Genomic DNA, 214,198 nt, shown 5'->3' with positions numbered 1-214,198 from the left:
ATTGGCTCAAGACTGGCTTCTGTGATGGTGGGGATATCGGGAGGAGGCTGAGATGGATTATCCACTCGGCACTTCTGGCTGAAGATGGTTGCAAAAGCTTCAGCCTTGTCTTTTGCACTCACGTGCTGGACTCCGCCATCATTGAGAATGGGGATGTTTGCAGAGCCTCCTCCTCCTCCCGTTAGTTGTTTAATTGTCCACCACCATTCACGACTGGATGTGGCAGGACTGCAGAGCTTTGATCTGATCCGTTGGTTGTGGAATCGCTTAGCTCTGTCTATAGCATGTTGCTTCTGCTGTTTAGCATGCATGTAGTCCTGAGTTGTAGCTTCACCAGGTTGGCACCTCATTTTTAGGTACGCCTGGTGCTGCTCCTGGCATGCTCTTCTACACTCCTCATTGAACCAGGGTTGATCCCCTGGCTTGTTGGTAATGGTAGAGTGAGGAATATGCCGGGCCATGAGGTTACAGATTGTGCTGGAATACAATTCTGCTGCTGCTGATGGCCCACAGCGCCTCATGGATGCCCAGTTTTGAGCTGCTCGATCTGTTCTGAATCTATCCCATTTAGCACGGTGGTAGTGCCACACAACACGTTGGATGGTGTCCTCAGTGCGAAGACGGGACTTCATCTCCACGAGGACTGTGCGGTGGTCACTCCTACCAATACTGTCATGGACAGATGCATTTGCGACAGGTAGATTGGTGAGGACGAGGTCAAGTAAGTTTTTCCCTCGTGTTGGTTCGCTCACCACCTGCCGCAGGCCCAGTCTAGCAGCTATGTCCTTCAGGACTCGGCCAGCTCGGTCAGTAGTGGTGCTACCGAGCCACTCTTGGTGATGGACATTGAAGTCCCCCACCCAGAGTACATTTTGTGCCCTTGCTACCCTCAGTGCTTCCTCCAAGTGGTGTTCAACATGGAGGAGGACTGATTCATCAGCTGAGGGAGGACGGTAGGTGGTAATCAGCAGGAGGTTTCCTTGCCCATGTTTGACCTGATGCCATGAGATTTCATGGGGTCCAGAGTCAATGTTGAGGACTCCCAGGGCCACTCCCTCCTGACTGTATATCACTGTACCGCCACCTCTGGTGGGTCTGTCCTGCCGGTGGGACAGGACATACCCAGGGATGGTGATGGAAGATTCTGGGACGCTGGCTGAAAGATATGATTCTGTGAGTATGGCTATGTCAGGCTGTTGCTTGACTAGTCTGTGGGACAGCTCTCCCAATTTTGGCACAAGTCCCCAGATGTTAGTAAGGAGGACCTTGCAGGGTCGACTGGGCTTGGTGTTTTGCCGTTGTCGTGTCCGGTGCCTAGTGGTCCGTTGCCGGGTGGTCCGTCCGGTTTTATTCTTATTATGACTTTTCGTAGCGAGATTTTACAACTGAGTGGCTTACTCGGCCATTTCAGAGGGCAATTAAGAATCAACCACATTGCTGTGGGTCTGGAGTCACATATCGGCCAGACCGGGTAAGGGCGGCAGGCTTCCTTCCCTAAAGGACATTAGTGAACCAGATGGTTTTTTACGACAATCCGGTAGTTTCATGGCCATCATTACTGATACTAGTATTTTAATTCCAGATTTTTAGTTAATTAATTGAATTTAAATTCGCCAGCTGCCGTGGCGGGATTTGAACTCATGATTCTGGATTTTAGTCCAGGCCTCTGGATTACTAGCCCAGTAACATAACCACTATGCTACCATACCCGATTTATTTAATGATGTAGCTTCCACCCCTTCCTGGGGCAGCAAATTCCACAGATCTACCACCCTCTGAGTGAAGAAGAGCAGCCCCTTATTCTAAGATTATGCCCCCTAGTTCTAGTTTCACCCATCCTTGGGAACATCCTTACCGCATCCACCCAATCAAGCCCGTTCACAATCTTATATGTTTCAATAAGATCGCCTCTCATTCTTCTGAACTCCAATGAGTAGTCCCAATCTACTCAACCTCTCCTCATATGTCCGCCCCCTCATCCCCAGGATTAACCGAGTGAATCTTCTTTGTACTGCCTCGAGAGCAAGTATGTCTTTTCTTAAGTATGGACACCAAAACTGTATGCAGTATTCCAGGTGCGGTCTCACCAATACCTTATATAACTGCAGCAATACCTCCCTGTTTTTATATTCTATCCCCCTAGCAATAAAAGCCAACATTCCGTTGGCCTTCTTGATCACCTGCTGCACCTGCATACTAACTTTTTGATTTTCTTGCAAACAACCCAACTGGTTCAAGGAAGTGAGCTTACTACCCAGCCCAAACCAAGCTCTTGAGCAATCCGCACCTGTAGAATTTCTGTTACCTGATACCCAGTGCAAACTCCATTTCACTAAATCAAAGGGCTGCTCATGTCTAAATCAAAGAGCTGTCTCGCCTCTGAGACAGAAGTTTGTGGGTTCAAGTTCCACTCCAGAGACTTTCTTTCAGGGGGGATAGATAGAAAGAGCAAGAAAGCAAGCAAAAAAGACTTGCATTTACATGGCGCCTTTCACGACCTCAGGAATCCGAAAGCGCTTTACACCCAATTAAGTACTTTTGAAGTGCAGTCCCTGTTGTAACGTAGGAAACGCGGCAGCCAATTTATGCACAGCAAGGTCCCACAAACAGCAATGTGATAATGAGCAGAAAATCTGTTTAAGTGATGTTGGTTGAGGGATAAATATTGGCCAGGACACCCGGGAGAACTGCTCTGCTCTTCTTCAAAATAGTGCCATGAGAGGGCGAGAGTGCAACCACTGAGCCACGGTATTGTCTTAATTCAGAAAGTACACTCGGCTCCTATTGAGGAAGTTAAAGAAAAAGGGAGTTGGTTTGACCTGATACTACAATAATTCGGCCCACACATAAAAAGACTGTGATAATTACCCGACTCAGCATGAGGGCAGTGGAGCAATGCAGGCAGCATTCTCGGATTGCACCAGAACACACCGGGGGAATTTTACCCCCCCCCCCCCCCACGACGGGTGTGAGAGGGTCATGGAGGCGGGGGGGGGAGGGTGATAAATTGTTAAAAATGTGAAACTCACCATGAACGAGCCTACTTCCGGTTTAACCGTGGTGGTTTGGGTTGGCCGAGTCACCCGCTTTGGAGAGGCGGGTCAGTGATTTTAATATTTAAATGAGGCTGTGCTCCTGATATTTTGATGTGGAGATGCCGGTGATGGACTGGGGTTGACAATTGTGAACAATTTTACAACACCAAGTTATAGTCCAACAAATTTATTTTAAATTCCACAAGCTTTCGGAGGCTTTTCCACACCGTTCACCTGAGGAAGGAGGAAGCCTCCGAAAGCTTGTGGAATTTAAAATGAATTTGTTGGACTATAACTTGGTGTTGTAAAATTGTTCCTGATATTTTGGCAGCTGTTTAAATTTAAAGCGGCAGGCCGGGTTTCCTGGGGCTCGCCCCCTGGCCCCTCAAACAAATCTTCTGCTGCGATCCCTCCCTCTCACGATCCGCTGACGCCCCACGATTTCTATCTCCCCCCCCCCCCACCACCCCAGCGACCTCGCCCTCCCTCGCTGCCACGATCCGAGCCCCCTCCCCCACCAACTGCTGATCTACTCGATTGCCGGGGTCCATCCACAGCGCTCCCTTCAACCGCGGGCTTTCCAACCTGGCCAGTCAGCCTCTCAAACTGGCCGGAAAATGGGGTAAAAAATTCTAATGAGCTCCTGCCGTTAATTTCGGCAGGACGTCCGCCTTCCCGGTATTTCCAGGTTTCCCGGCGCAGACACTCGCCTCCCCACCTCCCCGTAAATATCAGGGCCGCAGTACCTGCGGTGATTTGAGCAGAGTGAAGAACGACATGGCATGAAGTGTAAGCTCCAACAGAAGGTGGAAATGCATTTAATCAGTATTGGCCTCTGATTAATCATAAGCAGGAGCAGGGTCTCTGCAACACAGTGAGAGAGAACAAAGGGCTAAGTGGAGGATTGTACTGTAGTTTACACCCTGCAGAGCTGTGACAAAGAACCATTTATTAGGAATCAGGCAGCTACATAAGGGCCTGCTCCAAACCAGCCAGGGGTCCAGCTCAAGGAATATTGCAAGAATGTACCTTGAACATAGGAACAGTCAAGGACAAGAAAAGGGTATTTGGCCTGCCGAAGCCCATCCATCCATAGTACACCAACTCTCCCATCCCTTCATTCAACTGCATATTGCACATCGCACATCCCTGATGTCTTTGTCTCTGTGATCTTGCCTGGCAGATTATTCGAAACATTTATATCCTTTTTGAATTAAATTTATGTCCTCTGGTCTTACCAGCCTTACTTACTCCACCTTATCCTTGCTATTTAATATTTTATACACCTCTGCAAAGTTTTTCATTTAACTTTTATATATAGACAGGAGTTTTTCCAATCTTTCTTCATACTCATCCACGTGGGACCATTCTTGAAGTTCCTCTTTGCATCCTCTTTATATACGTTTACTAGTTTTGTCTACATGACTGTGAGGGGTTTTAATAGAGTAAATAAGGAGAAACTGTTTTCACTGGCGGGTGGGCTGGTAACCAGAGGACACAGATTTAAGGTAATTGGCAAAAGAACCAGGGGGGAGATGAGTTGTTATGATCTGGAATGCACTACCTGAAAGGATGATGGAAGCCGATTCAATAGTAACTTTCAAAAGAGATTTGGATATATACTTGAAAAGGAAAAATTTGCAGGGCTATGGGAAACAGCAGGGGCGTGGGACTAATTGGATAGCTCTTTCAAAGAGCCGACACAGGCATGATGGGCCAAATGGCCTACTTCTGTGCTGTAAGATTCTATGATTCTATACTAAGCAGGGCAATCAGAAATGAGCACAGTAGTCCAAATGTGGTCTGACCAGTACATTGCACAGCCTTAGCATACCTCTATAGATTTGTACTCTAATATTCTGGCCTATACATCTCAACATAGCTATGGGTCTGTGTACTTGTAATAAGTTTTGGGAATTAAACATAAGAGGGTAAAAACAGTTCTATGTTCAGTTGTATTCTTTTATTAATGGAAAAAAATGGAATATCATTATGGATTTGGTCCCAGAAGATGCTGATCTAAAGAATATTTAAGAAAAGTGATAGGGGGTATTATGCAGAAGAAGATGAAAGAAATTGGAAGAGAGAATTCCTGAGGGTTAACTCAGTCAACTGGGAGTGAATTTGTCCTTTACCATATACGTGTGCAAGGATAGATTCCATATTATTATCAGAAACACAACTCCCTTCTATTCCCAACACATCTGACTAAATTCCAGTGTGAGAAGAGGTGGAATTTCTCAACTCCTTAGCCAGGCTGTAATTACCAAGATCCGTGTATACTTTGGTTCTTTTGGTAGAAACTGAACATGGGTGCACGAGGGGCTGCCAAGATTCCAGAATTAATTTCAATGGGATTACTGGGCACAGGAAACCGATCCCAGCCCCAGCCTCATCTCCAACCACAACCTCAACCTTAAACTCAATCGCAATGTCTTTCCCAATCCAAGTCCCAACCTCATTTCCAATCCCAACCCTCATCCCCAATCCCAAACTCATCCTTGGCCTCATACCCAACCCCAATCTCAACCCAAGCCCCAACCCCAACTCCAAGCTAACCACAACTCCAACCTCATTCCTAACTCCAATCATATCCTCAACATCAGCCACAACGTTAATCTGATCCTCATCCTTTATTTTGAATGTTAAGTATTAAAGTTACTGTTTTGGGTTGCTCTGAAAATGTTGGATTTCATACAAAAATATAATGCAAAACGACACATCTAAGAACAAAAATAACACATAAATTAAAAATTTTAAAAATCAGTGAGATGCAATGTATTTTCACTGAGGTTGTGGGAATACCCCAAGACAAATCAATGAGACTGGAGTTGTTTTAATAATGAAATAATTTAAATTTTTTCCAAATGCACTGGTAACAGATGACGTTACACACTGCTGGCATGTGCTTGGAAAATTTATTCTTAGGATGGCAAGACTGGTGTTTATTGCCCATCCCTTGTTGCCCTTGATAAGGTGCTAGTGGGCCTTCTGCTTGAGCCGTTGCAATCAGTGTGGTGAAGGTGCTCTCACAATGTTGTTAGGTGAGGAATTCCAGGATTTTGACCCATTGACATTGAAGAAATGGTGATATTAGCAGGCTCAAGGGGCCGTATGGCCTACTACTGCTCCTATTTCTTATATGTCCTAGTCGGAATGGTGTGTGATTTGGATGGGAGGAAGCCGGAGAAGCCTTGGCATCATGTAGATAGTACACACTGCAGCTACAGTACTCAGGTGGTGGAAGGAGTGGACGTTTAGGTTAGTCAATGAGCTGCCAAACAAGCAGACTGCTTTGTCTTGGATGGTGTTGAGCTTCTTGAGTGTTGTGGCAGCTGCATCCATGAAGTTACAGATTGTGATTATTTACAATTCTGCATCCGCTGATGGCCCACAGCCCCTCATGGATACCCAGTTTTGGACTGCTGGATCTGTCCTTAGTCTGTCCCACCTAGCACTGTGGTAGTGCACATTCCACGATGAGAGACATCCTCATTCCAAAGACACTGCAGAACCTCCTCATCAGCCTAGATTATGGGCGCAAGTTTCTGGATTTCAACAATGAATCATGTTTATGAAGTTGTTGCTTTGTACTTTCTTTGAGACTGAAGTCGTCTCCCAAGAAGAGAGTGTTTTCTTATTGATAACATTACATATAGTGTTCTCCTGATGGCTCATTGAGTTTATCCAGTGAGTAGTTGAGCCACAGTGTGGGAAGGTCCCAAGTTTGATCCTGTTGCCTGCTGATATAGTTGATATCAGGAGGGGCAGTTGTTGGAGTGGCCTCAACAGCCCTTGAGGTAGGGAGGGGAAAAAAATCAACTGGAAGATATTTCCTGCTCCTGATGGCTATTCAGAGACTCCTCCCGAAAATTGCACGTGTATATGCTAGATGTGAGCAGGATGAAGCTTGGCTACGATGTTCTCCATAGTTGAACACCCCGTCAACACTCAATGTCTAGGGCCATAGATGAGAAATTGCCACTTGGCTGATGTAATGGAGGGGACCCAGCCAGAGCCAACACCCTCAGGAGAGCTGAAAATTGATGGAGAAAGGACAAAGAAAAAAAAACCCATTAACCTACCGGTCACTAAAGTAACATTAATCTAGTGGAAAATATAATGTTATTAGGCAGTTAATGGCTCTCTTGTGCACCCTCGCCTCTGAGTCAGAAGATTGCGGGTTCAAGTCCCACTCCAGAGACTTGAGCACATAGTGGGTAATTTTGACTTTCGGTGATAGAGTAAACGGACGATATCGGATTGGCCACTGTTATGGACCCCTCTCAATTTTAATTCCCATTAAACTCAATGAAAATGAAAATCAGGAGAGGTGTACAACGAATCTAGGCTCGCACTTCAGTGCAGTACTGAGGGAATGCTGCACTGTCGGAGGTGCCGTCTTTTGGATGAGACGTTAAACCGAGGATCCGTCTGCCCTCTCAGGTAGACGTAAAAGATCCCACGGCACTATTCAAAGAAGAGCAAGGGACTTCTCCCCAATGTCCTGGCCAATATTTATCACTAAAACAGATTATCTGGTAATTATCTCATTGCTGTTTGTGGGATCTTGCTGTGAGCAAATTGACTGGCGCATTCCCTACATTACAACAATGACAATGAAAAATAGACTAATCAGTCCAGCACCTTCTTCCTGTTAGTGGGTCATTGCTGGCACAGAACAGCCACTATATTTGCTCCGACAACAGTCACTGCACCTCACAAGTAGTCCACTATACAAAATATGAGGTGTTTTGAAACACAAGGTGCTATATAAATGCAAGTATTATTATACTGTACTGACAGATCATTGCTCACATTGAGTCAGGATATGCTGTTTTGCAACATTAAGGGCATGACGTATGACAGGAAGCACACACCAGAAGCAATTTTAATATATTATTAGGTATTATTGAAGAGTCCACCAAACTGGGTAAAGGCCTAATTGTCCAGTGTGACCATTGTGAAGGACATTCTTTTGCGTGCCTCCCAGTGACTGGCTCAGGAGGGGCATGGACAGAAAGAAGCTTGAGAATATATCACCTCCATACCATGTTAGCTGGGGGTGTGGTGGGAAATGAGAAAGAAAGACTTGCATTTATATAGCACCTTCCACAACCTCAAGAGGTCCTAAGGCGCTTCACAGTCAATCAAGTACTTTTGAAGTATAGTCACCACTGTAATGTAGGAAACACAGTAGCCAATTTGCACACAGCAAGGTGCCACACACAGCAATGATACAATGACCAACCAAATTAAAAGCAAAATACTGCAGATGCTGGAAATCTGAAGAAAAATCAGAAAATGCTGGAGAAGCTTAGTAAGTGAGGCAGCATCTGTGGAGAAAGAAACAGAGTTAACGTTGCAGGTCGAAGGCCTTTCGTCAGAACTGGTTAATCTTCTAGTTCTGACGATAGGTCTTCGATCTGAAACGTGAACTCTTGTTTCTTTCTCCACAGTTGCTGCCCGACTTGCTGAGCTTCTCCAGCATTTTCTGTTTTTACTTAACGATCAGCTAATCTGTTTTAGTGGTGTGGTTGAGGGATAAATATTGGCCAGGACGCCAGGGAACATTTTCCTGCTTTTGTTCAAAATAGTGCCATGGGATCTTTTACGTCCACCTGAGAGGGCAGACGGGGCCTCTGTTTAACGTCTCATCCTAAAGACGGTATCTCCGACAGTGCAGCGCTCCCTCAGTACTGCACTGGAGTGTCAGTCTGGATTATGTGCTCAAGTCTCTGGAATGGGACTTGAACCCACAACCGTGTGAAATTTAGAAGGGTAGAATAATAAATTAGGCAACAAAAAATTACTTACTAGGTTTTGTATTTTATGCAAAGAGTGTTCTTATTCTTTGAATAGAAACAAACAATAATTACAGTAATCATAATCTGTGGAGGAGTCTTCCTATTTTAAACAACTCTAGGGGTAAAACATTACAGCTGGTTAATTAATATTGTGACTCTCATGAGTCCTGGTCACCTAGACACAAGGTAAACAGCCAGATTCTTTAGGCAGTTCAGAAAAGAACCATGGGACTTGTTCTTAACCTCAGGGAACCGAATTACGAGGAAGACTGGAAAAATGTGGGGGCTTTTCAGCCTCAAAAGGTTAAAGAAGCAAATAGATTGAAAAAACAGTATTGAAAAGGTATATTTGTATCATTGCTTCAAACTAAACTGTGATAATATGACAAGGGTCATGGGGTTCAAATTAGTGAAATGCTAATTTAAGACTATCAGGAAGTTCGTCACACATGATTGATCAACAACAACAACAACTTGCATTGATATAGTACGTTTAACGTAGTAAAACGTCCCAAGGCGCTTTACAGGAGCGTTATCAAACAAAATTTGACACCGACCCACACAAGGGGATATTAGGACAGGTGACCAAAGCTTGGTCAAAGAGGTAGGTTTTAAGGAGCGTCTTAAAGGAGGAGAGAGAGGTAGAGCGGTTTAGGGAGGGAATTCCAGAGCTTAGGGCCTAGGCAGCTGAAGGCACGGCCGCCAATGGTGAAGCAATGAAAATTAGGATGCGCAAGAGACCAGAATTGGAGGAGCGCAGAGATCTCGGAGGGATGTAGGGCTGGAGGAGTTTACAGACATATGGAGGGGCGAGGCCATGGAGGGGTTTGAATTTTAAAAATCGAGGCATTGCAGGCCCAGGAACCAATATAGATCAGCGAGCACAGGGTGATGGGTGAACAGGACTTGGTGCAAGTTAGGATATGGGCAGCAGAGTTTTGGATGAGCTCAAGTTTATGGAGAGTGCAAGGTGGGTATCCGGCCAGGAGAACATTGGAATAGTCGAGTCTAGAGGTAACAAAGGCATGGATGAGGGTATCAGCAGCAGATAAGCAGAGACAGGGGCGGAGGTGGGCGATGTTACGGAGGCGGAAGTAGGCAATCTTGGTAACAGAGAGGATATGGGATCAGAAGCTCAGCCTTGGTTGCAAACGGTCTGGTTCCGCTTCAAACAGTGACCAGGGAGAGGGAAGGAGTCAGTGGCCAGGGAACATAGTTTGTTGCGGGGACCAAAGACATTGGCTTCAGTCTTCCCAATATTTAGAGAAAATTTCTGCTCATCCAATACTGGATGTTGGGCAAGTAGTGTGACAAGTCAGGGACAGGGGATGGATCGAGAGAGTTGGTTGTGAGGTGTCATCAGCATACATGTGGAACCTGATGTTTTTTCAGATGATGTCACAGAGGGGTAGCATATAGATGAGCTATCAATACATAGAATGGATTGACGGTAGGGTAGTCGGTGTTGTAATGAGGGGGATGTAGGATCTTCCTGAATGGATGAGCTAAGGTGAGCTGACTGGCCTTCCTCACCTGTATCTACCTTGTGATCTGACACTAATAATGTATTGAAGGACAAAGGAACACTAGAGATCTGCAGACAGAAGCAGAATGGGGAGTCTATAACAAGGGGGCATAGATTTAAGGTGAGAGGGGAGAGATACAAAAGGGTCCAGAGGGGCAATTTTTTCACTCAAAGGGTGGTGAGTGTCTGGAACGAGCTGCCAGAGGCAGTAGTAGAGGCGGGTACAATTTTGTCTTTTAAAAAGCATTTGGACAGTTACATGGGTAAGATGGGTATAGAGGGATATGGGCCAAGTGCAGGAAATTGGGACTAGCTTAGTGGTATAAACTGGGCGACATGGACATGTTGGGCCGAAGGGCCTGTTTCCATGTTGTAACTTCTATGATAATGACAGATAACATTACCTAGGAGCTGTGCACTAAACAGTGAAAGGACTATTTATTTGAAGTTACTTGGATAAGATATACCTTTCATTTTTGAAACCCGAGCCCAAAACTGGACAAAGTCTGAGCAAAGCTGATTGATTCAGAATCTGAATTCTTATTTATTAGCAGGCCATGTTTTGATTTGTTTTTCTCAAAGGTACAGTTGGTTTTGTAAGCAACCTGAGGTACTGTGTTCAAACTGGGGACCAAACATTTCAAATGGGTGTATTTAGATTAATCTGAATAAACCAAAAGGTGATCCAATCTGGATTTGGCAACTGTATTTTTAATCAAGACAAGATAAAGATAATTTATCTACTCATTAATACATAATGGCAAAGAAAAGACTAAAGAAGCTGCTGAGGCGTGCTCCACTGCAAGAACACATTTAAATTCACAATGACAAACCCTTTTTCCTCTCTTCAGTTGAAGGGGTGACAGTCAAACATAGAATCACAGGAAAATACAGGACTGGAAAAGACTAGGCCACCTGACCGGTTCCAAAAGCTAATGCTTCCCACTTATCCACTCCCTCAAATATTCATCCAATTCTCAAGTTTTTCCCCATACACTGCCTGCCTGGGCAGTATGTTCCACACACTGATGACCCCTTTGCCCGCCACCTCACAACCTCTGCTTTACATTGTTAGCCCAACCATGAGCATCAGTGGTTAAAGATAGAATGATCATCACCTGGTGACCTCAAGTGAAGGGGACATTGTGGCATATCCTGAGGGATGGGGGTGGGGAAAATACCCAAGATAACACAGTATCATGGGAAACTATGGTCTCCCAGAGATTGTCTCATCACCTAATGGAGCTAAGGGAGAACCTCCCTGCAGCTTTTCCTGAAATTGGCCTAGTTTTCTTTAACCTCCATCAGGAGTTCATATTAACAGCAGTTAAGGGAGGCAGTACACGAGTGGGTGGGGTAGTCTTCTTTCATTCATCTTTTCATAGTTATGTGCTGCTGTGGCAGTAAGCAATGCAGACCAGAAGATCCCAAGTTGGTAACCAATTGGGACACTACAATTGTAAGCAGTGGCCCTGTGATAGGAGAGCAGGAGGGAAGGGGAAGAAAGAAAATAAACACACACACTCACACACTCTTGCTAACTAGATGTTCTTGCTGGAAAGTGAGTGAATATGTGAACAATGGTGTGGATACTATCAGGTGCGGCTGTGATGCCCTCCACATTTGAATAGCCTGCCAACGCTCACTGCCTTGGCTCACACATGTTGAACAAGGTACAAGGTACTGGAGGATGACAGACAGAGAGTCAGGCTTCAGGAAAAGGAAAGGGGAAAAAAAACCTGTATACTGAAATGCAGACCTTCTCACCAACCAGTGTAATGTCTCTGGAGTGGGGCTCAAACCCCTGACCTTCTGACTCAGAGGCAAGAGAGCTACCACTAAGCCAAAGCTGACACCTTAATATCCCCCTTCTTTTCCCTGGCTCTGTTCATCTCTTCTAGTTCTGATGAAAGGACATCGACCTGAAACGTTAACTCTCTGTCTCTCTTCACAGATGCTGCCTGACCTGCTGAGTCCTTGCAGCATTTTCGGTTTTGATTTCAGATTTCCAGCATCCGCAGCGTTTTGCTTGTGTTTTCGTGCAGACTAGCTGTGATGCAAAGTCAGACCATCGAGGGGGCTCTCAGGAGGATCAACAGGTATTTCAGGTTACCAAGCATGAAATATGAAAGAATCTGTAGCAGAGCTCATGTTGTCACTTGTTTTATTGAACACAAGAGGCAGTCCCCGTTGCTATACAGCATTAAAAGGCAATGAGAACATCCTCCACTTATTATGCATTCCAACTTTACTTCCACAATTCTGTATTTCTGCGTCAGTGCAGCACATTTTCACATTTATGATCCTAATGTCACAAACAACATGCACAGGTGTACGAGAGCGAGTGCTTCGTTCTAAGAGTTGATGGAGCCTGGTTCCGTTAATTGCTATTATTTACAATTAAATTCTTCAAGGTACTCTTGTACATTCCTTACGTAAATGATTATTTTCTTTTTAAAAAAATGCAGTAAGATAGTTAGAGTCATAATTTCTTCAAAGTGCAAGTTAAACTTAAATCAGTCACATTTGCAGTTGAGATTTACATGCACGTTTAAAAAATAAATTAATACAAAAAAAAGCTCAAGGGAAAAGCCTGTTGGAAACGGAAGTGTCACATTCTGGCTAATGCGTCATTTTAATTTTATGGAACATTCCTTCGAGGCACATGCTAAGGAGATTGGTATTAAAATGATCAATTCAGCAAGGTTGTTGCTCAAGACCAATGAGTCAGTCCGACGAGCTTCAGGACCGTTTTTTGCATCAGTTACATAATTTTACCCTAGAGCATAATCAGCTGTGCTTTCAGTGGAATACTCCCAAGAACTTTCACGAGAATCACGCTTATGAATCTACACCCAATTGATACAAGCTCCTTCTGTTACAGATCAGTTTTTGATGGTGCTAGTTGGGTCAAGCTACTAGGAGAACAGTCTGCTCTTCTTCAAATAATGCCATGGGCTCTTTAAGACAGGCAGATGGGAGCTCAATTTAACATCTCATCCAGTGGACAACACCTCCAGCTCCCTCAGTTGTATACTGGAGTGTCAGCCTAGATTATTGCTCAAGTCCCAGTGTAGGGATTGATCCTGCAACCTCCTGCCTCACCGACAGTGCTCCGATCGAGCCAAATAGTAGAAGCAACTAACAGAAGCCACTGTCACAAAAATCAATTCAGTGCAGGTACCAGTGAATCTCAAAAGGAACAGAATACCTTGTAAAGGGCAATGCAGTGATACACCACCAGGTGGGATTTTCCATTCTAACAGCAATGAGATGATTGACCAGCTAATTGGGTTTTGGGAGTGTTGAGTGAGGGTGGAATTTTGGCCAGGACATCTGCAGAACTCCCTGTTTTTAGGTTTTAGCCATGACTCAGTGGTAGCACTCCCGCCTGAGTCAGAAGGTTGTGGGTTCAAGTCCCACTCGAGAGACTTGAGCACATAATCTAGGCTGACACTTCAGTGCAGTACTGAGGGAGCGCTGCACTGTCAGAGGTGCCGTCTTTCGGATGAAACGTTAAACTGAGGCCCCGTTTGCCCTTTCAGGTGACGTAAAAGATCGCCTGGCAGTAATTCGAAGAGCAGGAGGGTTCTCCCCAGGTGTCCTGGCCAATATTTATCCCTCAACCAACATCACTAAAATCAGTTTAATTGGTCATTGCTGTGCACAAATTGACGGCCGCATTTCCTACAACAGCGACTACACTACACAAAAGTATTTCATTGGCTGTGAAGCACTTTGGGACGTCCTGAAGTTGTGAAAGGCGCTATATAAATGCAAGTTCTTTTTCTTCCAGAAGTGGCATGGGAATGGGATCTGCAATATCTGACTGAAGCAGCAGACCAAGCAGAAAGGGCCAGGTTTGATATTCATCTGAAGGATGGTACCTCCAACAATGCAGCACTCCCAATCTTAGCAATCCCAGCCTTGATTACATACTCAAGTCTCTGGAGTGGGGCTTGTACCCACAACCTTCTGACTCAGAGCTTAGAGTGATGTCAACTGAGGAGAGCCGACAGAAAGGCTCATAAAATTGGTGCGTTTTCACTGGAAGAGCTGATTAGGGCGATTTATCAGAGGTTTTCAAAATTCTGAAAGGTTAAGAGGCGGTAAATGGTGAAAGCTTATTTCTACTGGTTTGCAAATTGAGCACATAAACTCAGATTACCACTAGGGGGAGAGTTAGAAGAATTTTTCCCCCACAGAACAGTGGCTACTGAGGCAGAGACTATATAATTGTAAAAGGAATTGAAACAGCATTTGAAAATTATGAAAGGGCAGGGAGAGGGGATTAGAGAAGGTAACTGTAGTTGAAGAGCCAGCACTGGCACCAGTATGATGGGCTGAATGGCTTTCTTTGTAATGTTATAATTTCTACGAACACAGTAGGTGGAGTAAACCTGCCCTACAGATTAGACTCATCCTTACAATTTTTGTGAGCTCGCCCTAAAATATTCCTTTAGCAGCTTACAGTAGCACGGACAAGACTTTTGAAGTCTTCGACTTTTCGCCACAGTGCAGTGCAAACAAAAGATATCAGTGCTTTCCTGAGTCGACTTAATATAAGCAACCCGTTTCACACTAGTACGCTTTCAGTGCATGGGCCTTTCACAGACCAAAGCTACATCACATACCACAAGAAAACACCACTACCCTTCAGTACAGTTTATCAGGTATGCCATAAACCTACATTGAACTATATTACAAAACAGGGGTTACTTTGTGATTGTCCCTAAAACACATACCGTTAATGCCACTGCAAGATTTGTTTTGAGAAAATATATCACATCCTGGAATGCTTAGAACCCAGCATAATTCATCACAGTTTCAGTTTTTAAACATTTGCTTTAACCACTATTGCACTGGACGGATTTCAACCTCAATTTTCTCTTCTACACAAGACGCATCAGGATGGCTGACGCTCTGCCGCAAAGTGATCTCCGGACCCCCTCCATAGATGGAGTGAAGGAAGTTCCAGGTCTCTTCTGAGATTTGTCCAGAATCGGCTCCTGGAGCGGGAAATTACAAAACGTGATTAGCGACGCTACCCAGAACGGGCTCCACTTAACAACACATGGGATCCTTGATCCGGTAAATAGCACCCACCCAAATCAAAGCCACCAACACGTTTACAAGATTCGTTGGGTTTGTTAGGACAGGGCTGCTGGTTTCTCTGGACAAACTGAAGCCTGCGCATGACCAGGTTTGTCAGTCCACTGTTCTGGACTCCCTGCAAATCAGTCAGACCAGATTTACCTGGTTACAATCACCATGGACTTGCCAGACAAATCAATTCTATGGGAATAAGAAGTTTACACGTTAAATCGGAACCTCTGTAGTTTCTTGGGTGCCAGGGGTTTTTGACTACACAGACGTTCCTCTTACACACTTCGATTCCTATTTGGTGCTGAGATAGCTGATCTCAAGATGCAGCAGTCGAGGTGCTGTTGGCACATCACATCGTTCTAATCCTAAATCACAGTGATAGCAAGAGGGTGGAAAATAGATAGATCTGTGCCTTTGAACCAGATCGAGGTCTGATCTGCCAAAATCCATATAACTCTAGCTGTCAGATCTAAAGAACTGTGGCTGGTAAAGGGATCTAGGTTGCTTCAAGAGGCTGGCTGATGGGTGTTATACCAAAGTCACTTAATATTAACCCACAAAACGACCTCAGCTCGAACTGATTTTTTTTGCCCCCTTGTAACACTGAATGCACGAAGCAGTGAGCTTTGGCTCAGTGGTAGGACTCTTGCCTCAGAATCAGAAGAGCAAGGATAGAATGTTCTACAGTGCAGTTTATGGGATTTCACACTGTCCCAAATCACTTTCCCCAACAGTATATTAGCACAGATACTCACATCTATCATGAAATCGAGAAGGTGCGCGTACCTTGTTTTAAAGACACATGGCTGCTCTTGCCAACAGCTATCTTGGTGTTATCAATCGGGCCAGGATGCTCTAAGACATGAAAAGATTTAAACAAGCATTAAATTTGGGGAGGATACTTTTAACATGTGGCACAATCTCCTATTAACTGGCCATTTATGTATGTGGCACAAGGCAGCTTATATATCACTACAAATAGATTTTGTAAACAGTGTATTTTGCATTTTTCTCATTTGAATGGCAGCTTATTGAAGCGGAGATAATAGAACAATTTTTAAAAATAAAAAAGACAGAATAAAGAGGCCAGCAGTACTGCATTCTATCGTCGCCATGCTACATATTGCTGTGGAGGACAAGTCTTGTCATAATTAAAACAAAATCCTACAAGATCTAAACACCTAAAACAATCAAACATTGATCAGAATGTAGTTACAACAGCATGTCAGGTTTGTAAATCTAATTTACTTTATAGCACATCATGATTAGAGAGCCTTTATTTTACTTTTGGTTTCCACAATTTCATAATTTTATGATAATATTTAAAAATGTTTGTTCTGTGTGTACTTTCAAAAAAAAATTCTATTAGAAGAACTGCAAGACTAAAACGGAGAAATCCAGGCACTAAACTCAGGATAACAAACAACCTCCTTGTGCTTATCGGATGGAATAGCTGCTAGTGTAGCAAACACTTTGTAATAAATTGAGAAATCGATGTCCAAAGTCTGCAGAGCAGGTTGAACACAGTAAAAGAGGTGAGGTAAAGCAGGAAGTGGTGTCAAGATTGTCTTTTTAAAAACCTGTAGTTTGTAGGAGATGGGGAAGACTGAGGGTGGTAAGAAGTTGTACGGTTTTGAGGTCCTTAGAAAGAAAGATTTGGAGTACAGATTGTTGAAATCCAGTCTCATTGCACTCAGGATGTAAACACTGACTCACTCGAAATATTCAAAAGGGAGTTCCTGCAACCTTCAGACTTTTACAATCGAGCCTGTCTTCACCCAACCATTATTACTTCACTTATCCAGTCTTCTCACCTACTCTTTTGTAACGTGCGTTGCTCTGCACTACAGCCCTTGAACTAGATGTCTCGTTAATCTGATTCTGTACGGAGAGCAGGGAAATGGATGCCGGATAGAAAGAGGTGAAAATACCTGGACTGTATCTCCCATACACTACAGCCGTGTCAGACACGCACCAGATGTGCGAATGTGAAATTTGAGCCAATCAGCACACTTTGCACCATGGACAGGTCAAGCATTCAGCCTCCTGAACACATCTGGCGTGGATGCTGAATCGGGAACCTGCATTATAGAGCCGGCCGGATGAGCCAAGTTGTTGTTTCCTTTCCCTGCATTCTTACGCTCCTTTGCCAAGTTACCCTCAAAAACATTCACCCACTAGGAAATCATATGCCAAAAAAAAAGCACCTCCAGATCACTGAAAATAATACAGCCAGTAAAAGCAGTAATACGTTAGGTGACATTTCATGTTTGCGACATTGTGGTTTACGTACCATGCTCTTTCCCCTTGACGAATCCTTCCCATTCTCTAAACCACTGCATGCTAATGCAATAAATAACAGCAGGCGAATCTTCTTCTTGGAAAGCTTTGTTTAACTATATTTTTTAAAACAAAGTTGCAATTACTTTATTGGCTACACATCACAAACATGCCAAAGGCAGAAAACAGTTAATAATGCAACAGCACAGCGTGTGCAAAAAGACTTGCATTTATAAAGCGCCTTTCGCGACCTTGGGTCATCCCATTGCTTTAAAGCCAATGAAGTATTTTTGAAGGGTCGTCACTGTTTTAATGTAGGAAACGTTGCAGCCAATTTACGCACAGCAAGATCCCACAAACAGCAACGTGATTATGTCCAGATAATATCATTTTTTAGCGATGTTGATTGAGAGATAAATATTGACCAGGACACCGGGGAGAACTCCCCTGCTCTTCTTCAAAATAATGCCATGGGATCTTTTACATCCATCGGAGGGGGCGGAAGGGGCCTTGGTTTAACGTCTCATCTGAAAGATGGCAGATCCGATAGTGCAACACTTCCTCAGTAGTGCACTGAAGTGTCAACCTAGATTTTGTGCTCAAGTCTCTGGAGCGAGGCTTGAACTCACAACCTTCTGACTCAGAGGCGAGTGCGCTACCGACTGAGTCACGGCTGTCTATTTACATGCATATGTATAAACTGCCACTCCTCGTGAAAAGGAGAAGTTTCGGATGGAATAACAAGGTAGGAAAAAGGTGGACACTGAACAGGAAACTGGAGAGAAAAAGTAATGGAGGGAAGCAAAAATCAAGGGTTTGGTTTGGAGGGGAGAACGTGGCAAAGCAAAGGGATTTTGGGAGAGAATTCCAGAGGGCAGAACTGCAGTGACAAATAGAAGCCACCAAGGGTGCAGCAGAGGCCAAGCGGTAATCAGAGTGGAGGGTGCATGGGGAGATATGCAGCTAGAGACGGATGCTCAGATACGATGGTGGTGTGGACGTCACAGACACCATTAAAAACAAGGATGCTGAAATTGATTTGTTGGACACAGGGAGCGAGTGGAGCTCGCCAAGGATAGAAAGTTATTATTGATTCTGCTTCCACAGAAATAATTTGAAAATGGAGTAAAACAAAAGCGAATTATTTCATTCTGCATCAATAAGTCAATCAAAAATATTTAATGTAAACTTAATAGAAATCAGTAAGTCACCCGATAAAATGACCCACCTTCAAAATGTCAATTAACTAGTAGTACTCTTTTAAGACTTCTGCAACTTTACTTTGATTTCCAGCGCTCTCAACGGACTCCCAACTTCCAACCTTCAATTTATCCAGAATCCTGCAGCCCGATTTCCCTTCCATATAAGTCCTACATTCACCACTTCTATCCTCACACAACCCCCCACTAGCGTCCCGCGGAGATTTCAAGGACCCTGCCATTGTATGCAAATCCCCTCCATGCAGTCTTGGATTACACCGTGACCCTCTCCTCCAACATTGGGGGCTGATCTTTCCACAACTAAGGTCCTGTCCTCTTGAATTTTCTTATAGAACCACCCATTGTTTTACATGAGGAGTGCCATATATTGCTACTTTATGAGGATAATCTTCACTATTAAAGGAAGCCAAGTCACACTAGTCCACAGTGAGGTCGGTCACTAGAAATCAAAGGCAGAACCTTTTGGTCTGTGCATGTTAGCCAAACCAGATTGTACCTTTACCTACCAGGTTATCAAGGAAGCTCAAGTGAGCATTATTTTAAACGGAATTATGATATATTAAATATTTTAGAAACATTAACTCAAAATTAGCACCAGTCTTTCACTTTCAATGAACGATACTGAGGTAACCTTTTGAAGTGATTTATTTAACCTGAAAGTTATTTGAGCCTATTATGTGCAAGGAGAAGGGCAGAGAGGTAGAAAGAACAGCTTAATGAATTTAATGAGTTCATATTTGCAGATGGGTTATGCTGCTGAAAGATTATCCTTCTAACTGCATACAGCTAGTTTCAATTTTCCTGTAGTTAATCATTAAGGAATGTGTCAAAATACTGTGCTACAGTTGAGCGCAGGCATGCTGGTTCACAAGGGGAAGTAAAAACTTGTTTAAAAGTGTCCGAGATTTAATGCAGGTGATAATCTTGCCTTTTTCCCCCCCCCCAACACAAATGAGTAACATGATGGGACAAGGCAATTTTATTGAAATTAAGGTTTGCTTTTGCTAAATTTAACTAAAAAGGTGTTAAGCTGATATATGTGCTATGTACCTTCAGGCACATGTGCTTAGTATATAAGGCAATGAGACATGCTCACGAAACCCAAAACAGAAACCAATTAACTTCAGACGCTCAGTACAAAAGGTAATATAGTTGGACTTTCCGAGTGAGATGAAAAAGAAAATTGCAACGGCTGGAAATCTGAAATAAAAACCAAGTGCTGGAATTACACGTCAGTTGCTTGGTATCGTCTATACATTTTGAACCAATTTGGATTGAGCTGCTGAATCCAAGGCTGTTAATGTAAATTAGAAACCATATGGGTTCCAATGCTGAGGCATCACACTTGGCATTTGTCCCCAACCCAATATAACTCTAGTACTCACTGCTCCCTACTTTTCAGCCAATTTCTTTGGCCTGATTTGCCCTGAATTTCTCTGCTCTTAATAGTAGACTTTTGGGCAGAATTTTATCCAATGTTTTTTGGAAGTCAAGGCATACCACAGTATAGGACTTTCCACAGTCCAATTATCTGTGATGGCTGGGCCGTCAGACCATCACTTGAAAGGAATACAGTTGTCTCAATTTGAATATTACCATTTTGGTTTTGGTGTAAGTGTAGCATAATTGTTTGTCTTGTGTAAATTTAAGTCTCGCAATAAATCTGATTTGTTGTTCTAGCTTGATTCGTTATAGTCAGACAGTGGGGTTTTTCCACTCAACAAGGAGGTTAGGAATGTAATGTGGGCACCCCAGGTGCCTTCCAGTGTGAAGTAACAATGAAATGGTTCATTATTAATTCTGTGGCAAACTAACCCATTCACGCCATGCTCAGAAACTATGAAAACTGACTTCAGTGTTGGGACAAGAGCTCAAATCAGCTTCATCGGAGGGATTCTGATAAAGGGTCTACACCTGAAACATGAATCTATTTGTTTTCCTCTTTACACATATGGTTGGACCTGATGTGTATTTCCAGCAACCTCAGGGATGAGGGACTTCAGTTATGTGGAGACTAGAGAAGCTGGGATTGTTCTCCTTAGAGCAAAGAAGGTTAAGGGGAGATTTAATGGAGGTGTTCAAAATTATGAGTGGTTTTGATAAGAGTAAATAAAGAGAAACTTTTTCCACTGGCAGGAGGGTTGGTAACCAGAGGACACAGATTTAAGACAACTGGAAAAAGAACCAGAGGAGAGAGGGAGAATTTTTTTTTATGCGACGAGTTACGATGATCTGGAATGCACTGCCTGAAAGGGTAGTGGAAGCAGATTCAATAGTAACTCTCAAAAGGGAATTGGATATATATCTGAAAGGAAAAATTTGCAGGGCTATGGAAACAGCAGGGTAGTGGGACAAACAGGATAGCCCTTTCAAAGAGCTGGTGCAAGGACGATGGGCCGAATGGCTTCCTTCTGCGCTGTACGATTCTATTTTAGGTTTTCCACTTTTCAGGGTAAATCAATAAAACCCGATAGCCACACCACTGCTTGAAAATTTTGAAATCAGTGTTTAATGATACCAACAGTGGCAGATATCCAATGCTATGCCATCCCCACGCTACCTTCTTCGAGATGACAACAGGAGGCAACTTTTCCCCACACAGAAAAACTCTGGATCTTAGTCCCAGGTCTTGTTCGCCCCATTCACATTCTACTGAAGAATTTAATCAGAAAACAGAACCAGGTATCTGTTGAAAATGGTACTACTGGGCGATGCAGTTTAAAAAGAAAGAATTAAATTCTCTTCCACTCCCATCCCATCATTGAGGAGGTCAAATTAGGTGACAAAAATTTCACTTCCTGGTGTCACAAAATAGCTCAAGTCTAGTCAATTAACTATATAAGAAAAATAATAAAGTCAAGACAATAAACAAAGCAACATATGTTAACATGTTAATTTAACATGGAATTAGACATCAACATGGTTTCAGATCAACTACTTTGCTGACATGGGCATCTATGCATAAACACAGAAACATAGAAAATAGGAGCAAGAGTAGGCCATTCAGGCCTGCTCCGCCATTCAAAATGATCATGGCTGATTGTCGAACTCAGTACATAAATGGCCACAGGATCATATATGTTGCCATTTTTTGCACAAATTTTAGTTGCTCGTCATCTTCATCATCAAATAGAGTTTAGCTATATGTATTACAAGTTGATTATGTGCGTGCAGCTTCATTTATTATAAGGTTTAACATATTTCTTTGTGCACTAAATATCATAATTTGCACTAAATCTGATTTTGATTTTATATCTTTTTCTTCAGTGCCAAGAAACAGATATACCATTGATATTCAGATTAATAACAATTTTTTTTTTAAATGAGTACATAAAAGTTAAATTGTTTGAAAATATTCAGATCTTAGTAGACAGAACTTTTAACACATTTTTGTTATACTTTTAAATAAAGCAATGAATTCTAAAATCTTAAGTTCTAGTAGTTATATTATATATCTCTTAGGTTAGAAATTCTTAATCCTTTTTTTCGGAAGTGTATCTTTTGAATCAGATACATTAAATCTATAAACCAATGCAAACATATCTCAAAGCTGACCAAACTGTAAAAACATCGCAAATTAGAAGTCAGGAATGAATTTAAAGAGGGATATTAATATAGGATGAAGCTCTTTAACTGTAAAGTGCTTGCCCTCCCCAAAGTGTCCCATGGTGTTAATTGTGAGCAGCCTTTTTCTGTTGGAGAATAATCAATGGTTGAAGAGCTCCTTTGAAGAGCACTGCAGGTTGAATTTCATTGAAGTATATGAATTCTGCCAACAGCAGGCAATGGCCATCCTCAAGAATCACATTCTGTAGCTAGCATCAAGTCCCACTAAACCGATTGGAAACTCTTGCAGTCACTGACAAGTTTTATCTTGTTCTCTGCTGAAAGAAAAATTTGGCAGGGAACTGCTTTAGGTGGCTTCTGATCGGTTTACAAAACAGACCAACTATATAGTACATGGTAGTAGCCGGTGGACGTGATCTATGTGGATTTCTTGACACTGAAGATCATGAGGATCAATGAGGGTAGCGCGTTTGATGTAGTCTACATCGATTTTAGCATGGCTTTTGACAAGGTCCCACATGGCAGACTGGTCAGAAAAGTAAAAGTCCATGGGATCCAAGGAAAAGTGGCAAGTTTTCTTTGGAGCAGAGGTGGCTAAGGGGAGATTTAATTGAGGTGTATAAAATTATGAGGGACCTAGAAGGATTAGAGGAGAGTTGAGGAGAAATTTTTTCACCCAGAGGTTGGTGGGGGTTTGGAACTCACTGCCTGAAAGGGTGGTAGAGGCAGAAACTCTCATCACATTTAAAAAGTACTTGGCTATGCACTTGAAGTACCATAGCCTAAGGCTACAGACCAAGAGTTGGAAAGTGGGAATAGGTTGGATAGCTCTTTTTCGGCCAGCACAGACACGATGGGCCGAATGGCCTCCTCCTGTGCTGTAAATTTCTATGATTACCTTGCACTAGCATAGTGTGAGGCTTAATTCTTCATTCTGCACAGGCCCAAATGATCAAACTATCCTTCAGAAACTGTGCAAAGATTTCACCTGATTTTGTTCCAATTTTTTTTTTGGTGATTAAAATGGAAAATTTAGTGCAAACGAATAATCGACTAAAACACTTAAATTCCCCAAACACCCTGAAAACTTTACAGATTTTTGGACAGGGCGCGCACACACACACACACACACACACACACACACACGTTTCAGTCCATGCTGAAATGCAAAACAAAACCTCAAAAGATTCAACATAACATTCAAATTTTTAACAAGACATTTTTGTTTCCCTACCCGAATGAACATTTCCAGTTCCATCTTCCTTCTCTTTTCAAGCTTTTCAATCTCAATCTGACAGGTTTGGCAGGTGTAGAGATGATTGACAGCTGGTCCCCCTCCATATCTGACAGGAAAGCAGAACAGATGTTCTAGTTTTTGTAAAACTTAACATTGCTGCATGGCAAATCAAGAAAGAAAGAAGAAAGAACTTGCATTTATATAAAACCTTTCATGACCTCAGGACATCCCAAAGCGCTTTACAGCCAATGAAGTACTTTTGAAGTACAGTCACTGTTGTAATCTAGGGAAAGGCAGCAGTTAATTTGTGCACAGCAAGGTCCCACAAACAGCAAAGAAATAAATGACCAGGTAATCTGTTTTAATGATGTTGGGTGAGGGACAAATGTTGGCCAGGACACTTTGAACAAAACCACGGGATCTTTTACGTTCATGCGAGAGGACAGACGGGGCCTCGGTTTAACGTCTCATCTCAAAGATGGCACTTCCAACAGTACAGTGCCCCCTCAATATTGCCGAGTGTCAGCCCAGATTATGTGGTCAAGTATCTGGAGTGGAAATCAAGAAAAAAATTACACATGGACATTTATACATGGCTGCCAACAGGATTTTGATAAAGCATAATTTTATCTGGCTTTGCATGTCACCACCCAGTGTTTCGAGTGACTCCAGCAAACTGACTAAAATATAAAATTCCGCTACTGTTACTTAGGAGCTGGATTAGCTAAAAGTAATCGAACAAAACAGATAATTGTCCAGAATCACACAGATCTTTACGGTCATTTACGATACAATAAAAGGCTCTCAAAATCCATTTTTGACCTCCTGGGGGATGTGACGGTGAGCAAAGTTCAGATGCCAGAATTTCTAATGAGAGGTCACAAGATTGGGCCCATCCTAGCGCAGTTCCACAGTTCTCCCCCTCCCCCACCAGCAATCACAGCATCCAACTGCTTTCTTAAACGAAGCCACGCTTTTCGACTTCACTACAAGAAGTCCATTCCATGTGGTCATTCTTTGCGTGGATTTCCTGAAATCAGTGCTAAACCTGCCTTTTGTTAGTTTACCTAGTGCTCCTCTTTGACCCGTCATAGTTTATTTTGAAGTAAATTCCAGACTTACCTTTTCTATACCATTCACTACCTTATCTATTGTTATTTTCATGTGTATTTTTTTTTTTAAAAAGATAATCAACGAGGCAGTACAACAACAACTTGTTTTTAATGTAGTGCCTTTAACATAGGAAAACGTCCCCAGGCGCTTCACAGGAGCGTAATTGGACTAAAATTGACACCGAACCAAAAGAGGAAATATTAGGAGGGGTGACCAGAAGCTTGGTTCAAGAGGTAGGTTTTAAGTCTTAAAGGAAGAGATAGAGGCGAAGGCGGAGAAGTGTAGGGTGGGGAAACATTTGGGCCTCGCTTAGGATGCAACAAACTCGACTGACTTGGTCAGTGCTTCTTGCCCCAGTGGTGAGACCATTATAAACCTCTGAGGCCCCCCCTCCTAACAATAATTTAAAAAAATATTGACGCATACATTTTGGGTGGGGCCATGCAATGGGCTGAACCAAAAGGCATCAAGATCATTGACTCACCAGAAGAATTGTGTGACAATTCAAGTCAAAAGACCAATCGACACCCATCAGCTGCCAGAAAAGCCCCACGATAGAATGCGAGGAACTTGAAACAAGCTGCGACTTGCTCAAACACGAGGAGATAAAAAAAGAAACAAATGGTGCTCAGGTGCTGAAGGAATCCGGATACTGAACTTTCCATCCGGCATCAGGTGACAGCCCCACCAAAAATACAAGGCAGGTCACAGTTACAAGCAAAATAGGGAACCAATTTACAGGGAAGGCTCAAAAAATCTTTTGATTGCAACAGCAAGTCAATGCTGACTGAAGTAAAATGACAGACTTAACTTGTGGCTCAAGTGCAAGAAAGATCACCCAGCTTTTTAAAATTGTAAAAAAAGGATTTTTAAAATCAGAATTTTGGGCATTTTTTATCCAGGAAAACGGAAAATAAGTGGCCTTGCCCATAATACACGATGGGACCACTGGTTAGGTATCAAATTCCACTTCAGTGGTTTATATGACCAAACAATTCAAATTCTATTTTTCTTAGATGTGGTTCTGGGATTTTTAATTTGTTTACAGGATGGTATTGCATAACTATCTTGCAGGGATCGAATTTTATGATTCCATCTATATTAGGTTTGCCTTTCACAACTATGTGTTTTTCTGTGAAAACTAGCGGCCTTGCAAATAAGAAGTCTGAGTTGACAATCTATAAAGACACTACTGAACATGAGCAGTTACTCAAGCGAAGATTAACCCTAAACAGTCACTTCTCAAAGAAGGGAAGATGCAAGTAAACCTTTGATGGAAAAGGTTACTCACCTGCTGTACAGATAGTCCCAAACAGTCTGAGGCAACATCACTACCAGATCATCTATGTAACTGGTCTTCTGAGGGGGGACACCTGTAACAGACGAGTTTCAGTGAATAGAACATTTTTTCCCCAATTAACCACATATGTTGACTTGCCATACGGCCTGTTTCGATGAGTCTTTAATAGAAAATATGCAATGTTGTTACTAGTAAGAATATCTCTATCTTCCCTCCGCTGCGCCTGAAGATGTTGACTCTTTGATAGGGTACAGTTCAACAGGCAGTGGCCACCCTCTGCTACCTTGCCCAAGTGGCCATTGCTCATGTACGAGCCTACAGAGTTGGCAGAATATTCAACGAGTAAGCGGAGAGGGCGGGAGGAGGAGGAAGAGGGGGAGCAGGTGGGGAGGGGAGGAGGACATCACAGCCAAACCTAACGTCATCTGACATTCACATTCTCCTCAAAGTGCTCACTGGATAGGACTCAAGAGCAGAAACCCTGGTGGATATTCCCTCCACTTAGCCCAGGAATGCTGAGGTCAATTTTAGCAGAATCTCTGACTGCCACCCCAGGTAAGATCAGTTAACACCGCACAAAACGGGGATCAAATTTAGGGCCTGTTACCTGGGGTTAACAATTGGCCTGTCTACAACATATTTGAAGCCTTACCTCCATGGACACAAAGGAACTCATTGTTGCTAATGGGACCTGGCTCAGCAAAAGTCTTGAATTTGTTCAGCCACTGACGTGATATGTAGAACTGAAGCAGACTCGGTTCCATCATGTTCAGTAGATGAGTCACCCTCTGCCTTTCCTTCAGCATCTCCTCACTGCTTTTTCTGCCGAATAAAAATGACAAGATAATGCAACACTGAAAATTCACAGTAGCTGAATTTTCTGTTGACTCCACCACAGAACTGTTTCATCCTCTTCCTTTAGTGTTATCACCAATATTATTGGTCCAACTGCATCAAAACACTTAAGATATACTTCTGGTGTACTCTTAATTCATTGCCTCAAATTGATCCCCAATAAGACACACAATCGGGCGTCATCTTCGTGATATACAACTCTCCCCAGTCCACCTTTGGAACGAAAATCATAGAACCTTACAGCACAGAAGGAGGCCATTCAGCCCATCGTGCCTGTGTCGGCTCTTTGAAAGAGCTCTTTCCCCATAGCCCTGCAGCGTTTTCCTTTTCAGTTGTATATCTAATTTCCTTTTGAAAGTTACTACTGAATCTGCTTTCACCACCCTTTCAGGCAGTGCATTCCAGATTATAACTCGTTGTGTAAAAAAATTCTCATCTCCCCTCTGGTTCTTTTGCCAATTATCTTAATTCTGTATACTCTGGTTACCATCCTCCTGCTAGTGGAAACAGTTTCTCTCTAATCTATTAAAATCCATCATAAATTCAAGTGGATACAATGAAAATTGCTCTCCTCTCTACATCTTCTCCTCTGCCCAGGAATCGCACATTACTCAAATCCGAGTGACCATGTGACTGGGCAAAATGGAAAAAACTGCAGGCTTGGATTAATAGATTTTCATTAACACTACACCCAAAATAATTTCACCTAGAAAGCAAAATGTTCAACTTTATTACAAAGATTGCTTTTCTGAACAAAAGGAATCTGTTTTATATTCAGACACAAAGAATAATCAATAGCTGTTAAACATTAAGGGTTGCATTATGTAACGCACGAGAAATAAAACTGCAAGTCAGTACTTCGGTGCAGTGCTGAGTGTATGTTGTACTGTTGGAGGTGCTGCCTTACGGGTGAGATGTTAAACAGAGGCCCTGTCTGCCCTCTCAGGTAGACGTAAAAGATCCTATGGCACTATTCAAAGATAAGCTGGGGAGTTCTCCCAGTGTCCTGACCAATACTTATTCCTCAACCAGTGTCACAAAGATAGATTACCTGGTCATTTATCTCATTGCTATCTGTGGGACCTTGCTGTGCGCACATTGGCTGCCGCGTTTCCTACAATACAACAAGTAACTACACTTCAAAAATACTTCATTGGCTGCAAAGTGCTTTGGGACGTCCTGAGGTTGTGAAAGGCACTATATAAATGCAAGTTCTTTCTTCAAATAGCAAAGATATATTAAAGGGCATGTTGCGATTTTAATACAAGATGTTCTAATGGCATTCAGTTTTCTTAAAAAAACATTGTGCCCCAATAGTAAAGAAAAGGATTGTATATTGCTTCATCTTGTCTCAGAAATATCTCAAAACACTTCACACACAATGCATTACTTTGAAGTGCAATGACTGATGTAGACAAATGCAGCAACTGTTTTACACACAAGATCCCACAAACAATGGGATGAATGCCCAGTTCATCTGTTTTTGGTGACTCTGGTAGAGGGAGAAATGTTGGCCAGGACATGGGGAGAATGCCTTGCTCTTCATCGAATAGTAGGATCTTTGGACCTCAATTCTAACTGATCAGTAAGTGCAACATATTGAAAAACTTCGTACTATCAGGGAAACCAATCCATACCGGAATGATAGAACTTCATATTCATTGTGCCATAGCCAAATTGCTTGATCTCTACCTTCTAATTTCCAGTCACTACAAAAAATATCATCGATCCTGCTGGGGTATGAAACCATGGCCAAGTGGTCATTTTTTTTTACATGAGACTAGATAGTGAGGGTTAGGAGATGGTTGTGACAAAAATGAAGCATTTCTGTTCAAGATTTAGGTTGGTATAAGTAGCTTTAATTTTATGATATGCAGAAAAACGTTTTCGCTCATGTTGATCATGGTTGTCGTCAGGCAGGTGCCTGGGGGAGGAGAAATTTAATTCAAATATGAATATCTTGCGTGATTTGTTCAAATCTGTTTTTGATTAGCAGCTCTTTCTTGAATTTAACTATTCGAATTTACTTTCTCGAAGGTATTTACCAGTCTGTCTTTTTCAAATCGGAGTGTTGGTCTCGAGCCTGAGATAGGCCAGGTATTTCCACAGAATGTGAGAAAAGGATAAAACCTCCACATAAGGAAATTACAGCAGTTGCAAACTATTTAACTGTCTGAGGAACTAACTAAGCTCAACAACTACTGCAAGATTATAAGTTGTGTTAACTGCTGCTATTCACTTGTTCTTTTACTGTTTAATAAGTTTGCTTGCCAGTTAAAGCCCAAATCGAAGTCTAGTTACATAGGAACATTGGAACAGGAGTAGGCCATTCAGCCCCTCGTGCCTGCTTCGCCATTTGATAAGATCATGGCTGATCTGTGATCTAACTCCATATACCTGCCTTTGGCCCATATCCCTTAATACCTTTGGTTGCCAAAAAGCTATCTATCTCACATTTAAATTTAGCAATTGAGCTAGTATCAATTGCCAATTGCGGAAGAGAGTTCCAAACTTCTACCACCCTTTGTGTGTAGAAATGTTTTCTAATCTCACTCCTGAAAGGTCTGGCTCTAATTTTTAGACTGTGCCCCCTACTCCTAGAATCCCCAACCAATGGAAATAGTTTCTCTCTCTCCACCCTATCTGTTCCCCTTAATATCTTATAAACTTCGATCAGATCACTCCTTAACCTTTGAAACTCCAGAGAATACAACCCCAATTTGTGTAATCTCTCCTCGTAACTTAACCCTTGAAGTCCGGGTAGCATTCTAGTAAACCTATGCTGCACTCCCTCCAAGGCCAATATGTCCTTCCGAAGGTGCGGTGCCCAGAACTGCTCACAGTACTCCAGGTGCGGTCTAACCAGGGTTTTGTATAGCTGCAGCATAACTTCTGCCCCCTTGTACTCTTGTCCTCTAGATATAAAGGCCAGCATTCCATTAGCCTTATTGATTATTTTCTGCACCTGTTCATGACACTTCAATGATCTATGTACCTGAACCCGTAGGTCCCTTTGGACATCCACTGTTTTTAAACTTTTTACCATTAAGAAAGTACCCTGTTCTATCCTTTTTTGATCCAAAGTGGATGACCTCACATTTGTCTACATTGAATTCCATCTGCCAGTTTTGCCCATTCACCTAATCTATCAATATCGCTTTGTAATTTTATGTTTTCATCTACACTGCTTACAATGCCACCAATCTTTGTGTCATCAGCAAACTTAGACATGAGACTTTCTAAGCCTTCATCTAAGTCGTTAATAAATATTGTGAATAATTGAGGCTCCAAGACAGATCCCTGCGGAACTCCACTAGTCACATCCTGCCAATGTGAATACTTACCCATTATCCCTACTCTCTGTCGCCTTTCGCTCAGCCAATTTCCTAACCACGTCCGTACTTTTCCCTCGATAGTTATTCTAGCACTGTCTTCTGAAGACAAGGGGGTTCATGTGAGGGCACACGATAAAATCAGTAGCTGAAGTAAATGGAAGGTGGTTCCCTATTTGTTCCTAGGACACATTACAAACTTACGTAGCTATGTGGGCAAGTGAAAGCACTTTCTTGACACATGTAGCTGGGACTCGCCTAGAAGTGTAATTTGAAGTAGCCAAAAATATCCAGAGTAAAAAAAAGGGGAAAGAACCCCCCCAAAAAGTAATGGCTTTTCCTTTTTCCTGCAGTTGTTCTTTTTATTAAAAAAAAATCTCACTTTATGATTAGTATTGTACTTAAATTAGCTTTGTACTTTAAACAATAGGGGCTCGATTTTCAAAGTGAAAAAAAACAAGTGGGTTGGGGTTGGGGGAGCATTGAAAATTGCCACCATTTCACAGCTGCCCATTTCCGGTTTTCATGGGGGCGGTATGAGGAGCGTGCGACCAACCTGCTCCCTGGAGGCGGATCAGGCCTTAAAACCTTTCCAGGAGGCTTCAGGCCTTCATTTTTCACTAATTCCCAATTTCAACCTGGGGGGGGGGGGGGCGGGCCAGGATTCTCTTGCTTTCTATTTTACGCCTCAGGAAAGGAGGCGAGAAGGCCCGAGACCAACAGGTAGGTGCCTAGAAAGGCACAGTTTGTGGGCCCAGAGGAGCAGGAGTGCTCCCCCCAGGCCCAACAAACCTACCTGCAACAACCTCCACCCCTCTCCAACCCGATCCCCCTCCCCCTGATTCAATCCCCCGCCCCTCCCCCTCAACGATCGCAGACCCCCCGCAGTGACCCCTGATCTCCACCCCCCCACCCCGTGACTGACCCCCAATCCCATCCTCCATGACTCGCGACCCCCGTGCCCACCCATGGCCCTATGCCCACCCATGCAAACAAAGACTTAACTGAAGACGTCCTCTCCCTGGCTGGTCTCCCGACCGACTGAGACCAGCCAGGGAGAGGACGTCCTTATGTCAAAATCATAAGGATGTCCAGGAAACCCGTACTAATGGGTTTGCAGACCTCAAATTGACCCCCTGCCCCCTTTCCAGCTCAGTTTTAAAATACCCCCTAGATGTTTAGAAAGGAGAGTTTTCAGGGATTTGACTGAGGAATACGAAATGCTGCACCATATAGCTTTATAGGGCTGGAGCATTAAAGTAAGTCATTTATCATTGTCATCATTCTTGTAGGTTGCAGCAAAGGAGGAGAATGACTGCACTGCACCATTTATACAACTACCTACACTATATACACACACACACACACACTGTTGAATTGACTTCAAACTGTACATATTCTTTTGGAAGTTCAAAATAAACAGATTACATTTGTGAAAATGATGTTAATTATGCATTGCCCCTAAAGGCATTCCATTTCACATGCTGCTGTGAATTGGATCAGTTTTTACTGCAGAGCTGCGTGTCAGATTCCAGTGAATTTGCATTGTAAAATTTCTGAGCTGTTGCTAGACGAGACAAATTCACAATTACCCTCCTCCTGCAGCGCTGCCGATTCACGATTGTAAACTGTGCTCTCTGGACTTCACGCAGCAAATTCATATTCTTTTGAACTTTCAAAACGGTCTTGTATAAAAGATACCAAGTTTGAATGAGAAAAATCCAGTTAACTAATTTTAGCACAGTGTCTGGGAGCCCAACATAATATGCGTAACAAAGTCAGCTCATTGCCAAAGCTTCTTAACCATTATAGTGGTTTAACATATGCTGCAGAGCATAGAGTGACATTACAGAGGTATACAAGAATGCAAAAAGGTATAGAAAAAGGCGAATCCAGAACCCTGCGTCAAATTGAGCCGTGACTGACACTAGGACGAGGGGGCACAGATTCCAACTAGCGAAAGCCAAAGTTAGCTCTGATGGTAGGAAATCCTTCACAGAGAAATCAATTCATGGAATTGACTTCTGAATAGAGTACTGGAAGCGAAAACCACAAATCATTTAAGAATCAGCTGGTTTCCATGATTTTGGGGCGGGGGCGCGGGGGAAGAGAGAGGCAGTAGGACCGTTTTGATTGGAAGAGCTCTGAAGGACCAAATGTCCTTCCTCACCCATTTCCATCTTCCGTGCAAATAAATAGTGGTTAGATCTCACCTATGCTTCAATCTACCATCATTTAGGACTTCCATGCCAGACAGTTCACAACATATGGATAGAATTGCTTCTGTAATGAGTACCTATTAAACAACTTGAGGGTCAGAAAAATACAGTGCAGTAAGAAAAACTGTGGAATTAACTTACACTAAGGGGACAGAATATTTTGTTCAGAGACCATTTAGACTCACATTACGCTTATATGTTGAGTTAGTTCGTCTCAGCCAGAGTTGGCAGCTAAGAGTGCTGCAATTAGCTTCAGTGCCCCTGGGGTGAGAGGAAATATCCACTAGGATAGGGCACCTGACTGACACCCAGTGACCCTGCTGGAATACACATGCTTGCGAATGTCAGGTAAGGACAGGTTAAGACTTGGCTATGCTTCCTCCCACCACCAAGGTTAAACAGTCTTTCAACACTTTCTGTTGTAATGTAGGAAACGTAGCAGTCAATTTGTGCACAGCGAAGTCCCACAAACATCAGTGATGATCTGCTTTAGTGACGTTGGTTGAGGGATAAATATTGGCCAGGACGTCAGGGATAACTCCCCTGCTCTTCTTCAAAATAGTGCCATGGAATCTTTTACGTCCACCTGAGGGGGCAGAAGGGGCCTTGGTCTCATCCGAAAGACGGCACCTCCGACACTGCAGCACTCCTCAGTACAGCACTGGAATGTCGGCCTAGATTTAGTGCTCAAGTCTTTGGAGTGGGGCTTGAACCCACAACCTTCTGACACAGAGGCAAAAGTGCTACCACCGAGCCATGGCTAACACTGCAACATCATGAGCAAGGCCACTGGATTTCCTCCTTCAAACTTGATAAATTATACAGCGCCTTGGAAGTTTGAGGTTATGACTTTCCTACGTAAAATCAGATGGTAAAATTTAAAATCACGAACCCACAGTGACACTGGTTTGCGGTGCCTGGATAAGTCAAATTCCATTCTTGTTACATGGGATCACAATTCCATCTGCTTTTCCACGGAAAACAAAAGCCAGCAGGCTTCATCAAGAGAATGGAGTTACCTGTAGAAAAGCACATAGGCTTCTGCATTCTGCACAGTCGATTCAGATACTTCCGTAACACTCTCGTCATCAAATTCATACCATCGGTCATTCAGTTCATTTAGGCAAAACGCTGTATAATGGCCACCTGGAGTTATAAAAGTACACAGATATAAACTTCTGTAAAGGTATGGTGTCTTGAATGATGGATGAATTGAAAGGTCACATACCAATATAAATCAGGGCCACTGTCTTACAGAAAATCTTAATACTGTTACTACATGGGATTTTTTAACCAGTATTTTGGGAGCCCATAAAACTAATGGCCTTACAGATAATATATAAAAGGATCTACCATTCCCCCACGATCAGGACCACTGGTTTACAGTGACCGAATTGTGTCAAGTTCAGTTTTCATTACGTAGAACTTCGGGCTTTTTTTACTGAGATGTTTTGGGGATTGCATTTCATGCTTTCATCCGCCTTCCAGTGAAAACCAGTGGCCTCTATAACAGCCAATGTGCTTTTGCCCAACGCAGTAATGCTGCTGTGGAGCTGTGCCCTTAAGCTTTCTAAAACCAAACCAAAACTATTGTGCCTTTATTTTCAGAGACTATCGACTTAAAATAGCAAGCACTTCCTGTGGTAGTTACATCACTGCCTTGCAATCATTTCTTCCACACAACATTCTTCAACTTTACTAAATTTATATTATAAAATATAAATGTATGAGGTTAGTAAAAGTGGGATTCTCTCTTCCCACACAGAAATAGAGACATAGAGTGCAAAAGTATGGAAGTCATGATGAACACTGGTGCGGCCACAACTGGAGTATAGTGTCCAGTTCTGGGCACCGCACTTCAGGAAAGATGTGAAGGCCTTAAAAAAGAGTGCAGAAGAGATTTACTAGAATGATTCCAGGGATGAGGGTCTTTAGTTACGTGGATAGAATGGAGAAGCTGGGGTGGTTCTCCTGGGAACAGAGACGGTTACGAGGAGATTTGAGAGGTATTCAAAATTATGAAGGGTCTAAACAGAGTAGATAGAGAGAAACTGTTCCCATTGGTGGAAGGGTCAAGCATCAGAGGACATAGATTTAAGGTGATTGGCAAAAGAACCAAAGGTGACATGAGGAAAAACTTTTTTTTTTAAAAACAGAGTGGTTAGGATTTGGAATGCACTGCCCGAGGGGGTGGTGGAGGCAGATTCAATCGTGGCCTTCAAATGGGAACTGGATAAGTACTTGGAAGGAAAAAAACTGCAGGGCTACGGGGATAGGGCAGGGGAGTGGGACTAGCTGGATTGCTCTTGCATAGAGCTGACGCGGACTTGATGGGCCGAATGGTTTCCTTCCTTGCTACAACCTTTCTATGATTCTATGAATTGCAAAAGCATGAGTCTTCAGGAGAGCAGATTCATAGAATTACATAGAATCTGCAGCACAGAAACAGGCCATTCGGGAAAACAGATCCATGCCAGCGTTTATGCTCCACATGAGCCTCTCCCTCCCCACTTCATCTAACCGTATCAGTATATTCTTCTATTCCTTTCCCCCTCATGTGTTTATCTAGCTTCCCCTTAAATGCATCTATGCCAGTCGCCTCAACTACTCCTTGTGGTAGCGAGTTCCATAAGATTCGAGAGTCATAAGAATTTTTACAAAGAGATCAATCCCACCTACGTGACTTTGCATCATATATCTCAAACCCTCTCCTTCCAGCAACACAATTCAACTGTCTCCTGCGTCCAGTTACACTATTTGCTTCAACAAACTTCCCTGGCAATTCATTCTGTAAGTGTTACCCTCTGGGTAAAAGCATGCCGCCTGACACCCCATCTTGTTCCCAACTTTCTTCTATTGGACAACACTGCACTAAACGATAACATTTTTAACAGCGTGGACAAAGATAGAAAGGTTAATTAAAAAAAGCAATTCGGATTCTGGACTTTATATATAGGGATGCTGAATATGGAAGCCAGGAAGTGATATTGAATTTGCACATGGCATTTGTTAGGCCACAATTCAAGTGGTGCATGTATTCTGGGCACTTCATTATATAGGATATCAGAGTTGTGGAAAGGATACAAAGATTAAATTGTAATAAAGAAAGGCTAAAAAAAAAGGGGGTTATTCACCACAACAGAGAAGGGAGAATGGGGGGGGGGTGAGGGGTTTCAAATTATGTAAAGTTTCGAGAGGTTAAAGAGTGAAAGACTGTTTCCACTGATTGGGAAATTAGTGAAGGGCATAGAGTGATGATTAGTAAAAGGTCAAGGGAGAAGATAGGAGACATTTTCCATACAGAGGGTCAATACCACAAGTGGCTATTGGGACAGGGGCTATAATCATTTAAAATGGAATTGCATAAATGTTTAAAATAGAAAAATATGAAAGGATATAAGGGAAGAGCAGGTAGATGGAATTAGAGTAGATGGCTCCAGGTGAAGAGCTTAGGGCAGCACAGACACAATGAGCAAAATGACCTTCTGTAATTTCTATGAAACTATGTCATATTTTACTACGCTGTTTAAAAAAAAAAGGCTTGCATTTATATAGCACCTTTCAAAACCTCAGGACGTCCCAAAGTACTTTACAGCCAATGAAGTACTTTAGAAGTGCAGTCGCTGTTGTAATGCAGGAGACGGGTCAGCCAATTTGCACACAGCAAAGTCCCACAAACGGCAATGTGATAATGACCAGATAATCTGTTTTGGTGATGTTGGTTGAGGGATAAATAACAGTAGCACAAAATGTTGGTTTTTCTATGTGTTATGCCAAACAAATTTCACTTATTTATTCAGATGTCGAAAGAAACCTTCAGAACAGCATTAAGTTAATTTACATAGCAGCTATTACATTAAAACATCTCAAAATACTTTACATAATGAATTAAAGTGCAGTTACCAGTACATTAGTAAATGCAGCAAACATTGTGTGTGAACAATATCCTGTAAACAGCAATGAGATGATCAATCCACTTTTTTTTAATATATACAACTGGTTGAGGGCAAAATATTAGCCAGAACAACACGAGAGCGCCCTGCTCTTCCAATAGTGACATGGGATTTTTTAACACCACAACTGGACCACTAGAACAGGCAGATGGGACCTCGGTTTAGCATTCGATCTGAAGGACAATAAAAAAGCCTAACTCAGTGTCATAACAACCTTCGCAAGAATACAACAGTTCGGTCAAGATTTTACGGTATTGTGTTTAAAACATCTATAAGTAATACTCACAACTGGCAGTACCATGATGGCAGATAACTGATAAAAGATCATAAGTTGTGATTTGAGAAGGGCTGTCTTTAGCGAGAAAAGGTTGAAGGTCAAGTCCTTCCAAAGGGAATGACACATGATTGTTGATTTTGGTGGAAAACATGAGCTCGTGTCTGAATCGCTTCAAGTGAATGCACAAAATCTACAATATAAAAGGATGTGCAATTACAATTTTATTAGATCCATCAAAGTGCTTCATGTACAATGAATTAGTTTAAAATGTAGTGACTTATGTAGGCAAATGTAGCAGATATTCTATGCACAAGATCCCACACGCAGCAATATGATAAATGGCCTCAGTTTAGATTATGTGCTTAAGTCCTGGAGTGGGGCTTGATCCCACCACCTTCTGACTCGAGCAAGATTGCCACCACTGAACAAATTGGACACTTGACAGGCTATTTCACCAGTGGGACCATCACAGTCCAATATCATCTATGCACATTCCAATAGGAAACCATGGAAAGCAATCAGGAGTGGGAACTCCAACTGATTCTTCCCTCCTTCTTACTACAACCAATTGTAGCACCCAACTGGAAAACTGGCTGAGGTCAATGATTAAACCTCGGATTTTCTGGTCTGATCGGCTTAGAGCAACATTGGGTGGTACCTCGACTCACTGGGACATCAGAAGAGCTCCCACTGTGTTCTCTTCAATACAGAAATATCCCTGCAATTACCAATCGGCAAGGAAATCGTGTGGATTAGCCTTTTGTTGAGGGACAAAATAGGAGGATAAAAGGAAAGAGCGCAGGAGTCCCTGGAAGAGTTAATTGTTGAAAGTTATCTACATTCAAAGGGTTATTTAGCCAAATTTTAAGAATGGAAACATGGGATTTAAAATCATGATAGAAAATATTTACCTCTGGCAACTTTTGCACTTTGCAGAATTTCACCCCATTTCTCAATCTAGAAATTAAAAGAGATTTTAAATTATCCACTTAGTGCCGAGACAAGACAGCACGGAACAAGAAAGGGCCATCTTGCACAGATTATATACAATCTACTCTTTGGTGGACTCTACCACCCAGTTAATCTCCTGAGGGAAAGGTCTATACAAATACTCAGATCCCCAAAAGTGATCGAGCAAAGCTGCAGAATATTAACTGAACCAAACAACTCACAATTCAACCCTGGTGTGCTGTCCTGCACAAATATTCCCTATACCCCACAGCCCTCATCACACACAAGAACCATAGCAACTGTGGAATGCTTCATCACCTCAGTCTATACTTGTCCCTTTAACCTCCAGTCCAGTTTATCCAGCTCATTTCTGAAGGAGTTATTTGCCACAGCATTAACTGCTTTAGCTGGAAGTCTGTTTACAACGTGGATATGGATGAAGGCAGCCATTTGTCACATCAAAGCTCGTCCATTCATAAAAAGCCTACAGTGACTACCTCAGCATGCAGCTGCCTCTTAAATGATTCCTAGGTTTGTGCCTCCACTACCCTATCTGGAAGTCAACTACATGTGCTGATCCCTCGTGTGAAGATCTTCCTGACATTGGTTCTAAATTTGTTTTTTGCCAGTTTGAACCAGTGTTCCCTTCTTTTATGATCACTAACTTGAAGTAGTATTTCGGATTTACTTTTTCCAACACCATTTACCTTGTGGTACTTCAATGAAGTTCCCCCTCTCGATTGTCTCCTTTCAAGGTTGTTAAGCTCAGGGTTGTCCCAGTCCTCCATTCTGCTGAAGAGTTACAACCCTAAACATCAATAACCTGTCACCGCAGTCCCACACCAACGCGGTCGACACTCAACTGCCCTCTGAAGTGGTTTAATAAGCCACTCAGTTGTATCAAACCACTACCAGCGGTTCAAGAAGGCAGCCCACCACCTTCTCAGGGCAACAAGGGATGGGCAATAAATGCCGGCCTTGCCAGCGGCACCAATATCCAAAGAATGAATAAATAAAATTGCTCAATGACCTGATGTGTATTTCCAGCATTTTATATTTTAATTTACATTTCTAGCATTTGCAGTTTTTCCTTTTTTTCTACTGTTTGATTTACTGCCACACCTCCTCCACGAATGCCAGCCTTAAGAAGTACGCTCCTCTCTGTTGTGATTTGTTTCCTTTGTTATCCCTTTCCCTTCCTGTTTGTGGCTGCGTAGTTGACAGTCTTCAGTTCTGATGAAGGGTTACTCACCCAAAACATCAATAACCTATCTTTTCTCTTTACAGATCCTGACCGGCCTGCTGTGGTTTCTAGAATTTTCTGTTTCTCTCAGATTTGTCCAGTTTTTGCGTATAATGCCCCTCTCTGATGCTACTCCGCATATTTCTGTTCAACATATTCACAATTGAGTGGGAAATGTACGAATAACCTGGATCAAAATCCTGGAATTCCCTCCCTGTTAACACTGTGGTGGCACCTTCACCACACGGGACTGCAGCGGCTCAAGAAGGCAGCAGCTCACCATCACCACCTTCTCAAGGGCAACTAGAAATGGGCAATAAATGCCAGCCTTGCCAGCGATGCCCATATCCCGGGAATTAATTTTTAAAAAACCTGCAGATAATCAGCTGAAGGTGGCTTGATGACTGATCACTAAAAATATAAGAAAGGTTTAGAATGACTAATAGCGCTAGATCATTATCAAACAGGTGCACATCAAATAAAGACTGTGAAACAAATCTAAACATACAAGCTGGATCATAGGCGACAGAAACATGCACTGTACTTACTTTTTACACTTTTCACAGCTGTACATGTTATCACCTGTGATATTATAAAACAAACAATTTTACAAAGGTTACAAATGTAACAATGTGTAACAAAGCAAAACTGCAGTGTATACAAATGACAAACAGGAAGAAGTTTGCTGAATCAATCACACCCTGGTTTTGAAGCTGTCTCAAAGATTTTGACAACATCCACTTATGGGCAGCAAAAACAGCCATCGGTACCAAACTTTACAGTGACATAAGTGAAGAGTAATTAAATACACCATATAAAGATGTATGAATCTACATTTCTCCCCTCCCCTGAGGGCACCCTTGCTGGAATCCATTTCATGACCCCATAAATATCAGCCTTGATGGGGAGAATTGGCAGGTTACTTGACCATGGGGGGCATCAAGTGGGCTTGACCCTGCCACACGCACGCAAATATTCCAGCAGGAGTCTCTGGACAGCCAGTAGCAGGAAGAAACCTGACGGTTCTTTTTACCCCTGCCTCAGCACAGAAGCACAAAGGCTGATTGCATCCACCTCGAATGGGATCAGCATAGAACAGGTACTGAACTTGGGATGTTCTGGCCTGTAGGGCATGGTACTACACGAGACAGTGCCTTTATACACTAGCCCACTTGAGGTAGACAGTGCCTTTATACACTAGCCCACTTGAGGTAGACAGTGCTTTTATATACTAGCCCTCTAGGAGGTGATACAAACACATTTGATATAATCTTTATAATGTAGTACAACATATTTACTGTTGACATAGTTGATTCAGAAGGCAGCTCTAAGATGAGCAAAGTTATTGTGATTTTCCCTTTTAATGCAACACGGAGACTATTAGGGCCCATCCCACACTTTTTTTTAATACTATAGAAGTATTTTAATTATGCACAGGATTCTTACTCACCTTTGAGTTCATCTCTAGCGAAAAAGGCAGCCAGACAATCCTGCAAGGATACTACTGGACCCCAGAACCAACTAGGAACACACAAGACAACAAACCCAGAAATATTATTGATTTGCAAAGGTTGCAACTGCTTTGCTCCCACAGAAGTAATGCAGCTTTAATGGCAAAAAGCTGTAATAAAATTTTTAATTCTCCCCCCCACCCCCCCCCCAAAAAAAAGTTTGAAGCGCACCTCTTAATGTATTCCATGACGTACGCTATCCAACCCTGTGGAGTGTATGCCTCTCCGCATGACCCTGCTTTCACTAAGGACATTTGGTGGCTTGAGGAATGCAGCTTGGCCAGGTCTTCTTTACCCGGGATTGGCAGAGAGAGATCCTGAAAGGTCTCCAAAGTGGTGGACACCTACAGGCAAAAGCACAGGCAGGAAAGAGTAGAGATTTTTTAAAAATAACAGCAAACGCTGAAAATATAAAACGAGCAATGCTGCAATTACACATCAGGTCTGCCAGCCACTAAGAGAAGAGATAGGTTAACATTCTGTTCGACCGCTTGTCATTACTGGTACAGCTCAGAGAGGAGAGCCCCTTTATAGGGGCAACCAAAACAAAGGGGGGGGGGGGGGGGGGGGGGGAGGAAGATTGTCAGCCAAGTATGCTAAATACTAATGCAAAGAGGAGCTGCTAATAGATAGCATTCATTTTCTGTACTAAATTTTACAATTTCATGATTTATCTAGCGACTAATTTCCCCCCACATATAATACACACCTTTTCCCATCTCTTAATGTTCGCATGCAACGTGCACCTGGGTTTTTAAATATAAAACAAGGTACATTATACACTAAATATGGTACAAGTAACAAAAATAATTCCCTGTGGATTTTTGTAGTAAGCAAAAGAATGACTATGCTGAGCAATCAGGACTTGCTTCCCACAAACAGTGTCAGCATCAGTGTCAAGCAATCGCTAGGGCAAGTGACTTATTACTCAGACCTGCTTACAAACCAGCATTTTCGCTGATTGTGACTGTATGCAAAATTGGGCAGCAAATCACAGTATACATGGTAACTATATTTATCGTGCATTAAATCCCTTGCCGTAACTAATCCCACACCATATTATATGCCATGCACAGCTCTCCCTGGATCACACCAACATGATATCTCAAACTCAAGTTCATAATCACTACTGTTCCATTAAGACACCTCAACCTCCACACTAACCACCCTGTGAGTAATGATATCCAGTTGCTCCTAGATTATGGGCAATCTTAGGTAGTAGACTGCACCCTAACTTGTTTTTTTTGATATATGTAAAAAAGGTTTGGCCCAGCACAATCCAGATTATTTATCAAGCCAGGAATTACCTAATAAGACCAAATCCATGTGTCCCAGCCCAGTATTTAGTCTTTAACTCAGCCTAGTCTGCCTCGGGACAATAATTGGCTTTGGTAAAATAAATCCAGTTCTTCTAATTAAAAATACTCTTATACAAAAGAGATGCAGTAGATTTCAGTACTAACACATCAGGTGGATAAGATTGCATGCGGTTTACACTGGCATGCATTTTTTTTTAGCTCAAGAACTTAAGACTTCCTAATTAGCCTTCAGTGGAGTGGGCCCAATATGATTACAAGCACGAGGACAGAGTGCCTCCATTGTTACTCGCCAGAGTCTGGGAGATGGAATGAGCACCTGCCCAGTTTCAAACTGGGCAGTTCAGTTTTGGGGATGGCTGGCCAGCAATTCTGGCAACTGGAAACCAGACAAAGGTTGATAAAGCTGTTAAAAAAAACTGCATGTGTGATCCTAGATTATATAAATAGTACAAAACTAAAGATGCAATGCTAAATCTATACAAATCACTGGTTAGGTCGGTTAGAATATTGCATCCAGTTTGGTCCGTCTAGGAACACAGGGACAGGAGTGGGCCATTCAGCCCCTCAAGCTGGCTCCGCCATTCAATTGGATCATGGCTGATCCGTACCTCAACCCCATTTACCTGCCTTTGATCCATATCCCTTGATTCCCTTACCCAACTAAAATCTATCGATCGCAGTCTTGAAAGCTCCAAGTGTCTCAGCATCCGCAGCCTTTTTTTTGGTGGGGGGGGGGGGGGGGGGGGGGGGAAAGAGAGGGGGGAGGGAGGGAAGAGAGAAAGTATTACAGATTTCCACTACCCTTTGTGTGAAAAAGTGCTTCCTGATTTCACTTTTAAATGGATTAGCTCTAATTTCAAGATTATGCCCTCTTGTTCTGGATTCTCCCACAAGAAATATGTATCTACCCTATTGAATCCCTTTATCATTTTAAACACCACAATTAGATCACCTCTCAACCTTCTAAACTCGAGAGAATACAAGCCAAGTTTATGCAACCTGTCCTCATAATTTAACCCTTTAAGCTCTGATATCATTCTGGTGAATCTGCACTATGCTACTTTCAACTCTAATATATCCTCCCTGAGGTGCTGTGTCCAGATAGGGTCTGAGCAAAGCTCTCTACAACTGAAGGGAAGGATGTTAAGGCCATGGAGGGGTTGCACAAGTGATTCACTAAGATGACACCAGAGTTGAGAAGCTTTAGTTAAGAGACACTTGGGCTCTTTTCATTCAAACAGAATAGGTTAATATGAGATCTGATAGAGCAGTTCAAAATCATGAAGGGTTTTGATACGGTAAATTGGAAAAAAAAAACAATTTCCACTGGTCAGTAAGGGCAGAAATTTAAGATCTTCAAAAGGATGAAAGGAGAGGTTTTAGGACATGGGATACCTTGCCAGAAGCAGTGGTGAAAAGAGAATGTAAAAAGGAAGTGGATAAATATTTAAAGAAAAATTTAAGACGGCATGAAGAGCAGGGTGGAAAGGACTAAGTAGATAACTCAGAACTGGCATAGGCACGATGGGCTGAATGGCCTCCTTTTGTGTTTTAAGATTCTATTTTAAAAAGTTCCATCTTCAATTGCAACAAACAATGGGCACATAAGTGATTGGACCAATTTCACTTTCATCGCAGAGCAGCCACACAACAGTTTTTTTTTAATGCCGACTAAATTTGGACAGGCTGGAAGCTGGCAGGAGTATACGAGTTTGTGCCTGTAATTGGTCAATACAACAGCAACAAAACAGACAGGGAAAAAAGCACAAGGTCCATTTGTCTATTTGGAAATTTCTCCGAGCTTTAAATGGCTACTAACTGGAAACAAATTTACGTAATACAATACTGCAAAATGTAGGCTGCAAATTTGATAGTCACATTGGAAATAGCCATAACTTGCATACATACCCGATCGCAGGTCAAACACTGTACGGAGCTCACAATAGTGCCGTCAAAGACGTCAGAGATAACGCTCCTGTATTTTGTCTGCTTTCTCTTTTTAAGAGGAGTGAAAGAGGTAACTAAAGTATAAAAGTAGAAAACGAACATGAGAAGAATTCCATTGGGAAGGAATTCTATATATAAAAAAAAAATTTATAAATTGGACGTTCCAATTAAGAATCACACTTTACTCCATTTGCATTGGTTGGGTAACAAAAGGGACCATTCCTGAGAGACTAGATTGTAGAAATGTTCGCCATTCACTTCTGGCACTTAGGCTCAAATCCAACTGAGAGGGATAGGAAGAAAGTCTCCTCTGTCTCAGTAACAAAAGCTTGACCAGTCTCGGTCCAGTTCCATGGTGGGCATGGGTTCACAGCATAAAACTGCCTCTAATTTAATTTGACAATCTTACACAGAGAGACACCCAGGATGCCTAGTGTGGGAATCGAAAATTGTTACAGCAGGGGGCAATCGTGAGGTAGTAGCTGAAGTTAGGGCAGAATAGAGGGAGCTTTACTCTGCATCCAAACCGTGGCACACTTGACCTGGGATGGGAGTTCTTGGTGCTGATGGTTGGTGTCCAAAATGAAAGAGTGTTCCATTAGCAACGAGCACAAAATTTCACAAAGTGTACTAGCTGAAAACCAGACTGTTGCATTCTCCCCTTTTAAAAACTGGCTCAAAGTAAACAGAATATAGTTGCAATGTTGGACACAATGTAAAAATGCCCAGCAGTAGTGGACCACATGACCTAATTCCATCATTTTTTCCCCTTTTATCACCAAACAGCATAAGAATCATTAGGCCATTGCTGCATAATAAACATACATCTTCAAAATGCTAGCCTCTTTCCCATTATTACAGGTTCTGATATTTATTCTGATATGTAGGGATTAAATCAGATACTGCAGATCACGCACAGGGATTGGCAGGAAAATGACTGATTTTCTCCCTTCCTTTCCTGAAGAAACAGTTCCACGTGTGCCAATGGCTATCTGGTACCTTGTCTAAGTGGCCATTCTTCATGCATGAACCTCAACAACTGTTAGCAGGATCTCCAACCATAAGGGGCAATGCAGCCAATCCTATCAGCACCCGATTTCCAGAAGGAGACAATAGATTAGGCGTGGGAACTCTGACTGATTTTCCCTCCCACCCCCTCCCCTCAAACCTAGTCTAGGAGCATTGATGATAATTGTAGCTCTCCAATTACTGCCGCAGATGAAAATCAGCTAACCCAGCGCAGACCAGAGACGTAATCTGGAGTCATCTGGTCTGTACGGCTCAGTACCACAGCAGACTGTGATCTTACCCACTGGGGATAACTTCTGTGGTGATTTTCGACTCCAATCTACCACGAAGCATACCTTTTTTGTGTGAGGAAACGAGACCTCCCCACACCGAAGCGGATCTGGGCGGACTGCTGGACAGCCTTGAATTCACCGTTTCATTGAGCATTGGACTGCTAGGCCTTGAGGGACTGCGCATAGACACATCAGAGGTAACCTCTAAAAGGAAGAAAAATAGGTGTTAGTTTTTATGTACAACTAAAAGGAAACTTGAAAGTAGTTTTATTATATGATGCAGTTAGCGCTGTGCCCCACAAATCTGTATTGGGTCCTCTTGCTCTCAAAATACTTAAAGCAATTTGGACATGGGTACAGAAGGAATATCTAAATTTTGTTGACAATAAGCAAGGTAGGAGGCAGGCAAACAAAGAATTTGGGAGACGGTAGGAAGATGCAGAGCGGGTTAGGGGGTGGGCACATATGCGGCAAATGCAGTGAACAGAACTCACTGTGAATACCCATTTTAGGAAAGTAGAAAAGAAATAAGTCCTACATGCTAAATGGCAAAATTCTCAACTGGAGTTCAGACAGGGAGAGGCAGGGGTATAGAGAGAGATCTTTAAAAGGAGGATAGCAGATGGAAATAGCCACAAGGGCAAATAGAACTGTGGATTTTATATACAGGAGCACCAAATTAAAAAAAAACTCAGGACAAAATTGTAGAAGAAAATGGTTAGGACACAGTACAGTATGCAGTTGTGGCCATCCCATTATAGAAAGGACATTGAAGTCATGGAAAAAATAGATTCACTGGGATGGGATCAAGGATGAGAGGATGTAGTGACAGAGATGTGGGCAGTGAGGGTAGTTAGGAATCTAAAATTAGTGTTCAAAATTTTGAGAGTGTTTGTGGATAAATAGTGAAAGATTTATTTCCACTGGTTGGTCAATCAATATTAAGGGAGTATTAAAGTTAGGATTGATACTAGAAGCATAAAGGGGAGGTTAAAAGAAACATTTTTCATGCCAACGGTCATTTGAGCATTCACGAATCAAACACAACAGGCCCGATATTACCATGGCGGCGGGGGGGGGGGGGGGGGGGGGGGGAGGCCAATTGGGCCCGTGGGTAACACGCCCGGTGAAATCAGTCTGCTCCGCGCGCAATCGCAGGCTGATTGGATCCACTTACCTGTTCTTCCGGGTTCCCCGCTGCTAAGCTGCGCGGTGGGCGAATTGCACATGCGCAATAAGGTCTGTCAGCTGGAGGAGCTCTATTTAAAGGGGCAGTCCTCCACTGACTGATGCTGCAAGAAATAGGAAAAATTACAGCATGGAGCAACCCGGGGGAAGGCTGCTCCCAGGTGAATGATGCCTCACTCCAGCTCTAATTGGATGGGGTGAGGAGGAGGTGGAGGACAGAGATCTTCTCCCCCCGGCGGGCGGGAGGAAGCGGCCTGTCTCTGCCACCAAGAAGGCCTTGCTCGAGGTGGCAGAGGAGGTCACCTGCACCACCAACATATCACGCACCTGCATACAGTGCAGGAGGCGCTTCAATGACCTAAGTAGGTCAGCCAAAGTGAGTACACTTACTCATTCCCCTACACTCTGTCTGCCACATCACCGCCCCCACCCCACATCTCCTTCTGCACTGCCAACACTACTCTGTCACATCACCCCTCACACCCACTCAAACCTCATCCTCATCTTACTTGCACTCACTCACCTCGCCAGTACTCATCCCGCCACTACCACTCAACCCAATCCTCATACAATCTCATGGCTCCATCTCATACTCACCCTCTCGTGCATCTCTTTCACGGTCAGCCTCACTCAACCTGCCACTACCTGTGCTGCAGCCACAGGGCATGCATCACATATGTGCAGTAGGCAGCGTAAGGCAAACGTGTCGTGAGCATGAAGGGGATGCACAAGGGTGTTTGAGGGTTTGTCATGGTTTTTACTTCTATTTAATTTCTGATCAACTCACATCACATATTATATTGGCACCACTACTGCCACGTCTTTGCGAATCTTGTCTAGTTTGTGCAATAATGCCCTTTCCAAAGGATCACAATGAAGACCCACAACTGATGCCACCCATTGCGTCACTGCAGAGTGGGTGTAGGTGTATTTGCAGGGCTCTTTTGTGCAGATGACAGAGACGTCGGTGATGTCCCCGGTTGCACCCTGGAAGGATGCGGAGGAGAAGTTGTCGAGGGCAGTGGTGACTTTGACAGCGACAGGGAAAAAGATGGTGCTCGGGCCAGCCGGGAGCAGCTCGACATGAAGGAGGCTGCAGATGTCCACGACTACATGTCGAGTGACTTTGAGCCTCTGTGTGCACTGCTGCTCAGAGAGGTCCAGGAAGCTGAGCCTCGGTCTGTGGACCCTGTGGCGAGGGTAGTGCCCTCTGCGACGCATCTCTCTCTGCGGTTGCCCTCCCTCCTGCTGTGCAGGTGGATGTGTCACAGCACTCTGTTGTGGAGCTCCACATGTCAGAGGTGGACGGCGAGGCCGGCGAGGCTGTTTGCCCTCCGAGGAGGTCATGACTGCAGCTACAGCGGCCCCCATCCGGAAGATGTACATCTGAGGGGGTCCGCAAGGTAGGTACATGTGTCTGGACACCGGGGTAAGTGTGCAAGTTGGTGAATTTGATTATTGTCAGGAGGAGGGTGGTGGAGGCCAAACTTTGTTCAAAGTGACAGAGTGGCCTCCTGCAATGAGTGAGGGTGTTCCCCCCCGCACCTGTCAAATGGACCTTTGCTGCTGCCAGAGGCTGATGGCTGCAACACGTCTATTTGAACTGGGAGTGTTTCCCCCAGTACGGGAAACAGTCCCAGTTGTTTGCAAAATCCCAGCCCTCCTAAAATATCATGTTAATCAGGTCTCTAAACGACCTGAAATACCTAAATAAATACCTTAAGTGGCACCCCGCCAGCTTTAATTGCCGGCGGGAGTCCCACATACGGGGGCTGCGCGCGCATGTGAGCGCGTCAGTGGGAAACCCGGAAGTGGGCGGGTTGGAGCCGGGCTCCCGACCCGCCCCAGGAATCCCCGATTTTCACAGCATCCCCCGCCACTAACGCACCCGATCGCAGGTGCGAAAATCGAGCCCAATATTTAAGAGGCAATTTGATTGAGAAAAAAACATAAAGGGTTTGGAGATAGAGCAGAGAAATGGATTAGATTACTGATGTGGAAATACCACTGGCAAGGGTATGAGGAGGAAAATTGCCTCCTGTGCTGATCAAAGACTCTATGATCTACCAAACAATGTGCGCAAACTTTGGTGGTTCTATTGGGGGGGGGGGGGGGGGGCAGCGGAGAGAAAGAGAGGAGCAATGGAAATTAATATTCAGGTTGTAATCAGTAATCGAGGAAACTCAATGAGGCAACATGGTGTCTAAGCCTGCGTTAGTATTATATAACCAGTCTGAGACCGATAACATAGGGAGATTTGCAGCCAGCGAAACCAGAATTGCACGCCTGCTTACGCATACATGCAGAGCTCTGCTTCTAACCAACAAATTTTAAATGTTTTGAAAGTGTGGGCTGGAGCATTCCCACACATAAAGCACCAAGAAAAAACATCCTGTAGTTTATGAAACCCCAGACTGACACTGTATTGGAGTTGTGCTCCACGCAGTCTCAAGCCCAACCCATGCGAGCCTGACTGCCCCAGAGGGTCTCACAATACTCTATTCTAAGATCAAATCAGGACGTGAATCAGTTATATCACTTTTTCTTTGCTGAGTTCTGCTTAACAGCAACATAAAAGGGACAGTGCAACTGCATTCTTAGACACACAGTGCTGGATTAACAAAATACTAAGACGCTGAACAGGTCAGACTTATCTGAACCAAAGATGCATTGCGTTTCTGACCTGAATTTTTTTTAAACTATCAGGCGATGTCATCACCAGCAAATTATAACTTTGTTGCCTTCCGGACCTCGCTCAACAGGAGCACGGATCGGAGAATCGCGGTGGAGGTCAGCAAGTCTGGTTCGTGCTGACCTCTGCACTCGATTCTCCTATCCTAGCTGCCACCGGGTGAGTCTCCACACCGGGAGCTCAACGTCGTAAAATGTACTCCGTTATATTTCTGGATGGGGGGGGGGGGCCCACAAATCAAGAACAGGCCATACTAAATATTTAATCCAGACACAGACTATGACCTAACCATCAGTTCAGTTCTCAATCAAAATAAATTGGCTGCGAATTTCAAATATGTAACACTTGACTACAGCTATACAAAGCTCTGGTTAGTCCATATCTGCAGTACTGTGTACAGTTCTGGGCACTGCCACCTTAGAAAGGGTATGTTGGCTTTGGAAGGAGTGCAGCGCAGGTTCACCTGAAAGTTCAGGGCTCCAAGGGTTAGATTATGTGGAGAGATTACATAAGCTAGGCTTGTATTCCCTGGACTATAGAAGGTTAAGGGGTGATTTGATTGAGGTTTTTAGGATTTTGAAAGCAATTTATAGGGTAGAGAGAGAGAAACTTTTTCTGCTGGTGGGGGAGTCTCGGACAAGGGGACATAACCTTGAAATCAGAGCGAGGCCATTAGGAGGGAAGTTAGGAAACATTTCTTGACGCAACGGGTGGTAGAAATGTGAAACTCTCTCCCATAAAAAGCAGATGCTAGCTCAATTAATAATTTTAAATGTGAGATCGATAGATTTTTGCTATCCAAGAGTATTAAGGGATATGGAGCCAAGGCAGGCGAATGGAGTTAGGATACAGACAGCCGTGATATCACTGAATGGTGGAACAGGCTCGAGGGGCTGAATGACCTATTCCTGCTCCTATGTTGGCTGCTACTGCGCTTAAATAGAAACCCTAACCAAGAGCTGCAAGATACATTAATAACTCAAATCCTTGCCTATAACTCACACAAAACTTCATCAGATAAGCCCCACCCACGTCCACAGACCGTATCTAGGAATTCCAGTTTAAACCAAAAGCCATCAATACAACACCTGGAAAGGTAGACCCATCATTGGAAGCCGGGATCCCTTCCACACTTAGCCCTGCAAGTCCATGCTTTAATGGGCAGAGTGGTTCCAGCTAGTCAAGCAGCAGGAATCTTTACCAGTACTCTGTGCGGATTTAGCTGGTTAAATTCCAGTAGTACCTGACGCATCCTTAGGGATCCCCAAGTCCTGACCCTTGCCAACCTGGGTCTAAGTTATTTGGATTTAGTTAAGTCAGATGTATCCCTGTGAGGAAGAGCGTGTACTTCATATCAAATGAACGGAAATTCTACATATGTGAATTTCTCTTGTAGTTTGGTTTGGAGATTCTCAAGTTATGGCGATTGGTTTCCCATGTTTCAGATTCTTTTTTGACCCAAAAAGTCCCCCACAAATTTGCAAACTAGCTTTTATGAAATTAAAAGCTGGAAGAAAGACACCAGAACATACAACTTCTGATCATAAAAAAAACTTTTACAAATAAAATTCCCCACTGACTATTCCGCAGCATGGAATTCTGTGTCACGGAGAGTATTGTCATAACTAGTTAACCATCCCTGGTATCATCTTGGTGGCTCCACACACTCTGCCTCAACTTCTCCCCCCGACAAGGTATTCCATGTTCCATAAGTCCTCTCCGTAACAAAATTTCTCCTCACTTTCAATGACAATTTAAATTGATGACCTCTCGTCACTGACTTACCAAACAGAGGAACTCTATCAAAACTCTTAAAAACCTTTATTAAAATCTCCTTTCAACCTTTTCTGCTCCAGTGGAAATAGCCCCTGTATCTCAAGTTTCTCCTCATAACTATAGTTTCCCATCCCTTGCATCATCTTGGTAACTGTACATTCTCTGTGGCTATAATATCCTTTCAACAAAGCAGCACTCAAAATTGCACAGTACTCCAGCTGTGGTTTAAGCAATGTTGTGTGTAAATGTATTACTTTTTTTTACTCTTATACTCTGTGCCTTTATTTATAAACCCCAAATTGCAATTGGCTTTTGTTACGGCTTTATCTGCCCACACTTGCACTTTCAGGACATTAGATATTTAAACCCCCAAGTCTCTGTGCTTACACACCCCTCAGTATTTTTCCGTTGAGGGTATACTGCCACTCCTGTTTTTTTGCCTTCCAAAGTGCATTACCTTATGCTTATCCACATTAAATTGCATCTACCTGCCCATTCCACTAACCAGCATGTCTTCCTGAAATCTTTTACAGTCCTCCTTGCTGTTTGCTAAACTTCTCGTCAGCAAATTGAGCAACAATTGGTTTAAAAAGTTCATTAAAAATTTCTGCTCTAAAACAAAGGCTCAAATTTGGCAAACAAAATAAACAACAAACAGTAGAAACCAGAAACCCTAGTCATCTCTCTCACTTTTCATCATGTATCCTTTAGTTATTAGTGGTAGGGTTAAACAGCTTTAAATGAAAGATTAAGAACTGCTTTGTATAAACAGGAGAATATTAGCAAATCCACACAATGTAGACAAGTACACCCCCGGTTACCTGGCAACCTGCTTTGTATCTGCACTTTGACTGTCCCATGACTGTCTACCATTTGATCAGCACCTGTTGAAGTGTCCATGTCTTTATCCAAATCATCTCCCGAGTTGGGCCTATAAAGCTTATGTAGCAAACTCCTCTCTCGCTGCCAGCCTTTAGCTGATGCATGATTCTTCACTTCCTCATGCACCAGCAGCTCTGCCTCCGAGCGTTCTTCTGTCAACATCTTCGAGTTGGTCTCGGCGTCAACCTTGTCACTGCCAGCACATGAATCACAAGACTGAAATTCATTATCGGACAGGTTTTCTTCTTCCATGCGCTCTTCCATGGATACACATAGGGAATCTTCGATCTGTTCCATGACTTGTTCCTTCAACTCCTCGTGAAGTTGATCCATCAAACAGCGCAGGAACTCTTGGGCATCCTAGGAAAGCGACATAACAGCATCTCAACTTTGCTAACTTTTGGCAAGTCAGAACCATTGTTTAAATCTACAGAATACCAACTAGTAACGGTTATTCAATATTCTAACACAGAAGTTGCTTGTTCTATATATTTCAATTACAGTCAATTTAAAATTTTAACCTTTAATGGAATCAAACATTTTTTTTTCATCACATTTATTTTATGGCTGTTGATGTTAGAAGTTTTTATACATCATTACAAAACTGCTGCACCCAATCAAGCTCAATAACAATCCTAAGATCATGGTCAGCGACACAAAGCTAAATGCCACAGATAGTTTAACATAGGAACGTAAGAACAGGAGTAGGCCGTTCAGCCCTTTGAGCCAGCTCCACCATTCAATTAGATCATGGCTGATCTGTACCTCAACTCCATTTACCAGCCTTTGATCCATATCCCTTGATACCCTGACCTAACAAAAATCTAATCGATCTCAGTCTTGAAAGCTCCAATTGACCCAGTATCTATAGCGTTTGGGGAAAGGGAGTGCTAGATTTCTACTACACTTTGTGTGAAGAATTGCTTCCTGATTTCACTCCTGAACGGTATAACTCTAATATTGTTGGGCCCGATGTTACCAGGTATCGTGGGTAACGCGCCTGGCGAAATCAGTCAGCTCCGCGCGCAATCGTAGCATAATTGGAACCACTTACCTGCTCCTCCGGGTTCCCCACTGCTGATCTGCGCGTTGGGCGGGCTGCGCATGCGCAGTAAGATCTGTCAGCTGGAGGAGCTCTGTTTAAAGGGGCAGTCCTCCACTGACAGATGCTGCAACAAACAGAAAAAAAATCACAGCATGGAGCAGCCCAGGGGGAAGGCTGCTCCCAGTTTAATGATGCCTCACTCCAGGTATCAATACATGGGGTGAGGAGGAGGGGGAGGACAGAGATCTTCCCCCCCCGGCGGGCGGGAGGAAGCAGCCTGCCTCTGCCACCAGGAAGGCCTAGCTCGAGGTGGCAGAGGAGGTCACCAGCACCACCAACATATCACGCACCTGCATACAGTGCAGGAGGCGCTCCAATGACCTCAGTAGGTCAGCCAAAGTGAGTACACTTACTCATTCCCCGACACTCTGTCTGCCACATCACCGCCCCCACCCCACATCTCCTTCTGCACTGCCAATACTACTCTGTCACATCACCCCTCACACCCACTCAAACCTCATCCTCATCTTACCTGCACTTACTCACCTCGCCAGTACTCATCCCGCCACTACCACTCAACCCAATCCTCATACAAGCTCATGGCTCTATCTCATACTCACCCTCTCGTGCATCTCTTTCACGGCCAGCCTCACTCAACCTGCCACTACCTGTGCTGCAGCCACAGGGCATGCATCACATATGTGCAGTAGGCAGCGTAAGGCAAACGTGTCGTGAGCATGAAGGGGATGCACAAGGGTGTTTGAGGGTTTGTCATGGTTGTTACTTATATTGAATTTCTGACCAACTCACATTACATATTATATTGGCACCACTACTGCCATGTCTTCGCGAATCTTGTCTGGTCTGTGCAATAATGCCCTTTCCTGAGGATCACTATGAAGACCCACAACTGATGCCACCCATTGTGTCACTGCAGAGTGGGTGTAGGTATATTTGCAGGGCTCTTTTGTGCAGACAGCGGAGAGACGTCGGTGATGTCCCCGGTTGCACCCTGGAAGGATGCGGAGGAGAGGTTGTTGAGGGCAGTGGTGACTTTGACAGCGACAGGTAAGAAGATGGTGCTCGGGCCAGCCAGGAGCAGCTTGGCATGAAGGAGGCTGCAGATGTCCACGACTACATGTCGAGTGACTCTGAGCCTCCGTGAGCACTGCTGCTCAGAGAGGTCCAGGAAGCTGAGCCTCGGTCTGTGGACCCTGTGGCGAGGGTAATGCCCTCTGCGACACATCTCTCTCTGCGGTAGCCCTCCCTCCTCCTGTACAGGTGGACGTGTCACAGCACTCTGTTGTGGAGCTCCACGTGTCAGAGGTGGACGGCGTGGATGGCGAGGCTGGCGATGCTGTTCGCCCTCCGAGGAGGTCATGACTGCAGCTATGGCGGCCCCCATCCGGAAGATGTACATCTGAGGGGGTCTGCAAGGTAGGTTCATGTCTCTGGACCCCAGGGTAAGTGTGCAAGTTGGTGACTTTGATTGTCAGGAGGAGGGTGGTGGAGGCCAAACTTTGTCCCAAGTGACAGAGTGGCCTCCTGCAATGAGTGAGGGTCTCCCCCACGGCCTGTCAAATGGACCTTTGCAGCTGCCACAGGCTGACAGCTGCAACACGTCCATTTGAACTGGGAGTGTTTCCCCCAGTGTGGAAAACAGTCCCAGTTTGCTCTAAAATCCCACCCCTCCTCACATAATCCCTTAATCAGGTCAGTTAATGACCTGGACAAGCCAAATAAATAGGTTCAAGTAGCATCCCGCTGGCTTTAATTGCCTGCGGGATTGCCACCAGCGGAGGCTGCGCGCGCACGCTGGCGCGTCAGTGGGGAACCCGGAAGTGCGCGGGTTCGAGGCGGGCTCCGGTCCCGCTCCGGGATTTCCCAATTTTCGGGACCCCCCCGGTCAGGAACGCACCCGATAGTGGGTGCTAAAATGCTGCCCATTGTATCCCCTCATTCGATTCCCCACCAGAATTAGTTTGTATTTACATTATTGAATCCTTTTAACATTTTAAACACCTGCATCGGACAACCCCTCAATCTTCTCTACTCAAAGGAATACAAGCCAAGTTTATTCGCCGTGTCCTCATAATTTAACCCTCTAAGCCCTGGTATAATTCTGGTGAATCTGCGCAGCATCACTTCCAAGGCCAATATATCCTTCCTGAAGTGCAGTGCCTAAAACTGAACGCAGTACTCCAGATGGGGTCTGACCAAGGCTCTATACAACTGAAGCATAACTTCCTGCCCTTTGTAATCTAGCCCCCTTGAGTAGCATACTCAATTGCAATGCACAATGACACCTCAAGCCCCATCAGCTGTATTAAAAAGGCCACTGCAGCATAAGGCTGCCTGTACCTCCATTTGGTGTCAACATGGAGTGAAACTACAGACATAGCAGCAGGTGCACAGTGCTGCTGTGCTCACTACACTTGATGTAGCTACGGAGCCTGAGCTGTTTACCACTGGTATTTAAAACAGCGAGAAAGATTTCTGCACTAAAGGAATACACGACCACTTGTGAAATGGCAAAATAATGACCAAGACCAAGGTGCTGCAGCATCTCGTGACTAGCACTGAAGTAATAGCTATACAGGTGCAGCTCTAATGCTGGATGGCTCCGCTCATGTTCATCCACGTCACATGAAACCCATAGCTTACAGCTGAGAATAGGAAGAGAGAAACACGTGCATTTATATGGTGCCTTTGAGGACGTCACAAAGCGCCTTACAGACAATGAAGTACCTTTGAACTGCAGTCACTGTTGTAATGTCAGAATCGCGGCAGCCAATTTGCATGCAAAAACCAATGATATAAATGACCAGATAATCTGTTTTAGTGATACTGGTTGAGGGATAAACATTGGCTAGGCCACCGGGAAGAACTCCCCTGCTTTTCTTCAAAATAGTGCCACGAGATCTTTTACGTCCACCTGAGAGAGCAGACGGGACCTCATCTGAAAGATGGCACCTCAGACAGTGCAGCACTCTCTCAGTACTGCATTGGAGTGTCTGCTGAAGTCTTGTGCTCAAGTATCATAGTTGGTACAGCAAAGGAGGCCATTCGGCCCATCGTGCCTGTGCCGGCTTGTTGAAAGAGCTATCCATTTAGTCCCATTCCCCTGCTCTTTCTCCATAGCCCTGTATTTTTTTCCCTTCAAGTATTTATCCAATTCCCTTGTGAAAGTTTCTATTCATGTCTCTGGAGTGAGGCTCAAACCCATGATCTTCTGACTCAGATTAGAGTGCTACCACTGAGCCACAGCTGACACTGAAAGGATATTAAGGAGGCACAGGAAAAATTTCCAGGATAACCTGAGTCAAAGACTTAAGGAACATCACATTCATCCTAAAGTCTGGCATCACACACTTTAGAGCCAACAGTGTTAACAGAAGAAAAGTCACTGCTGCAAAACTGGCCAACAACAGGTAGTAAATGGAAAATGACAACGAGCCCATCATTGTGAATTGGTCTGGGAGCCACTCCTGCAAACACTGCCAGCTTTGACTCATCCTTATACTCATCTGTTGTGGCCATTGTTGTTTATAAATGATTTGTAAAGACAGGGGCACTATAATTAGCCTCAGCGCTCCTATCACTTGCTGGAAAATATACATGCACACTTATCTGTGAAGCCTGCCCCCCTCCCCCCTCCCCGCCCCTGCCAAGGTTAAACAAACTGCCAACAATCACCATCTAGTCTCACACAAGAACAGGCACTTGGGCAAGGTACCGGAGGGTGCCTACGCACTGGTCCCCCCCCGAGAAAGAGTCGAGAACGGCAGGAAGGGAGTGGGGAGGGAAGAAAATTGGCAGAAAAAGGAAGTGGGAGAGGAGAAAGCTGCAAAGCTCCACAGTTGAGATGTAACTGAAATCACAACACTGGAAGAGGAATAAATTTGTGCATCAACAGTTCCAAAAATGATTAATTTTTTGCGACAGTTTGTGCAGGAGCATTACAGCAACGTGTACAAAAATCAAGCTTTACTTAAGGTAACAAAAGCAAAATTCCAGTTCTGATGAAAAGCCATCGACCTGAAACATTAACTCTGTTTCTCTCTCCATAGATGCTGCCTGACTTACTGAGTTTTTCCAGCATTTTGTGTTTTTTGATTTACTTAATGTACTCTCCCTTCAGGTACTGTTGGCATGGTCTCTCCTTGACCCTTAGTAGGCATAAATGAAATGTTTTATTGAAAATAATTTACCTAACATACCAGTATATAGAAAGGTAGCCCTTAATCTCTGCTCCCAGCGTGGAACTCCACTAGAAAGGAATACGGGTCGGAGATGGAACTGTAATACTATAGGGCCTGTTCTGTTATCTGGTGCCCTGTCTGGTGAAACTCCCCGCCAGGAGCCCGGCCTCATTAAAATTATGCCGACGGTATCTGGTGATGTCCCTCCCAACCCCATCAAGTTCCTCCCCTCCCTTTCTGGAGTCAGTGGCTCCTTGCTATGGTTACAGTTCATTGGATACCAGCTGCCCACCTGAACCTTGCCCAAGCGGCCACTGTTCCCGTGTGAACTCGGACAGCTAGCGCTGGCAGACTATTTGACCGTGGAGCATCACAGGAGAGGCTCATCCGTCCACGCTCTCCAATAGAGGCCCACAGGTAGTGACTAGAAACAGGAACCCTGGCCGATTTTAACTTGACCTAATCCAGGCGCACTGATGTAACACCCTAGTTGCACCTGAATAAGACCAGCTAACTCAGTACCGACATGAAACTGAAGCTGAGATCTTCCTTCCTGGTCGCCATGACTCAGTTACACACTATGTTTACCCACCAACGGTGACTGATCTTTTTTTTCCTCTTTCCAATAGGTTAAATATATTTTGGGGGTTGTAATTGAATATTTTCAAATTCTTATTCAACAGCCGCAAAAAAGTTTAAAGTGAAAAAAATGCCAGTGATAAAACTCTCACCTGTTGAGAATACCCCCGAAACATTGGATTCACAGTTTTAATTCCCTGGAACAGACTTGTAGGCACAACGTAGCTGGGGCTGGAGAAACAATCATAGCAAATCATAAGGAAGGATTATAAGACTGTAAATAGGAGCAGGAGTAGGCCACACAGCCCCTCGAGCCTGCTCCACCATTCAATAAGATCGTGGCTGATCTTCGACCTCAACTCCACTTTCCCGCCCAATCCTCATATCCCTTGATTCCCCTAGAGTCCAAAAATCTATTGATCTCAGCCTTGAATATACTCAATGAGCATCCATAGCCCTCTGGGGTAGAGAACATTGGTTAGTTTATATGTACAGATCCCACCGCTTTGTATCTGCACTTTGACTGTCCCATGACTGTCTACCATTTGGGCGCTTTCAAGCGAACACGATTTGCCCGTTATAGGGCCGGAATGACGTGGTGGCCCAATAGAACAAGAATGCTCTCATCGCTCAACAGCAGCTTCAGCTCCCTGAGCCGCTATCTAAACCAACCTCCTTACTGCCGGACCCTAGACCTGACCAAGGACCGAAGCTCTGCAGCACCAGCCTCACCCTGGCCACGGTCATCAGGAAACTGGAGGAGCAGGGAGCAGAACCAGTCAGTCATTCAGAAACAAGCCATCAGCAGGTAGAGCAGCTCAGCAAGACCCAGAGAGGAGGGAAAAACACTCCTTCATCCAACAACTATTTAAACGACCCAAACGCCTAATGAGGGCACTAAATTTCAGCTGCTGGGATTATTGTGCATGAAGTGTTATTCTTGTTAAATATAAATATATTTTAAAAAGCATGCATCAGTTTTCCATGTGTACTTCACTCATACAATGTCACAGGGATGGTTCTGGAAAGTGATCCATTTAGGTGTCTGTGAACCCTGGTCATTAACAGGGTGCGAACTAGTGAGTAAGTGCAGCTGTTTCTGCCCAAAATAAACAGATCACTCAAGACGCTATAACCAGCAACACTGAGATTGAAGTTAATGCAAACGGTTAATAGTTGTCACTTTTTGGGCCGATATAAGTGACTGCCCGTTTTAAATGTGGACATTTTAAATGGTAGGGAATGTTTTTATAAATTTTGTCTACTACATCTGCAGCCAAAGAAAGTACCTGTATTAACATAGCTCTCCCAACACTTATTGGAGTGATCTCCTCCAGCCGTACCGCCCAGCCCACAGCCTCTAAATTACTGTTCATTCCCACTCCCTCGCTCCATTGTTGGAGGCCATTTTGGACCTTTCTCCCAAATCCACATCTACCTTATTACCTCGCTCCCCTCCTTCAAAAGACTCAACAAATAAAACGTCCTCCTCCGACCATTCCTTTTCCAATCTGCCCGTCACCCTCCTCTCCCCATTGTAAGGTGCTCCAAGATGATCTACTATCTCCGGGGTGTAATATAAAATGCGGGTACTACAATAACTGTTGTGTAGCTTACCAATTCTTGTGCCATATCTCTGCGATCAGCTTCTGGTAGCTTTTTGACAGAGCCGGCTTCTTGTCTGTCTGCACCAAGCCTCCACATTCAAGGAAGAACAAAGTCAAGGGGGGGCTGATGGGGGGGAAAAAGAAAGATGACATTGTTTAGAAACTTTCACCACCAGTAACGCCCCAGTTTGCATCTAACTCAACAGCACCTCCCAGCCCCACAACCTCCACCACTGAGAAGGACAAGAGCAGCACTATCACGGCAACACCATCACCTCCGATTTCCCCTCCAAGTCGCACACCATCCAGGGGTCAAAAATCGCTGGACTTCCCTAATGTCATTGTGGGAACACCATCACCACAAGGACTCCAGTGGTTCAAGGAGAAGGCCCACCACCATCTTCTCAGGGCAACAAGAGTTGAGCAATAAATACTGCCATCACCCATATCCCAAGAGCAAATAAAAAAATCTTAAACTAGAAAATTGATAGAAGCAAGATTTGGGCAATTACTTTCCCTCAAAGGAACCTCACAATTAACAGTTTGGAGCACTAAGAAACATAAAATAATTAAAGTTTTACATATAAAGGATTGAGGGGGATGACGAACTGCAGTATCGACAAATCTTGTTACCCCCTCCCCCATTTTCCCCTGAAGGTGATGACTCCTTGCGCAGTTCCACAGTCAATGGTTACCCTCATATAACTCATCCAAGAGGTCATTCTTCAGGGGTGAACAGGGACAGCAGGTAGTTCGACTGCTGGGAAAAAAAAAATCACAGCCGAGTCTGACCCTGCTCTCACCAGACGTACACGCATGTACCTTCTGGGCAGGGATCGGTGGATACTAGGAGTGGGGACCCTGGTTGACTTTCTTCTTCCTAAGCCAGGGGAAGAGAGCCTAAATGCAGCATCTCTTTTTGTAGCTTCAATTGAAATCAGCTTGCTCAGCACAGACTGGGGATTGAAGCTATGAACACAGCTATGTTTTTATAACTCATTGACCATAACCAGTTGAGGGGAGCAGCGAGGGCTGTACAAAAACAAAATGAGGAAAAAGTAAAAAGTAAACTGAACGTCACCAAGAAGAAACGTTGAACTAAATTCTCAACAACAGGCTGCATTCTGTTAATGTTCACTTTGGGAAAAGAACCGGGCATGAAATTTATTAGCGGTGCTTAGAGAAAACTTGTTGGAAGCTAGTCTTACCAGTTAGAAAGAGCTTGAAGAGCAGCATTCAAATAACAAGTGTTTCCGATGTTTTTCAATCCAGTAAGACCTGCAAAAACACCACAAGTAAGTTCGAAATCCGTATCTTTTGAAATGCAACTTGCTTTTGCATGAACAGAATGTTACTTATTGACGATTACACCCAGTTTCACTGTAACCTTCCACTCTACTTTTTTTAAAAACTGATTTCACTCTCCCAATCAAGGGTCTTTTCACACGTACATAGGAGGAAACTTAAAGCAGCACAAAAACAGCAACTTTGAACGTCAGACCTCTTGTCTTCATATCATCGTATTCAGCTTCTGCGTCTAGATCATTTCCCACTATAGTAATAGGAGCCTTTGGTGGCTGGTCACCAGGAGAGGAGTCCTGGAATACAAACCCACAGAAGGGCATAAGCAAAGTCGAGGACAACAGTATGTCGGATACTCCTAAAGTCTGGTCTACTGCAGACATTTATTACTGTGAACTCTTCAGCTATCTGATCATTAGTTTATACTAATGACATTTGATCCAACTGTCTTGATTTATTTTACACCTCAGCATTGTGATTTTACTTTGCAGATGCCAAGAAGTTGTAGTGCAAATCTGGAGTTAGGGCCCAACTTGACTCCTGGTACTAGAATCCTTCCTCTGCTTCGTTCTGGAGTCCGATTGTGCCTTAATTCCTGAATTACACTATAACTTTAGCATTGCAGCAAAGACACATTGCTTCACGCAGATGTATAAATAGAACCTTAAATATTCAGGATTATCTTATCCAAGCTGTTTAGTATTTTATTTATCTATTAATGAGGTCCACCCTTTATCTTGCTTTTGGCAGATTAAGGTAACTTTTAACTTTTCCTCACACTTGCTCTTCTTGGCACTCTCTCTCTAGCACTCGTGCATCCCTTCTGTAGTGAGGTGACCAGTAGTCCAAGTATAGCCTGACACACTGTACTGCCACAGCGTAGACTTGTATTCCAATGTTCTGGTTATATATCCCAACACCCATCTGACATTTCTAATTGCCTCACCAGTTACAAAATCATTTAAAAAAAAACCTAATGACTGATGTGAATACAAAGACAGGACAGTACTAAAAACATTTAAACAGGTAAAACAGGTGAATGCACCTACTGTAATATTTAACAGGAAGTGTACCTGGAGTGAATGCATCTGTTGTAATATTTAACAGGAATCGTACCTGGAGTGAATGCACCTACTGTAATATTTAACAGGAATCGTACCTGGAGTGAATGCACCTGCTGTAATATTGAACAGGAATAGTACCTGGCGTTCGTGCCCCTGCGGGGATCTCCCACGTTGTGTTATCGACGGAGGTCCAAGCTTCCGCTCCAAAAACACTTCTTTCCCACATGCGTAACACCAGACTCTTAAGGTGGTAAGGTTTACAGTGAGGTTGTGCCTGGTCTCCTAGAAAAGCATGAGCGGCATGTTTGAGAATGTCACATTTAATACGGAAGAAAAATCAGATTCTATAAACATAGAAACATAGAAAATAGGAGCAAGAGTGGGCCATTCGGCCCTTCGGGCCTGCTCTGCCATTCAAAATGATCATGGCTGATTGTCTAACTCAGTACCCTGTTCCCGCTTTTTCCCCATATCCCTTTAGCATTAAGAAATATATCTATCTCCTTCTTGAATATATTTAATGACTTGGCCTCCACTGCCTTCTGTGGTAGAGAATTCCACAGGTTCACCACCCTCCGAGTGAAGAGCTGCAATTAAATGCTGTTTCTTAAGATGTCTCACCAAGCAAAATCAATAACAATGAATGAGTGTGGCCAAATATCAGCGTTCATAGGAGCCCTCTGCACAACAAATCTATACATACAAAAAAGGAGTTCTCCCTTCCCTAGTTAATGTTTGAAACCACTCCCATCCACTGCTCCCGCGGGGGCCTCTCCTAACCTTCATTTCCCACAGCAGTAGTAACACTGCTCCCCCACTAGATGGCACAAGTTTTCCAGAAACAGATTGCCAACACCTTGCGTTACTTGTCCATACACAAGCTTTCGGAGGCTTCCTCCTTCGTCAGGTGAACGATGTGAAAACGACGAAGGAGGAAGCCTCCAAAAGCTTGTGAATTTAAAATAAAATTGCTGGACTATAACTTGGTGTTGTAAAATTGTTTACAATTGTCAACCCCAGTCCATCACCGGCATCTCCACATCTTGTCCATACACAAACAAGTTCAGAAACACAGGCTCCACAAACATGCTGTATAGAAGTGAATGGAACTGTCGACAAGCGTCACGGAAAGAGGAGATATGCACGGACACATTACCCAATTAAAGCTAGCTGAACGTGCACAGGAGCACCACCTATACAGCGCCCTCTAACTTGGGAGCCATTATAGTCGCCGCGTCATTGACTTATACAGAGCCAGATAAATATGGTCACTGGAGGACTTAACATGCTCCAGGAGGAATCCATTATTTAACAAAATGCCTCAAAAGAGCTGCATTCAAAAAGTTTTGATCAGATGGCTCCTACCTCCTCACGGTGTGCCTAGTTTATGCAAAAGAGGAAGGTGCAAATAGCAAGTACTCGTTACCATAAAACAGCAACACTATGGGCAAAGGGGAGCAAGAAGTCTTGGTCGACAGCCTCACAGAGAGAAAAAAAAAACTAGTTCAAATGCCTGGAATGGACAGTGACCAGTGCATGGGCTGTGCAACTCAACGGTGAAGGTGAAAGTGTCCTTTAGAAAGGCCAACTGCACCCAACACGAAAAAAGAATCAACCTAGTCCCCTCATCTGAAGATTATTGAGTGACGATCCCTCTGGAAAATGTGAGAGATAAAATGACAAGTAAGGTCAGGGTCAGACTCAGTTCTAGTTTCTGTCCCCTCTTGCACCAGTCAAAAAGCCTGCCAGCACCATCTTGTATAATATTCAAATATATTTAATGGGAATACTGGCAGAAACATGGAAAGCAACAGTCCCAAAACAAATCCCAGCTAATAATTGAACCCATGGCATTATTTCGAAGAACAGCAGGGGAGCGCCCCCTGGTGTCCTGGCCAATAATTATCCCTCAACCAAAATCTCAAACAGATTATCTGGTCGTTATCTCATTGCTGTTTGTGGGGCCTTGCTGTGCACAAATTGGTTGCTGCATTTCCGAACAATGACTACATTTCAAAAGGTACCTCATTGGCTGTAAAGCGCTTTATGACATCCCGAGGTCATGAAAGGCGCTATATAAAGTTCTTTCTTTCTTTCTGCAGCGTCCCTGATTATTGCAAACACCGTGCAAGTAATGTTCAGTGGCAACAAGATCGAGACTCACGGTGAAAAATTAGCAGAGGTGAATAAACATTTTCCTTCTCAGTAAGTCCTTTAGCTTCCCCCAATAGCCAAGTAAGTGCAATAAAGACCAGAAATATCCCAAGTTTGATCTGCGATCTATACAGAGTTAGCCGATATTGCTCGGAAGGTAAAAATAAAAAGTTAGCCTGGGTTCCTGATCCTGACTGTTGACCAGTGACACCTTTTAGAAGTGATTTGCACAGACATCCGGCGAGGAGAGAATCGGGCCCGTGTTGTGATGGCCGACCATGGCCAAATAGCTAATCAACACCCAGCCAAAGAATGGCCATTTGGGCAAAATAATGGAAGGCCACTGGTGCTTGTGGAAACTTGTAGAGACAGGGTGGACAAAGGGCAAGCAGGGATTCGTAAACAAGGATTTTGAAACCCATGCGTTGGGCGATGGGGAACAGTGGAGATCAGAGGGAACAGTGGCTGCAGGGTGCTAACTCCCAGTCAGCACTTCAACTACTTAAAATTAAAAACAATCTTTGTTTTTAAAGTCAACAATTAAAGGATGCTAAAACAAATCAATTCTCTTCAATAAAGTAATTTTAAAAGGGGTATTGAAGAGATTCTAATGATTAGCGAGTTTAATACACCACAGAATGTTACCATGATGCAAGTGCAGCATCTCCCATAAGTTTATTAAGGAGTCTTTACAAAAGATGGCGTAAAACCACATTTAAAAAAAATACTGTCAATTCATAACTTTGAAACGTGTTATAGAAGTTTGTAAATGCCTTCCAAAAGCTGACGATTAATTTAATTTTTGCTTCATAAAAGCAAAACCCATGCCTACCTGGGAATGAATGGTGCTGTGATCCGAGTGGGATTCTCCGCATCCAACGTAGGAACAGCCATTCTGTTAGCGAAGGAAAGAAGAACAGAAATGAGAAAGTGAAGAGCTTTCAATGCCACCAGGAATGTATCTCAGCCATAGATTGTACATCACCTTACCTCCAAACACGCCCAGAGGTTTGGCCCTCCAACTTTACAGTCTTGACAAGTACCCTACCCAGAAAGAGAGAGAATATAGTTATCACTTCAGAAAGAAAAGAAAAGAAAATCCAGTCCCTCGTGCTGAAGTTTGATCAGAGCTTCCATTTACATTGGAGGTAAGGGTTGGGGGGGGTGGGGGCAATTATGCCATAGGGACTTCCAGAATCACAAATTCCTGATTCAACTCATCTCCTACTCTTTTCAACCTCAGTGGCGTCCTGCATTGTGGGTCTTGGCCCAGCACTTTGCTTTCTCAAATTTTATAATTACCCCCCTGAAAATTGCTATGAAGGTATATCAAGCAGTACAGGGACGTTCTCGAGCTCCATGCCATGGACTTGCATGATGCCTGTTTTAAGAACATTGATTACCACACAGCAAATTCATGGTCTTAGCTGTCCCAAGAACAGGGAGGAAGGGAAAAGTGCATGGAAGGTCACCTCAGGACTTCCTAAACCATCTCTTGCCAGACATGAATTGCTAAATCCCAGATCTCCTTTCCGTTAGCTTAAAGCTCAATTAATATTGAAACATGCTGAATTCTGGTGTCAACCATGGCTCAGTTGGTAGCACTCTTGCCTCTGAGTCAGAGCACAACATCAAGGCTGACACTCCAATGCACTACTGAGAGAGTGCTGCATAGCCAGAGGTGCCATCTTTCAGATGAGACGTTATACCGAGGCCCCGTCTGCCCTCTCAGGTGAACGTAAAAGATCTAAAAGATTGCACCATTTGAAGAAAAATAGGGGAATTCGCCTTGGTGCCCTGGCCAATATTTATCTCTCAACCAACACTATTAAAACAGGTTATCTAGTCATTATCACATTGTTGTTTGTGGGGCCTTGCTGTGCACAAATTGGCTGGAGCGTTTCCGACGTTACAACAGTGACTACACTTCATTAACTAAAACACTATGGGACATCCATAGGTCATGAAAGGCGCTATATAAATGCAAGTTCTTTCTTTGAATTATCTTACTTCAACAGAAGTGCTTGAAAGAGGAAGTCACAATGAGCCTTCAGTGTACAAGGAAACCCTTTCACCTCAGATTGAATTTTAACTGTTTCAAATCACCTAAAAAATTACTGTAGAATACTATCCTAATTTATTTTTGCATTAGATTCTCATTTACACTAAATAAATTCAGGAAGCTGCTCTGACGTTTTTGCAACATTAAAGGCATTATGTAAATGCAAGTCATTGTTTGTTGTCGATGGCTCAGTGCATTCTTCCTGTGAGTAGTTGGGGCGGTGGCAGTAGTCCACATTACTGCCGAGCGCTGCTCAGTGAATCCTCACAGTGTGAGGACGTCAGGCGTGGCAAGGAGCAGACTCTGCTACAGAGCCCCTCCCTCACTGTGGAACAGCCCATCGCCATCCACGCAAAGTATTGGAAGAGGACTTGAGCAGCCCACGAGGCAGCAAGGGGCCCCACTTCTTCAAAAAGGGAGCAGGAATCATTGGCGAAGGAAAAATAAATTTGCGGGTCGGGGCGGTGGGGGGGAAATAGAAATTTGCTCTTTAAATTAACAACTTGCGCTGAAGGTGCAACTTACATGAGACTTCTCGATCAGTTCGTCTTTTGTTACTTCGCCCACTGATTCCAAATGTATGCAGTCACCACTGAGATGAGACATCTTCACAGCAACACCTTCCTGCAGCCTCGGAATTCAGTGCTACCTACACAACAGTGAAAATAACTGCAGTTAAGCAGACTGTGCTATTTTGAGAAGGATACAGCTACTTACTGCAAAACAGCAGCAACGATTTCAACAAAACAGGTTACCTTAAGGCTGAAGTAATTGTGCTCCACTCGCTGCAACCCCCCTAGCAGCGAGACACTACCTCCTGGAGTTTATAAAAAGATCAAAAAAGGATGCTCCACAAATGATCCTGCACTGTACAGGATATTGCACCAACTTTTAGCCAATAAGCATGGTCACTGGGTTTACTTATTTAAAAAAACACATTTAACCCAATACAGTATGAGATACCCTTACATATACCGTCTAACCTTAGCCTCAATATGAAGCTGGTTTTCAGACGTTCTTACTCTGCTTTTCTCCAGAACCACGTCACGCCATGTCTCTGGATTTACACGACAACTTTGGCATCAGAGCGACGCAGAAACCAACCAACACTAAAACAGTAGTGTAAACGTACCTCTGAATCATCCCAAATTGCTCTCGCTACTACCAACGCATATTGCTACAAGGAGCAAACAAGGGTCTGCAAGTCACGTGTTTTGGGGATACCGAAGTCAGTGGAGCTTACTAAGGCCTGGAATGATGGGTGTATGGTCCTGGAGCAGGTGAGGAACCAAGCAGCAGTGTGCTGGATAAATTGTAGTTTATGAAGGGGAGAGACCAGCAAAGGGAGAGTTGGAGAAATCCAGCCTTGAAGTAATAAAAGCATAAAACAGTCAGAAACCAAGGTTTAGGGAGGGAATTCCAGAGATCATAAGGTCAGAAATGGGGATGTTTGCTGATGATTGCACAGTGTTCAGTTCCATTCGCAACCCCTCAGAAAATGCAGCAGGCCGTGCCCGCATGCAGCAAGACCGGGTCAACATCCAGGCTTGGGCTCATAAGTGGCAAGTAACATTCGTGCCAGACAAGTGCCAGGCAATGACTATCTCCAACAAGAGTCTAACCACCTCCCCATGACATTCAATGGCATTACCATCGCCGAATCCCCCACCATCAACATCCTGGGGGTCACCATTGACCAGAAACTTAACTGGACCAGCCACATAAATATTGTGGCAACAAGAGCAGGTCAGAGGCTGGGTATTCTGTGGCGAGTGACTCACCTCCCGACTCCCCAAAGCCTTTCCACCATCTACAAGGCATAAGTCAGGAGTGTGATGGAATACTCTCCACTTGCCTGGATGAGTGCAGCTCCAACAACACTCAAGAAGCTCGACACCATCCAAGACAGAGCAGCCCGCTTGATTGGCACCCCATCCACCACCCTAAACATTCACTCCCTTCGCCACCGGCGCACCGTGGCTGCAGTGTGTACTATCTACAGGATGCACTGCAGCAACTTGCCAAGGCTTCTTCCACAACACCTCCCAAACCCGCGATCTCAACCAGCTAGAAGGACATGGGCAGCAGGCACATAGGAACAACACCACCTGCACGTTCCTCTCCAAGTCACACGCCATCCCGACTTGGAAATATATCGCCGTTCCTTCATCGTCACTGGGTCAAAATCCTGGAATTCCCTACCTAACAGCACTGTGGGAGAACCTTCACCACAAAGACTGCAGCGGTTCAAGAAAGCAGCTCACCACCACCTTCTCAAGGGTAATTAAGGATGGGCAATAAATGCTGGCCTTGCCAGCGACGCCCACATCCCACGAACGAATAAAAAAAAATTAGGGTCCAGACAGCTGAAGGCAAGGCCGCCAATGGTGGAGCAATGAAAATCGGGGACGCTCAATAGGCCAGAATTGAAAGATCTCCGAGATCTCGGAGGGTTGTAGGGCTGGAGGAGGTTACAGAGGTGGGGCTGGGAGAGGCCATGGAGGGATTTGAACATGAAAATGAGAATTTTAAAATCGAGGCGTTGCTGGACCGTTAGCCAATGTAGGCCAGCGAGCACAGGGGTGATGGGAGAACAGGACTTGGTGCGAGTTAGGATACAGGCAGCAGAGTTTTGGATGAGCTCAAGTTTACGGAGGGTGGAAGGTAGGAGGCCGGCTGGGGAGAATTGAAACAGTCAAGTCTACTGGGTTTACTTCAATTTTGATAGTAAGTTTTGAGAAGGTAAATAGGGAAAAACCATCTCCACTGGTCAGAGAGTCAGTAACTCGAGGACATAAATTAACACCAAAGAACTAAGGGAGGTTAAAAGAGTTTTTAATGCAGAGGCTGTTAGGACATAGAATCTTATAGCACAGAAGGAAGCTATTCAGCCCATTGTGCCTGCTCTTTGAAAGAGTTAACCAATTAGTCCCCCTCCCCTGCTCTTTCCCCATGGCCTTGCAATTTTTTCAGCTTCAAGTATTTATCCAATTCCCTATTGAATCTGCCAACACCACCCTTTCAGGCAGTGTATTTCAGATCATAACTCGCATCGTTAAAACATTTCTCCTCATCTCGCCTCTGGCTCTTTTGCCAATTACCTTAAAAATTTCTACATGAAATGCCCTACCAGAAATAATGGTGAGAACAGAATCTATAACAGCATTTAAAAGAGAAGTGGATAAATATTTTAAAAAGAAAATGTAAAAAAGATATGGGGAAAGGGCTGCGGAATGAGAGTAAGTGGATAGTTCTTTCAGAGAGCTAGAATAGGTGAGATTTGCTGAATGACCTCCCCCTCATTGCTGTAAAATTCTATGACTCTCTAATCAGACAATCGCTGCACAGAAATAGATACGGGTAAATAAAAACTAGCTAACAGAATGGCAGAGTCAAATTGCAGAATGGAAAGCCATCTGAAAAGAACAAACATAAATCCAAAGGAAACATCACGCAGTCTCCACATCTGGTTCAGTTAGTCGCACTCTTGCCTCTCAGTCAGAAGGTTGAGAGCTTGAGCCCTACACCAGGACTGGAGCGTGTCCCCTAGTCTGGCACTCCAGAACCGTACTGAAGGAGTGCAGCATTGCCAGAATCATAGAATCAAAGAAATTTACGGCTCTGAAGGAGGCCATTCTGCCCAAAAAAGTTATCCAGCCAAATCCCACTTTCCAGCCCTTGGTCTGTAGCCTTGTAGGTTATGGCACTTCAAGTGCTTAACCAAGTACTTTACAAATGCAATGAGGGTTTCTGCCTCTACCACCCTTTGGGTGAAAAAAATTCTCCTCAGCTACCCTCTAATCCTTCTACCAATTTCTTTAAATCTATGCCCCTGGTTGTTGACCTCTCTACTAAAGGAAATAGGTCCTTCAATCCACTCTATCTAGGCCCTCATAATTTTATATACCTCAATTAAATCTCCCCTCAGCCTCCTCTGTTACAAGGAAAACAAACCTCAGCCTTTCCAATCTTTCCTCATAGCTAAAATTCTCCAGTCCTGGCAACATCCTCGTAAATCTCCTCTGTACCCTCTCTATTGCAATCACATCTTTCCGGTAATGCGGTGACCAGAACTGTACGCAGTATTCTAGCTGTGGCCTAACTAGTGTTTTATACAGTTCTAGCATAACCTCCCTGCTCTTATATTCTATGCCTCGGCTAATAAAGGAAAGTATCCTATATGCCTTCTTAACCACCTTAATTACCTGCCCTGCTACCTTCAAGGATCTGTGGACATGCACTCCAAGGTCCCTTTGTTCCTCTACACCTCTCAGTATCCTCCCATTTATTGTGTACTCCCTTGCCTTGTTTGCCCTCCCCAAATGCATTACCTCACACTTCTCTGGATTGAATTCCATTTGCCACTTTTCTGCCCACCTGACCAGTCCACTGATACCTTCCTGCAGTCTACAGCTTTCCTCCTCACTATCAACTACATGGCCAATTTTTGTATCATCTGTCAACTTCTTAATCATGCCCCCAACATTTAAGTCTAAATCATTGATATATACCACAAAAAGCAAGGGACCTAGTACTGAGCCCTGCGGAATCCCACTGGAAACAGCCATCCAGTCACAAAAACACTTGTCGACCATTACCCTTTGCTTCATGCCACTGAGCCAATTTTGGATCCAACTTGCCAATTTTCCTTGGATCCTATGGGCTTTTACTTTCCAAACCAGTCTGCCATGTGGGACCTTGTCAAAAGCCTTGCTAAAATCCATGTAGAATACATCAAACGCGTTACCCTCATTGAATTTTTTGAGGAGGTTACAAGGAGGGTCAATCAAGTTAGTCAGGCAAGACCTTCCCTTAACAAATCCATGCTGACTGTCCTTGATTAATCCGTGCCTTTCTAAATGATGATTAATACTGTCCCTCAGAATTGTTTCCAATAATTTGCCCACCACCGAGGTTGGGCTGACCGGCCTGTAATTACCTGGTCTATTCCTTTCTCCCATTTTAAACAATGGTACAATGTTAGTAATCCTCCGGCACCACACCTGTAGCCAGGGAGGTTTGGAAAATGATGGTCAGCACCTCCGCTATTCCCTCCCTTGCTTCTCAACAGCCTGGGATAAATTTCATCCAGGCTTGGCGATTTATGTACTTTCAAAGATGCTAATCCCCTTAATACTTCCTCTCTTAATATGTTTAATCCATCCAATATTTCACTCCTCCTCCTTAACTACAATGTCTGCATCGACCCCTCTTTTGTGAAGACAGATGCAAAGTATTTTTTTTTTTTTAAGAACCATACCCACGTCTCCGCCTACCCACAGGTTATCTTTTTGGTCTCTATAGGCCCTATTCTTTCCTTCGTTATCCTCTTGCTCTTTATATATTTATAAAACATCTTTGAGTTTTCCTTGCCAATATTTTTTCATGCTCTCTCTTAGCTTTCCTAATTTCCTTTTTAATTTCACCCCTGCACTTTCTATACTCCTCTAGGCTTTCTGCAGAATTGAGCTCTCGGTATCTGACATGAGCTTCGCTTTTTTGCCTTATCTTACCCTGTATGCTCCTTGACATCCAGGGGCATTTGGGAGTCCCACTCTTTTTCTTTGTGGGAACATATTTGCTCCGAATCCTCACTATCTCCTTCTTGAATGCCTCCCACTGGTCTGACACTGATTTACCTTCAAGTTGCTGTTTCCAGTCCACTTTTGCCAAATCATATCTCAGCTTAGTAAAATTGGCCTTTTGCCAATTGAGAACTTTTATTTCTGTTCTTTGTCACTTTGCCAGAAGAGAAGACCTTTGACTGAGATGTTAATCTTTGTGCCTGCGCAGGTGGAAGCAAGAAAAAAAAACTGTAACGGAAAGGCAGTAGGCAGTTGGCTTATATTAAATCCAGAGGATGAGATGAAATGACCTTTTTTCCCTCCAAACTGATCTTGTGGTTTGATTCTTCAGAACTACTGTGCTGTTAGGACTCACTTTCAACACCCACTTGTTCCCATAAGCTTACAGGGTGTAAAAATAGCCAGGAAGGTACAAAATCAATCAAAATTCACATATTACAAAAAATAAGAGAATTCAAAGCAATGGGGAATTCTCCTGACCAACATTTATCCCTCAACCAACACCACTAAAAACAGATAGTCATTTATCACATTTGCTGTTTGTAGGGCCTGGTGTGCAAATTGGCTACCTGTTTGCCTACAAAACAGCGGCTACACTTCAGAAGGAGGTCAGCAATTGTGAAGCGATTTGGGATGGCCCGATGATGTGAAAGGTGCTACAGAAAGGTAAGCTCTTCCTTTCGAATCAGAAGCAGGAACTTCTACTGCAGCTTTTCAATCCTCCATCCAGCGCCCAGCAAACTGGCATACATCACTCCATAAAGGAAGGCCTGTTTGATCATCAATCAAAGCTAGTATTTGAACTTGTGATCCACTTTGATGAGCCACCAATACTACACCAACTTGGTCAGTGTTAAATGAGCAAGCAGAATTTTTTTTAAACTAAAGAAAATTGGGACATTTTAAACCAGAACTAATCTAGAACCAAAATTAGAACTAAGCCGATTAAAAGTGAGAACTAGCTTCACACAAAGGGTTGGTAGAATGTGGAATCGTCGACAATATCATCCGAAAACACGTCAGGTTCCACATGTATGCTAACGACACCCAGCTCTACCTCACCACCACCTCCCTTGACCCCTCTACTGTCTCTCATTTGTCACGCTGCTTGTTCGACAGCAAAATCTCCTCCAACTAAATGTTGAGAAGACCGAAACCGGTCTTCGCTCCCCACCACAAATTCCATTCCCTAGCCACCGACTCCATCCCTCTCCCTGGCCACTGTCTGAGGCTGAACCAGACCGTTCGCAACCTTGCATCCTACTTGACCCTGAGATGAGCTTCCAACCACATATCCGCTCCGTCACCAAGACCGCCTACTTCCACCTCCGTAACATTACCTGTCTCCATCCCTGCCTCAGCTCATCTGCTGCTGAAACCCTCATCCATGCCTGTGTCACTTCTAGACTTGCCTATTCCAATGCTCTCCTGGCCGGCCTCCCATCTTTCACCCTCCATAAACTTGACCTCATCCAAAACTTTGCTGCCCGTATGCTAACTCGCACCAAGTTCCGTTTACCCATCACTCCTGTGCTTGCCGACCTACATTGGCTCCCGGTCTGGGAATGCCTCGATTTTAAAATTCTCATCCATTTTTTCAAATCCCTCTATGGCCTTGCTGCTCCCTATCTCTCTAAGCTCCTCCAGCCCTACAACGCTCCGAGATCTCTGCGCACCTCCAATTCTCGCCTCTTGTGCATCCCCGATTTTAAATCGCTCTACCATTGGCAGCCGTGCCTTCAGCTGCCTAGGCCCTAAGCTCTGGAATTCGCTCCCTAAACCTCTCTGCCTCTCCATTAAGATGCTCCTTAAAACCTACCACTTTGACCAAATTTTTGTCTTAATATGTCCTGTCCTGAAGTGCCGTGAGTCGTTTTACTATGTTAAAGGTGGTATATAAATGCAAGTAGTTGTTGTTGTTGAATGCACTGGGCCAAAAGGCCATAGATCAAGAATTAATTAATGGGTTTAAAAGGGAGATATGGAGAAAAGCAAGGATTACATAGAATGTACAGCATAGGAACAGGCCATTCGGCCCAACAGGTCCATTCCAGTGTTTATGCTCCACGAGCCTCCTCTCTCCCTACTTCATCTAACCCTATCAGCATATCCTTCTATTCTTTTCTCCCTCATGTGTTTATCTAGCTTCCCTTTAAATGCATCATTTAGTCGTCTCAACTATTCCTTGTGATAGCAAGTTCCAGATTCTAACCACTCTGAGTAAAGAAGTTTCTCCTGAATTCCCTATTGGATTTATTAGTGACTATCTTATATTTACAGCCCCTAGTTCTGGTCTCCCCTGCAAGTGGAAACATCTTTTCTACATCTACCCTATCAAATCCTTTCATAATCTTAGAGACCTCTATCAGGTCACCCCTCAATCTTCTCTTTTCTAGAGAAAAGAGCCCCAGTCTGCTCAATCTTTCCTGATAGGTATAACCTCTCAGTTCTGATATCATCCTAATAATATTTTTTGCACCTTCTCCAGTACCTCTATATCCTTTTTAATAATATGGAGACCAGAACTGTTCACAGGACTCCAAGTGTGGTCTAATCAAGGTTCTATACAAATTTAACATAACTTCTCTGCTTTTCAATCCTATCCCTCTAGAAATGAACCCCAATGTTTGGTTTGCTTGTTTTTTTTTAAATGGTCTTATTAACCTGTGTCGCTACTTTTAGTGATTTGTATATCTGTACCCACAGATCCCTCTGCTCCTCTACCCCATTTAGACTTTTATTATCCAAGCAGTATGTGGCCCCCTTATTCTTCCTACCAAAGTGTAATACCTCACACTACCTATATTGAAATTCATTTGCCAATTACACATCCATTCTGCAAGTTTATTAATATCTTCCTGTATTTTGTCGCAGTCCTCCTCGGTATTAACTAATTTGGTGTCATACACAAATTTTGAAATTGTACTTCCGATTCCCAAGTCCAAGTCGTTTATGTAAATGGTGAACAACAGTGGTCCCAGCACCGATCCCTGTGGAACACCACTTCCCACCTTTGCCAGTCTGAGTAACTACCTTTAACCCCTACTCTCTGTTTTCTGTTTTGTAGCCAGCTTGCTATCCATTCTGCTACCTGACTCCACATGCTCTGACAGTAGTCATGAGTCTACAATGCAGTAACTTATCGAAGGCCTTTTGAAAATCCAAATATATTACATCTACCCTTTCTATTACTTCTTCAAAGAATTCAATAAGGTTGGTCAAGCATGGCTTTCCCTTCTGAAATATGTGCTGACTATTTTTTATTATATTTTCATTCTCTAGATGTCTTTCTATTACATCTTTGAGTAAAGATTCCATTATCTTTCCTACCACTGATGCTAAGCTAACTGGTCTGTAGTTCCCTGGCCTGGTTCTATCTCCCTTTTCAAGTGTAGGAATCACATTAGCTGTCCGCCAGTCCTTTGGCATCACATTAGCTGTCCGCCAGTCCTCTGGCACTATTCCCTTTTCTAATAAATTTTTATATATATGTAATAGCACCTCTGCTATCTCTTCCCTAACTTGTTTTAATACTCTCTAAGTTTCATTAGTTTATCAATTATCTCCCCACTTTCTATCTTAAATGTCTTTATGCCTTTTTTGATCTCTTAAGTCATGCTCACCATGTTAGTCTCCCTGGTAAATACTGAGGCAAAGTAATTACTTAATATTTCTGCCATTCTGCTGTCATTACCTGTGAAGTTTATCGTGTGTATCCCTTAGTGGCCCTATCCCTATCCTGATTTTTCTTTTGTCATTTATGTGTCTGTAGAATACATTACCATTTCTTTTTATATTCCTAATTTTAAAAAAAATTATTTCCTAACCTTTTCATTTTCCCTTTTGACATCCTCTCCTTTGTTGTCTACGTACTTAGAGTATGCCTTTTTCTTTAGTTTCAATTTTGCCCTTATTTCTTTATTAGTCATGGTGCATCATTACTGGCTAGTCCGTCCTTGCTTTTTAGTGGGATATATTTCTCCTAGACTCTATTGATTTTAAATGCTTCCTACTGCTGTTCTATTTCTTTATCATTAAATGTTTCCAGTTTATTTTCCCTAGTTCCATTCTCATCCCTTGAAAATCAGCTTTTTTCCAATTTATTACTTTGGTCTTTGGTCTTAGTCTTACTTATGTCCTTCTCAATCTTTATCTTAAACCTTATTATGTTGTGATCGCAATTGCTTCGATGTTCCCCTACATTTACTTCTCTTATCTGTTCTGGTTCACTTCCTATTGCTAGATCCAGCAGTGCTTCCACTCTTGCTGGGCTTTTTACAAACTGGGTAAGAAAGGACTACTGCACACACGGTAAAAACTCTATTCGCTTTACCTATCTCCTCTTGCCAGTTTATTTGGGGATAGAATAATAATCATGGGAGATTTTAACTATGTCCTTTACTCATTTCACATATTTCTTCCTCCACCTCCTTTCCACTATTAGGTGGTCTGTAGTATACCCCTATTAGTGTGATCGATCCCTTATCTTTTATTTCAATCTACATGGATTCTGTTTCTATCTTTCAGGACCTGAGATTAAAACCATAAAGAGCTGCAGTGACACAGCAGATTCGATAGACTGAATGGCCTACTTTTATACCTATAACAAGTGGCCGATTTTGTCATAGACTTGAACATTAATCGAGGTCTACGGCTACAGTTAAATTGTACAATAAGATCAGCAGCTGTAGACTGCATAAGCGCAGCTGCAGCACACATCCTATAGCGCAGATTGCAAACCACATTCTGCCCTCCAAGAGAGAGCTCTGTGGACATGTGGTTGCACCTGTCCATGCAGCTGCGCCTCCTGGCTGGTAAACTTTTAATGTTCGAAGAGTGCAGGGAAGAATGTTCACACTTCCATAACATTAAAGACTCGGCAGTAAGTTTATGAAGTTCCCAGGAGATCAAATCAACTCCCTGAATACCTTTTAAACTCGAGTTTTACTGTAAATTGAGAGATTGGGTTGACTCGGCCTGTATTCACTTGAGTTAAGAACAACGAGAGAGGATCTCATTGAAACATATAAAATTCTGACAGGGCTAGACAGACTGGATGCAGGGAGGATGTTTCCCCTGGCTGGGGGGTCCAGAACGAGGGGTCACACTCTCAGGATACGGGGTAGGACATTTAGGACTAAGATGAGGAGAAATTTCGTCACTCAGAGGGTGGTGAACCTGTGGAATTCTCCACCACAGAAGGCTGTGGAGGCCAAGTCACTGAATATATTTAAAAGGAGATAGATAGATTTCTAGACACAAAAGGCATCAAGGGGTATGGGGAGAGAGTGGGAATATGGTATTGAGATAGAGGATCAGCCATGATCATATTGAATGGCACAGCAGGCTCGAAGGGTCGAATGGCCTACTCCTGCTCCTATTTTTTATGTTTCTATGTTTAACAACTTATATTTATATAGCACCTTTAATGTAGGAAAACATCCCAAGGCGCTTCACAGGAGCATTATCAAACAAAAATGGACACTAAGCCAAAGATGATGATATTAGGACAAGTGACTAAAAGCTAAGTCAAAGAGGTTGGTTTTATGGAGGGTCTTATAGGTGGAGAGGTGGAAAGGTTTAAGGAGGGTATTCCAGAGTTTAGAGACTAGACGGATGAAGGCACGGCCGCTAATGGAACGAAGGGAGTGCAGGATGCGCAAGAGGCCAGGGTTGGAGGAATGCAGATTCTTGGAGGGTTATAGGGCTGGAGGAGGTTACAAAAATAGGTAGGGGCAACGGAGTTAAACTCGAGTGACAAGCCCAAGTAGCGAGAGGCAGCCTCTCAAGAGGAAGGGTCTCACGTTGCAGTTTTAGTGAGCTCCAGAGTCAGATTGATACCTGCCTCAGTACGCTGCCATTTGTTGCATTGATGCAGACTTGAAACTAGTTAATACTGATGTGAAAGTGGCGGCGTAATTCTACCTTTTGTTTATAAAATTGAGCTGAAAAAATTCTCCTTTACTCCAGTTTCCACTGAATGCTCAACTATCAGTAGCTTGATATACTCTACAAAAGTTTAGGCTCTTTCTGTTCCTGCTCAGAATCTTTACTTTAAGGGTCAGAACAAGATTACAGCTGAAGTAATGGGGAGTTAGTCATCCTTGTATAAATAAGGATGACTAACACCCCCACGCCAATTATTAATACCGTAATGCCCGAATATGGTGCAAAACATACCCAAGTCTTGACAAATCTGCAGTAGTGACATTGCAATTGTTAAGCCACTGTGTGATGATACAGGGACATGGACACAACAGCTTCCTCCCAGGGCCGACTAGGCAAAGCACCTGAGTGCTACAGAGCTACAGACCAGAAGGGTGCCAGATTCAATTACTGATCTGTGCTGAGTAGGGGTGCTACGTCATCCCACGCACCCCCACCCCACCACGGGCCAGGATTTCCAATCCTGATTGCTTTCTAGCAACCCTTACTCTCAGCGATCTGCCAATGGTCTGGCACTGCTCATTGGCCAGGCTCACACACAGCCAAATGGGTGAAATGCCAGAGGCCTGCTGGCATCCACAGACCTGTACCCAGCATCAGTCAGCAATTTCAGGAGACACGGAGCAGGGGAGAAAAACTAGCAAAGACAACAAAACGTGGAGCACTCTGATAATCACCGTCTATATCAGCATCTATTGTGAATAACATCCTCAATGATCAGCATTCCTTTGAATGTTTCTTTCTTGTTCTTCCTAAGCTGCCAATATTCTATTCTGCACCTTCCAGTCTCCTCCTCGAATTTATTCATTCCCAATAACTCAAAATTGCAGATGGTTTCACATCAATTGATAGAATTTTTTAAGGAGGAAACAAGAAGGGTCGATGAGGATAGTGCATTTGATGCAGTCTACATGAATTTCAGCAAGGCTTTTGACAAGGTCCCACATGGCAGACTGGTCAAAAAAAAGTACAAGCCCATAGGATCCAAGGGAAAGTGGCAAGTTGGATCCAAAATTGGCTCAGTGGCAGGAAGCAAAGGGTAATGGCCAACTGGTGTTTTTGTGCCTGGGAGGCTGTTTCAGTGGGGTTCAGCAGGACTCAGTACTAGGTCCCTTGCTTTTTGTCATATATATTAGTGATTTGGACTTAAATGTAGGGGGCATGATTAAGAAGTTGACAGATGATACAAAAATTGGCCGTGTGGTTGATAGTGAGGAGGAACGCTGTAGACTGCAGGAAGATATCAATGGACTGGTCAGGTGGGTGGAAAAGTGGCAAATGGAATTCAATCCAGAGAAGTGTGAGGTAATGCATTTGGGGACGGCAAACAAGGGAGTACACAATAAATGGGAGGATACTGAAATGAGTAAAGGAAGTGAGGAGCCTTGGAGTGCATGTCCACAGATCCTTGAAGGTAGCAGGACAGGTATAGAAGTGGTTAAGGCGGCATATGGAATTCTTTCCTTTATTAGCCGAGGCATAGAATATAAGAGCAGGGAGGTTATACTGGAACTGTATAAAACACTAGTTAGGCCACAGCTTGAGTACTGTGTATACAGTTCTGGTCACCACATTACAGAAAGGATGTAATTGCAATAGAGAGGGTACAGAGGAGATTTACAAGGATGTTGCTAGAACTGGAGAATTTTAGCTATGAGGAAAGATTGGATAGGCTGGGGTTGTTCTCTTTGGAACAGAGGAGGCTGAAGGGTGATTTAATTGAGGTGTACAAAATAATGAGGGGCCTAGATAGAGTGGATAGGAAGGACCTATTTCTCTTGGCAAAGAAGTCAATAACCAGGGGGCATGGATTTAAAGTGATTGGTAGAAGGATTAGAAGGGAGCTGAGGAAAATTTTTTTCACCCAGAAGGTGGTGGGGATCTGGAACTCACTGCCTGAAAGGGTGGTAGAGGCAGAAACCCTCATCTCATTTAAAAAGCACCTGGATATGCACCTGAAGTGTCATGACTTACATGGCTACAGACCAAGTACTGGAAATTGGGATTAGGCTGGGCGGTTCATTTTTGGCCGGCGCGGACACGATGGGCCAAATGGCCTCCTTCTGTGCCGTAAATTTTCTATGATTCGATCCCTCAATCTTTTCTTCCTCATTCAACCTTCAGGCTTCAGGCTTTTAAAAGCCAAGCCTGTCTCCAAGTCACCTCTCAGACCTTCACAATGGAACAACAAGGGCAGCAGGTGCATGGAAACACCATCACCTCCAGGTTCCCCTCCGAGTCATACACCATCCGGACTTGGACACGTATCGCTGTTCCTTCATTGTCGTTGGGTCAAAGTCCTGGAATTCCCTACCTAACAACACTACGAGAGCACTTCCACCACACGGACTGCAACGGTTCATGGCGGCAGCTCACTACCACCTTCTCAAGGGCAGCTAGGGAGGAACAATAAATGTTAGTGACGCCCATATCCCCAGAACGAATAGAAAAGTAGTAATTAATACCTCTTGATCTATCAAGCCTTTTCTTTTCAACCTTGGTGATGCACTATATCGAGTTACATTGAGTCTACAGCACAGAAACAGGCCATTTGGCCCAAATGGTCTAGGCCGGTCTTTATGCTCCACACAAGGCTACTCCCTCCTTCATCTAACCCTATCAGCATACCCTACTATTCCTTTCTCCCTCGTGGTTATCTCGCTTCCCTTTAAATGCATCCATGCTATTTGCCTCAACTACTCCTTGTGGTAGCACGTTCCACATTCTTACTACTCTTTGGGTAAAGAAGTTTCTCCTGAATTCCCTATTGGATTTATTAGCAACTATTTTATATTTATGACCTCTAGTTTGGAATTCCCCTACAAGTGGAAACTTTTTCTCGGACGTCCACCCTATCAAACCCTTTCATTACCTTAAAGACATTTATCAGGTCACCCCTCAGCCTTCTCTGCACTACGGGCTTGACCCTTCACCTTGCTTTCTCAATGGTGAACCAAGTACTGATATTACAATTGCAAAATGACTGAACACCCCAGCACGTCAAAGACACACGGCTCATTTCCAATCTACATTTCAAGCCATCGATGACATAATAAACAGTACCGAAGTCTATTGATTAGCAGACAGTGCCCGGGACTGGATTTCCAGGCCACGGTCAAATCTCAGGTTTCAGATGATGGTTAAAAAGTCAATCAAAAGCTTAGTTTTCATAATTCAGGGCACCAGCCAAACCCAGAAATATCAAATCAAATTAGGAACATAGGAATTACTAGATGAAAAAAGACCATGGCCTATATAGTTCACCTACCATCCTGGCAGTCGCATGATACAACGATAATGGAGTTGTTGACTAATCAATCTCTATCAATTAGTGTACAACAGGCCCAGACATGACACAAGGAAAACCCCAGTGGAGGAGAGCTTTGGCAACCATAGGTCCAAAGTCACCTGTTCCTCCTAAATATTCTACACTTACCACATGCCATGTCTCAAATAATATCCCAAAATATTATTTTCTGAAAAATCTATCTAATTTGCATTTGAATCAATCAACACTAACTGCTTCTCCCTCGGGAGCCTGTTCCATAGATTGACCATCCCTCGGGAGCCTGTTCCATAGATTGACCACTCGCTCGCTGAAGTATTGTTTCCGCAGATTAGTTTTTAAATTTACCCCCCCTTGAAGTGCAGGCCGTGTCCTCTGGTTCGACAGTTCTGGACAAGATGAAGCAGCTTGTCATGGTCTACATTATCCAGTCCCTTTAGAATCCTAAAAACAGCAATCATATCACCATTCAACCTTCTCTTGTCAGTGAGGTGTGGGGAGCAGGTGGGGGGAGAAGGAAGGGGAGTCAGTGAGGGACGTGGGAGCGAGAGACGGGGTGGGGAGTGAGTGGGGGAGGAAGAACGAGGGGTGGGGAGTGAGTGGGGGAGGAAGAACGAGGAGTGGGGAGCGGTGGGGGAGGAAGAACGAGGAGTGGGGAGCGGGGGGGGAGGAAGAACGAGGAGTGGGGAGCGGGGGGGGAGGAAGAACGAGGAGTGGGGAGCGGGGGGGAGGAAGAACGAGGAGTGGGGAGCGGGGGGGGAGGAAGAACGAGGAGTGGGGAGCGGGGGGGGAGGAAGAACGAGGAGTGGGGAGCGGGGGGGGAGGAAGAACGAGGAGTGGGGAGCGGGGGGGGAGGAAGAACGAGGAGTGGGGAGCGGGGGGGGAGGAAGAACGAGGAGTGGGGAGCGGGGGGGGAGGAAGAACGAGGAATGGGGAGCGGGGGGGGAGGAAGAACGAGGAATGGGGAGCGGGGGGGAAGGAAGAACGAGGAATGGGGAGCGGGGGGGAAGGAAGAACGAGGAATGGGGAGCGGGGGGGAAGGAAGAACGAGGAATGGGGAGCGGGGGGGAAGGAAGAACGAGGAATGGGGAGCGGGGGGGGAAGGAAGAACGAGGAATGGGGAGCGGGGGGGAAGGAAGAACGAGGAATGGGGAGCGGGGGGGAAGGAAGAACGAGGAATGGGGAGCGGGGGGGAAGGAAGAACGAGGAATGGGGAGCGGGGGGGAAGGAAGAACGAGGAATGGGGAGCGGGGGGGGAAGGAAGAACGAGGAATGGGGAGCGGGGGGGAAGGAAGAACGAGGAATGGGGAGCGGGGGGGAAGGAAGAACGAGGAATGGGGAGCGGGGGGGAAGGAAGAACGAGGAATGGGGAGCGGGGGGGAAGGAAGAACGAGGAATGGGGAGCGGGGGGGAAGGAAGAACGAGGAATGGGGAGCGGGGGGGAAGGAAGAACGAGGAATGGGGAGCGGGGGGGAAGGAAGAACGAGGAATGGGGAGCGGGGGGGAAGGAAGAACGAGGAATGGGGAGCGGGGGGGAAGGAAGAACGAGGAATGGGGAGCGGGGGGGAAGGAAGAACGAGGAATGGGGGGGGGGGGGGAGGGAGGAAGAACGAGGAATGGGGGGGGGGGGGAGGGAGGAAGAACGAGGAATGGGGGGGGGGGGGAGGGAGGAAGAACGAGGAATGGGGAGTGGGGGGGGGGGGGGGGAGGAGGGACGGAGAGTGAGAGGAGTGGGGGGTGGGGGGAAGAGAAGGGGAGTCAGTGAGGAACGGGGGAGTGAGGGACGGGGTGGGGAGTGAGGGGGAGGAGGAAAGGGAGTCAGTGAGGGACGAGGGAGTGAGGGACGGGGTGGGGAGTGAGGGGGAGGAGGAAGGGGAGTCAGTGAGGGACGGGGGGAGTGAGGGACGGGGGGAGTGAGGGACGGGGGGAGTGAGGAATGGACAGAGTGAGGGAAGGGGGGGGAAGAAGGGCAGTCAGTGGGGGGGGAAGAAGGGCAGTCGGTGGGGGTGGGGGAGGGGGAGTGAGGGACAGGGTGGGGAGTGAGGGGGAGGAGGAAGGGGAGTCAGTGAGGGACTGGGGAATGAGGGACAGGGTGGGTGAGTGTGAGGGGGGAGGAGTGGGGGGAGGGGGGAGGAGTGGGGGGAGGGGGGAGGAGTGGGGGGAGGGGGGACAGGGAGTGAGGGACAGGGAGTGAGGGGAGGAGGGACGGGGGAGAAAAGAGTGAGCACCAGGGCAGTAGAGTCAGTTTGCGGGGTATTTTCTCCCTCAGATGTCGGAGGGCGGAGCCGGGACTCGGTATTAAACGGCCCGAGTCCGAGCACCGCTCCTTTATTCGGTTTAAACCCTACTCCTTGCCGGCCCGGTGCATGAGTCGAGCCCCTGCAGGACGGCCACGATCTGACCCTCCCCGCCAGGGCTCCATCCTCCCGGCCACTCACCGGCTCCGACCCACCCGGGACTGTCAGACGCGGCCAGCCCTGCGCTGCGGCCTACACAGAGAGTCCAGACCCCGCTCCCTCCCAGCCTGAACCCCGAGGATCGCCTCCTCATCCGCCGCTCCGGATACAACATGTAACCGGGGAGGGGGCAGTAGGCCTGAAGGCTCGGGGTTACTCTCAAGCCCCGCTCCCCGAATCTCACTCACCCGATCGCTACTCCTTCGGCCTGTCTGTACCGAGTGTCCGCAACTGAGTCAAGACCGTCTCCCCACCCCCCCACCGGCGGGCCTGTCAATCATCGAGTCCCGCCTCTAACATCCACTGTCAATCATCGAGTCCCGCCTCTAACATCCACTGTCAATCATCGAGTCCCGCCTCTAACATCCACTGTCAATCATCGAGTCCCGCCTCTAACATCCACTGTCAATCATCGAGTCCCGCCTCTAACATCCACTGTCAATCATCGAGTCCCGCCTCTAACATCCACTGTCAATCATCGAGACCCGCCTCTAACATCCACTGTCAATCATCGAGACCCGCCTCTAACATCGACTGTCAATCATCGAGTCCCGCCTCTAACATCCACTGTCAATCATCGAGACCCACCTCTAACATCCACTGTCAATCATCGAGTCCCGCCTCTAACATCCACTGTCAATCATCGAGTCCCGCCTCTAACATCCACTGTCAATCATCGAGTCCCGCCTCTAACATCCACTGTCAATCATCGAGACCCGCCTCTAACATCCACTGTCAATCATCGAGTCCCGCCTCTAACATCCACTGTCAATCATCGAGTCCCGCCTCTAACATCCACTGTCAATCATCGAGTCCCGCCTCTAACATCCACTGTCAATCATCGAGACCCGCCTCTAACATCGACTGTCAATCATCGAGTCCCGCCTCTAACAGCTCCTGTCAATCATCGAGACCCGCCTCTAACATCCACTGTCAATCATCGAGTCCCGCCTCTAACATCCGCTGTCAATCAATCAGTCAGCCCCGCCTCTAATGGGCGCTGTCTATCATTGAGTCCCGCCCCTCTGCGGGAATGACTGTCCACCACCGAGTCCCAGCACCCCATCGACTGTCAATCACTGGAACACCACCTGCACTCGCTCTTATCAGAGTCCCAGCTTCCAGCAGCAATTGTCAATCAAATAAACTCCGCCCCCCTCTCTCCTTTCACTCTAAATCTCCTGCAAACTCTCCCAAACACTGAGCCCCGCCTCTCCTGCCAATCAATGGGACCAGAAAGGAGATGATCTTGTGGAGGCAGAGGGCATGGCCAAGATACTAAATGAGCACTTTGCATCTGTCTTCACTAAAGGAGAGGATGCTGCCAATGTTACAATAAAGGAGGCGGTAGTCGAGAAATTGGATCGGATAAAAATAGATAAAGTGGAGGTACTTAAAAGATTGGCAGCGCTCAAAGTAGGAAAGTGAGCCGGTCCGGATGGGATGCATCTGAGGTTGCTGAGCTAAGTAAGGGTGGAGCTGGCAGAGGCTCTGGCCACAATCTTCCAATCCTACTTAGATATGGGAGCGGTGCCAGAGTTGCAGGATTGCAAATGTTACACCCTTGTTCAAAAGAGGGGAGAGTGATAAAACCAGCAACGACAGGCCAGTCAGCCTAATGTCAGTGATGGGAAAACTTTTAGAGACAATAATCTGAGGCAAAATTAATTGTCACTCGGAAAAATATGGGTTAACAAATGACAGCCAGAATAGATTTGTTGAAGGCAACATGTGTTTGGTTAACTTGATTGAGTTCTTTGATGAAGTAACAGAGAGGGTTGATGAAGGTTGATGTGTTTATGGACTTTCAAAAGGTTTAACAAAGTACCACATAATAGACTTATTAGCAAAATTGAAGCCCATGGGATTAAAGGGACAGTGGCAGTGTGGATATGAAATTGGCTAAGGGTCAGAAAACAGAGAGTAGTGGTGAATGGTTGTTTTTCAGACTGGAGGGAAGTATACTGTGGTGTTCCCCAGGGGTTGGTATTAGGCCCATTTCTCTTTTTGATGTATATTAATGACCTGGACTTGGGTATAGAGGGTATAATTTCAAAGTTTGCAGATGACCTGAAACTCAGAAATATAGTAAACAGTGAAAAGGATAGTAACAGACTTCAGGAGGACACAGACTAACATATGGCAGATGAAATTTAATGCAGAGAAGTTGGAAGTGATGTATTTTGGTAGGCAGAATGAGGAGAGGCAAAATAAACTAAATGGTACAATTTTAAAGGGGGTGTAGGAACAGAGAGACCTGGGGGTGTAGGTTCACAAATCTTTGAAGGTGACAGGACAAGTTGAGAAGGCTGTTAAAAAAGCATATGTAATTCTTGGCTTTATAAACATAGGCATAGAGTACAAAAGCAAGGAAGCTGTGCTAAACCTTTATAAATCACTGGTTAGGCCCCAGCTGGAGCACTGTGTCCAATTCTGGGCACCACACTTTAGGAACGATGTCAAGACCTTAGAGTGGGTGCAGAGGAGATTTACTAGAATGGTACCAGGAATGAGGGACTTCAGTTATGTGGACAGACTAGAGAAGCTGGGGTTGTTCTCCTTAGAGCAGAGAAGGTCAAGGGGAGATTTAATAGAGGTGTTCAAAATCATAAAGGGTTTTGATGGAGTAAATAAGGAGCAACTACTTTCAGTGGCAGAAGGGTAACCAGAGGACACAGATTTAAAGTAATTAGCAAAAGAACTAGAGGTGAGGTGCGGAGAAATTTTTTTATGCAGCAAGTTTTTATGATCTGGAATGCACTGCCTGAAAGGGTGATGGAAGCAGATTCAATAGTAACTTTCAAAAGGGAATTGGATAAATACTTGAAGGGAAAAAATTTGCAGGGCTATGGGGAAAGGGAAGGGGAGTGGGACTAATTGGATAGCTTTTTCAAAGATCAGGCACAGGCATGATGGTCTGAATGGCCTCCTTCTATGCTGTATCATTCCATGATTCTATAAACACACGCTTAGCGAGTTCTATCAATCACTGAGTCCCCGCCTCCTGTAGCACCTACCAATCGATGCACAGCTAGCAAGTTTTGTCAATCACTGAGTCTCTGCCTCCAACATCACATGCCAATCAATGCATACCTTGCAAGTTCTGTCAATCACTGTGTAACTGCATCCAGGAGCAGCTGTCAATCAATCCACCCCTCCAACAGTGCTTGTCATATAAAACCATTCAGCCCTTTGAGCCATATCATGGCTGATCTGTACCTTAACTCCATTTATCTTTCCTCCATATCCCTTGATACCCATACCTAACAAAAATCTTACTCTCTGTCTTGAAAATTTCAATTGATCCAGCAATCCACAGCTTTTTAGGGATTTCCAGATTTCCACTACCCCTTCTGATTTCAGACCAAAATTGCTTAGCTCTAATGGCTTGACCACTTGGGCCAGGTGTCAGGTTTGGTTTAGTAGTAGTAGTAGTACTCTTGCTTCTGGGTCAGAAGGTTGTGGGTTCAAATCCCACTCTATGGAGACTTGAGTATATAATCTAAGCTGACATTTCAGTGGAGTACTGCTCCTCTTTTGGATGAGATGTTAAACCAAGGCCCTGTCTGCCCTCTTGGTTTGATATAAAAGATCCCATGGTGATATTTGAAGAAGAGCAAGGGGTCCTCCTGGTGTCCTGGCCAATATTTATCCCTCAACCACCATCAACCCCTCGAGCCTGCTCCGCCATTCAATTAGATTAGGGCTGATCTACACCTCAACTCTATTTATTCGCCTTCAGCTGCATAGGCTCTATGCTCTGGAATTCCTTCCCTAAATCTCTCTGCCTCTCTCTCTTCCTTTAAGATGCTCCTTAAAACGTACATCTTTAACCAAACTGTTGGTCATCTGTCCCAATACCTCCTATGTGGCTGGGTGTGAAATTTTGTTTGATAACGCTCCAGGGAAGCGCCTTGGGACGTTTCACTACGTTAAAAGGCGCGATATAAATGCAAGTTGTTGTCGTCGGGTCATTGCCCATTTTAAAATATTTAAAAGTGAAAGCTCTCGCCCACATTGAGAACTAGCTGCTGAAGCAGGCAGAGTCAAAGTGCACGTCAAAGCATACAGGCACCGAGCGAGATATGTAGTCTCTGCGCCTTGCTGGAACATGGGGTAACTGCAGTATAACTACAGCTTAAATCATTTGTAAACAATTTTACAACACCAAGTTATAGTCCAGCAATTTTATTTTAAATTCACAAGCTTTCGGAGGCTTCCTCCTTCGTCAGGTAAATGTTCAGGAGCTCCTTGAAGTCTACGCATTTATACATCACAGAACAATACATGGTGTTTACAGACTGCCCCTGCAACTGCCCGTTGCCAAGGCAATCACCGTGTTCAGACAGAGAGGTGTCACCTGCAGAACCCCCGAATATACATTCAACAAAAAAACAAACAGGAAAAAAAACAGAGAGAGGCAGAAACATCCGGAAGGCAGAGAAAGCCAGCAAATGACCCATTATATTAAAAACAGATAACATTTGTTCACTGGTGGGGTAACGTGTAGCGTGACATGAACCCAAGATCCCGGTTGAGGCCGCTTTTCTTCTTTGCATTTTTATTTGTCAGATGTGCAACCCTCATCGCTCAACTTTGCTCCCGATTTTTTTTTTATGTTGCATTTTTTTTGCAGTGCACAGCAGCTGGGCGACTTGTCGCGAAAGCTTTGGAACCCGGAAGTTGTGCGCGTCGGCTTGCTGTCAGTCCCCATCCAGGCAATTCAGGAAGAGCCCGGGAGGAGGAGCAGGAGCTGCTCTGAATGCACCATCATCACTCCCCCCCTCCCTCCGCCGACCCGCAGCAAGCACCCTGCACCCTGCCTCGCACCCACGGACAGCGATCGCTGCATTCTCTGCCCACCTCTTCCACACACTCACAAGGTGGGAGAGACAAGCTCCTCCTCCCCTTTTGTATCTGTTATCAGGGCTGGTAAGTGTATTATTATTGATAGGCACCTTGGTGCATTAATGCGTCTGGAAGAATCCAGGGTGACGATTGTTATTTGCATATCGTATTATATTAAATCATCTCAATCCTTACCTTTATTTTTTTCTGTTATAAACAAGATTTCAAGAGGAATTCGAAGCTGAGCTGCATGCTGGTCCAATATCAAGGTAGAGAAATGCATTGATATTATTGTTGAATTTCTGGTTGCAAATATCAATAATTATGTTTAATGCAAAATTCGCCGATCGATTTGACTGATTTTTTTGTTGTTGTTGTTGGTTGAACAATATTTGGGATTTGCATTTGACAAGTTGCACCTTAACAGGTCGGCTGGCTGGCCGGAGGGGGATGGAAAATAGAAGATATGCAAGATCTATCCGAGGAAACCATTAAAGATCCACGGTCTGCTCTAAAGAACCTGGCGCTGCGAGCGGTTGGTTTGCCGGTGTCTCTGTACAATTCCCTGCCCGAGGTTAGCCCACGTTACCTCTTGAATTCAATGTGTTTGTAGGTCGTGAAGTTGGGAAAAAGCTGCCCCCCCCCCCCCCCCCGTCTAGTATTTGGGTTTTTGAAAGGGGGAGGGGGGTCAGCAAGGTCATCGGAGATCAGTCTATCTGTTGCAAACGAAAATCTGTTTTGTTGACTTTCTGGCACGTTATTTCTGCTGTTTGTACACTAATATAAAAATGTATTCTGCAAAAATAACACTGACATTTGACGCTGTCTCTCAGAAGTTAAGACAGGGCCACACTGGAAATGTGTCACTGTCTTTAGGGAGTCCCCAAGAGTGTGTAAATGTTTGCAGGGGGTCTCTGGGAGTGCATCAGTATTTGCAGGGGGTCTCTGGGAGTGTGTCAATATTTGCAGGGGGTCTCCAGGAGTGCATCAGTATTTGCAGGGGGTCTCTGGGAGTGTGTCAATATTTGCAGGGGGTCTCCAGGAGTGCATCAGTATTTGCAGGGGGTCTCTGGGAGTGCATCAGTACTTGCAGGGGGTCTCTGGGAGTGCATCATTATTTGCAGGGGGGTCTCTGGGAGTGTGTCAATATTTGCAGGGGGTCTCCAGGAGTGCATCAGTATTTGCAGGGGGTCTCTGGGAGTGCATCAGTATTTGCAGGGGTTTTCTGGGAGTGCATCAGTGTTTGCAGGGGTTTTCTGGGAGTGCATCAGTATTTGCAGGGGGTCTCTGGGAGTGCATCAGTATTTGCAGGGGGTCTCTGGGAGTGCATCAGTATTTGCAGGGGGTCTCTGGGAGTGCATCAGTATTTGCAGGGGGTCTCTGGGAGTGTGTCAGTGTTTGCAGGGGGTCTCTGGGAGTGCATCAGTATTTCCAGGGGGTCTCCGGGAGTGTGTCAGTGTTTGCAGGGGGTCTCCGGGAGTGTGTCAGTGTTTGCAGGGGGTCTCCGGGAGTGCATCAGTATTTGCAGGGGGTCTCCAGGAGCGCGCCAGTATCTGCAGGAGGTCCCCAGATGTGTGTGTAAATATTTGTAGAGTTTGAAAACACAGAAACGAGAAGGTTGAAAGAGGTCTTTAAGGTAATAGAGTTTGATAGGGTAGACGTAGAGAAAATGTTTCCACTTGTTGGGGAGTCCAAAACTAGAGGTCATAAGTATAAAATAGTTGCTAATAAATCCAATAGGGAATTCAGGAGAAACTTCTTTATCCAAAGAGTGGTTAGAATGTGGAACGCAATACCACAAGTAGTAGTTAAAGCAAATAGCATAAATGCATTTAAGGGGAAGCTAGAAAAGCACATGAGGGAGAAAGGAACAGAAGGGTATCCTGATAGGGTTAGAGGAAGTAGGGAGGGAGGAGGCTTGTGTGGAGCATAAACGCCAACATAGACCAGTTGGGCCGAATGGCCTGTTTCTGTGCTGTAGTCTCTCTCCACTCAGAGGGTCGTGAGTATTTGGAATTCTCTACCCCAGAGGGCTGTGGATGCTCAGTCATTGAATATATTCAAGACTGAGATCGATAGATTTTTGGAGTCTCAGGGAATCAAGGGATGTGGAGATCAGGCGGAAAAGTGGAGTTGAGGTTGAAGATCAGCCGTGATCTTAATGAATGGAGAAGCAGGCTCGAGGGGGCCGTGTGGCCTACTCCTGCTCCTATTTCTTATGTTTCTTATGTCTTGATGTAATTCGATGTAAAAGTTTTAAAACCACTGACCTTGTGCAGTGTTAATGCTTTTTTTGAAGTTTTTTTTTATTCGTTCGCGGGATGTGGGCGTCGCTGGTGAGGCCAGCATTTATTGCCCATCCCTAATTGCCCTCGAGAAGGTGGTGGTGAGCCGCCTTCTTGAACCGCTGCAGTCCGTGTGGTGACGGTTCTCCCACAGTGCTGTTAGGAAGGGAGTTCCAGGATTTTGACCCAGCGACGATGAAGGAACGGCGATATATTTCCAAGTCGGGATGGTGTGTGACTTGGAGGGGAACGTGTGTTTCCATAAACTGCATTGGGTGTGAGTCTAAAGCATTGACTGTAAGTTTTGGGATGTGGGCGATATGCGCATTTTATTGCCCATTCCTAGTTACCCTGAGAAGGTGATAGGCTTTCCCCTAGAAACGCTGCAGTCCCTGTAGCGAAAGTGCTCCCACAATGATATTCAGTAGGGAATTCCATCATTCTGACCTAGCAGTGATGAAAAAGTAGTGATACATGTCCAAGACAGGATGATGTGTGACTTGGAGGGGAACTTGGAGATGACGCTGTTCCCACAACACTGCTGCTCTTGTTCTTCGTGGTGTTAGAGGTCATAGGAAAGGGAGGTGCTGTTGAAGGAATCTTGGTGAGTTACTGCAGTGCATCCTGTAGATCATACACACTGCAGTACAGCAGTGACGGAAGGGGGTGGATACTGAGTCCAGTGTGCTGAGTGATATTTTCACGACATCCATCCAGATAAACTGGGGCTGTCATGAGCATAATCTTCCTTGGGGGAGGGTCTCTTTGAGGTCAAAGTGACAGACCTGGTGATGGAAGTTGAGAACTAAGTCAAGCCCAAGTCCCTAACTCAGTACTCTGATTCCTCAACCAAGCAGATCTGCAGTGCCCGGGGCACTGTAGATGATTGACCAAACGGACTAGCCCACTTGTGGAGTAGACCTGTCCTTGGGGGCTGTGATTCTACTCACCTGTTTGCAGGTAAGCCAGTGCTTGAAGGTGAAGGACCAAGGGCCATTGTGCAGAACACCACCCTAGGCTGAAAAGAGAAGGTGATGTTGTGGGAAAAAATCACCACTCGGAGTCAGACTTAAAGATTCAACCTGCAGTTTATTGTACAAAGCTTTGGGAGAAGGACTGGACACTCCGTAGTGAACGCAGCTACCTTCTCAACTTTAAAATGGTTGTCATGCTTTTTTATACCTTTGAAATACAGATTTCAGTAGCTTTTACATCATTAATCTTGATTACACACATTAACCAATTAAGTCCGCACAGCAACAACGGACAGTTTACACATTAACCAATTAAGTCCGCATAGCAACAACGGACTGCTTACGCATTAACCAATTCATTCCGAACAACTATTATCACCTTAAGACAGCATGCCTTTGTTTCATGCAGTCTGGTTCTATAGTTTTATCAGTTCGTTATGAAATGTCCTTTGTATTCTCAGACTGTAAGCCAGTTCTGGAATGTACAAACTCTACACTTTTAACTGTCTTTCCCACAGTCACAGAATCCATTTTATTTAATAGTGTCCCTTTGTTTAATAGAATCCATTTTGTTTAATTAAGTGTCCATTTTATTAGTAGTCAAGCGTTATATTTAAGCCTTTAATTAAGGTTAGTCTAATCTACACAAAGCGCATTTCAGTGTGGTTTTTAGGGTAAATACCACTGTCGTGTACCCATTAGTCACTTCATCGTTGCCTTTAATTCAACAGTCCAAAATCCACGCTAACAGTGAGGTCAATCAGGAAGTCGAAATTAGGAACCTAGAAACAGGTGTAGGCCATTCAGCCCCTCGAGCCTGTTTCACCATTCAATTAGATCATGACTGATCTGTATCTCAACTCCATTTACCCGACTTCATTCCATATTCCTTAATACCCTTACCTAATACAAAATCTATCGATCTCAGTTTGAAATTTTCAATTGACCCCCAGCCTCAAAGAGAGAGAGTTCCAGATTTCCACTCCTCTTTGTGTGAAGAAGTACTTCCTCGCTTCACCCCTGAATGGCCTAGCTCTAATTTTAAGGTTATTCCCCTTTGTTATGGACTCCCTATGTCAACTAACTAATTATACAGTTGTATAAAGCTCTGGTTAGACTGCATCTGGAGTACTGCAATCAGTTCTGCGCACCGCACCTCAGGAAGGATATATCGGCCTTGGAGGGGGTGCCACGCAGATTCACCAGAATGAAACCGGGGCTAAAAGGGTTAAATTATGAGGATTTAAATTAGGTGACACCAAGCTTGAGTTTTAAAAGCTTGAAGGAGGAAGGGAAGATTTGGGAAGTTCGGGTGGATTTTCCCTCCAATTGTCTGTTTTGAGATGTTGGAAAAGAATGAGTTGAAGTAGGAGACGGCGTGATGGGCCTTGATTTCAACGTAATCAGGATGTAGGCAATAGGACGAGTGTGTAGTACGGAATAGTTGCAGCTTAGGAAGAAGCAGAGGTGAAAGTGCAGAGAAGCACTGACCATAGCAATATTGTCAAGGTGGAAGAGTTGCAGCTTCCAGGTGCTGTAGTAGTTGAGTATTTAATGGCTGCTTTGAAGCACACCGTACCAACAAGATTTAATTAAAAAATTTAAAGTGCCTCATAACAGACAGGTGCATTTAATAAAGTTGTTGGCTGATTTATTCACTGCCTCTCAGTCAGCACCTTATTTGAATGAAACCGAAGGTGAGCTCTGGCTCCGCCCGGTTGTTTAGTGAGTTTCTCCAGTGAGTAGTTGAGCTGCACAGACCAGAAAGATCCTAGATTCAGTCCTGAGTTAAGTGATCTCAACCGGGGCAGTGGTAGGTGTGGTACAATTAGTTTTATCATCACCATCACCAACAGGAATCATATTATAGAATCATAGAATTTTACAGCACAGAAGGAGGCCATTCTGCCCATCGTGCCTGTGCCAGTTCTTTGACAGAGCAATCCAATTAGTCCCACTCCCCTGCTCTTTCCCCAGAGCCATGCAATATTCTTCCTTTTAAGAATTCATCCAATTCCCTTTCGAAAGTTACTATTGAAACTGCTTCCAACATCCTTTCAGGAGGTGCATTCCAGATCATAACAACTCGCTGCGTAAAACTATTTCTCCTCATCTCTTCTTTGGCTCTTTTGCCAATTACCTCACATCTGTGTCTTCTAGTTACTGACCCTTCAGCCAGTGGAAACAGTTTCTCCTTATTTACTCTATCAAAACTCTTCAAGAACTTGTATTTATATAGCACCTTTATTGTAGAGAAATGTCCCAAGGTGCTTCACAGAGGCATAATCAGACAAAAATTGATACTGAGCCAAAGAAGGAGCTACTAGGAGGGGAGATCAAAAGCTTGATCAAAGAGATGGGTCTTAAAGCAGGCGAGGGGGAGGGGTTTAGGGGGGGAATTCCAAAGTGTGGGGCCCATAGGCCCTGCCATTATTGTCCATGGGCTATAATAATCAGTACCCTTGATCATTTGAGTTTTATTTTTTAATTTTAGTGTTCTTCACCCAGAAGAAAAAAATTGAATGATTTTCTGACTTGGAGCTCCTGGCAGGGAGTCTCGCCTGTCGAGAGTGCGTCGCATCGCACATCAGGGTTTACAATGTGCACTCCCAGTTGGGGGAAGCTCCCTACCAGGAGAACCGACTCAGAAAATTGCCCCTAAAAAGTATTCCTACGTCTCAAGGATGGGGCCTAGATTTAAGAGTTTTTTTTATTCGTTCATGGGATGTGGGCATCGCTGGCAAGGCTAACATTTATTGCCCATCCTTAGTTTAAGGTGTTCAATTGTCTTAAAGGAGGGGGGGGGTGGAGGGGTTTAGGCAGGGAATTCCAGAGTGTGGGGTCTAAATGGCTGAAGGCAAGGCCACCAATGGTGGGGTGAAGAAAGGGTGGGGGTGTACACGCAGCTCACCAATCACTTCTGTCCATCTGCGATATTGTATTGCAATGTTGCAGAACCAGCTGTAGAAATCTCCTGCGATGTATTTTGCATTTTACAGTTATTAATGAATAAACCTATGAATAAACCATTTTTCCCTTCCAATCTGCATTAGGTAAAGCTCTCTCCTCTTCTGAAGAAACTCTTCCTGATCTCCGTCGTTGGGGCTGCTTCCTTCGCTGTTTTGGCTCATCAGTTGAAACGAAAGCGTGTGAAGAAGAAGAAGCAGAAGGAGAAGGAGCAGTTGCCATGGGAACAAGAGCTTTTTGTTCCAGAATTTTCCAGAGCAGCAGCATCAGAAAAAGGTAATCGTAGACACTTTTTTTGTTTCGCTTGCTTCATGTTTTCTGCATACATTCCATGGCAGGCTATAAATAATTTCTCATTTTGACTTCACAGAAAGTTTTCCTGTAATATTCTGGTGACTGTGGAGAATAGAAACAGGAGTAGGCCATTCAGCTCCTCAAGCCTGTTCCACCATACAATTAGATCATGGCTGATCTGTACCTTAACTGCCATTGCTCCATATCTCTTGCTACCCTCTCCTAACAAAAATATTTGGATCTCAGTCTTAAAAATTTCAATTGACCCAACATCCACAGTCTTTTGGAGGAGAGTTCCAGATTTCTACTACCCTTTATTTAGAAAATGCTTCCTGATTTCACTTTTAAATGGATTAGCTCTCATTTTAGGATTACGTCCCCTTGTTCTGGAATCCCCCACCAAAGGAAATAGTTTCTGTACATCTACCCTGTTGAATCCCTTTATCATTTTAAACATTCGATTAGGTTACCCCTCAACCTGCTAAACTCAAGGGAATACAAACCTAAGTTTGTGCAACCTGTCATCATAATTTTGCCCTTTTAGCCCCGGTATCATTCTAGTGAATCTGCGCTGTACCCCCTCCAAGGCCAATATATCCTTCCTGAGGTTTGTTGTCCAAAACTGGATGCAGTACTCCAGATGGAGTCTAACCAAGGCGCTCTGTACAACTGAAGCATCACTTCCTCACTTTTGAATTCCAACCCCCCCTTGAGATAAAGGCCAGCGTTTCATTAGCCTCTTCAATTTTTTTTGTACCTATGCATTAGCTTTTAGTAAGAAAGACTGCTGTGTTCTAGCAACTTAACTGTTCATCTCTTTCAGTCTGCCTGACGGAAACTTCAATTATGCACCTCAAAAGAGAGGTCTGTATAAAGGTTCTTACATGCAATCACAGAGTTCCTCTCTCAGAAGTTCAATTATTAATGTTTAAAGAGCACAGGCAGTAGTACTGTCTGCACTGTCCAAAGGCTTCAATTAATTGAAGGTGGAAAGAAAGAAAGAACTCACATTTATGTAGCGCCTTTCACGATCTCAGGACAGCCCAAAGGGATTTACAGCCAATGACGTACTCTTGAAGTGTAGTCACTGTTGTAACGTAACATAGAAAACATGGAAGCCGATTTGAGCACAGCAAGGTCCCACAAACAGCAATGAAGTAAATAACCAGATAATCTGTTTTAGTGTTGTTGGTTGAGGGATAAATATTGGCCAGGACACCAGGGAGAACTACCCTGCTCTTCTTCGAAATAATGCAATGGGGTCTTTTACAACCACCTGAGAGGGCAGACGGGGCCTCGGTTTAACTTCTCATCCGAAAGACGGCACCTCCGACAGTGCAGCGCTCCCTCAGTACACAGGCTGAACTTTTAACCCAAAGGGTGTTAGAGTTGCTGAATGTGTCACCACAGAAGTTCATTGAACCAGATGGCATAAATGGGTTCAAGAAGCAATCAGATGTGTTTCTGGAGAGAGAAAGGATTGAAGGGCACGACGAAAAGGTAATAGTTGGGGGTTGATGTGTGAAAACGGGACAGCCCTGTTTGAGGTTAATGGCATCTTCCTGTCCTTAAAAATTCTTACGTTCTTATGCTTTTAGTCAGTAACTGTCCGTCAAGAGGCCCATTCAGATCGCTGACATATGGTACTTTAAAGCAGAACATTTTCCATCCTTATGTGGAATTGCAGGTCAAAGAAGGTTAAACACCCTGAAGCAAACTGCTAACTAATGCACAACTGAATGTAAATTCATCCACTAATTTTCTGTTAAAGGGTTCACCATATGCTCGGCTCAGTTGATTGCACTCTGAGTCCAGAGGTTGATGTCAAGGATTTGAGCACATTCTCTGTGCTGAACCCTCAGTACAGTACTGATGGAGTGCTGCCTTATCTGAGGCAACGACCCTAGGATGAGACATTAAACTGAGATCCTGAGTGTCTATTCTGGTGGTTCACGTGGATGTTAAAGATTCTGTGGCACCATCCAAAGAAGAGCAGGCAATTCTGGTGTCCTGGCCAACATTTCTCCCTCAGCCAACACCATTAAGAACAGATTAACTGACTGTTTATCTCAATCGCTGTTTGTAGGACCTTGCTGTGCGCGAATTGGCTGCCGGGTTTCCCTACATTACAACAGTGACTACGCTTCAAAAAGTACTTTATTGGCTGTAAAGCGCTTTGGGACACACTGAGGTCGTGAAAGGCACTATGAAAAATGCAAGTCTTTCTTTCATTTTGCAGAAGCTTCTTTTGATGGGTCAGTGTAGGTTCTTGTACGTTGGCTGTACTTAAGGCATTGTAGGATGAGAAAAGCTTAAAAGCTACCACCCTTTGTACGTGTAGCTGGGTTAGATAACCATAGACCAGATGTACGGAACAGGAGACACTGATAGTGGAACAGATGGAGCAGCGCTCTCAAAAGAGGCTCATCAGAATCGGTGATGAAGTAGCAGATGTGCACTGTCTTGACATTCTGCGTTTTGGTTGAGATGGGGCACACTACGAATAAAGCGGCATACCGATAACCAAAACCAAATGTTCTCCGCCACGTGCCAAAATGCAGCAGAACCCCGTATCGTCCCGTGTTGTCAGCTCAGCGAGGTAGTTAAAATCGGGTCCCTAGATTACTTATCACTGTAGCTACCACTGTGCACGCTCTCTCCTCCCCCTGCCCTTGTCAGCATTTTTAAAAATGGATTTCTTTTGCTGAAGCATAATTTAATTCCGTCTGACAGTCAGAAAGCAGTAATGGATTTTAACGTAATTGTGTCTCTCTCCCGATTGAATAGCTGCTTGTAAGCTGACCACACGAGTGATTATCTAGTGAAAACACTTAAACGTTGAATCAATACTTACCCATCCCAGCTTCCAATTGGAATCAATAGAGAAGGGAAAAAAAGGAATTTTTTTCTGTGTGCTCATCCAGCAGAGACGTGTGACTGCTGAAGATCAGAATGACTTACATTGGCATATATTGGCCTTGGAGGGGCTACAGTACAGATTCACCAGAATGATACTGGGGCTTAAAGAGTTAAATTATGAGGACAGGCTTGGGTTCTCAACCTTCTAAACTTAGGTTTAGAAAGTTGAGATGTGATCTAATTGAGGTCTTTAAAATGATTCCACAACATTCGAAAGGAAAGGTCTAGATGACTTCACAAATCTAGTGCCTCATCAGTCCTCAGTCAAGTCTCTTTGGATAATTCATACTAGTTTGCTCTTTTACTAAGTGGCAGCAGGTGTACAAAGACAGCTAAGTGTCTGAGCATAGGTATCATGCATAAGGTGTCAGCCTTGGCTCAGTTTGTAGCACTCTCGCCTCTGAGTGAAGGTCATGGGTTCGATAAGACCATAAGAGATAGGCGCAGGAGTAGGCCATTTGGCCTTTCGAGCCTGCTCCGCCATTTAATGAGATCATGGCTGATCTGATTTTTACCTCAACTCCACATTCCCGCCTTTTCCCCATATCCTTTGACTCCCTTGCTGATCAAAAATTTGTCTAACTCAGCCTTGAATGCATTCAATGACTCAGCCTCCACAGCTTTTTGGGGTAAAGAATTCCAAAGATTCACGACCCTCCGGGAGAAGAAATTCCTCCTCATTTCAGTCTTAAATGGGTGACCCCTTATTCTGAGACTATGGCCCCTAGTTGTAGATTCCCCCATGAGGGGTAACATCCTCTCAGCATCTACCCTATTGAGTCCCCTCAGAATCTTATATGTTTCAATAAGATCTCCTCTCATTCTTCTAAACTCCAATGAGTATAGACCCAACCTGTTCAATCTTTCCTCATAAGACAACCCTTCCATACCCGGAATCAACCGAGTGAACCTTCTCTGAACTGCTTCCAATGCAAGTATATCCTTCCTTAAATAAGGACACCAGAACTGTACGCAGTACCCCAGGTGTGGTCTCACCAGCACCCTGTACAGTTGTAGCATGACTTCCCTGCTTTTATACTCCATCCCTCTAGAAATAAAGGCCAATATTCCGTTTGCCTTCCGGATTACCTGCTGCACCTGTATGTTGATTTTTTGTGTTTCATGTACGAGGACACCCAGATCCCTCTGTACTGCAGCATTTTGTAGTATTTCTCCATTCAAATAATACTTTGCTTTTTTATTTTTCCTCCCAAAGTGGATGACTTCACATTTTCCCACATTATATTGCATCTGCCAAATTTTTGCCCATTCGTTTAACCTGTCAATATCCCATTGAAGACACTTTGCAGACACTTTGTGTCCTCCTTGCAACTTGCTTTTCCATCTATCTTTGTATCATCAGCAAATTTGGCCACAAGACACTCTGTTCCTTCATCCAAGTCATTGATATATATTGTAAATAGTTGAGGCCACAGCACTGAGCCCTGCAGCACCCATCTCGTTACAGATTGCCATTTTGAAAATGACCCTTTTATCCCGACTCTTTGTTTTCCGTTAATTAGCCAATCCTCTATCCATGCCAGCATGTTACCCCCAACACCACGAGCTCTTACCTTGTGCAGGAACCTTTTATGTGGTCCCTTATTGAATGCCTTTTGGATATCGAAATATACTGCATCCATTGATTCCCCTTTATCCACCCTGCCCGTTACTTCCTCAAAGAACTCTAATCAAGTCCCACTCCAGAAACTTGAGCATGTAATCTAGGCTGACACTCCCAGTGCTGTATTGAGGGAGTGCTGCACTGTTGGAGGTGCCATTAAACTGAGGCCCTGTCTGCCCTCACAGGTGAACATAAAAGATCCTATGGCACTATTTCGAAGAAGAACGGGGGAGTGTCCTGGCCAATGTTTATTCCTCAACCAACATCACTGAGAAACAGATTACCTGGTCATTATCAAATTGCTGTTTGTGGGATCTTGCTGTGCTCAAATTGGCTGCTGCGTTTCCCTACATTACAACAGTGAATACACCTGAGGTTTGGAAAGGCGCTATATAAATGCAAGTTCTTTCTTTCAAACCATGATGGTAATCGGAAAGTCAATGGGGAAAAGTAAAAGATGCAATTGTGACCATAAAATCCTCCTGTTGTGATTTTCGTTCACAGGTTCGAGTTGTGCTAGCAGTAGACAAAATCTCAACCTCTCCTTGCAATCGAAGGGATCACACTCGTATAACACTTATGCATCTGCGGGACTTTTCAGCAAGTACTCTGGCTCAGTGCAGAGTCTGGCCTCGGTAAGTAGTTAATGAGCAGCAAACCAAATCTCCGGAGGTTTACGAGCACCAACGTTCAAAGCCAGGAGTTCCTTTTACATTTGGCACTTCCATAGAACACTTGTCCCACCCGCAAAAATAACTAATTTGTACCTCAAGTACAATTTCAATTCAGATAAAACAGTGATTTATTAAACCTTTATAAATAGATCAGTATGATAATGGAGATAACATTAACAGCTGCCAATGAAACAACTTCCCTGAGGATTGAAAGTAGTGTAATGGTGATTACATGCTGCATGCTTTCAACCTCCGCTGCTGCTCACTGGCCTACGTATTTTATGGCTGTCCATCGATATCTTTCTTGTCCGCAAGCATGAGATAACGCTCGGGAAAGATTGAGCAAGCTGGGGCTCTTGTCCCTGGAAAAGAGCAGACTAAGAGGAGATCTGATAGTGGTCTCTGAAATTATGAAGGAGTTCGATAGAGTGGATGTGGAGAAACTGTTTTCACTTGTGGGTGAGTCCAGAACAAGTGAGGCATCAATATAAAACAGTCACTAATATAAACCCATGGGATTAAAGGGACAGTGGCAGCATGAATACGAAATTGGCCAAGGGACAGAAAGCAGAGTGTGGTGATGAATGGTTGTTTTTCAGACTGGAGGGAAGTTTACAGTGGTGTTCCCCAGGTATTAGGACAGCTGTTCTTTTTGATATATATTAATGACCTGGACTTGGGTATACGGGGCATAATTTCAAAGTTTGCAGATGGCACGGAACTCGGAAATCTAGTAAACAATGAGGAGGATGGTAACAGACTTCAGGAAGACATGGACAGACTGGGCAGACACATGGCAGATGAAATTTAACACAAAGAAGTGTGAAGTGATACATTATGGCAGGAAGAATGAGGAGAGGCAATATAAACTAAATGGTACAATTTTAAAGGGGGTGCAGGAACAGAGAGACCTGGGGGTGTATGAACACAGATCTTTGAAGGTGGCAGGACAAGTTGAGAAGGCTGTTAAAAAAGTGTTTGGGATCCTTGGCTTTATAAATAGAGGCATAGAGTATAAAAGTAAGGAATTTATGCTAAACATTTATAAAAAAAACTGGTTAGGCCTCAGCTGGAGTATTGTGTTCAATTCTGGGCACCACACTTTAGGAAGGATGTCAAGGCCTTGGAGATAAGGGAAAACTGTTTCCAGTGGCAGAAGGATCAGTAACCAGAGGACACAGATTTAAAGTGATTGGCAAAAGAACCAGAGGCGACATGAGGAAAACATTTTGTACACAGCGAGTTGTGGTGATCTGGAATTCACCGTCTGAAAGGGTAGTGAAAGCAGATTCAATAGTAACTTTCAAAAGGGAGTTAAAGGGATAAATACTTGAAGGGAAAACCATTGCAGAGCTATGAGGAAAGAACAGGGGAGTGGGACTAATTGGATAGCTCTACAAAAGAGCTGGCGCAGCAAAATAGGCTGAATGACCTCCTGTGCTGTATCAGTCTATGATTCAAATCAAGAATTTAGGAGGAATTTCTTTACACAGAGTGGTGAGAATGTGGAACTCAGATCAGCCATGATCTCATTGAATGGCGGAGCAGGCTCGAGGGGCCGAATGGCCTACTCCTGCTCCTATCTCTTACAGTCTTATTAACTCGCTGCCACAAGGAGTAGTTGAGGTGAATAGCGTCGATGCATTTAAGGGGAGGCTTGATGCACGGATGAGGGAGAAGTTAATAGAAGGTTACAGGAGGCAGGGTGGGAAGTGGTAATTAGAGAGGGAGGAGGCCCGTGTTGAGTATAAACACTGGCAAAGACCAATTAGGCCAAATGGCCTATTCCTGTGCTGTAAATTCTATGTAATGTAATTCTATGTAACAATACAGAGCTGGAGTTCTCTCAGGTCTACAACATTATAAACACTTTGGATGTCTAGGTCAGTTGTCAGGTCTATGAGAGGATCTCCAACATGTTACTCCTTCTCCTCCATGTTTGCCACTGGATCCCCCCCCCCCCCCCCCCCCCACCGCCCCACTATCATCATTCCGCTGACTCTCCCCTTCGTCCACCAACAGGAAGAAAACAAACAAGATTTTAAAAAAAAACCCAAAGTGAGTCGCCCTGGGCTGTTCCAGTGACACAAGTGGCCGTCAGCTGGAGGGAAGCTGGCAGGGAACGACAAGCATGGTGCCCAGGAGAAACGCCAATTAAAAATGGGAAGGAAATCGATTGTACTTAACGAGCCCCGAAATTGTGAGACTCTGCTCCCGGTGTGAGTCTCACTTTACCGGAACACAGTCTCAGCATGTCCGAATGGTCAATGAAATAAAGAACGGGCCTTTGTATCGCACCTTTCACGTTCCCAAAACGCCGCACAGCCAATAAGTTACTTATTTTCCAAGTGTAATCACTGTTGCTTTGAGGTAAACGTTGCAGCCAATTTGCACACGGTGCAAGATCCCACAAACAGCAATGAGATAAGTGACCAGTTGATTTGTTTCTGTTGGTGTTGATTGAGGGAGGCCCGTTGTATATTTGCAGAACTGCAAGGTGATTTGAACCATCGTGTGCTTGGTTTTTTTTACCCAGGCCCGGAGTGTGAATTCCTCCCACAGCTGTGTATGTGCGGCGTCTAACTTGTGGGACAAGGTTGCTGAAGAAAATGAAATCAACCTGGTTAATGTGCCGGTGACTACTCCTGAAAACTTATACCTGATGGGTATGTGATTGGAGAACTGTAACTGTCCGAGAGGGAAAACTGAGTGACGTAAAGAAAGAACTTGCATATATGTATATGGCACCTTTAACGACATCCCAAAGTGCTTCACAACCAATTAAGTTCTTTTCGAAGTGTAGTCACTGATGTGACATAGGGAAACGCAGCTGCCAATTAGTGCACAGCAAGATCCCACAAACAGCAATGTGATAATTGGCCAGATAATCTGTTTTAGTGGTTTTGGTTGAAGAATAAATATTGGCCAGGACAATTGGTCAGGGGAGAATTCCCCTGCTGTTCTTCAAACAGTGCCATGGGATCTTTTACGACCACCTGAGAGGGCAGATGGGGCCTCAGTTTAACATCTAATCCGAAAGACGGCGCCTCCGACAGTGAAAGGCGCCATATAAATGCAAGTTCTTTCTTTTTTTCTTTTTTCTCTTCAATATTTGCAGTTTTTATTTTAATCTGTGCCCGGTTTGTGATAATAACGAGGATGTTGCTGTTCCTCTGACCCCTACCCCTGTGCAGGTATGGAACTGTTTGAGGAGGCACTCCAGCGATGGGAGCAGGCCCTGACTTTCCGCAGCAGGCAGGCGGAGGACGAGGCGAACTGCACCGCTGTCAAATTGGGGGCAGGAGATGCAATTGCAGAAGAAACAGTGGAGGTAGGACTTAGCAAAGAGAACGATGAGATGAAACATCAACACGGAGCACTGAGCAACGCAGGGTTATGCAAAGGTGGGGAATGTTGGAGCAAGACAGTGTCAAGAAAGAACTTGCATTGATATCGTGCCTTTCACAACCTCAGGATGTCCTAAAGTGCTTTACAGCCAATTAAGTACTTTTGAAGGGTTGTCACTCTTGTAATGCAGGAAATGCGACAGCCAATTTGCACACATTTTGCACAGCAATGCAATAATTTCCAGATAATCGTTTTTTTAGTGATGTTGGTTGAGGGATAAATATTGACCAGGACACCAGGGAGAACTCCCCTGCTCTCCTTTGAAATAGTGCCATGGGATCTTTTACGTCCACCTGAGAGGGCAGACAGGGCCTTGGTTTAAGGTCTCATCTAAAAGACAGCACTTCCGACAATGTAGCACTCTCTCAGTACTGCACTGCAATGTCAGCCTAGATTTTTGTGCTCAAGCCTCTGGAGTGGGGCTTAAACCCACAACTTTCTGATGTAGTGATGAGAGTGCTACCAACTGAGCCAAGGCTGACACCAAAGGACAATATGGTTTAGGCTGATTGGTCTATGAGGTCTGTAGTAGGGAAAGTGCTGGATTGCATTTTATAAGACGCTGCCAGCCATTAGCTAAAGACATTGTAAATTAATCAGCATGTTTTTTGAAGCATGGGTCACACCTCCTGAATCCCTTCAATCGGTAACTAAATCAGAGATGAAAATAAAGGCCGACCAGTAGATATTTACTCAGATTTTCAGACGTCATTTAACAAGTTCTGCATGCGAGGCTTTTCGAGGAAATTAAGGCTTGTTGACAAATGAGCAAACTGGATTGAAAATTGGCTCAGCTTTAAAAGAAAAAGAGAGACTTGCATTTATATAGTGCCTTTCACAACCTCAGGACGTTCCAAAGCGCTTTGCAGCCAATGAAGAACTTTTGAAGTGCAGTCACGTTGTAATGTATGAAACGTGGCAGCCAATTTGCACACAGTAAGGTCCCACAAGCAACAATGTGATAATGACCAGATAATCTGTTTTTAGTGATGTTGGTTGAGGGATAAATATTGGCCAGGACTTTTTCCTGGTGTTCTTTGAAATAGTGCCATGAGATCTTTTACACCCATCTGAGGGAGCAGACGGTGACTCAGTTTAACGTCTCATTGGAAAGATGGCTCCTCCGACAGTGCAGCACTTCCTCACTACTGCACTGGACTGTCTGCCTAGATTATGTGCTCAAGCCTATGAACTGGGACAGGAACCCCCAGCCTTCTAACGCAGAAGCGACTACCAACTGAGCCAAGGCAGACACATTTTGAAAACGGAAGCTGATGTTAAGTGTTTGACTCTTTCTGGGATAGGTACTTAGTGGAGTTCCACAGGGGTGTGTTTTGAATCTCTTGTCTTTGCACTAAATAATAGAGCATGGCACATCTAGTATTATATTATAACATTTGCTGATGACACGAAGCTGTGTGGAGAGTTAATGGATTTTAATGTGGATAAATGAAGAGCAGTGCACACATTTGGAGCAGGAAGGATGAAACATTTACATAATAAATGGGGCCCATTATCAAAAGTGGAAAAGAGCACTTAGATACGATTACCGGTCATTCACTGAATCAGTTATTAACAAGGCTAATCAGAGCATATGTTTATAAGTCAAAATAAGTTACTTTAACCCTATTTATTAAGGTTGTGTATAGAATATCATACGCAATTTCTGAACCTCATAAATATTGACCAGGACATCTTATTGGTGTTCTTCGAAATAGTGCCATGAGATCAGTGCCATTGATGCATTAGAGAGGAGCATGGATGATTTCATAAAAGAAGAAAGGAAAGAAAGAGCTTGCTTTTTAACGACCTCAGGATATCCCAAAGTGGTTTACAGCCAATTAAGTACTTTTGAAATGTAGTCACTTTTGTAACATAGGAAACGCTGCAGCCAATTTGCACTCAGCAAGGTTCCCACAAACAATAATGAGATAAATGACCAGTTACTAAAAACAGAAAATGCTGGAAATACTCAACAAGTCAGGCAGCATCTGTGGAGAAAGAAACAGAGTTAATGTTTCAGGTCGATGACCTTTCGTCAGAACTGGAAGAAGTTGAAGATTTAACAGTTTTAACAGAGCCAGGGAAAAGGGTGGGAGAGGGAGGGGAGGGGAGGGGAGGAAAGAATAAAAGGGAGGGTCTCTGATAAGATGGAGGGCAGGAGTGATTAAATGACAAAAGCGATGATGGTGCAAGGCAAGGAGAGTGATAATGGGACAAGTGAAGGAACAAAAGATGGGTCTAGAGGAGCCGTAAATGGCAACAGCAGAACCATTACCAGCACCTGCTCTCCGAAAAAATGGGAGCAGTGGTTCTGAGCTGAAGTTATTGAAATCAATGTTGAGTCCAGAAGGTTGTAAAGTGCCCAATCGAAAGATGAGTTACTGTTCCTCAAGCTTCCGTTGAGCTTCATTGGAACAGTGTAGGAGGCCGAGGACAGAGAGGTCAGAGTGGGAATGGGACAGAGAATTAAAATAGCAAGCGACCGGAAGGTTGGGGTCACGCTTGTGAACTGAGTGGAGGTGTTCAGCAAAGTGATCACCCAGTCTGCGTTTGGTCTCCCCAACGTAGAGGAGACCACGTTGTGAGCAGCGAATACAGTATATTAAATTGAAAGAAGTACAAGTAAATCAATGTTTCACCTGGAAGGAGTGTGTGGGGCCCTGGACGGTGGGAAGGGAGGAGGTGAAAGAGCAGGTGTTACATCTCCTGCACTCGCATGGGAAGGTGCCATGTGGAGGAGAGCAGTTGTTGGGGGTGATGGAAGAGTGGACCGGGGTGTCGCAGAGGGAGTGGTCCCTTCAGAATGCTGAAAGGGGAGGGAAGGGGAAGATGTGTTTGGTGGTGGGGTCGCGCTGGAGGTGGCAGAAATGGCAGAGGATGATATGTTGAATGTGGAGGCTGGTGGGGTGGAAGGTGAGGACAAGGGGGACCCTATCATGATTCTGGGAGGGAGGGGAAGGGATGAGGGCAGAAGTGCGGAAAATGGGACGAACACAGTTGAGGGCTCTGTGAACTATAGTGGAGGGCAATCCTCTGTTGAGGATAAAGGAATGCATATCGGAAGCACTGGTGTGGAAGGTGGCATCGTCAGAACAGATGCGACGGAGATGGGGAACCTGGGAGATGGGAATAGAGTCCTTGCAATCAAGGTAGTTGTGGGAGTCGTTGGGCTTATAGTGGATATTGGTTGACAGCCTATCCCAGAAATGGAGTTAGAGAAGTTGAGGAAGGGAAGGGAAGAGTCGGAATGGACCACATGAAGGCGAGGGAAGAGTGGAAATTGGAAGCAAAGTTGATGAAATTTTCCAATTCCGGGCGATAGCAGGAAACGGCACTGATACAGTTATTAATATATAGGAAAAAGAGGTGAGGGAGGGGACCTGGGTAGGACTGGAACAAAGAACGTTCCACGTTTCCCACAAAAAGGCAGGCATAGCTGGGACCCATATAGGCTCCCATAGCGACACCTTTTATTTGGAGGAAGTGAGTGGAGTCAAAGGAGAAATTGCTCAACCAGGCAGAGGAGGGTGATGGTGGATGGGGATTGATTGGGCCTCAGTTCAAGGGAGGGCCCACAGACAGTCTAGGTGGGGGATGGAGGTGTGGAGGGACTGGACCTCCATGGTGAGAAGGAGACGGTTAGGGCCGGAGTACTGGAAACTGTTGAAGTGGCGGAGGGCGTCATAAGAGTTGTGGATGTAGATTGGAAGAGACTGGACAAGGGGAGAAAAAATAGAGTTGAGATAGGAAGAAGTAAGTTCGGTGGGGCAATTACAGGCTGAAACAATGGGTCTACTGGGGCAGTCCTATTTGTGGATCTTGGGAAGGATGTAGAAGCGGGCTGTGCGGGGCTGGGGGACTATGAGGTTGGAGGCCGTGGGGGAAAGATCTCCAGAGGAGATGAGGTCAGTGACGGCGTGGGAAACTATGGCTTGATGTTCGGCGGTGGGGTCATGGTCCAGGGGGAGGTGGAGGAGGAGGTGTCGGGGAGCTGAGGACCAGCCTCAGCAAGGGTAGAGGTCTGTTCACCAAACAACAACAGCACCGCCCTTCTCAGCAGGTTTAATGACAATGTCAGGGTTGGACAGTGCTGCAAGTTCAGAGGGAGGTAGGTTAGGGTGAGTGAGGGGAGTAGAGAAATTGAGAAGGCTGATGTCACGCCGGCAGTTCCCAGTGAAAAGATCAAGAGAGGGTAAGAGGCCAGAGGGCGCGGTCCAGGTGGAACGAGAATTCCGAAGGCGGGAGAAAGGGTCCGCCGTGTGGGAGGGACTCCTGGCCAAAGAAGTGGGCGCGAAGGCGACAGAAGAAGAGGTCAGCTTCATGTCGAGGCTCGAAATTCATTGAGATGGGGGCGTAAGAGGATGAAGCTGAGGCCTTTGCTGAGGAATGATCATTCGGGGACAGAGAGGAGAAGGTCAGAGGGGATAATGAAAGCACGACAAAGGGTGAGATTGGAGGGAGGGACGGTGTCAGAGGAAAGTGAAGGGGAAGAAGGATCAGGAGGGGCGTTGGTATCTATGAGTTGTTGAAGCTTGCAGTTCTTGACGCCTGAAAGGAAGAAAAAAAAAGTTTTTTGTTAAAGCGCTGGATGAGGCGAAGGATGAAATGGAGCTGCAGACCAGGACTACTCTGAAGTAGAATGAGTCATTGCTGCTGAAGAAAGAGGCTGAATGCATGTGGCGGCACATGGCATTGAGCGTGGATCTCAGGAAGTGGCGAGAGTAGTGGTTCGAGGAACGCTAAATATCATGGCGATGTCTGTAATGATGGGTGGATCCGAACATGAAGGGTGAAATTTAAGTTGGAATCCACGTGGAATAAGTCGGAGCAGGAGACAGTTGCTGAGGGAAGAGATTTAGTATACTGTATTCGCTGCTCACAATGTGGTCTCTTCTACACTGGGGAGACCAAATGCAAATTGGGTGATCACTTTGCTGAAACCTCTGCTCAGTCCACAAGCGTGACCCTGACCTTACGGTCACTTGCCATTTTAATTCTGCGTCCCACTCCCACTCTGACCTCTCTGAACCTCACTGTTCCAATGAAGCTCAACGGAAGCTCGAGGAACAGCAACACATCTTTCAATTGGGCACTTCACAACCTTCTGGACTCAACATTGACGTCAGTAACTTCAGATCATGACCACTGCTCCCATATTTTTGGACAGCAGGTGCTGGTAATGGTTCTGCTGTTGCCATTTACATCTCCTCTAGACCCATCTTTTGTTTCTTTACTTGTCCCATTACCACCCTCCTTGCCTTGCACCATCATCCCTTTTGTCATTTAATCACTCCTGCCCTCCACCCTATCAGAGGCCTTCCCTTTTGCTCTTACCTCCCCTCCCCTTCCTCCCCCCACCCTTTCCCTGGCTCTGTACTTGTTTAAAAACTGTTAAATCTTCAACTTCTTCCAGTTCTGACGAAAGGTCATCGACCTGAAACGTTAACTCTTTCTTTCTCCACAGATGCTGCCTGACTTGCTGAATATTTCCAGCATTTTCTGTTTTTATTTCAGATTTCCAGTATCCGCAGTATTTTGCTTCTAAATGACCAGTTAATCTGTTTTAGTGATGTTAGTATTAGAGAGAGCCAACATGGATTTGTAAAGGGTAAGTCATTAGTCTATGGATATTATTTATATGGACTTTCAGAAGGCATTCGATAAGGTTCCACACAAGCGACTGTCAGCAAAAATGAAAGTGCGTGGAATTGGAGGCAACTTATTAACACAGGTAGTGATTTTGGTTAGGAGGTAGGAGACAGAGAGTAGGGATAATGGGTATGTACTCCAATTGGCAGAATGTGACCAGTGGTGTCCCTCACTGGGGCCTCAACTTTTCAGTATGTTTATCAATGACTTAGATGATGGAATAAAGAACCGTATATCCCATTTGCTGACAACACTAAGTTAGGTGGCACAGTAAGAATTAGAAATCATAGAAAATTTACGGCACAGAAGGAGGCCATTCAGCCCATCGTGTCCGCGCTGGCGGAAAATGAGCCACCCAGCCTGATCCCACTTTCCAGCACTTGGTCCGTAGCCTTGTAGGTTACGGCACTTCAGGTGCACATCCGGGCACTTTTTAAATGAATTGAGGGTTTCTGCCTCTACCGCCCTTTCAGGCAGTGAGTTCCAGACCCCCACCACCCTCTGGGTGAAAAAAAAATTCCTCAGCTCCCCTCTAATCCTTCTACCAATTACTTTAAATCTATGCCCCCTGGTTATTGACTTCTCTGCTAACTAGTGTAGATGGGAGCAGAAAGTTACAAAGGGACATTGATAGAATAAGTGAGAGGGCAAAAAAAAAACTGTGGCAGTTGGAGTTCAATGTGGGGAAATGTGAGGACATCCACTTTGGACCCAAGAAAGATAGAACCGAGTATTTTCTAAATGGTAAGAAGCTAGGAACTGTAGAGGAGCAGAGAGATTATGGGGCCCGTGAACAGAAATCACCAAATTCTAGCGGACAGGTACAAAAAAATAATTAAAAAGGCTAATGGAATGTTAGCCTTTATCTCAAGGCTGGAATACAAAGAAGTTATGCTTCAGTTGCATGAAGCTCTGGTTAGACTGCATCTGGAGAACTGTGATCATTTCGGGGCACGCCACGTCAGGAAGGATACATTGGCCTTGGAGGGGGTGCAGCACAGATTCACCAAAATGATACCGGGACTAAAAGGGTTAAATTATGAGGACCAATTGCATAGGCTAGGCTTGTATCCCGTTGAGTGTAGTAGATTAAGAGATGATCTAATTGAGCTGTTTTAAGATGATTAAAAGATTTGATAGGGTAGATAGAGAGAAACTATTTCCTCTGGTGGGGGAGTCCAGAACAAGGGGACAGAACCTTAAAATCAGAGCTAGGTCATTAAGGCGTGATATCAGGAAGCACTTCTTCACACAAAGGGTAGTGGAAATCTGGAACTCTCTCCATGGCCGACTCCGGTTTCGATGTTCCTATGGTTGAGAGATAAATATTGACCAGGGCACCGGAGAGAAATCCCCTGGTCTTCTTTGAAATAGTGCCATGGGATCTTTTACGTCCACCTGAGAGGGCTGACGGGGCCTCGGTTTAACGTCTCATCTGAAAGACGGCACCTCCGACAGCGTAGCACTCCCTCAGTACTACACTGGTGTCGACCTGGATTATGTGCTAAAGTCCCTGGAGTGGGACTTGAACCCACAACCTTCTGCATGCTGCCATTAAATAATTTGAGTTATTGGGCACATTCTAGAAGCCCAGTATTATCTGATTGTTCTGTGGGTATTAAAACCGTCTTTTCTTGCTCCAAATAGGACATCATTAGCGCGGAATTCATACACAAGCTGGAGTCATTGCTTCAGAGGGCTTATCGTCTGCAGGAGGAGTTTGAGGCCACTCTGGGCGCATCTGACCCAGCTTCTCTCGCGAATGACATTGGTGAGTCCGTGCTCGTGTAGCGTAAGTGTATAACCCGCTGCCCGGCTGAGAAATTAGAGACTGTATTAAATGACTATTCCACTGCTCTCCTGGCCGACCTCCCATCTTCCACCCTCCCTAATATTGAACTCATCCAAAACTCTGCTGCCGCTATCCTAACTCACACAAAGTCCCGTTCTCCCATCACCCCTGTGCTCGCTGACCTACATTGGCCCCCAGTCCAGCAACGTCTCGATTTCAGAATTCTCATCTTCCTGTTCAAATCCCTCCATGGCCTCACCCCTCCCTATCTCTGTAACCTCCTCCAGCCCTACAACCCTCAGAGATCTCTGCGCTCCTCCAATTCTTGCCTCTTCTGCATCCTCGCTTTTCCTTCGCTCCATCATTGGTGGACGTGCCTTCAGCTTTCTCTGCCCTAAGCTCTGGAATTCCCTCCCGAAATCTCTCCGCCTTTCCACCTCTCTCTCCACCTCTGAGACGCTCCTTAAAAACCTACCTCTTAAACCAAGTTTTTGGCCACCTGTCCTGATATCTCCTTATGTGGTTTGGTATCAAATTTTGTTTGATGATCGCTCCTGTGAAGCGCCTTGGGACGTTTTACTATATTAAAGGTGCTTTATAAATGCAGGTTGGTGTTGTTGCATGAAAACTTGACAGCAAGATGGGAAAAAACTGTCCAAAGCTTTCACTCAGTGACCTTTCCAAAATACAAAATAGAATTGTGTATGCAATATTATCATCATTTACTGCCTGCACTTCTTTTGATAATTTAATGTATCCATTCACTGCCTCCCATCATCAGGGCCAGTGACTCCTCCAAGCCAGTTCCCCATCATTCAGTGATTTGCTTTGTATTTTTCCCTCTCCTCTCCTGAAAGAAGTGGTTCGTGCTGGAGTACAGTCTCTCCACTACCCCACGCTTGTCATCAGCCTTCACTGCAGTACTGAGGGAGTGCTGCACTGCCGGAAGTACCGTCTTTTGGATGACACGCTAAACCGAGGCCACGTCTGCGCTGTCAGGTGGACGTTAAAGATCCCATGGCACTACTTTGAAGAAGAGCAGGGGAGTTCTCCCCGGTGTCCTGGTCAATATTTATCTCTCAAACCAACATCACTAAAAAAAAAAACAGATGACAGCAAAATACTGCGGATGCTGGAAATCCAAAATAAAAACAGAAAACGTTGGAAACGCTCAGCAGGTCAGGCAGCATTTGTGGAGAGAGAAACAAGAGTTAATGTTTCGGGTCGATGACCTTTCATCAAAATAGATGAAGTGATAATTTATTCATTGTTGTTTGTGGGACGTTGATGTGCGTAAATTGGCTGCATAGGAACAGGAGTAGGCCATTCAGCCCCTACATTCAATTAGATCATGGCTGATCTGTAACTTAACTCCACTTACCCGCCTTAGGTTCAATATCCCTTAATACCCTTGGCTAGCAAAAATCTATCAACCTCAGTTTTGAAATTTTCAATTAACCCCCAGCCTCAACAGCTTTTTGGAGGAGAGCGTTCCAGATTTACAACAGTGACTATATTCAAAAGTGTTTAATTGGCTGTAAAACACGTTGGGATGTCCTGAGGTGGTGAAAGACGCTACATTATTGCAAGTTCTTTCTTTCCTTTTCTTTTTCTTTATCAGTTTCGTGAGGAAACGGTCTGTGGCTCACCAGAGGGCAGCAGTGACCCTGGCTTGCCAGACTGATCACGTTGTATAATGCTTCGCTCTCCAGCGAATGGGGGTGGGGGGTTGGGGTGGTGGGAAGGGGGAGAAAGAGCTAAATTTAGGTGCTTGCTGCCTGCCTCGCATTCTTTCCTGTCACCTGCTGTTTTAGCTCAGCAGATGGGCTGAAGGCTGCACCCCGCCCCCCCCCCCCCACGTGTCTCACTGCGCGAGGCCGTGGAGACTGACTCAGGTTTATTATTTGTGGCCCATGATGAGGATTTCAGCTGCTGTCTGTTAGTTTGCTTCGCTCTTTTCCATTCCCCAGTGGAACTTGTAATCCAGCATTAACAGAAAGAAAGAACTTGCATTTCTATAGAGTCTTTCACGACCTCAGGACGTCCCAAAGCGTTTTACAGCTAATGAGGTACTTTTTGAAGTGCAGTGGCTGTTGTAATCTAGGGAAACTCGGCAGCCAATTTGTACACAGCAAGCTCCCACACACTGCACTGTGATAATGACCAGATAATCTGTTCTTCGAAATAGTGCCATGGGATCTTTTACTTCCACCTGAGAGGGCAGACGGGGCCTCGGTTTAACGTCTCATCCGAAAGACAGCACCTCCGGCAGTGCAGCACTCCCTCAGTATTGCACTAGAGCTACAGCACTGTTCTTATTGACATGGATAGCGAATTAGTTAGGAGGCAGGAGATAGAGAGTAGGGATAATGGGTATATACTCCAATTGGCAGGATGTGACTAGTAGCACCAGTACAGGGGAAAGAGGGAGCTGTTCCGTTGGTACGGGCTCCACTTAAACCGGGCTGGGACCAGTGTCCTGGTGAATCGAATAACTAGGGCTGAAGGTAGGGATTTATACTAAAAAGGGAGGGGGGGCACATTAAGATGAGGTAAAATTTATAAATCTAAAGAGAAAGTCAAGGCCATAGAGAAGTGTAGCGATTTGGGTAAGGATAAGCAGAGTGTGACAGGAAGGGACAGAGAGTTTAACAGTAATAATGCATCAGTGACTAAGACCAAATCAGGGAAAAATAGTAAAAAGTTAAAGTTAAAATTAAAAATGCTTTATCTGAATGCACGTAATAAGATAGACAAATTAATGGCACAAATAGAGATAAATGGGTTTGATCTAGTAGCCATTACTGAGCCATGGTTGCAGGGTGACCAAGGTTGGGAACTAAATATTCTAGCGTACTTGACTTTTGGAAAAGGCAGACAAAATGGAAAAGGAGGGCGGGTAGCCCTGATAATAAAGGATGACACAAGGACAGTAGTGAGAAAGGATCCTGGCTCGGAGGATCAGGAAGTAGAATCAGTATGGGTGGAGATAAGAAATAACAAGGCGCAGAAAGCACTGGTAGGAGTAGTTTATAGGCCCTCTAATAGTAGTTGTTCTGTTGGACAGAGTATTAATCAAGAAATAAGAGGAGCTTGTAACAAAGGTGATGCAGTAGTCGTGGGGGACTATAATCTTCACATAGACTGGGCAAATCAAATTGACAAAAGTAGTTTGGAGGACGAGTTCATGGAATGCATTCAAGACAGTTTCCTAGAACAATATGCTGTGGAACCAACCAGGGAACAGGCTACTTTAGATTTTGTCTTGTGTAATGAGACAGGGTTAATTGTAAGGGATCCTCTGGGGAAGAGTGATCATAATATGATAGAATTTCACATTGAGTTCAAGAGTGGCGTACTTAAATCCAAAACTAGAGTCTTAAACTTAAAGCCAATTACATAGGTATGAGGGGCGAGTTGGCTGAGGTAGATTGGGAAATTAGATTAAAAGATATGATGATAGATAAGCAATAGCAAACATTTAAAGAAATATTTCATAATTCTGAATGAATATACATTCCATTGAGAAATTTAAACTCCATGGGAAAAGTGATCCATCCGTGGCTAACTAAAGAAGTTAAGGATAGTGTTAGATTAAAAGAAGTGGCTTATAATGTTGCCAAGAAGAGTAGTAAGCCTGAGAATTGGGAGAGTTTTAGAAACTAGCAAAGGATGACCAAAAAATTGATAGAAAACAGAATATGAGGGTAAACTAGCAAGAAAAATAAAAACAAGTTATAAGAGCTTCTACAAGTATGTAAAAAGGAAGAGAGAAGCGAAAGTAAACGTGGGTCCCTTAGAGGCTGAGACAGGAGAAATTATAATGAGGAATAAGGAAATGGCAGAGACGTTAAAAAAATATTTTGTATCTGTCTTCACAGAAGAAGACAAAAAACAGACTAGAAATAGTAGGGAACCAAGGGTCTAATGAGAGCGAGGAACTTAAAGTAGTTAATATTAGTAAAGAAAAAGTACAGGAGAAATTAATGGGACTAAAAGCCAACAAATCCCCTGGACCTAATGGTCTATATCCTAGGGTTCTAAAAGAGGTGGCTGCAGAGATAGTGGATGCATTGGTTGTGATCTTCCAAAATTCCCTAGATTCTAGAACAGTCCCAGTGGATTGGAAGGTAGCAAATGTAACACTGCTATTCAAGAAAGGAGAGAGAGAAAACAGGGAACTACAGGCCAGTTAGCTTGATTTCATTCGTCGGGAAAATGCTGGAATCCATTATTAAGGATGGTGGTAACAGGACACTTAGAAAATCACAGGGCTCGATTTTAGGGTCGGGTTACCTGCGGGTTTCCAGCGGGGGGGGCCCCGAAAATCCCGATCTCCGATCACGTGACCGGATTCGGACGAAATCCCGGCCACTTCCGGGTACCGCGCTGACGTGCGGGGCTGCGCGCGAAAGCCCCGCTGGTGGGAATCCCGCAGGCAATTAAAGCCAGCGGGGTTCCACTTGAGTGCACTTAACTTGCTCGTTGTGGTCAGTTAATGAGCTGAAGCAGCTGTCAAAAGAGGAAGTGTGGGATTTTAGGTTCAAAGCAGTCAGTTTCCCACACTGGGGGAAACAGGACCCTTCAAACCAGGCGTGTTGCAGCCAGCAGCCTGTGCCAGGTGCCAAGGTGCGCTCCACGGGGGAGCGCCCTCACCCACGCAGGAGGCCACCGCGTCACATAGGGCAACCCCTGCCCTCCACCAACCCCCGCCAAGCCAGAGGACAGACCGACACGAAACCTCAGCCCCAGTCCGAGGACCCACCCACCTACCCTGCACAACCCCTCACACCAACACCTGCCAGATGGGTGGTGCGTTGACATCGTCGGAGGACGAACAGGATGACCAGCCCCAGCAGCCTCGCAGTCCACGCCGTCCGCCTCGGAGAGGTGGGGCCCCCCAACACGGTGCTGCGGCACACCCACCTGCACAGCAGGAGGGAGGGCAACCGCAGAGAGAGATGCGTCGCAGGAGGCACTACCCTCCGCACAGGGTGTACAGAGCGAGGCTCAGCTTCATGGACCTCTCCGAGGAGCAGTGCATACGGAGGCTCAGAGTCAATCGCCAGGTAGTCGCTGACATCTGCAGCCTCCTTAACGACGAGCTGCTCCCTGATGGACCAAGCAGCATCTTCTTACCTGTCGCCGTCAAAGTCACCACTGCCCTCAACTTCTTCGCATCCGGTTCCTTCCAGGGTGCCACCGGGGACATCACCGGGGTCTGTCAGTCCTCTGCACACAAGTGCATAAGGCAGGTCACCGATGGGTTGTTCCGCAGGGCCTCCCACTACATCAACTTCGCCATGGACGAGCGCAGCCAGATGGAGAGGGCGGTTGGATTCCATGCCATGGCCGGCTTCCCACGGGTGCAGGGTGTAATCGACTGCACCCACATCGCAATACGGGCACCTCCGCATGAGCCAGGGCTGTTCATCAACAGGAAGGGGTATCACTCCATGAACGCCCAGCTCATCTGTGACCACCGCCAGAGATTCCTACACGTGTGCGCCAGATACCCCGGCAGCTGCCACGATGCCTTCGTCCTCAGGGAGTCCGCCGTCCCGCCCATCCTGCAGGCACCCAACGCCGGCAACGGCTGGCTCCTCGGCGACAAGGGGTATCCCCTCCACACGTGGCTCATGACACCTCTGAGGAACCCCATCACCGAGCCGGAGCGTCGGTACAATGACAGCCACACTGCTACCAGGTCTACAATTGAGCAGACCATAGGGCTTCTCAAGATGCGCTTCAGGTGCCTTGATCGTTCTGGGGGAGCGCTGCAATACACACCATTCAGAGTGGGACGAATCATAGTTGTCTGCTGTGCCCTGCACAACATGGCCCAACAGAGAGGGGTGCCGCTGGAGGAGGCCCCATCCACACCCGCCACCCACATTGAGGAACGCGAGGGCGAGGAGGAGGAGGACGCGCCAGAGGATGTTGGACGACCCATGCGCCGAGCCGCGACTCACCGGGATGGTCGCCGGGCCAGGGACGCACTCATACGTCAACGGTTCTCCTAGAGTCAGACACTGCGAGGCGCTCGCATCTCCTCACCTGCACATGCGAGCGGCCATACCAGCCCCCTCCACTGAAGAGTGCTGCCAGTAATCCTGCACCCACAGCAGTGTGCCCAATGGGTGGCAGCAGGTGTTCGCCGTCATGATGGCCTCCACGGAACGCAACTATTGCACAAGCCGCAGAAGAATGGACGAGAGGTGGCAGGAGTGGTGAGAATAGACTATTTAATATCTGGAATGTGACATCATTTAAGAAACAAAGTACAAAATAATAAACACCCTGGTGTATTCCCTTTGTGATTATAAGGCCTTTGCAATTCTTCTCCGGGAACCCCTACGTGGTGCTACCCCTGTGGCTCCAGCAGAGGTAGTGGCAGGTTGCTCGTCTTCTTGCCTTGACCGGGTAGATGCTTTTGGCGGACGGCCCCTGGGTTTCGGTGCCCGTGAGGGCACCTCCACAGACTGCTCCTCCTGCACCGGGGCAGGGGCAGACTCGGCCACCTGGAGAGGAGGCACCATTGCGGGTGCTGGTTGAGAGGTGGGCGACGGGTGGGACGTGGGGACGCCTTGAGAGGCGTCCCCGCTTCCATGTCCCCGGTCACCATCATCCCTCTCTTGGCCTCGGCCCACATCACCCCTTCCACCCTGCTGGACGGCAGTTTGGATGGCATGTGTGAGGCCTTGCAAGGCCACCCCTAGTGTATCCCTCAGCCTGTTGGTGGCGTCGGAATGTTGCTCACCCTGAATCCGTACAGACGTTGTCAGGGCCTGCAAGGACTCGAAGTGGAGCTGTGCGTGACGCTCGAGGGAGGCCAGCCTGTCCTCCACTGCAGACAGTCCCGCACCTACCCGCGACACTGTGTCGCCGGTACCCTCCTGTGCCTGCGCCACCAATGCCCACATGCAGGAGTTGGACTCCTCCATCGCCTGCGCTATTGTGGACAATGCGCGCGGCACCTCTGCCAGCACCTCAGCAATTAGCTGGTGGCCCTCGACAACTCTCCTTTTCTCTGGTGGCCCCCTGGGTTCAGCATCTGGGTCCGGCTGAGCAGAGCCTGGAGATGAGTGCTCCCTCCGTCGCGGACCCTCCGCGGCTGCCCCTGCCACCAGGGTCTGCTCATGCTCACTCGTGCGCAGTGACTCACTAAGTGCTACCCCAACTAGTTGGCGAGGGGGACCCACCGAGGTGCGTGTCTCTGCGCTGGTGGATGGTTGGCTCTGATGTGACGATGCACCCTCAGAGACCGCCATGTCCTCTGAGGAATCGCCCTCCACGCTCGTTTGACCCAAAGACGGACCTGCAAGAGAACAGAGGGCACTTTGAGGCATGTGGACCAACTTGACAGTGCGCCTGATGGCAGGTGATGAGACGGTAACTCGCGATCATGGGTGTTGAGTGTCAGCTTTCCCTTACCGGCCGTTTCGGCAGCGACACACTCGCCATCAGCCACCGCCAGGCAATGTCGCGTGCGGGCGAGGTCGAGCGCCTCCACCTCTGCGTCGGTGAGCTCCACCACTTGCGGCGGGCCACCTCCGGTGCGTGCCCTTTCGCGGTTGTTCTTTCTCCTCTTCTCCTGTGAAGGCAAAACACAGATGTGTGAGTGGGTGCGTCTTGCATCGTGAGACGCATCGAGCATTGGTGTGGTTGGGTTGAGCGTGGCGCGGAACGGATGGGAGGAAGCGTGGGCCACGTGCCCATCCCATTGCATGGGGATTGGGGTGTGTGGTAGTGTTCGGGTGGGGTCAGGGATGGTGGGTACTTGCGTGCACGGCGAGGATGGTGAATGAGTGGCTGTGAGGATTGCTGATGGAGCGCAGTGGTGGCTGTGCAGGAGGGGTTTGTGATCTGCTTGGCGTGATGGTGGGGACGGGATGTGGGAGGGTGCGTTGGTGTACTCACCTTGCCAGACCTAGTCAGGTCATTGAAGCGCTTGCGGCACTGCTCCCAAGTCCTTGGGGTGTTGCCCCTGCTGCTCACCTCCGCCGCCACCTCTGCCCATGCCTTCCTGGTGGCGGCGGCAGGGAACTTGCGCCCATCCTCAGGGAAGAGTGTTTCCCTCCTCCTCCTCACGCCCTTCAGCATCAGCTGCAGTGCCAGATCTGAAAAACGGGGCGCAGCCTTTCCCCTTTGTTGAGCCATTCTCCCAGACCTCTTGCTTGCAGCAGGAGGGGCTTTGGGAGACTGCCCCTTTAACTGGAGCTCCTACATCGCGTCGACGGTACTGCGCATGCGCAGCCGGCCGGCACGCAGCTGGGGAGCGCAGAACCCGGAAGCAGGGCTTAATGGGTCCAATTATCCCGCGATCGCGTGGGGGACGCACACAATTACCCGTCCGCGTTTTCCACGCTCCCGGAGGACCACCCGCTGGGAACCCGCAGGCCTGCTAAATTCGAGCCCATAATGTGATTAGGCTGAGTCAACATGGTTTTATGAAAGGGAAATCATTTTTGACTAATCTATTAGAGTTTTTGAGGCTGTAACTAGCAGGGTAGATAAATGGGAACCTGTGGATGTTCGAGGCTGAGATCGATAGATTTTTGGACTCCAAGGGAATCAAGGGATATGGGGATCGGGCGGGAAAGTGGAGTTGAGGTTGAAGATCAGCCATGATCTTATTGAATGGCGGAGTAGGCTGGAGGGGTCGTATGGCCTACTCCTGCTCCTATTTTTTATGTTCTTATGTGTCCCCCAAGGATCTGTACTGGGGCCTCAACCATTCACTCTATTTAGAAATGACTTAGATGAAGGAATAGAGAGCCATGTATCCAAGTTTGGTGACGACAGCACTTTAGGTGGCACGGTAAGTAGTGTAGATGGGAGCAAAAAGTTGCAAACGGGCATTGATAGATTTGCGTGGGTAAAACTGTGGCAGGTGGAGTCCAATGTGGGGAAGTGTGAGGTCATCCACAGAGTATTTTCTAAATGGCAAGTCGCTAGGAACTTTGGAGGGGCAGAGAGATTTTGGGGTCCATGTACAGAAATCACTAAAAGCTATTGGTCAGGTACAAAAAATAATTAAAAAGGCGAATGGAACGTTGGCCTTTATCTCAAGGCTGGAATACAAAGGGATGAAAGTTATGTTACAGCTGTACAGGGCTCTGGTTAGACCGCATTTAGAGTACTGCGTTCAGTTCTGGGCACTGCACCTCAGGAAGGATATATTGGCCTTGGAGGGGGTGCAGCGCAGATTCACCAGAATGCTACCGGGGTTAAAAGGGTTAAGTTATGAGGACAGGTTGCATAGACTAGACATTTATTCCCTTGAGAATAGAAGATTAAGGGGTGATCTAATTGAGGGTTTAAGATGATTAAAGGATTTGATAGGGTAGATAGAGAGAAACTATTTCTGCCTGGTGGGGGAGTCCAGAACAAGGGGGTTAACATTTAAATTAGAGCTAGGCCATTCAGGGGTGGTGTCAGGAAGCATTTCTTCACACAAAGGGTAGCGGAAATCTGGCACTATCCCCCAAATAGGGCTGGGGGTCAATTGAAAATTTCAAAACTGAGATTGATAGATATTTGTTAGGCAAGGGTATTAAGGGTTATGGAACCAAGGTGGGTAAATGGAATTAAGATACAGATCAGCCATGATCTAATCAAATGGCAGAACAGGCTCAAGGGGCTCATTAGTTTACTCTTGTTCCTGTGTTTCAGCCTAGATTTTATGCTCAAGTCTCTGGAGTGGGACTTAAACCCATAGCCTTCTGGCAGTGGCAAGAGCACGACCAACTGAGCCAAGGCTGACAGCTAAACAAGGCCTCACCCCTCACACATTCACCAAATGTTCATAGGGGCCTCCTCTTATGCATCTTTTGTGGCAATTTTCTCCCTGCCCGAACCCTGAAGACGCAGCTTCCTACTTGACTGTGGTTCCACAGCTGGCGGTCGCCCAACAGCGCCTTATGTAGACAGTGAGGGTTAGAAATTAGCCGAAGCCCGTTTTGGACCTGGACTCGGCTCTGCGCGAGCCCAAACAGAGAGGCAGCTAGGTTGTCTCGAAATTGAGCCTTGGGCCTCATCTACATCTTCGAGGCCATCTGCCAGTGCCTGTCCCATTCTCCCTCTGTCTCTGCCTGTCCTTGTCCCATTCTCCCTCTGTCTCTGCCTGTCCTTGTCCCATTCCCCCTCTGTCTCTGCCTGTCCTTGTCCCATTCCCCCTCTGTCTCTGCCTGTCCTTGTCCCATTCTCCCTCTGTCTCTGCCTGTCCTTGTCCCATTCTCCCTCTGTCTCTGCCTGTCCTTGTCCCATTCTCCCTCTGTCTCTGCCTGTCCTTGTCCCATTCTCCCTCTGTCTCTGCCTGTCCTTGTCCCATTCTCCCTCTGTCTCTGCCTGTCCTTGTCCCATTCTCCCTCTGTCTCTGCCTGTCCTTGTCCCATTCTCCCTCTGTCTCTGCCTGTCCTTGTCCCCTTCTCTCTGCCCCTCTGCCTCTCCTTGTCCCGTTCTCCCTGCCTGTCTCTGCCTGTCCTTGTCCCATTCTCCCTCTGTCTCTGCCTGTCCTTGTCCCCTTCTCTCTGCCCCTCTGCCTCTCCTTGTCCTGTTCTCCCTGCCTGTCTCTGCCTGCCCTTGTCCCATTCTCCCTGCCTGTCCTTGTTTCATTCTCCCTGCCTGTCTCTTTTTTTTGAAGAGGTGACTAAAGTAGTGGACTGGGGAATGTCAATGGATGTTATTTATATGGACTTCCAGAAGGCATTTGATAAGGTCCCACATAAGAGACTGTTAGCTAAGATAGAAGCCCGTGGAATCGAGGGAAAAGTACGAACTTGGTTAGGAAGTTGGCTGAGCGAAAGGCGACAGAGAGAAGTGATAATGGGAAGGTACTCACATTGGCAGGATGTGACCAGTGGGGTCCCGCAGGGATCTGTCTTGGGGCCTCAATTATTCACAATATTTATTAACAACTTAGATGAAGGCATAGAAAGTCTCATATCTAAGTTTGCCGATGACACAAAGATTGGTGGCATTGTAAGCAGTGTAGATGAAAACATAAAATTACAAAGCGATATTGATAGATTAGGTGAAAGGGCAAAACTGTGGCAAATGGAATTCAATGTAGACAAATGTGAGGTCATCCACTTTGGATCAAAAAAGGATAGAACAGGGTACTTTCAAAATGGTAAAAAGTTAAAAACAATGGATGTCCAAAGGGACTTAGGGGTTCAGGTACATAGATCATTGAAGTGTCATGAACAGGTGCAGAAAATAATCAGTAAGGCTAATGAAATGCTGGCCTTTATATCCAGAGGACAAGAGTACAAGGGGGCAGAAGTTATGCTGCAGCTATACAAAACCCTGGTTAGACCGCACCTGGAGTACTGTGAGCAGTTCTGGGCACCGCACCTTCGGAAAGACATATTGGCCTTGGAGGGAGTGCAGCGTAGGTTCACTAGAATGATACCCGGACTTCAAGGGTTAAGTTACGAGGAGAGATTACACAAATTGGGGTTGTATTCTCTGGAGTTTCGAAGGTTAAGGGGTGATCTGATCGTAGTTTATAAGATGTTACGAGGAACAGGTAAGGTGGATAGAGAGAAACTATTTCCGCTGGTTGGGGATTCTAGGAGTAGGGGGCACAGTCTAAAAATTAGAGCCAGACCTTTCAGGAGTGAGATTAGAAAACATTTCTACACACAAAGGGTGGTAGAAGTTTGGAACTCTCTTCCACAAACGGCAGTTGATACTAGCTCAATTGCTAAATTTAAATGTGAGATAGATAGCTTTTTGGCAACCAAAGGTATGAAGGGATATGGGCCAAAGGCGGGTATATGGAGTTAGATCACAGATCAGCCATGATCTTATCAAATGGCAGAGCAGGCACGAGGGGCTGAATGGCCTGCTCCTGTTCCTATGTTCCTATGTCCTTGTCCCTTTCTCTCTGCCTGTCCTTGTCCCATTCTTCCTCTCTCTCTGCCTGTCCTTGTCCCATTCTCCCTGTCTGTCTCTTAGAATCATAGAGGCATAGAAAATGTACGGCACAGAAGGTGGCCATTTGGCCCATCATGTCCGCGCTGACGGACAAACGAGCCACCCAGCCTAATCCCATTTTCCCGCATTTGGTCCGTAGCCCTGCAGGTCATGGCTCTTCAGGAGCACATCCAGGCACTTTTTGAATGAGTTGAGGGTTTCTGCCTCGACCACCCTTTCAGGCAGTGAGTTCCAGACCCCCACCACCCTTTGGGTGAAAAATATTTTCCTCATTTCCGCTCTAATCCTTCTACCAATCACTTTAAATCTATGCCCCCTGGTTATTGACACCTCCGCTAAGGGAAATAGGTCCTTCCTATCCACTCTATCTAGGCCCCTCATGATTTTGTACATCTCAATCAAATCACCCCTCAGCCTCCTCTGTTCCAAGGAAAACAACCCCAACCTATCCAATCTGTCATAATTCTCCACCTGAATTCTCCAGTCCTGGCAACACCCTCATAAATCTCCTCCGCACCCTCTCCAGTGCAATTACATCCTTCCTGTAAGGTGGTGACCAGAACTGTGCGCAGTACTCAACCTGTGGCCTAACTAGTGTTTTATACAGTTCCAGCATAACATTCCTGCTTTTATAGTCTATGCCTCGGCTAATAAATGAAAGCATTCCATATACCTTCTTAACCACCTTATCTACTTGTCCTGCTACCTTCAGGGATCTGTGGACATGCACTCCAAAGTCCCTCACTTCCTCTACACCTCTCAGTATCCTCCCATTTATTGTGTATTCCCTTGCCTTGTTTGTTCTCCCCAAATGCATTACCTCACACTTACATAGAAACATAGAAAATAGGAGCAAGAGTCGGCCATTTGGCCCTTCGGGCCTGCTCCGCCATTCAAAATGATCATGGCTGATTGTCTAACTCAGTATCCTGTTCCCACTTTTTCCCCATATCCCTTGATGCCTTTAGCATTAAGAAATATATCTATCTCCTTCTTGAATACATCTAATGACTTGGCCTCCACTGCCTTCTGTGGTAGAGAATTCCACAGGTTCACCACCCTCTGAGTGAAGAAATTTCTCCTCATCTCGGTTCTAAATGGCATACCCCGTATCCTGAGACTGTAACCCCTGGTTCTGGACTCTCCAGCCATCGGGAACATCCTCCCTGCATCTAGTCTGTCTAGTCCTGTTAGAATTTTATATGTTTCGATGAGATCACCTCTCATTCTTCTAAACTCTAGTGAATATAGGCCTAGTCGACCTAATCTCTGCTCATACGTCAGTCCTGCCATCCCAGGAATCACTCTGGTAAACCTTCATCGCACTCCCTCCATGGCAAGGACATCCTTCCTCAGATAAGGAGACCAAAACTGCACACAATATTCCAGATGTGGTCTCACCAAGGCCCTGTATAATTGCAGTAAGACATCCCTGCTCCTGTACTCAAATCCTCTTGCAATGAACGCCAACATACCATTCGCCTTCCTCACTGCTTGCTGTACCTGAATGCTCGCTTTCAGCGACTGGTGTACAAGGGCACCCAGGTCTCCTTGCACCTCCCCTTTTTCCAATCTATCACCATTCAGATAATAATCTGCCTTTCTGTTTTTACAACCAAAATGGATAACCTCACATTTATCCACATTATATTGCATCTGCCAGGTTCTTGCCCACTCACCCAACTTGTCTAAATCACAATGCATCCTCCTCACAGCTCACATTCCACCCCAGCTTTGTGTCATCTGCAAACTTGGAAATATTGCATTTAGTTCCCTCATCCAAATCATTGATATATATTGTGAATAGCTGGGGCCCAAGCACTGATCCCTGCGGTACCCCACTAGTAACTGCTTGTCACCTGGAAAAAGACCCATTTATTCCTACTCTCTGTTTCCTGTCTGTCAACCAATTCTCAATCCATGCCAGTATATTCCCCCCAATCCCATGTGCTTTAATTTTGTACACTAACCTCTTGTGTGGGACCTTATCAAAAGCCTTCTGAAAATCCAAGTACACCCCATCCACTGGTTTTCCCCTATCTATTCTACTAGTTACATCCTCAAAAAACTCCAGTAGATTTGTTAAGCATGATTTCCCTTTCATAAACCCATGCTGACTTTGTCCAATCCCGCTAATGCCCTCCATGTGTTCTGTTATCACATCTTTTATAATAGACTCTAGTATTTTCCCCACTACTGATGTTAGGCTAACTGGTCTGTAATTCCCTGTTTTTTCTCCCTCCTTTTTTAAATAGTGGGGTTACATTTGCCACCCTCCAATCTGTAGGAACTGTTCCAGAGTCTATAGAATTTTGGAAGATGATCACCAATGCATCCACTATTTCCAGGGCCACTTCCTTTAGTTCTCTGGGATGTAGATTATCAGGCCCTGGGGATTTGTCAGCCTTTAGCCCCATTAATTTCCCTAGCACTCTTTTTTTACTAATACTGGTTCCTTTCACTTCCTCCCTATCACCAGACCCTTGTTTTCCTAAAATTTCTGGGAGGTTATTTGTATTCTGCTTTGTGAAGACAGAACCAAAGTATGTGTTTAATTGTTCTGCCATTTCTTTGTTCTCCATTATAATTTCCCCCATTTCTGACTGTAAGGGACCTACATTTGTCTTCACTAATCTTTTTCTCTTGACATATTTATAGAAGCTTTTACAGTCAGTTTCTATGTTCCCTGCTAGTTTACTCTCATACTCTATTTTTCCCCTCTTAATCAATCTCTTTGTCCTCCTTTGCTGAATTCTGAACTGCTCCCAATCCTCAGGCTTGCTGCTTTATCTGGCAATTTTATATGTCTCCTCTTTGGATCTAATACTTTCCTCAATTTCTTTTGTGAGCCACCTTTCCTGTTTTATTTTAGATCCAGACAAGAATGAATAATTGTTGTAATTCCTGCACACGTTCCTTAAATATTCACCATTGCCTATCCACCGTCATCCCTTTTTGTAAAGTTCCCCAATCTATCATAGCCAACTCACACCTCATACTTTCGTAATTTCCTTTATTTAAGATACAGGACCCTAGTTTCGGATTCGACTACTTCACTCTCCATCTTAATGAGGAATTCTATCATGACTATCATCACTTTTACGGATTGAACTCCATTTGCCACTTTTCTGCCCATCTGATCAGTCCATTGATATCTTCCTGCAGTCTACAGCTCTCCTCCTCACTGTCAACCACACGGCCTATCTTTGTGTTGTCCGCAAATTTCTTAATCATGCCCCCTATGTTTAAGTCAATGGGAATCAGGGGGAAAACTCTCCAGTGGCTGGAGTCATACCTAGCACAAAGGAAGATGGTAGTGGTTGTTGGAGGCCAATCATCTCAGAACATAATAAGAACATAAGAACTAAGAGCAGGAGTCGGCCAATCGGCCCCTCGAGCCTGCTCCGCCATTCAATAAGATCATGGCTGATCTGATCCTAACTCAAATCTAAATTCATGTCCAATTTCCTGCCTGCTCCCCGTAACCCCTAATTCCCTTTACTTCTAGGAAACTGTCTATTTCTGTTTTAAATGTATTTAATGATGTAGCTTCCTGGGGCAGCAAATTCCACAGACCTACTACCCTCTGAGTGAAGAAGTTTCTCCTCATCTCAGTTTTGAAAGAGCAGCCCCTTATTCTAAGATTATGCCCCCTCGTTCTAGTTTCACCCATCCTTGGGAACATCCTTACCGCATCCACCCGATCAAGCCCCTTCACAATCTTATATGTTTCAATAAGATCGCCTCTCATTCTTCTGAACTCCAGTGAGTACAGTCCCAATCTACTCAACCTCTCCTCATATGTCTGCCCTCTCATCCACGGGATTAACCGAGTGAACCTTCTTTGTACTGCCTCGAGAGCAAGTATGTCTTTTCTTAAGTATGGACACCAAAACTGTATGCAGTATTCCAGGTGCGGTCTCACCAATACCTTATATAACTGCAGCAATACCTCCCTGTTTTTATATTCTATCCCCCTAGCAATAAAAGCCAACATTCCGTTGGCCTTCTTGATCACCTGCTGCACCTGCATACTAACCTTTTGATTTTCTTGCACTAGGACCCCCAGATCCCTTTGTACTGCAATACTTTCCAGTTTCTCGCCATTAAGATAATAACTTGCTCTCTGATTTTTCCTGCCAAAGTGCATAACCTCACATTTTCCAATATTGTATTTCATCTGCCAAATCTCCGCCCACTCACCCAGCCTGTCTATATCCCCCTGCAGGTTTTTTATGTCCTCCTCACTCTCTACTTTCCCTCCCATCTTTGTATCATCTGCAAACTTTGATATGTTACACTTGGTCCCCTCCTCCAAATCGTTAATATAGATTGTAAAGAGTTGGGGACCCAGCACTGACCCCTGCGGAACACCACTGGCTACTAGTTGCCAGTCTGAGAATGAACCATTTATCCCAACTCTCTGCTTCCTGTTAGATAACCAATCCTCCACCCATGCCAGAATATTACCCCCAATCCGGTGATTCTTTATCTTGAGCAATAATCTTTTATGTGGCACCTTGTCGAATGCCTTCTGGAAGTCTAAATACACTACGTCCACTGGTTCCCCTTTATCCACCCTGTACGTTATGTCCTCAAAGAACTCAAGCAAATTTGTCAGACGTGACTTCCCCTTCGTAAAGCCATGCTGACTTTGTCCTATTAAATTATGTTCATCCAAATGTTCCGCTACTGTCTCCTTAATAATAGACTCCAAAATTTTACCCACCACAGATGTTAGGCTAACTGGTCTATAATTTCCAGCCTTCTGCCTACTACCCTTTTTAAATAAGGGTGTTACATTAGCAGTTTTCCAATCTGCCGGGACCTTTGCCGATTCCAGAGAATTTTGGAAAATTATTACCAAAGCATCCACAATCCCTACTGCCACTTACCTCAAGACCCTAGGATGTAAGCCATCAGGTCCAGGGGATTTATCCGCCTTGAGTCCCATTAATTTACTGAGTACCAATTCCTTAGTGATTTTAATCGTATTTAGCTCCTCCCCCCCTAGAGCCCCCTGTTTGTCCAGTATTGGGACATCTCAGCCCCAGGACATTACTGCAGGAGTTCCTCAGGGCAGTGTCCTAGGCCCAACCATCTTCAGCTGCTTCATTAATGACCTTCCCTCCATCATAAGGTCAGAAATGGGGATGTTCGCTGATGATTGCACAGTGTTCAGTTCCATTTGCAACCCCTCAAATAATGAAGCAGTCCGAGCCCGCATGCAGCAAGACCTGGACAACATCCAGGATTGGGCTGATAAGTGGCAAGAACCGTCACCACACGGACTGCAGCGGTTCAAGAAGGCAGCTCACCACCACCTTCTCAAGGGCAATTAGGGAAGGGCAATAAATGCCAGCCTCACCAGTGACGCCCACATCCCATGAAAGAATTTTTTAAAATGTAACATTCGCGCCAGACAAGTGCCAGGCAATGACCATCTCCAACAAGAGGGAGTCTAACCACCTCCCCTTGACATTCAACGGCATTACCATCGCCGAATCCCCCACCATCAACATCCTGGGGGTCACCATTGACCAGAAACTTAACTGGACCCACCATGTAAATACTGTGGCTACAAGAGCAGGTCAGAGGCTGGGTATTCTGCAGCGAACATTCAAGAAGTTCAACATCATCCAGGACAAAGCAGCCAGCTTGATTGGCACCCCATCCACCATCCTAAACATTCACTCCCTTCACCACCGGCGCACAGTGGCTGCAGTGTGTACCATCCACAGGATGCACTGCAGCAACTCGCCAAGGCTTCTTTGACAGCACCTCCCAAACCCGCGACCTCTACCACATAGAAGGACAAGAGCAGCAGGCAGATGGGAACAACACCACTTGCACGTTCCCCTCCAAGTCACACACCATCCCAACTTGGAAATATATCGCTGTTCCTTCATCGTCGCTGGGTCAAAATCCTGGAACTCCCTTCCTAACAGCACTGTGGGAGAACCGTCACCACACGGACTGCAGCGGTTCAAGAAGGCGTCTCACCACCACCTTCTCAAGGGCAATTAGGGATGGGCAATAAATGCCGGCCTCGCCAGCGACGCCCACATCCCATGAACGAATAAATTAAAACAAAAAGTCCAAATCGTTAATGAATACCACAAAAAGCAAAGGACCTAGTACCGAGCCCTGCGGCACCCCACTGGAAACAGCCTTCCATTCGCAAAAACACCCGTCGACCATTACCCCTTGCTTCCTGCCACTGAGCCAATTTTGGATCCAATTTGCCACAGTCTCTTGGATTCCATGGGCCTTCACTTTTTTGACCAATCTGCCACGTGGGACCTTGTCAAAATCCTAGCTAAAATCCATGTAGACTACATTAATTGCACTACCCTCATCGATCCTCCATGTCACCTCCTCAAAAAATTCAATCAAGTTAGTCGATTACGACCTCCCCTTAACAAGTCTCTGCCGGTTCTTGTCCCATTCTCCCACTGTTTCTGCCTCTCCTTGTCCCATTCTCCCTCTTTCTCTGCCTGTCTTTGTCCCTTTCTCTCTGCCTGTCCTCGTCCCATTCTCCCTGTCTGTCTCTGCTTGTTCTTGTCCCATTCTCCCTCTGTCTCTGCCGGTCCTTGTCCCATTCTCCCTGTCTGCCTCTGCCTGTTCTTGTCCAATTTTCCCTCCATCTCTGCCTGTTTTTGCCCCATTCTCTCTACTTGTCTCTGCCTGTCCATGTCCCATTCTCCCTGTTTGTCCTTGCCTGTTCTTATCCCGTTCTCCCTGCCTGTCACTGCCTGTCTTTGTCCCATTTTCTGCGCCTGTCTTTGTCCCATTTTCTGCGCCTGTCTTTGTCCCATTTTCTGCGCCTGTCTTTGTCCCATTTTCTGCGCCTGTCTTTGTCCCATTTTCTGCGCCTGTCTTTGTCCCATTTTCTGCGCCTGTCTTTGTCCCATTTTCTGCTCCTGTCTTTGTCCCATTTTCTTCGCCTGTCTTTGTCCCGTTCTCCCTGCCTGTCTTTGTCCCATTTTCTCTGCCTGTCCTTGTCCCGTTCTCCTGCCTGTCCTTGTCCCATTTTCTCTGCCTGTCCTTGTCCTGTTGTCTCTGCCTCTCCTTGTCCTGTTCTCTCTGCCTCTCCTTGTCCTGTTCTCTCTGCCTGTCCTTGTCCTGTTGTCTCTGCCTCTCCTTGTCCTGTTCTCTCTGCCTGTCACTGCCTGTCCTTGTCCTGTTGTCTCTGCCTCTCCTTGTCCTGTTCTCTCTGCCTGTCCTTGGTCCCGTTCTCTCTGCTTGTCTCTGCCTGTCCTTGTCCCATTCTGGTTGTGCACATGACATTCAACCTGAGCGTGAGATTCCTACGCATGCCCCTCTCCTGAATTAGATCTGGCCAATGAAATTTTAGATGTTCCTGCTTACAAGAAAGCACAAACTTGCATTTATATAGTGCCTCATCAGTGACTGCACATTAAGACTTGCATATAGCACCTAGTCATTCGTGAAATGCGAAATGCTTTGCGTTGCCCTCAGGAATTGTGATCACTATTATGTGGGCAAACAACTAGCCTTGTTTGAGCTGTCAGACCCACAGTTTATTCCCCTGCGAGTGCCTGTGACTTTTTGCCCTAAACACGAGTGTGACACTTTCTATCCTTCAGGCCCCACACCTCCTCCGCGCCCCCCCACCCCCCCAGCGCCATTCCCAAACGTTGATACTTTTGATGATGGAAACCAGCCAGTTTTGATGTGTCCCTTTAAGAGGATCTCACTTTAGGTGTAGTTTCTCCTGCAACCCCCAGTCATGAACTATAGGCCCGAACTATAGGCTCTTTATTAATTCGGATTCTTGCAATCCCTGGCATCTATGAACCATTCCTACCGTTTATGCTGCTAACTCCCAGGACAGTGCCAGACGCATAAGTTCAGGTTAAAATTGGGTTTACAAGTCCACGGACACTGGCTTTAGCAGTTTAAATACCAAGGAAATAGGGTTCCCAGAATCTATATTAAAAGAAGAACAACATAAAAATGGCTAATGTGTAAACCAGAGCCCGTTTCATCCAGTACCATCCTCCATGTTTAAAAAGAAAACAAAGAACTTGTATTTATATCGTGCCTCTCACAACCTTGGAACGTCCCAAAACGCTTCACAGCCAATGAAATACTTTTGAAGTGTCGTCACTGTTGTAATGTGGGAAATGTGGCAGCCAATTTGCGCACAGCAAGGTTCCACAAACAGCAGTGAGATAAATGGACCAGTTAATTTGTTTTAGTGATGTTGGTGTTAGAGAGAGCCAGCATGGATTTGTAAAGGGTAAGATAATGACCAAATAATCTGTTTTTATTGATGTTGGTTGAAGAATCAATGTTGGGCCAGAACACCGGTGGGGGGATCTCCCCTTGCTCTTCTGCAAAATACTGCTAGTCGGATCTTTTACGTCCACCTGAGAGGGCAGGTGGGGGTCTCGGTTTAATATCTCATCCAAAAGACAGTACTTCCAACAGTGCAGCACTCCACTGGGGTGTCAGCCAGGTTAAATGCTCAAGTCTCTGGAGTGGGACTTGAACCCACAACCTTCTGACTCATAGGCGAGAGTGCTACCAACTGAGGCACAGGTGACATAAAGTGAGTTGCGAGGCTGTGGAATTCACTTCCAGGGTTAGTGGTAGGGGCAGAAACCATGTCAACATTCAAGTTTAGATTAGACAGGTGGATGAACATAGTGGGTAAATAAGATTTTTTTAAAAACACAGACTTTCTTGTCCACCGGCATCAACGAATCCAATGAGTTTACTTTGGTGTTGACACTAGCTGTGCAAGACCCACACACAAGGAGCCCTATCTGAGCAATATAGAAGGAGATACTAACGGAAAAGACAGTAAATGAGTGATTAAAGAAAGAAAGACTTGTATTTATTCAGTGCCTTGCACGACCTCAGGGTGCCCCAAAACGCTTTACAGCCAGTGCAGTAGTTTTGAAGTGTAGTCACTGTTGTAATGTAGGAAATGCGGCAGCCAATTTGCGCACAGCAAGGTCCCACAAACAGCAACGTGATAATGACCAGATCATCTGTTTTAGTGATGTTGGTTGAGTGACATAAATCTAGGGCTTTAAAAGCTGAAGATTTCAGGAGGAAGGAATGACGGAGGGAAGTAAGAAGTTTCACAGTCTGGACAGCCTGACGAAGGAATGAGTCAGAAATGGAAGACTGTGGAATTAATCTTGTCAGTCACATAAACACTCTACCTCTGCTATGTGCGGGAGAGGCCGTTATAAAAGGAGACATAACTCCCTGAAAACAGGTTCCAGCAAATTCTGTCATCTTGACGTCAGTGAGAAAAACTTATCAGAAGGTCAAGATAACTTCCTGATGGAAAAAGTTTCACCCGAATAATCTCTGGATCTGGGCAGATAGAGCAGGATTCATTGTGCGCTGCACTCATCCGAACAGCATGGAGGATTGCTGGGTTTGGACAAGATGGGATGAATTCAGTGTTCCAAAGAGTGACTTAGCACTCAGCCTGTTATATTTATATAACGGGACGATTATTTTATTTTCGAGAACGGCAGCAGTAGCTGATAGGAACTGTTGAAAGTTGTCAAGCGGTGGGAAGGGAGACAGAGACCCTTGGCAGTCTCTATCTGTGCTTTGAAGGTACGGTAACTGGAGCTGGGCGCCCAGCTGAGGGATTAAAAGCAGAGCAGTGAGTCACCGGATAGCTTGGGCCCAGGCTGTAGTCCCTGTCACAGTGGGTGACATTTTTCTGCTGCTGATGCATATGTAACAGCACAGCAATCTTGGTGAGCCGTGGCCTTGTGGCAGCATAAAGACTGAGAATAAAAAAAAGTGTGAGGTGGGGGGGTGAAGAATTTTTTTTGGGGGGGGGAGCAAAATGCAGCAAGACTACCCCCTCCCCCACAAGGGGAAGTTAATAGCTTCTGAAGGGGAGAAAACGGGAAAGAAATATAAAGGAAAGGAAACCAAATTACGAAAATAAACCTTATGTTTTTACAGCGCCTCATCATATTGAAATATCTCAAAGCGCGTTTGAAGCGTAGTCACGGCAACTAATTTGCACAGAGCGAGGTCCCACAAACAGCAATGAGATAGATGGCCAATCACAGCCCAGAACGTAAAAGATGGCAGTCACGATCTATCAATACAAGCGCTCACCGATAGACCCTGCCTAATGGCCCACTGAGTGCCAATTGGTGATTCTACCAAAGCTGAAATGTTGGGTCTGTCAGGGCTCCTGTGCAGTAATCAGAATAATTTCTCCAAACCTTTTGGATAGATTTTATGATGGAGCTTTTTTTTTTAATGCCAGTTTTCTGGCTGATTTATTCACCCCCCGCCCCCCCCCCCACCAGGGGCACTGAGACCAGTTGCAGTCCCCTGACTGTCACCAAAGCTGAGATCGGGGCTCGAACCTGGGACTTTCTGGTCACCGTGTGGCTCTGTGCTGTACCGGGTCATGCATTTACCTGTGAGGCTTCAGTGGGGCTTGTAGGATACTTCTTTTTATAATGTTGTTGTAAATGCATCAAAAGCCATGGCTAAGTGGGTAACACTCTCACCTCTGAGTCTGAAGGTTGTGGGTTCAAGTCCTACTCTGGAGACTTGAGCACAAAATCCAGGCTCTCACTCCCGGTGCAGCATTGAGGAGGTGCTGTCTTTTGGACGTGACGTTAAATCGAAGCCCTGTCTGCCCTTTCAGGTGGATGTAAAAGATCCCATGGTACGATTTCAAAGAAGAGCAGGGGAGCATTTATCCCTCAATCAGTGCCTTAAAAACAGATTACCTGACCGTTATCACATTGCTGTTTGTGGGACCTTGCTGTGCACAAATTGACTGCTACGTTTCCTACATTACAACAGAGACTACACTTCAAAAGTACTTCATTGGCTATAAAGTGCTTTGGGACATCCTGAGGTTGTGAAAGTTGCTATATAAATGCAAGTCTTTTCTTTGTATTAAAAGTGCTGGTTCAGAATATTCCTATGCTTTGAATTATGTAAATAACATTCTAAATTTAAAAAGTTTTATTAGAAATTTTCCTTCTGTTGACGTGCTGGTAATATTACAGAAGAAGTTTAAATGTCACAATATTAGGCGTTTGATTTTGCATTTGGAAAGTGGGAGAGCCTCCAACTGTCGAAGAGTTGATGTAACTGCTGAAGAATGGCAGTTTTTGCCAAGTGATACTTTCCACTTCTATTTTTACTTACTATTCATTAGGATGCCATTTCAGACATCCAACGATGCTCAGAGACAACAACTTGCACTCACACAGCACCTTTAACACAGCGCAATATCGCAAGGCCCTACATGGGAGTGGGTGATGGATGGTCATGGGGGTTAGGGAGAACAGACACTGAGCAGGATTTAAGTTAGGTGACTGAAGAGCATGAGGTAGGTTTTGCGGGGCTCTTGAAGATAAGAAAGAAAGACTTGCATTTACATAGTGCCGTTCACAACCTCAGGACGTCCCAAAGTGCTTTACTCCCAGTGAAGTATTTTTGAAGTGTAGCCGCTGTTGTAATGTAGGAAACGCAGTAGCCAATTTGCACACATGAGTGTTACGGATTGCAGGGCTGTGACGACTAAAGGGTCTGGTAATGATGGTGGAATTGGGAGGAGAGGGAGTAGAGAGGCACAGTAAGCCAGCATCAGAAGAGTGTGAGCAGGGACGTATGGCTGGAGAAGGTTGCAGAGGTAGAGAGGGCCAAGGCCATGAAGGGATTGGTACAAAGGACAAGGATTTTGAGGTTAATGCATTGGGTGACCAGGGATTATGAACGATGGTGTTTCTGGGATATAGATCCATAGAAGTTTACAGCACAGAAGGAGGCCATGCGGCCTATCGTGTCTGTGCCGGCTCTTTGCTAGAGCAATCCATCCGTCTGACCTGAGGTTTGTATTTGCTAACTTGCTAGCATGTTATTTCTGTTGCTGTACAGTAATAAGAAAACACTTTCTGCAATGATAGCAGTGGATTCCTTTGGGCAGCTGACACTGTCTTTCAGAAGTTAAGGCAGGAGATCCCCTGGAGAAATGTCACTATTCACAGCAAGTCCCAGGCGTGTGTCAGTATTCGCAGAGGTCCCTGCTAGTGTGTCATTATTGACAGAGAGTTCCTAAAAACGTGTCAATATTCACATGGGCCCCTGTGTATTTACAGGGGTCACAAGTGTGTGTCAGTATTTACAGAGAGCCCCAAGAGCGTGTCAGTATTCACAGGGGTCCCTCGAAATGTGTCAGTATTTGAAAGAAAGAAAGACTTGCATTTATGTATCGCTTTTCACAACCTCAGGATGTCCCAAAGCACTTTACACCCAATGAAGTATTTTTGAAATGTAGTCACTGTTGTAATGTAGGAAACGCAGCAGCAAATTTGTGCACAGTAAGGTCCCACAAACAGCAATTTGATAATGACCTGATAATCTGTTTTGGTGATGTTGGTTGAGAGATAAATATTGGCCAAGACACCAGGGACTAACTCCCCTGCTCTTCTTCGAAATAGTGCGTTGGGATCTTTTACATCCACCTGCAAGGATGTGGAGATGCCGGTGATGGACTGGGGTTGACAATTGTAAACAATTTTACAACACCAAGTTATAGTCCAACAATTTTATTTTAAAATTCACAAGCTTTCGGAGGCTTCCTCCTTCCTGACATTCACCTGAGGAAGGAGGAAGCCTCCGAAAGCTTGTGAATTTTAAAATAAAATTGTTGGACTATAACTTGGTGTTGTAAAATTGTTTACAATTATCCACCTGCAAGGGCAGACAGGGCCTTGGTTTAACACTTCATCTGAAAGACAGCACCTCCAACAGTGCAGCACTCCCTAGCTATTGCACTGGAATGTCAGCCTAGATTTTGTGCTTAAGTCTCTGCAGTGAGACTTGAGCCCACAACTTTGTGAGTCAGAGGTGAGAGTGCTACCAACTGAGCCACAGCACTATTTGCATGGTCTCAAGAGTGTGTCAGTATTCACAGGGGTCCCTGGAATTGTGACAGTGTTTTTTTTTATTCGTTCACGGGATGTGGGCGTCGCTGGCAAGGCCGGCATTTATTGCCCATCCCTAATTGCCCTTGAGAAGGTGGTGGTGAGCCGCCTTCTTGAACCGCTGCAGTCCGTGTGCAAGGGTCTTAGGAGCGTGTCAGTATTTATAGGGGATCTCAAGGGTGTGTCACCACCTGGGTAATGATCTGGCGGAGTGGATCTCCCGCCCACTGTAGAACCCGCTCTGTCCTTCATCCCGCTGAAATCAATGAGATGAGACTCGGACGTGTTCTAGAACTGGCGGGCGATCCTCTCTGCCAGGTTACCACCCAGGTGGTGCAGGTGAAACATGCTACTAGGGGGTCCCCGGAATGTGTCAGTGTTTACAGGGGATCTCACACAGAGAACGGTTTGCAAACCAATGATTTAATTAAAGATATGGCATGGTCTTTTTACTGGGTTAGTTGAACGTATTACATTCGTGCTGTAATGCAGCACTTTGATTCTGTTACGTGAAACACTTTTTAAAAGACTGTAGAGTTTATAAAAGGCAACACTGCAAAGAATCTTTGACACTCAACAACACCCAGGAAACAAATAAATAGTTTGGCATTGAAGGCACCTCAGCTGCAATTCATTGTAACCAGTGATGGGATATCTGTATATGTCTTTAAAAAGAAAGAATGAAGAGAGAGCATGCATTTATATAGCACCTTATCACATCTCTCAGAAATCATACAGCGCAGAAGGAGGCCATTTGGCTCATTGTGCCGTGCTGGCTCTTTGAAAGAGCTATCCAATTAGTTCTACTCCCCCTGTCCTTTCCCCATAGCCCTGCATATTTTCCTTTTCAAGTATTTATCCAATTCTTTTTTTGAAAGTTACTATTGAATCTGTTTCCACCACCCTTTCAGACAGTGCATTCCAGATCATAACAACTCACTGCGTTAAAAAATTTCTCCTCATCTCCCCCCTGGTTCTTTTGCCAGTTATCTTAAATCTGTGGCCTCTGGTTACCGACCCTCCTGCCACTGTAAACAATTTCTCCCTATCGACTGTATCAAAACACCTCATAATTTTGAACACCTCTATTAAATCTCCTTTTAACCTCTGTTGTAAGGAGAACAATCCCAGAAATGTCCCAAAGAACTTCACATACAGGTGCTTAAACATCTGAGACTAAATATTTCAATCAAGGTATTTTTACCCTCTAATTTTGCCCCTGTTTTGTCTGCTTTTTTTCTCTCACTGGTCCATTTCCCTCCTGCACTGAAAAGGGTTGAAGGTGACTGCATTCTCGGCCTCTGCCAATATCACTCGAGGCCGATTTGAAGAGACCTATACTCTTTTTTAAAAGTTCATTCTCAGGATCAAGGCCGGCATTTATTGCCCATCCCTAGTTGCCCTGAAATAGCATTTTTTAGGTACAACTGAGAGGCTTTCCACGCCACTTCAGAAGGCAGTTAAGAGTCAACCACGTCTCTCCCCCTTTGAAACCCTTCTCAAAACCCTTTTTTTTAAACTGGGCTTTCAGTCACAACTCTCTCCCTGGCTGTTTCTCTGTGCATTCCCATCTGTGAAGCGCCTTGGGAGCAGGGTTGCCAACCCTTCAGGATTATCCTGGAGTCTCCAGGAATGAAAGATTAATCTCGAGGACATTGTCATGAGCAAACCCAAGAGAGAAAAATCATAATGGCATTAAAAAAAAAGTCTCTCTTTTTAAATGTTCTTTGAACACTTTCATTTATTAGTTATAAAAATATTGGAGATGTAGGGAGTGGGGAAAAGGCTTTTTTGACTGGGTGGGGTGGTTGGAGGCCAGAGGTCATGCGCTGAAACCTCCAGGAATAGGCCTGATTGGAGTTGGCATTCCCTACTTGGGATGGTGTTTTTTTTCATTTGGCAATGAAGACGTTGTTTAAATGCAAGTAGTTGTTTGTACTTAAAGAGGAGTGTCCCTGTATACAGTCACCGCACTCTTCTGATGTAAGAGCCCCTTAAATATTGCCAGAATGCAAACTAATCCGGCAATCGTTTCTCCTTTATACAGACAGGGAGACCGACATCACCGTCAGAGACACTGATGACTTCTGCCTGAGAGACACAACCAGCATCGCATCGACCGACTCATTTGTCTCAGCGGCTGAAGTGGGTACATTCCTGACACACTCAGCACCGCTGTTGACAATACTACCTGATGTTCTCACAAAAGCTCCCAGCCGTAGGGGCCATAAATATAAGATAGTCACTAATAAATCCAATAGGGAATTCAGGAGAAACTTCCTTGCCCAGAGAATGGTTAGAATGTGGAACTTGCTACCACAAAGAGTAGTTGAGGCAACTAGCACAGATGCATTTAAGGGGAAGCTAGATAAACACATGAGAGAGAAAAAAATAGAGGGATACGGGAGGCAGGGTGGGAACCGGTAATTAGAATGGGAGGAGGCCCGTGTGGAGTATTGTGGAGTAATCTTGATGCACGCATGAAGGAGAAAGGAATGGATGGGTATGCTGATAGGGTTAGATGAAGTAGGGAGTGGGGAGGCTCGTGTGGAGCATAAACACCCTCATGGACGTGTTGTGCCGAATGGCCTGTTTCTGTGCTGTACATTCTGTGTAATTCCATGTCATTTAATGTGTTTAACTACAAATAGTGTATCAATATTCGCTTGGGGGGGTGGGGAGAGGAGGTCCCTAGAAGTGTGTCAATGAGGCTGATTGGGGAAATAGGCGTTAAAGGGGCAGTGAGGACCTAAACATAAGAACATAAGAGATAGGAGCAGGAGTAGGCTATTTGGCCCCTCGTGTCTGCTCCATCATTCAATGAGATTATAGCTGATCTGATTTTGGCCTCAACTCCACTTTCCCGCCTGTTCCCCATATCCTTTGACTCCCTTGCGGATCAAAAATTTGTCTAACTCAGCCTCCACAGCTCTTTGGGGCAAAGAATTCCAAAGGTTCACAACCCTCTGGGAGAAGAAATTTCTCCTCATCTCCGTCATAAATGGGTGACCCCTTATTCTGAGACTATTCCCTCTAGTTTTAGATTCCCCTATGAGGGGAAATATCCTCTCAACATTTACCCTGTATCTTATATGTTTCAAAAAGATCTCCTCTCATTCTTCTAAACTCCGCTGAGTATAGGCCCAACCTGCTCAATCTTTCCTCATAAGACAACCCTTCCATACCCGGAATCAACTTGGTGAACCTTCTCTGAACCGCCTCCAATGCAAGTATATCCTTCTTTAAATAAGGGGACCAAAACTGTACACAGTACTCTGGGTGTGGTCTCACCAGCACCCTGTACAGTTGTAACAAGACTTCCCTGCTTTTATACTCCATCCCCCTTGAAATAAAGGCCAATATTCCTTTTGCCTTCCCAATTACCTGCTGCACCTGTATGCTAACTTTTTGTGTTTCATGTACGCGGACACCCAAATCCCACTGTACCGCAGCATTCTGTAGTCTTTGTCCATTTATATATTTTACTTTTTTATTCTTCCTACCAAAGTGGATGACTTCACATTTTCCCACATTATACTCCATCTGCCAAATTTTTGCCCATTCGCTTAACCAGTCAATATCCCTTTGCAGACACTTTGTGTCCTCCTCACAACTTACTTTTCCACCTATCTTTGTATCATCAGCAAATTTGTTCCTCTCTGACACTCTGTTCCTTCATCCAAGTCATTGATATATATTGTAAATAGTTGAGGCCCCAGCACTGATCCCTGCGGCACCCCACTAGTTACAGATTGCCATCCTGAAAATGACCCCTTTATCCCGACTCTCTGTTTTCTGTTAATTAGCCAATCCTCTATCCATGCCAGTATATTACCCCCAACACCATGAGCTCTTACCTTGTGCAGTAACCTTTTATGTGGCATCTTATCAAATGCTTTTTGGAAGTTCAAATACACTACATCCGCTGTTCCCCTTTATCCACCCTGCGTGTTATCTCTTCAAAGAACTGTAATAAATTTGTCAAACACGATTTCCCTTTCATAAAACCATGTTGACTCTCCTTGATTTTATTTTGAGTCTCTAAGTATCCTGCTACTACTCCCTTAATTATCAATTCTAGCATTTTCCCAATGACAGATGTTAGGCTAATTGGCCTGTAGTTACCTGCTTTCTGTCTCCCTCCTTTCTTGAATAGGGGCATTAAATTTGCGGTTTTCCAATCCGCTGGGACCTTTCCAGAATCTAGTGAATTTTGGTAGATTACAACCAATGCATCCACTATCTCTGTGGCCACTTCTTTTAATTCCTCCGGATGGAAGCCATCAGATCCTGGGGACTTGTCAGCTTGCAGACCCATTAGTTTGCCTGGTACTTCTTCTCTAGTGATAGTGATTTGTTTTTAGATCCTCCCTCCCTTTGGCCCCTTGATTATCTACTATTATTGGTGTGCTTTTAGTGTCTTCTACTGTGAAGACAGATACAAAATATCTGTTCAATGCCTCTGCCATTTCCTTGTTTGCCATTATTATTTCCCCAGTTTCATCCTCTAAAGGACCTATACATATTTTAGCTACACTCTTCCTTTTTGTATACTTGTAAAAGCTCTTACTGTCAGTTTTTATATTTTTTGCTAGTTTACTCTCATAATCTATTTTCGCCCTCTTTATTATTTTTTAGTCCTCCTTTGCTGGTTTCTAAAGTTTTCCCAATCTTTGGGCTTACCACTAATCTTTGCCACGTTGTATGCCTTTTCTTTTAACTTGATGCCATCCTTAACTTCTTTGGTTAGCCATGGTTGGTACACCCTTCTCGTGGACTCTTTCCTCCTCACAGGGATATATTTTTATTGAGAGTCATAAAATATCTTTTTAAATGTCTGCCACTGCTATCCACTGTCATACCATCTAATCTGTTTTCCCAGTCCACTTTAGCCAACTCTCTCCTCATGCCATTGTAATTGCCCTTATTTAAGTTTAATACAGTAGTTTCAGATCCAAGATCCTCACTCTCAAACTGGATGTGAAATTCTGTAATATTATGATCACTGTTTCCTAATGGATCCTTTACTTTGAGGTCATTAATTAATCCGGTCTTATTACTCATTACCAGATCTAAAATGGCCCGTTCCCTGGTTGGTTCCACAATGCATTGTTCCAAGAAACAGCCCCGAATACACTCTATGAACTCATCCTCAGTGCTACTTTTGCCAATTTGATTTGTCCAATCTATGTGAAAGTTAAAATCGCCCATGATTATTGCATTACCTTTTTTACAAGCCCCCATTTTTCTTGATTTATATTTTGCTCTACAGTGTAGCTACTGTACATAGGACCTCGATTGCCATTTTAAGAATTGGACCATTTGGAGAGTGCGCAAGCACGCTGCGATCAGTTCCACAGGTGACAGAGCTGAAGATGCCCCCCCGAGAAAGGAAAGTTGGAAATTATTTTTATGGGGCTCAAAAAAGCAGGTGTGCTCCTCCGAGCCGGATTGGGCTCGCCCCTCTCTCGGGTAATTCTTCTCTCCCCCCCTCCCACCCCCCACCCTTCCCCAGAACCTACCTGCACCAGTCAGCAGTGTCCCAGCTGGCCTACATTCCTGTGGACCAGAGTCTGAGGCATCCACAGCTTTCCGACCTGACCCAAATGAGGGCATCTTTGCGTCCGGCACGGGTGATCGACTGGCACACTCCAATGGTTGGGCGCCCGAAAGTCAAAATCAACCCCACTATGTTAAGGCTGTTAAAAACAAGCAAACCAAGCACTGGGGTTCATTTCTAGAGGAATAGAATTCAAAAGCAGGGAAGTTATGTAAAACATGTATAGAACCTTGGTTAGATCACGTATGGAGTACTGGGCACAGTTCTGGTCTCCATATTATACAAAGGATATAGAGGCACTGGAGAAGGTGCAAAAAAGGTTTACTAGGATGATACTAGAACTGAGAGGCTATACTTATCAGGAAAGGTTGAACAGGCTGGGGCTCTTTTCTCTAGAAAAGAGAAGGCTGAGGGGTGACTTGATAGAGGTCTTTAAAATTATGAAGGGGTTTGATAGGGTAGACATAGAGAAGTTTTTCCACTTGTGGGGGAGACCAAAACTAGAGGCCTTAATTTTATGATAGATACTAATAAATCCAATAAAGAATTCAGGAGAAACGTCTTTACTCAGAGACTGTTTAGAATGTGGAACTTGGAGTAGTTGAGGCGAATAGCATAGATGGATTTAAGGGGAAGTTAGATAAACACACGAGGAAGAAAGGAATAGAAGGACAGGACGCCTAATCGTATCTACTGCAAGCATCAACAAAATTGCTCAAAAATAATTATTGTACAGTGGGTACGGTGTGTGTAGTGGTTATGTTACTGGACTAGTAATCCAGAGGCTTGGACTAATAACCCAGAGAATGTGAGTTCAACTCCGACCGTGGCAGTTTGAGAATTTGAATTCAGTTTTTTAAAAAAATCTGGAAATAAAAAGCTGGTATCAGTAAAAGTGACCATGAAGCTGTCGGATTGTTGTTAAAAACCCAACTGGTTCATTAATGTCCTATAGGGAAGGAAACCTGCCGTCCTTACCTGGCCTGGCCTATATGTAACTCCAGTCCCACAATCAATGCGGTCGACTCTTAACTGCCTTCTGAAGAGGTCTGGCAAGCCTCTCAGTCGTATCGAACCTGGACAACTAAGGACGGGTAATAAATGCCAGCCTTGCCAGTGACGCCCGCATCCTGAGAATGAATTTTAAGAAACGAGAGCAGAATGGGCATTCTGAGTCTGTTTAAGAGCCTGGCCCAGAGTGTCCAGGAATCCCTGCTATCTGCGAACAGATGGCTGCTGGTAGTTTGCTAAATTTATAATTGCAATGCAGCCATAACCAGAGAGGCTGTAAATTCCCTCCACGCGCTCACCGAGTGTTTTGACTGTCTTGTCAGAACGTCCTACTGCCCTGTACTGTTATCGGATGGGTGGGGGGTTCATTCTTTTGACTTCACAGCAACAACAATAACAACTTGCATTTCTGTAACACCTTTAACATAGTAAAATGTCCCAAGGCACTCCACTGGAGCGATTATCAAACAAAATTTCACACCAAGCCACATAAAGAGATATTAGGACAGGTGACCAAAAGCTTGGTCAAAGAGGTAGGTTTTAAGGAGCGACTTAAAAGAGAGAGTTTAGAGAGACTTAAAGGAGAGGTTTAGGGAGGGAATTCCAGAGCTTAGAGCCTGGACGACTGAAGGCACGCCAGCCAATGGTGGGCGGAAGGAAATTGGGTTTGCACAAAAGGCCAGAATTGGAGCAGCGCAGAGATCTAGGAGGGTTGTAGGGCTGGAGGAGGTTACAGTGATAAGGATAGGAGAGGCCAAGGAGGGATTTGAAAACAAAAATGAGAATTTTAAAATCGAGGCGTTGCTGGGCCGGGAGTGAATGTAGGTCAGCGAACACAGGGGTGATGGGTGAACGGGACTTGGTGCGAGTTAGGATGCAGGCAGCAGAGTTTTGAATGAGCTCAGGTTTACGGAGGGTGCAGTGTGGGAGGTCATCCAGGAGAGCATTGGAATAGTTGATTCAAGGGACCCTGCCTGCTGGTAGCAGGTGTCCCATGCAAGACGGGCAAGTCAGAAGGTGACCCCCTTTCAGGAGTCGAAGGGCGTTTGCACGGCGCCGGTAAGTTAATAGTATTTGCGGTGTTGAGCCTGGGTTTCTGCCTTCCTCTTTTAGCCACCTTCATATTGAGTGCCACTGGGACCCCTCCCCCCCCCTCCCATAAATATTGACACACTCCTGGAGACCCCCTGTAAATAATGACACACTCCTGAGGACTCCCTGTAAATTAAGATACACTCCTGGAGACCCCCTGTAAATAATGACACACTCCTGGGGACTCCTTGTAAATAATGACACGCTCCTGAGGACTCCCTGTAAATTAAGATACACTCCTGGGGACTCGCTGTAAATAATGACACACTCCTGGAGACTCCCTGTAAATAATGACACACTCCTGGGGACTCCTTGTAAATAATGACACGCTCCTGAGGATTCCCTGTAAATTAAGACACACTCCTGGGGACTCCCTGTAAATAATGACACACTCCTGGGGACTCCCTGTAAATAATGACACACTCCTGGGGACTCCTTGTAAATAATGACACGCTCCTGAGGATTCCCTGTAAATTAAGACACACTCCTGGGGACTCCCTGTAAATAATGACACACTCCTGGGGACTCCTTGTAAATAATGACACGCTCCTGAGGATTCCCTGTAAATTAAGACACACTCCTGGGGACTCCCTGTAAATAATGACACACTCCTGGGGACTCCTTGTAAATAATGACACGCTCCTGAGGATTCCCTGTAAATTAAGACACACTCCTGGGGACTCCCTGTAAATAATGACACACTCCTGGGGACTCCTTGTAAATAATGACACGCTCCTGAGGATTCCCTGTAAATTAAGACACACTCCTGGGGACTCCCTGTAAATAATGACACACTCCTGGAGACCCCCTGTAAATAATGACACGCTCCTGAGGATTCCCTGTAAATTAAGACACACTCCTGGGGACTCCCTGTAAATAATGACACACTCCTGGGGACTCCTTGTAAATAATGACACGCTCCTGAGGATTCCCTGTAAATTAAGACACACTCCTGGGGACTCCCTGTAAATAATGACACACTCCTGGGGACTCCTTGTAAATAATGACACGCTCCTGGGAGCTTCCCCCCTCACCCCCGTAAATATTGACACACTTCTGTGGACCCCAAGAAAATATTGACACACTGCTGGGGACTCCCTGTAAACATTTACACACTCCTGGTGACCCCCCGTAAATATTGACACAATGCTGGTGACTCCCCGTAAATATTGACACACCTGGGGATGCCCTGTAAATATTGGCACACTCCTGGGAGCCCCCCGTAAATATTGACACACTCCTGGGGACCCCCTGTAAATATTGACACACTACTGGTGAGCCCCCATAAATATTGACACACTCCTGGGGATCCCGTGTAAATATTGACACACTCCTGGGGACCTCCTGCAAATATTGACACACTGCTAGGGATTCCCTGTAAATAATGACAAACTCTTGGGAACCCCCTGTAGATAATGATACCCTCCAGAGGATCCCCTGTAAAATTGACACACTCCAGGAGTCCCCTGTAGATATTGACGCACTCCAGGGGCACCCTGTGAATAATGACACACTTCACGAAACCCACTGTAGATATTGATACACTCCCCTGCGCCCCCTGTAGTTATTAACACACTCCTGGGGGCCTCCTATGGATATTAACACACTCCTGGGGACCCCCTAGGGATATTAACACACTCCTGGGGACCCCCTATGGATATTAACACACTCCTGGGGACCCCCTAGGGATATTAACACACTCCTGGGGACCCCCTAGGGATATTAACACACTCCTGGGGACCCCCTATGGATATTAACACACACCCTTATTTCTGAAAGGCAGTCAGCTACCCAAAGGAAATCGTCGCGGTAAAAGCATTTTAGCCTTAGAACGGGGCCACAATGGGCTACTACGTCAACAAATACAGAAAGGTCAGACAGACGGAATGCAACAAGCACACCGATCTCCTGGGATCCCCTTCGTGAACGCCTGAGGTTCCAGGGATCACACTTTGAAAGCCCATGGACTCATTGGCACCCGAGATTGGACCGTTAGGTATAAATGAGCACAAAGACCTTGAAGCAAATTTACATCCAAGTGGTGCCATTGATACAGACAAGGCCTTCAGTACATAAAGGGAAATCAAACTGGGCACATATTTCCTGAAAGCCTGACTTAAATTAGTCAAACTTTTTAAATACTCAGTGCTTTGTTACACATTTGAAATCCAGCTAAATGTGTCTACTTTTAGTATGAAAGAAAGTTCAAAATGTTGAACTTGAAATCCCATCACCTGTTTCTGGTTACTGTATTGTATAACCAGGAAATGGTATCTGAAGCAAAACTGCCACTCAAGAAATTCTGGTGCTTACAGTAGGATTGGGATTGACTGCGGTGCTCCCTCCGTTTGGGATAGCCTGCTAACATTCACTGGTTAGCCTCAGGCATTAATAGCCTTGGGTGAGATGCCTCACCCCCTGTGGATCTGAATTCCAGCAGGAGTCAGTAGGGCCGATCGTCCTTCTCCCCCCTCCCTACCCCATCCCTACTGAGCACCAAAGTGCACTGTACAGGAGTAAGGAATCTTCCAACACCAGGTTATAGTCCAACTGTGTTATTTGAAAATCACAAGCTTTCGGAGGCTTTCTCCTTCGTCAGGTGAGCGAGTGTACAGGAAGCAGAGAGACCAAAATTCCTGGCCTGGACCATCAGCAGGGCTCAGCTACTCTCCTGATACAGACCCGTCCCTTGGGAATGGGGGGGGGGGTAATAGAGAGAAACACGAATTAGCTGCAGGCCTGGAGAGCAGCAGATGGAAGATCCGAGGCCCAGGGATCCTGCTGGGGAGTAATAAGGATAAACATATCTGCAGCCACCTCCTGACTTTGGGCTGCACCAAGTTTCTAAGTTTCAATTTACAGAGAATGATTACCCAGTGACCAGACGCAAGTACAGAACCACAACATTCTATGACCCACTAACTTTGGTATTTAACCTTTCTCCGTTGTTTTAGGAATGATTTAGAAGAATTTTTCGAGGTGGTGGTTGGGCAGATTAGAAGACAAAGTATTTACTCACTGAACTTGGCAACTCAGCGGTTTCATTACTAACATGCATTATGGAATAATGTTAGTGTTAATAAGAATCTAACATCCGATCTCACTTTTACAAATGCGATTTGGCTTGTTATATTGCCCGAATCCCAAATGTTGGCAGATTCTTAAAGCACTAAGGGGTAGAAATTAGCCTTGGGTGGTAAAACAAAAACAGGTGACGTGGCATCGGCCGCCTGTCATACACCCTGCCCAATATCCAGTTCCATTGACTTCAGTAGAACCGTATATTACGTGGGAAGCGATACTGCCTGTTTACCACTATCACCCAAGACCAATTTCTACCCCCAACTTTCTGTTCTCTCAGGCTGCGTTTACACAGCTAGCTTAGCGTCAGTGTGCAAAGATCTCAAACAACAACAACAACTTGCATTTATATAGTGCCCTTAATGTAGTAAAACGTCCCAAGGCGCTTCGCAGGAGCGATTATCAAACAAAATTTGACACTGAGCCACATAAAGAGATATTAGGACAGGCGACCAAAAGCTTGGTCACAGAAGTAGGTTTTAAGGAGCGTCTTAAAGGAGGAGAGAGAAGTAGAGAGGCGGAGAGCTTTAGGGAGGGAATTCCAGAGTTTAGGGCATGGGCAGCTGAAGGCACGGCCGCCAATGGTGCAGCGATTAAAATCAGGGATGCGCAAGAGACCAGAATTGGAGGAGCGCAGAGATCACGGAGGGTTGTAGGGCTGGAGGAGGTTACAGAGAAAGGGGAAAGGGTGAGACCATGGAAGAATTTGAAAACAAGGATGAGAATTTTAAAATTGAGGCGTTCGCGGACCGGGTGCACAGGGGGGATGGGAGAACAGGATTTGGTGCGAGTTAGGATACGCATCCTCTTCACACCAATGCTAAACTTGCAACGCCACTCTGGAGTCAGGACCTGATCCAAATCCAGACCAAAGCAGAGTGAGACTCCCCGGAGGCAGCCTCACCCTGCATGGGCTTGACACTGCTCAGACATTATATCAGTGTGGTATCAAATCTGGTGCACAAAGTACTCGCATGTGCCGAGCTGTCTGATCAGCTGGACAGTAGAGTTCCAGCAAGCAGGGTTCTGCCGAGCTACAACCTGAACTGCAGCTGCCAGTCTCAGACTGGTAAATGAACCCTATATATCAGCTCATACACACAGTTAGGACTCTCAGCTCTTAAAATAAACTTTTAAGAACTACAACATGCACAATATAGTGGGACAGGGCAGCAACACAAAATGGGGCACTGTGCCAGTCTGGTAACTCCCATTAGTGAGCTGTAGCTCTGTCAGTAGCACTCTTGCCTCTAGGTCAGAAGGTCATGGGTTCAAATCCCACTCCAGAGACTTGAGAGCAAAATCTAGGCTGACGCTCCAGTGCAATACTGAGGGAGTGCTGCACTGTTAGAGGTGCTGTCTTTCAGATGAGATGATAAACTGAGCTGATAAAAGATCCCATGGCACTATTTTGAAGAAGAGCAGAGGAGGTGTCCTGGTCCAATATTTATCCCTCAACCAACATCACTAACTAATAGATTATCTGGTTGTTTTCCTCATAGCCGGTGTGGGAGCTTGCTGTGCAAAAATTGGTTGCTGCATTTCCCAACATTACGACAGTGATTACATTTCAAAAGTGCTTTAGGACGTCCTGAGGTCATGAAAGGCGCTATATAAATGCAAGTCCTTTAGTAAACATATGGGTGTTTGGGGTGCATGCATTGTGTTGCTATCACAGGAGACTGTACGGTAGTGTTCCAAAATTGTATTTAGTTGATAATTGGACACGTGGATTTGCGTTCTACGAACCATCAATGCAGTTTATATAGGAAGGTCTCCCATCAATCCCCCTCCCGGAAGGTTTTGTTACTCAGATACGAGAAACTATTCAAGGCCGTAAAATTTGCTGAGCTGTGGGGAAAGAATGGGGGGAGTGGGACTAATTGGATAGCTCTTTCAACGAGCTGGCATAGGCATGATGGGCCGAATGGCCTCCTTCTGTGCTATAAGGTTCTTTGAATTCCTGGTCCAATCCATCCCAAGAACATTCATCATTTTACTCTTGACACTTTTTGCCTAAAAACGCAGTCTAGCATAACACTGCAAGACTCATGTGAGAGGCTGCATTTTTAGGCAAAAGAGAAGGCTAAGAGGTGACCTGATAGACGTCTTCAAAATTATGAAGGGGTTCGATAGGGTTGATGTAGGGGAGTCCAAAACTAGGGGCCAAAAATATAAGATAGTCACTAATAAATCCAATAAGGAATCCAGGAGAAACTTTTCTACTCAGAAGTGGTGAGAATGTGAAACACTCCACATGGAGTAGTTGAGGCGAATAGCATAGATGCCTTTAAGGGGAAGCTAGTAAGTACATGAAGGAGAAAGGAATAGAAGGATATGTTGATAGGGTGAGATGAAGTAAATAAGAGTGGGAGGAGGCTCCTGTGGAGCATAAACATCGGCATAGGGCTGTATGGCAGGTCTCTATGCTGTAAATTCTATGTAATTCATCGTGGTATGACCACACCCCAGTTAAGATGACAGAGGAGCTGGCTGTCGGTGATAGCAGGGAAGAGGTCAGACGTGCAAGGAAGCACATTCCAGCTGTCACACTTCAGTCTATCCTCTGTTGTTCCTGGTGTTAGCCTGTTTGCAGAGAAAAAACAGTGCTTTAACTTAAATAAAACACACAACTCTTTGGAGAGAATTGCCTGGATCTGACAGCTGCCACTATACAAACCTCTGTCGTTTTATACTTATTAAAAAAAATATTACGTGCGATCGGAATTGATTTTCGTGGTAAGATTTATGCTGCATAAAACTATTTGAAATCTAAGAAAGGAAAATTACGCAATCGTAAGTTGGAGTTTAAATCAGCGAGCTGGCTGTTATGTCCGATTAATCAGCGACTCTGACAGAACTTTCAAACAATCCCTGTTGTTACTGCAGAGAAATAAATCATTAGAAAAAAATTCCAAGACAATGCAGCCCGGTGAAGCAGGCTAATTTTATCACATTTAATAAATATGTTACCGCTGTTATGATCTGGAATGCACTGCCTGAAAGGGCAGTGGAAGCAGATTCAATAATAACTTTCAAAAGGGAATTGGATAAATATTTGAAGGGGATAAAATTTGCAGGGCTATGCGGAAAGAGCGAGGGAGTGGGACTAATTGGATAGCTCGTTCAAAGAGCCGGCACAAGCACGATGGGCCGAGTGGCCTCCTGTGATGTATGATTATATGAAAGTGCATTTTATATCTTTAAGTAGGTTGTCCAACAGTGTTCCATATGTAAATATATATAAAACTTACATCTGCACGCCAGAATTAACCCTAAAGCTGGGGTCCCAGGACGCTGACTGGATCCTGCAGTCTTAATTTTTTAAAATTTGCTCTCACAATATGGGTGTCTCTGGCAAGGCTTCATTTATTGGCCATCCTTCGCTGCCCTGAATCTGTACGGCTGATAGGCCACTTAAAGCATTAAGAGTAGTGTGGGACTGGAGTCACATGTAGGCCAGACTGGGTAGGGATGTGGGGGCAGGACTCCCTTCGTAAAGGATGTCAGAGAACTAGTTGGGTTTTTATATCTGGACAATACAAGAGCCCTGAAATTCCTCTACCGTTTAGGGGCTAAAGAATCGTGCAGTGCAGGCAAATGGGGAGGACCTCGGGGTGGGTGAGGACATTCGGGGCAGGACCTGGATCTCAATCTCTTTTTCCATTTTAAAATTCTGTTAGAAGTGGAGATAGGGGCCAGCACAGTCAGGTGCCACAGCGATATCAATCCCACCAACCTCCCCACCCAACACTCCCCAGCCCAGCTTAAGTGGGTACCACAGCAGTGCCCAAAATATGCTATTGCCCCCTGACCCCAAGATTTAGTCCTCCCCATCTGCCTGCACTGCAAGATTTAGGACAGAGCCAGGTGCAGATATTTGGTGCGGGTGGAAGCCCCAGATCCATCCCCAGGAGGTTTTTGGCAAAGGAAAATGAATTCCTGGGGATACTTGTTGGAGCACTGTGTACAGTTTTGGTCTCCTTACCTAAGGAAGGATATACTTACCTTTGAGGCGGTCCAGCGAAGGTTCACTAGATTGATTCCTGGGATGAGAGGGTTGTCCTATGAGGGGAGACTGAGTAGAATGGGCTTATACTCTCTGGAGTTTAGAAGAATGAGAGGTGATCTCTTGAAACATATAAGATTCTGAAGGTGCTTGACAGGGTAGATGCTGAGAGGCTGCTCCCCCTGGCTGGAGAGTCTAGAACTAGGGGTCATAGTCTCAGGATAAGGGGTCAGCCATTTAGAACCAAGATGAGGAAAAATTTCTTCTCACAGAGGGTTGTGAATCTTTGGAATTCCAGAGGGCTGTGGATGCTCAGTAGTTGAGTATATTCAAGACTGAGATTGATAGATTTTTGGACACTAAAGGAATCAAGGGATATGGGGATAGGGCAAGAGTATGGAGTTGACGCTCTGAGAGCCACGATCTAATTGAATAGCGGAGCAGGCTCGAGGGTCCTTATGGCCTACTCCTGCTCCTATTTCTTATGTCAAAGAGTTGAATGGCACTGTATTTGATTGAAAGAAAGGAAGACTTGCGTTTATATCGCCAAGATGGCTGAAATCTATGCCACTGATGTCCCAAAGTGCTTTACAGCCAATTAAGTACTTTTTGAAGTGTTGACGCTGTTGTAATGTAGGAAATGCAGCAGCTAATTGGCACACAGCAAGGTCTCACAAACAGCAATGTGATAACGACTGGAAAATCTGTTTTAGTGGTGTTGGTTGAGGATTAAATGTTGGTCAGAACGCTCCTGCCCTTCTTCCAATGATACCATAGGATCTTTTACGTCCGCCTGAGAGGGCAAAGGATGACACACCTAACGAGTGCAGCACTCCCTCAGTACTGCACTGAAGTGTCAGCCTAGCATTTTGTGCTCAGGTCTCTGGACTCGAACCCACAACCTTCTGACTCAGATGCGTGAATGGCTACCAACTGAGCCACAGCTGACACTTTGCTAACGCCTCTTAATTTCCAATTTTGGTTTGTTCTGTGACGAGTCAGAAAGAGACTGATCTTTTGCCTTTTTATCCCAATGCTCCCAACAGCTGACAGAGCACAGGGACACTCGAGGCAGCTCTTACGGTCTGGGGTCATGGTGCCACCTGCCACTTTATGAAGAAGCGATGCACTTGGCAGAAGACGGGAAAGTTTTTTGCCGGGTGCTAAGGTAAACAAGTCTCTGCTGCTGCGATTGGCCGGTTAATCTGCCGAGATATAAAGACAAAAAGAAACCCTGCAATAGCTGGAAAAGCAAAGCAGGTCCATCAACATCACTGTCTCAACACTTCTACAGCGCCTTTGACTAACGGAGTGGTTGCAAGGTGCACGGTGGAAATGGACACTGAGCAGGGGTTACAAGAAGGGTTGGAGCAGGTGCCCAAAGGTGAGGTTGGCTTCGGAGGTTGGGGAGAGATGTAGCAAGGGAGAGGAATTTAGGAGGAGAGTTTAAGAGAGTAGGGCCAAGATGGCTGAAATCTATGCCACTGATGGTGAAGCAGAGGATGGGGGAGGCATAGTAGGCCAAAGGAGGCACAGTAAACCAGGGGTGAAACTGTAGGCCAGGGGAGGAAACAGTAGGCCAGGGTTGAAACAGTAGGCCAGGGGAGGCACGGTGGGCCAGAGGTGGAGCAGTAGGCCAGAGGAGGAGCAGTAGGCCAGAGGAGGAACAGGAGGACACTGTAGACCAGGGGTGAAACAGTAGGCCACGGGAGGCATAGCAGGCTAGAGGAGGAGCAGTAGGCCAAAGGAGGAGCAATGGGCCAGAGGAAGAGCAGTAGGCCAGAGGAGGGCAGTAGGCCAAGGGAGGAGCAGTGGGCCAGAGGAGGAGCAGTAGGCCAGAGGAGGAGCAGTAGGCTAGAGGAGGAGCAGTCAGCCAGGAGGAAACAGTAGACCAGGGGAGCAGCAGTAGGCCAAGGGAGGAGCAGTGGGCCAGAGGAAGAGCAGTAGGCCAAAGGAGGAGCAGTGGGCCATAGAACCATAGAAAAGATACAGCGCAGAAGGGGGCCATTCGGCCCATTGTGTCCTCGCCGGCTCGAAGAACAACCAGGTGCCCATTCTAATCCCACCTTCCAGCACCCGGTCCGTAGCCCTGCAGCTTACAGCACTTTAGGTGCAGGTCCAGGTACTTTTTAAAAGAGTTGAGGGTCCCTGCCTCTACCACCAATTCGGGCAGCGAATTCCATACACCCACCACCCTCTGGGTAAAAAATTTTCCTCATGTCCCTGCTAATCCTTCCGCCAATCAGCTTAAATCTATGTCCTCTAGTTCTTGAACTCTCCACAAGGGGAAACAGGCACTCCCTGTCTATTCTATCTAGGCCCCTCATAACTTTGTACACCTCAATCAAGTTACCCCTCAGCCTCCTCTGCTCCAAGAAAAACAACCCCAGCCTATCCAATCTCTCCTCGTAGCTGCAATTTTCAAGCCCTGGCAACATTCTTGTAAATCTTCTCTGCACTCTCTCCAGAGCAATTACGTCCTTCCTCTGATGTGGTGACCAGAACTGTGCACAATACTCCAGCTGTAGCCTTACCAACGTTTTATACAGTTCCATCATTACGTCCCTGCTTTTGTATTCTATACCACGGCTAATAACGGAGAACATTCCTTATGCCTTCTTCACAACCTTATCTACCTGTACTGCCACCTTCAGGGATCTGTGCACATGCACTCCAAGGTCCCTCACTTCCTTTACCCCTCTCAATATATTCCCATTTACTGCGTATTCCCTTTTACTGTTTGCATTACCTCACACTTCTCCGGGTTGAACTCCATTTGCCACTTTTCCGCCCACTCCACCAGCCCATTGATATCTTTTTGGAGTCTACAGCTATCCTCTTCACATTCAACTACACGGCCAATTTTTGTGTCGTCTGCAAATTTGCCAATCATGCCCCCTACATGCCCCCCCAAATCATTAATATATCCCACAAACAGCAAGGGACCCAACCCTGAGCCCTGTGGCACAACACTGGAAATTGATTTCCATTCGCAAAGACATCCATCGACTTTTACCCTTTGTTTCCTGTTACTGAGCCAATTTTGGATCCAATTTGCCACATTTCCCTGTATCCCATGGGCTTTTACCTTTCTGACCAATCTGCCATGTGGGACCTTGTCAAATGCCTTACTAAAATCCATGTAGACAACATCCACTGCACTACCCTCATCAATCCTCCTTGTCACTTCCTCAAAGAATTCAATCAGATTTGTACGGCATGACCTTCCCTGAACAAAACCATGCTGACTATCCCTGATTAAACCATGCCTTTCCAAGTGACAGTTTATCCTATCTCTCAGTATTGATTCTAATAGTTTGCCCACCACCGAGGTAAGACTGACCGGCCTATAATTGTTCGGCCTTTCCCTCGTACCCTTTTTAAACAATGGTACTACGTTTGCAGTCTTCCAGTCCTCTGGTACCTCCCCTGTATCTAGTGAGGATTGGAAAATGATCCTCAGAGCATCCGCTATTTCCTCCCTGGCTTCCTTCAATAGCCTAGGAAACAATCCATCCGGCCCTGGTGACTTATCAACTTTCAAGGATTCCAGTCCCTCTCGAACTTCCTCTCTCGTAATGTTTACCTTGTCCAATATTTCACACCTCTCCTCTTTAACTACTACGTCCGGATCATCCCTTTCCTTTGTGAATATGGAGACAAAATATTCATTTAAAACCCTACCCACATCCTCTGCCTCAACACACAAGTTACCCTTATCATCCCTGATAGGTCCCACCTTTTCCTTAGCTATCCTCTTGTTCTTAATGTACTGATAAAACATCTTTGGGTTTTCTTTAATCTTACTAGCTAATATTTTTTCATGCCCTCTCTTTGCTTTCCTTATTTCCTTTTTTACGTCATCCCTGTACTTTCTATACTCCTCTAGGCTTTCTGCAATATTTAGTTTTCTGTGACAGTCATAAGCTTTCTTTTTCTGCTTTATCTTTCCCAGAGGAGGGCAGTAGGCCAAGGGAGGAGCAGTGGGCCAGAGGAAGTGCAGTAGGCCAGAGGAGGAGCAGTGGGTTAGAGGAGGGCAGTAGGCCAAGGGAGGAGCAGTGGGCTAGAGGAGGGCAGTAGGCCAAGGGGATACAGTAGGCCAGAGGAGGAGCAGTTGGCCAGAGGAGGAGCAGTGGGCCAGAGGTGGAGCAGTGGGCTAACAGGACACAGTAGGCCAAGGGAGGAGCAGTGGGCCAGAGGAGGAGCAGTAGGCCAGGGGGACAGAGTAGGTCAGAGGAGGAGCAGTAGGCCAGGGAGACACAGTAGGCTAGAGGAGGAGCCGTTGTGGGGGGGGGAGGCTTAGGTCAGAGAGAGTGTGGGTGCGGTAGGGGTGGAGGCAAGTGTTAGGGTGGTGGAAGTGGGTTGAGTGGGAAGTTTGACGCTCAGTTTGTGGTAGGGTTCGAGGGTCAGGCGCTGTGCACAATAGCTGGGAAGAGGAATGGAATCAGAGACCAGAGTCCAGTTTCCAGTAGCAGCCGAACAAGATGGCTTCGAGCTTGCTGTGATTGAGTCCTACCCTGTTCTGTCAAAAAGGACACACTCCCGAAACACTAATCGCATCATTTGTCTTCATAGAGGTTGATGGACATGTTTTTTATTGCCAGCATTTTCTGACTAATCTGCAGTAGAAATGTCCAGTAGAGAGCGAGTTGCCTCAAATATTGTCAGAGTGATATACAATCCAGTCCTGTTATTAAAAATTCTTGGCAAAAATGACTGGTTGTTGACATTTGTTTTCGTTTTATTTTTTCCTCCAAAAGGACCGAGTTGCTTGAATGCGTTGGGGACAGTGACTTTCTGGCCAAGGTACACTGCGTGCGCCAAGCTTTCCAGGTAACAATCCGAAAATCACCTATCAGTTCACCTGTGACAACGAATATCTTTCTACATCATGATATATAAATCACTGGTTAGGCTTCAGCTGGAGTATTGTGTCCAATTCTGGGCATCACACTTTAGAAAGGATGGTCAAGGCCTTGGAGAGGGTGCAGGGGAGATTTACTAGAATGGTGCCAGGGCTGAGGGACTTCAGTTATGTGGAGAGACTGGAGAAGCTGAGGTTGTTCTCCTTAGAACAGAAAAGGTTAAGCAGAGATTTAATTGAGGTGTTCAAAATTATATGAGATTTTGATGGAATAAATAGGGAGAAACTGTTTCCATTGGCGATAGATTTTTATTGGGTAAGGGTATCATGGGATATGGAACAAAGGTGGCTAAATGGAGTTGAGGTACAGGTCAGCCATGATCTAACTCAATGATGGAACAGGCTTGAGGGGCTGAATGGCCTACCTATGTTCTTATGTAGATGCTGTGCCATTCATCCATAGTCTTTCTTTTGTGCCCACCTCTACATTGGGTTTTCTTTCATTTAATTTTGACCTGATACTTCTTTTCTTTTTTACAATTTGTTCTTGGGACATGGGCACCATTAATTGCCTGTCCCTAGATGCACTGAGGGCATGAGTCAATCATGCAGTGTGGGACTGAAGTTGTGTGTAGCCCAGGCTGAGGTGAGGTGGCAGATTCCCTTCCCTGACAGCAACCTGGCAGTTTTTACTGGTGCCAGCCCACACATTCAATTTCACAACTTACTATGGTTGGTTTTGAACACATGACCTGTTGGTTACGAGTCTAGTATCATGACCACCACACTACCCGTACCCACACCCTTTACGTTTGAGCTACCAGGTGGATTATGTGATCCCTCTTTGGGCTACCAACGCCGGGCCAAAGCTGCGCTAGGAGCTTGTGGTAATTACACAAATAAGCTAACCCCACAAAATCGGGCATAGTTGCTTCAGTGCCAAGCTGCCTAGCGTGGGCCAGCCCCAGCCGCCCATTCCTGGCTCAGATTTTGCTGGTCTCGCAGAATTGGGAAAACCAAAAGAAATCAGCCGGCTTTGGAGTTAGAAATGAAGTGGAAGAAATTTGCCGTGGGCGGCAGCGCACGACGAGCTGTATCACATTGGTCGCCTGTTATACGCACCACCTGGTATTCAGTTCTACTGACGTCAATGGAAACAATAGGCGGGCTGGGTGTATAACAGGTGGCCGAAAAGATACCGCTGGTTTTGCACTATCGCTCAAGGTGGATTTCTACCCTTGTGAGGGACTGAACCGCAAAAAGACACGTTGGCGGGAACAGTCCTGATCGAAGGATGTGACAAGGGGGATAAAAGACTGACCTGGGAGAGGTGCTAGTGGGAGGCAGGAAGGGGAAGTGTTGGCTCCAGCTAAAATCTCTCTGCAAGGGACCATTTCCTCAGCGATTTCCTGGTTAAGTAGCTCAGGTCGCCTGTGGTACGTGAATGATACTCTTAAGCTCCCGGGCCATTCTGTTGCAATAAATATCCAGTTCCTCAGTCAACATCTTACGTTTCTCACTTTTAAAGATGGGTCAGTGGTTTGCCCTCCTTATTTAAGACAACAAAAAGGGCTTCAGTTACATTTAGAATATCAAACTTTGTGATCAAGGTTCGAGGTGAAGAAGAAAGAACTTGCATTTTATCTTGCATTTCATGACCCCAAAGCTCTTCACAACCAATGAAGTTCTTTTGAAGCGTTGCGACTGTTGTAATGTGGGGAAATGCGCACAGCAAGGACCCACAAACAGCAATGAGGTAAATGACCAGATAATCGGTTTTAGTGGTGTGGTTCGAGGGATAAATGTTGCCAGGACACCAGGAGAACGCCCCTGCTCTTTTTTGTACAGTACCACGGGATCTTTTACATCCACCTGAGAGGGCAGACGGGGCCTCGGTTTAAAGTCTCATCCGAAAGACGGCACCTCCGACAGTGCAGCACTCCCTCAGTAAAAGAAAAAGAAAGACTTGCAGTCATATAAAGCCTTTCACAAACGCAGAACGTCCCAAATCACTTTACAACTAATTAAGTAATTTTGAAGCACTGTTGTAATGTAGGAAACGCGGCAGCCAATTTACACACAGCAAGTAATGAGATAAATGACCAGATCATCTGATTTAGGTGCTGGTTAAGGGATAAATAATCCAGGCTAACAGTTCAATACTACACTCGTCAGCCTAGATTATGGGTTCAAGTCTATAGAGTGGGACCTTGAACCTACATCCTTCTGACTCAGAGACAAAAGCACCACCACTAAGCCACGGCTGACATACATCAAGCACTTCAATGGAACGACTTACTTTGAAGTGCAATGACTGATATTATGTAGCAAATCCAGTAAACAATTTGCGCACTGCGAAAATCCCACAAAGAGCATAAATCTTTTTTCTGGGGGGCGGGGGGAGGGAGGCATTGGTTGAGGGAGGAATGTTGACCAGGACAATTCCCTGCTCTTCTTCAAATTGTGCCACGCGATCTTTAACATCTCATCTGAAGGACGGCATCTCTGACAGTGCCTCACTCCCTCAATGCGACACTGAAGTATCAACCTAGATTATGTACTCAAATCCTGGAGTGGTGCTTGAACCCACGGTATTCTGGCTTAGCGACTGGAGTGCTAATACTGAGTTTAACTGATAGAGAACAGAAAAGCCTAAAGTGATAGTGCTTCAACAACACTGCAGCTACCAAATCGAAGTTTGAAACATACGTACAAGAAACTGTTTTACGCTAATTTCTCTACGTTTGCAGGTAATTCTTTCTGATGCAACAAATATAAAGTTTTTCGCAGAGACAGGAAAAAGGATTCTGTCAGCGCTTATGATGAAAGCACACAAGGTACGTGTTCTGATTGTTTTGTGCCTGTTTAGTGATCATCCTCCATCTTCATCTCTTGCCATATTAAAGAAAGTGATATTAGGGGGCCGTTTTTAAGATGACAGCTATATTAATGGGAGAGTCTTTTTTTTAGTGTTTATATCAGAGATTATGGTGTGTATCTGTACTCCTACTCTCCATATTCCCATCATCCACACTTGCCTATAATCCACACTTTCCCATCACCTGGACTCCCATTATCCATGCTCCCATTACTCGCACTCCCATTATCCACACTTTCCCATTATCCCACTCTCCTATCATCTGCAATCCCACCATCCACGGTACTCCATTATTGCAGTCTCATTATCCACACTACCACTATCCACGATCTTCATCATCCACACTCCCATTATCCGTACACCTATTATCCGTACTCCCATGTTCTCCTACTAGCCATGCTCTTTCATTATCCGCACTCCTATAATCTGCGCTCTTCCATTAAATGTTCTCCCAATATTCGCACTCCAATTATCCACACTCCCACTATCCACACTCCCACTATCCACATTCCGATTATCCAAGCTCCTATTATCCAACTCCCACTATCTATGCTTCCATTATCTGCACTCTCCCATTTAACATTGTCCCCATATCTGCACTCCCATTAACCACTCATTATTCTCACTCATATTATCCTCACTCCCTTTATCCTTGCTCCCAATATCCGTGCTCCCATTTTCCACATTCTCATTATCCTTATTCCTATTATCCTTGCTCTAATATCTCATTCTACTCTCTCCAATTATCCACACTCCCATTATCCTCACGCCGTTATCCGCGCTTCCAATATCCATTATTCACAAACCCATTATCCACATTCTACTCGTGGATGAGGTGCCAATCAAAATCCCATTATCAAAGGACTCCCATTATCTGTGTTCGCCCATTATCCACACTCCCATTATCTACATTCGACGAGTGGATGGGGTGCTGATCTAGCGGACCGCTTTGTCCTGGATGGTGTCAAGCTTCTTGAGTGTTGTTGCAGCTGCTCCCATCCAGGCAAATGGAGAGTGTTCCATCACGCTCCAGACTTGTGCCTTGTTGGTGGTACCGACAGAACAACAGTGACTGCACTTCAAAAGTAATCCATTGGTTGTAAATCAAGTTCTTTCCTTTGGTCTATCTTGTTTTCAAAATGCCTAAAACCTCTTCACACAATGAATTACTTTTGAAGTTCATTACAGACAAACACAACAGCCATTCAGCAGCTACAAGGTCCTACAAACAGCAATGAGATGAGTGGCCAGTGAATTTGTACCTGTGGTGGTGTTGGTTGAGAGGGCAATGTTGGTTAGGACAAAAGGAGAACTCTCTGCTCTCCAGAAAGTGCAGTGGAACCTTGAACAACCAGAAGGTGAAGGATTTAACGTCTCAGCTGAAAGATGAACCTCCGACAGTGCTGCACTCCCTCAGTACTGCATTGGAGTGTCTGCCTAGATTTTGTGCTGAAGACTCAGAGTGGGGTCTGACTCCACAACCTTCTGACCAAGATGCACTGAACACCTTCACGAAAAAAGAACGTCTTCACGAATTTGCTGCACTTAAGCAGGAAAAGCAGATCGCTCTTTCATTGAATTAAATTTTGGCAACAATTAATCAGAAAGATAAAAAGCGAAATACTGCAGCCGCTGGAAATCTGAAACAATAACGGAAAATGTAGGGACCGCACCTGAAAGGTTAACTCGTCTATTGGGCTCGATTTTAGCACCCGCTATCGGGTGCATTCCTGAAAATCGGGGAATCCCGGAGCGGACTGGAGCCCGGCTTCAACCCGCCCACTTCCGGGTTCCCCACGGACGCGCTGACGTGCGCGCGCAGTCCCCGCATGTGGGACTCCCGCAGGCAATTAAAGCCGGCGGGGTGCCACTTAACAATATTTATTGTGGTATTTCAGGTCGTTAACAGACCTGATTAAGGGAATATTTTAGGAGGGGTGGGATTTTACAAACAACTGGTACTGTTACTGGTACTGGGGGAAACACTCCCAGTTGAAATGGACGTGTTGCAGCTATCAGCCTGTGGCAGCTGCAAAGGTCCATTTGACAGGTTTTGGGTGGGAGACCCTCACTCATTGCAGGAGGCCACTCTGTCACTTTGGACAAAGTTTGGCCTCCACCACCCTCCTCCTAACAATCAAATTCACCAACTTGCACACTTACCCCGGGGTCCAGAGACATGTACCTACCTTGCGGACCCCCTCAGATGTACATCTTCCGGATGGGGGCCGCTGTAGCTGCAGTCATGACCTCCTCGGAGGGCGAACAGCATCACCAGCCTCGCCAGCCATGCCGTCCACCTCTGACACGTGGAGCTCCACAACACAGTGCTGTGACACATCCACCTGCACAGCAGGAGGGAGGGCAAAGGCAGAGAGAGATGCGTCGCAGAGGGCACTACCCTCGCCACAGGGTCCACAGACCGAGGCTCAGCTTCCTGGACCTCTCTGAGCAGCAGTGCACACGGAGGCTCAGAGTCACTCGACATGTAGTCATGGACATCTGCAGCCTCCTTCATGCCGAGCTGCTCCCGGCTGGCCCGAGCACCATCTTCTTACCTGTCGCTGTCAAAGTCACCACTGCCCTCAACAACTTCTCCTCCGCATCCTTCCAGGGTGCCACCGGGGATATCGCCGACGTCTCCTAGTCGTCTGCACAAAAGAGCCCTGCAAATACACCTACACCCACTCTGCAGTGACACAATGGCTGGCATCAGGTGTGGGTCTTCATTGTGATCCTCAGGAAAGGGCATTATTGCACAAACCAGACAAGATTCGCGAAGACACGGCAGTAGTGGTGCCAATATAATATGTGATGTGAGTTGATCAGAAATTAAATAGAAGTAAAAACCATGACAAACCCTCAAACACCCTTGTGCATCCCCTTCATGCTCACGACACGTTTGCCTTACGCTGCCTACTGCACATATGTGATGCATGCCCTGTGGCTGCAGCACAGGTAGTGGCAGGTTGAGTGAGGCTGACCGTGAAAGAGATGCATGAGAGGGTGAGTATGAGATAGAGCCATGAGATTGTATGAGGATTGGGTTGAGAGGTAGTGGCGGGATGAGTACTGGCGAGGTGAGTAAGTGCGGGTAAGATGAGGATGAGGTTTGAGTGGGTGTGAGGGGTGATGTGACAGAGTAGTGTTGGCAGTGCAGAAGGAAATGTGGGGTGGGGGCGGTGATGTGGCAGACGGAGTGTAGGGGAATGAGTAAGTGTACTCACTTTGGCTGACCTACTTAGGTCATTGCAGCGTCTCCTGCACTGTATGCAGGTGCGCGATATGTTGGTGGTGCAGGTGACCTCCTCTGCCACCTCGAGCCAGGCCTTCTTGGTGGCAGAGGCAGGCTGCTTCCTCCTGCCCACCGGGGGGAAGATCTCTGTCCTCCCCCTCCTCCTCACCCCATCCAATGATACCTGGAGTGAGGCATCATTAAACCTGGGAGCAGCCTTCCCCCCGGGCTGCTCCATGCTGTAATTTTTCCTATTTCTTGCAGCATCTGTCAGTGGAGGACTGCCCCTTTAAATAGAGCTCCTCCAGCTGACAGTCCTTACTGCGCATGCGCAGTCAGCCCGACGCGCAGCTCAGCAGCGGGGAACCCGGAAGACCAGGTAAGTGGTTCCAATTAGCCTGCGATCGCGCGGGGGGCAGACTGATTTCACCGGGCGCGTTACCCACGCGCCCAGTAGCCCTCCCGCCGCGAACTCGCCGTCCTCCTAATATCAAGCCCATTCTCTCCACAGATGCTGACTGACCTGCTGAGTGTTTCCAGCATTTTCTGTTTTAATCAGAAAGATGTTTCTTTAAATATCCGAGCAGTGTTTTAGGTCAGTGTTAGTCATGATCTTTTCAGAGGTACTGTAAAACTCTTTCACCACAGAATCCCTGAAGATGGGGATTTCATATTGGGGAAAGGTATACAAAATTCATCCGGGTATATTTTGACTTTGTGCAATTGTGTAAAGCGGGTGATAGTGAGTCGGCAGCCCGTTTTATATCTCGCCCCTGATTTTTAGTTCCGTTAACTTCATTGGAAATAAAAAGCGGGAAAGATATAAAACGAGCTGGCGATTCTCTATCACCCGTTTTACACTGTCGCACAAAGTCAACATCTACCCCATTGCGTTGTCCCCTGGCTTTGTGAAATTTCAGGGACTTCCTGCAAAATCATGAGAAAGAAAAAGTGCAGCTCAAAACATTTAAATGTTTCCTCCATTTTTCTAGAATCCAAAAAGGTTCGAGGAGGTCTTCGAGGAAATGATGTACTTTCTGCAGCAAACCGATCACTGGGAGATGACCCAGCGAGAGCTCGCGGCACGAGGGGTGAGCCTAGACCGCTGCATTGTAACGTAATGGAAAAGGCTGGGAAGGAGAAGTTGAGTAAATGCACCAAGAGGGTGAAAATCCCACCTGTACAGTCAAAGTCCTTCGAGAACATCTAGTACAAATATGGCTGTGTGTATGGTCATCATTTGTTTGATCAAAATGGTATCCCATTGAACTGAATTTGGTTTATTTCTCATTAAAAAAAAATACCAGCAACGATTACGCACAGAGACAGGGTCAGAAAACCTACAGCCTGTTACAGAAGTCCTACCGCTGATTGATACAGATTGCAAATGTACAGTAATCTCATTCTATAAGTTGCCTGTGGTGTTACCCACGGTCAGTTGATGAATGTAAGCTTTTTTTAATAAACAAGATGCCGACAGAGTTGGGAGAGAGACTTCAGAAACATGCCTCACAGTGTCACTTAGTGGCCAGAGCTTGCAACTGCATTGTGACCGTTGACATTGCCACATTGAATGGGAATTTACAATGGTAAACGTGATGCAAAAACGTGACCAAAAATTGTGATGACAGGTAGTAAGGTTTGTGGACAGGAAGCACACATCCTACACAAGATTTTTAATAATGTATGGATAGTTGCATGAAGTTGAGGAGGAGGACTTAAAAATGACACAGTTGGCTAGAAACTTCATTACACTTAAAGACTTGCATTTATATAGTGCCTTTCACAACCTCAGGACATCCCAAAGCTCTGTACAACCAATGAAGTACTTTTTTACAGTGTAGTCACTGTTGTAACATAGGAAACACAGCAGCCAATTTGTGAACAGCAAGCTCCTACAAACAGCAATGTGATAATGACCAGATAATCTGTTTTAGTGGTATTAGTTGAAGGATAAATGTTGGCTAGGACACCAGTACTGGATTTTGTGCTCAAGTCCCTGGAGTGGGACTTGAACACACAATCTTCTGACTCAGAAGTGAGAGTGCTACCAACTGAGCCATGGCTGATACTTGTCCCATGAGCAAAGTCAGAGGAACCATTCTTTAAATCTGAGCCTATGCTAGTGAGTGTCATCTGACTACTGGAGTTTGGGGTAATATTCATCTGATGATCACTAACAGGGGCCTTTGGTTAGGGATCAGGAACAAAAGCCCATGTTGATTTCAGCTCCTCCTGTAACCTAGGGATACTGAGGCTAATTGTCACACCCCAAAGCTGCTTAGAACAGCTAAATGAGTATAGGCCAGGGATTGAACCTCTGATCTTCATGTCAGCTACTCACTGCCTTAACTAGCTGAGACATCTGGGAAGCTCTTTAAGAGCTTGGATGTATCGGACTGTTCAAATTTCAGTTACGGATGCTCTAGCTTGGCTAGGAATAGTGCTGCCCCTAAAGAATATTTTAGAATAAGGCTACGTGATAGTCTGTCCTCATGTATTCAGTTGAAAAGCACAGCCCCATAAATAATTTTGACACAAATTGAAAAAGTTTAGTACACATTGTTTAAACTTTCCGTGGATGTTGCTGATTCTCGTCTTCTTGCAACTTCTGACGCACAGATGCAGGAACAAGCTGTCCTGTTGCTTGGTCTATGCTCCACTGAGCAAAGCCACTTTTCAAATGAGAATTTAAACCTTGGACCTTGTCTGCCTGTTCAGATGGACATTAGCAGCTTTGATGGGAAGACAGTAGGACTGTTATTCTCGAAGGAACAGACTAAAGTGTCCGAAGGGTCATTGAACCTGCCTTGTGATTGTCTGCACTTCACCGTTTGAGTTAGCAGTGCGAGGGGGGCTGGGATCTGAGGCTGAGTGAGCTGCACCATGTTCTCTGTCCAAGTCTTGGATAAGCCCATCAGATTGGGAAAAATATAACTTCTTTTTGAATTGGTCACAGGGTTGTACTCATCAGTGTATCCTTGATGTAAAAGGATACTCGGGCCATCTCTTCTCACATGGTCCTTTGTGTCAATGTTCAGTGTTATGGCCAGTACAATATGGTCTGTGTCATATAATATATTTTTTATATATTTTTTTGTATTTATACAAATAACTATGTTCAGTTTTAGTCATCACATCACAAATAAGTAAAACTTACATTTGAATGGGTGGCATAATGGATTAGACACTGGCCTTTTATCTCTGGGAGCTGCGCACAATTCCAGTCCATCTGATGGGATGAACGTCTGCTGGCTTGCAAGGGTTCTGGGTGAAATTAGTTTGGGCAGTCTCGGTCCAGTTCGTGGTGGTCATGGGCCTACAGTGCAAGACTGACACGGATTGATAACCTCACTCAAAGAGGTATAGGAAGTGGAAAACAAATGTCACAATAGGGGGTTGCTGTTCTGAAGTTGGGGGCGAAGGCTTGCTGTTAGGACAGAGCAGAGGGAGCTTTATCTCTGCATCTAACCCGTGCAATAGCTGACCTTGGAATGCTTGATTTAATACTGACACTGGCTTGAAATGTGGAGAGTTCTGTTCCCCTGTACTAACATCCTTGATGAGCGTTAAAAAAAAAGGATGCAGTAAAGGGAAACTTACTGATCCTGAGTGTAATGGGGATGAGCTACGAGGAAAGAGTAGAGAAATTAGAGATTTACAGACTAGAAAGGTAATTAAGAGGGCCTTTTTGTGGTATATTAATTGTAAAGATAAGATAAACCCTTACGAAAGTAAACCAGATTAGGAGCAGATGGAATTTAGTGAAAAGTTAATTAAAAACAGATTTCAGGAAATATCTCTTCATTCAAAGAGAGAGAAATGTTTGGAATAATCTACCAAATAGGGTATTAGAGGCAAATATGTTGGATTTATTCAAAATACAATTTAGATGCCATAATGGGAAAGTTAATGTTTTAGAGGGATGGACTTTGATGGAGGAATTAATGTATTAATGGGATGAACTTCAATGGGAGAGCTAATGTACTAGAGGGATGGACTTTGATGCAAGAGCTAATTTCCTAGATGGATGAGCTTTGATGGAAGGTTAATGTTCTAGTGAGATGGGCTTCAGTGGGAGAACTAGTGTACTAGAGGGATGGGCTTCAGCGCGTCCCTCATGCTCTTGTGTTCTATGGGGTAAATTTCCATCTTAAGTGGTCCCAGTACTGAGCTTCACCACAAGGATCACATATCGGAAATTACTTTTAATGGGCAGGATAGTGCATCCGAATTCCCAATGCGTGCTCCTGGAAGGCTAGGCTCTGTGCCTGAAGCATTAAAGCCGAAGATTTACTTACATAAGGTGCGTAGATTTATTCTAACTGCATTTATTCTAAATTCATTTATATCCCAAACAGGTTAAACATGTGAATTTTTATGACATCGTCCTGGACTTCATCCTGATGGATTCCTTTGAGGATCTGGACAATCCTCCTACATCGATACAGAATGTAGTCAACAATCGCTGGCTTAACAATTCCTTCAAGGAAACTGTAAGCAAGAAATCATACATAATGTTCACAAATCTGTGTAAATATTGCAGGATTATAAGAATTATATTGTGCATTTTATCAGTATTTCTAAAACGTGTTGATACACTGGGCTGAAGCTCATTGTGTGATATCGGTAACAAGCGCTTTAACCAGTTTACATGAAGCTCCGTTGCCTGCTAATTTATCAAAAGTGTTAACTTGTTTACTTTAAATTCCATACGCACGTCAACAATGAGTTACTAATATCGCACACATGACTTTCATCCATAAGTCAGTGTAACAACAACAACAACAACTTGTATTTACGTAGTGCCTTTAACATAGTAAAACGTCCCAAGGGGTTTCACAGGAGCGATTATCAAACAAAAGTTGACACCAAGCCACATAAGGAGATACTAGTACAGGTGACCAAAAGCCTTGTCAAAGAGGTAGGTTTTAAGGAGCATGTTAAAGGAGGAGAGAGAGGCAGAGAGGTTTAGAGTGGGAATTCCTGAGCTTAGGGCCGAGTAAAAACATGACAAATAGTCATTCATCGCATTTGCTGTTTGTGGGCCTTTGCTGTGTGCACTTTTGGTTCTCTGCATTTGCCTCCATAGCAACAGTGACTAGTTGTGATGTGCTCTGAGAGCGGAACACAGAGTTTTAGGGTATTTCCAGCATCTTCTGTTTTCCCTCTCAGATTTCCAGCATTTGCAGTTTTTATTTCCCTTTTGACTGTGTGAGGTAGATTCTCAGCTTAATCCCCTCACAGGGGTGTTTCAAATCGGCCGCCCATTACATTGAAATCAAAGAAAATGAAAATCAGGTGGTTTCTATAGCTGGCTGTCAGTTTTACGCCTGGGACGGTAAGTTGAAAACCTACCTCTATGTCACTCTAGTTCCTCATCCGCATCCTTAAGAATGTTTTGAGAGAGCAAGTTTTAAAAATTTTTTTTTAATATATTCGTTCATGGGATGTGGGCGTCGCTGGCGAGGCCAGCATTTATTGCCCATCCCTAATTGCCCTTGAGAAGGTGGTGATGAGCCGCCTTCTTGAACCGCTGCAGTCCGTGTGGTGAAGGTTCTCCCACAGTGCTGTTAGGTAGGGAGTTCCAGGATTTTGACCCAGCGACGATGAAGGAACGGCGATATATTTTCAAGTCGGGATGGTGTGTGACTTGGAGGGGAACGTGCAGGTGGTGTTGTTCCCATGTGCCTGCTGCCCTTGTCCTTCTAGGTGGTAGAGGTCGCGGATTTGGAAGGTGCTGTCGAAGAAGGCTTGGCGAGTTGCTGCAGTGCATCCTGTGGATGGTACACACTGCAGCCGGTGGTGAAGGGAGTGAATGTTTAGAGTGGTGGATGAGGTGCCAATCAAGCGGGTTGCTTTGTCCTGGATGGTGTCGAGCTTCTTGAGTGTTGTTGGAGCTGCACTCATCCAGGCAAGTGGAGAGTATTCCATCACACTCCTGACTTGTGCCTTGTAGATGGTGGAAAGGCTTTGGGGAGTCAGGAGGTGAGTCACTTGCCGCAGAATACCCAGCCTCTGACCTGCTCTTGTAGCCACAGTATTTATATGGCTGGTCCAGTTAAGTTTCTGGTTCTGGTATCATAGACCAAAACTAGGGGCCACAAATATAAGATAGTCACCAATAAATCCAATAGGGAATCCAGAAGAAACTTTTTTACCCAAAGAGCAGTGAGAATGTGGAACTCGCTACCACAGGGAGTAGTTGAGGTGAATAACATAGATGCATTTAAGGGGAAGCTAGATAAGCACACAAGGGAGAAAGGAATAGAAGGGCATGCTGATAGGGTTAGATGACGTAGAGAGGGAGGAGGCTCGTGTGGAGCATAAACACCGGCCTAGACCAGTCAGGCCGAATGGTCTGTTTCTGTGTTGTAGACTCTGCGTAATTCTATGTAATCATGTTCTCGCTGATCAACATTTGAGGGGTATTTCAGGACTCCCATTCTTCATGGTGGGTTAATGCCTTATATGGACAAAACTGCATTCCCACATCCTAACCATCCAAAGTATGCTAGTTAAAAAAAAATTAGTTTCATCAGAACCAGCTCGCATACCTCAGTTGCATGGTTTTGGTTAAAGTAATCTGAGGTATTCAGAGATATATTACTAAGAACTTGGCAACGGAATTGCTTTTTTTGGCCTGTGCTCTGGCTTTGTGTCTCAAAAGAAAAGTGTTTTCTTACTGTGGTATGCAGCTTAGTAAGAAACCTTCAGCTTTTGAAAAGAACGCTGAATTGTAATGGAGGAACACATCTTAAATGAACAAATGTGTCCGATGTTGTAATAAGTTATAATTGGTTATGTTTCATATGTAGCACAATCGATTGATTCTGGCAAAGGGACTGAGGGAGACCTCAATTGGACGCTACAGTAATGCTGGTCATCATGAGAGAGCTGGTTTGGCAAATAAAGCAAAACAAATTTGAAAGGAACTAGAAGCAAAATAATACAAGGATCGAATTACCGTATGTGAAAGGAAACATATTCAGTAGGGGTAATTTGTTATAAAAACATTATTATTGGAAGTGACACCTGTTTCAGAATCATAGTATTTTTAAAAATGTATTTGTTCTTGGGATGTGGACAAAACTGCTATGGCCGCATTTATTGCCCATCCCTAGTTGCCCTGAGAAGATGGTGGTGAGCCTTCTGTCATAGTCATTGTTTTTACACTTTATTCGCTTACTAGGCCCACGGCAGGGGGAATTAAGGGTCAACCAGGTAGCGTCAGGCTGGAGTCATGTGTAGGTCAAACCGAGTAGCAGACTCTCCTCCCTGAAGGGCATTAGTGAATCAGTTTGGGTTTTTACAACCATCAGCACAGAAAGATGTTATTTGGCCCCGTGTGCCTCCGACAGCTCTTTAACTGAAACTTTCAACTCTAATCCTGCTTTCCTGTCCTTTTCCCCCAATTTCTTCCTTTTCAAATACTCACCCAATTCCAATTCTCAATGATAGTCTCTGACTTAGTAGCCTCTTGTGGCATTCCATGTTCTAATGCACTGCAGCAACTCGCCAAGACTTCTTCGACAGCATCTCCCAAACCTGCGATCTCCACAGTCCAGAAGGAGAAGGGCAGCAGGTGAATGGGAATACCATCACCTCCAAGTTCCTCTCCAAGTCACACACTGTCCCAACTTGGACATATATCGCCGTTCCTTCATCATTGCTGCGTCAAAATCCTGGAATTCCCTACCTAGCAGCACTGTGGGTTCAAGAAGGCGGTTCAAGAAGGCGGCTCATCACCACCTTCTCAAGGGCAATTAGGGATGGGCAATAAATGCTAATAACGCCCATGTCCCAAGACTAACTAAAAAAATAAATAACCACCTGTATGAAAAAAAAATCACAACATCATTTGAGAATATGAACTGGAACAAATCACATTCTTTTCCCAAAGGTAGGGGAGTCTATAATGAGGGGGCATAGATTTAAGGTGAGAGGGGAGAGATACAAAAGGGTCCAGAGGGGCAATTTTTTCACTCAAAGGGTGGTGAGTGTCTGGAACGAGCTGCCAGAGGCAGTAGTAGAGGCGGGTACAATTTTGTCTTTTAAAAAGCATTTGGACAGTTACATGGGTAAGATGGGTATAGAGGGATATGGGCCAAGTGCAGGCATTTGGGACTAGCTTAGTGGTATAAACTGGGCGACATGGACATAGAATCATAGAAGTTGCCATGTTGTAAACTTCTATGATTCTATGATTCTACATTCATTGTGTTTTAGATCTACCTCCACGATTATATTTGTGAATTTCTCATGTAATTTACTGATCAAGGATTAGAGCTTCCGTGTTACAACAAAAAAAAAACACAGGTCAGAATTGATCAGCATGCTGTGTGTGGCGACACTCTTAAGTAAGCTCACGAAGAGTTCTACTGACCAGAAGAAATCGCCACCAACACATTTACGATGTGGCTACACATATAGCGACATAGAGCAGCAAAAGAACCAGGCAGGACATGAGGAGAAATGTTATTTACGCAGCGAGTTGTTATGATCTGGAATGCACTGTCTGAAAGGGTGGTGGAAGCAGATTCAATAGTAACTTTCAAAAGTGAATTGGATAAATACTTCAAGGGGAAAACTTTGCAGGGCTATGGGGAAAGAGCTGGGAGTGGAACTAATTGGATAATTCTTCCAACAAGTCAGCACAGGCACGATAGGTGGAATAGCCACCTTTTGTGCTGTATGATTCTATGACCCAAGAAATTTTTACCTCACAAGACTTTCACACTCCCTGTGAAGGTTTAGATGAATATCCTCACCCCATTTTATACCAGCTCTTCTCCATTCAAAATCTAGTTAAAAAACAGAAAGACTTATAGTTAGTCTCAGAAATGTTGCAAAGCACTTCACACACTGTGAGTTACTTTGAAGTACAGTAACTGTTGTTGTTTCGGTGAGTGCAGCAGACAGATTATACATGGCTTGAAATGGGGCTTGAGCCCATCAGCCTTCTGACCCTGAGGTGACATTTAGAGGTATAAATTCTGCTGCGCCCACTCCTGACACACACTGAGAGCACATAATCGGGCGATTGTCCACTCCTTCCCAGTGATTTTCCATCCATTACAATACCCATTCCCAGTGGGCATCAGGAGTGGGCGCTGCAGAATTTTTACCCCTCAGTGTCAGCCGTGGCTCAGTTGGTAGCACTCTTGCCTCTGAGTCAGAAAATTGTGGGTCCAAGTCCCACTCCAGAGACTTGAGCACAAAATCTAGGCTGTGCAGTACTGAGGGGGTGCTGCACTGTCAGAGGTGCCGTCTTTCAGGTGAGACGTTAAACTGAGGTCCTGTCTGCCCTCCCACATGGATGTAAAGATCCTATGGCACTATTCGAAGAAGAGCAGCAGAGTTCTTCTGGTGTCCTGGACAACATTTTATCCCTCTACCAACACCTTCAAAAACAGATTATCTGGTCATTATTTGTGGGATCTTGCTGTGTGCGAATTGGCTGCCCCATTTCAAGGAGTGGATAAATATTTTGATTTTTTTTCAAAAGGCCAAGGGGAAAGGGCAATAGAATGGGATTAAGAGGATAGCTCTATCAGAGTGGCACAGGAACGATGGGCTGAATGGGAAAGGGCACTTGAATGGAACTGAGTGGATAGCTCTGACAGAGAGCTGGCATAGGCACGATGGGCTGAAGGGGAAAGGGCACTTGAATGGAACTGAGTGGATAGCTCTGACAGAGAGCTGGCACAGGCACGATGGGCTGAAGGGGAAAGGGCAGTGCAAAACAACAGTGACTACACTTCGAAAGTAATCCATTGGCTGTGAAGTATTTTGGAACATCCCAAGGATGTGAAAGGCACTGTATAAATGCAAGTTCTTTCTTTCTATCTTAGTTGCTACGAGATCGATCCTCTTCACCTATTTATTTTGTTCCTTTGTTTCAGGCTGTGGCTTCAAGTTGTTGGTCAGTACTGAAAAGCAAGAGACAGCAGATGAAGGTGAGTATAGAACAAAAAAAAACCCCACTAAAAATGAATCTGGAAATTACAAGCAGCATTTACAGAGCACAAATTCAGATGTATTACTACTCGAAGTCCATAGTTTCCCCTTTCTCCCATTTAATAAAAAGATGAAAATACTCTATGCTAATCTCCAAAACATGCAGTGTGGAACACACACCTTCACCGTAACCCTACTGAGACAACCGGAAAGGGGGGGAGGGGCGTAATTCAACTTGGGCTGGGGCACAAAATAGATGATAGCAGATCGGCCGCCCGTTATACAACCTGCACCTTCGAAGTCAATGGAAAGGGATAATCAGGTGGGGTTTGTATAACGGGCCGACGATCCCATTTGAACTAAACGGTAAAGCTACAGACAGGTGTCTTGAGTGTTTGCCCACTGGTTATCTCAACTTCCAGACTCAACGATGTTCATAGCAGCGGATTTAGAAAAAAATCCCATGAAAAATCATAAGTTTATAAAAGAAACACACAGTACTTAGGAGTAATATCGTGCTTATAGTCGTAAAATCATAGAATTTTATAGAACAGAAGGAGGTTATTCGGGCCATCGTGGCTGTGCCAGCTTTCTGTCAGAGCTATCCTCTTAATCCCATTCTATTGCCCTTTCCCCTTGGCCTTTTAACAAAAATCAAATATTTATCTTTTAAAAGCTATTATGGATTCTGCTTCCACCACTGTTTTTAGTCAGACATTCCACATCCTAACGACCCTCTGTTTAAATAAATTATCGTACCCGCTCCCTTTGCTCTTTTGGTTATTATCTTAAGTTTTTGCCCTCTAGTTACAGACTCATCAACCAATAGAAATATTTCAGTGATCAAAACTCTCCATCAGAACTCCTCTTAACCATCCTTGTTCCAATGAAAAGAGCCCCAGGGTCTCTAGTCTCTCCACATAACTAAAGCCCCTTATCCCTGGGATCATCTTTGTGAATCTCGTCTGCATCCTACTGATGGCCTTGACGTCCTTCCTAAAGTAAGTAAGGTTCATCATGGCAGGTTACATAAATCATGAGATGTGACACTGTGACAATCGCTAGCCTTCATATTATAATACTCCTTCAATTCTGGCCTCTTGCACATCCCTGATTTTTATCTCTCCAACATTGGCGGCCGTTCTTTCAGCTGCCTAGGCCCTAAGCTCTGGAATTCCCTCCCTAAACCTCTCCGCCTCTCTAACTCTCTCTCCTCCTTTAAGATGCTCCTTAAAACCTACCTCTTTTACTCCTTAGAGTAAATAAGGAGAAACTGTTTCCACTGGCAGGAGGTAACCAGGGGACACAGATTTAAGATAATCAGCAAAAGAGCCGGCGGGGAGATGAGGAGAAATATTTTTACATATTGAGTTGTCATGATCTGGAATGCACTGCCTGAAGCAGATTCAATAGTAACTTTCAAAAGTGAATTGAATATATACTTGAAAAAGAAAAATCTGCAGGGCTATGGAGAAAGAGCAGGGGAATGGGGCTAATTGCATGCCCTTTCAAAGAGCCGACATCGGCACGGTGGGCCGAACGGCCTCTTTCAGCGCTGTATGATTCTATGAAATTTTTTTCGATGAGTTGGGCACTCTCATCCCAGTTTCTAGTGAGGATGGACCCATAACACAAAACTGCCCCTAATTTGGCATTAGTTGGTGCTCAACTTGCAGTCTCCCACAGAGAGATACCACAGGATGGTAGTGTGGAAAATGGAAATGTGGCCTATGGAATCGGGTGGTGCAGTAGGTTAGATGTTGTGCTTCCACCTCTAGGACCCTGCATTCAAATCCAGTCCAGACTGATGTGATGAACATTTCTACTGGCTGTAAGGGTCCAATGTGAAATAGGTTAGGCAGTCTCCATCCAACTCAAAAAAAATAATGGGGTGGCCTTTCAGCAGCTTTAATTAGTGATTGTTGTTAATGTCTGTGGGTAAAGTCGGGAAAATGTATTGTTTCTGAGCTCCAGGTTTATCCCAATAAAACCTTCCGTCACTTCTCTTTCTCGGCAGCTGTCCGATGGCTTCATCGCACATTTCTACACCGTTTGCGAGCACATCAGCCCAGTATTGGCCTGGGGCTTCTTAGGACCCAGAAACTCCCTCTATGATTTGTGCTGCTTCTTTAAGGTAGGTACGTCTGTTTTTGTGGGGCTGTAACATAGGGCAGAGCTTTCAAACCTCAGCAGGGAGGTGGGCGGGGCGGGGGGGGGGTTGGTAAAATGGCCTGTTATACACCCCTGCCGGGTTTTTCTTTCCATTGAAGTCCACCCCCAATGAATTTGAAAGTTCTGCCCATTCTCTTTAAAAGTACAGCACTTGTTGGTAACCTTGTGTATCAGGTCATTTCTTTTGGTAGCGGGGTGGGGGGGGTGATTTTTGTACTTAATGAGGTGAGTGATAAATGCCCTCTTTATCTCTGGATTATAAAGGGGAGGAAGTGATGCTTCATTTGTATAGAGCCATAGTCGGACCCCATCTGGAGCACTGCATTCGGTTCTGGGCACCGCACATCAGTAGGGATACATTGGCCTTAGGGGAGGTGCAGCGCAGATTCACCAGAATGATACCGGGGCTTAGAGGATTAAATTATGAGGACAGGTTGCAGAAACTTGGTTTGTATTCCCTTGAGTATAAAAGTTTGAGGGGGTGATCTGATCGAGGTGTTTAAAATGTTAAAAGAATTCAATAGGGTAGATACAGAGAAACTATTTGCTCTGATGTAGGAATCAAGAGCGATGGGACATAATCTTAAAATTAGAGCTAGGCCATTTAGGAGGGAAATCAGGAAGCACTTTTTCACACAAAGGGTAGTAGCAATCTGCATTTCCCCCAAAGGGCTGTGGACAATTGGAGCTTTCAAGACAGGGATCAATAGGTTTTTGTTGGGTAAGGGTATCAAAGGATGTGGGGGGTAAATATAGTTGAGGTATAGATCAGCTATGACCGAATTGAATGGTGGAGCAGGGTCGAGGGGTTGAATGGCCTACTCCTGTTTCCATGGAATCATTCTGGTGCATGTGCGCTGTACTCCTTGAAATCCAGTCATTTTTTGCACACGATCCCATAAACAGCCATTTTACACCAGCTAATCCGAGGGGTTTTTTTGACGGTGTTGGTTGAAGGAGAAGTGTTGGCCGGGACGTTAGGAGAACTCTTTGCTCTTCTTTGAGTTGCACCATGAGATCTTTAAGACCCAACTGAACCACCGAAACAGGCAGAAAACGTAATTAATGACGTGTTTGTTGCAAACAGATTTTGCTGTCGATAAAGTAATTGGAAATAAAGTTATACAGCCAATAAGCTAAGGGATATTTTTTAATTTTTTACAGGAGCAAGTTCTTTTCTTCCTGAAGGACATCTTTGATTTCGAAAAGGTGAGGTACACCAGCACAGAGTGTCTTGCTGAAGACATCTTGCACCTGATACAGCGTCGCACCGAGCTTCTGATGGCTTACCTTGGAACGGATAGCCTGAGGCATCTGAACGGGTACGTTGGACCTCCTCTGCCCAACGGACCCTTGGAAGCGTATGTGCAGTAAACCACGGCCTTGAATATACACTGTGCGAAGGTTATCATGCGCATGCTTAACGCTGGGGTGTCTAAACAACAGCCCCTGGGCCACATGCAGCCCCCAAGCCTTGGCAATATGGTCCTTGAAACATAGCCATTCAGTTATAATTCTTCCTCGCTGGTTTAGTCCCGTTTGAATTTCCTGGGCCCGCAGGTTTGCAAAGGGCTGTTCTTAGCTGTTTCGCTTCAAGTCCGTGTCATCCATGGTAGCGCTCTCGCCTCTGAGTCAGAAGGTCGTGGGTTCAAGTCCCACTCCAGAGACTTGAGCATAAAATCCAGGCTGGCACTCCAGTACAATACAGAGGGAGCGCTGCAATGCCAGAGGTGCCGTCTTTCGGATGAGACGTTAAACTGAGGCCACGTCTGCCCTCTCAGGTGGACATAAAAGATCTCATGGCACTATTTGAGGAAGAGCAGGGGAGTTCTCCTCGATGTCCTGGCCAATATTTATCCCTCAACCATCACTAAGAACAGATTATCTGGTCATTATCACATTGCTGTTTGTGGGACCTTGCTGTGCGCAAATTGGCTGCCGCGTTTCATACATTACAACAGTGGCTACACTTCAAAAGTACTTCACTGGCTGTAAAGCACTTTGGGACGTCTTGAGGTCATGAGAGGTGCTATATAAATGCAAGTTCTTTCTTTTTCATTGGTAAATAAATCCTAAATCAGGATACCAAGATCTGTTAGTGTCAGCATCGTGATTAATTAATCGGAGACCTGGATTTAGATTATGAGGGTCACAAGGCTCTGTGGCTTGCTCTATGCATCCTCAAAGGCAGAAATCTGAGACACCCCTCCCTTAACCTTTTTGCATGCAATTCTTTGTCCGCTATGGGCTAGCACATCAGTTAAAATAGCGGACGGAGTATTGCATACAAACTCGGAAAGCGTTCACAGGCTAGCTTTCGCACAGTACAATTTCGAGGCCCAAGATAGCGCTGGGGCTTGGTCCCACTTTGTTGTGGGAACCAGACAGAATATGGTGAAGCGGATTTGTTCTCGTCCCACGACAGGGGAAGCCTCAAAGAAGCACCTATCCTGGGGCAAAGACGACGGAACATGTTGCACGGTGCCTATAATTAATTATAGACTCAGGGAGGTTTCCAAAGGAAGGTATCCAGGATTTTTATAAAGTCTTTGTGTTGCTTTGTAAGGCCGTGTCCAGATTGGTTGCCAACTTGGAAATTCCACTTGCAATTATGAAAGAAGCTTTATTTGGCCAAAGGGATACTCCTGCAATTATATTACCTGCAATAAACTTTGTGAAACTTTGGAATGTCTGCCACTTTGTTATTCCTTTCTGGTTATGAGTTTGACCAGCAGGAATACTGTTAGGGTTGCCACCTTTAACCAATCTCAATCCTGGACAGAGCACAGGATAAGAGCAGGGAGCGGGGATGGTGTGGGACAGGGGCGGAATAAGAGGGTGGGATAGAGTTGGGGCATGGGGATGGGATAGAGTTGGGGCATGGGGATGGGATAGAGTTAGGGTAGGAGATAAATTAAGGTTGAAGCAGGACGTGGGTTAACGAAGAGACAGGGGCTGGATGTAGTCAGAGCAGGGGGTGGAATAGGGTTGGGGCTGAGGTGGGATACAGTTAAGGCAAGAATGGTTTAGGGTTGGGGCAGGCTGTTGCATAGGGGCAGAAAAGGGGGTGGGAAAGAGTGGGATAGTGTCAGGGCAGGGGGAATGGGATAGTGATGATACAAAGAGTGGGATAGGGTGGAAGCAGGGGCTTGGGATGGGGCTTCACACAGGTGGGATAATGTTGGGGCATGGAGTGGGCTGGGGCAGGGCAGAAGGAATGGAGTCATATCCTGAGTTCTGATGTTCGCTTTGCTGATGGTGAAAATTCATCGAAAACCTTAAAAACAGATGTCTCCCAATCACCGCACAGGGAATAGGTGGAAAAACAGATGTAATTTTTTTTAAATAGTCAGTATTGTGGGGGTTTCCTTCTCTGCATAACACTGTTTAACAATGCAATCTGTTAAATTCCTGCCTGTGCTCTTTGTCAGAGTGGTTATACCGTTTTGAATAAACTAGTATAGATGCATTTAATGGGAAGCTAGATAAGTACATGAGGGAGAAAGGAATGGGAGGGTATGGCGATAGGGTGAGATGAAGAGGGGTGGGAGGAGGCTCATGTGGAGCATCAAATACTGGCATAGACCTGTTGGGCCGAATGGCCTGTTTCTATGCTGTAAAATGCTATGTAATTCTATGTAGTTAACGACTATGTTAAAACAGTGGAGGCAGGAATTTACTAAAAGCACAATAACGGTGTGTTAAATATCAGTGGCAGGGCGCGTATTTAACTCCGACCAATTCTCATTGGGCACACCACTCAGTGGGGGTCATTTTCACCCTCAACAACTGGGCGGTAACCTGGCAAAGCGGGTTGCCTGCCCGTTGTGGAACCCACACGACTTTTGTTCCATTGATTTCAACGGGATGAAGATCAGGCGGGTTCTACAGTGGGCGAGCGATCTGCTCCATCAGGTTACCATTGTTAATTGTATGATTTAAAATCAATTAGTGTAAATTGTATTCAGGTATCAATTGGGGACTCCCTAGTATCTTTTCTACAGGAGAGCTTAGCAAGGGTGTGGTGTGTGTGTAAGGGGAATCTCTGTGAATAAAGGTTGGAAGCAACTAAAGACCAGGCTCTAGTATTCTATCCTTCACCACATGGCTATCCAATTTTAACAACCACCACCAGTCGGAAATTATCCCCAGTAACCAGACCCTTTGCTTAAACAGAGTAGGTGGCAACCTTAGACAACTCGGTTGTTCTATCGAGCAACTGCTTATGTGCTTAGTATTGTCTGCTTTTCTATGGTCCATAATGTGACTGTGTACATAGTAATATGTCTGTATCTATATCTCTAAATATATATATAAATATATATATATATCGATCATCCCACAGCACCTCATGTCAGTTCTTCCCTGTTGAGCACTAAAGAGCATATGACTATATTTTCACTCTTAAAACAGTTACTTAAATTTTGCATTTGCCAGCATTAACCCTACCCTCCATGGAAGTGTTGCTGTGAATGTACTATTATAACTCCTTAGGAATACTTGTACGTGGCATTTTAGGGCACCAAACCAATTAATAAAAGTTGCTGTGTATATATATTTTTCAAGCCTTATACTTTGTGGGTCTGTAACAGAGTCTCGCGAAATGTCCATGTAATATTTTGGGTTTTTTTAACACATCTGTCGCAAAACACTAACTTAAGTTCCTTGTGCCCGCCACTGGTTTGTTAAAGAGCACTGTGAGTTCATGAACGTCTTCTGCAAGTAAAGCACTTTAAAAACAACTTGCTTCCTGTTGCTTTATTGATCTAATGTGTGCATTTATGATTTCAAATACAACAACACTTCGAGCACTTTACAAGAAGAAAGCCTGGGATTGTTCTCCTTAGAGCAGAGGATAAGGGGAAATTTAATAGAGGTGTTCAAAATCATGAGACGTTTTGATTAAGGAACTGTTTCCACTGGTGGGAGAATCGGTTACCAGAGGACACTGATTTAAGGTAATTGGCAAAAGAACCAGGGGGGAGATGAGGAGAATTTTTTTTTAACGCAGCGAGTTGTTATGATCTGGAATGCACTGCCTGAAAGGGTGGTGGAAGCCGATTCAGTAGTAACTTTCAAAAGGGAATTGGATATATATTTGAAAAGGAAAATATGCAGGGCTATGGGGAAAGAGCAGGGGGAGTGGGACTAATTGGATAGCTCTTTCAAAGAGCTGGCACAGGCACAGTGGGCCAAATGGCCTCCTTCTGTGCTGTAAGATTCTATGATAAGACAACACTGAGCAGGGGCATGAGATTGGGGGAGTGGGGATGGAGGTGGTACACAGTCAAAAAGATAAGTTTTTACAATGTTTTTGAAGGAACAGAAAGAAACAGCAAGGCAGAGTGGTTTAGGGAGAGAGCTCCGGAGGGCAGAGGTGTAGTGACCGATAGTAGAGGGTGCGGAGAGCAGGCAGTAAGTCAGGATCAGAGGTTGCTGGAACACAGGGTTGGAGGAGATCATTTAGCTAGGGAGGGGTGAAGCTGTGGACAGACTTGGAAATGAAGACAAGGACCTTGGAATGCTGAGGAATGGAGCCAGTAGCACGGGACAAGAACAGGCCAAGGGGAGGGGGGTTAATGGGAGTGCGGGATCTGGTGTGTGATGACACGGGTCATGGAGTTTATGGATTAATTAATGTTTCCAGCTCCAGAAATACCTCAGCTGCCCTGGAAACTCCACGGTGGAGTTTCTGTTCTTTGATCAGGTCCCAGTAAAAATCGGTCGGGTCCCGGAATGTGGGTTTCCCGACCTGTTGATTCTTGAGTGAACCAAAACGTAATGAGGCACAGGATGCACTTCAGAGGCACCACATTGTAAACCACCGAGTGCAATGGGCAAACTTTGTGCAGCAACTATGTTAAGAGGAGATAATGTCCACCGTGGGACTTGAGAAGAGGAAGATGAGAGGGAGTTACATAGGAACATAGCAACAGGAGTAGGCCATTCAGCCCCTCGAGCCTGTTCCACCACTCAATTAGATTACGGCTGATCTGTGTCTTAACTCCATTTACCCGCCTTGGTTCCGTATCCCTTAATACCCTTACCTAATAAAAATCTATCAATCGCAGTTTTGAAATTTTCAATTGACCCCCAGCCTCAACAGCTTTTTGGGGAGAGAGTTCCAGATTTCCACTCCCCTTTGTGTGAAGAAGTGCTTCCTGACATCACCCTTGAATGGCCTAGCTCTAATTTTAAGGTCATACCCCTTTGTTCTGGATTCCCCCTCCAGAGGAAATTGTTTCTCTCCTTTAATTGTTAACTCCTTTAATCATCTTAAAACACCACAATTAGATCATCCCTTATCTTCTATACTCAGAGGAATACAAGCCTAGTCTATGCAACCTGTCCTCATAATTTAACCCTTTTAGCCCCGGTATTGTTCTGGTGAATCTGGGCTTCACCCCCTCCAAGGCCAATACATCCTTTCTGAGATGCGGTGCCCAGAACTGAACACTGTACTCCAGATGGGGTCTAACCAGAGCTTTATATAACTGTAGCATAACTTCCCCCCCCCCCCCACTTAGTATTCCAGCCCCCTCGAGATAAAAGCTAACATGCCATTAACCTTTTAAATTATTTTTTGTACCTGTCCACTAGCTTCTAGTGATTCCTGTACATGGACCCTTAAATCTCTCTGATCCTCCACAGTTCCTAGCTTCTCACCATTTAGGAAATACTCAGATCTATCTTTCTTAGGTCCGAAGTGAATGACCTCACTCTTCCAGTTGATTGAGTTCTTTAAGATTTTCACAGAAGAATTAGGCACAGGAGCCATCTTCTGCCGAACATTGGACCAAACCATGAAGAAATTAAGGTTGAAGAAATTAATTGGGTCTTCGTCACAGGGCAGTTTTTCCCACCTTGTGGTCCTCCTTTAAAAATGAGCTGGATCAACATCTGATCATTAGATGCACTGAGGCCCAAATACGACCACTCCTTTGTGGATAGGACCATGGAAATGTCACCTACGGAATACAATAGGATCAGTGTTGATTAATATAGGTTGTGACGTTAAATTGATAACCTTACTACCTTCGCCTTCATTTTCAAACCTTTGCTTGTGGTTGTCCACGTAACTCAAGGGATTAAATGAATGGGGGTAGAATCCATGGTTGTATAAATTGGACATGGTTTGCTGGAAGAGCTGTGCTTGATGGGTGAAATGACCTTTTCTGGTTTCGTCCTCAGTGCATCTAATGATCACCTGTCTTCCTGAAGAGCAGCTGCCCTTAAGTCAATGACTGCACAGTTTGGGAGGTCATCGAGAAGGATCAGCGCCAGCAAGTTCCCAGTAACACCACTGGATAAATGACCAGTTCTCCAATACCCTTCCAGCTGGCCTCCCTGAACAAGCTGGCCATGAGTTTCAATGCATCCCAGACACTGCAGCCGAAGCCTTCACCTGCACTAAGTCCTACACTGCCATCACTCCCACCTTCTCCAAGCTCCTCTGGCTCCTTGTGTCCCAGAATGTCGGGTTCAAAATTCTTGTCCTTGTTTTCAAATCTCTTTGTGGCCTCGCCCCATCTGACCTGACTGGCAAAAGAACCAAGGGGGAGATGAGGTTTTTTTTTTAACGCAGGGAGTTGTTATGATCTGGAATGCGCTGATTCAATGGTAACTTTCAAAATGGAATTGGATAAATAATTGAAGGGGAAAAAATTGCAGGGTTATAGGGAAAGAGCGGGAGAGAGGCTACTTGGAAATCTCTTTGAAAGAGCTGGCACAGGCATGATGGGCCGAATAGCCTTCTGTGCTGTATGATTTCACCTCACCCCCTCTTTTCGTCCATTCCACCATTGGAATCCTTCGTTCAGCCACTATGGTCCTGCCCTCTGGAATTCTTTACCCAGTTCTCACCAACCTGACACCTCCCTCCCTGCTTTCTAAAACCTCTTCAAGCCCTCCTGTTTGACATTGTCTTCAGATCCCCATCCTGGCCTTGTCATTCTTCCTTTTCCCCATGCTCTCTGCCCACTGTGTCCCTAACCTCTTTATAGAATCATGGAATCATACAGTATAAATGCAAGTTATTGCTGTGTTATCTGCTATACCTTTATTTTTAGCTGGTTTGAGTATCTTTCCTGCAATCTGCTTTATTGCGAAACTATATATTTTTTTAACATTCCCTTCCCCTTATCCTACTGCTGTCTTCTCCCACACCTCTCCTTCAGCTGGTTGAGGGGAAAATGACTTGGCCACTAGATATCTGTCAATGTTACTTTACACAAGCCAATAGAAGACATGGGTGGAATTTCCTACACACATGATACTAGCAGGAAGTATTGCTCCCTAGCCAGCAACCAGCTAAAGTCATTATGTTGAGAATAGCCAAGTTCTAACATCTTATCCTGACTCACATCTCAGTGTCGGGATCCAAGCATTCTATCAGCACTGATACGGGGTCACCTTAGCCTTCAAATTCAGCTCTGAACGTTAGCACATGGTCATTGAACGCGTTCATATGAAATTCTTTTGTGCAGTATTTTAACTTAGAGGCTAATCTATTTAAATAGCTCTGACAAAATAGCAGACGAGAAATTGTGTACAAGCAGTCCTGTGTCAACTGTGGCTCAGTGAGTCAGAAGGCTGTGGGTTCAAGTCCCACTCCAGAGGTTTGAACACAAAATCTAGGCTGACACTGCACTGTCAGGGGTGCTGTCTTTCCGATGAGACGTTAAACAGAGTCTGCCCTCTCGGGAATGTAAAAGATCCCACTGCACTATTCAATGAAGAGCAGGGGAGTTCGCCCCAGTGTCCTGGCTAATATTTATCCCTCAACCAACATCACCAAAAACGGATTTACTGGTCATATATCTCTTTGTTGTTTGTGGGACCTTGCTGTGAGCAAATTGGCTGCCGTGTTTCCTACATTACAACACTGTCTATACTTCATAAGTCATTGATTGTAATGGGCTTTGGGACGCCCTGAGGTTGTGGAAGGCACCATATATATGCAAGTTCATTCTTACAAACACATTAAGCGTTCACGTGCTGATGTGCCCATATTTAAAAAGGCAGACAAAACAGACACAAGAAACTACAGACCCATTAGTCTTACATTCCATGTAAAATAATGGAATCAATTATCAGGAGTAAACTTGAGGATGATCTGTACAACAATAACCCAGTAAACAGCAGTCAGCATGGATTCAGAAGGGGAAGATTCTGCCTGACCAATCTTGGCATCTTCGAGGAAGTGACAGCCCTGGGTGGACTGCAGTAAGCCCCATAATGTGGTTTGCTACGACTTCCAAAAGGGGATTCAGGTTAAACCCTGGGAATGGATAAGAAACTGGTTGAAGGGTAGGAACCAGCAAATACTTTGTAGAGGAGTGATGTCAGAGTAGAATTACATACATAGAATGTACAGCACAGAAACAGGCCATTCGAAGGGGAGAAGTGGGGTATGTCAGGGCTTGGAGCTGGGGACCACGACTGTTTCTAATTTATTTAAATTAAGAAACTCAATGCAAAGTGGTCATATTTGCAGATGATACCAAACTAGGAGAGGCAACTCAAATTACAGAATGAGTTGGGCAAGATATACAAGTGAGCAGAACAATGGCAGATGAAATTTAATCAGAAAAATGTAAAATGTTACACAGAGGAAGGAAAAACAAACACGGGCTCTCTGCGAATGGTGTTGAAATAGATAAGGATGAAGATGAAAGGCACCCAGGAGTCTTAGTAGACTTGACGCTCAACAGGTCCAAACAAAAACAATGGAATCTTAAGTCAGAGGAAGTCATGATCAAGCTTTCTAGTAATCTGGTCAGACCGCGCCTTCAATACTCCGTCCAGTTCCGATCACCAAGATACAAGAGAGACATTCAAATGCTGGAGGCAATGCAGAGAAAAGCCCAAGGCTGATCTCCAATGTCAGGGGTCTGAGCTACGAGGAAAGACTGGAGAGACTTGAGCTTCTTAGTCTAGATAGGAGGAGTCAATGGTCTCAAAAAAGTTAACCCAGAATTTAAGTTAAATTGCAAGAGTAGAACTCGGGGAACGTAAGTTCAAACCAGAGAAGGGTAGTTTTAGGACCGATATCAGGGATTTACTTCTTCACACAGAGAGTGATCAACAGGTGGAATAAACTTCCAGATAGAATAGTGGAGGCAAAAAAGCCTGGAATCATTTAAGGAACAATTGGATACTACAATTGGGCGATGAGTTAAAATGGGGTGATTAGTCTTCCTCATCTGTAATTATCTTGGGCCAGATTTTGCTGCATCAGGGCATCCAGCAGCGTCTGCCCTTAGTTAGACTTACTCCTGCACCCTTCAGCTCAAAACATTTTTGCCCACAAAGTTGCTGAAAGTGCGAGCTGATAACGGGGCAGCGAGGGGAACAGGGCATCTGGGACCTGAGTGAAGAGGGCCAGCAACAGGGTATCTCCGTAAACAAACAGGTTGAAGCATTGAGAAATAAACACAGGAAGGACTGAGAGGGAGGGTGAGTTAAAGTGGGTGAATTCAATGTCAAATCAGGTACAGAAAGAGAAATAAAGAGAGGGGAAGAAAGATTGGTTTAAGAGAGAGAGAGAAAAAAAAGAGACAGAAAGGAAAAGTAAGAAAAAAAATTAAAATTTTTTAAAATCTCCCCGAACGAATGAGACTCCACATTTGTTACAGTTAATTTTCGGTGCCAGAGAGATTGACTGGCAGCAATTAACAATTATCACATCGTTAAAACGGTACTTAGGGTTGTAATGACAAGACTTAGTTTTCTGTGGTGGGTTTAATGGGCAATCAATGGCTAAATACAGCAAGTTCCTAAAATAATGGTGCGGCTAAGTGTGAGTTGCCGCTTTTGCGAAGCTAATGGCAGAGCGGCGCAACTCGGAGAGCAACTTTTGGATATTCACATTTAACCGCGCATCTGCTCCTCGCCTGAAGTTGCTGTACCATTTACCCATAAATAACACCAACGTCATTAGCCTTGCTGTTATTTTGACAGCAAGTTCTGGCCACTTGTGATTCAAACAGACAAAACTTCAAGGCATTTGTTAAAGTAAACATACATTGAAATGTGTAGGCACATTAAGGACAATGTGGGAATCAATGGTTTACAAACTGAAACTACTTTAACAGACTAAACAGATACTAATGTTCTAATTATAACACATTAACAATTGAGCCTATTCCTTCTGCAAGCAATATACAGTCTGCCCGATCATCAGCTCAATCTTGTTAACGTACTCTCATCCTCAGAAATGAAGTAAAATCATGGAATCATATAATCATGCAGCACAGGAGGAGGCCATTTGGCCCATAGTGCCTGTGCCGGCTCCTTGAAAGAGCTATCCAATTAGTCCCACTCCCCCGCTCTTTCCTCACAGCCCTGCAAATTTTTCCTTTTCAAGTAATTATCCAATTCCCTTTTGAAGGTTATTATTGAATCTGCTTCCACCACCCTCTCAGGCAGTGCATTCCAGATTGTAACAACTCGTTGCGTAAAAATATTTCTCCTCATCTCCCCTTTGGCTCTTTTGCCAATTACCTTAAATCTGTGTCTCTGGTTACTGACCCTCCTGTCAGTGGAAACAGTTTCTCCCCATCTACTCTATCAAAACCCTTCAAAATTTTGAACATCTCAATTAAATCTCCCCTTAACCTTCTCTGCTCTAAGGAGAACAATCCCAGCTTCTCCAGTCTCTTCCATAACTGAAGTCCCTCATCCTTGGTACCGTTCTAGTAAATCTCCTCTGCACCCTCTCCAAGGCCTTGACATCCTATCTAAAGTGTGGTGCCCAGGATTGAACACAATACTCCAGCTGAGGCCTAACCAGTGATTTATAAAGGTTGAGCATAACTTCCTAAAACTCCAGGATGTAGTCCTGGCCCACAGAGGACAGCCTTCCCTCAGACCCCGAAGCACAGAACTGTCTGTCAGCTCCATGTGAAATGTTTGATCATTCGTTTAGTTAAAGCCTGCCTACGCATTCATATTTTTAAAATATTAAAGGTTGTCGGAGTAAAATTAATACAAGAGGACCTACATTTAAGGGACCATCTCTAATTTTTGTAAACTTACAATAACTAATGTGGGAGATCTACATGCGAATGAGAAACTTAATCACCTTTCTCGGATGTTTGGAGGGGAGACAAGTAAAAGAGTATTTTGCTTCTCCCTCCCCCCAATCCCTTGTGGAAAATTACCAAAAAAATGCAATTAATATTTGTAAAAATTGCTTTTGTGATTGTTTGGAGAATATGAAAAAAATATCAAACATACATTAGCTGGTTGAAGGATGACACTTAGGAGCCGTTATCCAACTGTACGCCTCGATCTTTACTACTGGAAATGCAAATCAGAAATTTAGGTACGCGTTGTGCTTGGTATTTCAACTTTTTCTTTCAGAAAATAATATTTTGGGATACAGTATGTTAGTAATTTGAGAAATGACGTGGTAAGTGTAGAATGCTTGAGAGGAACAAATTACTTTGGCTGCCTGACCTACTGAGTGTTTTCCAGCATTTTCTTTTGTTATTATTAGCAATGTGATAATGACCAGATAATCTGTTTTGGTTGAGGGATAAATATTAGCTAGCACACCAGGGAGAACTCTGCTGCTTTACTTCAAAATAGCACCAGTGGGATCATTTACATCCACCTGAGGCAGTTTAACTTCTAAGACCAGTGCAGCACTCCCTCAGTACTGCACTGAAGTGTCAGGCTAGATTATACACTCAAATCTCTGGAGGGAGACTTGAACCCATAGCCCTACTGATTCAGAGGCAAGAATGCTACCCACTGAGCTACAGCTGACAGATGGGAGGGTACCACTGTGGTCTTTTTAAAGCTGCATGCCTCAACAGGGTAAGAGTTGGTACTGTTCTCACCCAACTTCTCGAACAGAAAAACATCTTGTCCATCACTCTTAATAACATGCTCTTGTTCAGCGCATTCTCACAGACTGTTAGAATATTTATGCAACACAGTGAACACTTTGAGCTCCGAGGGTTCACATTGTGTCACTATAAGTCACTGTTAATACCTTATGCTATGATTAGGTCACCAATTAAGCTTGTGAATGGCACTGGATAACTTCACAACAGGAGAGTCAGGACTTAAAAGCCTGGTTTGACGAATCTGGTTTTACGAGCTGGAAGATGTGGATTTCTTGAACAGGTTGTACTGACTCTGAGCAATAAAAGGATCTTTATTGCAACAATTTTTTGAAGATTTGTTATTCAGCTGGTTCAAGAACATTCCCTAAACCCTTTCTCCATCTGCCTTACTGTTTGCATTTCTCCCCCACACCCGGATATAAAAATTGAACATCTTTAACCTGATGGTTGCTTAGGTTTTCCACAGGATGCTCGTGCTCTGACAGAGATAGAATGTAGGTTTGTGAACATTGATTTTTCTTCACAGAGGGGTTCTGGTCTTGGCTTTTAACGTGCGAGAAGTGTGGAAGGAGTCAACATGACAGAAAGAAAAACTTTAATTAGTGCCTTTCACAGCCAATGAAGTACTTTTGAAGTGCAGTCACTGTTGTAATGTAGGAAACGCGGCAGCCAATTTGCACACAGCAAGGTCCCACAAACAGCAATGTGATAATAACCAGTTCATCTGTTTTAGTGATGTTGGTTCAGGGATAAATATTGGCCAGGACACCGGGGAGAACTCCACTGCTCTCCGAATAGTGCCGTGGATCTTTTACGTCCACCTGAGAGAGCAGACGGAGACTTGGTTTAATGTTTCATCTGACAGACGGCACCTCCAACAGTACAGCACTCCCTCAGCCTAGATTATGTGCTCAAATCCCTGGACAACCGTCTGATTCAGAGACAAGTGTGCTAACACTGAGCCGCGGCTGACACTTACGGGTGAAATCTTACTGGTGGTGAAAAGCAAGATACAGGAAATATAATGGGATCACGTCTCCTTCCCTTCTCTCATTCAGGGAACAGGTGAGTGGAGAAGGTTTTTTTTATTGAGTCTTGTTATCAGGACTGCTTTCAGAATTCAAAGAATCATGATTTAAATCTTATTGATTTGCTCAGTGTATTATTTAATAAACTAACATATCCCTCGTGGTGTTGCTCACAGTAAGTCAGATGATATACTGTTTTGTAACAGTAGAATGTTACACCATATAATTACAATGTATTATTCTTCTGCTAATGTGCTTAATGTAGTCTAGCACTTTAAGGCCACAAAGTATAATTGCTGTTTGTACAGGAAACCTGAGGCCAATTAGAGTTCAATTGCTGTTAGTGAGGGAAGTTTATAAACTGGCGGATGATTGTAAATTTCTAGCTCTAGGTCAAAAAAATACCAGAATGAAATGACTGACTTTCCTTCTTTTTTTTGTATTTTTGACACTTTGAAGCACGCTGTCTGTAGTTTGATAGAAAATAAACTTTTAAATATATGGACGTACATTGAGCACCGATATAAGAAGCAATGAGAGAAAACCATTCAGTCCATCGAAGTCCATCCCTTCGGTACATTTATTCTGCTTCCATGGTGCTTCATTGTATTTTCAATAACCTCGATGTTTTTGCCTCCAAGTTTCTGCTTGTATTGTTAGGGTTAAAAGTTTGGAAGGGCTATTGAGCCTGACAGTACCCAGGAGCTGAATTAATACGCAACTTTGATATTAATTCATGCCAGGTTTCTGACTACTAATAAGCCAGCCTCAGGCACTCCTTTAAACTGATGATCCCAATGATGTCATCGCTTCTCGTTGTTGTGTTAACAGAAATAGATGGAAAGTTTAAATCCTTGGCCGTGCCTTCAGCCGTCTAGGCCCTAAGCCCTGGAATTCCCTCCCCAAACCTCTTTGCCTCTCCACCATTTCTCTCCTCTTTTAAGATTCCTCTCCTTAAAACCTACCTCTTTGACCACACTTTTGGTCACCTATCCCAACGTCTCCTTGTTTGGCTCGGTGTCAATTTCTGTCTGATTACGCTCCTGTTGAAGCACCTTGGGAGGTTTTGCTACGTTAAAGGCGCTATACAAATGCAAGTTGTTGTTCTTTGTTGTTGTCTTCATTTTCAAAATCCCCTTCTGACTCACTCTACCTATAACTCAGAAGAAGGCCATTCAGCCCATCTTGTCTGTGCCGGCTTTTTGCTCGAGCAATCCAAAAATAATCCCACTGTCCCGTGCTCTTTCCATAGCCCTGTATCTTCCTCTGCTTTAAAAGTTTATCCACTTTGCCCTCAAAAGGTACAATGGTCTCTGCCTCAATTAATCCCTGTGGCAAAGCATTCCATGCTTTAAATAACACTCTGCATAATGAAATCGCTCCTAACCTATCTCCTTACTCTCTTAGTGACTATTTTAAATTGGTTCTTCTTTGTCTAGCTCTGCAATCTCCTGTGAAGCGCCTTGGGACATTTTACTATATTAAAGGCGCTATATAAATGCAAGTTATTGTTGTTATTGCAATCTCCATATGACTTGAAGGACACTATGTAAGTGGGATCTGTTTTAAGTTTATTTTTAAGCTGTTTTGAATTTTAAAAGGGGTTGTGATGGATATGACTACCTGCTTTAAATATTCAGTGGGTTATTTCTGAAGTGGATCTCCTTCTGTCTGTCTCTCCTGCAGCAGGTCTACCAGCAAGTGTAATGAGAGAAGATGGCTTGACTTTTCAGGTAGAACTGTATCGATAAAGATTATTAAGTGGAAATGTTGATGTTCTCCCTCTCATGGGCCCGCTGTGTATTTCCAGCATTTTACCTTCACATTTCCTATTAACTCTTTATACTTGCGTTCTTCCTAGCTAATCAGGTTTCTTCTCTTAAGCTTTTCTTAATTATTCCAGCGGAGAGATTCTGGCAGTTTGCTTTGTCAGTACGACCGTCTGGCTTAGTTAAAGTAGGGACAGATTGAATACTTGGGAAAGTGGCTGTAGGTTTGGCGATTTTGCGAGAGAAACGTTTTGGGTTGACCTAGATACAGTGACATTGGGAGATACATCTGCAGCTTGTAGCTGCCGGGAAAATTATTTGCGCCTAAATAATGTATCTTTAAAGATCACTAATTGTTATATCGGTAAGAATAGATAATAAGCATGAAAATTTAGATACTCCATGTTTCTAATCAATAAGGCCGAGCAAAGACAACAGAGTGGTGACTTCAATTAACCCCAACGTAACCTGGGAATTCCTTAATAAAAGTAAGGCTACCAAATCAGAACTAAAATTGCTTTGTTGACCCGATTGCCTTGATATTAAGTTCTTTGAATGTTAGTTTATCAAGCTTGATGAGGGATCGTATTAAATCCCTGTGTGTTGTTTTAACAGAGGTGTAGACCCATTTATTTTAATTGGGCTAGCACCTTCATTAAGGAGGAATTACATAGAAATCCTTTAAGCATTCATACAATAACATTCAAAGGATCTAATTTTGTGGTCAAATGCGGACTTGACCCTAAGTAGGAGGAAACTCAGAATGAGACTGCAGCAGAGAAGGTTAAGGGGAGATTTAATAGAGGTGTTCAAAATCATGAAGGGTTTTGATAGAGTAAATAAGGAGAAACTGTTTCCAGTGGCAGAAGAGTCGGTAACCAGAGGATGCAGATTTAAGGTAATTGGCAAAAGAACCAGAGGTGACATGAGGAAACATTTTTTTTACGGGGCGAGTTGTAATGATCTGGAATGCACTGCCTGAAAGGGTGGTGGAAGCAGATTCAATAATAACTTTCAAAAAGGAATTGGATAAATACTTGAAGGGGGATAATTTGCAGGGCTATGGGGAAAGAGCAGGCGGTTGGGACTAATTGGATAGCTCGTTCAAAGAACTGGCACAGGCACGATGGGGAGAATAGCCTCCTTCTGTGGTGTATCATTCTATGATTCATTCAAAGAGCCTAATTATGGGGCTAAATGCGGCAAGTGACCCTGTAGGAGGAAACTCAGAACTAGACTTGATTCTTACAAGTGATCACAATAGATCCATAATGCAGAAATAGCAGGACCCCCTGTGGAATACTGGCCAAAAATGCACAAACAACTATCTAGCACTCAGCATCAGTAAGGGCCAAGATATAAATATGTTACTTTAAAAAGGAAAACTTTCAAAGAATGAGGGATGAACTAAAAAAAGTGAACTGGGAAATGTTACTGGAAGATGTCACAGTTGAGGAGAAATGATACAATATCAACAACAACTTGCATTTATACAGCACCTTTAATGTTGTAAAACCTCCCAAGGTGCTTCACAGGAGCAATTATCAGACAAAATTTGACACTGACCAAATAAGGAGGTGGCCAAAGGCTTGGTAAAAGATGTAGGTTTTAAGAGCATCTTGGAGGAGGAGAGAGGTGGAGAGACAGAGAGGATTGGGGGGAGGGAATTCCAGAGCTTAGGGCCTAGGCTGCTGATTGGCATGACTACCAATAGTGAGGCGAAGGAAATCAGAGATGCACAAAATGCTAGAATTGGAAGAGCACAGTGATCTCAGAGGGTCGTAGGGCTGGAGGAGGTTACAGAGATAGGGAGGGGTGAGGCCATGGAGGGATTTGAACACAAGGATGAGAATTTTAAATTTGAAGTGTTGCTGGACCAGGCGGGTACAGATTTAAACTATAATGCTAGCTATGTAAGATAAGTATGTACGCCTCAAGTAAGTATTCGGTAAGCCACCGGTCCATAGAATAGGGCAATTAAAGTGGAAATAAGAATGCAACACAAAGTATACAGAGATCACTGGGAAAAGGAGGAGAAAGAATTCTGTACACTGTTGTAATGTAGGAAACATGGCAGCCAATTTGTGCACAGCAAGGTCCCACCATCAGCAATGTGATAATGACTAGATAATCTGTTTTTAGTGATATTGGTTAAGGGATAAATATTGGCCAGGACACCTGTGAAAACTTCGCTGTTCTTCTTCAAAAAGTGTCATGTGATCTTTTATGTCCACCTGAGAGGGCAGATGGTTTAACATCGCATACTGAAAGAGAGCACCAACAGTGCAGCTCTCCCTCAGTAGTGCAAGCCTACATTTTGTGCTCAAGTGTTCTGGGGGAGGGGCCACAATCTATAACCTCAGAGGTAAGAGTGCTACCCACTGAGCTAAGGCTGATAAGCCTAATACAGGAAGAGGGTAATGGAATTAAAGGTGATGGCCAAGGAGCAACAGCCACAGAACAGACACCACAAGTCGAATGGCCTCCTCCTGCACTGAAATTTCTCTATGGTTTTAATTATGTTCTGCATGCTGTGCCCGGCTGTTAACAGCAGTTTCGGAATTTCCTAACACCTGGTGTGAGGTAAACAGCTGCCAAAAGTTTCAGGGAATCAAGTTTTATTAAATCTGACTGCAGGGGGCCAGCAACAGGGGAGCTTGTAACTCGCCCAGTCGTAATTTGTACCTTCAATGGACAATTGAGTTGCTGCTTGGCTTGGCTTTAGGTTGAATGAGAGGGTGTGATTTCACATCTGGGTTTGATTAGCAACAATCAGCAGCGGCTCACCATAACACTCAATCCCACCTAGAAGCAGGAACTCTACTAAAGTTGGACTGGGTCAATTCCTAAAAAACGTGACTCTCGCAGACGCATGCACTTTCTGCGGGTGCCGATATTAATATTGCCAATTATTTAAAATTGCTTCTTATTAACGGGGGTATGGTTATGTTACTGGACGAGTAATCCAGAGGCCTGGACTAATAATCCAGTAAAAGTTAAAAATAGAAAGAACTTGCATTTATATAGCTCCTTTCACAACCTTCGGATGTCCAAAAAGGGTTTGACAACCAATGAAGTACTTTTGAAGTGTAGTAACTGTTGTAATGTAGGAAACATGAGTTCAAATGTCACCGTGACAGTTCGAGGGATTTGAATTCCGTTTTAAAAATCTGGAAATTAAAAAGCTGGTACTAGGAAAAGTGACCGGATTGTCGGGTAATGACACTGTAAATGTAGCCGTAAAGATTTCTTAATTTCGAGTGAAACAGTAACAGATCCTCGTGTACGCTATCATTGAGGTAACGACGGAACCTAGAAACCTGGAAAGTGCTGTTCACAATATTGGCAAGTGACATTCCTTGTGCGATATTTTATTGGCGGTGTTAACACTACCTCCATTTATATAACCTGCGCCAAAACAGTAGACTGCACAATGTCGTATGAACGCATTGCTAATGTTGCCAACAGCTGTTTCACTAGCAATAGAAACGAAAGGAAACCTTCACCACCAAAAACAAAAAAGACTTGCATTTATATAGCGCCTTTACAGCCAATTAAGTAAAGCCACTATTGTAATGTGGGAAATGCGGCAGCCAATTTTTGCACAGCAAGATCCCACACACAACAATGAAATAACGACCAGATAATCTGTTTTAGTGATGTGGGTTGAGGGATAAATATTGACCAGGACACCAGGGAGAACTCAGACACTCATTTCCAAAATAGAGCCATGGGATCATTTACATCCACCTGAGAGGGCAGACAGGGCCTCAGTTTAACATCTCATCTGAAAGACAGCACCTGCGACGAGGTGTCAGCCTAGATTTTGTGCTCAAATCTCTGGAGTAGAACTTGAACCCATGACTTTCTGTCTCAGAAGGTGAGAGTGCTATCACTGAGCCACAGCTAACAGTACACTTACAATATCATTACCACACAGCAACCAGAGGAATTCTTATTCATTACGTTGTGTAGTTAGAAATAACACATTTATTTCAAGCTGGCTTGAAGGGAGCAGCCTAGAAATAGTTAATAGCAATACTAGAGGGCCAACACTTAATGTGTTGCTATGACATTTCTCTGCCTGCTATTTTAACACAGATGTTAAACTATTTTAAATGGGTTAACCCTCCTCTGACATGCGTAGGATTGAATGGTCTCTCCATTTGTTTGGCCGTGTTTAGAGTACTGGTGAGCATCTGGGTGGCCCTTAAGCATGAAAATACAGTGCCCACCGGATCGCTCGAGGTCTTTCACGCCCAGTGGGCATGTCAGTGGATTCACACTATTCTAGATCATCCCTGCAAATTAGGAACAGAGGGAATGCTAGGTGAAAAAAGACCAAGGTCCGTCTAGTTCACCTTCTACCACCCTGGTTGTCGCATGACACAACAATAATTGAGTTGTTGACTAATCACAGCAATCAATCTCCATCAATTAGTCTACAACAGACCCAGACATGAGGCAAGGAAAACCCCAGTGGTGGAGAGCTTTGGGAATCATAGGTCCAAAGTCACCTGTTCCTTCCGAGTGTGCGACACTTACCACGTGTCACATCCCAAATTACTCATATGGGGCTAATTTTGACACTGGGCAGTAGTGTAAAATGGGTGCTATCGGGTTGGTCACCCGTTAAACACCTACTTCCCATTTTCATTTCCATTGACTTCTATAGAAACAAAAGTCAGGAGGTGTTTAAAGGGCTGCCGAGCCGATATCACCTATTTTACACTATCGGCCAAAGTCAAAATTATCCCCCATAGTGTGTAAATGATTTCACTTTAGTCTAGAGTCAACTGAACCGTAACAAATTCCCAAGAGGATTCTGTGTGAACATTGACTGATGGCCCATCAAAATACGTTACCCGACCACTGAAACCGATAGATTGCTTGTCATGATTAGTCAACAACTCCATTATTGTTGTATCCTGTCACTACCAGGATGGTAAAAGGCGATCTAGATGGACCTTGGTCTAGAATCATAGAATCATACAGCACAGAAGGAGGCCATTTAGCCCATCATGCCTGTGCTGGCTCTTTGAAAGAGCTATCCGATTAGTCCCACCCCCCTGCTCTTTCCCTTTGCCCTGAAATGTTTTTTCCTCTTCAAGTATTTACCCAATTCCTTTTTGAAAGTTACTGTTGAATCTGCTACCACTGGCAGTGCATTCCAGATCATAACAAGCTTAGCGATTCTTAATAAAAAAAATAATGGAGAGTGTCGTCATACCAACATGTTAAGTGTTAGTGCCAATATTGGGGGCAGCAACTTGCATTAATTAAGTGGCAGCTCAGTGGTAGCACTCTGGTTTCTGAGTTAGTAGGTTGTGGAGTCAAATCCCAATCCATAGGCTTGAGCATATAATCTAGGCAGACATTCCAGTGCTGCATTGTCGCAGGTGCTGTCTTTCGGATGAGATATTAAACCGAGGTCCTGTCTGCCCTCTCAGGTGCATGTAAAAGATTCCATGGCACTATTTCAAAGAAGAGCAGGAGAGTACTCCCTGGTGTCCTGGCCAATATTTATCCCTCAATCAACATTGCTAAAAACAGATGATCTGGTCATTATCACATTGCTGTTTATGGGACCTAGCTGTGCACAAATTGGCTGGCGTGTTTCCTACATTACAACAGTGACTACAGTTCAAAAATACTTCATTGGCTATAAAGCGCTTTGGGGCGTCCTGAGATTGTGAAAGGCGCTCTATAAATGCAAGTCTCATTTTTTTTTTCTTTTTAATTATAGCTTGGGTGATGGTGTGACACAATTGGGCTTTTGACTTATGAGCAGCATTTAAACAGCAAGGTTAAATGTTTTTTGGGTTCAGTTTCTGTCAGTTTCACTGACAGGAGCGAGTGAGAAGTGGTGGTCGGAGCGCCAGGAGGATAAGGAAGGACGTGGGGATCCATGTGCTTGGAAATACATTAAAAGCCAACAGCTGAAGAAGCCATGCCCCGGATCGCATGGAATGCGGTAGACGGTGAGCGAACGGGACTTTTATGGAAACTTGCTACGGGGGAGACGTAATTTTACCCAAACGACATTGAGACTGGTCGGTGGTGGTTGAAGTCTGCACAACAGCTCCCCTTTTAGTCTTAAGAACTTCTTTGGATTACCGCACGTCGCCCCTAAGATCCATTGTTAAGAGAATCGAAACTCATCTTGCGGAAGGTAAGTTCAACTTAAAAAAAACATATCGAAAAGAAAAAGGGAGGGGAGGGGAGGGGGGAGAAAAGTTTGTATCAATATTACACTGTGTTTTGTTCAAGAGAAAACTAAATGAAAGGAGTTAAGAATTGAAACCACACACACACACGTGTGAATCTATCTGGTTGGTGGTTTAGAGGTTATTAAGTCGGGGTTAATTGATGGAAATGTACTTGTGTTTTGTCTGGATAAGACACCAGTGTCTAACATGGTACACATGTCCCCGAATGTCTAAAAACACAGCAGCTGTCGGTGTCAGCTCCCCGCACTCAGCAATTATTTAAATATTAAGGTCACCTTATCGACTGCATGTACAGCAGCCAAGACCAGTAAAAGCAGATAAAAAAAGCTCCTTTCCTATTCCTGTCGTAGTTTCATCTGATCCCATCCATTTGAAGCGAATCCAGTGGGTGTCGTTTCGATGTTGCAGCCTGTCCCCTCCCCTCTCCGCCTGTACATTTCATGTAGATTTCATTGCTTTTTGCTGCGTCTCTCCGAATCAGCGTTTATTGTTAGCTGACTCCCTCATCCTACAGCCGGGCTGTAGGAACTCTTCAACCGGCTGAAACACTCCTGTCGTCTCCCCGGGACTCTTGAGGTGGATACATTTATTGTGCGAAGTATCGGTGGTCGGTTGATATTTTTGTTCTTTGATGGAGTCGCTTGTGTGTAATGCAAAAATAAAAGAACCGACTTGCATTTATATAGCACCTTTCACGACCTCGGGTTGCCCCAAAGGGCTTTACAGCCAATGAAGTGCTTTTTTGGAAGTGTAGTCACTGTTCTAATGTGGAAAATGTGGCAGCTAATTTGCGCACAGCAAGATCCCACAAACAGCAATGTGATAATGACCAGGTCATCTGTTTTAGTGATGTTGGTTGAGAGAGAAATATTGGTTAGGACATCGGGGAGAACTCCCCGTCTCTCTTCTTTGAAATAGTGGCATGGGATCTTTTATGTCCACCTGAGAGGGAAGACGGGGCCTCGGTTTAACATCTCACCCGAAAAATGGCACCTCCGCCAGTGCAGTGCTCCCTCGGTAACTGCACTGGAATGTCAGCCTAGATTATGTGCTCAAACCTCTGGAATGGGACTTGAACCCACAACCTTCTGACTCAGAGGCAAGAGTGCTACCAACTGAGCCAAAACAAGAAGGATGGGTAATGCCACAAAAAAGCTGAGTGCAGATGAGGTGACCATCTTCATTTTAATATCTTTCTGGGATATCAGGGCTATTTTTGGCCCAGGATTTTCTGGGGGAATAGATTATTAAAAAATTCTTTATACTAAATTATTTTATGTGAAGTGTTTCTGGGTTCACTCTCTTAAGAATATTATAGATCAAACCTCACCATGTTTTGTAATTGATACTCTGCCATTTATAAAGCACCTTTTAACGTACTAAATTGTCCCAACAACCACAACAACTTGTATTTATATAGTGCCTTTAATGTAACAAAACGTCCAAAGGTGCTTCACAGGAGCATAATCAGATAAAATTTGACACCGAGCCACATAAGGAGTTATTAGGACAGGTGATCAAATGCTTGGTCAAAGGGGTAGGTTTTAAGCAGAGTCTTTAAAGAAGGAGAGAGAGAGAGAGAGAGGTGGAGAGACAGAAAGGTTTGAGGAGGGAATTCCAGAGCTTAGGGGCTGGACGGCTGAAGACACGACAGGCAATGGTGGGGCGCAGGCAGTGGGTGATGCACCAGAGGCCAGAGTTGAAGGAAAGCAGAGTTCACAGAGGGTTGTAGGGCTAGAGAGGGAGATAGGGAGATGGGGAGGGGCGAGGCCATGGAGAGATTTGAACACGAGGATGAGAATTTTACATAGAATTACATGGAATGTATGGCACAGAGACAGGCTGTTTGGCCAGCGTTTATGTTCCACATGTGCCTAAATTTTAAATTTGAGGTGTTGCCAGACCTGGAGCCAATCTAGGTCAGCGAGCACAGGGGTGATGGCTGAACGGGACTGGTGAGAGTTAGGATATGGGCAGCAGAGTTTTGGATGAGCTGAAGTTTACGGAGGGTGGGAGGTGGGAGGCCGGCCTGGAGAGTATTGGAATAGTCGAGTCTGGAGTTAACAAACGCATGGATGAGGGTTTCAGCAGCAGATGCACTGAGGCAGGGGAGGAATGGGTGTTCAGCTATAATAGGAAATTTAGGGGGAGGTGACCAAAATCATGGTCGAAGAGCTGGGAGCCAACTTAGGCAAGTTTCTGAGATAATCCATGCTATTTGAATAGATGCTCCAAATATTATACTAGCAGACCTCCCGTGGAATTGCTCATGGTGCATGGCACGATACAAACAATAAGGTGTTATTCCATTTAACACACAAAGTATTATCAGGCACATTAATTTACAGGGACCAAACAATTGAACAAAGTGTGATGGGGAAAGTGTTACAGGAAGTAAGCGGGATTTATACATGAAGTGTATGCTACATGCAAGACTTTTAATGTACCATAGCTACTCAATACCAATATTCTTCCAGAGCATGGCACCTTCGCACCATATAATGGTGGGATATCGTTGATGTCTGTGATTCTCCACACTCTTGAGTTTCCATCCTGCACCTTGGTATTTAAGTGGAAGTGCCAGAGAAAAGGTTGTCTCACCTCAGGGATAATGGGAAAATCTCTAGGGGCTAATTGGAGAAAAGAATTAGCAGAGTCCTGATATCCAGCTAGCTGCTTGTCCCACAGGAATAGTATATGGCAGTATGGGGGTAGGAGAGATCAAAATGGGGGCCAAAAAAAATCACTCGGAAAATTTACATCTAGAGAAGTTTCTAATTGCCTTAGGCTCATCCCCAAATCACCATGTTCTGGAAGCTTAACTGTTTATCCATGAGTGTACCTGTATTCAAGATCTTATCCTCTAGCCTCAGACAGGAGCTCCAAGGGCAGTTAGGCAGTTCTTGGCACGATCTTTAAGATCCATTACCATTCCCATGTGTTCATTGTCTACGCCCTACCCTTGGGTAGGCCATGCAGTGTGTAACTTACTTCTCCCAATAAACTGTTTCATTAAGGCCTTCAATAGTGTACAGCACTCTGTCTTCAAATGGACAAGTCTGTCCTATAATAAATGAAAGTAGTTTGCACCCCAAAGTAATTTTTGTAGCAAAGTAGTTTGTCTATCAATTCCATTGTACATTTACCCGCAGTGTTGGACAAATATATTGAACAGGAGTGTTACTTCTCAACAATCACAAGTCAAGGCACAACAACTGTTTACAAAGTGTGCATTTGGAGGTCCCCCTGCTCAATGACCCAGTTAAAGAAAGAAAGAACTTGCATTCATAGTGACTTTCACATTCCTCGGGACATCCTAAAGCTCTTTACGATCAATGAAATGTTTGACGTCTCATCCAAATGATGACCCCTCCAACAGTGCAGCACTCCCTCAGTACTGCACTGGAGTGTCAGCCTGGATTCTGTGCTCAGGTCCCTGGACTGGGGTTTCAACCCACAAAAGACTCATTTAATTGAGCTGTATAGACCTGAAGATCCCAAGTTTGATCCCAAAGTCTGCGCTTAGTTAGCTAATCCCAAGAGGTGGCAAGAAGACACCTATACGGCCTTTTCGCCAAAACGACTAGTGTTTAATCTAAAATCTAAAGGAGCCATTTGAGGAGACTGAGGTTGGTAAAACAGAAAACAACAATAACATTCATTCATACAGTGCCTTTTAAAGTAGTGAAACATCCCAAGGTGCTTCACAGGAGCGTAATCAGACAAAATTTGACTCCGAGCCTCATAAGGAGATATTAGGAAGGGTTGGTCACAGAGGTAGCTTTTAAGAAGCATCTTATAGGAGGAGAGAGAGGTGGGCAGGTTTAGAGAGGGAATTCCAGAGCTTAGAGCCTAGACGGCTGAAGGCACGGCCGCTTATGGTGGAGTGATTATAATCGGGGATGCGCAAGAAGCCAGAATTGGAGGAGTGCAGAGATCTCGGAGGGTTGTAGGGCTGGAGGAGGTTATAGAGTTGGGAGGGGCGAGGAGCAATTTGAATAAAAGGATAAGAATTTTAAATTTGAGGCATTCCTGGACCGGGAGCCAAAGTGTAAAACCAAATATTATGTTCCAGAATACAAACATTTGTAAATAAATCAGCTGATGTCTTATGACGTTGTCACCCATTAATTGAACTGGTGTCGCGACAGAAATGAACAGCAGAAGTGTCTGACACCAATCTGTACCAGCTCAACATTCCTACCAGACGCATGTCACTGCCCTTTTGCATCAGTTTTCTAAAATAGCCTGTAGGTCTGAACATAATTCCATTAGACGCGATCAGTTAGCCGACAGGTCAGGAAATCTTGACTTTCAGCTGTGCACGTTACTCTGATGCTTCATAGACATGAAACCCGTGACCAATTTAAATTGAGTGCATATTCCAATCAATCATGAATCTAAAGGGAATTATCTATGTGCGGCTGCCAATAGGGTAATTTCAATATATTCCAGACAATCAGCTTGGCTCTAACAAGGCAGATCAAAATGACTGGGGAATTCCAGCTCGTGCTTAAGAGTGCAGTACTATTCAGTTCATAATTGGCCATGATGGTTAGTCTGAATTTTCAGTCCTTCATGCTCTGTAGTTTCACAGAGTTATAAACTTGCTCATAGGAACAGGAGTGTGCCATTCAGCTCCTCGAGCCTGTTTCGCCATTCAATTAGATCATGGCCTGTTCTGTATCTTAACTCAATTTACCCGTCTTGGTTCTGTATCCCTTAATACCCTTGTCTAATAAAAATCTATCAATCTCAGTTTTGAAATGTTTAATTGGCCCCCAGCCTCAACAGCTTTTTAGGGGATAGAGTTCCAGATTTCCACTCCCCTTTGTGTGAAGAAGTGTTTCCTGACATCACCCCTGAACGGCCTAGCTCTAATTTTAAAGTTATGCCTCCTTGTTCTGGACTTCCCTACCAGAGGGAATAGTTTCTCTCCATCTACCCTATGAAATCCTTTTATCATTTTAAACACCTCAATTAGATCACCCCTTAATCTTCTATATGCGAGGGAACACAAGCCTGGTTTATGTAACCTGTCCTCATAATTTAACCCTTTAAACCCCAAATGGAAAGAATAGAAAATTTCTGAAATAACGGGTTTCTTACCACCAGCCAATGTTAAATCTACATGTACTTACATTTCTCTAGGTGTCAGTCTTGGCTCAGTGGGTAGCACTCTTGCCTCTGAGTCAGAACAGATCACAGGTTCAAGTCCCACCCCAGAGACCTAAGCATATAATCCAGGCTGACACTCCAGTGCAGTACTGACGGAGGTGCTATATAAATGCAAGTTCTTTCTTTACCTGGTCCACCTTGAATTAGCTGTCCTCAGCTAGGATGGCGGTAAGGTTCAGGGGCGTGGAGGTACTATAATTGGCCTCGGCAGCCCTGGGCCAGACTAATCGCTATTCAGTGACCCATTCTGGAAAGTTGAGGGATCAGGTCCGGCTTAGCACTGATAACCTCGCGGTTGAACGGTCTGCCGACACTTGCTGCCATGGCTCACGTGCGATTAATGGTCACTTGTATGAGACAAGGCAGGTCGGCCGGTGCCTGTGGAACTGTACCGCAGCACAGAGGTAACGTCTTTAGGAGGTCGGAAGGAAACTGATCACAAAGATGAAAACAAATTCAAATAAAGGTTTCATCAGATGAACCAGTCAGATAACCGGAGATCTTAAAGAAGGTATTGATTTAACGGTTAATGTAAGCACGGACAATGTAGTCTCCTGGACTGGTTTTGATCGCCTGGGAGGGGGGAGGGGGGGGGGGGTCAGAGAGGAATTTTCCAGAGGTTTTTCCCTCCTTATTTGGCCCTGAGTTTTTTCTCTTTTTTTTGCCTCTCCCAGGAGATTACATAGCTGGTGGGGGTGTGGAGGCGAATGTTCAGTCATGATGCTCTAACCATCATGAAAGTGGGGCAGGCTTGATGGACCAGCTGGTCTTTTCCTGCCCGTCATTTCCGTATGTTCGTGTGTACCTCATGGCGCATAGATACTATGAAGAACACCTTGAGAATTTTCAGTTAATCAGGGAGAGCCAGCATGGATTTGTGAAAGGTAGGTCGTGCCTGACAAACCTGATTGAATTTTTTGAAGAGGTGACTAAAGTAGTGGACTGGGGAATGTCAATGGATGTTATTTATATGGACTTTCAGAAGGCATTTGATAAGGTCCCACATAAGAGACCGTTAACTAAGATAGAAGCCCATGGAATCGAGGGAAAAGTACGGACTGGGTTAGGAAGTTGGCTGAGCAAAAGGCGACAGAGAGTAGGGATAATGGGTAGGTACTCGCATTGGCAGGATGTGACTAGTGGAGTCCCGCAGGGATCTGTCTTGGGGCCTCAATTATTCACAATATTTATTAATGACTTAGATGAAGGCATAGAAAGTCTCATATCTAAGTTTGCCGATGACACAAAGATTGGTGGCATTGTAAGCAGTGTAGATGAAAACATAAAATTACAAAGCGATATTGATAGATTAGGTGAATGGGCAAAACTGTGGCAAATGGAATTCAATATAGACAAATGTGAGGTCATCCACTTTGGATCAAAAAAGGATAGAACAGGGTACTTTCTAAATGGTAAAAAGTTAAAAAAAGTAGATGTCCAAAGGGACTTAGGGGTTCAGGTACATAGATCATTGAAGTGTCATGAACAGGTGCAGAAAATAATCAAGAAGGCTAAATGGAATGCTGGCCTTTATATCTAGAGGACTGGAGTACAAGGGGGCAGAAGTTATGCTGCAGCTATACAAAACCCTGGTTAGACCGCACCTGGAGTACTGTGAGCAGTTCTGGGCACCGTACCTTCGGAAGGACATATTGGCCTTGGAGGGAGTGCAGCATAGGTTTACTAGAATGATACCCGGACTTCAAGGGTTAAGTTACGAGGAAAGATTACACAAATTGGGGTTGTATTCTCTGGAGTTTCGAAGGTTAAGGGGTGATCTGATCGAAGTTTATAAGATATTAAGGGGAACAGATAGGGTGGATAGAGAGAAACTATTTCTGCTGGTTGGGGATTCTAGGAGTAGGGGGCACAGTCTTAAAAATTAGAGCCAGACCTTTCAGGAGCGAGATTAGAAAACATTTCTACACACAAAGGGTGGTAGAAGTTTTGAACTCTCTTCCGCAAACGGCAATTGATACTAGCTCAATTGCTAAATTTAAATCTGAGATAGATAGCTTTTTGGCAATCAAAGGTATTAAGGGATATGGGCCAAAGGCAGGTATATGGAGCTAGATCATAGATCATCCATGATCTTATCAAATGGCGGAGCAGGCACGAGGGGATGATTGGCCTACTCCTGTTCCTATGTTCCTACTATCATGGACGGCCTGCAGTTTAGGGCTATATTTTAGTTGTATTTCTGCTGTGTTACCGTTAGCCAGTGCATAGAAGTCCTCCTTAATTCAGAAGATGACAGGTTGATCAGTGGTTGATGAAGTAAAACACCAGACAGGCCAAAATGGAATGTCTGATTTCAACATTAAATGATATGCAGAAATTTTACAGTTGAAAATGATGTCCAGTCAAGTGGATCTTCTGTGATCTGAGATTCTACGATCTGCCGACATAAACACTGAGCAAAACATTCCCACTCACCAGAGTGCAGAAAACCAGCTATAAAAGAATTAGTAAAATTTTGTAAGCACAACCTTTTTTTATCATTCTCCGGATGTGGGCGTTGTTGGCAAGGCTGTAATTTATTGCCCCATCCCTAGTTATCCTTAGTTGCGTGGCTTGCTAGACCACTTCAGAGGGCAGTTAATAGTCAAGCACATTGATGTGGGACTGGAGTCACATGTAACACCAGACTGGGTAGGAATGGCATGTTTCCTTCCCTAAAGGGAATTAGTGAACCAGGTGGGTTTTTACGACAAATCTGACCGCTTCATGGTCACTTTTTGACTGATTTCAGCTTGTTATTTCTAGATTTCTTTTTCTACTGAATTCAAATTATGAAATTGCCATGGTGGGATTTGAACTCACGTTCTTTGGATTAAGTCCAGGGGTCTGGTATAGTAATCCAGTGGAATAACCACTACGCTACCGTAACCTATCTGAGAAATGAAACTCAGTTATGGGATTGAATTTTTAAAAAAAAATCCGTAAGTGCTGTTTTGTGATGAGGCTCTATACACCTGATGTTTGTCCAATGCCAGCAGTCTGAAGGTGCAGATGTTTTCACCAAACTCCACTTCCTCTCTCCCAGCCAATTGACTTCAAATTCCTTGCCCTCATTTAGAACCCCCTCCTTCTCCTCACTCCACCCTATCTCCGCATTCTTGTCTCAGCATGGACCGTCTTCTCGCCTGACTCCGGCCTATTCTGGGTGTTATCTCTCTGCTCTACAATTGGTGGCAGTACCTTCAGTCACCTCCCTCCTGCACTCCAGGACTCTCTTCTTAAACCTCTCCACTTTGTTACCTTCTTTCACCGCCCCAAGACGCACTTGCAAAAATTGCCCCCTTTGATTGTGACCTCCTCTAACTTCTCTCCTACCTCCTGCTTGATGTCCACTGTTCCTCCTGTAAAGCACCTTGAGATGGTTTGTTTACATGTAAGTCACTATAAAAGAAAGAACTTGCATTTATATAGCGCCTTTCACAACTTCAGTACATCCCAAAGCGTTTAACAGTCAATGAAGTACTTTTCAAGTGGAGTCACTGTTGCAATGTAGGGAAACGCAGTAGCCAATTTGTGCACAGCAAGGTCCCACAAACAGTAGTGAGATAAATGACGAGATAATCTGTTTTAGGGATTTTAGTTGAGGGGTAAATATTGGCCATGGCACCAGAATGAACTCCCCTTCGCTTTTTTCAAATAGTGCCATGGGATCTTTTATGTCCACCTGAGAGGGCAGACGGGGCCTCAATTTATCGTCTCATCCAAAAGATGGCACCTCCTGACAGTGCAGCACTCCCTCAGTACTCCACTGGAGTGTCAGCCTAGATCTTGTGCTTAATTCTCTGGAGTGTGATTATGAACCCACAATCTTCTAACTCAGAGGTGATAGTGCTACCAACTGAGTAACGGCTGATATCTTGATAAATGTAAGTAGATGTAAATTAAACATTTGCTGACAGTGGGAAATAGTGGTTTCAGAAATTTCCCATCCTTTCTCTTTTGGGGCTCAAAGGGTTAAATTATGAGGTTGCATAAACTTGGCTTGTATTCCCCTCGAGTATAGAAGATTGAGGGGCGATCTGATCGAGATGTGTAAGATGATAAATGGATTCGATAGAGCAGATGAAGAGAAACTATTTCCTCTGGTGGGGAACCCAGAACAAGGGTCATAATCTCAAAATTAGAGCTCGACCGTCCAGGAGCTGAATCAGGAAGCACTTTTTCACACAAAGGGTAGTAGAAATCTAGAACGCTTTCCCTCAAAAGGCTGGGACAATTGGAGCTTTCAAGACGGAGATCGATAGATGTTTGTTAGGTCAGGTTATGAAGGAATACGGATGAAATGCAGATAAATGGAGTTGAGGTACAGATCAGCCATGATCTAATTGACTGGCGGAGCAGGCTCGAGGGGCTGAATGGCCTACTTTCCTGGTCCTAATGAACAGGTTCGAGAGGCTGAATTGGCTTATTCCTGGTTCTAATGAATAGGTTCGAGGGGCTGAATGGCCTATTCCTGTTCCTAATGAATAGGTTCGAGGAGCTGAATGGCCTATTCCTGTTCCTAATGAATAGGTTCGAGGGGCTGAATGGCCTATTCCTGTTCCTAATGAATAGGCTCGAGGGGCTGAATGGCCTACTTTCCTGTTCCTAATGAACAGGTTCGAGAGGCTGAATTGGCTTATTCCTGGTTCTAATGAATAGGTTCGAGGGGCTGAATGGCCTATTCCTGCTCCTAATGTTCCCCTTTTCTTCTGCTGTCCTGAAGGCAGTTACTGATGAGGTAGAGATTTCCATGCATGGTGGTGATCCTCTGGTATCCTACACAAGTGGTCATCCCACGTGTATTCTGGATGGTGAGAGTGTGACTATTCGAACATGGGAGCCATCACAGCAGAGCACAGTTCTATCCTCTTGCAGCATCGAATCACATGCTGGTTCCAGCAGGAGTGGGGACCCAGGTTCGTCTTTCCCTCTCCCTAGTTGGGAGATACTGGGGTAAATTATTGTGTCCCACTCTCCTCCTGTCTTTCACCTCCTGACAGGCTTTAAATTGGTCCAAGCCCAACAATTTGAAAGCCTGATGTAAGATTTCAATCCGGTTCAAAGTGAACGTGGAGCTATGGATCTGAGGCAGGTAAATGGAGTTAAGAATCAGATCAGCCATGAGCGGAACAGGCTCGAGAGGCTGAATAGCCTATTCCTGTTCCTACGAAAGTGCGCACATAGTGTAACACTTTGCATTGAGCCTGAATCAACTGGCAATAAAGATGGTCAGTGCAGTGCAATGGGACGTACTGCAGAAAGGCACATCACTGGTGCACAGAGGAAGCTTAATTCAGCCCCTGGCCCTTGCTGTGCAGTTGAAATTGAAGTGCTTGACGTTAGCACCGAGTGCCCGAAATGGAGCATTACATTCTCCAGCACGAGTGTCCCTCAAGCTGAGTACAAACACAGTCCTTGGTCATTTGGATCAGAAAAGTATTTAAAATTAACACAATAGTAATGTGGCACCAAGGAGCCCTAGTAAAATTGAAGTCAATGGGACTCAGGGGGAAAACTCTCCAGTGACTGGAGTCATACCTAGCACAAAGGAAGATGGTAGTGGTTGTTGGAGAGCAATCATCTCAGCCCCAGGACATTGCTTCAGGAGTTCCTCAAGGCAGTGTCCTAGGCCCAACCATCTTCAGCTGCTTCATCAATGACCTTCCCTCCATCATAAGGTCAGAAATGGGGACGTTCGCTGATGATTGCACAGCGTTCAGTTCCATTCGCAACCCCTCAGATAATGAAGCAGTCCGTGCCCGCATGCAGCAAGACCTGGACAACATCCAGGCTTGGGCTCATAAGTGGCAAGTAACATTCGCGCCGGACAAGTGCCAGGCAATGACCATCTTCAACAAGAGAGAGTCTAACCACCTCCCCTTGACATTTAACGGCATTACCATCGCCGAATCCCCCATCATCAACATCCTGGGGGTCACCATTGACCAAAAACTTAACTGGACCAGCCATATAAATACTGTGGCTACAAAAGCAGGTCAGAGGCTGGGTATTCTGCAGCGAGTGACTCACCTCCTGACTCCCCAAAGCCTTTCCACCATCTACAAGGCACAAGTCAGGAGTGTAATGGAATACTCTCCACTTGCCTGGATGAGTGCAGCTCCAAAAACACTCAAGAAGCTCGACACATCCAGGACAAAGCAGCCCGCTTGATTGGCACCCCATCCACCACCCTAAACATTCACTCCCTTCACCACCGGCACACAGTGTCTGCAGTGTGTACCATCCACAGGATACACTGCAGCAACTCGCCAAGGCTTCTTCGACAGCACCTCCAAAACCCGCAACCTCTACCACCTAGAAGGACAAGAGCAGCAGGCACATGGGAACAACACCACCTGCATGTTCCCCTCCAAGTCACACACCATCCCGACTTGGAAATATATCGCCGTTCCTTCATCGTCGCTGGGTCAAAATCCTGGAACTCCCTTCCTAACAGCACTGTGGGAGAACCTTCACCACATGGACTGCAGCGGTTCAAGAAGGCGGCTCACCACCACCTTCTCAAGGGCAATTAGGGATGGGCAATAAATGCTGGCCTTGCCAGCGACGCCCACATCCCATGAACGAATAATAAAAAAAAATGTATAATGTGTTCCTGTTAGCGTAAAAGCAGTATATCTTTCGGTATCAGGCTAAGGACATTGAAACTGGTGTGATCAGTTAAGATGTTCTGATGAGTTTCCTGGTGGCTCAGTTGGTTAAATCAGTATGTAACTGAGTTCTACACATCACAATGTCCCAGGTTTAATTTCTGCTGTGTGCTGATTTCATTCAGTCAGAGTACTGCAATTGGCCTTTGCGCATTTGAGTTAGGGAGAAAATTGTCTGGCCTTTCCGCTCTTTATTGCTCTCCAGTGGTCTCTACTGGAAAGCACGCATGTGTGAACATTGGCTGAGGAAGCATTGGCTGTGGTGCCCCCAAAGTCGAATAGCCTGCCCGTCTCATTGGGTTTTCACACTAGATATTTTCCTTCGAATCAGCATGCCAAATCACTCCTGTAAGCAAGTCTGCACTCCCTACAACCCAGTATTGTTTGCTTGTAGAAAGCCTTGGTGTCAAGCAGAGAGCCCCTGTTACTGTGTGTTTTAAGAAAAAATATTCTCAGGATGCAGGCAATGCTATATTTATTGCCAATCCCTAGTTAAAAGTCAACCATGTAAAGTGGGACTGGAGTTACATGCAGGCCCAACCAAGTTGTGGTGACAAGTTCCCTTCCCCGAAGAACATTAGTAAACCATTTGGGTTTTTACAACATGGTTATTTTACCACAACTTACAAGATTTTTACTCAATTTAATTTTCCAATTTATCACGGTGGCATTTGAACTCACAACCATTAGTCCAGGAACATAACCACTAGGCTATCGTACCCAAGTCTTTACGGTACATAACTTGTCTTCATGTGCTTTCCTCAACTACAAAACTCACAAATGTAGTAAACGATGAGGAGGATAGTAGTTTCAGGAGGACACAGGCAGACTGGTGAAATAGGCAGACACATGGCAGATGAAATTTAACGCAGAGAAGTGTGAAGTAATGCATTTTGGTAGGAAGAATGAGAAGAGGCAATATAAACTAAACGGTACAGTTTTAAAGGGGGTTCAGGAACAGAGAGACCTGGGAGTGTACGTACACAAATCTTTGAAGGTGGCAGGACAAGTTGAGAAGGCTGTTAAAAAAGCTTATGGGATCCCAGGCTTTATAAATAGAGGCATAGAGTACAAAAGCAAGGAAGTTATGCTAAACCTTTATAAAATCACTGGTTAGGCCCCAGCTGGAGTATTGTGTTCAATTCTGGGCATCACACTTTAGGAAAGATGTCAAGGCCTTAGAGAGGGTGCAGAGGAGATTTACTAGAATGGTTCCAGGGATGAGGGACTTCAGTTATGTGGAGACACTGGAGAAGCTGGGGTTGTTCTCCTTAGAGCAGAGAAGGTTAAGGGAAGATTTAGTAGAGGTGATCAAAATCATGAACGGTTTTGATAGAGTAAATAAGGAGAAACTGTTTCCAGTGGCAGAAGGGTTGGTAACCAGAGAAACAGATTTAAGGTGATTGGCAAAAGAACCAGAGGAGAGATGAGGAGAATTTTTTTAATGTAGTGAGTTGTTCTGATCTGGAATGCACTGCCTGAAAGGGTGGTGGAAGCAGATTCAATAGTAACTTTCAAAAGGGAACTGGATAAATACTTCAAGGGGAAAAATGTGCAGGTCTATGGAGAAAGGCCAGGGGAATGGGACTAATTGGATAGCTCTTTCAAAGTGCCAGCACAGGCAGGATGGGCTGAACAGCCTCCTGTGCTGTATCATTCTATGATTCTATGATACAAATTACAGACTTTCCTAATCTCTTAATATCAATAACAGCAACGACGCTCCTTCTGTTCTAACACTGAACACCAAACTGACCTGTGAGCTCCCCGATCTCCGTCAGCTTCAGAATGATTGATGAAGGCAGTCAAATATAAACCACAAGCTCCTGGCTACAGAGCTGTCAGTCAAAAGCACTACAAAGAATTAGGGTCCTACCCCTAGATTTACAGGATAAAGAAAATTGAAGCAGTGTTTGCCCCACACAAATACAGCTGCCATTTACAGTAGTGTTCGAAGGCATATCTATAACCGTCCATAACCACCTATGACTGTCCATACCCATCGGAGACGTCAAGCTGACCAAACTGAATTGAAAGACACCTAGGCAGATAGATAGATATCAGGGAATGTTTCTTAGGGATAACAGGGGAGGCTTTCCACTTTTTTCCCTGTGCCCACCGGGAATTTATGTTAGGACACTGAGCACTGTGAATTTTAAAATTTATGAATGGAAAATGAAGGGTTGGATCTGCAATTTGCCTGTTTGTGCTCCTGGCATATCCCCCCATGTCCTTGAAGGAACTTTTTTTTGTTGCATACCACGACAACAACAACTTGCATTTATATAAACAACAACAACAACTTGCATTTATTTAGTGCCTTTAACGTAGTAAAATATTCCAAGGCGCTTCACAGGAGCGATTATCAAACAAAATTTGACACCAAGTCACATAAGGAGATATTAGGACAGGTGATCAAAATCTTGATCAAATATGGAGGTTTTAAGCAGAGTCTTAAAGGAGGAGAGAGAGGTAGAGATGCAGAGAGGTTTAGGAAGGGAATTCCACAGCTTAGGGCCTAGGCAGCTGAAGGCACAGCGCCAATGGTGGGGCAAAGGAAATCAGGGATGCACAAGAGTCCAGAATTGGAGGAGTGCAGAGACCTTGGAGGGTTGTAGGGCTGGAGGAGAGTACAGAGATAGGGAGGGGTAAAGCCATGGGGGGTTTTGAACACGAGGATGACAATTTTAAAATGGAGGTGTTCGGGGACCGGTAGGTCAGCGAGCACAGGGCTGATGGATGAACAGAACTTGGTACCAGACCATAATGTGTATTCTCTACAACTTGAGGAAGCAGCTAGCACTAACGAACGTTGAAAATGTCCGCCAAATTCCTGTGCAAAGATACATAGGTTTTCTTATTATTGGAAATGTGACTATCACACTGACAAGTGATGAAAGGACACTTGGTGCCATGAGAGAATTGTTGGGGGGAGGCTGGGGAAATAATATTCTGACAAGGTATATCCAATAGTCACACTGTGTAATAATGGGTAAAGAAAATCTAACTACTTACAGTGTACAGTCATGAAACTGTAGATAAAGCAAAGCATCAGTCAAGTTGATCTGACTGAATATTTAGTCCAGTACCTTCCAGCTGTACTATTTTTGGAGCCTGTTAATAACTAAATGCATGTAGTAATATGTAGGGCAATATATAATATTAGCAACCGTAGCTCATCTATTCTAATTAGAAGACATAGAAATTAGATAAGGAGGAGCACAAGGATTCAGCTCCTTCAGTGCCAGTCTAAAATTAATACCTCAAAAAAAATTCACGCATACACAGAATGCAACCTCGGATATTAAAACCTGGAAATGACTTGCTGATATTAGCAGATCCACATTCAACACATCTGTGTGCCATGATGCCTCTGAGTCAGATGGTCATGGGTTCAAGCCCCACTCCAGAGACTTGAGCACATAATCTAGGCCAACACCGTCGGAGGGGCCGCCATTCGGATGAGACGTTAAACCAAAGCCCCATCTGACTGTTCATCTGAATCCATTGCATTAATCGAAGATCGGGGGAGTTTCCCTGGTGTCCTGGCCAACATTCCTCCCTCCACCAAGAACAGATTGACTTGTCGTTCATCTTATTTGCTGTTTGTGGGACCTTGCCGTGTGCAAATAGGCTGATACTTTTGCCTGCATAATGACAGTGTCTGCATTCAGAATCACTCCATCAGCTGTAAAACGCTTTGGGTCATTCTGAGGATGTGACGAGGGGCTGTAGAAATGCAAGTTTATTCTTGTTCAGTATTTTAATAGAGAAACTAATTCATTTAAAATTTACAGGTTAATATAGATGAATATCAAATGAGCGTATTAAGCATTTGTATGTTAATATCGCAAACAATTATTTCCAGGCTGGACATCCCAAAAATTTCTACCTTTGTGAAGTTCTTTTCATTGCAATTCTTCTTTGGTCACAACACAATGACATACGTCACATTCATGCTGCACAGTGTACCTGATATAGTGCGTGTATTGTGTCCAGTATAGTGTGTATATTGTGCATGGTATAGTGTGCCTAATATAGTGTGTATAATACACATGGTGTAGAATGCATGGTATATTGATGTATTGTGCATGACATAGTATCTATGATATAATGGTATATTGCGCATGGTGTAGTATGCATGGTATGGTGGTATATTATGCATGATATGGTGTATATAGTATAGTGGTATATTGCGTGAGGTATTTTGTGTATGGTGTAATGGTATATCGAGCGTAGTATAGTATGAATGGTATAGTGGTACATCATGCATGGTATTAGTGTGTATGATATAGTGTGCACAGTATGGTGGTATATTGCGCATGGTATAGTGTGTATGGCACAGTGGTATATCGCACACGGTATAGTGTGTATGATATAGATGTAGTGCGCATGGTGTAGTGGTATATCGCGCATGGTATAGTGTGTATGGCATAGTGGTGTATTATGCATGGTATAGTGTGTATAAAGTGCCATGGAGCATTTTACATTAAAGACACTATATAAATGCAAGTTGTTGTTGTCTATTGTGCATGGTGTAGTGTGTCTAGTATAGTGGTATATTGTATACGATATAGTGTGTATAATATAGTGGTATATTGTGCATGGTGTAGTGTGTCTAGTATAGTGGTATATTGTATACGATATAGTGTGTATAATATAGTGGTATATTGTGCATCGTATAGTGGTATATTGTGCATGGTGTAGTGTGTCTAGTATAGTGGTATGTTGTATACGATATAGTGTGTATAATATAGTGGTATATTGTGCATCGTATAGTGGTATATTGTGCATGGTGTAGTGTGTCTAGTATAGTGGTATATTGTATACGATATAGTGTGTATAATATAGTGGTATATTGTGCATCGTATAGTGGTATATTGTGCATGGTGTAGTGCGTATAGTATAGTGGTATCATATTGGCACAGCATTGGAGGTGGCCATTCGGCCCATCGTGCCGGCTCTTTGAAAGAGCTATCCAATTAGTCCCATTCCCCTGCTCTTTCCCCATAGCCCTGCAAATTTTTTCCCTTCAAGTATTTATCCAATTTCCTTTGAAAGTTACTATTGAATCTGCTTCCACCACCCTTTCAGGCAGTGCATTCCAAATCATAACAACTTACTGAATAAAAAAATGTTTCCTCATGTCGCCTCTGGCTCTTTTGCCGATCACCTTAAATCTGTGACCTCTGGTTACCGACCCGTCTGCCACTGGAAACAGTTTCTCCTTATTTACACTGTCAAAACCGTTCATGATTTTGAACACCTCTATCAAATCACCACTTAACCTTCTCTGTTCTAAGGAGAACAATCACAGCTTCTCCAGTCTCTCCACATAACTGAAGTCCCTCATCCCTGGTACCAGTCTAATAAATCTCTTCTGCAGATATATAAATACATAAATCTCTCTAAGGCCTTCACATCCTTCCTAAAGTGTGGTGCCCAGAATTGAACACAATGGTATATTGTGCATGATAAAGTGTGTTTGTTATATTAGTGTATTGAGCATGGTATAGTGTATATAGTGTAGTGGTATATTGTGCATGATATAGTGTGTTGTTATCTTGGTATAATGCACATGATATAGTGTGTATGGGTATAGTGGTATATTGTGCATGGTATAATGTAGTGGTGAGTGAGCATTGCTTAGTGTGTGTGGTTGTGGACTGATTCTGTGATTGATTCCAGGGAGTGACCGTGGTACTGGTGTGTTGCGTCGTCCTCACTGTCTCATTACCCAGCGGGTTTTGGTTGTGTTAGCGAGGCTTTGATGGGTTCTTCCTATTGAAAGTGCAGCCTGCCGTTTGTCCAGAAGACTGTCAAAAAAAAAAAGTTCAGCTATAAAGAATACAAATCCAACAAAAGGGATTTAATGAACACTGAAATATTCTCAAACACAGGGCAAAATATCTTATTTCTGATCAGCTACGAAATATGCTGGGTTAGTAATATTATGCAGTCATATGGGCTCCTAGTAATATCTGCACATCCTGTTAAGGTGCGACTTTGCAAACTTGCAAAGATTTCCTAGACAACATTCCCACTTTGGCAAAGTCCAGCACAGAAGTAGATATTAATCCCACTTTACCACATCACCCCTGTGCTCCCGGTCTGGCAATACTTTGAATTTAAAATTCTCCTCCTGGTGTTCAAATCCCTCCATGGCCTCGCCCCCTCCCTATCTCTGTAACCTCCTTCAGCCATACAACCCTCCCAGATATCTGCATTTCTCCAATTCTTGCCTCTTGCGCATCCCCGATTTCCTTCGCCCCACCATTGGCTGCCGTGCCTTCAGCTGCCCAGGCCCTAAGCTCTGGAATTCCCTCCCTAATCCTCTTCGCCTCTCCACCTCTCTCTCCTCCTTTTAAGACGCACCTTAAAACCTACCTCTTTGACCAAGCTGTTGGTCACCTGTCCTAATAGCTCCTTATCTGGCTCCTGTGAAGCGCCTTGGGACATTTTACTACTTTAAAGATGCTATATAAATGCAAGTTGTTGTTGTACAGTACGTTTAATTTACAGGAGTAAGTGGTACTGTTAAACAGGCTCTGAAGAGTTGCGTCATTGCGGGAAGATCTAGGTTTGCTCCTCGAGACAGCTCTCAGCCGGGCCGCTAAAATTGGCCTCAGTGCCCTTGGATGAGGGAGGGGGAATGAAATCCGAGCGGGTTTAACTGCTCCTGATTGCTGTCCTGTCATCCCTGGTAGAAGTGTATGTGAATGGATGTGAGGTGAGGACAGGACCAGGCTTGGTGATGGCCCCCCCCCCCACCGTAGGCCGGGGGAAGGGAGACAAGGAGCACACGTCCTCCGCAGATCGTTATGGCGTGCTTCAAATTCTAAAATTGCCCCCTACCCCCTGGACTCTTTATACGTGGTGATACCTCTGCCTCCTACAGTCAGACAACCTGTTGAATTTGGGCAGGAGGATGGTGGTGGGGGTGGGGGGCGTACGACAGAGGGTGTCTGCCAGCTGTAGGACCGTACCCCAAAAAGAGTTAACCCCTTCCGGGCAAGAGGGGAGAAAATTGGGGAAAATAGATATTCGCTAGTTAGAAGGTTGTAAAGCCTCTGCTTCAGAATTTCTTCACTAGTGCCATTTAACGAAGGAACGTCTGTGACTGTCACAAAATATTCATCGCCACATGACCGCCCTTTAAAATGTAAGGGCTCTTACAGACTGGAATAAGTTGATGATCAGTTTGCAGGGTCCAACATTTTTCAGTGTTGCATTGCAAAGGAATCTGAATTGCATCTTGGACACTTAACCTTATCCTGACTATTTCAATACCATGCATACCACAGTCTAAAGGCATCTGTTGACATGTGAGA

General features: G+C 44.8%; 2 protein-coding genes across 3 annotated transcripts; one reads left to right on the top strand and one right to left on the bottom strand.

Annotated features, from left to right (window-relative positions):
• Positions 1–12,514: 12,514 nt before the first annotated feature.
• usp33 (ubiquitin specific peptidase 33) lies at positions 12,515–83,200 on the bottom strand. 2 transcript variants are annotated; one of them, XM_067989859.1, is made up of 24 exons: positions 83,113–83,200; positions 66,177–66,300; positions 64,580–64,633; positions 64,422–64,484; positions 61,574–61,717; positions 60,571–60,667; positions 60,278–60,347; positions 59,080–59,193; positions 57,615–57,693; positions 51,576–51,996; positions 45,162–45,302; positions 43,759–43,871; positions 40,703–40,875; positions 40,471–40,541; positions 39,569–39,602; positions 37,738–37,783; positions 36,836–37,016; positions 33,616–33,742; positions 26,843–27,012; positions 26,182–26,263; positions 23,775–23,883; positions 17,767–17,869; positions 16,260–16,328; positions 12,515–15,376 (listed from the first exon to the last, which is right to left on the bottom strand). In XM_067989859.1, the coding sequence occupies exons 2-24, from the start codon at positions 66,255–66,257 to the stop codon at positions 15,222–15,224; spliced, it is 2,697 nt and encodes an 898-aa protein (XP_067845960.1). In that variant the 5' UTR covers positions 66,258–66,300; positions 83,113–83,200; the 3' UTR covers positions 12,515–15,221. The 2 variants fall into 2 exon arrangements, with proteins under 2 accessions (XP_067845960.1, XP_067845961.1); XM_067989860.1 differs by having other exon boundaries at positions 51,639–51,996.
• A 4,480-nt stretch (positions 83,201–87,680) lies between these two features.
• Positions 87,681–175,815, top strand: miga1 (mitoguardin 1). Its single transcript, XM_067989858.1, has 17 exons — positions 87,681–87,856; positions 87,994–88,041; positions 88,200–88,346; positions 94,085–94,274; positions 99,340–99,470; positions 102,046–102,175; positions 102,704–102,840; positions 110,217–110,340; positions 137,317–137,414; positions 151,069–151,190; positions 154,783–154,855; positions 157,637–157,723; positions 161,992–162,090; positions 165,361–165,495; positions 170,905–170,958; positions 172,977–173,093; positions 174,296–175,815. The coding sequence occupies exons 3-17, from the start codon at positions 88,239–88,241 to the stop codon at positions 174,503–174,505; spliced, it is 1,815 nt and encodes a 604-aa protein (XP_067845959.1). The 5' UTR covers positions 87,681–87,856; positions 87,994–88,041; positions 88,200–88,238; the 3' UTR covers positions 174,506–175,815.
• The last annotated feature ends 38,383 nt before the right edge of the window (positions 175,816–214,198 follow it).

Source organism: Heptranchias perlo, chromosome 9 (genome assembly GCF_035084215.1).
Source record: "Heptranchias perlo isolate sHepPer1 chromosome 9, sHepPer1.hap1, whole genome shotgun sequence".
In the NCBI taxonomy this organism is placed as follows: domain Eukaryota; kingdom Metazoa; phylum Chordata; class Chondrichthyes; order Hexanchiformes; family Hexanchidae; genus Heptranchias; species Heptranchias perlo.
Note: the sequence above shows the minus strand (reverse complement) of the source record. Positions and strands in the feature narration are given on the sequence as shown.

Bases quoted from the DNA above. Each gene is read 5' to 3' on its own strand.
- usp33 (XM_067989859.1), bottom strand. From the start codon at position 66,257: ATGTCTCATCTCAGTGGTGACTGCATACATTTGGAATCAGTGGGCGAA. The intron at 45,303-51,575 runs GTAACCGGGGGT...TCTTCCTTTTAG, and splicing joins GATACAAAGCAGGTTGCCAG to AGGTTACCTCTGATGTGTCT. The intron at 43,872-45,161 runs GTATGCTTCGTG...TTTATACTTTAG, and splicing joins CGTTTCCTCACACAAAAAAG to TTACCTCTTTCACTCCTCTT.
- miga1 (XM_067989858.1), top strand. From the start codon at position 88,239: ATGCAAGATCTATCCGAGGAAACCATTAAAGATCCACGGTCTGCTCTA. The intron at 162,091-165,360 runs GTGAGCCTAGAC...TATCCCAAACAG, and splicing joins GAGAGCTCGCGGCACGAGGG to GTTAAACATGTGAATTTTTA. The intron at 170,959-172,976 runs GTGAGTATAGAA...CTTTCTCGGCAG, and splicing joins GCAAGAGACAGCAGATGAAG to CTGTCCGATGGCTTCATCGC.